The following is a 287,606-nucleotide window of genomic DNA, read 5'->3' as shown; positions in this document are numbered from 1 at the left end:
CTTCCAAAAAAAAAAATGCAACAACTAGTAGCTCAAAGCTGTTTAGCAAAACATATTTAATTGAAATTCCTAATCAACATTCAAGGCTGTATAAACTCCATGTCTGCTGCAGGCTATCATCTACTATCAGCTTCTTTCTCAGCCAGGCTTTGCCCGCTGGCATTTTAGAGTACCCTGGAGGCTTTTACACAGAAGTGCCTTTGTGTCCACTTCTTTTTTTAAATGTGACACACCCTCCCCACCTCTGTTTAACGCATTAGGTATTGTGGGCTTAAGGTTTTTCATAGTGTCTCAAATGATTAGAAGATAATTGTCTGAATTTGAGGGGATTTACCATGAGGTTTTTGGGGTACTCATCTCACATGCTCAACTTCTATGCTTCCTCAGAGGAGCCCAGAGCTTCAGTTCTTCTGTGAAAGAAATTACATGACCCTTAATTAACTTGATAGATTTAAAATAAAATAGGATCATGTAAAATAACAAATCCTATAAACCCAAGTTTATGTCAAAAGGTCCCTTCCAAAGCAGAACTTCTTTCAGCTTTTCTTCCTGAGAAATGGTATTTCTAAGCAAGCTTGTTGATGGAGAGTGGTGTTCTTTGTATTCTTTCTCAGTGCTCTCGTATCAAACTCTTATCTTCAGCCATATTCAGTTACTGCTAAGAATGTGCCTCTCTTTAGCAAAGAAGCTACTGTGCCTGAGAGCTTCAGATTAATTGTTTATTCCTGAGATTCCAGCCCTCTGAGCCACTGCCAAAGGCAGTGACTTGTTCTGGGATGTCAGTGTAGTTTGTAAATGGCTACGTGGTCCTTGGGCAGTGGAAAGAAGAGATTTCTGATATGCAAAATGCAGCTCAGAGTGACAGAACCCTGAGACTGCACAGGGGTTTCTGCAGCCAGAATTTAGTTTGGGCTTCTTTGATTACATTTGTGAAAGATATGTGGCCCTTGCTGTTTTAATACACTTGAAGACAACCCATTGACACACTAATGGATGTGTAAAAAGCCCTTTCTTCTCCATATTGTACTGCTAGCAAAGACAATATCTGTGAGAGCAGACTCAGTTATAGATACATGAAACTGGAATCCTTTGGGTTTGAAACAGGTCATTTGAAAGGAATAAGACTTATGCTTGGCCCCCTTTTGAATTAATACCCAGGTGATCCAAAGAGCGTCATAGGGAGTTAGGGCACGAACTTTGCTCTTTTGGGTTTTTGCGTTTGTGTTCTCTTCCATATGTCCAAGCCAAGATACCACTGATCATGCCAAACCTGGCAAAGTAGGTATCAACCCCCATCAAAGAAGTGGGACATGGAGTTAGAAATACAGAAGACAGGCCTAAGAAAATCCCCGACTTCCTATTGAGAAAAACAGAGAAAATGTCCTTCAGAAGAACATTGGCTCTTACTCTCTGCCTAGAGTGAAGAAAGGAGGGCAAATGAATCAAATTATTCAGGAGGGTAGAAAAGATAAAGTGCTGCAAAGTAGAAAGTCAACACTATCAAATACTGGAAGACATTCCTTCAAGAGCAGAAAAGAATAGAGGTTAGAAAGAAAGACATCTCTGGCAAAAAATAAGCAGTGGAGAAAGTACACTGAAAAGGGTATGTCAAGAAGCGAATTAACCAAGAAAATTTAAACAGCCTTAGCAAATTGAAATATAAGTATGAGAAATATTCACACGAATATGTTCTTGAATCCAATATGAAACTGCTTCCTGCACAAGAGACTGATCTGTGGGTTTGATAAATGCATCTGAAATTGAAGACAAAAGGTAATTGAGCAGTTCAGGATATAGCAATGAGATTAGTGGGACGTAGCAAGGATCAGTAGGAGGATTCATTTTGTTAACCTTAGAAACCAATGACCTGAAAAAGGAATGTTCAGCACAAGGATCAAACTCACTGACTTAAAACAAGAGTCCAGTGAGTGCAAAGCCAAAGAGCCATTAAATTCAGGTGATAAGCAAGAGTGTGGGCAGATAAAAAATCTATGCAATGAGAACTTTTTACAAGGAAATGCATTTGAGCACAGAAAGGTTCTGGAAATGCACAGAAAAACACACAGCAAAGCAAAAGAACTTCTGTTACTCCGTAATTTGTCACATAAACAATGGTGTTGGTTTGTGCAGTAATTGTGAGGACAAATCAGCCTTTTATCTTAAAAGCAGAGATTAAGGCTCTGTAGCTGGATGGGTCAAGGCTGAGTTTTGTCTTTCCTCTCTGGATAGGAGATTACACAGCCCAAGCTGTGACCACAGTTTGAAGACACGAGGCCTCTGTAGTGTTTGCTGGGTGCTGTAGGAACAGAAGTTTTCTCAGCAAAAGGAAGGTGAAGAACTTCATATTTAAATGCTCAGCTTTATTATTAGATAATCAGCCAACACTTCACCTTGATTTTTGTGCCAGTTTCCGTGGAAACTGAAATGCCATCCTGCAGCTGTCACAAAATTGCTCAGATCCTGCAGATCTCTGCTTTGACAGCACACCGTGCACTACAAATGTGGATTTTTGAATTGCAGCCATGAAAGTGGGGAACATAAGTTTCAGCAACTTCTTTCAGAGCTGGGTATACTCATCCCCAGCGTGTGTAATTCCTACAGCAGCGTGCACAAAGAGAGCAGTCACAGCAGATCATGGAATCATGAAATCATAGAATGGCCTGGGTTGGAAAAGACCTTAAAGATCATTTTGTTCCACACCCCTGCCATGGCTGCACTAGACCAGGTTGCTACAAGTCCCATCCAACCTGGCCTTGAGCATTTCCAGGGATGGGGCATTCACAACTCTGGGCCTGTGTCAGGGCCTCAACACCCTCATAGTAAACAATTCTCTTCTGGTGTCTAAATTAAACCTTCTCTCTGTCAGTTTGAAGCCATTCTGCCATGTCCTGTCACTATATGTTCTTGTAAAAAGTACTCTCTCCACCTTTCCTGTCATCTCCCTTCAGGCAGGGGAATCAGATCAGCCCAAAGTCTCCCCTTTTCCAGACTGAACAATCCCAGATCTTTCAGCCTTCCTTCACAGCTGAGTTGCTCCATTCCTCTGATCACTGTGGTGATCTCCTCCAGACTCATCCAATTGCTCCAGCTCCTTCCTGTGCTGGGCCCCCAGAGCTGGGGGCAGCTCTGCAGGTGGGGTCTCACCTGAGGGGTGCAGAATCCCCTGCCTCTGCCTGGTGTTTTATAAAATTTATAAAATGTATGAAATATTTTTATATACTTTTATATATTATAAATTATAATACTATAATTTATAAAATACTGCAGTTGTACAACTGTCACAGCTACAGGAGCAAATCATACTAGAGCACCTGAGAAAAGACTAGCCTAGCCAAATAATTTTCTAATGCATTTACTCACAGCAGTCTTGGGAGTCAGAGAAGTGATATTGTCGCTGTTCACAGGCAGTAGAAGGGAGCTGTGCAGAGATATGGAGCTTGCTCGAGCACAGGCAGCTGCAAATACCTGCATAAAATTCAAGATTAAAAAGATTACATCAATCTACCAAATCCTTGTCCTTCTGTTGGAAATTATATAAATTTTCTAATTTTTAATTAATTTAAATTAATTTGTTTTATTTAATCATAACCTGTGTATTAATTATAAGCAATGTGTTAAATCACTTTTAGCCAAAACTTAGCAGGAGCAGGTATTAGGGGACCACAGCTTGGGAAAATTACAGAAACTTAAAGTTTTGGTGAGCTAACTTTGATATGCTTCAATGAGCAAGGCCTGAGAGAGAGTGATGTATTGCTGAAACTGGATACAAGAGGTAAAGAATTTATGGACTACAAAGATGTTTTTCAGGAACCAGAAGGTAGAAAAGAAGACAACAAAGACTCAGTATATTTGTGTTGGAAAATCCCTGCTGGAGGAAAAAAAGATACTAAAAATATGAATTAGCAGGAACAGTGAGAAATCCATAACCAAGAGAGGACAGAATTGTAATTAATGAACGAATTGTGTGATTTGGAATCAGTGAACATTAATCTCTTTGTTTGCTAAAAATATACAAACAGGTGAAGAAGTTTTACATCAGCACCTTGTGTGGAGGCCAGAAAATTTTGTCGGCCACACACACCTCTCTTGACCAAGAACAAAGCAACACCTTCCTCGCTGGCACTAAAAGGTGTCAGAGGGTTTATTTACCCCGGAGGGTTTAAAAAGGCGCTGTTAGGGTTTATTTCCCCGGCGGGCTCGGGGCTTTGCTGCGGCCCGCGGAGTGAGGGCGGCTCCGGGCGCGGGCCGGGCCCCGCGGCGCACGCGCCGGCCGGCAGGGGGCGCCCGCCGCGCGGGGATCCCCCTCAGCCGCCTCAGCGCCACGGCCGCCGCACGGGACACGGGACACGGGACACGGGACACGGGACAGGACGAGACACGGGACACGGGACGGAACGGGACACGGGACACGGGATACAGGACAGGACACGGAACACGGGACACGGGACCGGGGACACGGGACACGGGACGGAACGGGACACGGGATACAGGACAGGACACGGAACAGGGGACACGGGACATGGGACACGGGACACGGGACATAGGACAGGGGACACGGGATACAGGACAGGACGGGACACGGGGCACGGGACACGGGATACGGGATACAGGACAGGACGGGACACGGGACACGGGACACGGGACGGAACGGGACACGGGGCACGGGATACGGGACAGGACACGGGACACGGGACGGTACGGGGCCCCGAAGAACAGCGGCGAGGGTGCGGTGGCGCCCCGTGCAGCCCTGAGGCCACGCTCGGGGTCATCACTGTGCCAAAATGCTGTCCTGTCCAGCACAAGGCTTGTGTCCGTCCCTGGGAGGCGATGGATGGAGGGATGGATGGATGGATGGATGGATGGATGGATGGATGGATGGATGGATGGATGGATGGATGGATGGATGGATGGATGGACGGACCGAGCATGCTGGGCGCTCCTCAGAGAGAATTTTCTTTGTTCTGTGCAAAGTTTTTGTTCAGTTCATCCCACCATCCCTAGTGGGACACACTGCATGATTAGGAACTGAGGGACAAGGTCCATCCTGTGAGCAGCAGCAGCTTCACTCTCCATGGAGGAGAGCAGCTGTGAGCTCTAGAACCACTGATGTTGGAAACAAGATCATCAAGTCCGACCACTACCCCAGCACCTCCAAGGCCACCAATGAACCACATCCCCAGGTGCCACATTCACACATCCTTTAAAGCCCTCCAGGGATAGGGACTCCTCTGCCTTCCTGGGCAGCCTGTTCCAGGGCTTGATAACATTTTGGTGAAGAAATTTTTCCTAATACTCAATTAAAACACTTTTTGGTGCAACTTGAGGCCACTTCCTCTTGTCCCATCATTTTTCAGTGACACAGAAATTTGGAGAAGTAGTGATGTTAGGGGAATTTCAATCTACAATGACTTAAATTAAGGAAAACAATGAAAGCAGCCCACAGAATAAAACACAGCTGAGTGTAAACATTTATGGAAATCACCTGAAGGTGCCCATGACTTCAGTGGAAGGTCTCAGAAACAGGGAAGCAGAAGGAGCAACAAACAGGCACGTTCTGGTTTAATAACTCTGTAAGATTGGTCCTTTGTGGTAATATAAATTAGGACTTTGTCATTTAAGGAATCTTTTCAGGCATAATTAAGATACAAAATGAGAATAGACCACAGCAATAAAAGTTCTCTTATCTGATCAAAAGCACACACTTAATAGCAAAAAAAATTAATATTATGCCATAGGTTTTTAATGTCTTTTCAGTTGCCTATCCTTAATCTGTTCTTCTTTCATTATATGCAAAGCACTTACAATATTTTGAATAAAATCAAAAAGGAAAAAATAATCTAAAAATCCAATGCACTCACTAATTAAATAGCAGTGCCCTTACTTCCATTCAGGCAATCTCGATAAATTACAGTCTTCCCATACTAATTAACTTCAAGTTTAATGGATTTCTCTCACTACCGCAAGCTATGTAACAAAACAAAACATGCTCAACTTTACAAAAACAAGTCAATATTGAAACTGGTCGCTTGATTCTGCTCCAGCAGAGCACTCAAACACGTGTGTCAGTGCAAACACGGGAGGAGCAGCTCCCTGTGGTGGTGGAAAGTGCCCGAGGGAAAGGTGAGCAGCAGAAGAGCCAGTGCTCAGGACCCCACTGTACATGTGCAGTGAGCTCCTGCACTGCAGAGCTCATGTCTAATGCAAAAAAAAGCACTTTTTAGCCACTAACAGGTTTTTTCCACCTTCAATGAATTCACTGGCAATGAATCCAGAATATTTTCATGGGTCACAGGGGACTGGTTTATGACAGACAGCATAGCCTGCTCTCTGCCATCCCAGGCAAGTGCCCCATGCAGGAACACTGCAGCCACAAACGTGGGTTGAGCTGCACTTCTGAACTGAGCCAGTTCTGTGTTGATTCACATCAACACAGAAACACTGACTCTCTATTTGCATGTTAGACTGCTTTTTTATACTTAGTCAGACCATTAAAATAAGATATTTCTCTTACTAAATTATCTGCTTATTGGGGGGTTCATAAAGACTACCAGAAAGTAAGTTTGAGTTAAAACATTGTGAAGATGTGACAGCAGCCACCCAAGACAGTATCAGAAAATGAATGCCAGCCCCTGATCCTGGGGAAGAGAGATGTATAGTGTCAGTATAGTGTCCCTGAGCCCCCAGAGAAACACTTGGAGGGAAACAGCTCGAGTTTTGAATCTGAAATTACTCCAGGTAGCTCTACTTGTGGAATTCTGAGTTCTTTGATTTTTTTTCCCCTTTTAATGGCAGTAGGATATCAATGCTCTACCCTGTCAAACAACTGCAAGATTCCACTTACAGATAAAATTATTCACACTCTGTAAATTAGTGTTTCATATCGCAGGTCCACCTCCACAGCAGAAGTGAGGCACCCATTTCCCAGAGATACTTCAGATAGGCCCTGCATTCTGAGCAATCCTCAAGACCAATCCAGACCACACACCTTGGATGGGGAGGGGGGAAACTTTCACAGCAAGTTGATTTGCAAATAACCATTATTTTATTCAGGTACTGCTATCTTTTCTGTTCTGTTCTTTCCTTCTCTTTGGCTTGTTAATAAGTAGTGGGGAAAAGCTGCTTGCAGAGCAGAAGACACCATATAATTAAAGGTAAAGTACTCTATTAATTCTGTATGAAAAACATCCATTTCCCTAATACAGTGTGTGAAATGTGAAAAATCAGGTAAGCAGTGCATACATTTTTTATTAACATAAGGACCCTGAACTATTACTAATGAAGTACAGAAAGAAAAGACAGGACTCAGTAGGAAAATACCATCCATTAAATGTCTCCCTGGGGATCAAATGACACTTACAATTGAAAGACATTAACTACCTCCTACATTTCAATTGGTTACCAGCAGGATGCCTATTTGTAGAGATTTGTGCTGCCTGTACTCTGTTAGTGTTAGATGCCACATTAATATTTTCTGACCTTTGCAGTAGATATTGTCCCTTTTTTTCACAGACCAGCAGCCTGATTTTACCTTTTAAAACCATTGAGCCTGTTAAAGAATGAGCATAACAGCAACTCTGCGAGTGTGCAGGGGTCTGCTGAAGCCAATAGACCTGCTGATCATGCTCTGAATGTTTTCTGATACACGTTACCCTTTACAACAAGATTTCCCAGGTTCTTTTTGTAAAAGCGGACCTGCCTTTTGCTAAATGCCTATCACCAAAGATCAAAAGGCTTTTGAAATATTTCCCCTAGGAAAAGCGAAAAATAAGGACTTAGAAATTCATTCATTTCAAAACTGATTAATCAAAGGCAGCTCTTTGATCAGTAAAGGAAGTCCTTGGTTCCAAAACAATGAGCACTTTAATAGGGAGCAATTGCACTTCTCTGGGTGTGTTGTCCTTGACGCATGTGTTGGGCTCTCATGGGTGTCACCACCAGGACACCAAGGCACATCAACTTTTCATTACTGTAACACCTGAAAACTCAACACCTCCTTCCCATGCCTCCATATCTGTTGCCTCCATTTAGCTTCACAGTATGTGGTAATGTTTGCATTGCTCCCTGTGGTTCTATTTACATATATATATGTGTATATGTGTATAGATACACACATCCAAGCATATACAAGTATCCTTGCAGTACCTACTGTCATTCAAATGAGAAATGTGCAGTGATTTCTTCCTGCAGTGGATTTTATGTGACTGCTATAAAAAAATAAAGTAAAAACAAAAGTGTAGTCACAAATAGAAGAGATTAAGCGGCAATGTCAGGGTTCTGAGAGGAGAGATTACAGATCCCACATCTGCAGATGTTTGCAGATGCTGACAGTCCTGTGATTTAAGGAGCTATTCTCCCATGTCATTGCAGGACAGGCAAACTTCTGCCACAAATAATCACCGAGATCCTACCCTTAGGGCCTATTTTTGATCAAGTGGAGCCTGTTCAGTACTTGCCATGCCCATTGCAGAGGTGCTCACAGTTGGGTGACAGGTGAACTGAAACTGTCCTCAGAGTACAGAACTCTTCAGGACAGAAGGGACAATGAGGACACTTAACAGCCACACTAAACCATCAGGAATTCATCCCTTGCATGCTGCTCATTAGGAGTTACTACAAGATAAGGAATTGCCAATGACTTTGGGGAGGGTCATAGGGGCAACAGGAAAGCAGTGGATATATTTTATTAATATATATGTTATATGATATTGTTATTAACAGTCAGCATTCTGCTGGTTTTCACACTACAGACAGAACACAGATGTGCACATTATGTAAAAGTGAAATAGTTCCTGGGGACTGACAGTCATGTAAGGTGAAACAACTCCCAAAGCAAGCTTTTAAATTTAAAAAAAAAAAAAAAAAAGAAGAAGAAGAAACAAAACGCTGCAGTATAAGGGCATTAAAAACAGACTTTCTGTCCAGAAAGAGATGTAAGAAGGCATTGCATCCTTCAGGGAAATATCAAAGTGGAGCTAAAAGCATTATAAGTATGAGGCAATTCTACAACTTTGGAATTTTTTTGGCTAACATCTCTGCTTCTGTAAAACATTCATACTCTTGAGAGTCAGTGAGGAAGACTATGATAATCAAGGCCTGTGTACAACATTTCAGAAAATGTGGGTGGGTGCCATCGTTCACTGGCAGTGACACAGCGATTTAATCACCCTCTGGAAGCGACAAAGCCAATGTGCAGCGAGAGGGGTGCGAACTCACAGCTCATCTGCTCCTCTCCTTTTTCAGGTAGATGCTCCTCCATGCGAGGTGCTGCTGGCACCTGCCCCTGCACTGGCTCTGCCACTCTGAGCAGCCCACGGGAGCATTCTCTAAGTCACATCAGCAGTCCCCTGGGAGCAGCTCGCACCCACCACACGGCCACTTTGTGCCGCCTCTGCTGGTGTTGCCTGACCAAAGGTGTCCATGCTCGGGCAAACCCCTTCTGCCAGCAAAGAGGAAGGGGCAGCAGCCTCTGGCACAGCAGCGCTGAGGAACACCTGCATCTGTAGCATCTTCTATCTGCTCAGCTGAACCTGCAGAGGGCCATCTGTCCAGGGCCTCGCTGCACCTTCTGAGGGAAGTCAGCTGCTTCACACAGAGGAATTCAGGGTGTTAGCTGATGTGCTCTCAGGTCACACCCTGGTCTACTCACTACTGATTGTTTACAGGAGCTTTGAGTCAACTTTTCTCTTTTCTTCCTTCTCTTGCTAGAACAGCAAATCTACTATCAGTAATTCAGGTAATAGTGTCTCCTGGATAAAATGAACATACAGATGCCCCTCTGCAAACCCCAGATGAGTGGCCACCTGTTTATTACAGTAACAAATTCCAGTGTTTGAGTCAGCAGAGATACTTGAAAGAAAACAGAGCTGAGCAGGCCTGTTAGACTCAGTCAATAAATGTACAGCAGGTTTGTCATTTTACAGAACTGCATCTCCTGTTATGTCCCAGACTCTTTGGGAGACTTAAAATACCAACTCCCAGGTCTATATGAAGGTCTGAACTCCTCTGTGGTCAACTCTGGTTAACATCAGCTAAAAAGCCTGAAAAATATTCAATCCCAAATGTTCAGCTCTTAGAGGATCACAGAGGGTAGTTCAGGTTGGAGGGCAGCCCAGGAAATCTCCATGTGCAACTGCTGCTCAAAGCACTGCCAGCCTGAGGTCAGACCAGGTGGCTCAGAGCTTTGTCCAGTCGGGTCCTAAAGCTTCCAAGAATGGAAACTTCACAGCCCATCTAGCAGCCCGCTCTACTGCTTGAGCATCACCCTGGGGAAAACACTTCTCCTTACACTCAGTGTCAATCTCTGCTGTACAGTTTATGCCCGCTGTCTCTGATCCTTCCACCAATTTCAGTAAAGAGTGTGGCTCTGCCTTTTGGAGCCTTTACTTTTGTAGGGCTTTTTATTCCCACATGAAGAGTTTGTATTGATCCTTATTGAATTTCATGTGGCTCCTGCTGCCCTTTCAGCCTATCAAGGTCCCTCTAAATGGCTGGTCTGCCCTCAAGCTACAGACAGATAGCACCTGGAAATTGGTGTCACCTGAAAACTTGACAAAAGGATGCTCCATCCCCTCCTCCAGGTCACTGGTAAAGGTCACAAACAGGACAGGTGCCAGGACAGATACCAGAGTATCACACTTGGTATATGCCTATGGGTGTGCCTGGGATCAACGAGCTAAGTTACCTGGTTCTTTGAGTTCTCTGTCCATCTGTGGAGCTCTCTGTCCATCCAGAATGTAATGTTCCACACTACACAGACTGTCTAGGAGACTGATGAAAGCCTTGCTGAAGTCAAGGTAAATGACAGGCAGGCTCCTCACCCACCCACAAACGCTGTGTTCATCATTGAAGGCAATCAGGTCAGGCAGACCCGCTTCCTCAATCTGTGCTGACTGCTCCTGACCACCTTCTCCTTGTGTCCCAGGAAGAACCAGTTATGTGGTGAACAAACAGTGGAAAATACACATACCACTGGAAATTCCCATTCAGTACCAACTGTGGCTTGGCTGGTGCCAGAGAGAGCCCTCTCCTAGCTGAGCAGGACCTACCAGCTAACACAGCTCAGCCAAAAGGTGTGAGGGAACACTTCCATCAGGGAATCAGACTTGGAAATAGTTCACAATTAACATGAAAAACTTAGTATACTGTTTAGGGCAATGAGCGCATTTAATCAACTACTTCAAGAAGAGACATACAAAATAATTTTTTGGAAAACTTCTTTCTATCCTAGAAATTGCTGTTTCTTATACAACAACCCAAATTTTGATGTATACTGTGGCTGTTTCATAGTGTTGTATAATTTTTAAAACAGATGGGGCTTGTTTAGTTCCAAGGCTCTTGAGTAATGCTGGTTTTAAATACAAATCTGGAAAATTTCCACCTAATTTGTGCTTCAAATTTTGCCTGATTTCACAGCAGCTGGATATGTTTCCCTAACTCATGAACTCTCTGAACACGGCCTGTACCTGCATATGCACATTGATCTTCAAGACAGATACAGAGCCATGGAATGCAAATGTTTTCTCAGCGCACATGTGGGACAACATTACTACTTTCATGAGATTTTACTTGAGTTTCTAAGGCAGGCATGGCATTAAGGATTCACATTCACTCCTTTATCTATGCAGCACATAGCACACTTGTGAAAGCGTTGTAGAATTTTGTGAGAATTTACTTTCTTATTTTAAACAAGACAATTTTTTACATTCCTTTAACATAATAATCAAGTGCCTTTGTACCATCTGTCGACTTACTCACATGGAGACATAAAAGCATTCTAAGATAATCTATATACATTTTATATGCTGGTGAGAGCCACAATTTTAAATATTTCTAATTCAGATATGACATGGCTACTAATCAGTGCTCAGTATCAGAGGACAAATAAATATTTTCTCTTTCCAATGATATACAACACTGCAACATTTCAAAAAATACAACATGTAAGTTACCAACCCAGCTCTGAATCTTGCAAGTCATGAAGTTTTGTAGCATGACACTGCATTGTTCAGATGTGGGAAAGCCTGCAGAGCCAAAGCCACAACAGTTTAATTGTGATATATTTTTTAGCCTAGAAATGCTGGGGATATATGTGGCTATATATTTTTTTAAATTGCTTCCTTTCTCTTGAAAGGGGAGAAAGATTGTTAAGTTTTATTGTGGCACAGAGAGAATCACATCAGCTCTGAGAGGAAATAACACTGCAATCAAAGAGCCTTCAAGAGTGCATCAAGGATCCAGGAAGGTGCACTGAAACAACTCCTCACCTTCCCTCTGTGGATTCAAGGAGGATGAGCTCTGGTGCTCTGGAAGAGTCAGAGACACCATGAGGGAGGAAGGAAAACAAGGGTCCTCACATTCTAACACCTCAAATTCAGTTCACCTGAGAACCCTCAAAACATTCTGAAAGTTGAAGTACTGATAGCTGCTGTTGACATTATCCTCCTCTCTCAAATACCTGAATACAGCATTTAATGTCACAGCCTGGAAGATGAATGTCACACAGACAATCTTACAGGAAAACAAAACAAAAAAAGGGGCTTTGTTTTAGTGGATTGAGAGGAAAGTGCACACAATAAAGCACTTTTATCTTCTTTCACAAAATTGTGTCAATAGTGCATGGACATTTTCAGAAGCCCAGAGAGCAGGTAATGCCATGGGCAGTTCTGAAAGCCAACAAAGCAGGAGGGGTCCTGCCGGGGACAACCCTACCTCTGCTTTGGAAAGTTGTCCTTCTACTTTCCTGTTTATCAAGATGGCTTTTATGAAATAAACAACCTAGAAGTGCAGAATTTCACTTATTTGGAATGTACCTTTGCAGTTCTTTCGGACTTTTATAACAAGTTATTAAAAATGTTTGTCAGAGTACAATCTAGCTGTACAATCTCAGGTATTTGGAAGCACTGCAGATCTGCCAGTAATTTACAGCAAGCAGCAAAGATGCTCTTAGAATACAAAGCTCTAGAGACATTCAGTAAACATATATGTGGATCATATGATAAAGGGGCATGTTTCACCTGCCTCTGACTGCCCCATAAGCACTGCAAATGAAGTCTCCCAGTCTCTGTTCTAATGTTCTAAAGAACACAGATTTTTCAGCAATACCCAGGAATATGAATTTCCAGTTTTGTGTACACACTGTGCAAGGTCTCCATTAACAGCACCTCAGGTGCCACTCTCTTGTCCCTGGAAAACTCAGCTATGCTCCTACATCAGAAACCTGTGGGAGGGATAGATCCAGACACTGCAGACGGAAGTGGCAGCTAAGTAAAGCACTTCACTTTTAAACCTACCTCGCTGCACAGGAAACTCCTGCATAGACAATCCTTAGTCATCATTGTTTAAACCCAAGTCAAGGATTTTCATACACTTCCTCCTCGCTCCTTCATGTGTACTTCATTTCAAAGCCCCAGACAACATTCACAGATCTGACACACAGTCACACAATTGTAGTCAAATGATTTCTAAGTAGCCTAAATGGTGTTTCAGACAAAGATTTTTCAGAACTCATACTGATGTCAAAGGACTCCAAGGACAGGAGACTGGAAGTAAACCAGGGGTGGAAAAGAGGATAAAGCTGCTATTTTGAACAGTGTGCTGCAGGGCTGGCGCAGGGACCGTGGCAGCTTGAGAGGCACGTGAGTCAACAAGTAATGGTCCCAACCACCCAATTCCTTTATCTGTCCTCTCATGTGAGCCAGGTACTTTGACGTGTTTACTCCCCAAGGGCAAGATACAGTGATGAGCTGGATCAGCAGCATGTTGACTTCTGACTGGAAATATCTCCCATTTGTACCAGGTTTCTGCTAAGACATTTAGTGTCCAATTTACAAAAATATATGTGCATACTTAAAGATTATCCTTGACAGCCTGCCAGCTCTTGTGCTGAGGAATGCAATCCAGAAATCCAGAGCTGCTAGGCTCTGTGTGGCTTGCTTGCTCACTCACTCTCACACAAAAAAAAATTAGGATTCTCTACAGAATAGAAGGTTCCTACTGAAAGTGGACCTGTTATGGAAACCTCCCATGCCTCCTAAGGGTGCTGCCTTGTGGAAAGCCACAGCCTAGATCTGTGTGTGATCAGGCCATGTCCTGCAGGCATGTGTGCACCACGTCCAAGGGCTGTGGATGTTGCTGCCCTGGAGGAGGGCCTCGCCTGTTTCTCACTCGGTGTAAAAGCACTGGGCCCTGGGGCTCTGTGTGCTGAAGGATGTGCCTGTGCTCTTTGAGCTCCTAGAGAAACCCCAGCAGTTCAAACATGGGAGTGTGTTTTATCTTTGTGTTTTATCTTTGTGTTAGGGTGCTGACACTGGGCTGGGGTATGATAACCAACCTTACACTAGACAGGTAGGTAATAAGGCAGATGAACACTGAGTAAATAGGGACAGGCTGCAAAGCCCTCCCTCATTTGTTACTAAGAAGCCTTGCACACTCCATACTTTAAACAAAGATGAGATTTTCCATTGTTTGAAACCAGTCATTAAGATGCTACTCCGCCCTAAATCTCTGCCTATTACCAATACACCACAAACTTCTGTGTTCAGGCTTGAAATAGCATGAGTTCTGCATGCCTTTGCACTTCTGTGCTCCAGGGGGTATCTGAGAAGTGTGTCCTCACAGGGTTTTCAGCTCAGGTTTGAAGACCCTATGACATTCAAATGGATGAGAGGCTTCAGAGAATTGACTGAACTTCGGGCTACTCCTCTGAACTGCACTCAGATGTCAGCCCCTGAGGAGTCCAGCCACCATTTTTTTGAACCTTATTAACTAGAGCTTAAGGGAAATAGCTATAGATTTTTTTCGTCAGGGGCATTCTGCCATGTGGAGCAATGCTCTCTGCATTCATTTCCTTTCTATGCAAGGTTTCAGTATTGCACATTATTTAGGCATCAGACCTGAACACAAATAATTGTACAATAAAAAGTGGTGACTCAACAGGTTATTGCCATAATAACTCCTCCATCCCCTCTGTCTGCAGAGTCATGTTGGTTGCTTACCCCTGAGATGAAGGTAGTCCCATTCCTAATCACTGAGAGCCATTTATCATCCCCAAGGCAGGAGTGTACATCTCTCAGTCAGTGTTATTGAGGCCACAAGGCATGCTCCAAACTGACGGAGGAGAGAAGGAAACATCTCCTTTCAACTATAAGCAAATCATTCATACACATCTCTCTAATGTTGCTTCTCCCATTCTTAGTTTACAGATAGATGCAGAACATACACAGGAAGGCAGAGCAGGTGGAAGCATTTCCATCCTCTCATACTCTCCACTGTTCTGTTTCCTCCTTTGGTGCCCTCTTCCATTTGACATTGTATCCCACAGACAGAGGGATGGGGCAATTTCCTAGTCTTTCTTACTAATTTCTAACAGATTCACAAAGCTAAACAGGAGAAAATGAAAAAGTATTATTAATACAAACAAACACTACACCTACAAGTTTGCCACAATACAGGTAGGAGAATAGAGACACAGAACCCCACAAAGAGATTGTGCTTCTAAAAGTCTGCAGGATTACGGAGCCTCACAACCCCTCCAGATTCACTCAACATGATGGAAAATTCCCTATCTCTGCATTACAGCTCCAGCCACAGTTACAGGAGACTGGAAAAGACAGCTGTAAGAGTAGGAAATAACCTAACAGTTTTTCAGTGGAGTACAGGAGCCTCACTTTGCTCTTCTGTTAGAGTATCGAAGTCTCTGCAATTTACATTTACAGACAAAGAAAAAAACAAACACAGTGAGGGAAGGTAGCCAAAATGCAGAGCAAGCCTCTGTGGTACAGCAATTCTCCCTCCGTCTCTCCCCAGACACCTGAGAGGATCCCCCCAGCCCCATGGAATTCCAGAACCATACAAAGGAGCGGGGGCTGAAGGCACCATGTGTCCAGGCAGCCTGGCACGGCTGGAATCACCCTGCACACGGTCTCCCTGCTCATTTGACTTTTTAGTGCTTGTGACTCCCCTTACAGGAGCTCATTACAGCTCAGTGCAGCAGCAGCCACTCTCCCTGTCACATCTCAGTGCACGCCGGAGGAGGCTGCCCTTTCATCTCTCTGGTTTTTTAAGCTAAGCTTTAGCACATCAGGGGGAATGTCTTTGAAATCCTTACTGATTCCCACTGGAAACGGTGCCGAGCAAAAGCATCATTGCCCACAGACGTTTTCTTTCCCCTGGGCCACAGGGACACTGAGCCCTGTCCACAGTGTCACCTAGAACCAAAACAAGCCCAAACCCAGCTTGCCCTCTCTCCCACCAACATTTTCTGGGTCTGTCTGGAGGCAGACAACTCTCCCACCCCAGCCCAGCTGAAAGTATGGTGGTGGCAGAGGGCAGCAGCAGCAGAGCTCCCAAGACAGATCTGACAGCTTTTTGAAGCTCATTTGGCCTCAGCTTGGGCACTTCAGCTCAAATTCTGTGCCAGAGCCAGGCAGGAGAGTTCTATGGTTTGGTGCTTTTTGCTGGAGCATCCCTAGAGTGGAGGACAAATGGTGCCCCCAGACACGAGTCCAGCTCTGGGCACTGCTCCTGCCTGGGACACAGGGGCTGGAGCAAGGTTTCCCCACGCCCATTGCCTTGGTGCTTTTTGTTTTGAAGCAGCATTGGGAAGAAATATTTAGCTACCATGAGGAACTTTGTCTCATTATCTGTGTGGCCTTTTTGATGAATTATAAAGAGCTCCTGCTGCTTGCTAAGCATGTTCCAGATGCCACGCCACAGGGAGAGTTTTTTTGGTTTTTTAAGTGAAAGAAATGTTTTTCCAGAGGTCTGCTGCAAATTATAGAATTAACTTTGTGCACTGTGGGCCAGGTGCTCTTGCCAGCCTGGAAACACTTGTACAACACTCATGCCAAGCATGTATTCCAGGATTTTTTTAGGGAATACATGATTATTCTCTCTATCACACCTACATAGCTTCCATTTTTTTTTGTTTTTTCACAATCTTTAATTTCTTCTCAAACCACCCCTATGAGACAAGATGTTTTATTATTCCTTTTTTTCCCACAGAGAAACTTTAAGATTTTTATGGATCACAAAAAGATTTAGGCACTTAAGTAGAAAGTGGAACCCTAAATCCCACTGAAATGAACCAGAGATAAGTCCTCAATAGGACTGAAATGCTTTAATACTTCACTACAATTCTGCCTAAGTGCTTTGCCCAAGGTCATAAAAGACTTCTGGAAAAACACCTCCCAACTCCACAACTTGCCCAGTAATTACTCTCCCTCTGAAAAGTGGAAATTTAGCAATTTTGCAAAGTCATTTGGGAAAACAAGACACACCCGTTGTGTTAGCTAAGCCCCAGTGGGCAGCAGGTATCTTTCCAGAACACAGCGTATCAATGCAGCTATTCTGCTTCCCAGCTTGTTTGGAAGTAGCCTGGAAATCTCAGCACAGGAGTGCATTGTGTCCAGCCAACATCACCTAGAGCAGAGTAGAGGCCGGAGCCAAAATCCCAGGAGTTCCACCCAGTTCCTTAACCGCAAGGGCAGTTCTCCTCACGTCATCCCTCTCCCATCTGGGGGCTCAGGATGAATGAACAGTGCTTTTTCAAGCGCCACAGAGAGTGTTTGATGTGGTGGGGCCTGAATTGACTCTTTCAAAGTCCCTGAACTTCTTCCATCCTCATAGAAAAACAAAAGTCTTCAGATTTTTTGTTTTAAATTCAGATCTAGTTACTGCTGAGCTCTGGAAGCAGCATGCACACACAGAAAGCTTTATGCCTCCCTGACTGGTGTCAGGCAGAAAGTAAATTATTTATGAAAGCACTCCATGCAATATTTTATTTTGGATTTAAAGGGGCAGGAGTGATGGGAAGGATAGTTAAAATGCATTCAAACCTGAATCTTTTCATTTTGTTCAGGAACCACTCCCTGCTAAGATTAGCTGTGCAGAAGCATAAATATGATCTCATCTCTATTTACATGAATAATCCCATTCAGTTCACTGGAGTTGCTCCTAGTTGACACAGATTTATAGAGGATAAGATTCAGGATTTGCCAAAAAACTTCTCTGGTGCCAATGCTTTGGGGTGTTTGCAAACACAAACCCACTTTTCCTCCCACTGTCTGAGACTTCTACACTCAGAGGCCCAGAGCTTACTTTCTTGTCTCTTGTGTGATCATGCAGACATTTACACTTTAGATAATTTAGGGCCATTTGTTCCAGCAAGGAGAATGTGACATTTTGTGCCAAATCAGCCTCAGAATGTGCAGGCAGAGCATTCAGCTCTTCTTTCTCTACTGCTTACCCATAGACCAAACAGCAGATTTGGCCCTGCTGGGAAAACGATGAAAATTATACTGTGGAGACAATTTATTTTTTAGCTCAAGCACAGTTATAACTGTAGAATTGGGATATCAATCCAGTATGAAATAATACTTTAATTTAAAAAATCACTAGCATTTAAAGTAAGATTCCCCCAGTCAATGTGCATAGATCCTTCCTCCCCAATGTTTAGTTTATTTAGGTAGAAGGGTGTTTATTTCTGCTGCTGCTCAGATCCTGAATGTGAAGATTTTGACAAGCTTTCTCCTTTCCCTTTTTTTTTTTTTTTTTTGAGCTGCATAACAAATAGGCCACCATCTTGGCAATAAGGCTACAAGATTTCATGTCAGCATACAAACAAAAAAAAGGAAAAGTAGAGCTAAACTTTCCTGTAACATTTCAGCAGCTGTTACCATAGTAATAATTCGTTTCACAATGCCAGCAAACATCATTTCAAGGATTTCTCCAAGTGCCCATGGAAGAAGTAGCAGCCATCAATAACGTCCTTCTATAAAGCTTCCTAAAATTGTCACAGACCTTTCTCTTCTGTTATTTGCTGAAAGCAGAAACAAAACAATGAAGGCCAGAAATAACATCAATGTTGAGACGGATAGATGTGAGGAGAAGTAGACGTGAAAAACAAAAGTGCTGCCCAATCTCTGTGTACCCAAGGCCTAAGTTTCTCAAATAGTCGTTGACGCCAGCTGTCAGCTTGAGATGAGTCGGTGCCCGGGCACCCAGGATCCTAAACAGGAAGAGCTTTATGTACCAAAGCCAACCCTTTTATTGTCTGGAGGGTGTCACCCATGGAGCAGCATCTTGTGAAACCGAGCCACGCTATAATAGCACTTTTCATTGCTGGAATTTTCTGGCTGGGTTTGGGGCATGTTGCAAAGATCTCAGGGCAGAGGAGATCTGCTGCTGACCTTGTTTGCCGGCGCTGTGGAGGTGCAGATGTAATTGCAAACAGAATTGTAGTGCTGGTGGCAGAAGGACTGACATCAAGTTATGCTGTTTCACCTGCGGATACAGAAAGCTGAATCACCCACCCACTGGGTTTTTTCCTAAATTCACTGGGATTGCAGGGTTAAAGAAACAGTGGGGTGGGCAGCCTTAGGACCTGCAGCACTTAACAGCATTTGGGAAATACACAGGTAAAATTCCTTACCAATTCAAAAGTGGTGATTTCTTTAACTTTGTATGTCTGCAAGAATGGCCACAGTTTCCCTGTCAGTCTCTTCAGCACACCAGGAAGAATCACTGAAGTCCCAGCACCGCAGTCTGGGTTTCTCAAACCCCTGTAGCTCAGTTTCTCTAAGTGTCTCCTGGGACAAAGAATTACAAAGGGGAATTCTACCTCTTCAGTATAAAAAAAACACCATAAATACAAACTCAAAGACACACTCAAACTTTGTAATGCTCAGAAAAGTTAATTACCCATAAAAGTTTACTTCATTCAAGTTCCAGGGCAGAGGTAATGTAGGGTTAAGTACACTCCTAATACATTCTTCAAATATACTCTTATTTTTCTCTCATGTTCAAACACCACCAGCACAACAGATCCTGTACTACAATTGCAGTACATAGCAACTAGCAAGCCACAAATAATAAATAGAAATATTCAGCAAAGCTCTGACCTTGCAAGAACCTAAACGCGCTTAAGGAAAAACACTGCTGAATCCCAGCCATGCTCACAACCAATATCCTCCTGACCTCTTTGTCAGAAAGTAATTTTTTTTTTAGCACTCCTGATACCTCTGGAGCTTGTATTCTGGAACTCGCAGCATTAGTCATTTCTCTACATCATTAGAGGCAGAGCTTGCAGCGAGCTGTCTCAATGCTCATCATCTGCCTGCCCAGGGCTCCTTCTGCATCACTTCAGGCTCGCCCTGGCGGCAGGGCAGGCGGCGCTGGAGCCACCGGCCAATGCCACCATCTGCGCCTGGAGTCCCCTGCTGGGAGTGAGCAATCCCGGAAAAGCAACGCGCAATTTGCCCTCCTGTTGCATGTCAGCCTTGCTGACGGTCTATAATTAAACTGATACAATGATAACCGAGAGGAGATTTACAAAGCAGATTCAGGGACTGCAGAGATATAAAGATGCGCTTAATTATATGAGTTTTCCCACTGGGTGTTACAAAGTGGCTTCCAGCGGCTCTGTGGAAATCAGCAGAGCTGAGGAAGCTTCCAAATCTGCACAGTAGGGGCTCTTGGCCAAAATCCAGTCATAGTGAGGGACCAGGCTCTGCTGCCTTCCTGCCCTCTGCTGCGCTTGGCCCAGAAAGGAAAAACAGGTTTCTGTGAGCCAGTGCAGACTAAATAAACCCTAAGTTTCACCATCCTTTTTCTGTAGAATCAGGTATTTACTGTTTTCCCTATCTTCATGTGGTCAAAAACTGAGCATGAAACGGGGTCTTGAAAATAGTGAAGCAAATAAACAAGATTCTATTTTAGTTAGAATAAGTTCTGTTCAATTGATACTAAAATGTATTTTTTGCATCTGGGCAGGTTTTTTTATTTTCACAAGAGTACATTGACCTAACTTCTAAGAGGAAGCCTGGTTTCAAAGCGGGAAACAAAAATATTTAACATAAAACAAAATTACTCAGTTCTCAGGCAGCAGAAGCAGATAGAAGACTGAATTTGCTTCAAACAAGTCTACATTCAACCCAAAGCAAATTTGAAACATAAATAATTATTGCCCAAATTATTAAACTCTTCCGAAAGTCTCTAAAACTACAAACATAGGACACAACAGCCAGGCTGTGCCACTGCAGGCTGGGACAGACCCATGATACCTGCAGAAAGATGCAGAGAGGAAACATAAAATCTGCTTCATCCAGCGGGTCACACACACACATCCAGCAGATGTCGAGTGCAGTTCAGTGATTCCCAAGTATTTTAGTGCCCATATAACGTTAATATTGTGAGATAGCACTGATTTTGTGTTACTTTAAAGATATCACGTTAGTCAGCAAGGAAAAATATTTGTAAACTTCAAGGCAGCTTGTATGCAATGGTATTCTGTCAAAAGATCTTTTTCCATGTCAATCGCACAGCTTCAGGATAAGGAGTAAGAAAGTGGTTTAGATATTCATTAATTAGTGCTTAGCTTTACTTGAAAAATGCATCCCTCACAATGTGCCATGTTAATATCCCATAGCATTCTGAACATTATTAGTTTTATGCTTATTAGGCATATCCTGCTAGAAGAAAGCATTTTAAATTAGATTAAATCTTATACATGTTTAATGTGGTGTTCTCACAATTTAAAATGCTACTCTATTAAAATAGCAGAGAGAGAAATTGACTCACAGAATAAGGATGTGAAAAGAATAGATCATGAGTGAAATGAATAATAGATTAACTGGATAATCATATTACTACCTATATGAAGAGTATAAATCACAACAATCTAATGCTGTCACAGCAGAAAAAGGGAGAGCAGGCTTTCCACTACTTAACTATGTTCATTATCTAATAAGAAAGTAAGAGGCAAGTGTGATTAGCGTTAATGAGAGGCCATTTCATTGCAGCTGATGGTGGGTATCAATTCCAAAGCATATTGGATAAGAACACTGTTCTGGAGATGTTCTTTCCCATCTGTGGAAAGCCATTCCACCCTCACTCATCCTTAAACAGCCCAGACTGCCCCTCATCAGGACTGAAAGACCAATCTCACCCACCCTCCTGCATCACCAACAGATGTTCACTGCCAGGACCATCACCCCAGCAGAGCATCCTCCAACCTGACAGCCCTGAATTGCTCATGGCAAAACAGCCTCTGGATAACTCCAGCAACAAAGACAAATCATTAGGAAGGCAAACCAAAGGCTACCAACATTTGGTGTGGATAATCTTAGAGATCTTTTCCAACCTCCTTTCTCTGATGTCACCTCATCCCTTCTTTCTCAAAGAGGAGAGATCGATCAGGTCCCTTGGAAAATGGGATTCAAATACAAATTCCAATGAAAGCCATGAAGAGCTGAACATGTGCAGAGGGACCTGCTGGTGGCATGGCCAGCTCTTCAAACGCAAAGCTTGCAGAACAGAGCTGATTAAAATGGCAACTGGCACACACAAAACAGAAGCTGCCACCCGACAGTCTGTCTGCTAATGAGAAAGTAACATTTGTTAGAAGTTTCTAAACTTGACCTTGTCGGCATCAGATTGAAGGAAGCAGATACAAAACAGGAATAGCTGCTGGCATTAGGAGCTGATTGTCAGCTGAATTCAGCGTCAGAAGGGCTTGCAGTCAATCTGCTCCGTGCTCACTGAGTGCTCTTGGTAGGACGTGCTTGAAAATCTAGGGACTCGAGTTTTGAGGGAGGGAAAAAAGCAGGGAGAGATATTGCACAAATGCCAAGTAGAGCACAGCATCACCACGGACAGTTAGGGGCAGATTCTCCCTTTCCAGCTACAGCTGTGAGGTAGGAAAGGGGGAGAGGAGAGGCTCAGTGGCAGCAGACCTTAATCAGGGACACTCTTCAAGTCTGGGTCTCCAAGAAAATTTCTGTGAAAATAAGAGCTCTCCCAGGCATTGAAAACCACATTGTGAATGCCCTGTAAGCCTGAGCTGGCTGTCATCAGCCTCTCAGATACAGCCTGGTTGTGCTTCAGGATCTCCTCTGGGTAGGTGTATAGCTCGTGCTACACAGCACAATGACCTCACCCACACCTTGGAAGCTACCAGATGTCCTCTGTCACATGAAAAATCATGATACCCTCTCACATCTCAGAGGAGTTCTTCAAGAAAGATACTTCTGGGGAGACTGCTGCAGGAAATTGTGATTGTGGCATTCAATGTGACCACACTCAGCCACTAAAGCATCCTTTAGGGTGCACGGCAGGGTGCAGTATGGGGGAAGTATAGTTGTCTCTGGGTAGATTGGTTTGACTTGAAGAACCTTCCCAATCAGTCCTGGAGCCCAGGATCTCTCACCAGACCTCTGTGCAAGGCCTGACATCTGCTGTGAGAAAAGCTTTCCATCAAGTAAGTGTCAGTGATTCAGCTATGACGAGGCAAGGTGACTCAGTAAGGGCCTGCTCAGGAATGCCAACACAAACTGCCATGTTCCTGCAAATCAGTGAGGGCCTGGCTTTGCAGCTTGCTGCACAGCTCACTGGACAGCCATGCAGTAAGAGCAAGATCATTCTGGCAGCTTGGGCTGACAGACATTCCCCAAAATCACTGCCACAACAGGAGCACATTATTTCATAGCAGTTGGTGCAGCAGTGGCTTTGGATGCAGATCTATGAGCAAATGCTGGTTTCATGCCAGCCCTCAGCATTTAACAGGTCTCATAACTCAGGCCCTCAAACAAGAGGTTTTATTCCTGGGATAGTGCTCTTCCACTTATAAAATTATCATTGCAGAAGTCTATTCCCACTGCAAGGAAACCTTGTTTAGGGCAGCCTGCTAAAAAGGATTGTAACCAAATCTTATTTTCCAACAGTGTAGCTGTAGCAAAGTAAGGATGCAAGCAAGGTTTGTACAAGGAGGAATATCTTTTGTTATTCTAAGTGATGTATATAGAAAAGAGACACAGTTATGGCCTGAAGAGCCTGAGTGGCAACTTCTTCAGGGCTGAAATGAAAACAACAAACTGGCAACAAAATTCTTTGAAGTCCAAATTCCCTGCACTAATTGAGAAATGGATAGAACAGAAAACAGTCTCTCCAAAGATTCTGGACTACAAAAACATAGGACATAATTTTCCAAGTGCTATTCAAACATATAGGTAAGACTGTTGCTGCTCTGCATATTGCAGTTTAATGTTATACTATGCAAAAAGTAACCAAAAATATTAAAAAATAAGAACAAAAGAGAAAGAAGAAGGGTAAATGTGACATGCACAATTTTATAGCTGAGGCCCCAAAAGAACTGTTGCCCAAAAACAAAAGAACATAAGATGCCCAAAAACTGACTGGAAAAGTAGAGAGGATGAGACTGGGGAGTTCTTGGGGAAAAATCATGAGATGATGAGGCACAATACCACATGAGGCACATGAGGTACATGAGGCACAATACCACAATTTAAAAAAAACCCAACAAGTTTGGCTAAAAGCAAAGTCTCATTTGTTGAAAAGTAAAGGAGGCAATTAGGAGCAAAAAGCCAATATAAAATGACTGAGAAGGAGGAAATCAATAGGAATTGCTGTAAACAATATTAGAAAAGATGAAATATTTATTAGGAAAACTAAGAATGACAGAGGAAAAAGTCATCTCAGGCCTGGCTGAGGACAGAAATAAAGAGAGCAAAGGAACTTCAGCAGCACAGAAGCTACACAGCCAGCAAAGTTTCCAATAAAATGCAGAAGAGGTCACATGTTCAATACATATTTCTTTTCCATCTATGAAAATGGCAGTAGGAAAATTAATTGTTTTCCAATCCTTGAGTAACTAAAGAGGATGTTAAAGTTCCAGGAATAAACATTTTAAGCCAACTAAGGAGAGTCTACATCGAGGAGCTGGAGCAGAGTTAGATGAGATCTTTTTAATTTTTAATGAATGTTGATATCTCAGTGAAATCCATTCATATTCACCAGGTTCATTTAAAGCCAGATTTGTGGTTGTGTATCTAGGAACAAGAAGTGTACTTAGGCACAGCTACAGAGTAGGGGACTGCAACCTAGAAAATTATCCTTAGATGCATGAACAAGTGACAAGTAGGGAGGCAAATATATTTCCATTTGCAGCACTTGTGAGACTGGTGCTGAATATTCTATAATCCCCCAGTACCTCAATTTTAAAAGATGACATTGAAAACCAGCAAAGGTGCAAAGCAGAGGATAAGAGAGCATGCCTGGTTTTGTAAGACTCAGAGCCCAAAACAGAGACCAAGAGCTGCCTGGTTTGCAGTGTCTGGAGATCTCAGAGAGGGAGAGGCAGGAGGGGAAGAGTTGTTAATAAATTTTCCTTCATCTGATCAGATGAGACAAATTCAAAACAGTGCCATGCAAGACATGTAACACAGAGAATAATTAAATGTTTGAGCAAACACCAGGGAAACAGTAGATTGCTCCAGGTGATAGAATCTCCTTCCTTCCTCCCTCCTGTGATGGAGAGGCTGAAGGCACCAAGAGTCAGTCAGAGAGCAGCACCAAGCCTGCAGCTGGGCACAGCTGCCTCCTGCAGGGGGGTGAGGAGGTGGCGAGACCTGCATGGCTGAAGTGAAATGGGCTCCTGGCTGACTGATAAAACATTGCCATATGTTTGCATATGGCACAGCCTTTGGGCAGCCCCTTTCTGATTCAACCTGGCCTCATTTCAGCTATTAAGAAAATTTTGTCAAGGGCAGCACCGAGGTACAATGAAGCCCATCAAAACTTTTGTATTTGCAATCAACAAGGTGTGTCTAAACAAAGTAGAGCCTGGAGACTCCCTGTGCCCTTTGCCTTTTGGTTTTGTGTTTGCAGAGCAGGGAATCCTGGTCCCCTAGAGTGACATTGCTACCACAAATGCCCCAGACAAAAACTAAAGGGAGGAAATTACAGATCTTTAGAAGATGATGAGCCATGCGACAATTTGTGCATCTCTGTCTAACTCAGCCCAAGAAAGCAGCTGGAGGCAGATGATTTGAATACAGGAAAACAAATCAAAATGGATCCAAGCTCAGAAATACCAATTTTCTATCTCCTGAGCAATAACTTAGCAGAGCAGGACACAAACAAACCTTCCCTGAGTGCTAGCACAGCAGTGTGCTGCTCATTTATTAATTTCCTGGCTCCAGGGCCCCAGCCCTTGTGAAAGTCTCTGCCTCCAGAGGCACCTCTCTGCTTCTCACCACCACTGGGCCATAATATTGCTCTTTCTTACAGCTGTGTCATGTGGAAACAACTGCATTAAGCCTAGTGTTGTTTTCTGCAAGGCACAGGCAATAAAAATCCACCTGAGTTGCACAAGCGTAACAATGTGTGGAATTGGTTACAGGAAGGCGAAGGACCCAGACAATTTGCCCTCATAATTGGGACAACAAGGAGGCTTCACTGCCTTTCCTGAGTCGGTCCGCGAGCACTCGGTTCAGTGAGGCAGAGGCACAGCCCGAGACACAACGAGTGAGCCCAGGAAGCACCACTGAGCACTGGGCTGCCTGTGATGAAACAATAAAAAGCAAGGAGAAAGCATGTCCTTTGTGCATCAAAAATGATATTTCACATTTCATTACGTACAGCAAAACTTCCTCACGTCCTGACAAGTCTGCAGGGCATTTCTTTGTGCGGTTGGCAGGGTTGTGCTGTATTAACACTGATGCAATTACCTTTACATGGGCATGTCCCCAACACACTTGGTCCAAGGATGAAAGACATGTCAGCTTTCAAATGTTCTACTTTGTAAAATTAAAGTTATTAGAAAATGTAATCACCCTCCATCTAGTCTGTGTATAGTGGATATATTTACGCTCCCGAGAGGGGTTAAAACAACATTTTTAGCAGCTGCCTCGAAACGCAAATCAAATCTTTGTGAGATGCTACATTGATTTGCATATTATTAAACATGATCCTTCCCCTCCACCGCAGTTTTGCTGCACTGTTTTGCTCCTGTGTGAAGGTTGCCACTCTCTGCACGTGTGACACTGTCCCCCGTGGCTGCCTTTGCCAGCAGCGACAGCGGTGCCATGCTAATGAGTCCCAGGGAGACCCGGGGAGCTGGAGCTGCAGGCTTAGCTTCAGCAGAGAGGGAAAGCATGAAAATGCTCCTGGCAACTTCTGGATCTGCTAGAATTGAGTCAGTTGGAGAGTGTTTACACAACGTTAACATTGAACCGGGCAATTTCTGGCCCCAGCACGTCGGGGTTTTGTTTAATCAGTTCTGCAGCATGCAGAGCCTGACAAGGCAACGCAGCGGGCCAGGCTTTAGGCGTTTGCTAAATAGGGCACTGGGCACTTTGTCTGCCTCCTCCTCCTCCCTCCCACACTTTTGCCACGAAATTCTGCAGGGTTTACACGTCAGACTCAGATGGGTCTGAACAACGCTCAGCACAAGCCTTGGACGTCAGACAGCAGCTCAGGGGTGGGCTGTGGGACACAGCCCCTGCCCTTGGGGTGAGAGGCTGTGGCAAGGACATGTGACAGCAAAGGGCTCCAGCCACAAGCCAGGGGCATCTTCTCCTCCTGCCAGGACACTGAGAGCACTGAAGGGAGGACATGAAGGGCTGAGAGGATGCACACACACACTGCTAACAGCTGAGCAGTGGGGATGAAATGACGGCTCACACCTGAGCAGAGGGCACGTGGCCGCTCTAGGAGAGCTGTGCAGAGCCAGCCCACACAACACAGGGCCACAGCCCAGGGACAGGGCCACGCTGCTGGGACAAGGAAGGGTTCATGGGAGCAAGAGGAGATGTGGTGCATATCAAAAGCTGAATTACAGTCTCATTTGGGGGGAAATCCAAAACAATTCCCCGTCAGACAGACCACTGTGCTACTCCAGTCTGTGGAACATTTCTATTACTGAATTGAGTTTTGCTGCTGTAACCATAGCAGAGGTCCCAGCTGTGATGTAGGACCCAATTTTTCAAGCACAAGAGGTCATGCAGCAGCTGAAGACTTATTCTCATGAGCACATATCTGTCCCCTACACTGGGCTACCCACCCAACATGCCCCCTTTCACACCCTGACACCCTTCCACAGGAGAGGGAGCCCTGTGCCTCAGCTGAAATGTCTGTTGATGGCATTTACCTACCTTACAAAGCTGTTGTAAAGCTTAATTAACATTTGTGCTGCAAAATGCTTCAGGACTGTCAGCTGCCAGGCACCACAGACGTGTTTCTGTCACAGACAGGATGGCTTCACTTTGGCAAGTGGTGCTGCTGCAGCTGAACATTGATTAGTACAGTTTGGTTGCAAGTAGCAACAATGATAAACTCAGTTTAAATGCACATATGATAGGACTATAAACTCAATTTTTCTTTGCTGCTTGCAGGCTGGTGCCCTGTCCTTTTTTTACATCTGCAAGTACTTTTATGATATGGGTTCCTAAATAATGGCTTTCAGCCCCTGCACTCCCTGGCACGAAGCCTCTTGCCTGGTGAATGGTGTATAGCTGAGCCTTCTGCTGCCTCTAACTTCCAAGACTGTAATGGCAGCAAAAGTTCAAAGCTGCTTAACAGAGACTGGAAACCCACAAAATTGATTGAGAGTTGGAAAATTGTCTAGTTCACCCCCTCCAATGTTGCAAAGGATGGTATCTGATATTGAAAAGCCCCTCTAGATGCCATTTAAGTGCCCAGTATAAACCTCCATGGAAATAATCCCTCAGAGCACAGAAATGGAGAGTCCACATAGATTTCTCTTTATTTTTCCATCAAACTAGCAAAGGGGAGCACTTTTCAGGAGGAGTCCCTTCTGTGCCACCACATAACATTTTACCTGATAAAAGCAGGTACTAGCAGAGGCTCAAACCTGGAATATCTATAAAGTCTGACGTGCTAACACTTCAAACTAAAAAACAGCTTAAAAACACAGAGATGGACTCTGGTGAATCATCCATCTGTACGCAGCACTGACGTGTAAAGTCAAACTTTTTTCATGTTGGAGGTTTTTAATCATCCTTTTTCCTATCAGTCTTTTGAGGGAAAGAGATGAGGAGCTGAGGGAGAAAGGTGTGATTCATTTTTACTAGAGTGAACCAATAAAGCCCTTGTAAAGTGTGGTCACCCTGGTGCTCTGTTCAATAACAGCAATAACATCCAACCTGCTGCTGCTGCTGCCGTGCTCTTACCCTTCACATGCTAAGCTGCTTGTTTCTAATCACTGGCTCCTGCTGCATTTATAAGGACATGGAAATTTTGTTATTTCTTTTCTCTCTCTTCCTATTTTTTTTTAATCATTTGCTATGATGAAGTGAAAAGCATTCAGTGAGTCACTGATGGATCATCGTCTCCTCCATATGCACGAGGAAGCTGCCCCTGGGAGATGTGCCCCTGCAGGAGCAGCAGCCTGTCAGCTCTGCTCTGGAAAGTCCATTGCACCATTCTCCTTTCCCTATCAGCTTCTCATTTGCAGTGCAGCGAAAGGAAGTGTTCTAGCCACACAATCCCTAGATAAGCCAGTGATAATGTTGCTTCAGTGCTGCAGGTTCTGTACAGGCTGATAAATAACTGCAGTAGGGCACTGCACCAGCCTCCATCCTGCCTTGCCTGCACCCGAGCCCTCAACTTGACCCAGCTGCCAAACAAAAGTCAAATAAATGAAAGGATCTGACCACGGCCTTGCTGCAGGGCAGCCCTTTTCAGCAGGGGTCCCTGGGGGAATGGAAAGTCTCTCCCCACCACAGCCAGGCTCCTTCAGACCACTTCTACCACAGGGTTTAGCCATGTCTCACCCCCAAAAAGCCAACAGGGACAAGATGTAGGCTCAGAGTCTTTTAATTGTGCATCTGCTCTACCTACACACATCAGAACTGGGAACTGACCCTAGCAAACCCAAGTCACTTCAGATCACCACCAGCAAGTGGCTATTCAACTTTGCTATTCTTGCTGAAAACCACAGACACACCAAGCCCAAACTCAGCAGCGTTGCTGAAAGTGGGAGGAGCTGAGAAAACTGAGAACCCACTGCTGGAAAATGGTTTTACCCTTTCTCTTTGTCCTCCTCTCCAGTATTTCAGGCAGAGACATCACTTCTGTTTCCAGAGCTGTTTGTCAAAGGGTTTGAAGTATTTCTGTGGCTCACACAGGTGTTCCAAGGTACAATATTGCTCCTCTGCAAAATCCCTTTCTCAGCAGTGCTCGAGCTCATACAGTCTGATATCACACACTTTGTCAAAAGCCTTATGCAGAAATATTAATCCTTGAGCTGATTCACTTTGATCAAGTGCCTGGAGGAAAGGCAATGATTATGGGAAGGAAAGCAGAGTCTCACCTTTAGAAAGCTTCTGCTTTCCAAGCCATGGGGCATCAACCAACCATTCTCAATTTCTAGGCAGCTACTCTTTTGCTTCAGTACCTCACATAAATTTAGATAGTTCTCTATTTATTTTTTAAGTTCTCTAGAAAGAAATATTTATAGCAGGAAAAAAAACCTCAGTACTTTGAAAATTTTCAATTATGCCTCGTTTTATGAGAGTTAAACATGAGCAATGACATGATCTGATTTCTGGTAATAAATATTAACTTTTGAAATTTAATTACCATGGCTTTGCATCAGTATCTACTTAGTTTCTGTTGAATCAACCCCATTGGTTTACCAGCCTGACAGCTCAGCAGATCCCATTCTCCTTTGGCAAAACCAGTGGACCCCCAGAGTAAAAGCACCCCCAGGTCCCTCAGCTGTTCCTCACAGGATTTTCCCTCCAGACCCTTCACCAGCTCTGCTGCCCTTCTCAGGACTTGCTCCAACACCTCCGTGAAGGTGAGGTTCACCTTCCTTGGCCCAGAACTGGGCACAGCACTCACCAGTGCAGGGGCACAAGAGTTAACTTCTAGGGATTCTTCATGAAGATAACAGAAAAGTATTTTTTTATTGCTGTTACTTTACGTTTATACTGCGGATTTTTCTTTTCTTTCTTTTTTTTTTAATCTCAACTAATCAATTTCTTGCATAAGTGATATTTATGCATTTTTCACCAGTTCTAGTCCTGCATATCCTGTTATCAATTCTACACAATGCTGGAGAGATTTCCTCCCCACTGCCACCACCACCTGTCCCCTCCAATTAATGTCAGTCAAATGCAGTGAAAATCTTTTTGATACTGAAACTATATTAAGACAAATATACATCTGTTTAAAAAGACAAATTTTCTTCCTGCAGGAAAATCTGCCATTTCAAAATCTGGTTTTATTTTGAATTGGAATATAAAATCAAAATTTTAATTTACCTGCAGAGTAAGAATTCTGATAAAATTATTTGCTACCAACTGTAAATATTTCAAATGTGACAAAACTTTGTAAAATAACAATACTGTAGTCAAAGGTTCAAAGTACATATTATATTATTTAAAATATAAATTGGGAGAGAAATGCATGAAATCAAGAAAATAAAAAAATTATTCATATTTATTTGGGGTTTTTACTTACCAGATTTCTTGGTCAAATGTCAACATGTTCTAATTCATATTTAATCCTGATTGCTACCCTTCAAGCCATATTTTGTGGTGGAAAAACTGTTCCATTAAACATTTCCAACTGGGTTTAGTTTGGGTATCCTGTTGCTCAATAGGTCCCCACTGTCCCTATGACAACTTCTAAAAAAGACAAACTGTATTTCCTATCTTTCAGCAAGAATTATGACAACTAAAGGTTTAAATTTAAAAAATGAAGAAAATAATTAGATTCTAGTTATGGCCAGTGTGAGTGAGATCCTTGCTCTTTGGAAAACCACGAACTAAAAATCATCTGAATATCTCTGGAGGTTTTCTCCTTTTGTGAAGAATGGCTGAGCCTTACTCAATTGTTTCTCAATCTGCTTGATGAGATTTTTCTCATCAGTGGGCAGTTTCTTCACTACTAAAAGGCCCACTAACCACTGGGATAGGAATTCCTGCTTTTAATTTCATCTCCTCTGAAATGCTCATGGGTTTCAAAAGAGTAATTAAGCTGCTACGTGTATCAAAAAGCAGAAACAACCAAAATACTTCATTTGTCAGAACTAGGAGAGGAGCAGTAAAAATTCTACTTAAACAGTGTTTAAAACATGTAAATGTTTCATAGATTTGAGAGAAAGTCACTACAGAGTCTAAGCACTTTCATTTGCCTATAAATTACATATAAACTTTTTTAAAGCAGTTTATATATAAAATAAGTGTTTTCATTCTCTTATAGTCCCCTACAACATCTGTAATGGTCCAAGCACTTGAATGCATGTGTGACATGTCATGACACCTGTAGCATCTCTTAGTGACTTATTAACCCTCATATAGCTCCTGTGAAATGTTAATAAAAAACTAAAGAAAGGATCTTCAGGTAAACATTTTGACTTCTTCCATATTTGATTCCACTGACCAGGAAATTGTTTTTTCAAGGTTTGAACTGACAACTTGTGGTGGTCAAAGGAATAAACATTATAGTACTTTCAACCCTAAAAAAATGTCTCATGTTTTAGTCTTCTAAAAAGCAAGAAATTCCACACATCACCCATTTTCCTAATCACAAATAGCTTGCATAGGAAACAGAGTAGTCATTAATATTTCATCCACTGCATATTGCTTTCTGGATTTTCTACCAAATTTATAGCACCCAAAAATCCAGGTGAATGAATTCCTGTCTGTTGAGATTTATTCCTTCACTAAGACATTAAAGTAATGTAATTAGAGAAAGTGAGAACGCTTTTTAAAAATGGTTAATTGAAAATCTTCTCACCACCACAAGGAATTGCCTAATTAAAATATTATCATGCACAGGACTGAGGAAATCAGTTCATGCTGGCCTACAAAGATACTTTCATCTTTGATAGCTATTCCTGCTGAGAGGAAGGAAGAGGCTGCCACTATTATCAATGTTACATGAGACACATAAATCTCTTTTTCCGGGCAGTAAGCATGGGGAAGTCCTTTTCTCTCACACAAATTCCTACCCATGTATGCCCAGGTGATATTTACATTGTGTCCATATTCTCTCAGTAGTTCCCCTCATTTGCTAAGCAAATAATTTAGGGTATTTTTCTCAATAATACATTTCTTCAGTGCCCTGTAAAGATCCCATCACTCAGGAATGGGAAATCTAATCAAGGGGATACTTCAGAAATATTTGCAAACCGTGCAAATTAATGTAATGTGAAATCCCTTGGTTTGCTTAGAGGTACCAGGGGACACACACATCCTACTGACGTTTTTAAAGAGTGGGTTGGCTTTTTTCCTTCTAAGAATCAGACCAAACACAAGAGTAATTTGGAGCTCAGAATCAGAACTGAAACTCTTTTCCTGTCTTTAAAATTTTCATGCATTGCTTAGATTTTTAAAACTCATGTTTCAGAAAGAAGTATTTTAAGTACCTGCAGTTCAATTCAAGCTACCTACTGAAGCTTCTATTCTGGAAAATGGGAGGAGATAAATATTACTTTTTGGGTAATTTGTTCCTTTTTTTCCCTCCTCTTATTTAAGCCAGATATTACCTCTGTGCAGAGCAAGAAGTGGTCCACAGCTGGTTAACCAGAAGATATATCTCTTCACAAGTGTATTTCAGAGTGGGAAATTACTGGAATTTTCTGCCAGATACTGTGTATGTCACACAATTATCCATCTTCAAGCCCACCTGCTCTTCCCTCTCAAACCTGAGCAAGACTTTCAGACATTACCATGGCTGATGTATTCAACAAAATTCTCTTCCACCACCAAAACTGCCTGGAATTCTTGATGAGCATTTCAAAGTATAGCAGAAAAAAAAAAAAAAAAAAAAAAAAAAAGTAGTATCTGTATAACCCACAAGGAAAGTTCAGTTGTTAAAAAAAACAACAACCAAATAAACTATTAAAACTATTCAAAATGTGTGGGGTGTTCAGAGGCAGCCAGTTAAGTCTCAGCATCAGAGGAATCTCAAGCAAAGAAGCTGTCAGTAAGTCAGCTTGTAATGAAACATGATAAATGCTACAGCAGTCAAGTTTCAATTTGTTCTAGCACAGGTAAGTTTTTTTTATATGCATCTGCCCTATTCCACAATTCTCTGCAGCCTCCTGTGATTCCTCTGTTGTCAGTTAATGCCTATTCTTACAGACACTCTGAGTGGGGAAGAAAAGCTGTACACAGCTTTCTGTCCTTTCTAGACTTTTACAGTCAGAACCAGCAGGTTAATTCCACTGCCTGAATCCCACCACTGAAATCCCTGCTTCCAGCAGCTGCCTCACAGCCACAGAGCTCTGGCAGGGCTCAGGGCCAGGGAAGCCCTGAGTGCCTCCAGCAACAGCCAGGTTCTCCCTGCTCCTCCTGACGTCTACTCAAGAAACACTTTCTTTGCTTTGGGTATTAACTCAGTTTCTCTAAGCTTGGTCACATCAATAAACTAAACTGCTGTAATTTACTGAGCATCTCAGTTCTGAACTCTCCCATTGATTTGCTGAAGATGGTAAAAAAAAACAAGAGGAGAAGAACCCAGCAAAAGCAGTGCAGAAGAGGACACATACAGAGACCACACTAATACACTGGAACTACAAAACATTTCTTTTGCACAGGATAAATAGGAAAAAGAAACACAATACCTTGCTTAAAGGAGAAAAGGAGAACACTTCTGCAGCTGAATTATGCATGAAGGATCTCCAATCTTCATCTCACTATGTATCTTGGGAAATAAAATCAGACTTGAAAGGAAAAAAAAAGAAGTTTTTGTGCTGCAACCTGAGACTTTCATCCATGGAGGGGCTCGTAAAGGAATGTCTGGATCCCTCAGCTGGTCTTGGCCTTCCTGTGCAAACAGAGGCACCATGTGAGAAGCTTCACTGCTCTGAACCTCAGACCCAGGTCACATCTTTCACACCAAGGATCTCCAGCCCTTCGTCACCCACAGATTCCAATTATCACCCGGCGTGCTGGTGCCCAGCAATGTGACAGAAGGAAGGGACTGAGCCCCTGCTCTGAACTGAGAAAATAGTTTGTCTTGGTGCTGATGGCTGCATCCCTGCTGTGCACACTGCTGTAGTGTCCATATTATTCCTGCAGTAGCCAAGAAGTCAACAACTCAGCTGTTCCATGAATCTCTGCCAAGTACCTCATCCAACCTCCTATAGCAATCCATGAATATACAGCAGCCAAATCCTTCTCACTTTGACATCCTGAGGCAACAGCAAAGGAAAACAAGGCTCTTATCATAAGACTCTTCATAGAAAAATAGAAGAAAATGAAAGATTTCTACAGACAGAATTGAAAACTCCTGAAATTCTGCTTCTATTGCAATTCATTCACAATTAAATGAAAAAGAAGTGAAAAAGAAGTTCCACTTCTGTTAAATGGAAATTAAAAACATTTTAGGATGATGTGTGCAAAGACATGTAAAAAAAGAATTATCTCAAAGTGAAGGCATTAGACTGTCAGAAAACAGAATTAATTCCCTGCCCTATAGAATACTGCATTTATCACATTTGGTCTGATTCAGAAACTTTTGACAATAGAAGAAGCCTACATATCTAGCAGGAAAGGAGGTAACTTAGGATTTTTTCATCCCTCTTCTCTGTGCCCTCCCTTTATTAGGAGGAAATGAAAGCATTAAAATCTTGAAAAAATACAGTACAAATAAAATTATGCTCCTTTTTTTACTGAGTAATTCTAAATAAACAATGAGACCTTTCTCACTTGCTAATTGGTTTAAAAAAATCTAATTACAATGGACTCTCACTAATTCACATAATGTTCAGGACAAGCATTACAAATTACTTGCTAATTTGCAGAATTCAGCAAGGAAACTCATAGGAAAAAAATCATCAGAAAATGTGCTTCCTTCATTTAGATCATCAACTCTAATTTATGGTTTCTTCAATTATTTACAGTGTGATAATACCTCCTATGATGAAAACTAATGTATTACATTACACTTTGCAAGAATAATTAAATCTTAATTTTGTAAGAAATTTCTGGTAGAAAGGTGCTGCTAATAGGTGGAAGAAAAGGAATTTTTTGTCATTAGTTTCTCAGTGAGTGTCACATAGCCCATCCTCAAAAGGTACCTGGAAAAGCAATTCCAGACCCCAGCACAGCAGCCAAGTACTCAGGTGTCCATGTGCTGAAGAAGAGAGGTCATTGGCCTCCTTGTACAGGTTGTATTCCCTACTTGAACAAAGTAACAGAATGCCACCAAAAATGGTACGAGTCAACAAAGAGGAATTTCAGGTCATAATATGAATTTCAAATACATCTCTTATTTACATTGAGGATTTGTAGGAAGTTTTGGTAAGTGGAATTTGTAGATTCTCATCATCCAAGACAGCCTGAAATCTGACTTGAACCTGGAAAATTTAATTACTGGGAAGTAAGAAAAGCCCAAGACTCCAGAGAAGGCTGTTAACTTATGAATCTACTCTGGCTGAGAGGCTGATGGGAATATTTTTCTCCTTTTTTCATTGTACTGTCCTTACACACAAAAAAAATCCCCAAACACTTCTTGGAAAGACCCAGTGGAGACTGAAGTTGCTCATACTCAAGTTGCTTAGAAACTTCATTCCTTCTAAGAGCTAATTATAAATGTATAGTTGAGACCACCAAGGCGAATCAAATCTCTGAAGGGTCATGGGCAAATTCCCTTTATGAAACCCCCTTAAAAACCTGCCAGAGCAAACCCAAGATACAGTAGTTCCATCCTTAGTGACAGAAATTTAAAGTTATTTCAGTTCTTCCACCATTCTGACACTAATTTCATTGGAGACATTTCTCTTACAACTTAATCCTTACAACTCTAATCACTTGTTTATCAAGACAGAAATAAATCCAGCATTTTGAATTACCAAAAGAAAACATTTAGACTTTTCCTCTCTTTTTGTCTGGCAAAATCTATTTCCAAATAACGCAGATCCTGTATTTTTCAAGGAAATCAATATTGGTAGATGAAATTTTATTCTAAATGCATCTCAAGTTATTTTTTATTCACACCCTCCACTACCATTGTGAGACTGATGAAGATGGGAATGCCAGGCTCTTCTTGGCCACCAGAGCAGCACAGAGATGGTACAACAACACCGACAGAAAATGTAAACAAGTCTGCTCTTTTTCAAGGGTCAGAACGTAAAAATTAAAAAGTTGTGCACATGAGCAGAACTATATTGCCTTGTTTTTTTCAAGCCTTGCTTTGCATTAAGTGATGACAACTTGAAAAATGCCCACAGCAAATGTCTCACTTAGCACACTTAACCAGTGAGCAACAGTGTGATGGCTCAGTAGGAAAAGACTTAACTAAAAGTTATGGCATAGCAGAATTGTTGTTTGCTTCCCTGGAGTAAGAACAGAGAACTTCAGATCTATAATATTGGAATAAAAATAATAGACCAGACAGGAACACAGTTACTGCTGATTTACTGACAAAAATGGTGCTCTAACAACAGGACTAGTTTTGTTTTCCTACTACTCTGATACAGTCCAAGATACAGACAGTTATCTACTGGAAGATGAGTGATTTAATTTATATCAGTAAAAAATTGCATTGGTTCAATCTGAGTATCAAGGCTTACATCTGAAATGAAATACCTACATCTTTCACCAAAATAACAACAGAAAACCCTCTGCAACTGCTTTGGTGCAAACGTGTCTGTACATGAGTGCTGGGGGTCTGTGCTGAACCAGAAAGACTCAGCAGCTCCCAGGGAAAACACGGAAATACAGAAGTAGGGGATCATCAAAACAGATGAATGATTCTCCTCACCGTCAAGAGCAGACCTGTCAAGTTAATGCAGCTTCTGCACAGTCCAGAGCAATTCCTAAAGGTTGTCACTGCTGTCTCCTCTGGGAGCTTCCTCCCTCCCCAGCAGCCAATGGCATTCACAGAGCCGTGGGACAAGGAACAGACCCATCCCTATGAGCACAAATACTGGGAGTGGGGGGATTTTGGAGAGGGGAAATAAATCAGAATCAACGGAGTCAGAAAGAACTGACCCAGTCAGGATTCAGCCGTGGTGCCTGGACCGTGGAACCAAATCCACGGCAAGTTTTGAGGAAAGCAGAGCCTGTTCCTCTCATTCAGAGCCAGAGCAGCTGATTCAGTCACTTTGGCAATGGCGTTGGGGAGCAACACAGCCCCGGGGCAGCCTGAGCAGGAATGAGGGATGCTGGCACTGCTCACGGGAGAGGAGACACACGGGGAAAAACCCCGTGAGTTTTTCTCCCTGCAGCTGGATTTTCCTTCTCCTGCTCCTTCCTGATTAGGTTTATTCATTTCTACCAACTGCAGGCAGCAGGTGAGACAAGGGCTGCTGTTGCAGAATTGCAGCACTGGCACACGGGGATGACAAGAGCCTGATGGGTCACTTTAGAGGTGCTACAATCATCCAGACACAAAGCAAAGGCACACGTCTGCCCAAGAGTCTTCTACCTATGGCTGCTTTCTCCTGGAAAAGAAGCTACAGCTGGGAAATTGAGTGGTAAAGGTCAGCAGAGGTTGATTACATACCCATTTAAAGAAGAGAGGGCAAAGGATTCCTCTGCAAGTACCTCTCATTTGATTTCTGTCCCTATTTGTTTCAATATTGTCATTTTCTTCTGACGTAAATGCTTCATAAAAGATTAAACAACCTATATAAGGGCCAAATTAAGGGCAGTCTGTGCGCAGAAGCCTGGAGTACTCATATAAATTAACTACAGAATATCCCCTATGAGACATTTCTACCTACAAATCCTGTTGCATTTATGTCCTCAACCCATCACAACAACCTTACCACAGAAGCACCTACTTACCCTTCTCCCCTTGGTCGTACCTATTTGCCTATCCTATTTATCACCACAGGGGTCTGTGACAGATAAAGAAAACTGTTCCTGTCTTTAAGAGCCAAAAGAGACAGACTAAATCTCAGACACTTAAGTACTCACACAACCATGTTTCTCTGCAAATCAAGAAGTAGGAAAGGTTCAGAGGTACACGAGTAGGCGGGCAGGAGCTTCCTGTCTGAAGTACAACTCCAAGCTCAACATTTCATGGACACTCACAAGGACAAGGGCAGAACCAGGCACAGCATCCAGGGAAGCACAGCATCCAGAGAAACACAGCAAGTGCATCTATGGGGTTTCCTCATGGGGACTCTGAAGACTTCTCCATTGTCCCTTACTTTTCTTTTTGTTGCTTTATCTGTGAGGGTTTTTTTCAGTTCTGCCCAACTATCCACCCCCACCCGCACTTTTGTAGAGTTGAATATAAAAAATGCTTTCATTAAACTTCTTTTCTTTCAATGCACTTCACTGTTGCAAGTTTGCAGCATGTCCCTTACTCCTTTTTCCTCTCATACACCAAACAGAAGACTGTTGAGAGTGTGACAAATACTACTCTCTGGTCCCTTTGTTCTTCATGGATTTTTATTTTTTTTTATCACTTATTTCATTTTGCTGCAAACAGCACCTCTGTACCTTGGACAAATTCAATAACCATGACTCAATCTAAACCCATACTGAGCTGTCTTCTGTTTCATCTTGCCTATTAAAATCAGCACAGAGTGTTTGATGAGTGAGGGGCCTGATTCCAGCCGCAGGAGCTCCACGCGAGCGAGGGATGCGTGAGTGCCGGGAAAGAGCCGCGCGCGTCACTCCGGCACCTTTCAACACCAGCTCTTTCTTACTCACTCTTTCCACCTCTGCTCTCTGAGAAGCCTCTTTCAGTAATTATGCATCCCCTTTTAAGTTATCTTTCATCAGCTGGGAAGGATGACTCCTCCTGCCGGGTGCTTTCGCTGCCCGCTGCCCGCAGCGCCGCTGGTGTCACTTGCCAAGGTGACAGGAGTGATATTTCACCAGGGCACAGGTCCTGCTCATGCCTTAAATGTCAGCAGTGGGGTGGCAACAAGAGGGGGGAAAGGGCACCATGGTTTTTATTACCCAAAGTCATCATCCTTTCAACAGCAGTCAGAAAAGTACCCAGGGGTTCTCATTTTCATAGAGGTGATTATTTCTGCTGGATTCAGCCCTAAACTCTTTTTTCATTTTTTCCCTTTATTTTCCTTTCCTTTTCTTTTTTCTTAGTTGGGGGTTTTTATTTGGTTGGTTGGTTTGTATTTTTCAAGGCACTTTTGGGTTTTTTTGATTGGGTTGAAGTTGGGGTTTTTTTGTTTGTTTATTTTGGGGTTTTATTGCTGTTGTTGGATTTGATTTAGGGCTTTTTTAGATTGGGTTGGTTTTGGGAGGCAGGGGTTAAATACTCCAGTCCAAACCATGCAGGTGCAGGAGAAAAGCCCACCCCAGAACTGCACAGGCTCTTGCAAAGAGGGTTGTATCAGTAATGCCACATACCCACATTCTCAGCAAACATCACTGGCTCTTCCCCAAAATAATGCTTCATAGAAACCCCTATATTTCAGCTTAGCATGTTAAACTCCATGGATACTGGCTGGTCTCACAGCACTTTTCCAAGTCTTCAAAGCCTCAATCAGAATCAAGCAAATGTTATTTAATTATACCCTTATCAATATTTCTGCTTAGGAGGAAGAGATTTTCATTACCACCAAGGAGTACCAGATGAGTTTCAGCAGGATTTGGGCACTTACAACCAACACCACTTTCAGTGGCTGTATAAATGGTGCACTCAGCTTATAACCACAACTGATCATCTAGCAAAAAGCTCCAACCCCTCATATCACAGGCAGCTAAACACAAAAAATGGTATTATCTTTCATTTTCATCAGCCCATGGGGCCATAGAGACTTTGTGCTATACAGAGTTTGGTTTAGGGGTTCCCAATAAACAGATCATCTAGATGGTGTCAGTTTTAGAAAGAGAACTTTTGGCGTTATACAGACACAATATAAATGATTTCTGTTGAAATAATATAGTAGCTTTGTGGCTTGACAATGCTCATTATAAAAACAAAATAATGGTGACAGACAAAAATTAAAGAAGCTTTTGCAGGCACAGCATTAATGGAAGGATAAAGAAAGAATAAAAATTGGACTGAAATATCAGTGTATTCAAAATTCTCCCAATCAGTGAAATCTGTCAGCAAAACAAACAAAACCAAAAAACCACAAAACACCTCTACAAGCTAGAGTATTCTTTTAGGTAAGCCTCATATATATTCAGATATAACGAGCATCTCTCTTGAATTATAAATACTGCCTAGAAATCCCGGGGAAGATATGTCCTTTAGAGGCTTAGAAAGTTTCAGTTATAGTACCCTAACAATTACAGCAAACATTCCACAGAAGACTCATCAAACACTGCTTGATCCTCTGATTATTATTCCTTCTAAATGTTAATGCATAAGATTTTACAGCAGACTATGGGTAAAGCTGCAGCTGGAGGATTTCTAGAGTTCAGCAAAGACTGAGTCAAGAGGCGCCAGAAAACTTACAATTTACTCATCTGATTTCAAAGGCTGTGCCCACGAACTGCTGCAGGGTGTAAAGAGAGAGGGAAAAAATAAATAAATAAAAATAAAAACAACAAAGAACAGGATACAAAATGAAACAGCCCAAGAGGCTGTGTTGGTAGAAAGGGGAAGGTCAAGGAAAGTCAGTCTGGTACTCAACAGGAAAGGATGGCTCCATAAATGATGCTGAGCAGACCAAAGCATTGACTCTCTCTTCTGCCTCAGTCCTCACTAAAAAGGTTAATTATGATCAGATGAATAACAAAATTGATGCTGGCACAGGGAGATTAGTGTAACAACTATGGCAAAATATCAAAAGAGTTTGAAAAATACTCGGCTAAGTTGGAAGTTTTTATGTCTTTTTCAGGGAAAAAAAATCAAAGGGGGAGTGAGGGAACTAGCGCAGTTTTTGGAGCAGAAGCTGAGAGAGGTGAGAATGCAGAGTGCTATAAAATAAGCCAGAGAGGGCCTAGGGATTTATACATCTTTCAGTATGCAGGGAAATACTGAAATATAAAGCCTGTAGGAAACCAGAAGGTGACGTGAGGATGAGTAATAGCCAGCGTGGATTTGCGAGGAACAAATACGTGAAGCACAGGTAATTTCATTTTCTCTGGCATTTCTTTATGTTGTTCTGCTTGACAGTTCATAAGCAACCCTGGGAAGCACAGCCTGGATATATTTCCTGTAGCCTGCTCAAGAAAACTTACTGTGAGCACTATTCCACTGAACCAGAGGGTGCCTGAGAAGCTCTTTACCACTGCTGCCATTTAAGGCTTCTGCTGCAAATGGATGCCTTGGAGTAAAACACACTTCCCAACAAAGATTCCTTGTCAGCACTCAAGAACTCAGGATCACTTCATTAACTGGGAAATGTGCTTTCACATTAATTGGCTGCTTGGTTTTAGTTGTTCGTCTTCTCTCAAGACCTGTATTTTTTACTTTGTATGTGAGTTTATTGGACACGTGGGGACAGCTCACAGGGAGATCTGTCCATACAGAAGGTTCCAGTTCATGCACGGAGATAATGCTCAGCATCTCTACAAAACATGTAATATTTCACAGCAACGTTTTCACGTGTTGATGTCATGTGTGATGTCACCTATTTGGATGCAGGTTTCCCACCTGCAGCTGTCAGGGAGTGCAGAGCTGGCAGTGACAGTCACTGCCTCAGAAGTTTGTCATGCAGCCAAAATGAGTTCACCTGAGACCATCCTGCCGCAATCTCAGGGATTGTGAATACCCTCAATCCCTAAAATATTCAGCATCAGCTTAGGACTTCTGGCAGCCCCAGAGCTCAGGGGGTGACTCAGTGACTGAGTTTCCCAGTCCATCCACTGCACTGATGCTTGGTGCAGTGTGGTGGCTCTCTGCAAAGTGCATCCTCCTGTTTGAAACGGGGTCTGAAAAAGCTCACCATGCCTTGGTGTGATTGCCTGCTCTATCAAATGTGTTCTCTTGAAGGCAAATGCTCACAGCCAAGCTGCCAGGTGGACTTGCCCCTCTGGAGAACACAGACCTGCTCCCAGCATGGACAGCACCTTCTTCCATAAACATTCCAGAAGTGAGGGGGCAGTGCTGCAATTCTCCTCAAACCCCACTCTTGGAGATCCCTGCAGGCTGCCCTCAGACTTCCTCTGCAAACTCTGCTCTTAAGCCCTTTGGAATATTAAGCTCCATTCATTTTTGTGTTTAGGATTACCAAAGATTTACAGGGTCTCAAAAAAATCCCATTCTCTAGATACACTGTTCATAATGGAAACTGCTCATCTCTGAGGGTTGGCTACTTTTGTTGTGATGGTTTTTTAGTTTTTGTTTTCTTTTTTTTCTTTTTTAATTCAACTTCTTGGATGAAATAGCATTTTTTCCATTAAGATAATAAGTTGAATACAGTTTAAAATAAGTCTGGAATATTTATACTTTGGTTTCCCTATAGCATAATATAGCAAACATGGCCATAATTTAGCCACTTTCTAGACTAATTTTAGAAGGATTTCCTTTTCACTATGTCATATTTTACAGCCCTTGGTACATTATCTATTGTTATTTATTTAGTTGGGTTTTTAATTGGGTTTTTTTCACCTCAGAAGGAAAAGGATAGCTCAGGGTGCCATCTCATCACTTCACTGTGGCTTCTTTATGCTTAACACACTCAACTCCTTCAGTCTATATTTGTGAGTTCTAGCCCTAACCATGTTCTTCCAGATTGATGCAATTACTCTTCTTGAACTTTTGAAGACCAATTTTAATCTGTCCTCAATGTCTCAGACTTCTTTTCTTTTTCACAGGTTTTCAAATAAAATGACTCAGAAGCATGGAATGAACAGAACTTCCAGGTTTCAATATAACACCTTTCAAAATATGAACAGGTCTCCAAAACATTGCTGGGGACAGAGAAACAAGGAAAGCCTGTGAGGCAAATGAAGCTTTATGGCTGGTAGAATATAATGGTTACCAAGAAGTTTGAAAGCAAAAAGTATTTTCAATACATATTGAAATCAATTCAAACCTGTTTCTGAATACTGATCTCTCTCATTTGTGGTAAGACATGCAGAAACCACTTCAATTTTATTACACAGCAAGGATTTTCACATAATTAGATCAGATTTTTTTCCCTGTATTCATACTTCCTACTAATTGCTAGTGCTGCATAGTCCTAAATGAATAGCATCAATTTTCTTTATATTTATCAGGACATGATCATATGTTTTATGCTGAGAACATTCCTTCTGCAGAATAAATGAAGTCCCAGGCACAGGTTAATGGAAACTTTGCCACTAACTTCAAAGGAACCAGAATTTTACCCACAGATCTAATGCAAAATCCTCAGAGGTTAATGAGAGTCTTTCCACTGACATCAGTGTGGTTTGAACAAGGGTAAGAGAGTTGCTCTAATTCACTATTTAGGCCCTGATGAAAACACTTCAGCATTTCTCTAAGTGTTTGCTTCAATGCTTTCCTAATTTGGCCAGTATTTATCAGTAGTAGGAAAGGAAACCAGATATTTTCTTTCAAACATCTTTACTTTGCTCTCTGGGCTGAATATGAGAGTAGATTCCAGTCACATTATATTTTGTTACGTTAGTTAGAAAGACATGTGGGAACTTTCATTCACAAGTGCTTTAATCTAGTAAAAAAATTCTCTCAACTTAGTTATCTAGTTTCTAACACGATATTTCCTGAAATGCATCATTATATATGCTAAAATAATAACTTATCCCTTGATTATTTCTTTAAGAAGGAATTTTTGCAGAAGTGTCAAGGCCATGTAATAATTAGCATTAATTACCCTAGGGCATTTCAGACCAACACTTGTTAAGCAAATCTATTAAAACCAATGATGAGTTTTGAGTAAAACCTATGAGATTTATACATGACCAATTAAGTACAAAAGTTTTAAATTTCTCTTCCTCCCCTCCCACCCAGCCCCCAATGAACATAGTGTTTTCAAAATTCAAGTAGGACAGCGCTGACTAGAAAAGAGTACCATCCTCAATGACTGGCATGCAACAACTAGATATGAACCCCAAAATGTTTTCTTATGAAAATTACATTTGGAATCTCACTACAGAGAAATTACCTTCCTTATTACTTATCTGTAGGACAGTAGCAACCAAAAGCTTTATTCTTATCCTTATCATACACATGCCATATAAAAACATATATTAGAGGAAAAGGGGCCATTATCTGGTTTTCATAAAGGTGGATCAAGGCAAAGGGAGATCAAATGACCCTCTGTAGCTTGCACAGGAAGACGCCAGCTGAAGGAAAATGCAAATCTTCAAAACCAGTCCTAAATCCTCTTAGCCACAGCACTGTCCATCTTCCACCATTTTGTTCCCAAAAGCTTGCAAGAAGAAGCCTGACCAGTAGCTTTAAAAAACCCAAATATTTGAAATAATGCTGAGGGAGCAGAGCCAAGTCATGAAACCTGCAGAGCAGGATGCCACTCAGTCTCTGGGGCAGCAGCAGCTCTTAAGGTAGGCTGAACCTTTTCCTACAATTTGTATTTATTCATAAGGCACCTGTGTTCCAGCTGCTCTTTGCAAAAAGAGCAAAACCACATGGCTGGGGCTCATCAGGTCACTGACAGGGGTGGTCAAACAACACAGAATCTGGGGGCTTTGCAAAGGCCCAGAGTGGTTATGCTTCCCCAAAGTGAGGCAGTGAGTGCACTGGGAGGAGCTCAGCACTGCCTGCAGCTGCAGGTTCAGTGGAGGACAGGTCTCCCTGCAGCTGGGTGATGTTGTTCTGTCCCCGTGCAAGGCCACAGCTCCCTGCTCCAGCAGAGAGCAGCAGTGACAGTGCCTGTCCCAAGGCAGCAAGGCCCTTCCTGCCCTGCCCTGCCCTTCAGCCACACCATCTCCCAGCAGAGCCAAATCCTGAGACAGTGTTCTGGTGCCAATGACACAGCAGAATTATTGCAATTGTCCTTTTAATTTCCAGCAGCAAAAGGACTTCAGTGGCTGAGTGACAATCTCAGTACAGAGCATTTCTGAGGCATATGAGACTACTGGAGGTAACACCAGAGTAAACAAGTGTCTGTAAGGACAAAAGTAATGCAAAATTGTAGTGTAAGCACCATCCCTGCCACCTCTCTGGTTCTGCCACCCAATGTGACTGTTGGAGAGATGTCACTGCTAGAGAAGATAAGAGATTCTGGGGTGCTGTTCCAGGAACATGCACTGAAAACTCAACACTGATTTTCAGGAGGACTTGTGATGTCCAGTCTGCATCTCCCAGGGTCGTGCCTGATCATGTGCCCTGAGACATCGACCTTTGCTAGGAGTTTTTAGATATGTCTGAGCCACAGAGGCAGAAATGCAGGTCACAGTCAGCAACTGCACAGCCCAGAGGAGCCAAAGAGGCCTCTGCTCCCCTGCATATCTCATAAGTCACTTGGGTTACATCTCATTAGTCACGCTCCCGAGTAGAAGTTGTTTTGTTTTAATTTAGAAAAACTATCACACTTATTCCGTTGAGCAGGAGGGGGAAGCATTTCTGCCCTGCTCCAACCTTATATAGTGATAGGCAAAAAACATCACCATATGTCTGGGGGAGGCAGTTGGTAGCACGTGGGCTGGGCTGAGTGAGTATTTGACTGGATTTGTGAAGTCCTCGGGACATTAGGCTCTTTGGGCCCCATCCAGTCAGAAATAATTGGAGAAGAATCCAAGTGGAACTCAAACTTTTACTTTTTTGGAGCTTTGGTGGTACAGAAGTAATGCTTGGCAATTTTTACTCATTTTTCTAGATTCAGGTCTTTCCAGAGATCTGTGCAATACTCCAAAGGAGTTGAAGACAAGCAGTTCAAAATGCTAGAACACAACAACCCAGTTTCTAAGTATAAAGCCAATTTTGATAAATGTAACAACGTTTGGAGCAGAGAGAACAAGCAGAATTTGTTTCCAGAAGCAGGAGAAAGTGCGAATTTTGGAAGAGTAGTATTTATCTCTGTGCAACCAAAAATAGTGGGTTTTTTTGGACTTACGGGCCTCCAGGTAGAAAGCAGACACCTTTGAGTTGCTGTGCCTCAGCCCTGGCTAAATGAGCCCCAGAGCAAGGCAGCCCAGGGCTCTCTGTGAGTGCCACTGAGGGTGCCACTGTGAGTGGCACCTGAGAGCCACATGCACCCCCTGAGGTGCTGCTGCATCCACCACTGCTGGTGGCTCCCCAGCAAACGGAGCTGGGAATCCCTGATGGAGGAAATCAGACACAGAGAACTCACCCATTGGCAGAGGAGCTGCTAAGGTTGCCAACAAACACATTTCCATTTTGAACCGCTGGGATTTTGTGATTTGCAAGATTCCGTGTACGGGGGAAAGCATTATTCTCCTGTTCAAAGTTATTTTTCAATAATTAATGATTAAAGCTGAGTTCTCTGTGTATAATGAAATGGAAGTGTCATGTAAGCAGATGGCTAATTGCTTCATGGTGTCACCCGCCAGCTCTTCTTGGTGCCCACTGCATCCTGATTTCAGGTATATTTTCTGGTCACTCCATTTATTTATTTTTCTGATATATAGCTCTGCAAAGATTTACATAATAGCATGAATGTTTGCTGGTAATATAAGCCCTGTGTTTCACTGCAATACCTCGAGCAATTTGCTGACAGTATTTTTCTGCAAAATTAGATATGGAATTTGGAGCAAAAAGCTGCTGCCTTGACAGACACAAATTCCCTTGTTACTGAACAAAGGGTTCCCTTTTTTTTACGGCAATAATGAATCAAGAAGCTTTAAGGGAGGGAAATAACATTGGAAGATTAATGATGATGAACCAATTTGGAAAAACTCCAGCAGACTTGAAACTTCCTTCCCCCCCCGCCCCTCCAACCTCTTCCAGTATTATTAATGCAAAACAAAATGAAAAAACATCTACAGAAAGAGGCTGAGAACTCCCCCAGGAAGATCTGAAACAATGAGACAGAAACAGAGGATGTGAGGATGCACAGCTCTGAGTGGGAGGAAAATACCCAGGTGGATTTCAAGGCTGGGAGTGATCTTCAGACAGCCGGAGAGAACGTTTCAAGCAGCTGAGGCAGAGACCTCGGCTGGAAGAGCTCAGCATGCCACAAAGTGCCTTTGCTTCCTTTACAAGAACCAGAGAATCCATGCAAAGGTGATGAAGCAAGATGGAGACGTGAGAGCCCAGCCCAGCTCCCTGAAGTATCAGAGCTGCTGCTTACAAAAAGAAAAATGGGAGTTTAAAAAAAAAAAACAAAACAATCCCAACCTGGTCAACATTTTCCTTTTGAAGCTGAAATATTCCAGCACAGTTTTCAATTTAAATTCACTTTAGACACATAAAGGTGTTTGTTTGGGTTTTTTTCTCATTAGTCACAAAGTTACCTGTGTGCACTTAACATTTGCTTTTATAGAAATACACACATGATACACATGGAAATTCCCTTTCTGTAAGAGGGATGCTATTGCACCAAAATCTGAAAAGGAGGGATGGCAGAGCAGAGCCAGGGCTCTGAGGATGAATGACAGATCTATGCCCTGCCCCTGTGCACATCCAACAGGAAAAGAGTTACATCAAGAGTATCATTACAAGAGAAACCACAGCACTACTTTTTATCTTCTGTTTTTCCACCACAGCATACACTTTCCTGTGTAATTTTACTTTTGCACTTTTTCCCCTTCATCTGTCCTAAAGCCTCATGACCCCTGTGTGTCTCTCTCTCAGCAAAGCCATCTCCCCCTGACAGACCCTCTGACTGCCTCATGCACTTCCCCTGTGAATCCTAACTGATCACCTGTAGGAAATAATTTGGGGCCCATTTTCCTCCTTTGACAGAAAGCAGAGCTATCTCATATCTCCAGGACAGAATGGAGGCTGAACTCCTCAAGCCAGTATTTAATGCTGTTTCAAAGCAAGAACATTCTGCTTGGACAGTTTTCTCCCCTCAGGAAAATATGTCAAAACAGCTAAATTCATTAAGAAATCCCCACAAGTTGGGCTGTGATGAAACAGTGCTTTTCCAGTCAGCTCTGCTGCCAGGACTATACTTACCTCAATCCCATACTCCTAATAATAAAGCAATTGAGCCCCTGGAACAGACACTTTTCCTATTCCATATGAAATCTCATATCAGATATTTTAAACACACCCTGTTCTCATCTGCCCTCCAAAACTCTCCTCCCCACTCCTGCAAAATTCTCAGATGAAGTTTTCTCGGGTAAGGGGGAAATGAAAATCACAAGGTCAGACAGGTTTGGATACAGGTCCCCTTTGGATATAGACACAAATTTGGATACAGACACAAGGTACTTGTCCTTCAGTGCCCACTCTCATTCATATCTTCACACACCTCTCACCAGAACAAAAGCTGCAATAATTCCTTTATAAATAAATTCCTTTCATTTAGCAATAGTCCTGGCACAGCTCATACATTTTTACGAACTTTCCAAAACATGGATGCAGCTCAGGAAAGCAATGACTGCACCTGAGGGTGCTTTGGGATGCCTTCAAGGGAAATGGGAGACAGAGGAGAGAGAGAAAACCATTCAGAGATGTCTGCACAGACTGTCAGCACAGTACAATTCTTCCCATGCCAAAATAGATGCTTTTCCAACTGCTGTTTCTGTGGATGGTGGTATCTGAAGGAATTACTGATACTGGAGGGGGCTACAGCATCATCTGAGCACACTCTTGTTATTTTTGGTTTCACCCTGGTCATTCGTTTCTGCTGTGACTTCAGTAAATGTACTTGCCTTGTGAGGAGATATCAAAAATATCTAAAGCACATGATAATGGAACAGTTTCTATTACCAGAGATTTTCTCCTGAACATTTGTTAAAAATTGCAAGCACTTATTGCACTGGCTGTAAAACGCTTTAGCTAAAAAGAGCAAATAGACAAAATTCTATATGAAATTTTCATTGCAGAATCACCTGCTATGCTATTAATGCCAAAATGTTCAGCATAATTCCAAGAAGATCCTTCCACCCACGGAGGCAATACTCTAATACTCTTATTTACCTACTTATTGCTGTTGCTTAAGGTCATGGATATTTAAACAAGATTATATCATTACAGGGGTACATTCCCTTTTATTAATTGTGACCAGATTGGTATCACAATTACCAGACATGTAGCCAACTAGCCAACATCTAATTAAACACTTGCTATCTAATCATGTAACTGCTTTGGAATGAGACATCAGATACTAAAGAAAATTTTTATGACAACCACATAGTTGAAAGCAAAAGCTGCATGAAGATGGAAAACATAGGAGAAACAAAAAAAATTAATACTAAAGGATTGCACAAGTCTAGCATCTTGATGTGTGTAGAATTCAGAAAACAAAACAAAAAAAAAAAAAAAACCAAAAAAAAACAAAAAAAACAACAAGCCAATTGTTGGTAGAAAATCATGAGAAAACCGAGAAAGTGGGGTAAATGAGGACCTGTCCCAAGCATGCAGAAATTCTGAAAGGGCATCAGCAAGGAGAAGGCAATTTTCTGAGCACACCTTTCTTTGCCATTCCTCATTAAGAACCTCCCTTCTTTCTGCACTCTTCAGGGGATGAGGGAAAGGAAAACAAAGCATGCAGTAAAGCAGATATCACAAGACACACCAACTCATCTGGTTTGGTTATCAGACAAGTCTCAAAACAGTAACAGAGAAGTATTAAGGTAGGTAAAGGCTTGGCATAAACCATATCTAATTAGAAACATGTCAGGGAGGGGCAGTCAGACATAATTAAAATTAAATTCACAGCACCAGAGCGCTCTGAGCCAGGAGTCCTCATCCTCAACTTCCACCAAGCAAAGCAGGAGGGCACCATCCCACTGCAGTCACTTTCTCTGCAGGAAAGAACTGCAGAAAGCCAAACTGAATCACACTTGCCAGAGACTGTAAAACAAGTGACTAGAAGTCCTCTGGCATGCAGGTTGAAAGGTGAAAAAAGCAAAAAGCAAACAAACAACAGAACCTGCCATCAATGATGAAGTTTACCTCAGGAACGACATGTTCTGTGCAAGGTTATCAACCTAGGCATGGCTCTCTGGGGGGTGTTACCCACTCAAATTAGCAACAAAAGAAAGTGGAAGAGTATCTGTAAAACAGGCAAACATATTGGAGAGGCGTCAAGGTAGCAAGAGATTTTTAATTGTGACAACTTGGAGCAAAGATAAAAAATGAATGAAAATTGCACTCTGAATTACAGCTCTCGGCAGATGAATTGTCGCTCATCCTCCACAGCTTTCCCCCAGACAATCTAGAAAGTTCAGCTTCAGCTCAGATTTTGTTGTTGGCCCGAGTCTTAATGACTTTGTAGGATTAAGAAAGCACTTCCAGATTCCCTATTGAATAATCACATTTAAAAAGAAAAAGCATCTTGGAAACAACTTAGTCCATATTGGGTTACAAAGAGAAAATCAGCTGAAGAAAATTATGTCTTACAGGAGGTCAGAAGTGTAGAGTTGCACAAGAGAACTGCACAAAGTCAGTCTGGATCAGATCTTGCAAGAGGCTTTAAAACACATAACTAAACATCTTCTGGCATGCAGGTTGAGAGGTTAAAATAAAATAAAAACAATGTAAAAAAACCAAAACCAAACCCAGGACATTAGGCAGCAAAGACAGAGCTGGGAGAAAATCCACTGGCAGCCACTCAGCCCCTCTTGCTGCCTGGCCCAGCAGCCAAGGAGGCACGAGGGTCACTGCACTGCTCTGCCAGCCCAAGTGACCCCAACACACCCCTGGGCTCGGGAAGGGGCTGTGCTCCCACCGACCTGTCCCACACTGGGCTGAGTTGGAGTGAGTTCCACTGCAAGCTCTCTGGAAAGTGAAAGACACTTCATGTTCAGAGGCAGCTCAGACAAACACAGAATGAACAGTGGGGCTGGTGGCAAGAGCTTCACTCCCAGATAAATTATCTGGGAGTCCTTGCCAGCCGTCAGCTCCCAACTTTGACGAGGGATTTCCCCACAGTCAAGGCAAGAAGCTGAACCTCTGGACAACCAAACTTTTATCTACGTACTAAATTAGGGGTGTGCTTTGTTTATTTATTTGTTTACCATTGGTATAAGTCTACCAAGTGTCAGGAGACAATTTGAAGATGACAGACCCTCCTCCAGACAGGAATTAAAAGCTTTTCATACCTATACAGGTGAAAGATGTGCTGGTCCTGACCATTCACATCTCAGTGCAGTTCACATGCACCTCACAGGCCACACAATGCCAGAATCAAAGTGTCTGCAGTCGCTCACATTAGAAGGAGCTTCTGAACTACCCCTGGTTAAAGGCAGGCCAATAGAAATTTTGAATTCTCTGTTACATGCCACCTTTAATTCCAGTCCTTCAGAAAATTTTCTGTAGTCACATCCACTAGAAAATGCATGGCATGTTCCTGAGAGTCTTTCAGCTCAGCTGTGCCAGCTCCTACTGCATCAAAAATAGAACCTGAAGGAACAGAACCTAAAAAGATATAAACCTCCTTTATTGTGTCTACTTGACTATATTAGCAGATGGCCATGCCTGAGACTATGAAATGCATAACAAATATTCTCTCTACAAGGGGGAGGAGTGCATTTCAAGATGCATTGAGACAAACAGCTCTGGTTACCACCAGCACCAACGCCTTTGGTGGCCATCATCCCAAAGGGCTTTGGGGTGGCCGGTTCCCTGAGCTCCCCTCCTCCCTCAGCATGGGAGCTCTGTCCTAGAGCATCCTTCACCTGGGGACACAGGCAGCAGCTGTCCCCTGGGAGAATGCACACAAGGAAGAGGCACAAGGCTCTGTCAAGGCTGCACACCCCACCTGCCTGTCCCCTCCCTCACAGGGACTGACCCTGCCGTGGTGGGGCCACCAGTGGGAGGGAGGGAACACTGCTGGGACAGGAGCTGAGTGTTTGCTTTCAACCTGTTCTGTTTATCACCTGCTCTTGCTTCCAAGAGCAGCACAGGCACCTGGAGGGAGAAGGGGCAGCTGCTTGTGCAGGGAAGAGGGATCCAAATCATACACAAAATAAATGCTTATAAAAATAGCACAGACTTCAGCAAGCTCATTCCAGGCAGAGGCAAGATCCTCTTGGGACAGCTTTGGCTTTAATGCCCACAGCACCACCTCTCTGGGCAGTACTGGTGGCAGGAGCAAGGCTGAAGGCATTGCAGTGAATAAGATGCTGTGTTAGCAAAGGCCAGGGCAGGGCTGGGCACCCTGGCAGCTGCAGAAGGGGCAGGGAGAGTGAGAAGGACAGCACAGCTTGGAAATAACCCACATTCCTTAAAAATGGCTTAGGGTGAGCAAAGTGTGATCTGGGTTCCTTTTCCCCAGCTACACCACTGAAACCCTTCTGTTTAATCTGCAGTAGCTACTCCATAATTTTGACTATCAAATAAATTAATTTAGAGATAGCATTACTACATGGAGTAGCTGTAATGTGAACCTAACTCATTAATTCTACTCTAAATACCATGTTCCTTCCTTTGACTGCACAGTCCATCTCATTTCCATAGCTGGAGAGAGAGCATGCAAAAGGACTATGAGGAGTGAGGCAGTAAAGAAAATTTCAAAGGGAAAAAAAAAGCCCAATCTGCAAGTCCTTTGAGGGTTTTCAGGGTTTTGCTGAACTACTCTGGGAGTTAGAATTGCAGAATATCTCAAGTTGGAAGGGGCCTATAAGGATCATCTGCTGCTCACAGGATGATCTGTAACTAAACCACATCATCCAGATGCTCCTTGAACTTGGACAGGCTCCAGCAGTTGTCCAGGAGCTTTGATTATTAGAACTTTTTCTTTACCTATTTAAATCAAAAGATGACAAGAAGCATTTTTTCAGGGAGTTGGTGGGGGGGGCTGAAAAATGAAAAATAAAAAACCTTTCTAGAAACTCAGCAAAGCCATTTCTGAGGAGAAACCAGAAAAATGATATGATCCTGCAGACACCCAGAGAGCCAAGGCCAGACCTCCTCAATCCCTCAAAGCAGACAATCCACCAGGGAGCTTTTCTCCACAAGGTCCTTCAGCAACAGGTTCATTTTACTATCAAACCCATAAATCCCAGCTCTGGTGGGTTATTTCAAACAGATATTAATGCCCACATTCCCCTGTGTTTGTTGGCGCTTGGCAAGAGCGCAGCTCCCCCATCCAGCTGAGCCAGCCCTCAGGGCTGTTACATGGTGAGCTGACCTTTGAGTGCCATGGGAAATGTATCCATCCTTCTTTTCAGGGGTGTTTGTTTTATCCACCGAGGGAAGAAAATCCATTCTGAAGCAATAAGCTGTTTTCACAAGCTGAATGCATCTTGATGAATGGAATTTTCATTACAAATGTGTCTGACCTTTTGTAAATAGACCTACTCCTTCAAAAGCCTGCTCTGATATCTATTAGAGACAAGGGAAGGACTTGCAGAGATTTCAGCTGAAGATTCATCAGGCAACAAAAAAATCAGATAGCATTGGCTCTTCAGCTTGATATTTAAGACATTTTCATTAACTTTTTATATATTCTCAAACTTCAATATTATGCAATCAGTAGGTAGTGATTCACTGTCTTAAAAAATAAAATGCTAATAAAACCTGTGGTAGGAAGATAATTTTCCAGATTAATTTTGTTCTCTTTTTTTTTTTTTTTTTTTTGCAAGACTTTATTAAACTGCATTCCCCTCTTTTTGCTAGCTATTTTCATGGTAAGAGGGGCCAAAGAGAGCAGAGATACAAATCAATTCCTGCAACTCTTGCCATGCTGCAGAGCCAAAATTTCTGCGGAAATAAGTTTCTTTTTCATCTGAGGTGCTTGCTTGCAGAATGGATTTATGCATGCAAATGCACTGGGCAGCTGTCAGTCAGCAGCAATGAAACGAGAGCTTTTGCAAAGGCACTTGCAATGGTAATTGTCAGATTGGGCAAGTGAGGAAAGTTGGGCACATCAGATCTCCAATTATATGTGATAGCAAGGTAAGTTGTCATTGTCTCTTACTCAGCCTCATGCACAAGTTCTTTTCCCTTAGCTGAAATTTAATTCATGCACGGGAGAAACACTGAACCCCTAATGCTCAGGCTCAATAACCAGATATTCTCAATTGAAGTGCCAATTTTCTAGACAAATTCTTTGCCACTACTGAAGTATCATTAACACATTTTGCTCCCTTCCAAAGCACAGATCTGGCAAGTGAGTAATCCTAACACTTTATGGCATCCACAGATTTTGTTCAAAACATTGACAGCTTTCACATAGTCATCCCCACTGTAATGAAATGTATTGCTCTTTAAACAGCATTTCCTTACCATGAAGAAATATTCACAAAGATGTGCTACCTACATAAATATTTAACTTGGTATTTTATATCTGCAGCCCTGCATGAACCAACAGAAGAATGCTGGTCATAAATTACAGCTGCAAGGAGCACTAAAGGTACCTGAAATCCTGGATCAAGCTGCTATTGCTGACAATCAGCCTCTGCTTATTAAGGGCCAAGGTGCTGGCATCACTTTTCATTATAAATCCCAAAACATCAGAAGCAAACAAGTAGCTAATACACATTTTATGTAGGAATAACAAACCACAGATGGCAGAAAGTTTCTGATGGGGTTTTTTTTACCTCCATTAGACATGTCAACTTGCTACATTTTTTTCAGTAGGACTGATAGCAGTTTTTAGAACCTTCTATTAGGAAATATTTGCTGCTTCCTGGGTGAGTCAGTAATTTCAAGTGGGATGGTGAAGTCTGAGCAACAGCCCTGCAATAACAAATAGACTTAAATACTGAATGGGGCAAGGCAGGGACTTGGACCAAGCCTCACACCTGCATTTCCCTGCTTGGTGATGTTTCCCCCCTCTGCTCCCAGTAAAGCTCTGTAAGGGTCTCATCAAAGAAGTACATTGGGAGAGAGGTGGAAATCACAAAGAGTTTCCAGGACAAGAAAACCCTTTCCTACTCTGCTCCATATTGAACTCTTAAAATTAAGCACTGCATCCAATAAAGCTGTACCATAGGTGGTAATAGTGATGCTATTTCAGACCAAATTATTCTGCCAACTATCCTGGAGCAGACTCAAATTAATTCCACTGAACTCAGCTTGATTTGTAGAAGACCTGTGACAGTGCAGGGAGAGTTTCAGGGAGCACATGCCACACACCAGACCCAAGGCTGAGATTCAGCAGGTGGGGACCCTTGGAGCAGCATGTGCTCTCCCAGGCTTACCACACTCCTGGGGTAAGAGGGGTACAATATTTTAAAATAAATTTAAAAGCAGTAAACCAGAAAAGCCCACATTCTCCTTGCCACCTGTCAACACTGCCTCTTTAGCTCTGCACAACCGCTTTGCCCACACACAGGGCCATGAACCACACTCTGTTTGGGAGGAGGAGACCTCACCAGACCTCCTCTCCCTCCAGTTTCACGGGTCTGCAGATGGGGCTTACTGGGAACAGGACTGCAGGGGAGCTGGGTCTCAGCTCATCTAAGGAGGGACAGCCTATTACTGACCTGCTGCATGACACCCAGGAGAAGCATTTCACCCTGGAGACTGCAGGCTCTCGTGTGCCAGCTGATCCCCCCCTCTGCTGCCCAAGGGAGAGGAAAAATACCCCACCTCTCTCGCAGAGCTCAAGCTGCAGTGCTACAAAATCCAATAGGAAACGCTCCAAACTCTTTAAAATTTATATTGCTCTTCAAGAATATCTTTTCCTTTGGAGTATTTTCTGACTTGCCTGTTCTGGTGAGGCTCCCACAAAGAACGGCAGTGAGGGGGCACAAGGAGCAGAGGGCAGAGCAGGGACACTCCTGTCCCAGCCTGGAAGAGAGGCCAGTGACCCCTGAAGGCCAATGACCCTGGAAGGCTGCAGTCAGGCTGGATGTCACAGGCACAACTTCCCTCAGAACCTGCTGCTCCCAGACTGGGGTTTGCCACAAGGTGAGAACCTCTCCCAGCAAACCCCCTCTCAGTCACACACAGGGAAGGTTCCAGAGGCTCCCTGTGCTGGGGACATCCTGCAGATATTCCTGTGTCAGACTTGTGCTCCTGCAGACTGAAGTGTGGTGTATCATGGAAACAGCCTGGGTATTTTTAGCTGTGAAAATGCATCAATACAGTAAACTGGGCCACAGAAAACAAAACTAAGGCAGTGTCCAGCAGAATGCATTTTGAATGCACTAATTAAGAAGTTGTAAGAACTGAAGTGCCATTAGCTCTGCTCTAGCTGACACTGGTAGATGTATTCCTGGCAGGGCTCACCCTCTTTTCAATGGCTTGGCGGTTTCACTGTGCATCAGGCAGCTGCCTCAGGAAAGGCAGCCCAGCTCAGCTCAAATAAAAGGCAAAACTCTAAAACAATATTGCCTATAAAAATTGATTTTACTCCAGAGTAAAATCTAAGCAGCTTGAGTGTCAAACCAGACCAGGGTCACCCTCAAAATGGCAAAGCAAAGGACAGGCATCAACCAGCAAAACATTTTTAAAGTGTACTTTTAAAGGATAGAGGAGAAAATCAATTAATGGTAATGTCCATATTCACTGCACTGATTTTACCTAAACTTACAACTGTATAGGACAGCAGTTATTTATTTGGATACAATGAAGTTCTGGCCAAACACTGTTAAACATTACAAATTTCATTAAGCACAATCCAGCAGAGGTTCCAAACTGCAATTCAGAGCTAGCAACGTGCTCCAGGATTAATTTGGCTCCAGACACAAGGGCTTCACTCAGCTCCTACAAAAAAAAATTATATGATGGGATTTGGAGCCCACTGGAACAAAAGGGACCAAGAAAGGAACAAAACCTCAAGAAAGACAGGAAAATACTTGAAATGTAGTTCTCTGAGACATTCACTTCTAAGAGTTCTGGTGTCAGCTCTTAATGACATGGCTGAGGACACTGGGGGTGCCAATATTAATAAGCAGAGTTTTAAGCCATGTGCAAGATCCCAGAGGACTGAGGACTTTTTGTTTCAAAGATTCTCCACAGCCCATATTTATCACCAATTTTGGGAAAAGCAGAACATTGATGGGATCAGAAGTTGCTGTCATATCTTTCCTCTGGTGAAATTCAATGCCAGGCCACTGAACTCCATGAGGACACTGATTTGAATTTAATGTTACAAAGATTTTACCTTTGGGCCACTGAATAAACACATTTGGCTGTGGATAAGTAGACACACAGGAGAGTGAGTCCCTGTGTACAAGTAACAATAAAATATCTACATAGCTCATTTTAATTATGCCAAGTACAGCATGAAGAGACCATGAAGAAACAAGCACAACACTGTGCTGTTAAAATACACAAAAGGACAGAAAAATAGAAAAGAAAAAAAAGAAGAAGAAGAAAAGGAGCACCCAAACCTCATAGGAAAAAGAACCGTGGTTTTAGACCTCTCAAAATTAAAAGGTGTGGAAGAAAACAGAGACCTTTTCTCCTCTCAGTGTCACTTGCACTACAGTAACTGTGAAATCTCACCTAGGATAAAACTGGTATTTCTACTAAAAATAAGAGAATATAGACTCTAAGAACAATGAGGAACAAGGCACCCTGTATCTTCTGTTCATGTTCCAAATGTACAAATTTCCTTCCCAGATCATTTTTTTCAACCATAAGCCAAGCAATCTTATGATGAAGTATTTGGACAACATTCTGTTTTCTGACTGCTTTTAAAAAATGTAACTTTTATAAATATCAGAATCCCTTTGATTGTAAATCCCCTCTAAATTCCCCCAAGTATCTTCTAGTCTTGAAGCACCATTGGATCACCTGGGGACAGACCAAAATGACAACAATTTCATTGAGTATGACAGTGAATTCACCAAGGAATTGCAACAACTGAGATACTCCTAACCAAGGAGTGGGAAATACAGATGAGGAGATGCCTCCTCCTTATCCAGGTCTCTTTGGATGTGGGAAAAAATCCTCAATTTTTGTGGTGGTGGGAGTGGGACTTGAAGGAACTGCCATGGTACAGCCCTGGCTGCTGGGCTCCTGCCAGCCCAGGGCACCAGGAAAGCTCCTCTCAATGCTGCTCAAATTAAGAGCTGTGCAATTTCCTCCACAAAATGACATTCAAGTCTGTGGCTTTTGACCCCATTTCAGACACAAATAAAAGTGAAATGTGAAATTTCACTGAAATAAAACCTGGGGAGCTGGCTAGGCTTACCTAGGAGTTTTGTAGCCAGCTAGGATGACCTTGAAGCCCAGCAGCTCTTTTGTTTTTTCCTTTTTTTTCCTTGAAAGTTCAGGAATAAACACACCAGATGCTCCAGGCTCTGCCTTTCTTTGGGGACGAGGGCAAACTCAGGTGCTACAGAAGCAACAACCAACCACTTCAATTCTGCAACCTCTATGAATATCTCCTAGAGGCAACAAAGACAACTACTCTTACATTCTTACAGGCCCTTTTTCTCTCATTTGGTTCATGTAGAGTATAACTTGAGATGTTGTTGTTTCTCTTTTTCCAGGTGTAAATATTTGGTTCCATTTTCATTGCTCCTTGCCCCTTATCTTTAATATCATATAAATAGAAGCCTGCACAGTTTCTCCATCTACAAATACACAAAGATTAATTTGCATGCTGAAAGCTTAAATCAAATATTTTAAACTGGATATGGATAAAACAATAATCCACTTCTGGGCTGGAATCCAAACAAATAAATAAAATAGATATCACATGAAAGCAATAAACAATAGCAATGCCAATTACTCATTAGAATTCCTGCTCTGCAGACATGACTGACAAATACTTTATAAAAGTAATGAAAGTAACAATAAAAATCTCAAGTCATCAACCTGTCATTACTGTTAAACTTTCCTCCTCGTCTAGGCTGTGTTGTTGTCTGCTTCACAAACACCTGGAGCTCTGAAGCACTCAGGGGTTAGAGTTCATGTAAATATTGAAATCAGCCCATGTGATGGGAAGGGAATCAAAGCGCTTCCATTTAGATTCTAATTCACCTGAAAGACAGCAAAATGTCACGACTCATTCTTTCTCTCAGCCAGCCACAGCATTTCTTTTAAAGTTGTATCTGTATGTGCTGCAGACACTCAGCTTTCCATGGGGATGGACAGAGAGACTTTAAGTGCTGCTCTAAGCAAGCAATTACCAAGCAGAGTCACTGTGACTCACACACATCCCCACGGCTGAGTCACAGCTACTCCTCTGCTCTACTACTCCTTCCAAGATCCGAGGGAGGCAATTCACTCTCTGGCAGTGATTACACCCGCCCGGAAAGCAGCGAGGCTCCCCGTTGCCAATCTGTAGTATTCAAATATTATGAGTCAGCCCCTTTCCCCTCCCCAAAGTCAGGTGGCTGGCTTAAAAAGTCACATAGTCTTAAAAATATTAAGTCTGTGGGATTTTTTTTTTTTTAATTGGCTTTCTGGTGGTTATTTTGAGCTGGTTTGAATGCACGCCTTTCCCTCCCACCTCCTCTCCTCCCTGCTCTCCTGCAAAATGAAAGGCGAGATTCTCACGTATCGACTCGATTTCGTGCTTCACAAAAGACACTTCATAATACATCACACAGGTCCAGCCCATGAGAGGTGACACCGTGGGGAGAGAAGAGTCACCTTCCATGGTCCTTGAACAGACACTGTTCAAGACAGGAAGCCAAAAAATTCAGACAAAATTTGGAATTTTTGTTCTTCACCCTCTCAACGCTCTGCTGAGGAATATTTATCTCTGAATATTTAGCTGCAATAGCAGGCACCATATCAATCTATATCAAGGTTCTGTGGAGGATGGGGATTCATTCCAAGCCCCCAGCAGCAGGAATACACAGTGAGCCATGGCTGTCACCTGTGAAATCTCACTCAGGTCTTCGATCCTCCACAGGTACCATTTAAATTTTCAGCAGCAGTTCCTCTGCCCTCTCTTCCTGGGATGCCACCCCACAGCCAAAACACATTAACACGGGTTGAGCCCAGAAGTCCCTAAGCCAAAACACAGAGTCAGTAACCCCACTGAGCAGCCCTGTGACACCCCAGGGACACGAGCAGAGACCAGAACTGCTCCACTGCCATGCAAACCCCACCCAGCCTGCAGATCCTCACAGACCAGCGCTGCCAGCTCCTCACTGCAGCCCAGCAAGGGCCAAATGGCCAGATGGGATTTTTGGCTTACAGCCTCAGCTTGGTCTCCAGCTTAATGAATTCAGACCTAAAAGTTATATATTGGAGTGGTTATTCAGAATTTATATGTACAAGGTGGATAAGGACCCAAAAGAGCATCTCTGCAGCAGGTGACTGCCTTTTGGAGTACCTGGCTTTAGGGCTGTTTTTCTTGGAGAGATTCATAAGGCTTCTTGTAGCCTGGCAATGAAAATCCCTCCCTTGGCTGCTCTGCAGTATCTCCCTGCATGGCAGAGCTCAAAGCAAACCTGTGCTGCCCAGGACTGCAGGATTCTGGAGCCTTGATCTCCTCCCAGGACAGAGCTGGTGTGTCCAAGGGGCTGCACACCAGCCTGGGGACCCATCCCTGCTGCCTGCCAGCAACTACAGAATCACTGCTTCTTTTCTTTCTCCAAATTCCCACCCAGGATCCTGAATCAGTTTGTCCTGAAACTGGCGTAAAAGTGGATTGGAACCTCTGGTCAGGTGAACTGTCAGCCTTTAAACACCCAGGGCTGTGTGAGCTGCCTAGCAGCACTTTCTTTTCCTTTCCATTCACCAGAAGGTTTTCCTATTCTGCAACTCCCATATCCTGAGAAAGTGGCAGACCCTTTGAACAGAACAGAACAGAATTTTCCTTATTCCAAACGAAAATCTTTACCAGCTGTCAGATGAAAGAGCTCTTTTTCTATTTCATTATTGGGACCACAAGATAACATTCTCTTCTGAGAGTTTTACCCCCAGGTTCAGGCATCTCTGCCTTGTTCACCTGAAGTTTTGGTGTCCTTCCACTAAAAGTGGAAGAGAAATCATATAGATCTAGACTCATAAAAGGAGAAATCAAGGGAATTCATACAGATACGCAGAAAAAGCTTGCCACAGTGCTCTGTATACCTTTATATTGTCACAGCTGAACTGAGCACTTGTAAGATACAATTAATACACCAGTCAAGACAGATAATTCCTTAGAAAAAGTAGACTATGATGCACTTCTAAACCATTTACCCCACCAATTACATTTTTGAAGGAACAAATAAAAACAGCCTCTCATAAGTGCTTAAGACTTCAGAACAATGACTCCTATGAAAAATAAAAATCATGTTGCAACATGAATTTCAATAGATGCAGCTACCAGCTCTTCCAACTGGACTTTTGTAGTCATTGTACCAAGACACATTTGTGACTAAGTTGTAGTGAGCAAGATGTTCTCAAATCCATGAGTAAAGAAGACAATTTAACAATAGGGTAAACATCAAACCTTTTTGGTGGGCTGAGAATAAATATTCTCCCGTATTTCATTCCCAATGACTCACACAGTCCAGTATTCTTTAGCAAAGAGGATGTTGGCAACTTTTAGCCCACCTCCCCAAGGCATTATCTTGCTGTCAGGAGGATGCCATAAATCCCTGGTGTCCAACTTGCTCTCATCAATGTCAGAAAAAAAAACCCTGAGATTTTTTCCTCCTGCAGAGAGCCCTTTGCGTTCTCATCCTAGAAATCCTTGCATCTCTTCTTTCAGCAGTATCAGTAAAAAATAATAACACTGAGATGCTATAGTAGATAATTTTAATGTGCCTGCTGAGCCCTACATGAATCAAGTCACCAGCTGCACTCAGGCTCCACTCCCAGTGTTGCTCACAACTACTGCTGATAAACTTATCAAGTCATTTTGGTTTCAGGGCTTCAACTACAGCCATAAACACCCTCACCTTTGATATCCCTCCTGACTCACACCACGCCTGTCACAGAAGTCTGGTCTGTGTTGTGACATGTGGAATACAAAGGAAAAGCAGAGCATTTCCCATTTCCTCACGGTGCTCCCTTTTCTCCCAAGGGGTTGCTCCCAGGGTGGGGCAGCTCTCAATAGCACACTTGTTTCCCAATGGAAAGTAAACAAGCTGAGACAAATCAAGTGTTTCTTGGGTGCAGTTCTGCTTATTTACCACAAAAGAAAAAAAAACTATGGCACAATTCTGCTTTCTCAACGCACAAGTAGAAAACCCCAAACAATAATCTTGGTTTTCTTTCCAGAAATCCAAGACTCCCTTCCCAGCCAGCATTATTCCCACTAGGAGCTCTTGCCTGTGGCTTTCTCCTGGGCTATGCACTGCCTCTCTCTCTTTTTGCAATGTTTCTCCTTAATTTTTTTTTACTTCTCAGAACTGTGGAAGGATATACCTCCCATTAGCTACTCAAACCAGAGTTTGCAATTCATCTGCAGGAAAACCCGTGTCCATTTGGCTCTGTAGCTCATTAGTTTTGAACAGCTCGTTGCCTTGGGTCCCAGCTGGCTTTTGTTCCATCCATCACCCCACAAAGGAGCACTTAATTGGTCTTTGTATTTACCATAAATGAAAGAGGTGAGTATATCCATCACCACTAAGCAGCACTGCAAATAAACAAAACATACAACCCACATAACAGCAGCCATTAATACCTCCAAGCAAAGCAGTATTAAGCCCTTTTTCATTTTGAAAGCATTAACAACACAATCACTAACTAATTTTAGTTATTAATGTTTCAGTTCCACAAGATTTATGAAGGGGCATAAGGTCCTGCAGCAGTTTTATATACCTGGGTACAGTACTCCAAAAACAAAACCACATTTTTTATGCTGTACAGCTTTTCAAAATCATAATCCAAATGTCAGTTAACTACTTGACTTTATATATGACATTACTAAAATATTAAATATTCAGGAACATTAATTTTTTTAAAAACAATATGTCACAAAATCTGTACTTGATAATTTCAAGGGATTTGTGAGGCTTTTTAATCAAGTAAAATTTTGGTACTTTTTCAAGGAATAAATCATTGTGGTTGTATAGTTTATACAGGCAATAAGAAATACTGCTTAGCATTCAAGGCAATAATAAATGATATGAAATGAAGTACCATAGAAACTTGTGCTCATAGTATACAAATAATAAAGAATTCTTATGGTCTGAAACTTGCAAACCCCAAAGTCAGAAAATGTCCTCATTGCTGAAAATGTGGACAGGTGAAGATTTTTTGCCAGTTTTCAAGGGTTCTGTTGTGTTCTTCCAAGGGTTTGTGTGTGTCCATAATCTCCTTTATGAGATGTCTAAAGGAAAGTACAGCCTGATTTACATGTCCTGGACCCTTCTGGTGAATTCCCAGCTGAAGATAAATTGCCATCAGCCACTTTTCTCTTTGCAAACCCAGGTGCTTGGCCAGTCCATTTGCTCCCATCCAGGCAGCAAAAGGAAAGCTTGGTTTTTCAGGAATGGATTTACACCAATCATAGCCTCACCCTAAGCAAATGCTCTGTCTTTTCTCTAAAAAGAAACCCAGAGTAGTAAATCACCCACTTCTCAGGACACAGTGACAGCAATGAATGACTGATTGTCTGTCCAAACTAAACACAACAAGTCGGGTTTAGGGTGCCTTGAAAGGCTGGTGGTAAAACTTAGATTCATGTCTGGCCTCTACTACATTGTGCCACACGTCCTCATTGTCGTTAAAATATGGATGCAAACATCACCATGCTGGAATTTTACACTTTCAATGTAAAACTAACTAGAAAATTAAAAATCTGGCATTTGAAACCTTTCATTTTCACAAGCACAGCAGCTTTTCTTTCCCCTTTTCTCTTTTTAAGAAAGAGATAGAGAATACATTTTAAAATTTAAAAAAAGAGACAAAAAACCTGTAATGTAATTAGAAAACAAAGCAGCTGGAAAAATCAAAGCAGTATCAGGATCTCCTTGGAAAAAAGTAGGTAAGATCTGCAAATGCTCATGAACAGGGTCAATTTTTTAAATCCTTAACAAAACGGAGCCTATCTGCCATACCTCTGCCTCTGATCTCAGTCCCCTGCTACTCTCAGTGACAGCCACTGCAAGGAAGTGTCATGAAGATACAAAACATGAATCTATATTGATTTTTCCTCTCAATACTGAGAGTATTCTCCCTGGGAGAAGGTATAGAAAGACACATGTAACACCAATATTGGGATATGCTGAGTTTAAATTAGAGGCATCAAAATTTAAGGCCAGATCTTCAGCTGTCACAAATGACAGCCAATATATCCATGTTGATTTTCAGCAGCCATCAGCCCAGCCCTATGCAGTTCTTCCTAGCAGGGTCTTTATAAATATTGATTTTTAATTGAGTAGACCTATAATTTGTCTTCCAGCTTCATGCAGAGACATACATACACCTTGGAATACTTCTTCTGTTCCTGCTTTTCCAAAATGGAGTCCTTAAAATTATTATGTCCAAAATATTTTTTATTGCAGAGAAATCTAAAAGTCAAAGCTCCACTTGGATTCATTTGTCAATGCAAAATAATAAAAATAAATCAAAGTTTGGCTATCACAGCAGCAATCATTTCAAAAATGTCTCCTTTTAGTTTGAGGTTCTATTCCTTCTTTGTGCTTGATGGCACAGGGAAGCTGCCAGTTCAATTATTGGCCTCCACATTGCCTTTGCTAAAGTTTGTGGGACTGTAGTGCTGGGTTCCTGAGCAGGTATGTTCCTCTTCCAACACAAGAAGAGAAATTTGGCTTTGCTTCATACTGCATATAATTCAAAGTTTATTTTACTTCATTCAATAGATTACTAGATTACTTTTGGAAAAAAAAAAAAAAAAAAAAAAAAAAAAAAAAAAAAAAGTAGAGAATGCCTTTTCAGGGAGCACAATTTCCACCAACTCCTCCTCAGCTTTTCTGTTACGAGAGAGACATTAGTACTATGTCATATTTAACAAAGTGCTTTGTAGGCATTCATTAATCATGCAGTGTCCCTGAGAGGCACATTATGTAATGTTTAATCTGCTCAGCTGAGCCTGTAAGTACAAGAAACCTCTCAAAATTTTATCAGCTTTACAATAAGAAGAGATGTATTTTAAATATGATCAGCGAAAGCAACCGGTGGCTCTCTGTCCTCCAGCAGTGGATTTGCCCTGCTCTAACAGAGCTGGGCACAGTCAGGGAACTGATGCACCTTCTGCTCCTAAAAGCCCCTGCAGAACGTTTGAATGCAACTTCTGGGTGCCCAGGGGCTGATTTACAGAGACCCTGACCCTTCTGACCATGTCCCCCTAGCATGTCACACACGATGGGGACAGGAGGAGCCCTGAGCAGCGCAGCCCTCCTGAAGCACAGATCACAGCTCAGCCCCACATCCCCTTTCTGGGCTGTCACGAGAAACAAGAGCTCTGTGCAGGAAAAGGACACACCACAGGTGCCCAGGAGTGGGTCATCCACAGGCTGCCCCTTTCCAGGCTGCCAGTACAAATACCTTATAGCTAAACCCCCCTAAACTCTGCACAAACCCCTTATTTCCCCCTTATCTCTGTGCAGGATCACACCTGACCCTGCATGAATGTCAGAGCAAGCTTTGAAGAAAAATCCATCCTTGGGAAACAGAAAATGGGAAAAGAAGGCAGCTCTGAGCCCTGGACACAGACTTCACATTGCCTATGTCAAATAGTGTCCAAAAAGGATGATGCATTAATTAATATTATGTCTTAAATAATTTTTACTTAATATTCATATTAAGTGACTGTATTAAGTAACAGGAAAGGAAGGGGTACAGAATTCACAAAAAAAAAATCACAGGAAAGAGTTCCTTTGTGTATTTTGATTAATACCTTTCTTTTAAAGATGTATTATGAGTAAACATTTTATGCAATGGTATAAAGGCCTCCTCTTTCGTTTTCCTCCTTACTACCCGCAGAAAAACTCTACATTCACAACACTTTTTCTTCCATCACAGTCAACAGACACTTTGAAATCACCTTGACAGAGGAATATCAATGATATTTGTGTAGGAACTTGAAGGAAGTCAGTCTGACAGCACCTCTGGAGTCATTTGTACCACCACGGCCACCTGCACCCCTGCTCCAAACCACACAGAGCTCTTACCAGTCTCCTTTAGACGTGGCCCTTCCTTTGCCAAGATGAATGCAGGAGACAAATAAATAAAGACAGACCACCTTGTACCTCACAGACATAATGCAGCCCAAAAATATTCAGATTTGCCAGTGCACAAGCCAGCTCTAATCAAATTCATCAGCACATCCTAATGAATTAGGGTTCAACACTAGGACCACAATAAATCCAGTGGAACTGCCTCAAATCAAGCTGCTATCCAGGTGGATTTTTCTTTTCTGGCAAGAAGCAGGTTAAGCAGGATTGTGCTCAGTGTGTGTCCATGCAGCAGCAGCGTCTGGGGAGTGAGCACAGGCAGCAGTGGAGGGAGAGGAAGATGAGAGTGAAGCACAGAGATGGGCTGGGACAGGCTCAGCAGCCATGGAAATGGCTCTGCAGGGAGCAGGGCAGCTCCTTCATGTAGGCAATCAGAAAAACTGAAGGGCTCAGGACGCTGTCAGAGCTCCCTGTAGAGGTCCCAGGTGCTGCTGCAGGCAAGAGCAGGGAAAGAGCCTGGAACAGGGCTGGGCTCCCCCAGAGCAGCGAGCCCCAAAGAGCAGAGCCAGCCCCAGGGGCTCCCAGGGAGGAAAGGAGGAACCTGCAGCAGGTCTGCAGTGGGGACAGGGTGGGAAGCACTGTTCCTTCAGTTCTGCATACACTTAGCTAGTGTTTTTACCAAAAAAAAAAAAATGGACACCCTGTCTCTAGAGTGCTGTTTTCTAACATTTATGCACATGTTTCAGGATCAGGGGGCCCTTTCAGCTATTACATTTTTCTGAAAATTGATGGAGATATTCTGAGCTGCCTTTTGATACAAACATCAAATTTAAACCATTCCTGATTTAGAAGTGGACAACTGCCTTCATTCCATAGTGCATACAGCTTTCTGGGAAAGAAATTGCCACCTCTAGGCTCTCTCCATTTCTTATATTCCCTTCTGATCTCCCAGTTATCAATATTTCAGTTCCACTACACAAGGTTTCTTTGCCACTTGTGTTTCTCTATTACCATGAATCCCTATGTAGTCTTTAAAACTTCCATTTTAAGCAGTTCTCTATTTTAAAATGTCTTGCTTTGTAGAGTACAAAGCTCTTTTAAACACATATTTTGTAGTGATGGACCTGCTTTCTGTATTGCTTTTATTATTACCTGGTACATTCAGGCAAAATCTGGACAATAGAATTCAGCTATCAAGACAACAGAGCTGTGTATTTAAAGCCTGCTATCTGTCCTACCAGTCTTTAAAAAAAAATCAGCAGGTTCACACTTATGAGCTAGTTACAAGGGTTTCTGCAGCTCTCCTTCTTGAAAGGATCTATTTAAATGTTGTATGACATCTATTTTCTCCCTGGGAATATCTTTGTAGTGTTTCATCTTTTTTTGCCATCAAAAAAAGGAGCTGGCTATGCTGCAAACCACTGGAGATTGCTTATTCTCAGGCTCCCTGGCAGCTGCTGGCTGGTTTCACGTTTTCTGACATCACTGAATCCTAGCACCCCTTTTTTACCATTATTCAACAGAAAGTTCAGTGAAACAGCTTAGGTTTTGCTAAGTTTCTTGAACCCTTATTGTTCATTCATCACTACAGGACACCAGGGAGCAGCTGGCAATTAGCAAGAGCAGGAAATGAGGACACCTGAGCTCTGCTCTCAGCCTGACACTGGCACTCAGCAGGGGCACATTCTTTGGGGCAGCTCTGGGCAGGGTTTCTACAGTGCCAGGGAACTGGTGGTCGGTTTGTTTGGCAGGGGGTGTGCTTTAAAAACTCACTGCAACAGTGGAAAAAAATGAACCTGCCATGTCCTCTTCTCAGAGCACATCATGTGAGGTCCTTGAGATCAGACTTGTCACAATGCTGACTCACAGTTATGTTATGCCACCTTTCAGAGAGAAAAAGAAATAATGTAGCAATGTATGCAAATATCTCTGCAAATTCTAGAGGCTGAGGGACTGCCATCTATGCCTTTAGCATAAAGAGCACTTGCCCACATTACAGTCAAGCTGCCTCCTTGTTTAAATAATTTATAGTAAGCCTGAAACACAACACTTGGGGAATGGAGGTTGACCCAAGTTTAAAGCATGATATGATTCTTTAATGCTGAATAGGGTGGAAGTGGAGAGCTTGTGCCCAAATACAAAATATCAGATCACAGGGGCCCAGCTCCAGACACCCAGCTCAGTGTCAGGTTCTGCACTGAGCAGAGGCACCTCAGGAGGAACTGCAGGATTCTACCTTAACAAGCAGCCACTGCCATTCTTCCCCACAGGTATTTTCCTGTGCTCAGACAGACAGAGCTGTGGAGAGGAAGGCTCTGTCCCAGGAAAGCATCCCTGGAGCCACACAGGATCCTGGATCCTGCCTTCCCCTGATGCCAGGCACTGCCCCTGCTCCCAGCTCAGCCCATCCCTGCCACTGCTGAGATCAGCAGTGCCACCCACTCAAAGCCTCCCTGCCCTGCAGGACCAGCCCCAGGGCTCCCATGCCGGGTCAGAGACCTCCCACAGTGCCATCAGCCATTAATTTCCACCATCACTGGTTTTCTCACTCGAGAAACACTTTTTCTTCAAAGCTCTGTACAGCAAGATTTTCTAAATTGGAGCTCTGGGACTAGGAGATCTCTTTGGCCATGGTAGCAGTGACAGAATACAAATGTGTCCGTTTCCCTGAGAGCAATTCGGGCACCAGCAAAGGAGAATTTCTGCTGGTGTGTCTGCTTATTTATTCCCCTTTCCCCCTCCTTTTTTTCTGTGCTGTTTGCACAACAGAACAGAGTGTTGTTGAACAGAATGATATTATAAAATATAATGTGTTACAATAAGCAGTCTGCAAAGAAAAACATCTTTGCTTTAAGAGATCACTTCCAAATTGTATAAGATGTGGCAGTGGATGTGCAGAAGCAGATTAACCTCTGGGAGAGAAAAGCAGCCCACTTCACTTATAAACACAAATTACAAATATACCTTTCAGCATTTCATCTGGTGCTTGTATATACACACACAAAAGCCTCACAGTAAACTGGAATGCAAAACCTGTTATTAAATATACAAGCTCTCAGAAAATAATATTTCAGGCCAAAGAACAAAAAAAAACATCAGCAACTAGAATGTGGAGAAACAAACCTAATTTCCTAAAGCCTGCCTCATTTCAGCCTTGCCCAAAAGCAGCAAGGACAGACAGCATCTCCTGCTCTGGGAACCTGCTGAGCTCAGCAAGGCTTTCTGGAGAGCAGCACTGCCCTGATTGGGGTGGAATCAGTCACAGAGAGAAGGATTTAAATTCTACAGCCAGGTAGGTCTACAACAGCCAAGGGAAGATGTCCTGTTACCAGCTGTCCCAATTAAAGCAAGGTCCACCAGAAGGGAGCAACCAGTTCCCAGTGGCATGAGACCTCAGAAAAGAAAGGGGTGAAATCCAGTGCAGCTGAACTGCAAATGCAGAGGAGACCCTGCAGAATCTGGGGGCTCTGAGGATTTGGTGTTCATTCTCACCCTGAGTTCCTCACCCCACCCAAGAGAGTTTGCTCCCACATTATGAGTTAGGGAGATGTCAAAACTCTCTGTGTGTGCTAAAAGCAAGCAGGCTTCCAGATAATGGACTGAGCAGTGGCCTGGCACTCCTTGGAACTAATGCAGCTGAACAAGGGCTTTGTTGAAATGAGAAAGCCTAAAAGAGATTTGCTCAGATCAAGATTTAAGCTTTGTCGGACATGTTCACTGTGGCTCGGAGAGCTGCCCAGACAAATTGCAGGCAGCAGGGAGCTCTGGTGATTAGAGAGGGAAGAGGGGGAAAAAAACCAAAGAACAAGAAAACAAAATAAACCAGAATTGGAAAGCAACAGCCTCACGCTGATGGTGCACTCATACCCAGCTGTGTCACACAGCACAGGACACCTGTCCCCAGTTTGTCCAGACAGACCTTCCAAGGGCCCCGTTTGCCAGGTCTTGGTGACAGACCCACCAGGATTTCACCCACAACCATCTCTGGTTGCAGGTCTCACCTTTCTACCAGCCAGAAAGCAGCTCAGTAACCCAGCTTTGCAAGATTATCTGCATTTCCAGGGCATATCGTCTGTCTCAGGCAAGGATGGGTTGCAGGGCACAGCCTTCACTTTGGTTTCACATCAAAAATAATGCCACTGCCAATTTCCCAAAGGTAAAGTGAGCTCCAGAGCAAGAACATCTTTGAAAACAGGGGAACCTCACAATGACCCCATGACTCTGCCCAAGCAATTCTTAGGAAATTGCTTTCTTTTAGTCTACTCCCACCAGCACTTCATTTCTAACACTGATGGGTCTCCAGTGAGATCCACAGCCCAGCTCCTGCTGAAGGCATTGTAGAGGATGCAGCCTGGATGTAATCTAGACTCCTCTATCCCAAGGTTCATTTCAGCTGCTTCCCCCATCCTCCTGGCCTGAGCAGGCAACAGAAACTCCCAGCAGGGCAGGACATGGAGATGTGCAGCGCTCACTCCACTGCCGCTGCTGAGGCATCCCTTGCAGGGAAACAAGATGAGCAGGGGGGGAGGCTTCCTTTGCCTCTGCAATATTTCAGCTCTTCCATTGTGGCGAGCCTCTCTCCCACCACCCTTCCAAGCCCCCCACTTGGGAGCCCAGTTGCTGCCTCACGTTCTGAGGCACCCTGCCAGCCCAAAGGGGACGCCTCCAATCAGCCATGCTGCACGTGGAGCACAGGGTCCCTGGAATGGCTTAAACCACCACAACACCACATTTTAATTATGTGTTAGAACAGAATCAGTTGCCTAATCAAGCCTAAATTAAATGCATATTTAACAATTTCCATGCTAGCATTCCCAGAAATGCGATACTTGCATATTGAATTATTTATATTGTTTAGATCCACATTATTTTTTAAGAACAAAACCAGCAAATCAACACTCCAGGAAGGCAGGTAAATAAATTACCCAAACTTTTCTGAATAGCTGTGTTTCCCCACTGCCTTGGCTGCCATTCACTCAGAGTTCTTACAGTAGAATGAATTAAGAGCATTCAAAGCCTGTCAACCAAATTACTGGAAGTATTTCCAGTGTAAACATGAATGGAAGGCTTCTTCCATTAACAACAGCCTACAGGTAAATATTTATTTTGTTTGCAAGGCTGGAGCTCCAGAGGGCAACTTGCTACAGCAGCTGCAGTAGGTAGTCCAAAAATAGGCATTTCCCTGTTAGTGGTGAGTTTAATGCTCAGGAAAGCTGCTGCCTGAAATGACAGAATAAGGATGGGAGTAGCCAGGTACTCTGCTCAGTGCTCCATAAGCTGCTTTCAAGGACATGCCCTCATCTGTGCCCCATCCAGCAGAACAGCTAACCTGGAGCTGAACAATAATCCTGTATGTAAATCCCACTGATTTCTTGGGAATTTTAGGAAGAAGCATCTGACAGTTAATCAAATTGACGAGGAATTTTGGCTACATAGACACAAGTTTGGTAAAATAGTGACTGAACAGGGCTAGAATTAAGCACATGCATAGAGATATGGCTTTGCAAGGCTGAGTGTATCACACCTCTGTCCCAATCTCTGCTTGTCTTTGTTCCAGCATCCCTGTCTAATAAGCCAGCAGGATAGCACTTACTGGGCTGTTATGAATCATGAATAATACTGTTCAATACTTCAGAACCTGCAATAAAAAGTGATACAAGCACCAAATGTTGCTCCATCTACATAGCACTATACTATAGAAATAAGTGTTGTTGGAGTTATACACAGGAGCTTTAGTCCAGTGCTGTGCAGTTTTCTACTGAGTCCATTAATGATCAGCCATTACAGCAAAAATAAATTACCTTTCGCAGCAGTTAAGTTTTTCATGGCGCAAGCAGTAGTCAAAATTTAACAGAAGTGACAGGTTGAATTCCCAGGGACACCTGAATTTTGTACATCAGCTGCTTTTGACAAACAGCAACACAGAAAAAAAGAAATCAATGTAGTAAAACTTGCACTGGAAATAGAATGATCTTATTTCTGCTATCCATCATATTTCCCACTAAAATCATTAAGAATGAGGGAAGCAGAGAAATCTGTAACAGGATGCTGGCAAAAGCACAAGGGGATCTTTTTTCCCAAGCTCTTAAAGCTACATAGCCTTTCCTGAACCTTAATGAGGAATGTTTTAATACCTAAAGTTGATGCCAATCAAACTCCATTGTGATCAAAGCCTGGGTGCAAAGCTATATTTTTCCCAATATACTGAATCATTAGGCAAAGTCCACTTCTGAAATTATTTTAACATTTTGAGGCAGTTTCAGATAAGAATGATTCAGATTTTCAAGATCTTCCCTGGAACAAAACCCACACATGTAGGTGACAGATGGTGTTAGACACATAGCATGTAACCTATAGTAATGTAGCTCCATATATATATATATATATATATATATATATATATATATATATCTTATCTGTGCATGATTTTAGAGATAAGAATAGTTTGCATCACTTGTATGGTTAGTCACAAGTCTGGCAGGGGAACATGAAAGCTGCAGAAAACTTGGACAAAGAACTCAGGTGTCAGGAGATTCCCAGGCACCAGAAGTTTGCATCTGGCTTGCTCTGTTTCTGCTCCAAACTTTTGAAAGCCACTTTTAACCAAGACACAAGGACAGCTCCCAGTTTTAGCAGTTGGTGGTGTCCAAGCAAAATGGTGCAATGTGGTCATTACCAGAGAGGAGCTGGGAGAGTGGCCTGATCTCAGTGTCTCATTTAGATCATCCCAAAGCCCTAAATGTGCAACCTCGTGATCAATTTATCCTTAGATTTTCCTTGACGGACTCCAGGTTATAAACAGACTAAACCCACTAGTCAAGACTCCAGTCCAAAGCGAGACGTGAGACAGAGCAAATGGAACATGACTTTGGTTAACAGAGCAAAGAATGCACATAGTGAAAGCAGCTGGAATTATATCTTGTCCCACTGTGGCTCAAAAAATCAGAATATGCTAGTCCTGGGTAAGTGCTACATGAGGCACAGGAGGGTGGACTCCATTACTCACAAACGAAGAGAGGCAGAAGATAATTTATTAAAAAGGGACACTCACTATTTTAATGCAGCTAATCTTCTGGATGGCTGGTAAACACGTAAAGGAAATGTGGAACTTAATATTAAATAAGACTGCTTTTCCCTGAGCAAATAGCAGATTAGTCTCTTAATACATCCACAAAACCATTCCAGTCTTTTGCAGCTGTGTCCTTGGATATGGACAAACAAAAACCACATTGGGACAAATCTATCCTAATGCACCTCTACTGGCATCAGACACCAGTGTGACCTGTAGTACTGGAGTGGGGGTTACCCTAAAATAAATTCACCCATAAGCCTGATTCCAATCCATTTTTAGGGAACACAGGGGCTGAAGCAGATGTCAGGGACATTAGCATCAGGCTCAGTAACTGAGTCACTTCATTTGATACAAGATCTACTTATAGCCCGGCTAAGATTAACTGGAACATGTGGTTACCTGTCAGACAGACTTTGCTACACAAATAACAATCACGCCTTCCCAACCACAGCAGTGAGAAATGCCACCTCCACCTCCTCTGGATGTCAGGCAGCTGCAGCATTGGAACTAGCATTAATATCAGCATTACATGAAAGCAAAGTTTAAAATGCTGTCCTCTACTTGTTCTCTACTCAAAATCTGCTCACAGCAGATGTCTGTGTGATGTATCTGTCCTTTGCCTGGCCAAAGGAGGTTTGGTTTTGTGCTAGTGGTACACTGCTGTATGAGGTGTTTCAAAGGTGCCTAATCTTTATTAGTTAAAATTGGAGGTACTTCCCTAATCAGCAAGTTTCCCTTTGCAAATATTTAGTGTGTGCCTCTCCATTGCTTCATTTCTTCTGGTTTTCCTTTTTTTGAAACATCTTAATTTCTTCAGCTTATACATGTTGATTTTATAAATTCCCAAATCCTTGACAAGCACAGCTGCACCAGACAAAGGCACTTGAGCATTGTCTTCAAGTGAATTCATTGTGCACCTTTGCAGGTGTAAAGCTTTTCCTGGGAACACAGTTGAAGTAGCAGCGAGGCATTCCTGATTTGGTAAAAGTCCTACCTACACCTGGCCTTGGAATATAAAAACACTTAGGAGAAAAACAACTGTTAGATATAACAAAGCTTCAGGAGATTGAATTTAAATATGAAAAAAAAAATCTGAATAGCAGACTGAAATATCTAGTAGGAAGCAGGGTGAGTTCACTATCTAGACTTTCTTTAGCAAACCTTCATGTGTCAGGCACACATTAACAAGCAACCACACTCAGAAAGTGCCATGAATATTTACTTGTTTTTGTCTGGCCTGAAGGATCAGACTTCGCCCATACAATACAGACACACTCTTGGAATGTTGGAAAAGTAGAAAAGCTTCTAGAGGAGCTAAAACAAGGTTGGAAAGGATGGTGGTGAATCATGGAGCTGTTCTACAATCAGCTCAACCTCTGCAGCTTGCACTCCAGTGCAGCATTTTGGTGGGCAGATCAGCTCTGGGTGGCCTGGGGCAGAGCTTTGCTCTACTCTGCATGTCCAAACATCCCAGCAAGATCCTCAGGAAAGGCTCTTTCACCTTCCCCTGTGCAAGGTTGCTCATTCTGCATTTGCACCCCCACAAAACCGCAGTGCTGGGGAAGCTGCTGAAGGCCAGGCAGCCCCAGGCTGGCAGAGGCTGATGCAGTCCCTTGGCAGGGGCCCTAATCTCCTCAGTGCTGAGGGGATGCAGGGAATGAAGCACTGGAGTTTTTCAAATGTAATTAAAAATATGTTGTCTTCCAAATTACTTCAAGATCTTGGAATGGTTCTGGGAGCGTTTAGCTAAAGCTGGGCCCCATAAAAACAAAACCACAAACTACAAGAAACTCAGAAAGTATTAATGAGGTGCTGCCTAATTAAAGTCTGGATTAATTAGTAGACTGTTAGCTATTTGTTTGTAAATATGGGATATCTTCTGTACTGAGTGTGGTTCATCCAGTTACCACCAAGGCTAATACCAAAATATTCAGGCAGGACTCAAGTTTAACAGGCATATGTGGTTATACAAAAATCTCTTTTTAAATTTCGTTTAAAGAAAAAAAATTTTTGGGAAGAGACTTCTGATAATGGCCAAATGCTGAAAAATCTGAAGACAAAAACCCTGTAAAATTACTATATGAAATGTTCATATTTGCATTTTAAACCAATCATGCGATTTCCTTGGAGGACCTAATGCTGATAACACAAAAATTTTGTATAATCCAAAAGCATCCCCCAGTTTGGAATGGCTTTCTCAACACACACCAAAGATGCTGCTGAAGGACGTGTGCCAGGACCACAGATTGCTGGACACAGATTTTTTTGTTGTGCATACAACTTCTCTGATGTAGCATTCTGCATTAGATATTAGCATGGGGAGCAGAGAAAGGGACTGTCATATGCTAGCTCCTGCACAAAAAGTAATTTCATAGCTCTCTGTAAATCTCATTGTCTGACTGTGCTTCCCAAAGAGAATTCCAAGGTTTACTGCATTAAAGAAAAGGAAACACTGCCATGATTGCAGTCTATTTTTGAGCAGACAGACTGACACAGAGATCACTCCTGAATGCTGCCACTCTCGGTGCTTTACTCCAGCCTGGTTTAATAGCATCAGAAAAAGTTTCGTTTATATTCATAACAAAACTTTGGAAGAATGCTCATTTCATTTGTCTTACTGGGCAAGTGACTCTATCAAGGACCCAATGGGTAGAGCATGAATTAGAAACAACTTTTGGAAACAAAAGGCTCCTGGTAACAACTTTGGGAAGGTTTTAATTCCAGCAGAACGACTTCCATCAATATACCCTTAACCTGGGTTCTTTCATCACTGAGCCAACAGAGGGGCTGAATTTGACTGTGATGAAGCAACTTCCCAACACAAGAGGCAAAAGAACAACTGCAATTCTGTGCCTTGAAACTCCCTGGGCACAGGACTGCTCTCAGCACAGAGCACAAGGAAGCTACCAGGTGTTTTAGGGGCTGCTGTGCCTCAGAAGTCCCAGAGCTGCTACAGTGGCCTCTCTGGGATTCTCTCCCCAGGAAAAAGATCAACACTTCTTTTATTCTGATGGATAACATTGAAAGTTGGTGGGCTAAAAGCTTACAGAATTGAGTCCAAATTGCTCTGTGCAGGGTGCAAAAATAGTAACTCTATGTTTGGTTACTTCATTGAACAAGTGAGCAGGAGTGGATGGGTACACCCTACCCTGCAGACAATGATTCTATCCAACACCCCTTTCAGATTTTGAGGTTGTGAAATATATACAAAACACTTGGAAACTGCTGCTCACATTGTCCCTGGCACAATCAAAAAAGGCACCTTTAGGTATCCATAACAAGAGGGATTGATCACAAAGAACACTTTTTCCTCATCACATGGTCCTGTGTTCATCTCAAAGTGCTCACAGACTGGTGGCTGTTTGCTCATTACATTTAATGCTAAATGCCTTGAATGTGTCAATACCCTACCAAGTGTTTGGAACCTTGCACTCTTTGCCCCAAATATTTGCCTTTTGCTCACTCAGGTGTTCTTTATCAGTGCCAAATTAAGTCTTACAAACTTGGAAAATGCTGCTCCTTTAGCCCAGGAGAGTTCCTCAGAGTCCTGTCATCCCCTTGAGAGATATGTCTTTCAAAAAAGCATCTTAGGCACAAAGAAACACAGCATCAGCTATATCACATCTCCTAAGAAATTCCTCTACACCCTCCCCTGCCTTCCAGCCATTTCAACAAGCCCTTTTATTTGATTTTTCAGAGAGAAGTTGTGATGTGAACTGATCAATCTTATGCTCAAGGTAAAGGCAGCAGACCTATTCTATATTTAACCTACTGAAGACTGCACAAACCCACTGACACTTCCCAATGCTGATGGCAATGAGCCCTTTGTGTTCTCATGAGAGTAGCTGAGGAGGAAAAACCTGACACAGAAATGAACAAATGCCCTCCTATGACAGAGTTATCTCTGACCCTAAAGCCTGACCATCAGCTGGAGAGGTTTGTACCTCCAGGGTTCCAGAGGGTGCTACAGGTTGTCCTGCAGCTGAAAAATTTTCCAGAAAGGTTAAGCATCCTTGAGGTAGAAAACATCTCCTCCACACATATCCTCTGTTAGCCTGAAACCCAGAACAGGCAGAAATCCCACGCTGGCCTCTGATGGATAAGGCTGACAACCTCCAGTAACCTCATCCTGCCCTTAAAGCACTGTTCACCACTTCCCAAAATAGAGCATGCGAGCAGATGCTTGGGAGGAAAGAAGGCAAACATCTGTCCTGTTAGAAATGCAAATCCTCCATCCCCATCCCTGCCAGTGTGCAGCTTGGCACCAACCCCCCCAGCTCCTGCAGCACGTGGGTGGGCACAGGGAGCAGCCCCAGCCCCGGCCCCACTCTGGATTTGGGGGAAGGCAGAGCACGAGGCACAGCCCAAGGGGGCTCCTGCATTATTTATAGACACTAAGCACTATATATAGACCCTAAGCAAACCCCCTAGCTGCAGGTCCCAGCTCTGCTCTACCAAAAGGGCATTTGCCAGGGGCAGGGGACAAACAGCTGGATCTGCCATGCCACGTGTGCCACGTGTGTGCACAGGATTTGCTGCTGTTTGTGACATGCAATAAAGCTGAACAAGTGCAAGAAGTCACAGGAGTGCCAGAAGGAAAATCCTAGCTGTTCCTTTAATTGAAAATGTGCTTGTTTGCTATGTTCTCTGCTGGCAGCACGAGCATTTTAAATAAAACATGACCAGTAATTTATTTAGCAAGCTAGTCTTTGAAAAGTTCTTTTTGCACAGCTCTTACTAATTTATACCAGACAAGATTAACCCTCCTTTCCCTACACACATCCATATGCTTGAAGTGATGGGGGGCATGATCCACATTAAATATTTCTCTAAAATACCACATTTGGACACATCCCTAGCTCTGTTCCACCACCTGACTGCCTCAAAGAGCTTCAGAAAAAATGCAATCCAGCCAAGGATTCACTCTTTTGCTCCCAAGATTCATTTTGAATCTTCTGCCAGTCAGTGCTCCTTCTTCAGGAATGTATACAGTATTCATTCTATATGTTATGGTGCTGATAAGTGACTGTAGAGCTGCAGCTGCTCAGATGAAATTGTGTGAAAGAACCTCTGGTGTCCACATGAAGTATCCACAGGTGCACTGACACAAAGGACACACAATCCTGGGTAACCCACTGCAGAAAAGGACAGGGCCCCTGTGGTTCCCTGGAAACATTCCTGTGGAGCTTGGCCCCAGCTCTGGGGGTGGGTTTGCTCTGCCAGAGTGGTTTGAAGCACATCCTGAACCTTGGTTTCAGCCTCTCCCTCTGCCCACACCTGTGGGGAAGGGTGTGCATGCCTGTGTGCACACAAACACTTTATATTTGTATTAAACCTGTTCATACAAGACAGGCAGACACACGGTGTTTGTACACACATTGAAGTTATTTTCCATGGGAAAAAAATAATAATGGCTTGGAATCAGAAAGTTAGAAAAAAACAACTTATATGTGTTCAAAGTCCATTTAAAGCAGTCTAAAGCAGCCAGTTTATCCTTTTTCAAAATGGAACTAACTTCTGAGGTAGTGGTCACAGTAGTCAGCAATTTCTTTGGCATTTACAGTTTGGCTCCTTTTCCATTTTTATTTTCTATCTTTCCAATATTATTATCTAAATACATGCAGCCTTTCCTCTGCAGAGAAGAAAGTTTAATATTTTGAAAATTTTATGATAATTTTATGCAACAATGGGGCTAAGTCATTACAAGTTAACCTTACTGAATCTAAGGAGATGCACACTTTATTGTGTAGCCTTGAGCTGTGGTATAGCAGCAACAGTTTTTCATTTTAATCACAGCAGTTTTTTGACTATTTTAACTCGAACTTCAGAAACTTCTTGCTAAATTTGACCAAAGTCTTCACCTTGGTCAGCTGAGGGATGAAGTGTCAAAGGGATGAGAAAAGTACATGTGTCTGTATATATATATACACCTGCACACAGGCACAAAATATATGTATTTTTATATTCTATGTTTATCTAGTTATTAAATTTATAGTTAGACAGTTATATAGTTTATATAGTTCTTAAACAGTAATATTTAAACTGTGTCTCACTTTTTTTGCAGCATTTCTTTTCAGATCACATTCTGGGGATGTGTAAGAGCTAGCTATTTGGGTTTGTGTTTGTCCTGGCACATTTCATACAAATCTTGGGAGCAGGTGGTAAATAAACCGAAAATAAAATTTATAGAACTATAAGCAATGGTGTGGTTGAAAGTCAGAACTGCCACCAGGAAGAGCTCTTCAAGATGTGGACTCACCTCCCACTCCTCACAACAGTGCAGGTCACAGTATTCATACCAAGAAAAGAATCCTTCTAGACACTTGGAGCTTAGTTTAGAGTTCAAATTGGGTAGACAACTGTAAAGACTTGAACAAAAAGAAATCCACTGAGCCCTAAGTCTTCTTGCAAGTAGACCATCTCTCATATATAGATTCTTATTTTTCTGGGAAATGTCAATTTTTTAAAGCCAATTTCAAAGAAGTGTGTATCTCACTGAAACTCTTTTTATCTTATAACCACTCCAAACTTCCCTAGCTTTGTGTTATGACCACTGCATTTATTCTTAACCATGCACTCTCTGACACCTCTCTGAGGTGAGCAGAGCCAGGGTGTGCACGGATCAGCACAGCTGATGCTGCTACATTTCACTGTAAGGTACGTTACCTGGAGCAAAATCAGGCCTGGGATGTTCAAGCAAACCATAAAATTCAGAAAGACCAGCTGGCAAGGACAGCATGTGAATGCCTTAATAATCATTTAAACTCTGAGAATGTTCAAGAAAAAATTAGTTATATTAAAAAAACCCAAACAATTTGACATCCCAAGGCAGTATTGGCTTTCAGATCCATGCTAATGCAGATCTCAGTCAAGTTTTGACAAAACCAAGAGGCAATTTTGGGACCTAAACCCAACAAAAGGAAGCTGTGTTCTGGCTGTGGGGATGTCTGAGCTTCCCAGTGCCTGCAGGCTGGCTGGGAATGCAGGCACAGCTCAGCCCTGCCCAGTGGGAGCTGCCAAGGAGCTGCTCCCAGGGCTTTAACCTCAGCAGCTCCCAGGGCTTTAACCTCATTCAGCTCCTGCTCAGCCCCTGCCTGCTGCACAAAGCCTCTGCAGCACCCCCAGCACAGCATCCCCTGTGCCCAGCACCCCCCTGGCTCTGCCCACGCTCCCAGGTCTCCCAGGCTGAGTCTGTGCTGCAGCCACAACATCTCCAAACAGGACAGGCCACCCTGAGCCACAGAGAAATAAATGTCCAGCCAGCTGCACTCGAGTACTGGGGTGGCAACGTGAAGTAATGATTTCTCCTAAGAAGCCTTTATTAGCAAACACAGGCATACTAAATATTTAAGGCTCAGTTCCATGACCTAATGTTTAATGTACAGGGCAAGGAGAAAGCAGCACTCTAATGTTTGAATGTGCAGCTGGGTTCAGTTTAGAGGATCACTGAGTGACCATCAGGATACAGCAGTGCTGGGCACTGGTTATTCCACAGCACAGCAGGGGTCATATTTAACAATAATGAAACAACAAGGAGGCCCATCTTTTTTGTGGCTCCAGTTTTATTGTCCTCAGTAGCTATTTACAGGGAAATGGTTGTGGAGAAGAGGGTTCAGCTCCACTCAAAAGGAGTTGTGCAAAGCCTGGTTTAGGAAAGACTAAATCTCATTGTACAGACCAGCCAAGTGCATCTCCACTGGAGTCTTTATAGCTGTGTAGCAGAAAACTAGAAGAGATCAGCAGTAAGGACCACATTTAGAAATTAAAATGGAAAGAGGAGGTAAGAAAAACGTCATCCACCTCTTTGAAGAATGTTTGTAAAATCAGGTGGGTTTTACATTCTAAAACAAGCAGCTACCAACTCAAAATGTTATATTTAAAATGCAGTGTTATTTTAGACACACTTTGTTTGTGAAATTGGTGGGGATGGACTAAGAAGGGAGAAATTCCTGGATCTCTGCCTCCCCCAGACATTTCCCAGACATTTGAGCGCCCAAAATATACACTGCTTTCTGTTACTTGATTCCATGGCAGCAACAGTCCTTTGCCACAGCCACTGTGCTCACAGGCAGCAAAATCCCTTGGCTCCCTCCAGGCATCCAGCCCCACCCTTATACAGCTGATATCCAGGAAATAAAGCTGCTTCTTGTGCCCTTATTGATCCTGCAGAGCTAGAACATCTTGGGGAAACAGAGTCTACAACCCGAATGAAAATGATCTGATTAACTCTGCAATTGTACTCATTGCTACCGGACCCCTTTTTTTTCCTTCCTAATGGGATTATTGATTTAGAGTTTAGAGCAACTTAAATGTAACAACAAGACATGCTGTGCACAGAGATACTGCAAAGAAAGAAATGCTCACTTTCAACAAGGAGGACAAAGTAATACTTCTCTGGGCATATCAATGGAGATAGAATGGCTTTAAAATAAGATATTTCTTAAGTGTTTTCATGCAAAACCTAGGGATACAGGTATTTGGTGGGGTTCTAAGGGACAGGGTAGCTTTCATCTGGTGCAGCAGCACTTCCCTCCCTGAACATGCTCCTGTCTTCCCCCCCAGGAGGGTTAATCCTGGCTTGAAGCAGCCCTGGAGAGAGGCCTGGCAGGCAGGAAGGATGCAAGAACTGCCTGTGGACCAAATGTGAAGCTTTAGTTTGGACAGCAGAGCCCAACTGATTTAGACCAGCACAGAGAACACAAGCCCATCACTCTCCCTCTCCCACAAATGAGATCTGTAGAAAATCCAAAACCTAACAGATAAAGACATGCAGAGGAAAAACATACCCAGATTTAGCAGTCAACATTGTTAATGACCCCTGAATTTTTATTTTTTAAATAATTGCACATTAACAGAATTGCCTCTGGAGTAAGGGACAACAACCAGACAGTACATCTTGTGTAGCAGAAAACCACGAGGTATCCACAGAGCAGATACTCTGCGGAATTGTTACTCTGTGTAGAATTTGCATGGCTTTGCAGAGCAAAAATTCAGACTGGTCCTTCCAGGAAAAAAAAAATCCTCTCCCTCTGAGAAGTGAGAGAACTGCTGCAGTTCATGAAGAAAGAAAAAACCAAAACCAAAGAAGCAGACAAAAAATAAAAACACAAAACCTCCTGCCTTGATAATTATGTATTTACCATAACAACATACTAGTCCCCAGCCCAGTTCTACAGATCAGGACATGCTGAAGTGTTTCCCTGAATTAGGATGGGCACATTTACCAGAAATGCAAAGCAGCCCTTCTATCTCAGCTGCCATGAAAGACAAAGTTAACATGTACATCATGAAAGTTTAAAAAATGGGTAGGAAAGTTCAGAGCCATATTACAGAGGAGTTCAGTGCTGAAAGCTGAACTTGCTGCAGAAGTCTCAGCAGAATGTTAATGTCAAGGATTACCTACTTGTAGGGAAACAGTACACACTGTGTTGAGCAGCCTGAGATCCAACCCCTAAAAAAAGGGGGGAAAAAATAAGGAGAGAAAGTAAAAGTGAACAGGTATTGATCAGCTCTAAGGGAATTGCTGGGAGGAAAGACCACACTCAAATTAGGTGGCTGAAGGCTACTGGGATTTCAGTTTTAAGATATTTATTGTATCACTGTAGTTTCAATTGAAAGTCTATATTAAAAGAATTAAGGGTGGAGTAAGTGACAGATCTTCAAAAGCTGATGTCTACAGGGAAGCATTTGCAAACAACTGGGTGTTCCACATGGATTCACACCAGGCCTGGCATACTCACCACTCTCAATATAGAAATAAATATATATTCTAGTAGCAGAGAACTAACAGACTGTACAAAGGACATCACAGCAGTAAATAAAGGTGGAAAGAGGCCAATAGAGTGGCCTGGATGGCTTAAAATTTTGGGCTCTTTCCAACAAAATAAGCTCCCATAGAGCAAAGACACAAAGCTCTGTGTCTAGGAGCAACAAGAATTCAGCATAAGAAACTGCATCCTAGAAAGCAGAGTGAATAAAGCATTTGGACAACAAAAAGAACCAGCAATTTGTTAGGCATTTCCCAGTGGCAAAGCTGTCTAATATCCTCCCTGAATATATGAATCCAAGAACAATGTCTGGGAGTGCAGATGATATTTGACTTCACTACAGGGGATTTGCAATAACCAATTCCTGCTTCAGACCCAGTGCAGGGGAAAGACTCATCACAGCAGAGGAAAAAAAGGCACAAAAGTGTTCAGTGCAGGAAATAGCCCAGAATGATCCCAGTCCCTTATGCCACAGGCAGAAGATGGCCACAGCTGGCTTGCAAGGAAGGGAGGTGCATAAGGACCAGCAAGTGAACCCTGAAAGCAGGCAAAATCAAATTAGGACAAAAAGAACTCTGGTGTGAGGCCTGGGAGGACTGACAGGGACACAGGAAATGTGGATTCAGCACCTGCTGACATCTTCAGACCATTTTCCAGGGAATCCATTTTACAGAGCAGATTGCAGGCTCAGTAGAGAAATAACTGGGACCTGTGAAGCTCTACGGAGCTTTTTACTTGGAAGATGTGTCAAGCCAAGAATTGCAATTTACTCTTTTTTGGTAACTGTTGGGAATAAAGAGCTCTCAAATTCCTGTACTACAGTTTTCAAGGATACATAGTGTGCAATAAGGAATTTCAAACTCTTTCCTCTGCCTAGTTCAAATCCACTGCAGCTAACATTAGGCACCCTCTGTATCTCCAAAGTTAATAGCATAGTCAGAAATGCCAGCCCTAGGGGAAGAAAGCTGTTTCCAAACAACATCTCAAATCTTAAAGGCGTCTTCTGCACATCTTTCTTTTCTACCCCTTAAGGAGAGTTTCTACAATTCCCCATTCCCATTTCAGGTCCCTTAGGCAGGACTGGTTCTGTGCTAGCCGCCTGCAGGGGACTAGAAAGGTGCTTGGGCCAGGCTGGTGATCTCACTAACGTTTTTGTAGCTGTAACTTTCTCCTAAAGATTTTTTTGCACTGAAGTAAAATACTTCTATTTCCTTTTAAACCTCTGCGTAGGGATACTTTTTCCTCCACCATGCACCCCTCTGCATTATTAATTTCAACACATGATGGTGTCTGCTGTTTAAAATTCCATAATAAATATTATTGCCAAGTGCTGATGAGCAGATGTTAAGCAGCATTTAAAGATTACAGGACCAAGGTAGGTCAAGTTATTTTAGTTCCCTCTGGAATCTAGAAAGCTCTTTTAAGCTGATTTTATGACGAACCCGATTGCCTGCTTTCATTACTAGAAATTCACCATATCTAATCCCCTTGTTTCATGTAGCAGAGCGAGCTGAGTGACACATGAGTGTTTCTCTTTGTCCAGCTTAATCAACCAGCTGCAGCTGCATTCAATCACCTTTCCTGGTGAATGAGCCTTCACTCACTCCAGCTTCATCCAGAGAATAAATTGGTACCCACGAGGAGAGCAGGCCTGTGATGGTTGTGCTGCAGTGTTGATTCAGACCCACAATAATTCTCTGCTTGCATCAGTGACCCAGAATACACATACACAGTTTGTCTTAGTCCAAAAGTAACAGCAGATAATGCAAACTAATTCAGCTTGAAGCATGACCTGAATGCCAGGTTTTTTTGGTGGAGCATCTGATTAAAGGGAGTTTAGAACTCCCTGTAGCTGTATGAGCCTGTTTGTCCTGTCAGGAGCCAGAGGCAAGAGGGGGACACCCTCTGAAGGACACCTGGGCAAGGCAGCCAGCACATATAGAGGACAGAGAGGATATCCAAAGCACACATCCCCCTGTTTGGAAATTAATTTATGTGACCTGCACCCAAAATCTTCATTTTGGGGTGGATTGTACACCCAGGTCTTGAGCATGTCCAGCTCAAGGACTCAAACTGACTCCCTCCTTCCTGCTCCCCCCTAGTTTCAGTTCTTAGCACCTGCAGGGGTTAAAGACTGTAATGGCACAAGCAGCTTAAACAGGGAGGGCAGAAAAAAGCTGTAACAGGTACCAGTGTCCTGATTTTCCTACCGGTAGGAAGTAGTGGGGTAAGGAAGTCTTTCAGGGGACACAAAACCTTTGGACAGACGAATCCAAAGGAGCTGTTAGATCAGGATTTGGAAACTTCACCCACTTGTTCTCAGTGGCAATCGATAGTCACAATGAAGGTTCCTTTTTCTTAGCAACTGTGTGTGTTTAGAAGAACACAGACATCAAACCCAAATTGTGTGCATTTAACTATGACCTCTGCAACAATTATAGCAGCAAAATATAGAGCAAACCAGAGCTTAATGGCTCCATTCAAGTACTTTTATCTCTTAAGGGACTGTTTCAGAAACGCAGCTGAACTCAGAGATGTGAGCTTTGATTTCCTTCCCCCTCCCTTCCAATTCAGAAAATAATTTAAATTCTGCAAGTGCTAAATTGACCTTGCATTCTCCTCTGCTTGCCTGCTAACTACTTTAACAAGTGGTGCTTCCAGCCCTCCACAGCACATCCAGAACAGAAAGTGATGCAAATGTGAACTGATAGGATCAGAGAGCTTTAGCCTACCATCAATTTCTGTATAAATCCAGATGGGACATCAACAGGAATTCTGCAGACAGGAGATGACCCAAAGCCAAGACCAAAGCAGCTCTAATAAATCTTGATGTTGTCATGTTGTTCTGTTACACTCCCATCCTTTTTGAGGTCTAAAATATTACATCAATTCCCATCTGGGGCAAGGCCCAGAGTGTAATTTCATTCTCTTCTAATGCTTTCAACTGACAAAGCTGTCAACAAGGCCTCAGTCACTGAAACCAACATAGTTTCAGTGAGGCAGCAACATTCACAACTTCAGAGATAAACTGTGCATTAGCAAATACAATGTCCCTCAGCATAGCTCTTAATGGAATCAACTTGCAGCTGTCACTTAAGCACTGATAATACCATGAATTTTTCCAGGAAGCAAGCAAGGCTCTCTAAAAATCTCCAAATAGTCTTGATTTTCTGCTCCAGATGGATTTTCAAAGTCCTATTTGGAATTCACTCTTCTTGTTTTGCAATATCCATGTACACTGTTCTTAGAGGTATACTTTGATTAAACAAAGATTTATGGGCTTTTGTTTTGAATTTGTATTTTTCAAAGCCAAAACGCAGACAGAAAAGTTTTAATAAAGTCTGAAATGCTGCTCAGAGGACACTCAAATAACAGAGCTCATGTAACTGGATTTGTGCTGTGCACTGTTACAGCAGCATTGCTAATCCAAGAGGATGCAGAGGTATCAAAGGGATGCTGAGGGAGTGCCACAGCAATGTTTTAGGATCAGGTTGTCTCTGTTGGCTCTTCAAGGCACAATTTATAAACTATTGTCATCAACAGCCTTGTGTGCTCAGCAGAAAGCAGAAGGCAGGGCTATGGAAGGGTTTTCTGGGAGCTCTTCCCACATTAACAAGTCCTCACTGGAAGTTAAAAAAACCTGGGATGCAGCACATTGGATGTTGCATAGACTGCAGTGAACAGACACTAAATCCAAAGCCCTCTAAAGGCAGTGGATGGTTCCCAGAGCTTCAGCAGATTCCTGCTCATCCCGTCACACAGTCCCCTGCCTTTCTGAACTGTAGCATACATCTACTAAAAAGCAACTTGGAAGAATCATTTCTCAATATCACAGAAAAATAGAAATAGCTGGAGAGTCTTTACAGTAACATATCCCCAGAACACACAAGAACCAGTTGCAAGTCTGACATGGGTTTCTACAGCAACACTCTTTCACCTTGGCATTTAATTCAGATTGCTCCAGAGCACTGCTGTCTGCATCTGGAAAAATAAATTATTGTCCTTCCAGTAACAAAAAAGTGTTTGATTCACACACCCCTCACAGGATAGGAGAATGAAAAAAAAAATGTTTGAAGCCAGTTGGTGCAGTCCAGCCTCCCAAAATACAAACCTGATTTTTTTGCCAAATCCAAGGGGAAAATGGTTCTTTCCATATCTACAGCAATGACAGCAAATGTTATTTCCAACATCCACTGCTGAACTCAGACACAGCTTTCCCCTCACCTCACATACTGCCATGGTCACAGTTTCCTTCCCCCTCTCCCCTCAAGTGCTTTATGCTGTTTCAACCCCCTCCTTTTCTTCGAGTTCAAGAAGTCTGCTACCATGAACAGGGGAGAATAACTACGTAAAGAGAACTGCTACTTCTTAGCTCAATGAACCCCACGGAAATTTGCTCCTTTCAATGGAAAAACAAGAATATGAATGGCCAGCTTTTGAATTAAAACACTGAATGGAAAACCAGGACACAAGCCAAGAGATCCTAGCAAGATTCTGCTATTACCTATGACACTGAAGGTAAATTATTTTTATTTTCAGTCCCCACCCTCAGCTGCCAGAAACTTGCCCCAAGGGCTGGTGCAGGACGGGAGAGAATGAGGGAGACAATGCCTAACACAACACATCCACCAAAAATGTTGCCCAAGATTTAGCCTGCAAATGCCAAGAAACGCCCAGTTTCACACATAAACATACAAGGAAGATAGCAAAGCTAATATTCAATTAAAACAATAAATCCTCCACCTTCTCTTGTTTTCTGAAATGTCTTGGTATAAATTCTCATCTACAATTAATTTTTGCCTTGTCAGAAAAGAGACCTGCTCATTTGGCAGTAATATTTTATTGTGCTTAGCAAATGCTAGCACATTTCCCCTTTTAACACATATAACCCATCTCTAAAAACTTGCCTTCTCACCATGTCCTAAAATTACTGAGTGAAAATACAAAAAAAAAAGAAAAAGAAAAAAAAAAGACATAGCAGACTCCAGTGAATCAGAGTAACCTGCTCCAGCTTGTGTTTTTAAAAATAGCTTTAAAGTCACACCAGATTTTTTTTGTTTCATTTTTACCAGCATGTTCAGACTAGTCTCAAACAGTTTCCTGTTCTTCTCCCATTCAAGTCTATGGAAATTTTGCCTTCAGTGTAACCAGAAAAAGAAAATCAGGCGTATTCAGTTCTCATACAGTAATCAGAAAGACATTAAAGGGCACAGCCTAGTGAGGGCACCACTACACAAAAGTCTCTAAAGTCCCTTTACAGTCAACCCTTTTCAACATCTGCCCATGGTGAAGTACAGAACAGATGTCACTGCATTTCTGGGACCTAAACAACACCTTCTGCCAATTCAGCTCATGGATTTGAACAGGACTGGAAGATTAAAATCACAGCTACAGCCCTCAACAGGTCATCCTTGTAGCTCCCTGCATCTTCATCCCCTGGAAATGCCAATCCCAGCTCCCAGGAGAGAGCAGCTGACCTGGGAGCCCAGACAGGGCAGCCTGAGGTCTGAGATTCACCTTCCAGCCCCTGCCCCTGGCCAGAGGGGCCCGTGGCTGTTTGCAGCCAGCCCTCCTTGGGCTCTGCTCATCACAGCTGAGGAAACCTTTGCTGCTCCCCAGGCCTTGTGCATCCACCTGTGCACAGAGCCCAGCAGCCTTCAGGCAATTCCCAGAACAAATAGGCTGGCTGCTATTTTCAGCAGGAGCCACTGTCATTGCTTGGGCTCACATCAAGGCATATTTCTATGTTTTTTCCAAATCTGAATCGTAGGGGAAAACAAAAAAGACATTATCCCCCACATAGTGTGCTCAAACTGATGTGCCAGCTCTTAAATTACCAAGCAAGAGCTGCATTCTGTCCCAAATACTTTGTCTGAAGCTCTTCCAAACTGACCTGTGCAGTCAGTGGTGCCTGAGTAACCATAGCAGCATCTCTGAACAATGCCAAATACTTCTGAGCAGAGCCTGGAGCTGCTGATGGATGTGAGGAAGGAGCTGGATCTGCTCTTCCCTGAGACCAAACTGAGAGTGAGGATGGGCAGGTGAGAGTGCTGGTGCAGCCTCAGAATTCAGATGGCAGCACAAGTGAAAATGGGGGCCAAACCAGCTCTGGGAGCCTCCTGGCTTGTCTGGATACCTGTGGCCTCCTTGGTGACCCAACCAGCCAGCGGTGACCACTCCCTTGCAAAGCCTTGTAGGGGCCAGGGCTCCACTTGACCAGAGGCCCAACAGGCCAGAAGCACATACTGACAGCTGTTGGCCAGAAACATGAAATTATCCTTGATGCAGAGAGGTATTTACCTACTGCAGTTATCCCTGGAGCTCCAAGTATCTGCAAGACCTTAGAAGCCTCGAAAAAGCTAATTAGTGCACTGCCATAAATAATTTGATCTCTTAGGAGGATATGTGCTCTCTGCACAGTAAGTAACAGCTTTCTTTAATGGAAAAAAAGGATGATTTGCCCATGTATATCTCTGTTTTATTATAGGTGTTTATCAACTGTATATAATTTACCATAAAGAAAGTAGGAAAGCAAGAGAAAGAGAAAGAAAAAAAAAAAAAAAAAGAAAAAAACTCCTGCCTAAAACACAGCTCATTCCTGTGAGCTACACCATCCCTGGAAAGCAAATCTAGGTCTGTCCTGTTTTGTCAGACACAAATATCTCCTGCAGGGAAATCTCACATAAAATTAAAAGTCAGTGCAGATCCCTTCTCCCAGACCTTTTTGTGGCTGCAGAGGAACAATAAAGCTGCACAGGACAATCTCTTCCCAGCTCTGCTCCAGGGAGGAGGCAGCTGCCTGCTCTGTGCCCTCTGAAATGGGAGGAAAACCAATTGCTGCCTGACCCAGGAAAAGCAGCCATTCTGGAAGCACAGCACATCAGGATTCCCACTGCAAATCAACAGCCAACACCAAGTAAAATAAAAAATTTAAACAAAAGGAAAGTTATAAATCCCCTGCTTAGCTAGTGTTGTTACCCAGAAGTTTTAACATCCTTTTTTAAATAAATGAGGTTGCCCTTTAAAGAGGTTTCCTTTCATCTGGAGAGGTCAGCAGAGCAATCTCCAGTAGTGGAGATAAGCCTGGGTGAAGAACTCTGTTACAGGAACATAAGGATTTAAAGTTACTCATAAGCTGGTTTAAGTGTTTTAAAAGACAAAATGTAAAAGAGCATCTATTACCTTAAAAACCACCAAAATCCTCCTAAGAAGTAGCCATAGTTACTTTTCTCAGTACTTATTCTTAAAAAGCACTCCAGAACTGCTGCTGGGAGCAGCTTGGTGACACGAAAACCAGGGCAAGCCTCTTGCAAACTCCTTTTAGCTCAGAAGGGAAGCACACCCAGTGCCACAGAGGCTCCAGCCAGCCCAGCTCTGTCCCTGAGCCTCAGGACAGGCTGTGGCAGTGAGGGAACCAGTGGGTACCACAAAGACTCAGCATCCACCCTGTGGCAGGAGCCCCTGGGAGCAGCAGTGCCAGGAGCTGAGCTGCCTGGACACACGGGCTGGGAGCCAGCACAGGTCAAACACCAAAGCATCCTTCATAAACAGAACAATTGCTCTCACTGGCATCAAGCCATCAGGGAGCTTCTGCATTTGAAGCTTTGCCAAAACGTCAGCCCAGCCCTCCTGTGGAGAAAGAAATGGCCCCTTGAACTCCTTGTGCAAATTTATACTTTTCTAAGCACAGCCTTTTAGAAACAGCTATAGCCAGGGGGGCAATTAATTCCATTCTTTCCAGAAGATTTTTAGCTCTGAAAAACTCATGTATTATTTAAGCCTCACAGCTAACCATGAACATTCTCAAGGTCCAACTTTCTCTTTGTGATGGGGTAAAAAAGATCCAGATCACCCTCAACCCCCACCCCAATTCCCTGGCTGCCAGGAGAGACCTCTCACTTCTGGAGGGGCTTGGCAATGCCTGACTCTCCATCAGCAGGGCTCCTGCTGTGTCTTGCCTCAGATTTCCAAGCAGCATCAAGGGATCATCTGTGGCAGAAGCCTCAGCCAGACCAGTGTCTCTTTTTGGGTTCCTGCACTCCTAGCAGGATTCAGGATGATGCAATAGAAGAAGGCTGATCTTCCCTCCCAGCCTGGGTAACTAAAATCAGCTGGTTGAAGAATCCTTACACACACAGTCAGGTGCCATTAGCAAAGAAGAAATAAATCTAACCTGTAGCTACGGCAGCATTTTTTTAGAACAACCATTACCCTGATTGAGAAAGTGCCAGCTTTAAACACCTAATACAACACAGCAGCTTCACTACTGACCTGCTTCTCACCTTTGGGAAAGGCCTGAGGGAAATCAGGTCTCTGAAGCAAAACAGAATCAGCTTCTCCCCGGCAGCCCCAGGTATTCACTCATTTGGGAAATGGGTGTAAAATGGGGGTAGAGCTTTGCTGGTCTTCTCTGCATTTCTGAGACCTAAACCAGCATTTCAGGGAGCAAGTGCAGCTCAGCATGCAGGGGATCCCAGAGGCAGAGGTGATCCCCCTCCCCTCACCTACAGACAGCAGGTGTGTAGCTGGAGCCTCCAAGCAAACTCAAAACACATGAGATGACTACATTTTCTAGCAGCCAGGCACATAGGCAAACAACTTGTCTGTGAAGAAATAAAACTGGATTTAAACCCACCAAATGTTCAGCTTGTCGTCAGCCAACAGCCAATGCACCAAGGATGCACAGAGAGGGTGGTGCAGTACAGGCTGAAGAGCATTCCTAGCCAAGCAGGAACCTGCAGACCTGGCCAGTCACAGCTCCCAGCACCTCGGCTGGTTGGGATCGCTGATATTGCTTTTAGGAGTCCCAGCTCTGCCTGGGTTTAAATAAAAACACATTTTCTAGAAATCTGCACTACTGCATGTTCCAAGTGCTGCCACTCAGCTTTCCATAAGTTATTACTTCTGTGCATTCAGAGCAGTTTGGGAACTGAAGGTTGTGTTGTCAGCTCCACATTCCATAAACAATATAGATGCTGGAATGTGGTAATATTTACTCCTGTTTTGCCATCTGCTTATATATTCATATCAAACATGTGACTGCCAGGATGTGGAGAAGCAGAATAACAGATAAAGGTACAAAAAATCAACACATCTTTTCTTCTTAATGAAAAGGTACTATTGCACAAGAGAAAGAATAATATGTATATATATACATGTTAGGTATTAAAAAATAATTAAATAATCCCTTTTCAATGAAATACATACCTTTGGCTTTTCCTGAAGAGTCAGTGTCTTCAAAAACTCCAACAAACCAAAACCTTCCACCAAAATGCCCACCATCTGAAGTATTTAATGAGTAAAAACCAAACCAACCCACCAAAGTACAGCCCCCACCATTAACACCTTCCCACGGAGGTGGGGCTTCTCACACAGGTGCACATGGCTAAAGGCTGAGAGTGTGTTTAAATAACTCTAAATAAAGAGCAACATGGCCAAGAGAGGTGCAAAGACCTCCCTCAACCAAGCATTGAACTCAAACACTGGCGTTGGTGTTTTAAACACTGTTGCCATTCAAACACCAGACCCCACCACCCACACAGGCTGCAGGACATTCAGCAGAGTGTCCAAGACAATTTCACTGTTGCACCTTTTAAGAACAGAGTGAAATATGTGTAACTCCAGAGCTTGGCTCCTCCAGCCTCTTTTTAAAACAGCTGGTAAATAAAGGTGGATTGACTGCTGGGCTGATGCCTCTTCTGGGCACCAGCCCATGGGAGATGAGAATTTTGCACTTTTCTTCACCTCACCACACAGATTCTTTTGACATGAAGTGAGTTGTGTGGTTTGTTTTATTCCTTGGGGCAGGGAAAGCACTGTTGTAGGCTGAGGGTGCAGTGTGTGTGCACGTGTATTTTAAAGCCAATCACAATGAGAACATTTGAGGCATTTAGGGAATACATTTGACACATTTAGGGAATAAAGAAAACTTCTTACAAGACTGTACTTCTACCAGTCTAGAGAGACAGCAGGTGAACTCTTAGAAGCTATGAAAGAGAATATTCAGTGTCTTGTGTGACTATAAAAGAATTAAGAGACTCATTTTACAGTGCATTTTAATTAAAAGTTCATTATAAGAATTTTCTTTTAAGAACAGCATACTACATATTCATGGAAATATGTAACTTTACCCTACAAATGGGACTGTCACCATATTATTCTTACAATTCAAACATATGAAAAATAAAATATGATATTTAGCTTTATAAATTCCCCCTCCCCCCTTTTAAATCCTTTTTCTTTTAAATAACAAAAGTATTAACTCTTTCCCAGTACAGTGCATTTGCTATCTGCGAGCCACAAACCAAGAAGTCACATCAACGCCAAGGAAACAGCAACATTGTTTGCAAAATATTGAGAGAAAATGATAAAAAAATATAGTAGTCAGCCCAGTGCTTACAGAAGAGACTGTCAACAAGAATTGAAAAAGCAGCACATTTTCATATTACATAGGACCATTATAATAACATATAAACCAGTGCAGAAGACTTTTATGCTGGAAAAATATATACCAATTCTCAGCAAGCAGAAACTGAACTTTGGCACTTGCTCATAAAAAGGCCTTTCAAAGCAAAACAAAATGGAAATTCACTTAATCACAGCTTGTATATTTAAAAAAATAAAGACATTGACTGAAGCAAGGAAACAATAGAGAAAAGTGTACAAGCCAGATCACTAGGAATTCAGTACATTCAGCCTACAGAAAATACAAGTACAATCTTTTATCACCCACCTATGCTGGGATCCTGGCTAGCAAAGGACAGGCTTTGGGACAGAACCTCACCTGAAGCACCTCTGCTCCAATGGAGCTGTGCTGATTAAACAGCCCTTTCTTCAAATTGAACTGGTACAATGTGTCTCCAATACATCACCTCTTCATCATAAAATAAGGATTTCTAATCTGCAAATTAAGAAGCAAAAGCCTTGCACTCAGACAGTGGCTGTTCTGCTCTACCCATAGCTGCACCATAACCACTGCAGTGTAAGGATCAAGTGATTTTTTTTAAAAAAAGGGCTAAAAAAAGAATGGCTTCATTTTGAAGAGGAGACAATAGACTGGAAGGAAGGGTTCACATTTAGTCTGTTATTCCTGGTGCTGTCAGCACTGCACATTCTCAGGAACACGAGAGTGAAGTGTGCACATTGTTCTCCCTCCCTGCAGAAGAGCTGATGGTCTAAGCTCAGGCCCTGAGGGGTTCTGCAGGCCAGAGCACATTTTTGGATCAGGCCATAAGAAAGCAAGGGCTGCTCTAGTCAAGAAGTGCTCCTTTCATAGCCAGGCTCAATGCCCCAAACTAGCAGCTATCTTTGCATTGAGGCAGTTTACTCACTTATTTTATTCTTTCAAGGAATTAAGACTGGGGAAGGGCAAGGAGAAAAATAAGTGCTTTAGATTGCACAGAAGATTGTCCTACTAAAGGGGGCACTTGGATGGGAAGTGATCACAGCTACAAGTCAAGCAGACGCTCCTCACACGTCTCCACAGGCCATTTAGTAGCACCTCCAAACACATCCACGTTGTTATCGACCCAGGGGATGATGTTGCCAGGCATGTTGATAGAGCAGTTGGCAATATTCATGATGTCTTCAGCTCTTAAGACCCTGTCCCATATATTGAACTGGCTCATCTCCCCAACAAAGGCTTGAGTTGCATCAAATCTTCCTCCTACTGTGTCCTTTAGGCACATGAGACTTAGGGTTAGATGAAGAAAACACCAAAATAACCTTCTCAAATTTGAAGTCCCTCCCCACCCAGCCCCACTGCTAGAGAGGGGTGCAGAGTTTGGTCACAGAGGTGAACAAATTCAAGTTTTACAAGGGCTACATTGAACAGGGCATTCAGTGACAAGCTCCAGCCTGAATCGTGTCAAAGCAACTGAGGGCAAACAGTGGTGACTGCAAAACACCACAAAAAGGCTGTACATAACCTTGCCCTCGAGCAGTAGAGCAGGAAGGCAGCTTTAAACTTTGAGGCTCATTTAAGAGCCACTGTGCAAGCTTAGCACAGGACAACTCCAGCAAGAGCTGCAGAGATGTGTAAGGTTACCCTGAAAGCTTTATGGCTATAGATTAAACCATAACTGCAGCCCTTGCCCAACTGTCTGCAGGGACTGGGAGATGTGATCTTTGGATCTAAATACCCAGGCTTGAGTGATTCAAACTGTCACTGCGTAAGCCTAGAAGTGTTTGCTTGCTCCACTCACTACCCAAGGACAGAAATCACTCATTTTTGAATTAATCCAGTCATTCCACTGACTTGGAACTGATAGCACAGGACAGAACCCAGCACAGTGCAGGCAGAGATAAAGGAATCCTGCCAGACACCCAGCAGTGAGCTGGAGCATCTGCTCTGCAGAGTGTATTAGGATACTGAACTTGCCATTCTGTCATTTCTGTCATGGATAAGTATCTACTAAAACCAATATCAACACAAAACTAACTTTTCATTGCTCCAACTGTGAACCTGGGAATCCTGAAGAAAGGCTATTTCCTGCAACTTGTTACAATATTTGCTTTTTTAGCAAATGTATAATGTAAGTAGGGAAATAATGTGAAGCCAGGAGCCACACAATTCATGACTTATGAGATGTTAACTAGAAAGGCAAGCTTCAAAATCCTCCGGGGTTTTTTTCCAATATTTTAAAAGGACTTATTCTTAACCCCAATATGAATATTCTGAATATTTAATAAGTGAAACAAACATACCAATGTGTGATTTCATTAGTTGTTGCCTTGTTTCAGTCTTTCTGATACTGCATATACAACAGGACCAAGTGTTTAACCAACAAATTCTCACAGCTCTTGTTTGGGGAGTTTTGATTTTGTTTAAACCCTGGAACACCCTGTCATTCACTCACCTGTTCCTGACCCAGGATCAAGACACCTCCAGGTTTAATTGGATGCCAAGGAGCAAGATTCTCCCCAGTGCCAAGCTTCTCTCCATCCTGAAAAGCTTCCCACATTCCATCTCTGGTGGTCCATGTTATGCAGATATGATGCCATTTTCCATCACTGATGAAGAGAGGGAGCTGAGCAACCTACAAAAAACAGAATAATGCATGTAGCAACCCAAATCTAGCAGTTCAAGCCCAAGATGTAAAGAGGAACAGTATTTACTCTGTCCTCAAAAGCAAAAACTTTATAGAGGCAAGAGTTAGTCTTCATCCTACTCTGAAGGATTCCACACAGTCACACAATCATCAAGTTATTTAGGTTGAAAGATCCCTCCAAGATCACCAAGTGCAATCATTAACCCAGCACTGCCAAGGCCACATCTACATCTGCAGGGCTGGTGACTCCACCTCTGCCCTGTGCAGCCTGTTCCAGTGCTTTGCAACCCTCTCAGTGAAGAAGTTTCTCCTTATAGCAAATTAAAATTTCCCCTGGCATAACTGATGGCCATTTCCTCTTTTTCTGTTGCCTGTTACTTGGGAGAAGAGCCTAACCCCCATCCTGCACATTAATCTGTGGCATTTGTTGTTTAAATCTCAGTGCTTAGTGAGATTCCATCCAGTGCTCACATTAAGTTTCTCTCAAAATCTGGGGTTTGCCAGCACCATTTGCAGTAACAACTTTGACAAATGGATCTGTCTGCTACCAGGAAAACTTGTGGGAACTGTTCCCTAGACCTCACAAAAAGGAGGAATTATGCTCCTCTAGGAGTTTGATCTGAAAACCTTCTCAGGTCAACATCAAGACAAGTGCAGTGGGCTATGGAGCTGTGATGTGGAAGAAATAAAAGCCTCACAGAATATTGATATTACAGACATAATACTGAAGGGAAAAAAAGTTATTGCTAAAGATTAGCAGACTCAAGTTTGCTTCTCTTCCACAAACCATTAAAAATAATTGGTTATTGATCTGGGAGGATCATAGGACTGTTAAAAGTCCCTAATCAGCCACAAGATGAACCACCTGAGTTGTAGCAAACACCTGATCCCTCAGAGAGCAGCGAGTTACCAGGAAACCTAAGTGAAGGTGGGGAGAAAGGATCCTGGTTTAATGACAAGTTTCAGTGGTTTCTTCAAGCTTGTCAGAAACCATCAATGGTATGAAGTAGCTGTATCTAAAGCCTGAAAAACTGTACTTAAACTGATGTTCAGTCACTAAGCATAACAAAACCAGATCATTATGTGGAGAGCCTTTTGCTCTCTGTCTTCTGCAAAATTCATTTAACATTTGTAACTTCTACAATTAGAAAGATAAAAATACTGCAAATGGCTTAGATCTCACAGGTCTTACAATGCTGTGGCTTCAAATTTTGATTGTGTTTCATAAAACAAAACAAAAACAAAAAAAAACCAAAAAAAAAAAAAAAAAAAAAAAAAAAAAAAAAAAAAAAAAACAAGAAGCCAGGTCCTGCTTGTAACTTCAGACAGCACAAGTGTGTGCACATCTAATGTCAAGCTGCTTGGTCTCAACACACAAATATCTGTACAATTTAACTTCTGTTTCAAGTGCTTTTATGGACTAGCAACCAGCAACTGGACAACAGAGAAGCAGACAGCAGCACCTCAAAGGCTTCTCTCAGAGGGAAGGAAGGAGTCAGTGCCAAGGCACCAAGGGGTCAGGCCCTGTTCTGGTTACCTGACAGCAAAGAGCTCGTCAAATCTCACCTTATCATTAATTAGCAGTTCAATTGGATTATTCCCCCATTCTATGAGCACAATTTCATTGGCTTGCCCAGGAACAGCATATGAGAAGGGAGTGCCGATTCCGGGAGAAGCACTTGACCTCAGCCACAAGCACACGGTGAAAGCATAGAGCTCTGGCAGAGTCTTCTTGATCTTCCCATACAGGTAGTTTGTGCGAAGAGGAAGGGAGACCTTGAACTCATCAGGTGACTTAAACGCACTGTTACCTAGAATCACACGGAGCAAAAAAACCCTTAACAGAAAGCAAAACAATGCATTGATAATTCGGGCTATGACACAATCGATATTGATAATCTTTGGCTTTAATCACTTCAGAGAGGTACAGGAAAAAAAGTATATTGAAGTAGTATTTACTGAATGTTGATTTTGCTGCACACAAAAAATGCAAATAGATTTTATCCCCATTGTGATAATTATTTAGTTTCTTTCTGCTTATTTAGAGCAAAAGAACAGATAGTAGACAATCTTCTTCACTGCCTAGTTCATGGCTGGAGGCCTCCCTATTTCAAACAATTCAAACTGGTTTAAGACATTTACTGCCAGTAAAATGGATTCTCTGCTATGCTCATTATTAAAGCATCACAGTGCTTTACAACCAGGATTCCTTTCCCTACTCCTGCTACACAAGCAGTATGTCTGTGTTAAGATCTCAGGCTACCACACAGATTAACACTCACATTTTGAGCAGCAAATCTGAAATAAGACCACACTGACACAGTCCAGTCTACATTCAGCAGAACTGATTTCTGTCCCACCAACTGAACAGGACAAGATCTGAAAAGTTCAAAGTGATCTGAATTAAAAATGCAATATCAAACTATGAACTATGGGAAGATTAGATACTTGATTTACTATAAAAGCAGAATGATTATTTAGCTTTTTCTAAAAAATTTATAAAAACCAGTGACCATTCTAGACATGCTCACAAAATTGAGAACCCTTAAGACCAAAACTTTCTGAAGTTGCAATACTCTGTATCATATAGTTGATTTAGATGCTCATAAGCAATTTTCTAGAGGTATTAAGAAATAAAGCCCACATTGTACCACAAATTGGACCCCACAATTCTGTAGTAATGTCACCCTCAACTTTTTAGCAGCCTGTTCTTCTGATTCTCCCTCATTTCCTTTGCTCACATTCCTGAAACAAATTCAATCCTCTTGCCAAACTTCACACTCCAAATGAAAAGCTGTTGTCACAATTCTCATATGCATCTTTTAAATCATTGGCATTCTCTCATTTCTCCTTCTCAGAAGCAACCGAAGTGTTTTGGCTGCATTTTTCACAGAATGAGGGGGTGGGAGAGGAAAAAGCTTCTCTTTGGCTTGAATCTGTCTTGAGGAACCTTAGAGACCTGAAATGTTCTAAATGGTAAGCAAATAAACAGCAGGGTCTTGAGGTTAATACTGAACAACCTCCATTAGGAACAACCAATCTCACACAGAAACAACAGAAACATACCCCATTAAAAGGGCAATTCTTTTTGGGCTAGATGGGCAAGAAATATTGTTAATCTCTTTCAGAGATAGACAAAATAAGTTTAGATGTAGTAAATGATCTGTTTGTTCCTCCAGCAAAGCTAGGAATCACACTCAAGTCCAGGCACTACTATTGCAGGATTATACCTCCTGCTTTTTCTACTGCATCATCTTCTGCTGTCAATGGAGACAGCCACTGAAGAAATTAACAGAAAACTTTGGGAATCGCAACAGATGTACAAGTTTTAAACTCTTCTGCCCCACCGGTAACTAAAACAGCTGTCACAACTACAGATAAAATCCAAGTCTTAAGTGTCACCTCATGAAGTTATTTTTTTTCCTCTATTTAGTCTCAGGACAATGAGCTTGTGACACTCTAGTTAGTTGTAGGGAAGAAATGCTAAACAATACTGCATTTCAAATAAAAGCACAACAGAAATGCTATTTTGAAATGAGATCAATTATTGTCTGTATTTAAAATACAAAAAAAAATAAGTTCTTTCATCATTATTGCCCTCACTTTGATTTGGCAGAGGAACCAGAACAGCTAAGCTGTACAGTAATAGCAAATTACACAAGTAAAGAAAAGCTGTGTCTTGGTTCCTGTCCCAAATTCTTCACTTCCCCAGAGACTTAAGACAGCCCTCACTCCCCACACAAAAAATAAAGGTGGGAACAGGTTATTTTTAGCCTAACTGAATTACACATTCTTCTTCTCCCACCACTCTCTCCTTCTGATATGAGTCACATCTTTCAGAGACAAGGACTATCCATACTTGACTCATAAGACAGTAACAGGCCACTAACTCTCCATAACTTTAGTTGCAGGTTGGACTCTGTCTTGGCTCTCAGGAAATACTAAAAGACAGAGCCAGTAAAAAAATCACCTTCCTCCTTCTCCTCTCCCCTCCTTCACTCTTTTTAGAGGAAAGAATAGATACAGTATTACACACAAGTCCATTAGGCTGCATTTCTAAATTCATGAGATATGCACATTTGCACCATTTGGAAGGCTTGTCCATTAAGCTGCTTTTAAGCAGAGAGTCATTCACCTTGGAAAATCACTTAGGGATTGGGCAGTGATATTTACTGCAACTCCAGCCCTATACAGTCCACTCTGTACACATATACAGTCAATACAGAAAGAGTTCTGTGCTCACAGACATTTGCAATTCAAACAAACAGATTCTACTCAAGCAGAGAGGTCTCAGTAATAATTAAGCCAAGAATCAGAATGAATGACTAGGATTATGAGAGTATCCCCCAGTGGACCATGTGTAGCTTACTGTAAACTCTGAAGGCTGTAGGCTTAGAATAGAGCCTAATTCAAGTAGCTGCAGTTACCCAAAGTGATAACCAATAACAAAAGGAAAGGCCACCATCAATACTTCCAAAGCAGCAGGAAACAAAGCTGGTATAAAACGCCATTCATTACATCAAAGGTAGTTGTGCTAATTAAATTTAGCCCATATGACTCTCGGTCCAAATAAAGGCAGCTCTACTCAGATGTATGCTTGACACTATGTAGCTATTTACACCCATGCCATACTTATTCCTATCTCCACTTGCCTCCTTTCCATCCCACAAACACCGAGTTTCATCCTAGCCACCCACACACACCAAATTAAGAGACAGGAAGCCAAAGCCAGGCAACTGCCTGTCAAGCAAGAAGCCTGAGATAAAAGAAAAGGGAGAATCCAAGTACTTGTACTGTCACCTACTATTCAGTCCAGGACCTCAATGTCTTTCCCTCAAGGCCCACATTCAGTCTACTGCTCTGGAAGGAAGGAGTAAACAAAATTAATCAGGATGGGGCAGCGTTTAGACTCAGAGCAATTACCTTTCTCTAACTCAGACACTCTTTCTAGCAGTGCATTCAGGGCTGTCTCTGTCTTCTGCCGGTGGGCTGAGGTCTCGTTGTGGAGCAGAGACTTCTCATCCTCCAGCTCGGCCACCTTGCTCAGGAGCTGCCGCTCCAGGTCCCCGAGCCGGCGCTGCAGCATCTCCCGCAGGTCGCTGGGCAGCGCTGCGTACGACACGTTGGCTCGGAGCTGGTGCTTCAGGGCAAAACAAGGGGAAAAAAATGTCATTCCTGACACAGAAACTCAGAAATGCAGATATGGTCCTGACTCAAAGCAGGAAAGTAAGATCATGGAGCTGTCCAGCAAGTACAGAAGAGGCATTGCTTTTTAGCATTTGTCACAGTCAGTGCTTTTATCAGCACTGTAGCTACATAAGTCCTGAAACTAAAGGGCACTTTTGTTAGAGGCTTCCTCTGTATGAAGGAGTTTCCACACATCTAATAACACCAATGTAGTGAGCAGGTCTGATGTAACTCTATTAGTATGCATACATGTGGCACATCGGTCAGTCTCTGCTTTACTTACTGTCAGTGACATGGCCAATGTAGGTAAGCAGGAAAACTTTCACTTCATTTTAGATTAAAAATTAAGCTACTTTGAAAGCAGATTTACCAAAGTAAGACGCTCTTTAGATCAATCTAAGTACTAACCAGTGAAAATATTCTTATTCAAACTGAAAAAAGAGGCACCTCACACTCTTAAATAACACTGGTATCTTTAAAGATACTAAAAAAACAACATTTCCACCTACCATGTTGTTCTAGAGGAGTTTCTCTTCTATGACGCTAAAAAGAATGTTTCAGAAAGACAGCAGTAGTAATAAAAGGAGGGAATGAATACTATCAGCTCATTCAAAACTGCACTTGCAAAGCAGCACTCACAGAACAGCCTTTCGGGAGTTACTCGCCATCCTCACATCAGCACTGACTGGAGGACAGCAGGAGCACACACGTGAGGCTTTCAGGGCGTGAAAAGAAAAACACCAGCACAAATCCTGTGAGAATCCTCTCTACGAAATATGAGCAGCACTCGAACCATGGGCACTGTCCAAAGGCTCAGGGAAAATCACTCATCGGTGGGCTTGGACCAAATCCCCTTTCTGTTCAGAGGCGCACAGAAACGGGTTCTTTTCATTCTGTGTCAGCCCTGAGTACATCATCTTATCTGCACCATCTGCCCAACACAATCTCCTCATTACCACTGGTCTGTTCAGCACCATATGCCGAGGTCTTACTGCCCAAGACGTCAGCTTTGTACCTCAAACCACATGAAGTCACATCCCCAGAAAGAGAGATTTACACATTATTAATACAGAAACTAAGCTGGTCACAAGCAGGGAAACAATAATCTCCCCCCACACAGCGGGAGAGCACATTCAAGAGCAGCCCCTTAGGGTTTTTACCATTAAAGAGAGGAGATAAATAACCAAGAGACCACGACAAGCCAAACCGAGCCGCTCGCCCGCGGGCTGGGCCAGTTCGGATCCACCTCCACTCGAATTTAGAACACCACTCGTGCCCGAGAAGTGCCCGCTGAACGTGAAGCGGCTCCGGCCCTACCTCCAGGCTCTCCAGGCGGTCCTTCAGGGTCTGCATGGTGCGGCTCAGCTGGTCGATGACCTGCGCCGGGTCCCGCGGCAGGTCGCCCATCGTGTCCTTGCCCTTGCCCACCTCGTTCTTCCACGCCCCCGCGGCGGACTTGCCGTCGGCGCCCTCGCAGCGGCTCAGCTTCCCGGTGAGCTCCCGGATGGCCTCCCGCTGGCTCCCGATGGTCTCCTTCTGCTGCAGGACGGTCTCCCGCAGCTGCAGCACCGTGGCTTTGAGCTCCTCCTCGGGGGGCAGCGCGCCGCCCTGCATGGGCACGGGGGGCAGCGGGCAGCCCGCGCCGGCGGCGTCCAGCGGCAGCGAGGTGCACACGAAGCGGCTGCCCGGCGGGCTCTCCTGCTCCGGGGCCGGCGACCCCCGCCCGCCCGCAGCTACGGCGAGCAGGAGCCCGGCGGCCACGAGCAGCATCCCGGCTGGCGAGCGGAGCGGCCGCTCGGCGGGGCGGCCGGGGCCGAGCCGCGGTGCCAGGAGCGGGTCCCGCCGCCCCGTCCCGTCCCGTCCGTCGCGTCCCGCTCCCCTCACGCCGGTCCCGCGCCCGCCGCCGGCCGCGGCTTTTATAGGCAGCGAGGGCGCGGGGGGCGGGGCCCGAGTCGCGCCGCGCGCGCTGGTTGGCTGAGAGCTGTGCTGACGTCAGCCGGGCCGGGGCCGGCGGGCGCGGGGTCGGGGTCGGCAGCGCTCCCGGACCGGGACCGGGACCGGGACCGGGAGCCGCGGGGCCGCCCCTTCTCCCCGTGCCCAGCCTGACGCTCTCGTGTGTCTGCTGACACCCCTGGTCCCTTGTCCTCGCACCACGCTCCGCGGTGAAGAGCCCGGCTCCATCCACCTCGGTGGTCTCCGCCGAGCCCGGTCCGGTTTGTCAGTGTCTTTCCGGTATTGAGCGGGTCAGAAGCGGACCCAGCGCCTCGAGGTGATCCGAGCAGTGCGGAGCAAAGGGATTGTCCCGTCCCCTCGACACTGCTGCTGGCGCAGCCCGGGGTACGGCCGGCCTGGACCGGCTCTTGGGGTAGAAGATAATGCCGTCAGAAAAACGGGAAGGGCTCAAGCTCTGCAGCAGTACTCACACTGACTGTGGAGGGCAAAGAGGCTGGGACATCTTACTCATGAGAGTAGCATAATCCTGTCGTTGGACCATAAGACCATTGTGGTTTCAGCTATATTGTTTGTGGCATCCAGTGTTTTTAATGCTGATTCTCTTATTGAGTCACTTTAAATGTATAATCTGTGAAGGCTTTGATTTTCCAAGTGATGTACAAACACCAAACAGTTCTTACAAACTTCTTGTGGATATGCAATAAAAATTCTTACCCCCACTGGAAAAATTGAGAAACAATTTCCTTATGCATCAGCAGAGGCTGCTCTTAGGACTCCCAAATCTTTGAGTAGAACTTCAGATTTTTAGAAAGTTTGTATATGGAGATGAACGACATTTCACCACAGGATAAGTAGCTCCTACTATGAAATACATAATGTTTTAAATAATAATGAATAAGAATAAAGAATATGTAATTGAAAATAATTTTAACTTTTTTTTTTTTCCAGTCAGCACAAGAATTGCTTTGTTACACAATGAATTAACAAGTTTCCAGGAGTGGGCACCACAGGGACTGCTAAATCTGCTGGTTTCATGGAGTCCAGTTTATTTGTTCAGGTCTTCTAGCAATGTCCTGTTTAAAGTCACACAAGTCAAAGGCAACTGCAGGCACTGTTCAGCCAGGTGGTTGAGATGCAGCTCCTATTGCTCATTCAAGGGGAGAGAACACCAAGGGCAGGCAGAGTTCAAAATGCAACCAGAAGCTCCGATTTCTGTCTGAACTCCCTTTGTCTGGAAACCAGATCTCAGGAGACTGTGCTGCTTCCTGGATGAATGAAAATGTACCCACTCGAGTGCAGAGGCTCTGACTAATGCCTGGGCAGACATTTAACTCCCATCAGAATCAACAGCACAACGTGTCTTCATCACCTGGCTGATTAAAATTCTGGGTGCTGCAGTGAGGAGCACCATGCAAGCACACCAGGAGCATCTCGCCTGTCAACACGGGGTCTTTCCAGTCCACACAGGTCAGGGAAATATCAAAGCTTACACAGAACAATGTGCCAGAATTATTGCTCTACATGTAAGATTAATCAGTCCCACCTGTATTGCATTGCAGCTCATTTCTCCCAAATTTCATGTGAAGCGGTATGAAAAAAGTAATAAAATAATTGTAAAATGTTGGATTTAGCCTGTAGGAAAACAGTAGTCAATTGCTTTTATACAGCTTGATTCTACCCTTTATAGTATGAATTGTGACGGCATCCTGGTCAAATAACCTCACATTATTTTAACATAAACTTCAAACTCCTGATCTTGATTTTAAAGCCCACTTTACAATTCAGAGCTTATCCCAAACAGGTTTTGACTGAATGCATGGCAGTGATAAAGGCTTTGCATGCTTTTAAATTCAAGCAATGTATAGCTTGAAGGTTTTGCTTAATTATAGATAGCTTTTTGTCATGATCTCTTATTCAGACAAGCTGAGGAGTAACACAAGCAGCAGCAAGCAATAAACATCTGACTTTCAGAGTTCTGTAAGGTATATGATGGTAAATTGCTCATGACAACAAAAGTATTGTCCTTTATTACTCTACTGTTTCTTCTTGACAGGGGAGGTCAGTAAAACAGGAAAAAAATCCCAATAAAGACACTCAGACATGTCAGTTACCACACAGTGGGGTATAAATGTGGAGGACACAGGGAGAGACAGGTATTATCCATTGTGCTTCTTAATATCCTTCATATTTTGCTATGGTGCTTCAGTGCTTTCAGAATAAAAAGGAGGTGATTGCCCTGCTTTGCTCTGCTCTGGTGTGGCCTCACCTCCAGTCCTGTGTGCATTTTTGGGCACCACAATATAAAAAAGACACTAAACTAATAGAGAGTGTCCAAAGGAGGCCTGGAGGATGGGGAAGGGTCTGCAGGGGAGGCCAAATGAGGAGCAGCTGAGGACCCTTGGTCTGTTCAGCCTGGAGAAGAGGAGACTCAGGGGAGACCTCAGTGTGGTCTCCAAGAGGAGAGGGCAGCTCCAGTCTCTGCTCCCTGTGACCGGGGACAGGACCCAAGGGAATGGCTGGAGCTGGATCAGGGGAGGGGTAGGCTGGATATTAGGAAAAAAACTTTTCCCCCAGAGGGTGTTTGGCACTGGAACAGGCTCCCCCATGGTCACAGCACCATCCTGACTGAGCTCAAGGAGCATTTGGACAAAGCTCTCAGGCACAGGGTGGGATTTCAGGGATTGTAAGAGCTGTCCTGTGCAGGACCAGGAGCTGGATTTCAATCATCCCTGGGGTCCTTTCCAGCTCAGGATATTCTATGATTCTACGACTCTATGAACCCAAAAAACATGAATTACCCCACTTTACCCTACTTGCAGATTCTAAGACCTAAATTTAACAGAGGTAATAATTTATTGAAACACTTCTTGTGACCGTAGGCAGTGTTTTTTCATGTTGAAGGCCATATAAATCTTCATTTTGAGAGACTGGCATGCAGCAGTACATTATCATAAATAATAAATCATTAAAATTCCGAGAAAGCCTATCATTTTTACATCAATACATCACATACTAAAGCATAAGCTAGCTGAATACTTGATCACTCAAGATATTTTAAAATAAGGATGAGGTTTTTTCCTTATGACCAAGATGATCAGTTCATAGGCACTGTGATGACATTTCACTGTAGGATAAAAGTGGATTGGGTTAGAAGGGGAAGCACACAGAGAGCACAGGCAACTTACAGTTGCATTTGAGAGGTTTTTGAAACTTCTGGCTCTGTGGCTGTCAGGCAGCCTAGTGTGTCAGCAGCCCACAGAATGGATTTTTAATTTTTAATTTAACTTTGACAGTTTCTATTGCCTTCAAAAGGGCTTTATTCTCTTTGGAAGGAGCTCTTGTATGCTAGCTGCTATCTGTCTTTGATGCCTAACTGGAGTGTCTAACACCAGAACTTCAGTGTCTGTGTAAAATGCATTGGGATTCTCAATAATATAAAGGGTTGGTGTTTAGGATGAAGGTCTGGAATTCAGGGGATCTGACATAGATCTTTGTTCACATCTGTCTGGCCACTATCAGTAACACAATTTTGCAAAAACTTCTAAATAAATTAGAAGGCTGTGCCTCCTTTTAAGGTGTCACTTAAGCACATGAAAGGTATTGTACAAGAAAGATTGGCTTCTTTTTTTTTTTTTAACACTTCAGGTTTGTTTCACTCATTATTATCCAGATGTTTAGTGAAATTTTGGCCTAAAATATCTGAAAGGCCTGACTTAAGATAGACCTACAGATACAGTTTTAGGTCCTTTTTATAGGTGACTTAGAAATTCAGCCCTTACTGTAATGTGAGTTAAGTATTTAACTTGCTAAAGAAATCTTCAAATGTGCCAGCTGTCCAACTTTGTCAGTAAGAAGGGAAATGACATTTGAGAAAAAATGTCTAATTTCTCTATATCTCCTTAGCATTTCTCAGATTATAAACTCACACCAGGCAAAATTTGTCTATTCCTGTATGTCTGTGCATCACAATGGGACTCAGTGCTCATTATTTGTATCAGAGCAGTGTTTCTATCAGCTAGCTTGTATTAATTTATTTATTCCATTTTCTTCTAAGAAAATGCTACTTGGGCTGCCATTTACATCTTCCAAAAAGGTGAAAAATAAATATTTAATTTGTGTAATTCCTTAAGTATGTCTCACTGTCAACATATATCAATCCACTTCTTCCATCACAAGTTTAGCTATTTACTCAATTACCTATACTACTATTCACCAGCAATGAAGCCTGAAATTATGCAATTTTTCATTATTTTCTTAATATGTTTGCTGAAGTAATCAGATATGATCTGACTCTGTATTTATTCTTTAATATCTGCTTCTATATTCTTTATCTATTTCTATATTCTTCTATTTATTCTTTAATGACTGCATAAAGGTCCCCTGGTGACTGATTAGAGAGGTGCCACAAAACTGAACTCCAAGAGTTTTTAAGCATGTTCCAAGAAACTTGGTATCTGGCAAATGTTACTACCAGGAAATTTAGGAGGAAGAGAGGCAATTAACCAGTTTCAGGAAAAGATATAAAACTCTGGTTTGCCTGGAGAAACTAAAAATCACAGCATCCAGGGATATTGCAGCATGAGGACTTTTTTCAACACACTTTAGGAGTTCTTTATATTCCCATTTTACATTGTTTTTATGGATAAAATAGAATATTAGAAGAAACCAACCATTAAGAGACATTCTCCCTTTTTCTTAGCATATTCTAGGCTGGTTTGTAAAAACCATAAATGAAAAATGTGTTTCCTTTTAAGCCAATGGGATTTTTTCCATTGATCTGAATAAATTCAGGATTTCTCTAGACCGTTTAAATGATACATCACTGTTCTAAGAATCATTAGTTTGCATGATCTTCCTCCTAGCAGAAAGATGACAAAACTCACAGAAAAAAATGAACTTTTTCAGAGAGATTCACTGCAGGAACTTCCAAAGCACATCAGGTACTTAAAAGAGAGCTTACTGCCTCCAGCATTCCCACATGCTGCTGGTGGCTAAAGGATAGGACCAGGAGACTTTGTGGGAATGCACACAAGCTGCCTGTCACCCTGACACTGCTCACCAACCAGCAAGACAGCAGGGCAGCCACTGCAGGACCTATTCCCTTCCTGTACTCTACAGACATTTAGCCCAAAATGTCAGGCTGAGAAATACATCTGAGAAGTGAAATAGGTTACTTACGTGGAGAACAAACCCTGAGAGCTTCACCTTTATTACTTGGTTATTATTAATGCACATTTCCCTGAAATTGTGTGAATTTTGTCCAACTCCAAGAGCAAGACAAATCACAGAATCTGGCGAGAGATAAAGTCTGCATACATACAAAATATGTTGCAGTGTATCAAATGCTTTTACATGTTCAGGTCTGGGTATTTTTTGCTCTCGTTTCTTTTCAAAATTCTAAGTGGTGGTTTTGAAGAGTGAGAGGCCACTGTGAAAAGACCTCATATCACACTTGTTTCTGTGGCACGTGAGAGGCGTTTCCTCTCTGCAGGCTCCATTAGCACCACTTCCCACATGGACTATTGCTCTCAGAGCAGGAGCTGCAACTGTCAACTCCATTGCAGGTGTCTCAGTGCTCTGCACAAGAGCAGGAGAAAGTGTCTCCTGTTACATCTCCAAATACTGCAGTGTGGATAATTATTACAGCCCATGCTTTGGGGGGTTTCTAGAGGCAATAAGCTTACAGCAGTCCCTTGAAATCTTTCCCGTTTTGCAGACTTTAAAGTCTGGTAGCAGGTGAATGGTTTCCCTGTAGCTGGCTGGGAAATTGTGTCCCTTGACCAATCACTGTCACTGTGGTGTTAGAAATGTCTTTTTTCTTTCCATGATACAGTTACATAAAACAAAATATATCTTTGTACCAGTCATTCATATCTCTACATGTGCGTGCAAGATGCTCACACACGCTCACAGACTTGGGTTACATCAACTGTATTTTTTAATACAGAAATACACCCTTGGACTTAGAGCTAGAATCCACAGAATAGAATGTAATGTACCCACCTTGTGACAAAGGAAGAGAGAAAAGAATACAAGAGAGATCAGAAATCCAGGACAAAAGGCAGAACATCTTTCTGTGCCTTTCCATTACAGAACATTACTTTAGAAGTAGCCCAGCCTTTCATGTGGGTGAGTTCATTTCTCAGTTCTGCCAGGAGCAGAGAGATAACCTTGAGCTCTCCCACCAGGGATTTCCCTTCTCCACTCCCTATTTCTGTACCTCGCTCTGTGACTGACAATTAGAAATGCTATTATGTCATGGCCCATATGACACGTGAAATGCCAAAGCACCAGGTGTTCTGAGATGATGTTAAGTCACCTCAATAGGTTTCATTTCAAGTTCTAATGAGTGTGACAAAGTAATGATACATGGAGAAGATCCAGAAAGTTCTGGTAGGCTGAGGGGGAAAAAAAAGTCATTGTCTGTGGAGGTAGTTTTTGCAAGAAACTAGAATGTGCACAGATGGAAGAAGACTGACACAGGAAGATTACAAAATAGAGGGTTATATAACTTTAGCTAAGGATGCTGCACCATGCTTCAGACTAAACACCTGGGGCCAGATTTGATAGTGAATCTGGAAATTAGTTCATTTACCAGATAAAGTGAGATTGTGAAGTTTTTGGTCTTCCAGAGCAGCTCCACTATTGACCCGTGCAGGTTATTTTACCCCTGGCTCAGGTAAGGTTATTTGCACTTGTGGTACTTGAGTGTGGAAAGAGTTAACCAGCTCAAAAAATTGTACATTTTTATTGTCCATAATGCATTTACCTGTCACTGTACTAACTCTATTTGGCAAGGCTGCAATCATATTTTAAGTGAAGTAGATCTTAATAATTTTATTTGATTTTAATGTTCATAAGAGATTTACCTTTCCCCTCCTGCCACTTGCCCAGTTCCATTTTGGTTTAATCTGTTATCTTTTCATCATTTAAGGTGGCAAGACCTTTGGGGAAGTGATTGGCCATTTTCTGTGTGTTTTACAGTACTCAGCTGACTCCCCACTGACATTAAATACAAATACTGAGTATTGTAATTATGTTATTCCTATCTATATTTCTATTATCTAATATTTAAATTCACTGGTAGTTTTACAACTAATTGGTTTTCACAGTATCTTTTACACAGTATGCCACCATGAAATGATGTCACAAACTAAATTTCTCTCTTTGCAGACCAATGGGTATTCATTAGGAAACATACACTGAAATAGTAAGAATGCAGTGTTAAAATTTTCAGTCATTTGCATTTAGGTGCTTAGCAACATTTCAGGTATCATTAACTGAATGGCATTAAATTAATTCATTTGTGAAACAGAGCCCTCTTCAATGTTTTCATTCTCTAAGGCATGTCAAAATTTTGCAGTTGCAAATTACATAGATTAAATTTTCACATGAAATGGAAAATATTTTGCCTATAAAACCTTAATCTTCAGCCTGTGAAAAATATTGTGGACTATGAAAGAGCAGATTCTACATCCTTGCTGTGCCTTAGCCAGTCTGAACAAAGGTTTAATGAGTCTCTGAACAGTGTGAAAAAAATCACTGGCTGGCTGACTAGCCGACTGTAGGGCAGGAAAAATCCTATTTGTCCAGGTTTGATTGAAACTTGAGTTAACTGTCAGTGCCCACACAAACCAGAAAAATAGGATTAAAGGCCAAAGAGATATTAACAGTGGAAATGTTGTACATCTGCTTTGACAGATGATTTTTGCACTTCACAGGTTTAACTAAAGATCATTTTCTCAGCAGTTCTTATGAAGCTAAAGCCCTTCTAAATGAAATTATTAAAAAAACCTGAGGATTAGTGAAATCAAAGCTCTCATAAAACTATCCAAAATGTTAGTGGTAACGATAAGCAAAGATAAAGTAGAGCACTTACATTTCAAAAAAATTAGATGTCTATACATCAAAATCCAATCAGGTTGTACAATGCTAAGGGCCTTAGTCAACTGTTTTTTCCTAACTCTGAAAATCATTAATCATACACCAAAATAGTTTTTATTTGTGACTATGGGAATACAATAATATTTCATAGACTGTGAAAATGGTAAGGGTAAAAGTGAGAGAATCACCTTAGCTTGTCACATGACTTCACCCAGATACCTCCCAAAAATTATGACTCAAAGTCATTCAGCACACAGGAGCTGATGTACAGTTCTGTTTTAGTCTGAACCAATAGCAAATAACTCAGTACAGAGCCATTGAGCCACCACAGCCAAATAAGCCAAGGAATTTCTTTTCCGTTGTTTGATCTGATAACAGGCTTAGTGTCAGAGCTGCTCAAGGAAATGCTACAAATCCAGAAGTGTAAGTTCAAATCCTGATGCTGGGTATTGTGCCAAAGCCCAGGCTCAGCCAGAGCACTGGTAAAAGAGTAGGTGGCTGTTTGAGCTGGGAAGTCAAAGGCACCAGGCACAGCAGTGTGCCACAAGTTACAGGTGGGCCTGGCTTGATCTCCCATCACCATGCTGTGGAGAGATGAGTGAGATTCTTAAAACCAGGAGATTTTGGAATCTCATCCCCCATGTATGAATAAATGAAAAGCATCATTTTTTCTGCAAAATAATATTTACTAATTTTCATCCACATTTCATTTTTAGTGTTGTTGTGTCATGCTTACACAAAACTGTATATGAATGAATGCCCCTGAAGGGAATATTCTAAAAACAAAAAAGGGAGAAGTAAAGGGAATATTTTTAAAACTTTGTCTGACTCAATTTTCACTGTGCAAGCCTCACTCAGAACTGTGCTTTATAAAACACTGCTTTGGGCTCAGTCACCAGACCTGTTCTCCATTTGCCAAGCTACAAGGTACAGTCAATGCAACAGTGATGAAACCAATTTCTGGGAAAACTAAGGATTTTCTCATGATTAAAAGACAAACTATTGTTAGAGGTTGTAATATTTCTGTTATGTTCAAGTGTGGAGTAAGTTATCAGTAACTGATTTTTTCTTTTTTCCCTGGAGGGATTTGATACAAGCTCTGAATGCCTGGGATCTATAAAGACACAGTAAAACCAAATGAGAACAAGTGGAAACACTGCTGTGAAGAAGGCAGTGTTCTCGTGTGAATGAGGTTCATTACAAATCAGATTTACTCCACAGTTTCAGTAAAGGTAAAACTTGCATGAAAATACCATTGCTGACTGCAGCTCTGGGACTCTTCAATAAAAGGATTGATCCTTGTAGTACACGGAACCTGGATACAAAAGGAGTGCTGAGCAGCAACCAGAGGGCTCCAGATTATGACAACTAGATTATCCCAGTAAGAACCACTTAAAAAGCAACCACCATCAAGACCTTTTACCTATAGCATAGGCCTCTGCGGCTTAGAAGGTTGAGCAGATTTTATAAGACATTTAGTAACGTAGAGGAAATATTACAGCTCAAAATTCAGAGTGTGTACCCTCACATCAACGCTGTTCTCCTGAGGCATGGTTTTCATTATTGCAGGTGTTTATTTTCTATTTGTTCAAAAATCATGGATAGGGCCAAATAGGATACTTAATTCCAGAGGCACTGTGTAAAAATGGGAGGTGTATTTATCTCTGCACTGTACTCATTCAAAGCCAGGGAACATTCAGGTGAGCACAGGTCCCTGAGTTAGCCTGCCATAAGTCACCAGCTCCAGGGCAGAGCTGCCTCCTAAGGCCAGTCAGCAATCCTTGTGCCCAAGCTAAAATCATGGCTTATGACTCTTGGTGAGAGCTCCTAACACGGTTTATTTACCTATTGCTGTGCATTCAGGAGCACTCCAGTCTTCTAAAACTATCTCAGTATGTTATATACATTTCTCAGCAGATGTTTAATGAACCTGAGCACACAAACTAAGGAAGGCAGGGTAGCTCCAAGCTCAGCTGGGCTGAAGAAAAGGTCCCTGATTTATCTGAAGCTAGCCTGGAGTATCGGACAGCTTTTGTTGAGAGAAGTTTAAAAATTCAAGCACTACTTAAAAATCACACATGAGAGAATGATTTTGGAATACTCCACTTTGCAGAATACAAGCTGATGTATCCAAGGTGCATCACCGAGCTGTCAGAACGGTCCACGCACACAGCAGAGCAGTCTCTAATTAATCCACTGGGTGCCATTAATCCAGCTGCTGAGGGGGGTTCTGGCAGCACACACTGCACCTTGCACAGTGCTGGGAGTGTGTGATACCCAGGACCATTTTAATAGGGTATTTGAAGGCCATTATAAAGCATATTAAGGGGACATATATTTGCACATGAGCTTTCTGGAGAACAGCTCTCCATGTTTAGCTGATATCCCTTTGTACTTCCATTAATTTGTTAACTCTTCTACACACAAGTCTTATACAGAATTTCATGCTCTCCATGTGATTTCTTTCTTCCTGACCATTCACTGGTATCCTGCAGAATCAATTATCTGCCCACTCTCCTCATCCCCACTGACTTAGTAATTTTTAGAATTTTCCCCCATGTTTTTAGCATTGCAAGTTTGACATATCTAACTCAATTCTTCAAAGATATGTTTCCTGTTTCTTGTTGATGGGACGAAAATTATAATACAAATCTTCCATGTGGATGCTGTATCCTATGGAGACCATTGCTGTGCTAATAATGGTTATGCCATGATTTTTTAGGTGGACATTCCCACTGATAAATGTGTAGGATATTTGTAGAAAGCAAATGCATGAGGCACCAACATGGCTAAAAAAAGTTCAACTTCACATTCAAACACACTTTTGTTTAAAGTCAATTTAGCTGCACATGATATTTCTGAAGCAGTAAAATTTCTTTATAGTGAAGTCACTACATTTAACTGTTCAAATTACCTAAATTTTTAATTATTTTTCTTATTTAAGGTATATTTCAATAACCCAGCCAATCCTAGTAGGTCCCTGGTAAAAATTGCATCAATAATACCTCTGAGTGCTATGTCTGAATAAGCTGCAAGCCTATCAAGGCATTACTTTCTGTGCCTTTTGTAATATATTATGCATATAGATGAAAGTGGCAAAGTTTTTAGCCTCATCAGTGAAGCCTCAAGGGGGCAGTTATGGTATAACTACATGGTTTCAACCAGATGGAATCCTTTGGGCTACAAGATGAAAAAATCCACAATTTATTCCAAGCATTATTTCTCAAGTCTATTGCTGCAGGGTTTGAGTGGATCCTGGAAATCATTTTCTGAAGCAGAAGTAAAGGGCCACAAATAAGATTTATTAAGGAGTCCTTCTTTCAATGTAAAATTGCATTTTGCCAATTTCAATTAAAACTCCTCCCTCAAGAAATCCAGCTAAGGAGGGAGATTCAGGACATCAGGCACTTGTTGCTCTCAAAAGTCAGATTTGCAAGTGAAGAAATTTAAATTTTTGAAAAAAGAAGGAATGTACGTCATTGATGGTGGATCAGATCCTTTTATCACCTACATTTTTATCAGGGTGAGAAATTTTCCTTTGTCTCCAGCTTCATATGAGTTCTGAAGAAGCTCAAAGTGAAACTAAGAATAACACCAAAAAATTCCATTATAAAAATGTATCTGCCTTTGCCTAAAACACTCCTGTGATTCCACACCCTTTTGCAGGATTTTGTTGGTTGAATTTAACTGTACATAGTATCTCTTGACATAAGGGAGCGTTTGGGTTTGCTGCTTTGGACTTCAGTAAACACAGCTCTGCTGACTTTTTTCATCAGTCAGTTCACTCACTTTGCTGTCCAAAATGAAAGGGTGGTTTTATTTGGGTTGGTTTGGTCTGCAGAGCTAAGGAATCAGGTTCTTATACCCCTGTGAGTAAAACTGAAGTTCTCTCTTGTCAACAAGAAGGTGCACAGGTTCTGTCTTGTCAACAAGAAGGAGCACAGTGATAAGCTTATTACAGCAGGGATCTGTTCCCAGTAATGGTTGCACAGTCTGCCCATGCACTTATAACACTTGATAGGTGTTCATCTAATCTGCTGCCAGGGACTGGAGCCAAACCTAGAGCAGACATTTTCCTATTATTCAAAACTTTAAGTACATATTAGTAATCTAATTGCTATCTACTCAGTGGCACTGGGACAGACTATTAGTCTATGCAAAAGCTGTATAGAAGAAAATCTAGCAGGTTTCTTTCAAAAATATTTAATGCAATTAAATTGTTCAATTGCCAAGCATGGCTGACCTCCAAGGGTCAGTAAGGATCCTGGTTCTGCCCCTGGCTCTGTCCTACATGAATAATGTGTGCTTCCAGCTCTATCCTTGGAGGGTTCCTCAGTAGTTATCTTCCAGCAAACTTTCTTTGATAGCTTTCAAACCTATCAAATACGTATTTAATAAAAGTATTTTTCAGAACATCTGAGTGGAGATGGACAAATGTAAGTGTGTATGAAAACTCTCCCTGATGGCTCCTTTCTGCCACAGCCTGAAGAACACATACAATTAAAATTCCACATGGACCTTCAGAGAGGTAACGACTGAGACTCATCAGACTCTATTTTAAAGTACCCAGAGGGTGAAGCAAATCCAAAGAGGAAAAGGACAAAAAAAAAAAAAAAAGGAATGAACATAAAACAGTTAATTAACATCAGATTTTGAATGGTCAAATGGTAGGAATTCAGAGAGCCAGCAAGTAACAGTTTCCTGGAGAAGTAGTGGTAATTTAGAGAGGTACTACCCTGGAGGAGAACTGGGAGGTGACTCAACTACACTTCTCTACTAGCTCTCACTGCAGGAAATATGATAAAAACTATGAAATCCAAATCACTGACAAAAAAATAATATCCATATAGCAGCAGCAAAAGAAGTGTGTTGGACAGAGGAGCATACTCCCCAATCCACACCAATTTTCTCTGTTTGGGCTGTGCAGGATCGCCTGCTACATGCCCTGTACAGTCACTGTCAGACAAAACAATTTGTCTTAACATTCTCATTTTCCAACTAAATTCCCACAACTAGAAACCCTCAGTCACTTGTATATTGTTCTGACATAAATCAAGACTTCCAGCTCTTACTTCCCAGTTCCAAATATGCCTCTGAGATCCTCGTAGCATTTAAAAGCTGTTTTTTCACTGTACACACATTAGCATATTATGAAAGGAATAATTAGCATATCAAATGCTAGAGATCAATTAGCTGCCAAAGCACCAGTCTAGACACAAGCTCCTGACACTTGTAATGAAATCAAAGCCAAGCTGGCCAAATGCTGCTGCTCCCTCAGCAGGGCTCCTCAGAGCAGCAGCAGTCAGTGTTCATTCATTACCCTCTGCAGCAGCAGTGCAGAAGCTGATTATCATCTGCTCCCATTTACTGCAGTTGTTGAGCCAAACCCTAAATGAGTTCACAGATTTGGTGGCTATTTGTTTCTTGCCTGTGTCTATTGACTGCATGGTTTTATTCCACAATTACCACTTGGTTCCAGTAATTCCTGCACTTACTCCTGAGGTCTCTTCAGATACAGCTCAGGAGCTGCCTGCTCTGCCCTCCCCATGCCGGAAAACAGAAAACTGCTGTGGACAGCCAGAGACACACTCCTGGTGCACGAGAGAGTTCAGCTCCAAAAGCTCTGCTGTGTCAAGACTGTTTGAGGTTTTGAAGGATTCTGAAGAGGATTTAACTCATGATGATGAAACAGGGCCAGAACACTGCACTGCACAAAGTAGAGATCAAATACATTTGCCCTCAAAAGGAGCATAAGAAATTGTGAGCTTCAATGCCTCGGCAAGCTGAGAATGAACAGCCTGAGGCAATACATGTCCAGAGAGCAGCAAATACAGCAAAACAGCAGCTAAGAACCTCATTCTGCAGTCTAAGGACGACCAATTCCTCATGAGATTTCCCTATACCTAAAAAAGAGAGAGGGAATTTCTTTTAAAGGAAATGTGACCAAATCTCTGCTCTAAATTCACTGCACCATTCCATACCAGATGCCTTCCGACAGCTAAGATCCTCCATTCATCACTGACGCTTTGACTTCTTTGAAAAACTTCTTGCACTTTTGCCCTAATCACACTTCCCATGATACAGATGGCTCAAATACTGATTTACTTCCATGGGATAATAATCTTTAACGTGCCATTATCCAATTTCTATCTGCAGATACAATTTATGCAGAGTCATATTATGTGATCATGCATTCAGGAAAGGAAGGGGGCTGGCTGGAATTTCATCCATGTTAAAACAGAGACAGTTCAGCAAAGAAATTGTAGACAGTGGCTTACCAATAGATTTATTCCCATTAAAAAAAGGAAAACCATGCTGAAGTTAAAGACTGGTATGGCTTGGTTTCTTTGTGACTCCCACAAAATATTCTCCAACACAGCTTTTCACTTACACACCTACACCTTTTCACTTTGTCTAAAGAATAAACACTATTTCAGCAGCAAAACCTAGCACTGGTTTTATGCTTTGCTTTGAGCTCTAGCTCAACAGGATGCTGACAGACAATAAAACCTATTTTCTAGTCCTCAACTGGAAGTTACTTCTGAAAAGAGGAATCATATAAATTGACTACTTCAGAAAAATAATTCAGTTTTCACTGAATTATTTCCCCTTTATTACAACATGCAGTGCCCCCGGTTTTTTGATACACTGCAGATCCACCATACCATGTATCTGAATGCTCTGTGAGTTCACTGTTAGCAGTAGTTATTCCTGCTCAGATCTACACAAAGCAAATACATGACAGCAGCTGCCAAGAAAATCCAAGGTTAGCTCAATCTCTGCTCCCAAGATTTCACTTGGTGATTTTTTCTGATAGGTATTACCCTTTCCACTGTTAGAAAAGTCAGCGTCTGTCCCCTAAGTGATTGCTGGAACCTTATAGTCATACTGTGATTTTCAAAGGCATTATGAACCATAGCTAATTTATACCTTTGTCTTGTGCCAAAGATACACTTACATGAATCTTATACGTTCAGGAAGTCACACTGGAGGGGATAAAGGAATTCCTCCCTCCTGAAGGAATCTAAGTCAGTGCCTTCATTTTTATGGTTAGAAATGGAGAACAGAGTGGAGGGAAATAACAAATTTTGATTTCACTTACTATGATAATTTGTATGGATTTAATGTAATAATTATAATTTGGGTAAGATAAATTCACAAACATTGTCCTAGTAAGGAAACACATAAATATATTCATAATTCAGACATTTTAAAGAAAATCATCTATTACTTGTCCAGAACTGAGAAACTCCTAAACATCTGCACTGAGCTTGTACAAAATACTACAAATTGCTAAGGATTCCCTGAATATTCATTTCATTTGTTTGTATTTAATTTGCAGCATATGATGTTTTATGCTAGTAATTATATAAAATCAACACTTACAAACACAGATAAAGGCCTTCACAGAGCCTAGCAGAGAGCACAGTACTGTGTAACAATGTAATCCATTTAAAAGCAACAGAAAAAATACTGGCATCATTTCAGAAACGTAAAGCACTCAGTACAGCTGGAAGAAGCATTTATTATTTATACTCTGGAGGCTTTTCATTCACATTTACCAACATGTTTACCATTTGGAATGAAGATAAATTAGCAAGGCAGCAGCCAAAGACAATTTTTTTCCACAATAAATTTCATATCCAGTAACATTCAGGTGAACCATTCCCATCCTTCCTCCCAAGTGACTGACAGAGATGTGAGAGGCTTAGTAAGATATGCTTGGATCAAAGTGGTAGATGCTATGTCACATATAGTTTCTGGATTTGGATACATATCTGAGTTAATGCTAGAAATACATTTAAGCTTGCCAAGGCAGGTTGGTGTCATGAATAATGTATTGCATCCTACAACAGAAAACCCACCATAGAGGCTTTTACAGCTATCCATTTAACTGCTGGTCCAACATACAGAGCATGAATTTTTCACACAAAAACCTGTCTGGGGTTTTTGGGCTGTGGGTACATGACAAGTGACTGTTCAGAGCATCATCCTAAGCCAACAGTACAAAAAGTTAACAAACTTGCATGAAACCACACAGTCATTTTAAAATCTAACTGCATAATTTGTGCTTTTATCAGTCACAGCAGTAAAATATCTGCACTGCAATTATGGACAGACTCAGATGCACAGGAAAAAACATTTCAAGTCACTGTTGAGAACCATTCAACTCTCTGCCAGTGGAGAAAGCTGCTGAAAGCAGTTGTCATCTCAACTAGCCAGCCTTCACTTATTTCACGCTGCAAAAATGCAAATTGCCCTGTGACCCTTAAGACAATGGTGGGATACCCACTTCTATATATAACTTCTATAAAAGAAGGCTGTACCATTTGAACAATTTCTGCATATATTTATCAGTATATACACAGTTGCCTCCCAACCAGTGATGAGCCTCTGCTTCCCAGACACTTCACTTTTGCCCTTGAAGCTCCCTGAATGCTGAGAGCTTCTCTGTGCATGGCTCCAATTTCCCCACTCTGAGCACACCTAAAGGTGTGAGGGGTTTATTCTCAGGGTATGTTCAAGACATCCTGTGGCCAGAGTAACACAGAGTTACTAAGGGCTTTTTTCCAAAAAGGGAGTGCTTATGTTGATATGGGTATTTGAATAACAGCCTGGAGATCAGAAAACTCTTCCCAGTGGTGGGAGACCCAGATTCCATTTCCTCATTATCCTGGAAGGCTGCAAACCTCATCTCCCACCATCCCAGGGAAGCTCCCAGCCTGTGCCTGTTCTGCAGGGCAGGCAGCTGCCTCCTTTCCTGTACAGCAACTGCTCTGCAGCACAGAAAGCACACAGGACTCACAGATCAAAGGGGAAAAGCAAACATAACACTATTACCCATACAAATTATGAAATGAAAATCTAAAACTATTTTACCACTGGCTATTTTTCATGCACAAACTATATGCCAGTTGGTATCAGCTGAAGGAAAAAAGCAACTATTTCACAGCTAATACCATTGCCAGTGCCAAAATTTGGTCCCTGATTCAGTTAATACTATGGGATCAAATTCCTGTCAATAGAATCTCATGGTGTTGAAGCTTCTAACTTGACAACCATCTGCCTCCATGAAACCAAACTGCATACACAAAACATGCTGAGTGGGTATGAGACAGTATCTGTTTACTGATTACTATTGAATAAATTTTAAAAGAAGTAATTGCCCTGTCATTTTCTAGCTTTGATGTACTTCAGAAAAAAAAATTTCAACCTTCAGGCAGGGGAAAAAAAGAACACTTAATAAGGTATGGTTCCCCAAATCTGATAAACACAATCCCAAAGCATCTCTTTAGAAAGCCAGAGCCTGTACTTTACAGATAACTATGCTTCTGGAAAAATACCAAATTATAATTTGCTCGAAAGCAAATCTACACTGGGCATCAGGGACTAACTTAGGAAAAAGAAAGGGAAAAAAAAAAAAAAGGAAAGATGCATTGTAAAGAGAGAACACTCAATGTCTGGCTTAGTTTGTTCTCAGAAACAACTAGCCCTTTCATCCCTCCATCACAGGAATAGTGGATGAAAAATTCTGCCTCCAAATATAACATATTTATATACTATATATCCTATATAATATGGTCTCAGGAGGGATCTGGAGCTCGCAGTGACCCAGGGCACACAGGTTTGCTCTGCAGGAAGCAGTGAGCTAGACCAGAGCTGGGAGAGGCAAGCTGGCAGCCCCAGCCTGCTGTGGGACAGCAAACCTGTGTGTGACAGCTCCCAGCAGAGCTGGCTGGGCCAGTGGCACCTGCAGTGCCCTCACTGGGACACCTGCTCCTGTCCCTGCACATGGATCCCTTCCTCACACCCTGCCTATGCATGTACAACCACAAATTTCACTGAAATTCACTGACTTGGGCTCCCTGGACTTCAGCCCAGGGTGTGAGGACAAAGCACTGAATATTCTAAACATTCTCAAGAAAGGTGACACCTTTCTCTCACACACCCACATCACCTACACCTACATCACCTCTACATCAGGTGATGTAAGAGTTGTGACAGACGCTGGGTGATTAATGCACACCAATGTCTAGGGGTCCTGAGGGGGAGGGAAGGACACAGGGTCTGTGTGGCTGATGGGGGCTGTTAGGAGTCGATTTTTAACCTGGGGAATAAATTATGAGCCCAAGTTTTCTAAAATGTAATCAGTGGAGGTAAGCACCCAGGTTAGGAGACTCTAGACAAGTTAAAGTAATGCTTAAAATTGGAAAAAAACTGCATAAAAACAGGACAACAACAAGCCAGAACACTGGCTTCTGTAAATAATGTTAAAAATGAGATTGGAGCTTAACAAAGCTGCAACAGTAAACAACAAATAAGAAGCCATTTAAACTCCTCTATCTGATTAAAGTAATACTACTGCAAGATCTTTAGTCTTCATTATGCAAACTTCTTTCCATTGATCTGACAATTCTGATTAAACGTTTCTAAGCACTCCCCAAGCTGAAATTGAGGTCATTCCCAAGATTATTTTCTACTATTCAAATTACTATAACATTAAAATAATTCAAAGCAATGTAGTGTGGCTATGAACAAGGATATGTATTCACTGATGTTAAATCAAAATGCTAATGATAGATGCTGATCATAGGTTCTCAACAATCCAATTTCATTATATCTTTGAGAAAAATACCCTGTTTCCAAACCTACTAAAAATTGCTGTGGTTCAAAACAAAAAGCTATCCCCATGCCGAGGAAGAGCTCTTCAATAATAGACATGGAAATACTGTGAAAAGTATTCCTAAAACCTGCAACCCCTTGATGGTACTTCTGACACCACTGCAAGTTACAACAAATCTTCTTGTAGGGGGACAAAGGTTCAGGACTGGAATTGCTGCAGGATCATGGGCTGTCCCTGAAATTTAAAGCTTCCTCCTGTGCTCTCTCAGGAGTGAGGAGCAGAGGTCACAGCTCAGCTGCTGAGGGTCCCACTGCAGCCATGCTCCACTCTGCCACAATAACACATGCCAAGCTCTTAGATCTGTGCAGAATATCTCTCACACTGAAAGAAGGTGGTTGATTTTCCAGGTCAAGGATTTTTTTACTCATCTGTAGGAAATAATAGGTGTCTGACATGTGTTGGGCGGCCTGTGCCTCTGCCTGTTTCACAGGTCAGCTTCAACCACTGTTGACAATCCAGAAGCACAAGAATTTAATGCCAGGTTTCTTCCCTTTCTTCTCCAGATTTTGTTTTCATTGCCCACAAAAGGCACCCTGACTGTTAAGATTATAGCAACACAAACCTCCAACATCAGCATAAAAATCTGTAAATCTACTAATATTCAGACCTATTCCCAAGGGAAAGCAGCAGCTCTGAGAGCCCAAGTGAATGTGTGTGCTTTGCTGCATGTCAGGGAAGCCACAATTTGTTATGGCACCTCCAAGGGAGCAACAAGTTCTGAGTCCTAAAGCAAACCCCCACCAATAATCCTTTTTGAGTCAACCTTAATGATGTCAAAGCTAATTAAATTCTCCTTATTCCGCAGAATGCCATCAGGAGACAGACTGCATCTTAGACAGGTCTCAAGATACCATTTTTTCATGTTTATTCAATTTCAGAAAAATTATATACTTCCCCTAAAATAAATTGTTTTGTCAATATTTCAAAAGAGTAAATAGTGTGAGTCATGCTGCTCTGAGTCATCCACCTGGATATTGATTTCAGGGAAAATCATACAATATCTGATTAAAGATTATTAATTACTCTTAGAGGATTCATTCTCTTTTATAGTACTCAACAGCTTTTGGGAGAACATAAGTCTTGTCAGATCAAATACTCCCACTAACAGAGTGGCAGAAATTGTTAACAACATATTTCTGAGCATGTTTTAGGCTTTGAACTCAATACCACACAATTTGCTGATTCTAACAGACAGGAATACCCAGAAGCTAGAGGGCAACATCAAACTGGAAAATACTTTCTTCATACTACACTTCTCAGTAAGTCATTATCAATTACTTGGGGTGAAAAGCTACCTAGAGACTGATTCTCAGCCTGTGACATGATGTATTCTTTTAATGCAAATACACAATTAAAGCTGATCATGTTTCCAGAAGGATTAGAATGGATAGAATAGAAAAGAGAGAACAATAACTACAAAGTTTGCTCGGTAAACTGAACTCAAAGGGCTCTTTCAAACCGCCAAGTACAAGGTGTGCGATGTCAAAATTAAACATTGTAATCTCTGACAGGCACCTAAAGAATTGTCAACAGTAACTATCTCCATATGAGCTACCAATGCACAAGTTGAACCAATAACTGAAATTTATTATCTGTGGTTTTCAGAGAAGTATATTAGATGTTCATTATTCTAAATGTTACTGGTTGTAAAATCTGTAAGTAACAAGTGCTGCAGAAATCGTTTGTGTTGAGCTTCCCCAATGTAATCTTATAATAAATTACATCAATCATAATGCTGTTGGCTGCCTATATTGACAGATCTGTAAATTGGAGCTCGTTCTTTGATGTTCCTGCAATTCTAACTTTGACACCTGAAGCATATCAGAAAAAAAAATCCATATTAGACAACTATAGGCTTGTCAAATTTCTCACACTTGATTTAAAACAAAGCCTCAATGGGTTTGATCAATGATGTTCTATGCTGATCCTGGACACAATTATTACTAACATCACTAGCATTTATATAAATAAACTTTCACCATGTCCCAGGTAAAATTACAAACCTGTAGTAATTGAAACTTAGAGAAGCCAACCCAATGTCAGCTTGCTGCAGTTTATTTTATGGCTTCACAGAGCTCATACATCACTTCTTTGTAAACACTCTGCTGGCCTTGATGCACTGCAGCTTCTCACAGTAGAAAAACAAAAGCGTTTTTAATTATCACAATGAGAGGCATAAGTAAGGAAAAACAATGCTATTCATTAAACCTTTCCTAATTGATTTTTTACACAGCCTTTTTTAACCCAGTAAAGCGCAACCTAAAAGCTAAGTAAAACTATTATTGTTATTCAGTTTAAAGTTTACCAAAGAAGGAAATGCTGCAGAATTTGTATCAAATTAAAGAAAGTATGTAAATCTATTTTCTGGCACATTTATGGCATAAATAGAAAGAAACATGAATTAAAAGACCAAGCTCTGTAATTTGCAATCTTAAAACAGAGATGGATTGAAGAATTAAAAAAAAAAAAAAAAAAAGGACTTTCAAACCTTGAAGGCTGTGGTTTGGAAGCATCTTTGTGGTAATGTTTCCTATTATGGTAGATATTTGGAACAAAGTGAGTCTGTTCTTTTTCCTGGAAACAGGATACAATGTGCAGTAAAAATGTTTCAAAAGCAGATCAGAGTACTCTCAGTTTCCATTTTAGGAAAAAGATTAAGTAATTTGTCTGCCTCTGATGGTATTTCCATTTTTTCTAATTCTATTCTAACTGGGCTCTGCCAGAAATTATATACTCATAAACTCACTTATGAAGTGTAAACATTTGTCTTTGCAACAATTCAGCAAACCCAGCACACCAGGTATCTTCTAAGCATTTATTTTCCCTGTAACTGGATCATAATGGCTAATTTTGTTAGGAACTGATTCCTAAAATAGTGGCATTATCACTGTCATATGACAAAGATGGCACAGGGCAGAGTGAAGGGAGAGGACACTCAGTGAGGCTCAGTGCACTCTGCAGAGCTTGGAAACATGAAAAATACTTGAGTAATTCTTTCTTGGATAGACCAAAATGTGTTTCCCAACTGCTGGAATCACTGAGGTTTTGTCGCATGTTTCACACACCCACCTCTGCTGAAGGATATATAAGAAGCACTTCTCTAATAAGTTCTAAAAATAAATAGCATGAAGTCTGACTTTATGGGAAAAGATTCTAAGGAAAGGGTACTATAGTACACATCACATGGTATCAACAAGAACTGTTTAAATCCCATTGAATTCCAGAGAGTACTGAAGCATTTCCTTCATTTGAGTAGTTTAAATGAACATATAAAAGGCATGTAAAATGTATGTAAGGGGTAGCCTAAAAATGGTGTCCTTGCAAAGGAAATTATCTTCAGCTCCAAAATAAAACCTAAATTCCAGATTAGGTTTAATTGTAGATTGAATGTGAAAGTTTAGCCTGAAAGAGGGAAAAAAAAAAAAAAAAAGAAAATGGATCTAATCCAATTGCTAAGCATTAAAATGAAATTAGACAGCAAGTAATCCAAAGATTCAAAAGACAAAATGTTCACAGGAACCATTTGTCTGAGGGAAGTCTCATGCAATGAGAAGCAATGTTTGGAAGCTGATAAATAAGAACAGGATGAGGTTTTACTGGAACAAGCATGCTGAACACGAACTCCCTGCAGCAAAATTAGGGAACAACATCCCATCACACACACTTGCCAAATCACCTGGGATCTCAAGCAGCTTTGCACCGTGACCCTTATATTCACTGGGTAAACTGAAACACAGAAAATGAGGTGAAATGCCAAAGCACTCAAGATGAGCTGGACTAGGAAGCAACCCCTTAATTCCACTGCCTTCCAACATTTCTTACAAAGCAGCAACAAAGGGCTCTAAGAGGCTGCTGATGTTCAGCCTCTCTGGGCAGAGTTCACTAACACAATAACTTTTATTTTTAGAAGTATGAACACCTGGTAATAGGCTTGATAATAAAAAGTATCTTACAAAATTATTGTATTTTATTACATGATGGGGACCAGTGCTAATATTGATACAAAAAAACCTATTCCCTCCTTACATATTACTTTTGCTTCTTGTATTTCCCCTTCTTCATTATCACAAGGTACCATATTTCAAAAAAAGGATCAATTCCTAAACTAAAAATACTATCATAAAATATACCTAATAAAAAGTCCTGGCAACCAAATAAAAACTGAGTTTTAAAAGTTTACACTGAAATTATTAAGAAAAAATTTTATTCCTAAACACAATGACCCTAAGAACTACTTTTTGTAGATCCAAAATCCCATAAATATGTTATGGTCAGTTGATTATTTTGGTTGATAATGAAACTGTAACTGGTGAAAACACTAATCTCATTGCCTAAAGAGGGGGGAAGAAGAAAAACTGTGTGGCATTAATCTTATGCAGAGATTCTAAATTATACATTTTATTATCCTACAGAGATTTATACTCCCATTATCTCTTACACCCACATAAGACAAAGCAAATGTAAATCTGTCTTTCTCCGTGCAGAGAATTTCTTAGTGCTGTATTAGAGACATAATTATTCTACCCCCAGATCTCATAACATTGTTTTTTTAACAATCAGAAGTACTCTGAGTTATTATGAAGACAGATGTTTTGACTGAGAGCAACTATGGATGTGTGCTGAAACTAAATTTAAAACCTCACATAAATAAATATTGAAATGTACATTAATCCTTATTCTAAGGGTGATCTTCCACCACCAAGGAAGATGCTTGGCCAGGATTGTCTCTAAATATTTGCAGCAGCCAAAGGAATTACATTTCTGTACAACCTTCATGGGTTAATTTATTCAAATTGCAAAACACTCAATTCCTTCTTCTGTTAATTGTACATAGGGTAGAGCTATCCCAACTGTGCCAATTCACACTCATATAAACAACAGAAGTACAGGCTGAGTGCATCTAAATTGAGACACAGTTTTTAACAATACAAATGGTATGAGAAAAAAAAATTTGCAAATATGTCAATTTTGTATTTGATATATTTTCCTATATCATCCCCCAATATTACACACATCATCCATTCAGCTGTGATGGGATTCAGCCATTTGCACATGGTAACTACTTGCCCAAACTCTTAACACATTTCAGCTGCCATGGTGCTCCCTGGAGAGCAAGGTGGTGTCTGGGTTAGATTCAGTCAAGAATTTTGGGTCATTATAAACTAAACTCATGCTCTGGCTTGAGTTTTAACAGGTAAACCAATTTAACCATTGAAAAATACTGTGAAGAACTCTAAAATTCTTAATTGGTATTCATAGACCCATATAATTATGGATGGTTTGGGTTGAAGAGGCACTGGATATGATGTAGCTCCAAGCCCCCTGCCATGAGCAGGAACCTTCCCCTCAAAGGACACTGTTTGTTGTGTAACACCTGTAAAGTTTGCAAACTGCACAGCAACTGAGATAAATTTTGTGGAGCTGGTCTGTCACTTGGCTACATTTGCCATTTTGTAAGTGAACATCACTGGGTTTGGCAGGAAGTAAGATTGCCATGCAAGACAGCAGGGCTTAATGAATTGCAAACCCGTGTAGCTGAAGCAGCAGGAACACACCCTCGAGAATACTCTCATCCTGATGCTTGGGAAGGTTTGCATACAAAACTCCTCAAATGGAAACATAAATCTGGCTCCTCAAGCAAAAATTAGAACTCACCGACTGAATTTTTCATTGAAGCTGAATGCACCTTGTACAGCTGGGAGAGGAGGGAACACATTCCTTCCTCTACCCACTCTCCCAAAGCCATCTCAGGTGCAGTCAAGGGCAGCTTTAGGGCTGCTCTACATTATGCCAGCTTACAGTCACCTGTGCCCAACCAAACTGAACCCAACTGCTGCTCAGTAACTCTCCAGGCAAGCAATCCCTTGCTCTGGTTCTCTGCCTCCCCAGGACAGTCTTCCTCACAGAAATCCCAAACCATCTGGTTAGCCCAGCTTTCAACTTGCTTTGATCCAACAAAGCGGCTCAAAGCAGTGAGAGAACAAAAACTACAGAAATACCTCCAAAACATAGAAAATGCCTCTTGGTATTTGGCAGGTATTGAAGCAGATAATGATGCCAGTCTGGTTAATGTAAATCCAGAAGAGCTTTGATGAGGACAGGGATGCAGGACAGGGAACTTGATTTTGCTTCTCTGCCCAATATTAAGCACAGCTGGTTTTTAAGTAAACAAAGAAAATACCACCACTGCGCAAAAAACTTCATCTCCTATACAATCAGTGTTGGTCCTCTAAAATCAACTGAGTTATAAAAATTTACATCAGCAGCAGATTTCCTCCCAGATGTGATGAAGAGATTTCTGTTTGCTCCCCTGGGTCTCAGCTCAGGCTCTGTATGAATACAAACCAAGTTTTTTCCCTAAATGAGTACCAAAACATTTTCTCCTGAGTCACATATCCTCAGCTTCTACACACTGCACATTGCCAAGATGACTAAAACACCTTTAAAGAGAATTTAAATGTTTTCTTCAATAAAAAACATCAATGTATAGTTTTCTTACACAGTTAGAAAACTCACCCCATTTTACTGCAATTTATTGCACCAGAATGTTAAAAATGAAATTTGCTGAAGAGAAGAGGTCTCAGGATAATATACAGCACTGAATAAAATGGAAAGGAAACTTTGAGACAGAGCAACCAGAAGCCCTGAAAAGGCCACACTTAAAGATGGGGTATGACAGATTTAGCCAGGAATTACAATGAACAGGATACCAACAAAATGATGATGAAAAAAATTACGAGTCTGTGCACATGTAACTAACTGTAATCTTTGAACCAAAGTTATTCTTACATCAATTTTATGGATTTAAATTTATATGAAAATACTTGGATTTCAGAAATAAAAACAGAGTAAGATGCTCTCAACTAACAAGCAGGACACACTACATCAGAGCCGTGATGTGAAAAATCTGTTTTTCAAAGACAGCAAAGGTCACATCTGGATGTCAGTAAAAATCATGTCACCATGTTTTCATAGAAAAATGTAGCATTAGTATTTTCAAAGCATATGCAATACTTAATTTGCCATTTTCAGGGAAGAATATACATTTTAACAAGTCCAGATACTCTGTGGATATTATTGCATTGTCTCATTAAAAAAAAAAACCTCCTAAGCAGACAAAGGCACCTATTCAATTTCAGATAATGCTCCCATGTTCTGTCTTGAAAAGTGTTATTTACTTAAGTTGAGCATGCACAAGTTAGAAAGCATCAGAATTAGATCTGCTTGTGTTTATTCAATTTAGCAAATCCTTGTGTAGAACTGGAACCCTGGGCTCTTACCTTGACTGCCACATCATCTCTAATTTTAGTGCACAAAAGTCATTCCTCATGTCAGGCTTGCTGCAGTTATACAAAGGGTATCCTTTTCATACAGAAAATGTTTTATTCTTAAAGGCTTATTTCTGCTGCACAGAAGCCAGTACCAAAATGTCAGTCAAAGCCTGTGGGATGATGATTAGTCATATTAAATCCTGCTTGAAATTCTACAGATCTTTGTGGCTTACAAATACTGCTTACAACAGCAGAGGGGTTGATGTAGAGGGACAAGCTTCCCTTGTTCCCAGGAAAGCCACCTGCAGCCCCCTGATGTGAGGCACTGCTCAGGTCTCACAGGGACACACCTGAAGAGCCTCAGCAGTCCTGCAGAGTGAAACCAGCTCAAAAAAAAGAGGTCACCAGCTCCACCAGATAGGGGAAAATCTTTTCTCTAAAGATTTTCAACCAACTCTAACCAGCAATGTGTCCATCAAAAAGCTTAGATAGGCTTTGTTAATGCCAGACTGAGAGCAGTGTGGTCTTGAGGAGACAGGCCTGGTGAAGCCAAGATTTGTATCATGGCACTTCCAGGAACTGGCCAAAGAGTAGGATTCACAGAAATCAACTGAACAGTTTCATGTATAGTCAAGAAATAAAAGAAAAATAATTCCCTTTTCCCTTTTTTTCCTCCCTTTTTTAATAACTTGGATCTGAATAAGGACTTCACTTAATGTAAAACTAATGCCATTCCTCTAATGTTGCATGTGATGCAATTTCTATTCATATAAACAGATTATGAGATATATTGCACCAGGAAGATCTCTCTTTTTAAAAGCAGAATATCAGGAATTGTCGTGTAGAAAGTTGGGGTAAACTACCTTCATTTTTGTATACAAAAATACAGAATAACTCAATTTCAAAAGGAACATTGGAATTATAGTGGCATCAACTGTTAAAAAAAATTAGGCTTGTGGTTATGAGTGTAATGCTGCTAGAAGCAAATAATAAAAGTAGAAATTCCTAGCAGAGGTTTCTCAGAATACTTACCACATCCTACTTGGAAGCTGTAGTGGAGATGTTTGTTTTCTTGGGAAACAGGAGCAGTTGGAAGCAAAGAAGGCAGTAGAGCACTTGAACAGGGAACTGGCCCAGACCTCTGAATTGATTGGTTTTCCCTCCAGCAGCACCATTTGCTTTCAAAGAGACCTTGGAAAAATTTTTCTTTTCTCTCTGTTTCAATCTTCAGACCCGCAGACAGGTACAATAACCTCTATAAAGCTTTTCTAAAACCCACAGACAGAAAGCACTGTAAGAATTATCCTTTCCCACCACTAAGTGTTCACAATGCAGTTGAGTCTGCAAGATCAAAGCAATTTTTTCATGTACTTAATTCACATTTTAGTTTCTTAATGCATTCCTGGGCTATAATCACGTGCTGTTTTGAGAGATATATGACACAATTCACATTGCTTTAATGATTAAGGAACACTAATATGGTTCTGTGAAACCACATGCAACATAACTCAGCCTCCCCTGGTACACCTGAGTCCCCATATTGGATTGCAAAACAAGCAATAAAACCCCATAAACAGCTGAAGCAGAATGTTATCAAATAAAACATCTACACAAATATTTAGATTCTATACAATAAGAGCATTTTCTTTTTCTTCATCCACCATGCAATGATCAAAAATCCATCTTTTTAACGAGTCAGCAATATATTTTGCTGAAATTACCAGAATATACCCATAGATTTGAAAAGCTACATTAAAGTGGCAAATTGCAGGGAAAAAAACCCAACAAAAAACCAGAAAGTACAAAGTCCAGTGATTTTCAAATGTGGATGTTTAAATAGAATAAACAAATATTGGAGACTGAGAGCACAGTGCTGCCAAGTTTTACTGCAGTCTTAGGCAGCTTCAGAGAGGGAATGACTGCTAAGAAGAGGCTGTAGAAGCAGTTCTGCTCTTACCTGTGTGACCTGCAGCCAGGAAACCCAGCTGGGATCCCCTTGAATTGTCCATACTAATGGAGCTGAGCATGTGAGGGCCATCCTGTGTAATATCCACTGCCATTTCCACAGTGTTCCTGATGATAAAAATCAAATTCTTTTTCATGTAAGCATAAGTTGTGGGGGTTTTTTTGTTTCAAAACTAAGCCTACAATATCATTCAAAAGGCATTTTAGTATTGGTACCTTTTCCCTCTTTTAATTACCCTGAGAATTAAATGGATGCAGAAAGAAACTCTCTAAAATACCCAAGATTGCAAAACAGTTCTGCAAGATGTCTTCCATTGCACTGAAAACAATTGAGATAAGAGACATTTACCCCTCCAAAATACCCACTCATGAATGAGATACAAAAATTAATTTTAATCTGATCAAACTTTAAGCTAGTAGGCTATAGCAACAAAATCTTTTATGCAGTTATACATTTGCTGAGATGGATAAAAACTGAAAATAAAAAGATTATACCATTTATCAGCTCAGGTAGGTAAATATATTCCACTCCTTAATAATTTGGCAGCTATTACAAAGTAATTATCAACTTGGAGATTAGAAGATGGAAAAAAAAAGCAGATTACTGCTCAATACTCAGTTTTCAGTGTTTTGTCTCAAGACATGTGCAACAGCATTTTCTAAAAACTAGAACTGTACTCTCATTACTCCTGAAGCAAATGAGACCTTAGCAATAAACTCATCCTGAACCTTGGGGAAGTCTTGAGTCTGCCTTGAGCCACTGCAGGTACTTCATTTGTTCTACATTTATCCAGAACTACACAGTCTAGATCATCATTTCAGTTCCATGAATATAAATTTCAATCCTGCAAACAGTCTCTTCATGGCAAGGCAGACACAGAAAACTTCACACTTGCTGCAATTGCTTAACACCCAGGAAACCAGGTTGGCAATTCAGAACCAAAAAGAACACTAGTTTTTGTAGAAATAGGGAGGAGATAAGGTCAGAAACATTCTGTGGGGATTTGGAAGAGATTATGGGATCATTTGCTTAGGTGTACTGACATATTAAGCATCTTATATCAGGACTATTTATGCTGTGCTCTTTTTTGCTTCAGAATCCAAATTCAGATGCTGCTTTCCATTTGTAAAGTCTAGGCAGAAAGCTGCAGACTGTTTTTGACACAGAACCATCACCCTTCTAAACCCATATTTCTTAATTCTCTGTTCCCAGCATGAAGCCCATTTCCTCTGCAGAATTTTGCATTTGGACTGGAGGCCAAATTCGTGAGAGCTGACGGCAGTTAAGTCATCTTGTTGCACTTGTTAAAAATAGGGCCGAAAAATCCCCGTTCTCACAACCATCAGTTGTCATTTTCACAATGTGAAGATGCTCCCAGAATCAGGCAACACTTCATCTTTAATAAGTACAGAATCAAGAGACACCTTAATTTCTTCTTTAAAAGGATGAAAAATCTAAAAAGCACTAAAAAGCAAATTTATCCCCTTTTAAAAGTACTTTCAAAGATAGTGTAAATAGCTGATTTATTTTATTCCTCCTACATTCATCTGTTTGTCTTCATCATTTCACTCTGAGGAAAAGCTGTTCCACTGTTTTAACTTGTGGGCTGTTATTTTTTTTAGACTGACTCGCGTTGTCACACCCAGTTCCTCTGTAAATCACCCCATAAGGCTCTGCACCTTTCCTGAGTTTTGCTTCTCCTGCAGTTGTCTGTAGAGTCTGCACCAGAACAATGATTCCACCCATTTCAACTGCTGTGCCATATGTCAGTGACACGGTTCCAAAACGCTTTCTAAGCTTTGCATTCTAGATAAATACTCTCACACACGTTTATTCACAGCAGCAGCTGCTTCCAGAATCCGTGTTGTGTTGGGCACCTGGAAGGATCCAGCCTCAGGCAGAAGTGCCAGTGACACACATGCATTTCCTACTTACATGCTGTGGAATTTGCTGTCACTTCTCCCACCCATCAGCAGGTGAGATCAGCAGTTTTCAAACATTCATTTCCAAATGCCCTCTCACCTTCTGCTGTATGGGATTGCCTCCATGAGGGAGCATTTTTGGCCTTCCACTAGGCAAAAAAAAATAAATGCCCAAAGCAGAATTCAGGAGAGCCATTTTGCCTGGAAATGGAAGCAGTTAAGTTGGATGGCAAAGCTCACAGCAGCCATTCAGTTATGAGAATATCTTTTCAGTGAAATACTGAAATCAAGTTACAGAAAAAATGTCTGATTTTTGTAGGTTTTACAAGTACAGTGGCATGTCTGGGAAGATCACCATAATTAAAATGCAGCTTTTAATGTATTATTTCATTAGATTCAGGTCTGCTTTTCAAATTAGGCAATGTTGTCTCCATGGCCTTTTATCCCAAATATGTCAATGACTTTACCACCTCTAAGCTTTAAAAAAAGCTGTTTTCTAATTGTAAGACAGTGTCAAGAATTAACAATATGGATTCACTTTCTTGCTGTAACAGAAAAAGTATGCCATATTCAAGTTATATGACTTCTCTTCGCCTTTGTTTTCAGACTGTGAAAAACAAGAAGTTTCTACACTTTACTGCATGGTACTGTACTGTAAGGCTTTATTAATTCAGGCCTTGTTTTCTCATTCCTTACAGCATCGTTTCTACCACTAGCTCCATTAATTCTAGTAAAAATTCTCAGTAGGATATCTATTGCTCTTTCTGCAGGACAGAGAAATTTTTTCATTAAGAAACAACAGTTTTTTCCCCTTTCCCACCTGCCTTCAATGCCTTTTTCTAATTAAAAGTGCATTAGCTCCTTGAGAGCAACAGAAATGAGACTACTTTCTCTATAAGTTGTATTTTTTTTACCTGCCCTTCTTAAAGAGAAAAAGACCCAACTTCAAATAAACTGCTTGGAGCCCTGGCAGCAGAAACAGGAATTTTCCCTTCTGCACTGTACTTACAAACATATACAAGTTCCCTTTGTTTTTTCTTTAGCCTGAGGCTTCCAGCATGTAGAAACCTGCTGTCTAAAATGAAACTTATACATTTAATAAGAATTCAAGGCTGTCTGAAGAGAATAGGTTCTTTTATTAACTACATAAGTCTGAAACTCAGTTAGACACTGTTCAGAGTTCTGTAAATATAAGTCTATATTTCACCATGGACATGTTCAGTGACTTAAAAGCAATATAAGCAAGATAATCCCTAAAGGAGCATGGCATCCTTTTCTCAGTGCAGTCATATCCATCCCAGTTACTGGCTACTTTACTTTACTATACTTTATTTCTTACAGTGTTCTAGAGGAGGTTTTTGTGTTGGCTTTTTGTTTTTTACAAGGAAAAAATTTGCAAAGAATAAGCAGCATGTGAATAGCAAAGATATTGCTCATGTTTTTATACAATATAAAAAATTCAATAACCGTATGAACAATGTTGGTACAACAGAGTGTTTTGGTTAGGAATTGAGCTACATTTCTCTGCTACCTAAAAAATCAAACTAAAAGAGACAGTAAGGGAAAGAAATCCCTTTCCTGCCTACACAGTAGTGTTATAAAGTCTCCAAAGCAGGATATCATGCACATGCCATATCTTGTACAGCAGTCTTAGCTTCATTTTTAAAAAAAGAAACAACACAAAAGAGAAACTTCTTAACCATAATGTTTCAGACAACTGTTGCCATTTGCAAGTACTTTTTGGGTGCAAAAGTTGAACTATTCTTATCACTGAAAAACAAGGTTTTCCTAAGAAACTCAGAAAAACACACTTTTTTTTTTCTAGATGCTGAACTGGCAATATTTCCCTGCAGAACAGCTCCAAATCTGTCTGAACCTGGAAAAAAAACCCAATTCCTTGACCCACAGCCACTCTGTGAGTGTGGAGGATCAAGAGTGGCAGCAGCACACTGCAAGGATGAAGGTGCAGCCCCTGGCAGCAGCTCTGCACCAGGCTCTGCTCCTCCTGCAGCCTCCTTGGAGCTCGTTCCTGCCTGCCCAGCTCCACTGTGGGACTGCACAGCCAGAGCAGGACTCAGGGCAGGGCCCTGGCCAGCAGGACTAAGCCTGGTTTAATTTACACAGAGCCAGGGCTACATGCTAGGGCTGGCAAGGAGAGGAACTGAACTGGTTTGAACAGCCCCAATATTATTTTCAAGGAGTCTAAAGGAAAGAAGGAGCCAACAGGAGCTCTGTGCAGCAAAGAGGAAGGGCACAAACAGATACCACACAAGATGGAAAACATCTGTAGCCATGAGATTCACAGTGTTGAAGGACAAGGAGTAAAAGCTACAAGAACAGACTTTCCTACTGAAAATGTGCAAATAACTGCAAAGCCCAGGCTGCCCTGAAGAGTGATATCAAAGGATTCAATTAAAGATAGAAAGGATTTATTGCTTCCACAGTTTTACAACAGAGCTATCGAAGACAAAGTATAAGGACTGAAATTGTAAAACATTTTAATGCTTCTGAAAACAGATAGTGAGGAAACAGTTTTTTTTCCCCAGATAGTATTAAAGCATGTAACACTGAGCAGTCTATATTAATCCTCTGAGCTGCAAAGCAAGTTGGGCTTAGATTATTTGGGAGTGAATGACAGATTTAGCTGTACTGGTGAAACAAAGTACAAAAGCAAAGGATTTGATCAAAATAATGTGAAAAGGCAACCAATGTCATTTAAGATGACATCAAAACCTTGTTTTAAAAACTGTTCCAAATTTTTTAAATCTCCAGAGACACCAAAAATAGAGACTGAAATTACTCACTATAAGGCTCTAGAACCATAACCAAAATTAACTGCAGTGACTAAGCATACTTCTCTTGCCAGTAATGAAAAAAAAAAAAAAAGAGACATCCTTTATCCATGATAATTTGACAGTAGTTGTTATTATTAACACAGAAATAAAGTGATCAATGTCCTCTCTCTAAAATACAGAACTTCTCATATTAACAGGTGACAAGGTGAGTGATCTTACTGGAGCTCAATTATTAAACTAATTCTGAAAGGAAATATTTCACACTGAGCAAGAACTACAAGGACAACATGAGGACTGCTGTGAAGTTACAGAGAGCACAAGTTCTCTTCAAGACTTCTACACAGTGGGCAGGGATTGATAAAACAATGGAGAAAGTGTCAGCAAAAAACCAACATGCAATCAGCTCTTCTATAGATTAGTAGAGAATTCAGAAAAGACTTATGGTCAAATCTGCAACTATTTAGTCATAAGTGGTCTTACTGCAGATTTCAGCCCCAATGAGCAGCTTTTATCAGAATTTTCAGTATTCAAACAACAGGTCTCAGTCTTGCAGATGATATCCTGCTCTCACCATCTCAACCAGAGCTTCTAGTGCTTTCAGGAAAACAGCAGAATGAAACAAGGCTGGAAAATGCTGCTTTTCATCAGATTTCCCAGACTAGGCTTCAGTTTGGGGCTGTTATTTTTAAACACTCAGAGAGATTAATTCAGCCATCATTTCATTATGGAAAGTGAAAAATGATGCTCACAGGATTACCATTCACTTGTAAGGGTACACCCTGCTCATGGAATTTGACACTTTGGATCTTGCACACCTTTATGGAAATAACCTCCCAAGCTCAATGAGATCCAATACAACTCAACACCCAGTTTTCAGCCGAACTTTAAAAATACAAGAACCTTCTTTTGCGGGGGTGGGGGAGGAAATTTACATTACTATATTATTATCTAAACCTCTAGTCTTAAATCCACAAGCCAGATACCAAAGCTACCACTGTTAATGGGTTTTGTGTGCTTTTACCAAGGCACTGGAATGTGGCACATCCTCATGTACCTGGAACACTTTATAGAACCATTATAATCAATGATCAGGAATAAAGAAGTGTAATAAAAGAGCCCAAACCATTTAAAAATATCTATGCCTTTATTGCACTTTTTACTATAATCTTTACTTACATAATCAAAGTAGTGTTTTTCAAATATTCCAATATAATATCAAGCAATTTTCTTCAGGACTGATTTAGAACTGCACACACTGAAGTGATTTATACTTTAATTCCCGTGCACTTATCTAAATTGAATTTAATCTGACACCTTATTACCAAGTTCTATTACATTCTCCTGGAGCTCTTAGTAGTCTTTTCTAAAATTGCCTAATTTATATAAATTTATGGCATTACTATGTATTGACACCCTGCTTTTCACCACCACTCTAGGCAGATAATATAATAATGTATCAGTCAGGGTACGAAGCCTCAAATAACTCCAATATTTGACTTCTTTCTAGTCCTTCCCAGTCACAGGACTTGTTCTTTAAGTTCCCTACCAATTCATGAACAAGCAGTGCCCTGACTTTCACCTTGCCTTAGTTGCCCAATTTCCCTTAAGAACTTTGAATGAGTTACTAATCCTTCCAAAGTGCCATCTCCTAAATCCTGCTGGTTTTCTTCCAATAGGAATTAGAAAAAACAGCTCCATACATTGTTCCAAAAATGTAAAAATGTTGGACTTTGACAATCCTGATGGGCCCCTTCCAACTCAGGATATTCTATGATCCTATGAAATAATTTTCATGGGTAGGAACACATTTCTGACCACAAGAACTGAAGTATCCCAAAGTTGAGGCCCTGGAAAGTTTTAAGATCAGTATTCTAGACAGGAGAACCTACACTACAGCTAAATTTACTCGCCCTAGAATAATTTTTATACTATTACATTATATTCCTGAATCACTGAAACGCATTAATTGTCATTTTCTAATACCATCAAAATAAATGTTATATCTGGATTTCATAACATTCAAAGGGGTTCCTCAAAGTCAATGGCAGCTGTGACATTTGGCACATTCAGCGGTGACTGGTAAACAAGAGCTGAAATTGCACCTATTTGCCTCCTCTTCTCTCTTGAAAATACTCAAGGTCAATGGCAACACTGGGGTTTATTGTAAAGAAGACAGCTATCTGTGGAGAAATGTTCCCCTTGGAGATCTTAAAAGTTCATATTAAAGAAAATAACAATGAACATTATTTGAATATAAATTGAAAAATATATTTCAGTTCTGTTAAGTTAATCAGACTTAAATCTCCATGGGAAACTTGCAACACTGTTCTCAATTTAAACACTTCCCAACAATTTACAGCTTCATTTTGCCAACTTTTCCCCAAACCACACTCCCATGAATTTACACAACCTACAACGCTACTCAGCAACAGCTGAGCAAAGCCTGTGAAGAAGAGGTTTAATATGCTGATGAGAAATTGTGCAGGAAAAAGCAGCAGCAGCTCCTGAAAAAAGTCCTCTTTTTTATTCAGATGAAAGATACCTTAGCAATGCATCTCTACTTTCTACACTTTAGATCAACATTGGCAGATCAATTTTCTTCTTACGTTTGCACATCTATGACCAGAAATGTTAATTAGCTTTTGGATTCTCTAGCCCCTCATTAGCATCAAAGTGAGAAAAATATCAGGGAGGGGGACAGGCAGAATGATGCAAAAGCTACTTGAAAGATGAATCAAACTTCATAGTTTCTTGTACTTGCTGCAGAACTGCTAAATTGAGTGGGGCTGTAAAACTGCTGTGACACAGATCCTGTTCAAAACCTCTGTTACATGGAGAGCAGGTAAAGTGGAAGTGTGAATCAACAACAGCAGAGCTTAATCTATTTTTCATTTTGCACTCTGAGCCAAAGAATAAAAATCTGAGATGTTGGAGTAAGTGCCCAGGCATTGATGGGCTATGGGTGGGTGAGCTCCCAGCTAACAATACACAGAAGCAGAGCCAGCACACACTGAATTTTCTTACCAGGACCCAAAGGAAAGTGATTCCAAAGGACGAGATTTGCATTTAGATACAGTTTCAGTTCCTGGAATTAGCCAGCACTGAGCTGAACTCTTGGTGCTGAAGGGATGCAGTGAATGAAGTGGGCACCTCCACCACCCAAGCACACACACACCACTCTGCTGGAACAATTCCTCCTCCTCCTCTTGTGCCTCCCCTGCACTGCCAGTGTTCAATTTCCAGTACAATACACAGACATTTCTATAACAGCTGTATCAAGGGAAAGGGAAATAGCAGGAATCATGAAGAGGGATAAATATTAAGATCTGGCCCTTGAAGTGGATTTTGTGTTCAGAGGTGTCTGATTTTAACACAACCAGAATACACAAACACACATTTATATGGTTTGCAAAAAAAAAAAAAAAAAAAAAAAAAAAAAAAAAAAAAAAAGGTGAATTTCAGTTGTATTTTCACTATGAATTTGTTGAGCTAAAATGCTTGTTTCCATAGAGAAACAGGACAAAAAGGCAAACATTTAGAAAAAAAATAAAACATGTTTAAAATCTGGGACTGATAGCTCTTTTTCCCAGGCAAACAAAAAACCAAAAACTGCATCTGCAAAAGAAAACATTTGATGTAAATAAGATAAAATGTTGCAAAATATTACAGATTTTTTTTTTCTTTTAAACAATACAGAGAAACCCACACATTTTGTTTCCCTATGAGTGAAATCTAAGCAACTTTAGGACTAAAAAATATTTTCTTTTTTTTTTTTTCCCAAAAAATTACATAATCTTTCATGTTCAATGTCAATGGATTAGGCTTTCTAACACACAAAGAAAAAAAAAAGGTGATCAGAAAAAGAATTAACTGTTGCAGCTCTCAGTAGCTTACACACAGTGAGAAGCTATTTGATGGCTTTTTGAGCAGGATACTGGGAACTTCATGTGCATCCACTCATTGCTGAGTGCTCCATGGAGCTGCTCTGGAATTGCATTTTCACTCCAGTTCCTTCAGTGAAAGGCTGAACTCCACCACCTGCTCCATCACTGGTTGTGTTTGGTTATTCCCCCTTTCTTTGCAATAGGATGCACATAGGATGAATTACCCTGCCATCCCCATGAGCATCTTCTCTTACAAGTCAGTCAATAGATTAGGTTTCTGTCTCAGCTTAAAAACTCTGTGATAGCAATGGATTTATAACTGCAACCCCAAAGTAGTGACACTATTGCTCTGACCTCTGTTGATTACTTTTAATTTATATACAGGTTAGTCCTTTTTCACCTTCTGGTATTGTTGAAGAATATAACAACAAAGCAACCTTGACAAAATTGGAATCAACTGGTAATTAATATTCCATTTAATGGAGATTAAAGCCATGGCACTCTGAGAGGATACTGCACTTATTACATTAAGCTATATATAACTGCATCAAATGGAATATTTAAGCATTTTAACTTGAGCATTTTATGCGTTAGTAATTCACTTAATTATTTTCTCCAGAGAACAAGTGGTATAATATCATGCTGATGCATGGGGAGTTATATGAATAAATCTTCAGGCATCAGATAGGATCAGATACCCCAGAGCCTCACTTAAATCAATAAAAGCAGGAGGAAGCAGTGGGAAGAATGCTGCTTCTGGCTTATTTCACAGCGCTGTCTGTACAGCGGGTACACCAATCATGCTGAAGACCTCGTTGCCTTAACTTAATGAAAACGTAACTCATACTTTCACACTTTCTTAAAAGTAAAAAGCTACCTGTATTACATCCTCATTTAAAATGTCTCTGCTAGACCTTCTTGCTTCATGATCCTCATGTTCAAATGAATTTGAGCTGCTTAGGTCACATTACATTTCTACACGGTCACGGCAGTCTCACAAAACAGGTGAGAATGAATCAGTAGAGAGACTGAGAGGGCATAAACAAGAAACTTCACTAACAATTCCCTGCAGATAAATAAATGAATGTGTCACTATTCTCCAACACATAACCTCACTAACTCAACTAAACCAGCCTCTGTCTAAAATGCCTTCTGCACTGTAGCCTATTTTTATAGCTCTGAATTTGATGTGGGAAATATTACATCAGTAATCAATGACTGCAGAGAGAAATTGAGATGGGAAAGAGTCATAAAATGAGCAAGAAAGGCAAGGAGAAAGGGAACATTATGTTAGAGATCTGAAAATGAGAAACAGGACTTCGGTTACTTTGTGTGTATGTGCTTTGCTTTATACAGTATTTTCTTTTTATTGTATTGGCAAATAGTACCCATAGGTGGGGCAGGACAAATTGGAAACTAACGAACTAGAATAAGAGACTGACACAAAATTGGCAATGAAGAAGGTCTGAATTTGACTTGTAGCTGATTCCAGCTGTAGCTGCTGCTACAGGTGGGTGGCAGCCAGGGAGTTCCATCCTCAGGCCTCAAACTCCACCTCAGCTGTGCTGAAATCCAGATCACACTGAGTCAGAGCAGCACGAACATCAAACAGAATTCAGCTGCAGCACTGCCCTAATTCATATGCTGCTATCCACCTTCTTGGTGGACTGTTGACAGCTGGGAGTAACTCAGAAGCAAAAACCAATTTCCAGCTCTTGTTTTGCTCAGAAATTTCAACTGATTTGGCACTGGAGAAAAGTTGAAATCGAGCTGCTGTGGTGGTTGTCTGTTACCAAGGGACTCCTCCTCTGTAAGTGGGATTCCTATCTAGCTACTCTCTGCCTTTTCAACTACTTTATGCTGTTGAAAAAAGGATGTGGCTTTGGCCCACATTGTCTAGAAACTAAGAGCTGACAAAACGTAACACACTTTTACATTAATTCATTAATATTAACCAAACAGCACAAACTGTTGGCTGCACTCAGCAAGATGAATATTTCTGAATATTTTGGGAAAAGCATCCAGCTGCTAGCTGGTGAATCACCATAACAAAATGCTCATTCCTCTAAAGAGTTATCCATCAATGTAAGTAATGTATGGGCTTAAATTCCCAGTCACACAGCCCACTTGACTTGGTCATGTTGATGTCATTCCTGACATCCTGTGCTACGTAATTGCCATAGTTCTCTTGAGGTCATAGAAAGTTCCCAACAATGAAAGAAAATCTTAAGAAATTTACTGTCTTTCTGCACAACCTGCCCACCCCCTTGCCTGCAGTTATTGCAGTAACTGATTTAATTTTTGCTGCTCGTGGGGGTGTTCAAGATCTCCTTGTCCATTTGCTGCAGCTCTGCCTATCTTTCACCTTCCTATGAGTGCAGATTTTGACTGTCAAGGATGTTTTCATTCTTTTTATAGGCAGTATTCCACTGTGAGTACAGAGTCACTCATAATAGACCCAAGATTTCAGCCTTCTCCTCAGCAGTGCTGGAAATGCTGTTATCATGACACTGTCACAGCTCTTATCTCACCTGTATAATTTGCAAATCCTTTTTTGCCTGAAGTGCCACTCATGGGTATAAACAGACCTAAACTGTTTACACTGCCCACAGCTCTCACAGTCTGCTCAAAGACCACAGCCTTATATAAAAAACTTTGGGAAAAAGGTTGTGGACATTCTCCCTTTACATTCCTCCCGTTGTGCTGAAGTACTACTTGTATTGCTATTTTCATCAGCAGTATTAATTCTACACACCATCTCAGTCCATAGTAACATCCAGAAAAATCTGCATAACTGGGTGATACTTGAAATGCTATTTGAAGAGTCAGCCATGGAACTAAGAATTAAAATGCACTAGAGGGACAGGACTTCTTAAAGAAAGACCTATCCCCAGCTCCTCACAGTGGGATTTTGAAGGATGCAGAAATTGTAGAAGAGAGAGGAACCATCTGTTCTGTCAGCTGGGGGAGGAAGGGGACTTAGGATACTGATCTAGAATAAACACACAGTACAATATTACATCTTTTCTGGATATTCCAAAAAAGGAGACAATCATAATTGTCTTTTTCTTTAAATCATTACTATGTATGGTAATACTGTTAGTTCAGCCTTGTGCCTTGGTCTGTACGTACTAGATACAGAACACCCAAAACCAGAACCAGGTAATTCTAATGACTTTTCACATTTAAGAATATAAAACTAGTGTCAAATCCCCTATCTTCTGAAAATTTCAAAGCTAAACTAATATCTGAATTTTGCAGCTTAGATCCTCCTCTCTATTGTAAGAGGGAAGTGGAGAGGGTTTTTTTTCATTACTGATCTTTTGATTTACTTTCAGCTGCTAAGTAGGGTTACAAGAGTAACAAATGTGGGTAGAGATATGAAACTTTATGTAATGTTTAGCTGCAAGTATGTGTATTCCATGATAATAACAAAAACATCTACACAGCACAACCAACTGACTGATGAAGAGCAGGTAGTAAAAATGTGGCAGGTACAACAGCAAGCTCCCAGTGTTTTAGGAGTCAAAGAAGGAGGAAGTATTATCAAATTGTTTCACAAATCCTGTCAGTGTAAGAGTTTTCTGAGTAACTGTTTTCTCTCTAAAAATTCACATTACTTGAAGTTTAGCAAAAAATCAAGAGCATATAAATGAAATCTAGGTTTCTCTAAATTAAATCAAAAGCTCCGATCAATTCTAGTTCAACCAAAATTTTGTCCTAAATTTAAGACAAAGACATGCATCTCATGGTCAAAAGTAGGTCCTCTACATCCTTTTTCTCCTAGTTTGGACCAGCAGTAACATAAAGGCTTTCTATATGAACAAGAGCTTCAAAATTTAACATATTTAGAACACATTTAGAAACCCTGAAATTAATTAAATTCTTGATATCTAATTCAGTGAATTCTAGGGTGGACCAGCAGTAATATGCAACATAGAAGCAACTTGATTCATCTCCTGTATCCAGAAACCAGATTCTCTGGTTCCAGAACAGTTAGTTTCAAAGTATCCCCAGGAACAGCTGAATCTATAGCCCTTTTGTGAAAAGGACAAAAAAACCAATAAAATGCTTTTTCCTCAGAAACCAAAAAACTGAGCAGCTGCAATGTCTGTACTAATCACAACCCAAACAATTCTACCTAGTAAATTACCTGTAACTGTAGTCATTCACTGGCTCAATAACACGGAAGGGTTTTGCCCTAGAACTCTATGGAAAGTCGGTGTCCAGGGCACTGTAGTCAGAAGTCAAGTGCCTCCTTCTCCTCACATGTCAGGTAAGGATGACAAACAAGCTCCTGAGGTCACTCCTGGATCCCAGGGTTGTCCATCACCTACCTAACCCCTGCCACTTCACACGCAGGATCCCCTCTGCTGCCGCCTAACCTTTCAACAGAAAGTCGAGCTGCCCCCAGAGGAAAGTTCATTGCAGGGACCCACCTTCGGGGCCAGACGTGTCCATCCTCCCCGAGCCCAGCAGCCCGATCCGCCGCTACCCTGCCCAGCCCCAGGGCACGCCCCGCTACCCGCACCCCCGTTCCGTGCAAACGCTGCTCAGGCCAGCTGCAGCACAGCCCTCAGCTGAGCTCAGACACTTTGAACCGAAAAACGCGAAATAAAGTAGTGGTTGAGGGTTTACAGCCCTCGGGCGGCGCCCAGCAGTGACCCAAACCAAGGCGGGGATGCAGCCGGGAAGTCCCGGAGCAAACCCGCCCAGAACCAGGGGGATTCGAGCCATCCCACACCTCTTTGCCCTGAGGCTACGGACCACTCCTTGTGACACAGCCCATATATTTGATTTTCAAATGAGAAAGCTGAGCAGAAATAAGGAATAGGAAGCCAAACTTTCAGGAAATTAATAGGAACTGAGCTGACTTTAACGAAGCCAGTTAATCAGAAGCTGAGAACCACTCCTAATCACTCTAATTTCCCTAAACATGCTATTTTCCCAATCTCAGTGGGACTGGGAGTGAGGTATTTTGACCCTAGAGCCATCACCTTTCAGACAACCTGTGATTAATCAATCATCCTTTTCATCCAAACCTCCAAGACTGCCTTTTGCCAATCTAATCTAATCATCATCTTCCCATCTTTGCAGTACAGTCACAGCCCCCAGCCACCTCCTTCCTCAGGTGTTTTTTCGAGCCAGGGGCGGGACCCCAGGTGGGGACAGTGACTGTCAGCAGCTGCTTTGGGTCTGCTGGGGAGACACCCTCGGAACACACCACCAGGCTGCACCGGCAGGGTTATAAATACCCACCACAGGCTGCTCCAAGATCCGCACTGCTCGGCATCAACCATCAGCGCCCCTGCATTTTCTGGAAAGCATTGCTGGTGTTGTCACTGGCCAGTGGGTGTCTGGAGACAGGGAGTGGGCAGGCACAGCAGTGTTCCATTCCTGGAACAGCAACTGAACATAAGAGGAGAAGGCAGGCTCGTAACATGTCCACACACAGAAACTTCAGCGTGGTTCAATCCAAGAATATCCATGCATGCATTTGGAATCATACTTTTATTACCAACAAATAGACACGGAGTGCTTGTTTTGGTATCAGTAGCACTTCTAAAAAAATGTTCACAATTAAATGGCAATACAGGAAGAAGGTAAATGTATTTTTTAATAGTTTATTAGTAATACAATCTATCCTGACCACCTTTCTAGTAATTCTCCATGACAGCAAGGCTGCATGAAATGGAGGGGTTAATGAGCTACAAGTTCCTTTGCAATATAGAAGTGCAGTTCTAGGAGTTTTGCCAATTTTAAGTACAATCAAATTACCAATATTATGTACTTGGTCTTTCTTTTCCTTACTGTGAAAAGAAAGAGACAAGAACAGCACCAAAATTCTCTGAGAATCCTCACAGCAGCACTGCTTTACACCTGGTGCACATCTTGTTCCCAGCCCAGCAACAGCATCACAATTGAGGTCTTTATGGTCTACCCCATAACAAACACTGATAATTCCTACTCTGGTTCTCATGCAGAATCTCTTGACATTACTAAGACCAGCAATGAGCAGATCTCTGTTTAGCTGCACAGCTCCACACTCAGCCCCAGGCAAAACCAGTTTATCCATTTGGGACAGTGCACACCTGTTGTTAGTTAATCCCCAGCTGACAAATTACAAAAGGGAGAATAACAAACACGTAGGTATTTAAAATAAAGTGTTTTCAGCATGACTCACCTGATAAACCCTTGGCACCTAAATGGATTAGAAGTTTATAACAGGAATTTCACCAGGATGTTGGCTCACTACTAGGGCTGGCTTCCAAAATAAAGTTACAAATCCCAAGGCATATTTGGATTTCAATAGCATGAACATACTAACTGCACTTACACTCTTGAGAAAAAATTCCAAGGCAGTGTCTGAGCAATAGAAAGGCTGTTTCATTCACTTACCACTAATATCTATCTTGTTTCATTATAAAGCACTTGAAAAAAGCCTTATGCCTGCAGATAATGTGTATTTCTTTCCCTCCATGGTGCATAGCTCGCTTGCCATCTAGTGGGCACAGCACGTGAAATAAAGCACAGCTACTCTCGGCAAGAAATGAGCAGTCACAAAATGTGTGAGTATAACAGCTTTGAATTAAATATTTCAGCTAGCAGCAGAAAATTATCATCATAGCTAGCAGGACTGCCTATTAGATTCCCTTGAATGCTAAATTTCGTCCAAATCCTAGGCAACCTCATGAAAGAAACCTTTTAAAAAACACTTTCTTCCATACCATATGTTCCTTTTAGTCTCAAAAAAAAAAAAAAATTATAGTTCATCTGATAATACTGCCAAGATAATTTCCAACATGAGACTATTGAGACACAAAACAGAAGCATCCAAAGCCCTCATCTTCAAGACAAAAACATAATCTAATGCTTAGCCTGGAGAAAGAAGAGTTAATAAAATGCATCTTGCACTTCCTTGATTCAACCCCCCCAAAGTACAGTCAATTAATTACATGTTTAAATTAAGCATGTGATTAAGTGTCCTCCTTGACCAGAGAGCTCAGTATCTTATTGACCTGTGAGTCTGAGTTACAGCTCATTTGCTTTGAAACCAGCCCAGGACAATGAACAGCAGGGAACAAAATGATTTTGTGCTTGCTTGCATCAATTTAAAAATGGAGTCAATCCTTTAAACGATCCAGAGCTGAATCAGACTGAAAGGGTCAGTAACCACTTAAAAGTTTTGTATCATTCTTTCAAAGGACACTTTGTGTAAGTTTCTGCGTGCTTTTGCATTGTCTATTTCAAGGGGATTAAAATACTTGAAAAATTCCTTATAAGAGTCAACAGAGGGCAAAAACTATCTATCAATCAGAAAAGAGAACTTGTAGAGTCCCTCTAATCTCCTGTTCAGAAAATTATATTCTGACTCTGAATGTAGCTTGAAATCATCAAATAACATGCTGTGTACATTTTTTTTTTCCTTAATCAAGTTAAACATCTGCTAATGACCACGGGGAATGAAATAGGCCACAGCTGGCTAGATCATGCACATGTGATTACTGCTTAGCCACAATTTGTGTAATTAGTTACAGTTGTACTAAGCTATTTAAAAAACATGTTAAAGATTTAATGATGAGCTGATATTAACAGGCCTTTACAGCATGCTCAAATCCTTCCCAAAGAATGTTTGAATATGTTTCTGACATATTTGACATGCAAACAGGACACATGCAGAAAATTATTGTACATCAAAATACTACTGCTTTTAAAGAAACACATGTGTTTACTCAAGGGAATACTTCTAAGCAATATTTCTGAGCAACACCCTTTTCTCATTACAATCTGTTATATAGGGCTGGCAACACATGAGGAAATTTTATTGTGCCTATTCATGTTCCAAAGCTTAAACCCTACAAGGGAGAGCTGGCCTTCGGGAGGGAATAAATATAAGCACTTCTTTTGAGTGAGTCCCTCGACAGCAGTTTTGCTAAATCTATGTGATTCTGCCTTTGGCCAGCATGGAATGAGCTGCTGGACTGGGGCCCAGAGAGGCACTTCCCAGCAACAGCTGCAGAAAACCAGGCTCAGGTGCTGGCAGCCTCAGCCCCAGGCCAGCCCCTGCCTGGCTGCTCCTGCTCAGGAGCACCTTAACCACTGCAAGGGGGACACCAGGACAGCTGAAATCCAAGCTGTCACTTATAAACAGCCAGTATCAAGGGTGACTGTGAGAATTATACATAATTGCACTCCTTCAAACATTTCAGTCTAACATAGGGAAGTGTGAAGTGAAGCAGAATGGCAGGTAATGAGGAAGGAGTTTTGTTTTCTCAATAGGCAACATTACAGTCAGAGCTCTCCTTACAAGCCAGAGGATGCCTGTTGAGCACGGGCAGCTCAGCTGGAAGGGTGACATAGACCAACACAAAATGTTAAACACTGTCTCCTATAAAACTGTGGAGGATTTTCTTCACTTGCCGAGTTCCAGCCTCTTTCAAATAACACTTCCAGTTCTGTTCCTCAACTTTTCCTTCAAAATTCAACTGGATGAAGCCCTGAGCAACCTAATGCTGAATTTAGCTCTTCTCTGATGGGGACTGGACCAGCTAAGCCACTAACCTGGCAAGTTCCCTGAACTATTCTTGAGGTGCAGTTTTTGCTTGAGACAAAGTACAAAGAACAGATGTAGTTATACCACAGGATGGGCTCACCACCAAAAAAATATTTCCTTCTTCATCTCTTCTGGCCAACAAATCCATATCTGTTAAAAGTAAGCATCAAAAAAAAGGTAATCAGATTAATTTTAATTCCAATCAGTTCAGAGAGCAGATGTGATTGGTGATCAGAACTAGACTCCTGCTCTGCACTCTTCTCCAGAGCAAAGACAGCAACTGCTCTTCAGAGTCCTTAAGAAACAATACCAAAATGCAAAACCTGAGAACTCAAACACCCAAACTTCAGTGTAATTGGTGAATAGATAAACTAGAAAAGTCTACATAAAACAATACATCTCACAACAGTATGTTTATTACAAATGCCTACAGGAGTATGTAGGCAATGGAGCGTGAAGAGGTATTCATTAAAGTTTCAGCTCTGCAAGCTATTAAACATTCTGTCCTGATCACACCAAACACTTTGGTGTGTTACTAGCAGACTACTGCACTCATGTTAAATTTGTAAGAGCATCCTTAAGCAACTTGTAAAAATGAAACCTCACTCAACCATTCCAAATTCCTCTTGTTTGCACACATCAGGGTTGACTCCAGCTAAGTCAGTAACATAACACTAATCTTTACACAATGTAAGATAAAAGTCCCCTATTAAGAGAACAAAGCCTTTGCATTTGAATTACAAGCTCAAGCAGAATCTTTTCCTAGTGAATTTGAAAATTTATGATAACTAGCAAAGGCCTGGATACTCAAAGAACTGGATTTGGCTGTCACTTTTCAAGTTTTGCAGTCACAGAGTAAAGTTAAATATCTGAACTATTTATGGTTATTTTTATTTTAATCTGGAGATAGATTAAATAATAGATGTAATCATTAAACCAAATTAAGGATTCTGCCCTGCTAGCTTCATTTCCCACTTAGGTATTCCTTAAAGACTGTTTTTCCTAAGTTTCTTTTTCTTTTCTCCATGGCTTTACAATTAGTATAATACCATATTATTTATTTCCATCTTAATTTTCCTTTTTTTTTAATAACTAACAGCTCTAAAAACACACACAAAAAAAGATTACCTAAAAACTCTTAAAAAATGTATGCACAGAAAGACTACAGAAACAAATACCAAAGGTCATACACAGAAGTAGGAAATTCAGTAGAACTTTAAAATATTTACATCTGCTTACAAGGTAAAAAGAAAGACCTTTACAAATGTATATTTTGAAATGCCTACAACGTGTTAAGTGTCGTAACAACTTAAACACTTCTGCCTAAATAAATTATCCATATTGTTTCTGTCTGATATGCATACTCCATTTACACTCACACTGTAATCTACTGTGACTGAGCTTAGCAAGCCAACTGGAAACAAACACCCTGAATCCTGGGAGAGCTCCCAGAGCTGCACAGCACTCAGGGGAAAGAGAAACGCTGTGCCCCTAACAGGAATAAAACACTCCCTGCTATACACTACACTCCCAGCTCCTTTAGCAGGAATCAGGGAAGGAAAAGTCCTCTGCACCTTCCTTTGGGTACCTGCTCCCTGAAATTTGAACACCAGCCTATTAGGGAGCAACATCCTTTTCAGGCACTGGCATATGGTAACACAGAAGTTGGTAGTGCCCGGTCTGTTTTCAGAGTTGTAACAAACTCTGCAGACAAAAGACTTGGGCATAAACAGTGTGACTCTTCCTGCCATGCTCAGGCAAGCAGCCACATCACATTTGACAGGATTGTTTGTACGAGCAAACACGGCTTAGACGGAACATCAGTGGTGGACTTGGGCCCAAAACAATCCATTATGGCCATAGGACAACATTATAAATTAAACTGAAAAGTAATTAACACCATACATACCAGAAGTCAGTAAAGACCTCACCTGGGAGTATGAAGAGTCCTGAAACCTCCTTTCTGCCCAGCATTTTAGCTTCATTCAAGAGAACACCTTACCACCCCAGACAGTAAATTGTAATTTTAATTCTAAAGGCATCTCCACATGCTTAAAAACATTTTTGCAGCTCTCAAAACCCTGTAACAACTTCCTCCCTCAGCAGAGTCCAATATCTAGGATTCTGATCCAAGTCCAGATTTTTATTGCTGTGATAAAGTGAGGGAAACAGAGGTAAAGACAGCGACCAAGAGAAGGGCAGCCAGCGTGTGAGGAGGGCAATTACACCTCACGCACTCGATACCCAGCGCCATAACCTAGTTTTAAATAACCCAAGGTTATGACATTCCCACAAAGCCCTTCAAGATAGTGCCAGTATTATTTTATCAGAAAGATACTCCAACTGGCATACTTTATTCTCACAATCTGGACAATTTATGGTCCACAAAAATTTACAGCTTCCCACAGCCTTCCTCACCACCCCTCTCCATGAAGGACTTGTAAGTCGGTTCACAGAGGAAAGATGACTGAGGGCAGTGTTTTATTGGGTGTGTATTTAAAACAAATAGAAAACTTCAGCGTGGAGCAGGAAGCTCGGGCAGTGCACTAGACCAGGACTCGGGAGAAAAACATTTGTGTCCGTTCCTGAGGGGGTCTCAGGAATGGGGGTCTCCCCCCTCTGCTCTCCCTCCTGAGGGTTGCTGTGGAAGGAAGCAGGGCGATCACCCCTCACCGCACTACCACCGCCAGGGCTGCGCTGATTCATCCGGACTAATTAATTCCTACAGAGCCCTCGCTTAATTGCTGGCAGGAAAAGTTTACCTCCGGCTTGGCGGGGCACTTAGCGCAGAGCTGCTGCCTGAGAGGACTTCCCTCCCCGCGACCCGGGTCGAGCTTTGGCAGCGGGGCAGGGGCTCGGCGGAGGGGAGCAGGGAGGAGGATGAGGATGGAGGATGAGGATGGAGGCGGCGCTCGGAGCGGGCGGTGGCGGCTCAGGTAGGGGCGGTCTGAGCGCTCCGCCCGCCCCGCCCGGCCGGGCCGAGCCGAGCCGAGCCGAGCCGAGCCGAGCCGAGCCGAGCCGAGTGCGGCGATGCGAGCCCGGCCCGGCCCTCCCCGCCCGCCGAGCCAGTCCTGCCGCGTCGGGAGGGCGGCGCTGCCCGGCTGGTTCCGCAAGTTTTTGACAGATTGTGCCCGGAACGCGAGGCTGCCGCGGCGCTGCGCTGCGCTGGGGCCGGGGCGCTCCGCAGGACCGAGGTCTCCCCGCCGGCACCATGTCCCGGGACCCCGAGGAGGTGAACAAGCTGACGGAGAACACGTACAAAGTGAGTGCGGGGCGGGGAGGGGCTGCCGCGGCCACCTTTGCCCCGGGGGCCGCGGGAGGCGCGGGGCAGCCGCGGCTCCTCACGCGGAAACGCAGCAAACTTCTAGCTTTTTTTTCTCTTTACTTTCTTTTTTTTCTCTCTCTCTTTTTTTTTTTTTTTTTCCTCTTAACTTTTTTTCTTCTTTTCTTGTCTGTTTGTTTTGTTGGGGTTTTTTCCCTTCTCCTTTTTTTCCCCGCTCCGGGAGGGATCCCGCCCGCCGCGCTCTGTCCGGCCGCTCCCCCTGCCCGCGGCCGGGGCTCCGCCGCAGCCCCCGGGCGGGCACGGCCGCGGCACCGCCGGGACAAGGCGGCTTCCAGCCTGGCTTCTGCCTCTCCAGCCGGCTCGGTTCAACAGCCAGCCCTAATTTCCTCGGCGTGTTTTGGTGATAAGGTGGTTTGGCGGTCCTGGTGGTTGTGGTCCTCTGCTTGAACCGTTTCTTCAGACGGGCCAGAGCCTAAAAGTGGCTTAACGATGAATTAAGTTGCTTGCCAGCGTCCCGAGCTGATAATCAGATTTATGATGGTGCACCCTAGCACTGCCTCAAAGTATCGACTGCTGTGGGTAGTTTATTTCATCTTGGGAGGCTTTTAAACTTTCCAAAATGCCTTGTTATTTGCAGAACTAAAAATATTTTGTTTATGTGCACCAGACATTTGTTCTGAACTCTTTCTCTCCCTATAAGCACACTCTTTCCAAAACACAGCAATTCTAATTGGGAAAAATTCCCTGGAGAATCATACTTTTGGTTGGGTAGTGAAGTAATCCATAGCTATATCTGTAATCCTCATTCTGTACAGTGTGTTGTACCAGAGAAAGCACTCAAATTTGCATGATTGAATGCATTTGCAAATTTAACTTACAGCTGCACTGCACTTGTAGCTTTGAGCCCTAAGGAAAGCTTTCTGATGGATTGTTCTATTTCACTATTTACTAAATTTTTCTGGTTTATTATCAAATGTTTTCTTATTTCTGAAGATATTGTTATCAGCATTTAAAGGTTTCCAAAAACATTTACTAGGAGTAAATTTTACTGTTACTTTTGTTGTTCTTCAACACGTATTTAAGTCGACTTTACCCCTTCCTTTAAGTAGTCCAGTTATACTAGGGTCATGTTGTATTTGCTGTTTATTTTCTTTGGATTTCGATATCAAATTCATGCAAAACTACTGAAAAAAATTAGATTATCTGGGTATAAATTTTGTCCTCTAGAACCAGAGCAGATAATCTTAAATAGTCTGGTGCTTTTTGCTATCAGTTACGTTTGTGGCAAGGCCGTAAGCAAACATAAATTCCCCTCTCAGAAGAGCACCCTGTAAATACAGGCTCACAGAGGAGAAACCTGGGAAGTTGACTGTTCAGGGCTGTGCCAACAAAGGAATGCTCTACTCCGTCTATTGACTTCCAGAATGCAGTCAAAACAGTTTTACAGAGGAGAGAGGAGATCTTCTGTGTGTTTTAATGGATATAATTTAAAATAGGCTTTAAAGGAATGAGAGACCTTTAAATAGCAAAACCTTCCCTGTTATTCAGTACTTCTTTCCTGGGAAAGTTTGCGATTTAGTTTTGTTTTCTTGACTGATTCAAAGGGATCTTTAAGATTGAAATAACCAGGAAAACCACAAAGGAATACAAAGTTAATGTTGACATTGTGATGAAATGTCTCCTCTGTAGGTATTTTGAGAGGTCTGGCATGTTGCATCACATAGCTCGTACTCACAGGCCTGGAAACCCTCCTGCCCTGCCCTCATTAAAAATTGAAACTTTACCCAGATAAGGTATAAAGGCTGCTTCAGATAGAGAATGGATCCGGGGCCCGCTTTAAAGCAGTTATTTCTCCATCAAGGTTGAAATCTTGAAAACAGTTGGTCACCCTTTAGGGGCAGGGAGCAGGAGCCTGTGTATTCAGCACTGGCTGGGACTGTAATCACAGCTCTGCCATGTAAAACAAATGAACACCTCTTTGTGCCCTGCTCCAGCCTGTGTGGAGAGAGTGCTCTCCTTTGTTCAGCAGTGCTCATGGCACTTCTGCCCTTGCCTGTGCCATCCCAGCAGTGCACTGTGTGAAGCACTGTGCTGGGATGGTAAAACCCAGAGCACTGCTTGGGCTTCTCCTGCCTGTAAAAAGAAAGGCTTGGTCAGGGGAAAAACCAGTTCAGTGCAGTGCAGTGATGCCATCTGTGCTGCAGGACCAAATACAGGCTTAAGACTTCTCAAAAAAAATCAAGTTTTGGGTGACCTGGAAAAATAATAGAAAATTAAATTGAATACCTTGCTGGCCTGCTATTTTCAGGGGGCTGAGGAGTGTTGTGTGATTTTTTTTTTCTTTCTTACAGTGCTAATCCACTGGATTTATTAAATACATAGTAACCTGTGTTATACAAAGCTTTAAAATATATTTTTACAGAAGTCAACAGGGGGCTGAGTAATGCCGTTTTATTTTTATCTTCTTCTTCCTTTCTTCTGGCAACAACACCAGAAAGTGAACACCTCAATGTTTTTCAGCTGACCTGACTAAATAAACAGCATAATTCACAAATGTGGGTGCACACACAAAAACCAGGCCTGACATATACCCTTTATGTAAGATCTGAAGAATCGCTCTAATGCATGATAGGAATGGCACGTGCACAGTGAGCCCAAGGGTGTGGGAGCCTGTGACTAAAGAGGGCCACAGCCTCCCTCCTGCCAAGGAGCTGCTCAGAGGTTCCCTGGTATGACACTGCCCTGCCCTGGCAGCTCCCTGTGGGGACGTGGGACGGTGTGGGGAGGCACTGTGGGGACCCCCTGACTCTCAGAGGGTCACCCCAGCAAAGTGGTTATGTGTCCCTGCAGCCTGCACAGGTTTTGTGCTCTAAGTGGGGAAAACTGTTTGGCATCCGGCTGTGACACACGGAGTGCAGGGGAAAGGGGACAGGGCAGGGAAATGCTGAGGTACAGACCTGTCCTTCTGCCTGGATGGGCCAAGGGCTGGGCAGGCAGCTCAGACTGTTCCTGTGGGGTGAGGTTTCCAGAGCTCTTGATAATGGCATGATTTGTGTTGCTCATCTTGGATTTAAGCTATAATTCTCTGTATTCAAGTGATTCTTACCCAGAAATTTTGATTATCAACCAAAGCACAATTTAAAAAAAACCAAAACACTTCTCTAAAAAAAAAACCAACCTTTGTGTTTTCCAGAGGCATTGAGAATTACTTTGGTAGGCTATATTTGTTTACCACAGAAATAGATCTGATAAATTCAGTTTAAAGTCCTAGATTCCATATTTCTATATTTTAAAAAGACTCACAATTATATTAAGCTACTGGATTTATGTATGAAACTTCAAATTCACCTATGGTCCCAACACAAGCTGCAGTCAGGCTGTTGCTTTGCATCCCTGCATTATAAATCTAACCTGGGGGAAGAGGAGCCTTTGGGAATTTGTATAAAATCCAGTTCTTCCTCAGTATAAATTATCTCTTCTGCCCGTATTTAGAGTTATGCCTACTTGAGGTCTATCCTTGGGCATGTGTTCATAACCTGAAAAGGTTTGTATTTGAAACACACTGATGGATGATGTATTAATGTTTCTCTTAAACAAGAAATGTTCCATCAAGACGACTAAGAATTAGTCATAAGAATTAGTCTTTTTGAATAAACACTGGCATCTTGATTTAGTCTTTTCCATTCTGTTAAACCTGTTTTTAAATAATATTAAGCTAACATACAAATTAGATATCTTAGCATGAGATGTGCTGAGGGCTCAACTGTGCCCTTCTGAAATCTGTGTTATGGATTTCAGGAGCTAAAGGAGGAGATGAAGTGCACTAATGTACAAAATGCTTCAAGTACAGTAGAGCACAGTATCATTTCCTTTTTGTACACTTTTTGAATCTTCTCAAGGGGGGTCTCAGACATTGTGTGGGAACACTAGAGACTTCTTAAAATTTACTCATTTTCAGATTGAGAAATAACAATTTAAACTAAATCACCAGTAGCTATACAGAGCCTAGCTATGAACAGCTGTAGTGATGGTGATAGGAGTGATGGTAGACATCAAGATCTCCTTTTCTCTGGTCGTTTTCTAATTTCAGAATTCTACCCAAATACATTGTTATTCACTCTTGCAAGAGTGCCTGCAGGATGTAAACTTGAAACTGCAGGGAGTCTATGCATTGTTTAGTTGTGTTCATACCTGCTGAGCTATTGTTCAGCGAGGTGTGTCTTTAAGTAAAAAGCAAAGCTGAGCATTTACAGGAAGGCACTTTTACAATGGCTGTCATTTGGTTTGAAGATTAGCCTTGTTTATGTGACTATCAGGAACTGGGAAGATTTAATACCCACACACAAGTGGAAATTCAGGGTTTCTTCCTCTTTAGCCAGCTCCGTGCTACCAGGCTGGATAACTCACCCTGGTTTCATGTGGTGAAAGGAACACAGCAACTCTTAGAACAGATTCTCTGAGGATTTAATGACTCAAACCACCAGAATAGGTTTCTCTTATGCTTTTTTCCCTTGGAAGGTCGCTTTTGCCAGCTCTAAAGGTCTCTGCATAAAAGATGTTTCCAGTTGCCTGTTTTGTAAATGTTTCCCTTTATTTCCATTCATCCTAAATAATAGAAAGCTGTAGGATCTGATCATGTGCCTCTTCTCCTCGTTAATTATTCTGTTCATGAGAGGTAGTGTGTCACTGGAATATAGGACACACGATTGACAATTAGGAGGCCCTGTTTGTGTGCCTCACTGTATGGGCAAATGATGTGTTGTGAACCACTTTATCCCTCCCAAGCTCTCTCTCATTTGATGATGTTTATTTGGATTAAGACAAAGGTTTTATTTGCATGTCCTTGTACACCAAGGCAGATAAAAATACTGTTATTTTCTGAGACTTTTGACAATTTTAAGTTCATTTTTCTCCTGATCAGAAATTTTTCTTTGTTCCTCTGTCCTCCTTTTTGAGAAGTTTTGAGATCTGACTTTATTGTATGACTTGAAATTCTGCACTGGTGTTCAGTCCCACTCATTTTTGTGACCTTTTCTTTGGACTAAAAGTAGAAGAAGCTATAAAGCTGTAAGACATGGTAAGAAAAAGTAGCTGTACAAATTGATTGGAGTTGCACTTGTCCCCTATAACTTCTGAAGTTGAATAAAATACTACAGTGATTTTAATTTATCTGAAATGTCTTGGTAATATCAAATCTATAGCTCATTCTGAAGAGGGAGTTGCCTGTGACAGTTTCCCTTTTTGATAAAGTGCTCCAGATACTTCTCCTGGACTTCAAAGACAGCCAGTGGTTACCTGTGGTTAACTGTGTAGAAAGACCACTAGAAGCATGGCCAGTTTTTTTGTTTGCTTTGGGAATCTAGTCTTCAGTAGAAAGGAAGAAGATCACATATTATATTTTTTTCCTAATGCATGAAAGGGAAATAATCAGAGAATTATTTCATCAGGTCATCTTGGAGACATGGCAGGGGGGTCAGGGAGAGTTAAGTTTGTCTATTGAACACAAACCCTTGATTGAGATGGGCCTTGCCCAGTGCTGGGAGGATCAGCTGATCCCATAAACCAATCTGGGAAACCAAGATTCCAAAGGGGAATTTCCATTGCCAGGGTTTTTGCCGTTTCTCGGGCGTTCACGTCCAGGGACTGGTTCTGCTAACAATCAACCTCTGTGGCCTGAAACCCTTCCAGAGCCTGCCTTGCTGATGGAGAAAAGATCCATGAGCTGTGCTCCTTCCAGCTGCTGCAGGCACTGGCTGTAAGTTGTTTCTTCACCTTTCCCAGTGGTTTCATGTACCTTGAGCAGCTGTGATGTCCTGGAGTTCTCCCTCGGAGTCCCCTGTGGTCCCCTGGACCTGCTGTGTCTGCAGAGAGGGGTCTGTGTCTGCTGGGCACAAACACCTCTCTGGGTCAAGAGGTCTGCTGACAAACAAGAGCTGTGGGGGCTGCTTCAGAGAGAGGAGCTGTTAAGGGTAATTTTATTGGGGTTTGTCCACTTCCTCCTGAATGGAAACAACTGGCAATCACTGGTTTGAAATCTGAATTAGAAGATGTCAGGGAAACTGGAATCTTTACCCCTAAATGCTTAAGACAGTCATTCCAAGAATCAGTACTTCAAGGCCAATAATTATCATGTTATTCTTAGAATTTTGGGGTAGGTGGCAATAAGGGGTTTTACTCTGTAATTTTTTGTTTTGAGGAACAGGATTAGCATAGGCAGAATCTTTCAAGATTATTTTCAGTATGGAGTGGCAATTCAAGGTGGCATTGAGATTCTTACTTGCCATGGATACATACCATCACGGTTCATCTTTTTTCCCCATATCCTTGAACATACAGGACTCTTTATCCTGAAACAATCACCTAATTCATCTTTTTTTTTTTTTTCTCCTTGTGATTCACTGACTCCATGTAAGTCAACAGACACCGTCTTTAGTACACAGCTGGGAAGAAATAGCAAAAAGTTGGAATAGGAAGAAACAACTTGCTCCTTGGAACAAGTGTCTCACAGTCAGTGTGCCTCAGCAAGGAGGAGAGCAACAGCCACAGCAGCAAATTCTGGAGCTGGGGCAGGAGGAGGGATGTTCCCAGACACCAGAGCCTGAATATCCATCCTGTTCAGTTGTTAGAATAGCCCTTGGCATTGTTGGCTCCACCTGAAACAGCTTTCCCAAATGATTTCTGGATGTGGTTTGTGAGTTAACACAAATCAAGGGCCTGGGGACAATAGCTGGTTTGTTTGCAGTGATTGCATTTGGGTGGGTGAGAGTTTAATGGGACAGACCAGAAAACAATCCCAGTTGCATTTAATTTGTACACAAAGGCAGTGAGGCCAGGTATTGTTGTTCTGTGGCTGCTTTTGATGTAATTTATGCTATACTATTATTGGAATCTAATAGTTTTATATATATTTTTAAATATCAATATTTTTTACTCGATATGACTGGTAAAGTGTTATTGGAGTTAATCCTTCACTTTTTGTGTTCAGTAGAATCCAGGTATAGTGCTGTCTTTGAAAAATAATAGAATTCTGTCTGCATGGCCTTGCCTGAAAAACAGACAAATGTGACAGTATTGCTGTTCTTTTGGGTCCCCCTGTGTACTAAACATAAATATTTTCATTCTGTTAGTAGTAGAACAGACAAAAGCTTGATAGTATTTCACTTGTCTTGAGTCTTGTATTTCCTGTAAACAGAAAGCATCTGTTTTGGATTCCTTGAATCTGACAGTTCTGCTGTGTAGTGAGTGGTGAGTGGTGTCATAAAAGTATTGCCATAAACATGGTAAGAATAACTGAATGGTGTCTACAGGAATCTCAGGATCTTCTTTTCACGACAGTATAATTTCACAGAGTAGTGTCAGAGCCATAGATTTGTTAGGAAGATTCTGGGGAAAGGAGGTTCAGAATCTGCAGGTTGTAGAATTTGCTAGGAATGAGAGCAGTCCTGCCTGGAGCTGCTGGATTTCAGATTCTGGTTGTTTCAGCCAGTAATTGTATTTGACAGTGAAAGCAGCTGCAGTGGGGTTTGTTTTTTTTCCCCTTCTATTTAAATAAGGTCATCGTTTTCATTTTCTTTCTGAAAAAAACCATGGCTTTGCACAAATTTCAAACAAACAAAAAACACGGCAAAAAATCCCAAAATGGCTAATTTCCCTAACTGCATCTGTAACACAGAAACCATAAAGAACATCTCTTCTTTACTTTTCTAGCATTTTTTAAAATTTATAACTCAAATCTTGAACCACTGTCAGAAAGTTGTCTGAATTTATAAAACAATTAGTGGATGAAGGTTTGTCTCTCATTCCAACATCACTACCATAAAAGATGGTCTTGCACAAGCTTTCATCACCCACTTGAAATCCTTTTGTATTATAAACACCCAGACTCCTTTTTACCCCTTGTTGCAATAGTTTAACTTTTTTTTTCACCATTTGTTGATATTAAATGCTGAGTTCCTTCCATCCTTTGTTTTCCTGTGTCTCTTAAATCCTCCAGTTTTCATCCATCCATGGACTTCTCAGTTGTGAACTAGGCCTGAGTGACACTGGGGTTAATACTGACACCCACTGTGGAATTGCCTTGGTTATAACACAAATTTTGTTTCCTTTCACTAGAATGTTATGGAACAGTTCAATCCCGGACTGAGGAATTTAATAAATCTGGGGAAGAATTATGAAAAAGCTGTTAATGGTAAGTTTTCCAGGTGCTACATTTAGAAAGAATGTTTAATTCTGTTAATTCTGAATGTTTAATTCTGAATGTTTAATTCTGAATGTTTAATTCTTTCTGTTAATATGAATATTAGAATATTCATATTGGATATGAGGGTTATGTATAGGCTTAATTCCCAAGTTGAACTTTGGATGTGTTTAATTAAGAGGAAAAAACCCCCAACTAACAAGCACAAGTATACAAATATATGCACCTTCTCTCCAGCCTTTTGGGGTTTTTCCACTGTCCTGGAGAAGTTGCATCACAAACACTTAGGCACAAAGCTCCTGCAAAATAAACTGAAAGTGGGTTTGAGTAACCCACATTGGAATACTAAGTGAAAAAAACTAAAGTTTTGTAAATTAGGTGTTATTTTTTTTCCTCTGAAAATACCTTTCAGAGATATTTCACATTCTTAGATCTGTTCTTGCTCACCTACACACGTCACTACTTAAGTAACCCTGAGTACAGAACAATGTGAATTAGTTCAAGTTGCAGGAGTGGACTGATTTGTTGTTGTTGTTGTCCATACTAATCCTGATGGTATCTTTTTCATTGAGTCAAAACCAGAATGAATTTGAATTTGAATCTAAGGACTAGTCTCTCAAACATTTTAGAATATAATTGCCTGCTTCCATTATTGACTTCACAGAAACAATCTGAGTAGGGCTTTCCAGGACTGGGCTCCAGACTCCCAGAGCCTGCACTGTGGGACCTGTCAGAGCCTGCTCATTTCCCCATGCAGACCTGTCAAACTGCTTGATATCATATTAAAACCATGTAAAATCTCTCTAATTTTGCCTCGCTCAAGCCTGTGGCACATCAGTCCTCTGAGAAATGGGATCCTGCAGAAGTAGTGCTTAGCCAAACAGACATTGAAATCTCTCTTCATGCAAATTTTAGACCTGGCTTGAGAAAAAGATAAAACCAAAGCCTGCTGGAGATGAAAATAGGGAAATGTTGACTTAATTGTGGCAGTGCTTAACGTGATGGATTAACATGTGGTTACCTAGTACCTGACCTTAGGAATTACAGGTAGTACCAGAAGGAATAACAAGTGTTTTCATATTCATTTGAAATATTTCTATACTGGTTTCTGAGGGTTCTGCTTTTCACACACTTTGCTGTTGATATGTTACATTTGGGCTCTTGTTACATATGCCTTCAAGCCTAGCTGATAAGGCATATCTAGCATGAATGCTTATTTTCAAATGAATATTTACAGTGTTGCAACAACTGTTGCAAAGTCATCTTTGGACTCTCATAAATTGGTAATCTTTTCACCATCAGCTCTGAGTGGTGTAAATAGATCTGTAACAAGGAGTAAATACTCTGTTGCTAATCAAACACTTTGCAGCTTTCCAAAAAAGTTGGAGTATGCTGACAAAGAACATAAAACTTACAAGAACTCCAGATATGTTTATAATGTATTTTTCTACGCTTTGAGGACAAAAGGTCAAAAAAACCTTCCCTTTCTGTAGAAATAATTTATATTCATAGTACTGGTGAAGGGACTATACAAGCAGGGCTCTTGATTTACCTTGGTTAGCACAGGGAAAATCACATATTTCCTTCCTTTTTAAGTGGTTGTATGAGGAGAACAGAGTGACTTGGGGCTGTCTTGACAAAACACAGATAGGAAGATTTGGACTGGCATGAAATCCTCTTGTGCAGGTGGCACACTGCTCCACCAGTAGCACCGGGATAATTCTTCTGCTCAGAAAGTTTGAATACAGAGCACCTGTGAGACAGTTCAGACAGAAATCACCCTTTTCTAATGCAACAGAGCCCCAAAGGGAATCTTTGTTTGATTTGGAAAATTTTCAGTCTTCTCGGTGAATATACTGTTATGCAACCAAAGATGTCACCTTACCAGAAAAAACTATTAAATACAGACCTGTAATTGGCAATTATATTCCTCTGAGAAAAAAAAAAGCAACTTTAGAGTCAACAGTGAGGCTCTGCTTGACTTTGACTTTAGGTCAAGAATGTACTACTAAAAAAATTATGACAAATAACTTCAATAAGTTATTTTTCACGTTAAAGCTTGCCAGTTTATCCTTGTTACTTCTTTTCTTTGTGGTGTGCAGATCAGTTCTAGGCACTGAAGATGCAAGGCAGCCACTGTGGACCTGTTCCCTGTGTAAGATTTCTCCCCACAGCCTCCCTGCAGCTTCAATTCCCACATTTCTGTGTTCATTCCAGTGAAACTGGCCTTGCTGTTTAAATCAGCCATAACCAGGAAATTATTAACTGGGAATAACTGAAAGATCATGGTGTATGTTATTGGTTCCTGTAACAGCCAGCTTTAGAGGGAAAGGATGATTTGTTTTTGAGGGGCTCCACATGTCCCTGGGACAGCTGCAGGTCCCTGGTGTCATGGCCAGTTGCCATTTCCCTGCTCTGCCTGGTCACCACAGGGAACCTCAGCACTTTTAGGAAGTTTGGGATTGCAGTTTGGGTTTTTCCAACAGTTTTCTCTGTACCCGGGAACTTCGCTGTGTCCTGACCAATGGCTTACGGCTGAGCCTTCCCACTAGCTGCTGGTTGCCTCTGGGTGTGCAGGGAGGTTAGAGCTAAATAACAGGCTGAAACTTCATTAATGTGTTCCGCAGTCCTGTCTTTGTTTCCTGGTTTCACAGACCAGCAGGGAGCACAGGGACTTTGGTAACTTTCTCTGACAGGAATTCCTCCTTGCCATATACCCCTCTCTTACTCTGTGCTCTGGATGACAAGACTTCATAGGATCATACATTAATAAAAATTGAAGATATTTTGATTTTTTTTTAACAGTTGTGTTTTTTTCACTCACCCCCAGTTATGGTAGTGGCTGGAAGAGCATATTATGATAGCCTTGCAAAGATTGGGGACATATCAGCGGATTCTCCAGTTTCTAAAGAATTAGGTAAGTGGAAACTCATTTTTTAAATTACTCCAAAGTATAACTTTTATTTTTGCTTTCCTGCTGGCAGCTCACAGAACAAATGTGAAGTAGATAAGGATCAGTTAAAGTATGTTCTACTTTTATATAACACAGATGGAAGGGATTAGATGCCTTTAAGGCATATTATTTCTCAAGACACAATGTTTTGACAAATTTAGTTCTTTTTTCCCTTCTTTGGTGAATATATCTTCATATGCATTCAAAAGCATGTATTTTTAGGCTCATATAATTCTAAATTAAGTAGCAAAAAACATGTATCTTGATTTTTAGCACAGAGGTGAATGTTGAAATACTTTTGCAACAAAATATTGGTATGAGAAGTCCTCATGTAGAACAGCAGTTCTAAACTAAAACAATTTTCTGGTTGAGTGTCATTGTGAAGGGTTCAGTTTTACTTCACTACTTTTGATCAAGTGTATCACTAAAAGATCTCAGGTGCATTTATATTTATTTTCTACTTGAGCTTTTGAAAGAGAAACTTTAGACTCAAAGACAGATTAATTTTACATTAATATAAATCCACTTCAAGGTCCATACTCTCTGAAAATAATTTCTGAATATTTGAAAGATCAGCAGCAGCACTTGACCTTGACAACTTCACTTCTGTAGGCTGAACAGCATAATTGCAGCACTGGGCAAGGGAGTACAAAGTATTTGTGATATTTCTGACAAAAGAAATGTCACTGCAAAGCAAAGAACTGGGACCTATACTGCAAAGAGTAAACATGTGTTTAATGCCTTCATTTGCTGTTTGACAAAAATAACTTGATGATGTGTCTTGCCTCTGAACTTTTGATTTTGGGCAATGTAGGACCCTTCCAGTGATGTAACTTGCATCTCCTCCTGTAACTCACCATAGTTTGTTAATTCAGCTGATTACCATGGATGGGTTTAGCAATTTTTTTTCATATCTCTGGAGAAGTAGAATTGAGGGGACAAAGCCCTGTTGGAAAGTGGGCACTGGTTTCTGTGTGGCTGCTGCATTTTTATGGTTTGCTCTGACAGCACTTGTGGGTGAGCGTTGAGGGCTGGGAGTGGTGGAACAGCAAACAGGGCAGAGCAAACAGTCCCGACAGCAGCGCCTCTGTTTGCTTTGCAGGCTGTTTACAGAAAGCAGAGCTGCTGCTGTCAAACTATAGAACAGTTTAAAAGAAATGGCTGTGCAGAGTCTTATGAAATAGCAGAAAAGGCACAATTACAGTTTTTGCAATGCAGCAGTTGGTCAGATGCATGGAAGCAACTGATCTATGACTTGTCGCTGTGGGACATTGTCTGCTTATTTGGAAATATTATTATTATTGGGTAATCTTCTGCTGACTTCTGAAAATAGCTGGTTTTCCCTGTTATTTGGACAACATGGAATTATGATGGAAAATGTATTTTTGTTTATCTGTGAATTCCATCCTGCAATTACAAATCTTTTTCAAGATAGACCATATTGAGAAAACACGGCCTTCTTCCCTGCTTTCTGTTCACCTTCTGCTTTAACTGTTACTGCAGAAAAATCTATTCTTCTTAAGGCAAACAGCAACTCTGGATTTCTTCCAACACGCTCTCTGATGGAATACTTAATTTAGAGATGAGGAAAGTCAATGAATGCTGGAAAAGGCAGGATAATGTGGTTAGGAGTCTGTGACAGATCATTTGCATTTTCAAGAAAAAGTCTTACAAGTTCTGAAGCTGGGCTACAATATTAGACTATTTACCAAAGAAATATGATACACCCAGGTGTCTCTAAAAGTATCCGCTTGAAAAGAAAAGTATTTACTGTACACTTTGGTGTTCAAACAATATTGCAGTGCATGCTGAGCAGTGTGGGGTGCGTAAGGACAGGTCAGACCTTGCCCATTCTAACTCCAGGGGAGCTGCTGCAGCCCCAGTGCAAATCTCATCCAGGAATTCCTTTAGTCTTGCCAAAAGACAAGTGGTTGACCACTAGCAGCTCTGTCATGCATAATACTTCTGTTATCTCTGCCAAATTAGAGGTGGTTTCACAGTTCAAACCCAAACCTGCTGGGTGACCTAGAGTGTATTCACTGCCAACGTGGTGTAAAGATTGGTATCAAACCACAGCCAATCCTTCCTCCCCACAAGGAAACACACAACATGGGCTTCTGAGATGAGACAGGAAAAGGGACACCAGTCCCACAGCAGGGGCCAAACAGAAACAGAATAGAAATAAAGGAGATTTTTTTGAAGCAGAGGGTGGAAAGCAGAGAGGCTGGAGAAGTCATGGGGGAAAAAATCAAGTAAAAATGCCAGAAATCCTTTCTTCTGTTGAATGAGATTGGAGCAGAAGAGGGAAATGAGAAGAAAAAGGAAATCTGGATATTCCAGCTGATTCAGAGCTTTTGTACTAAGTATCTCTATCTTTCAAGTCTGGTTGAAGCACTTTGCATTATTTTAATACAGAATAATTTAGGCAAATTGAGGAAGTAGAAGAATGTACTGCAGTCATAACACAATCCTTATGAATAAGGGATGAGTTGATTGAGTCAACATTCTTTCTAATTTTGTATTTCCCTAAATTTCTGAGCTTGCAGTCCCTCAGACTTGGCTATGAGCATTAAAAGAACAGAATCTGAATTAATGTGCTTCAAGCTATTATACAATATGGAATTTGCATACCTCTTGTCCTAGGCACCTTTTGGAAATCCCTCTAGGAACAAAAGATAGAAAACAAGAAATTGCATGTTTAAAAATGTTAAGATTTCATACTATTCAAATTTCAGCATACCACACCAGCACAAAATGCTGTGTTTCAATATTGCTGTAAAACCAATTTCACACAGACACTTTACCGTGGTGTTAAAATAGTAACTTTCACGTGTTGCTGATTGCTTTTGTCTTGCCCAAAACACAAAGGCTTGTCAGGCTTTGTCATGTCGATTTTTAGTGCTTATAATGTAAATAAAATCTCCTCTAGTAACACGGGCTGTCTCTGTAGGCTTCACTGGCACAAGGAATTGGGGAGTTATTTCCTGCTTGCCTGTGGAATTCTGCTTCTCATACCTTCCCAACTATCTTCTCCAGCACCTGCCAGTTATTGTAGCTACATCTCATTTTATATTGTGGGTGTAAAGTCCCACTCAGTTTGTTGTGTAGCAACGGTATCTACAGCAGTCACCCACAATTACATTATGGAGCTGTACCCAGAGCTTGTTGCTCAAGAGTTAAGGAGCGCAAACTATTAATTGCTTGTCCAAATAGAAGAAGAAAGAAAAATATTACGTTGCATGGTTGTGATCAATAGAACTAAATTGCAGAAGATCAGTATGTTAAAAAATAATCAGAGGAGACAAAAGTCTCTCCTAATCTAACCAAGACTGATAATTTATTTAAAGATTACTCTGGTTTACAGGCTTGTTTATAATAGTTGCATTGTGTTAAAACTTAATTGGAAACAGGTATGCAAGAGCTTATGCTCATCTGCAGTCTAAAATGTAAGAATTTGGGAAAATTTGGGTTCCTTTCAGAAGAATTCAGAAGAATTTGGTTAAAAACCACTACAAATGATCTAGAGAAGCAAGTATTGAAGTAAAAGATTGCTCTTTGCTGTAGCAGTCACAAGATAGAGAGAGGAGGGGAGAAAACCCCAAAACTTCTCATGGTGCACAGAGAAATTCTTTCCTGCCAGAGGGTGAGCCCTGAACTTAATGTTCCTATTAATGTTCCTCTCAAGCACAAAAGAACAGACTGTTCTTCAGGTGAAAAGACAGCATTTGAACACATTCACAAAACACTTTTGCCTGTCAAGTGGTGTAATTTTAGAAGTCTCCATAAGTTTGTCCACAACTGTCAAGTTGTGTCACTCTCCCTAGTGAGAAAACCAAGCAGAAAAAGAGAAAATCCCATGGTTTAGGATGAATGATGCTAGCTCAGCTTCCACTAAAATAAAAAGGGGAGGGAGGAGAGATGCTGGCTTACTTTAACACATATACATTGACCCTGTCAGCTGGAATCCTGTTTCACTTGGAAAGATGACACCGTGCACTCTTCCCTTCTCCAGCTCATTTCAGCTGGAGAGGAGAGATCTGACATCCTGTCCACCTCACTGCATCCATGCCATCCCTGTATCCCAGTGTGCTGCCTCTGGAATGGATTGTGTTGGGCAGAAAGGAGAGTGAAGTGTGCCAGCAACTGCAGAACCTTTAGCACCTCATCTGGTGGAAACTTCTGGGAAAGCAGCTTAGAGGCTGCAGTTCAAGTAGTTAGAATCAGGCCAGCTTTTCCTATGGAGCATTAATAAAAGAGTATTCTGCTATATTTATAATGGAATTTCATATGAAGAAGCCACTCCATTCCTGTGCTATAAAAGGAAACTACACAGAGAGCTGTCTTGAAAGGGAAATAGAAAGTATTTGTAGGACTTTACAGGAATAAGTTTTGTATCTTCCAGTTATACAGTAACATTCCAGGCTTGTGCTATACAAACCTCCAGTCTGCTAAAAGAAAGGTGGAAGGAGTCTTGAGTGTAAGTTCTGTAATATTTCCCTGCTGGAATATAAACCAGAAACGATGCATTCAAGAAGCACAGTGAACAAGAGCTGGGTTGTTACTGAACATAAAGAATGTGTCTAGAAACGGATACTGCAGTTTGTTCTTACAGAACTACCCAAAAAAGTGTGTTCTGTATACAACTATATTGTTGTAGATTTTGTTATGAAGACTTCCAGATAAGTAACACATTTTCAGGTTCTAGAAATGGCTGATGGGAGGAAGCAGAATATGAAAATACTCAAGGCCTTTGGTAAAGATGGCAGTAGTAGCACAGCAAAGAAAGAAGACAGATATTCATAGGATTTCAGTGACATTTTTCCAGCTATTTTTTCATGTTAAGTTAGATAATAGGCTACATTTTTCAATCAGTTTTAAGGTTTTATTCCCCACCTGCCCCAGTCTTACTGCACCTTATAAACCAAAGCTGATTCTCTGGGTTTTAGTCAGTGATAAGATGGGGTAACACTCCTGCAGCCCTGACCTGCCCAGGGTGGTTGTGTGATGCAGTTGGTGGTGCTGGCACCAGGATTGGTGTCTGGGCAGCTGCAGCTGGAAGAGCACCTGCCTGTGTGCCCTGGCTCTGGGCTTCAGCTCAGAAAGCCCTAATGATGCTCGGGAGCACACACCCTCCAGGGAAAAATGCATATTCAAAATACCTGCATTGAGTGAGACTTGAGATCTTCCTGCTGTGCCTCAGAGGCCTGAGGAGATAGTAAAGGGACTCCTTAAAGCATTTCTCACTGTGCTGGAACACTGAGCCTCACACACATCCTTCATCCTGCAGTGGAGCCCTGGGCAGGATGCCCTGCACCTCACCTGTGTGTCCATGCCATGTTTCCTGGGTTGTGGCCAGGTGTGGCTAGCCCAGAGGGACTCCAGGTGTGTTCTCCCCCAGCCTGAACCCCCCAAACCCAGCTCCATCACCGGGGGCTCCTTTGGAGCAGGAGGTTGTTCTCTCTCACATCTCTAAGCTCAGGATGCTGAGCAATCCCAGCCTTTCCTCACCACCAGCCCCAGGTGAAATAAGCCTGTGTCAAGAAAATGTACTTCTTGTGCTCTCAGTGAGAGGAAAAATGGAAAGTAAATGACAACTTTGTGAGGAAAATAACGTCATATTTGTAACTAGCTTGTAAATCCTTTAGTGAAAGGATATATTTAGTCTGTACAGTCAGCTCTTCCTGCTGAATTATTTCTCAACAAAAAAAATAATTCTGTATCCATTGTAGATGTCACTAACAGTCCCATGGGGCAGGGCAGGGAACCTAAACCAATTGTCTTGGACTTCTGAGTAAGAGAATTTTATCAAAACTTTTGACTCAATTTAGATATGGGGTTTTTTGGTTTGGGGTTTTTTTTGGTCACTGCTAAGACTGAAACTCAGTGGCAGTTCCAAACTCTGTAATGAAAGTTGCAGTGATTCCTTGTGGCTCATTGCATTTCACGTAACATTTATAATGATGACTTAAATATTTACCCTCTCTGCTACTGGAAACCCATAAAAACGCCAGTTTTTGCTGGTTAGCATGATCTGTTTGTTCCATCCCTGCTGTTAAACAGGGATTAGCTCTCTTGTATGATCTTCCTTAACTAATCTGCCTCAAACCAGCAGGGTTTCATCCAGGCAAGTTCAGGCTTGTGGCTCTATTGTAACTTATTTTCTTTTCACCTGACTTGTGTGAAGATTACCAGTCACTGCACCCCACTGCAGCTCAGGCATGAAAAGCTGAGGTATACAGGGCTTCCAAGGCCCTGTGAAAGACGAGTCTCTGACATACAAACCTTAATATATTGTGGGTTTATATGTTTAGGTAAAAAAATAAATAATAACAAAAATGCCTGCAGCAGACTTCATATATATTAGTAATGGAGTAACAGGTGGAAAAACAAGTTTGTAATTTTTCATGCATTATTTACATGGCATATACTTTTCCTTTTTCTTTTTTTAACATTAAAAATTAGTTTCTGTGCTTACCGATCATCTGAGACAAGCTGAATGTTTCATGTTGGCTATCATCTGTTCAATGATATAGTATGTTTAAAAAAATTCTAATCTCTGAATCTTTTTGACTAAGAGATCAAAACATCTTGTGAGAAATGGGAGAACTAGACTGCAGACTGAACTTTGCTGAATCTGCAGTAAAGTCACATTCCTCTTTAGGATACAATGTGAGCTAATGTTTTTGTTCCATTTAAAACAGGAAAATAGGAGCATCACCCCAAGAACAAACTCTGAGTAACTGGAAATCGAAATGGTCTTGTTAATCTCATAAGTATTCATTCTTGTCTAGCCTTATGTGGGAATAAGTCATGGACTAGCAGTTCATTGCCCACTTTATAGCAAGGTATGAACTGTGTGGTCCTTTCTAAAGTCACCTGTGTCCAGCTGAAAGAATTTGGCATTAATTTTAGTCTTGGTAAAGTATATTTAAAAAGCAACTTGATCCTTGGGTTTAACTGAATATGGCTTATAAACAGGAATTGACTTTCTAAGGTATAAAGAGTTGAGCAGTATTCTGTCTCTTTTAATATTCAAATATCCCAAAGCTTTAAAGAAAAAAAATCATTTTAATTCAAGTAAATAAAATTCTGTCTCCTATACTGGGGAAGTCCTTTGTTATGTGGTCCTAAACTACTTCACATGATCATCAATGAAGTTTTAGGACAAGAAAAGGATGGCTATATATAGTTCTGAGTCTGGGGTACAAAAGGAAATGATATCATAAGAGGTGCTAGGCTACTAGAATAGAAGTGAACTGTGCTCCATCCCTTCATTGTTTGCCTAATTATGAAATGGGAAAAGGATCTTTGAATAAGAGGATTCTTTGATTCTATTTGCCATGCTGAGAGCAATGTGTACCCTAATGACAGGGAAGTGCTCAAGAGAGCACTGCCAAGTATGTGTCAGTGAGAAACAGACAGGCACTTGTATGGGGAGGTTATATATGTACAGCAGACGTGTTCATGGCAAAATAAAGCTAATATTTGGGAAGGACAGAACTTAGTGTACAGCATTTGCTGTAAAAGTAAAATGCTGAAAGTCCCCTTTGGTCCTACAGATGCATCTTGTGCCTAGAAAGTTCTCTGTGCTGGGTAAAGCAGCTGTGGACTCCTAGCCAAGTGTGTTGGCTGTGATATAACTGGAAAGAATTAATTTGACTGGATAAAAACAGAGGCTGAAGTTTTAGGCTGTTTTGGATTGCATCATTTGGGGTTTTTTTTTTCACATGAATCAGATTAAAATTTGATTGTGGTCAAAGACACTTAGGAAGTCAGCATGGGCCAGAATACATTTTTCAGGAGCACAGCAGTGAAGTCCTGTGGGAAGGAGCAAGTGGAGCACTGGGAGTTCATCAGTTCAAACACCACCAGTGCCAAATTAGCAACAGTGTCCTGCACAATCTTATTTATTGCTTACTGCTTTTGTCTGGACGTGGAGGCAAGATACACAGACTACTTAGGCTTCTTGCAGGACTGTTTATCTCTTCTGTATCAATGAGACTGGGAAGTAATTACTTAGTTCCCTTAACCCTTAATCTGTTTTAAATTAACTAACTTATTTGCTTGTTATATCTCATAAACATTTGTGTTGTTCACAGCCTTAATGAGAACTCTGCATATTTTAAAATTAATCTCAGAATGCCATTTAGAATGTGAAGTTCTCCTTACTTCTATTTTTATTTTATTTACAGATTTTATTTATGTATTGCTCTAGCTGCCTCAGGGTATTATAGCTAGCACATAGAGTGGACTTAAAATACTAACTATGCTTTAAAATCTTTTATACTTATATACTTACTTATACTTTTAACTATACTTTAAAATCTCTTCCCCTTTTCCTGATTATTCTTTTTTTTTTCTCCTCCCCTTCACCTTCTGCAGTCACCTTCACAAAATGGCACTGGATGGTCATGTGTCAGTGCCATTTTGTAAAGTGAATTACAGGGAGATTCACTCCTGAATTCCTATTGCATGTTCGCTCATGCAGTGAGGAAAGGCAGACTTGACCTAGTCCTGTTGATTTATGTGCATATTGCTATTAATTCTACAGATGGGGGGAGTGTGTTAAAGCATTCTGGACAAATTGTATCAGAAGAAAAGTGCAGTTAGAGATGGGCAAGTTTTGCATTATTTTATCCTTCTTTATGATTTTCTTCCTTCATATTAAATTCCATTAAACCTTTTGGTTTCATTAAAGCCTCTTGTGCACAATTAAGTCCTTCCTATCATAGAATGATAAATTTAACATGTTTGAAGCTTGGCAGATGTTTTGTTCAATCATATGTATTTGTTACACTGTATTCCTTTGAAACTTCCTATTTTACTACCTCCTGGGGGCTACTGTTTTCAAGGGACTTTGTTTCTAACTTTCCCATGTCATAAATGCCTTTTTTCTGGGCAGAGGGTGACCTGCAGAAAAGAGCATCTTGCCAGCAGTAGCATCTGATACACACTTGGACTGTGCTGTCTCCATGTGCAGCTTTGACTCAGCCTTTCATTCTCTTGTTTAATAGAAATAATTATGTGGCTTCATCTCTAAGTCACAAAGTGAATCAACCTGCCCTGCATACAAAACAGGACAACAGGAGGTAAAGGAGTGATATAATTAAGAATTTTGCCTCTTCCCAGACATCTAAAAAAGTCTCACTATTAAGAGACTTGATTTTTTTCAACAGCAACCTCCTCTAAATAAAAATAGAATTATATTTCAAGTAAGCTGATGTAATTAATAATTTTATTGATTCTAATGTAGCTATTTGGTATTTAAAAGTTTAAGTGATTTTATAGGTAGCTGTTGATACTTGTTTCTATGACAGAACTCTATTGATTGAGTTCCATTTTTGCTTCTAACTTGAACAAATTCTTTTAGACTTCACAAGAACAGTCAACACAAGGTGAAAAGGTAAATAACCTGAACAATCAGCCAGTGCAAACACTGAGGTTGAAGTGTAACCTGCAGAAGTCCTGGCCTTACAATGAGTATTTCTGAGGGAAATTGCTTCCTTGGTTTTCATCTCCTGGGCAAGACAGCCTTTCAAGGATTTTTTTCTTGCTCAGGGGATGCTGTGGATGGAGAGATGACTGTTGCATCTTTTGGACTCAGTTGTTTTGGGGTTTTTTGTAACAAATCCAACATCATTAATGAAATTCTAGTCTGTATTACTTTCTCAATAGAAAATATAGATGCAACCCACATCCTTGGTTAAGCCTAAAAATATTCCACAAATTCCTGAAGTTTCAGCTTAAAAGATCTTTCTATGGGTGCACTGAATCTAACTGAAACTGAAATAAATTTACCATGGAACCAATACTGCCCATGGTCCTATATCAGATGATAGCTGTATTATGACACAGTTTCAAGAACTGTATATGAGGAATGTTTGTTTAATTTTTAAGTCATTTAAGATACTTGAGATGTTCTCCCAAAATCCTTTTCTGAAAGAGATTGATGTTTCTCTTCCCTACAGTGCACCTCTAAGGTAACAGCAAAGTATCAGGGCAAGTATCTGTGAACATCTACAACTACTTTTTTGTTTTCTAAAACAAAGTGGGAATATTTAATGTACACCTACTTCATTCAATCACAAAGATTTCATGTTCAGGGTGTGGGAAGATGGAAAGCAGAGAAGAAGTATCATTGAAAGACAAGTATTTTAGTAGTTATGTTTATCATCAAGACCAGGGTTTTGGGTTTCTTAATTAATTGCATAATGTGATGTCTAAAACTGGTTAAAGTTGACAGGATGGCTGCCACAAATTGGACTTTAGTGGCCTGGTGTCACGTGCTCTGTTCTGTTGTTTTGTTTGATAGGTTTGGGGGGTTGCCAATAAATGATGACGGGGTTAATATTTGGTTTTCAGGTATTATGAGCACTCATATATAGAATCTAATCATGAGCAGCTTTAATATAGAGCAGAATATTTTAATTGATGTGAGAAATACATGTTTGTCTTCACCTTAAGTAGTTTTCTGTGCCTTTTTGCAAGAGCCTGGCCTTAGGTTATGCTGCCATTAATCCAGAGTAATCCACTGTCTTTCTTAGAGCTATTCTATAATTCACTGTGCTGATTAAATGTCAAATATCATATTGAAGTTGTTCCATTTCCATTCTACTTGGACACTGTTCTGTGTAGGCTAGAGGTTATTTTGGCTCTCCTGAATTAGTCTTCTACAAAAACTTATATAAATTAATTCTTCTTATATAAATTAATTCAGGAGAACACCATCTAAATGTGACTAACCCATTATCTTAAACTGGCAATAAAGAAATATGATATATGTTCACTGCAAAAATGCTCTCTATTTATTCAAAGTGCAGAATCTGATCTATAATTTAAATCTTAATAGATCAGGGTGTGGTTACTGTGGATGGGTTCTTTTCATGTTTAGAATCAACATTTTGAACAGAAATGGGTGAGCCAGTACACGCAGTGCCTGTGGATTCCTGGTGGCAGGGAGGAGATCCCAGAATAAAGTATATATATGTATACATCAAGTATAAATATGACTTTTGACTGATGCACAGACCAGGAAGTCTCTGGTTGAGAGCAAAAGAAAATGCAATTAGGGACAGAGTCACTGACAACTGAGCACAGTGTTTAAAAAGTGCTCCAGAACACTGAAATAAACCTGACAAATAACCCAGCACAAACCATTTAGAAGGAAGTGCAGCTTTCAAAGTTCTCTCCAGGACATGTTTTGGAGTATTTTTCTGTAACAGAGGTGAAAAAGCCCCTTTCCAGGAGAGCACTCAAAGCCAAAAGGCTGCAGACAGAGATGGCCCCTTGCGTGCTCAGGTTTTCCATTGTGCCACTGCAGGAGAAGGCAACGCAGGCAGGGTGACAGGGAGGGGGACAGGGAGGGTGGCAGGGTGGCAGCCCCGAGCTGAATCAATGCCCCGCCCTGTCGGGTGTCTGTCTGTGCTGGAATGCAGGCCTGGCCAAGGATTAGCTCAGTGCTCTGCCTTGGCAGCTCCGAGTGGGGATTTTACACAGAGGGGGAATAAGTTTGTTTTAAAAGCCCAGAAATCTCTAAGGGTAATTACTTTGAGGGCCATTCCATTCTCTCCCTGAATTTCTGTAACTTCCCAAACAGCTCTCTAGTCTGTGATGTAAAACCAAACAAACTTTGTCACTTTGTTTGTATTTCTTGATAATTTTTCCTGCTTTCTTTTATCAACATTTTCCTTTTTAAGTTGTAGATAAGTATTCGCAAAACTCTTCTAACTTTAAAAGCCCATTACAGTCTAAAATGTGTCTTTTGAGTTGAGTTGGTGAAACAGGAACAGTAGGAACCAAAGTGCATTCACTTCTGGAGCCATAAAATAACACTGCTCACCTCCGTTACTTTGAGTGTTTGTGTAACTAATTGTATTTACCTTTCTATTGCATGGGAGTAACTAATTACTATAGCACCTCTTACTTCTCATAGTATTTCTATTGCTGTAGTTACCAGCAACTTTAAATATGAACAAAAAAACCACAGCACTCTGGGGGCTGTACAGAACTCAGAAAAACTATATATATATATTTTTTTTTAAAAAAAGCACTCCTGTGTCTCTGTGACTGTGAATTCCTTGCTAGTCAAGGGGCTGTCTGTTCTCACTGCATTCCAGTTCTTTCCTCTAAGTGTCCTGCAGTCAGTTGTGCAAAGAGAGGGAGGGGTGGGCACTGGAGCAGGACGAGGGATTCCTGAAAAGCCAGGAGAGACTCATGTGTTTCCTCCTGTACCAACTGATGTTTCCCCATAAACAACAAAGCAGACCCACATTTTTTAAGATTTAGTTGAAAATCTGCTGTGTCGTGCTGCTTCACAAGAGATGTGGTTCTCATTTCAAAGAAAGTAAGATTTTGATATGATGTAACTGGAGAATGACAAATTAGAAGGGAGAAAGGTGGTAAACATCCATGGACATGGGGATGCTTCTGCCTGAGAAGGTCACCAAGTCACCAGCCTGCTCTCTGGGGAGATGGGCTTGGATGTCTGTGCAGATGATAAGGAAGATGAGAAGGTTCTCATTAAGAGTTCTGTCATTCATTTATTGAGCCAATTTTTTAAATTATTGGCATCTTTTGGGAGCTTTTCTGAACAGCTGAATGATCTGAAGCATTGTGGGATGATAAGTTTTTGCTCAGGGATTCTCAAAGAATATGGATGGTTGAAAACAAAATTCATACAGCGGCATGTTGAGCATTTAATGCATCCTTTCTATTTTAGCTCAAAAAAAGGAAACTAGAATTGCATAAGATGGCAAATAGGAGGGACACACGGTCCCATGCAGTGACTGCCAGTGATGTGCAGGAATTACAGAACTGTGGTCACCCTGCCTGTGCATGAGGACAGCACAACTGCAGGTACCTGTGGCAAATCCAGGTGGGACAGCTGCAAGGGTGATTGAGGGGTACAAGGATCCCTGGAGGAGGTGTGCCAGGGAACCAGCCATCAAACTGAACCTGCCAGTCCTGCCATGCAAATGGAGCACCAGGAAAACACACCTCCAGTCAAGGCTTCCACGTGTAACTCAGTCTGTGGATCTGACCGTGGTCCCGCAGTTCCAGTTCTGGCAGCAGCCCCTGGTCAGGAGCTGGCAGCGGCGGCTGCTCCGATTTGGGTGCAGCCAAACTGGGCCCTTCCCACTGCTCTCCTCAGCAGTGCTGCCACCTCCCAGACGGGGCTGGCACTCTCTGTGTGCCCGTGCCAGGGCAGGGAAGGGCGTGGGGCTGACGTGGCCGTGAGCTGCAGGCAGGGTGATGTGGCTGGCCGCAGGCAGGGCAGCCCCAGCCCGCAGCTCGCACTGCTCTGCACGTACAGCCGCACCCAAAGATGCAGGGATGTTCCCTCTGTATCCTGCTGAAGCAGTGGAGGGATGTTCCCTCTGTATCCTCCTGAAGCGATGCAGGGATGTTCCCTCTGTATCCTGCTGAAGCGATGGAGGGATGCTCCCTCTGTATCCTGCTGAAGCGATGCAGGGATGTTCCCTCTGTGTCCTGCTGAAGCGATGCAGGGATGTTCCCTCTGTGTCCTGCTGAAGCGATGGAGGGATGTTCCCTCTGTGTCCTGCTGAAGCGATGCAGGGATGTTCCCTCTGTATCCTCCTGAAGCGATGCAGGGATGTTCCCTCTGTGTCCTGCTGAAGCGATGCAGGGATGTTCCCTCTGTGTCCTGCTGAAGCGATGCAGGGATGTTCCCTCTGTGTCCTCCTGAAGCGATGGAGGGATGTTCCCTCTGTATCCTCCTGAAGCAATGGAGGGATGTTCCCTCTGTATCCTGCTGAAGCAAAATGGAACAGTTCAGCTTTCAGCTGCTCACGGTCCTGCCTGGGCTGGATAAGTTCGTGCTGGAAGGCAGCTGAGCAGAATGGATATTCGGGCTCTGTTGAGAGGATGCTGAGGAATCTGCTTTGCCTTGGCTGTTGGTTAATGCAGCACAGGTGGGAATTCCTGTGTGGATCAGGTCTGTTTTAGCAGGTGTGCAGTGAGGGAACTGAAAGGTTGCTTTGTTGACTCTGAAGGTGCAGTAACTTAATAAACATTGAAGTTTAGCTTTCAGACTATGAAATGGATAGCAGCTATTTGGGTACTAACAACTTGTGTGCTATTCTCTGACTTGGCAGGAAAAGAGGCTCTTAACTAAACCAGCAGGAGCTGCTCTGGAGAGAAGGGAATATTTCCTGGCACTCCAGGGCCCTTTTGCATAACAATGCATGACTAGTTATTCTTCTATCACTGATGAACGGCTTGGTTTGTCTGTGGCCAGAGTGAATTATTCATTTCAGCTGCTGCGATGAGCAACAGCAAATTTCCTACCCCTCTTAAATATAACCATTAATGAGTATATTAGTTAAATGTATTTTATTACTGCTCTTTGTTAACTAACTTCAGAAGTCTAAGAAAGAAACCAATATAGTTGTGTGTTTATCAACAGGCCAAGTTCTGGTAGAAATCTCAAGAACACACAAGAAACTTAATGACAGTCTAGAGGAGAGTGTAAGTTAAATGATTTCTTCTAATTCATTTTGATTATAAAATTATAAATTACTTTTGCCAATTTTTAATAACCCTTAATTCATTTGTTTTTAAAGTTCAAAAAATTTCATAAAGAAATTATATCTGAACTGGAGAAGAAAACAGACCTGGATGTAAAATATATGACTGTAAGTACATTCAATTCTAAAACTCCTCTTTTATTTGTCTATTGCTAATCAAAGAATTTTTTTAGATGTTGTTTCCCAAGATTTAATTAATTGATACAAACTTTAATAGAAATGCACTTTATATATATAAAGATAGCCAAGATTTTCATGCTTAATTTAAGTCAAAAAGGGAACCCCTGTATGACTTCATAGCTCCTTATAAAACTACAGCAGTTGCTGAAGTCATTTGGGGTGTGTGAGCAATCTCAGAGATCACAGTCGTGTTTTTCAGTCCCTTACCCAGATACAAGGCTGAGTGCACTATGAAATTATGTAAATGCTTTGATTGCAGGCAACTTTAAAAAGGTACCAAACTGAACACAGAAGCAAACTGGATTCTTTAGAGAAGTCTCAGGCTGAGCTGAAAAAAATCAGAAGGAAAAGCCAAGGAGCACGAAATGTAACGAAGTATGAGCACAAAGAAATGGAGGTCAGTGCACTGTCTCTTATTTGTTTCTTTCTCTGTCAACAGAAAAAGTTAGTGGTTCCTCAAAGCTGGTGTGTGCTAAAGGCACTCCTAGAGTTCGTACTGGAGCTGCAATTGAGCTCTCACTGCTCACTGTACATATTCAGAAGTTTCTGGTTCCTAGATTTCATCCCTTGACCAATAATTGATCTGTAACTGCACCTTTATGCAGAGCTCTACACAGGGAGCCAGCTAAACTATGCAAATTCAGTAGTAATTTGCTACAGAGTCATTTCCCTAAGTAGGCAGTGCCAGTTTGTGTTATTGCCTTTCCTACTGCCCTTAATCCAGCATTGCCATCTTGAGGTGAAATCTGAAATGGCAAGACACTGAAGAGAAACGGTTTTAAAATTAGTAAATCAGATTCTCATTGTCCTGTGTCTCCTTGAAAATATTTACCATTGAGTTTTTTACTTGCACGACACTTGTACTTTGTGCTAGCCTATATTTGTTTTTCTCCATATCTGTTTTAATTTTCAAAGAAATCTCTGTGTATAACACAGTACAGTAAGTGTAGGTAACAGTAGCTGCTATTTCTTACTGCCTGTCTTTTAACCTGCTTTCATAAGAGTTCAGGTTTTGTGAAGGTTCTGGGTCTGAGTTCAAGGATTAGCATTTAATGAATCCTCATAATCTCAGATAAATATAGTTCAGTCTTTTTAGTAACTCATATCCCCCCCTCCTCATCACAGCTTTGTGTGAATAAATGGAGCTGCAGTGGTGCAGACAAAGGTCCTTAGTCTGATTTGAACACACACACCCCCCTCACAACCCCTAAACAAGCTGTTAATTGCCTGTAGGGACAATATACATTCACCTGATGAGATCAGGGAAGTCAGATCTGGGAAGGGAGAGAGGGACTCAGAACTAGAGCCACCCTATCCCACCCTGCCTTCCCAAAAGCTTTTCTAAGGCTTTTAGAGTTTACTTAACTAATTGGATGCAGCATCAAATAAAACTCAGAGGCTCTATGTGATTCTTTTTTTCCCTTTTCCCCTCAGTATTTGGAAACCGTGAGCTCTCGACAAAGTGATATTCAGAGATTTATTGCAGAAGGCTGCAGAGAAGCTCTCCTTGAAGAGAAAAGAAGGTTCTGTTTCCTGGTTGACAAGCACTGCAGCTTTACCCAGCACATGCACTTCTACCACGTTCAGGTCAGTGCTGTGAGCATAAACAGAAATGAAACTCCTGAAATTCAGGCACACAGTGAAATTCAGGCACACAGGAGTACTGAGTGTTTCCTGCAGCATGTAGACCAGGCTGTCAGAAACAGCTAAGGAGAACTGAAGTGCCAGACAAGTGTTGTGCCCAGTTCACAGAAAATGTTTACAATATGTTATTCTATGAAATGTATTGTAGCAAAAATCAGGGGTTACTGTGAATTTTTTTAAATCATGTATTAAGAAAAAAATACACGGACTGATCAGGTACTTCCAGCATCTGACCCTGCAAAAGAGTTGTTTTTACAACATCTTATTTGTTTCAAAGAGGTATTCCTTAGAAGAATCTTAGGAAATACTTCCATTTTGCTGGTGTAAACATTTTGGTATAATGGCAGTTATCCAGTAGATTTGTGCAATTTTATGACAAAGCCTATCTTTGACAAATACCTTTTAATTTGGATGCAGTGTGCGGACTTCCTAAAATCCAAGCTGCCTGGCTGGGAGGAAATCTGCAGTGATGCCACCAAGGTGCCTGAAAAGGTCAGGATGATGATAGATGAGATCAGGACCCCTGGTTCCACGCCGGTCTCGGGGACGCCGCAGCCCTCGCCCATGGTGAAGAGAAACGCCCTGGTATGCTGCTCCTCGTGGCCATGGGCTCTGCAGGGGCTTCCAGAGGTTCTGCTGGACCTCAGCATGGTGTATCTCAGCTGGAATGTACTGGGCTTGGGTGTGGAACCAAGATCATTAAGCTGCAGCTCTGCTATGGGGAAAATACACAGCAGAGAAGGGAGGAGCACGTGTCCAAGCAAGGCTCAGTTCTCAGCTGGCTGCCCTAGGCTTCTCCTGCAGAACTCAGCCTCAGGACTGCTTTTCTTCCAGCCATTCCATTTCCTACATTCTTGTTCATAAGTAATAGTAGTTACATACCCAGTAGTTCAATGTAAACTTAAGAAAAATGTTATTTTCTATTTTCTTTCCTTCTTCCTTTCATGATTATTAGTTTATTGGAATACAGTAAAATTCTCATTTCTGCTGTTTCGTATGCTGTGTCATCATCAGTTGTTGAATTTCTAAAAGATTAGAGTAAAGGTCTAGACAACAAAAATCTGGAGATCATCATGCTATTTGCAGAAAAAAGGCTGTTGTAGCCTTCCCACTAGCAAGTGTTTATCAAGCCTCTTCCAAACCTTTGTTCAGCAATTCCATAGGAACATGTGGGCTTTATGTCATGTTTAAATGTGTATCCTTCAGGAATATTTAAGCATTGCTCTCTAGAATTTAATCTTGCAAAAAAAGCTATTGCTGTTCCCTCAGTATTGTGATACTGTTGTTTTTGTGGCTCCAGATTGGAAATGATTTTTATCCTCAAGAAAATGCATCCAAAGTGCCCCCAGCTCCCACAGGCAGGGCGTACACGAGCCCTCTCGTGGATATGTTCAACAACCCTGCAACAGCTCCCAAAGCACCTTCTGAAAAACTGAATCACTCAGCAGGTGAGTGTCCCTGCCCTGCAAACTGGGTAAGTGGGAATGACATCCTGCAGTGTTCAAAATTACCTCAGGGCTGCTCTGCCTCTACTGTGATGTGAATTTCAGGATGTATAGAGGAGTAGGAAATGGCCTTTACAAAGGATTTATATCATTTACCTAACGGGAGAGACATGTGTTATGAGAATTGTTTGCAGTAAACTGCAGGTCGGGATAGGTGATTTCCATTTTAATTACTTTGTGTCACTGATTAACCCAACTTAACTGCTCTCATGGCTTGAAATGTTATCAGCAGAAGGCATTCCATGATTTTGAACAGGATACATCTGAGTGTTTCAGTGCCCACAAACACTGACAGTCTCACTCTGGCTTCCTTTAAGGGCATGTAGCAGTGAGGGAGAAATGCACATGGGTCAAAATGCACACACTCTTGTAGTTCTTTTCCTGAATTTAAAATCCTTACAAGATTTGCTTCCCAAGTGCCTAATATATTGATTTTTTATACTTTCTGTGATATGGGAAACAAGTAGGCCTAGACCACAGCATAAGCAATGCAGAACTCTTCAATGTGTAACAGAAATTCCAGCATTTCTTTTACATTTACAATATATTGTACTAGTCAAATAACATACAGTTTTAAGCCCTCCTTTATATTTTTTCTGATAAACATCTGGTGTCCAGAAAGTGCTGAGTATCTGCAAGTCTCCTCAATGCTGAAGCTGAGTACTGAGGCACATTTGAAAGTGTCAGTTGGATTTTATACACAGTTCCATTTTTCACAAGGGAAAATTTTCAAAGGCCTTTTACAGGTGGGATTGTTTAGTACTTTTCATGCCAAAAGAGGAAAGAAGTAGCCAGTTAAAACTCAAAGAACTTTTTCTGCCTGTTGTTTCCACTTTATTATGCTGGGTGTGTGCATATAAAAGCATGTGCAGTTAAGAACTGCATGGTGATAAGAAACACTGTCAGTGAGAGGTGTCCAAGTACAAAGTCTCAGAACTCCATTTTCACTTGAGTTTTCCTTTATCTTTTTCCTCTCAGATTACTAATTGCATTTATTTCTGTGTGTCTAATTTTTTTTTTCTTTTTTTGACAGAGAATTCAGATGATGCCAGTTTATCACGTTCAACTTCTGTTGCCACGGGATTGAATATAATGAAAAGGCAAAAAGTGAAGACAATCTTCCCTCATACTGCTGGAAGCAACAAGACATTGCTCAGCTTTGCCCAGGGGGATACCATCACCCTGCTGGTGGCTGAGGAAAAGGATGGCTGGCTTTATGGGGAGCACGACACAACCAGACTGTAAGATAATCATTACCACCTTGAACATGAAGTATAAGTGTGTCTCAGCAATTATGTTAGCAGACATTGGTAAATGGTTTTCAACCTTTTTTACTGGCTGTCACTGACTAGGGACTTGGGGTCTCCCTCTAAGGAAAAATCCCTGCACATATTTGGTTTTACACACTAATTTGGCATCATCAGAAACTGGTTTCTTCAAAAGTTAAATCTGTTTGCTGACTCTACTGTTGTGTTTTGAAAGATCTTTCCAATTTTATATCATATAAAAGACCTTTCCCTTTACAGAAAAGGATGGTTTCCATCATCATACACCAGACCACTGGATGAATCAGCGGAAGAAAAAGCCTTTGCCCCAGTGCCAAGGTAACATTTTGGGTGGCACTTGCAGAAATGCCCAGATCTTCACTAACATTTATTTAAAATGTTATTTTTGTGCTCACGTTCTTTGAGGTTCAGTAACATGTACTCTCTAATAGTCTGTAGTACAATGCCCTAATTATGGTAAGAATGTGTTTCAATGGTTAGACACAGACCCAAGGAGTGGCTTTAGAAAAGCCTTAACTCTCAGAGTCCCCTGGCTCCAGGACATGCACCATTGTTCACTCCCAGCTCGTGCACTTCTGTGCTTTCCTGGTGCCGAGGAGAAGTGCCAGCTGCATTCTGGCACCTGACAATGGAATTTGTTGGCTTCTGTCTTGCAGCCCTGCACCAATCCGAAGTGTTAGCTCTGTGAACCTCGTGGAGAAAGGGGAAGTTGTCCTCCCACCGCCAGACTACCTGGGGGCTGCACAGACAGACAGACGGATGGAGCCTGCCAAAGGAGCTGCGGTGAAAACGCCGACCGACAGAGCGGAGCAGGCAGGCCCGGTGAGTGCCCGGGGCAGGGAATGGAGGAACAAAATACTGCACCCTGCTTGGATGGACGGGCCCTTAAATGAGGCCCTGGGATCTCCTACCCCACCTGCCTGTGCTTGATCCCAGCCCTTTGACCCGTCTGTCTGCAGGAACATTGGGGTTTTGGGGTTGTGGCATTTCAGTCCAGCCATCCTAACAGCAAGGGAGAATTGTTCAGGGAGATAACTGACAACAGCAGGAGACCTACCCTGCACAGCAAAACTTCTCAGCCATGGAATCTGTTAAACATGAAAAGAAATTCTCACAGAAAGGAGTACAAATCCATCACCTCCAGTGATGTTAGAGCTGTGGGGCACAGGGGACTTAGAGCAGCATAAACTCTGTGATTGCAGCTGTTGCCAGGGGAGAGCTGTTCTAACTCCTGGCTATATTCAGCAAAGCTGCAGCTAAGTGAAAATACATTTTTATGAACAGATAATGTATTACAATGCTGTTATTTCTGCTATTTAAGCAGCATTCCAACTGATTCAAAATGAAGACTAATCAAATTAGGCAATTACAAGCTTTTTTCTTGCCGATTGTTTAAGTAAGTATTTTGCTGATGTGTATGTAAGGGTGATGTTTTTGAGACTTTCTCCAAAAAGCCACTTGAAGCAGAGATCACATTTTGAAGGCAAAAAAACCAAAGTAAATAAAATAAGGTTAGCATTGCTAAAATATGAGACACTGTACCAAAGTGAGATGCAAAGTTCCATTAGTCAGTGCCATGGGAAACTTTAGGAATCAAAGAATAATACAATTGGCTGCCAGTAACTAAAAAATTGTATTATTTATTGGCATGACTAAAATATTTTGTGTCTCAATACAGCATCCAAACAAATTTTTGGTTCACCTGCTGACAGATGTTTTTGCTTTCTAAGTATTCTGGTGAATCCTACAGTAGAAATTGAAGTGGCCTTTATAATCACTTTTGTAATCAAATCACAGACTTGTGTCTAGTTCTTAAAAGAACAGGTCACCTCCTGCCACCTGTCATTTGTAAAATTACTTTGCAAATACAAGAAGTGTGAAAGAAAGCATGAAAGCTGTTGCTGGCTATTTGTGAAGCTCCTCTCAGGTAGAGATATTACTCCATTTCACTATGAGTCATGTTTTGGGATACCTTTTTCTTTTTCCCACCCAATCTAAATATTCCTCCAGAAAAGATTTGCACTTTTTTGGGGAGGCAGAACAGTTTAATATTAGCAAATATATCTGAATCCACATTCAAGTAAGTGAGTTTATTTCTCAGTAATGAACACTGTGGTGTAGGAAGTGTGTAGTTTGTGCTGTGGTGTTTCTGGAACAGTGTTTGCTGTGAGGAATGAAGCTTTTCTGCTGCATAAAATCATTATCAAGAAATACTACCTAAATCCCAGTGTTCAGTTACTTTCAAAACAAATTATCTGGGAACTTCTAAAATTATTCTGAAGACCAGCATCTGTATTTTGACATATTTGTGGCTTTCATTTTTGAATGAAGAAGCCCTGAGCCTCAGTAATGGTGTAATGTCAGAATTGATGGTGGCTCCCTTAGCCTGAGTCTTGCTGTTGACACCTGCAGATCAACGTGGCCTTCAAGTGTGATTATGTCCAAAGCCCTTGGGAGGTGCCAGTCCAGCAGGGAGAGTTCTGTGCCCTGGACCAGGTGACTGACTAAAGAGCTTAAAGAATTACAGAACGTGTGAAATGGTCTCAGGATCCCTGCAGCGTTCTGCTGGGGGCACTCCATTCTCAGGAACAGTCACGTTAAGGGTTGTTTTGGTTTGTGGCATTAGGTCAGGGGGTTTAGGAATAAATTAAGGTTTGTGGACTAACATTCCTGTTGAACCAGAAACTCAAGAGGAATGGCAGATCAGTCAGTTGGCAGAGCTCTAATTAGAGCTGTACAATCTCTTTGGAAGCCAGAATGGAAACTAATAGCTCCTAGGAGTGGAAAACAAATACATCCTTATTGATAATCTAAATTTCTACAGGGAAAGCAAGACCAAAATAAATTAGAACTTCTGGAGTATAGAACAATGACCACTTCTGTTGAGGCACCTCCTAACTCACAGCAGCTGCTGTGACCCCATCTTAGGACAACTGTAGAGGAGAGCTGCTGCACTTGCAACCAAGTGTTTTGTTCCAAAGTCACTATTTGTTTTCATTCTTGCAGAACTTCCATGTCTTTCCTGCTTCCGTGCAAGTCCCCAAGCCCCACATCTCCATAGGCTTTGGCAATAAGCCCAACATTATACTGGGCTGCCTTGGACATTCATACAGGATTTACAGGCGTGTAAAACAGTCTGCTCACTGGGCCTCCTGTGCAGAAGCAGGAAATGATTCAAGGCATCTTATTTTTGTTTCAGAATACCCAGAAAAAATAGCTCAGGATTTTAAGAAGGAGAGATGAGGAATGGTTGTTGACAGTCAAACTGTTCCTGCTGTGCTACACAAGACAGTAATATGCACAACAGTATCAACTATAAAAAAAAAGACTTTAGTAGTTGACATAGTTTTGAGGAGGGTTTGTGTTCAGTAAGATTTAATTCAGGTATGTGTTCATTTTTCTTGAATTTAAGGGTTAATTAGGCCTAATTCTAAGGTCCAAGTCTATTTACAGCTGATGTACTTGAGCAATTTCATTGGAATCACAAGCCAAGCATGAGTTAAGAACCTGCTGAATGAGGTCCTGAAACACAGCGTGCCTGCACTGGAAAGCCTGACAGGTTTTGGTTCAGCAACTGAAATTTGAAGTATTAAAACCAAACTGGCCATACACAGGGTCTCTTCCTTAGCAGGACAGCAAGATCACCTGTAGCACATTTCTACAAATTCATGTGAATGTTCTTTTTTTTTACAGAAACCTGACATGAATGGCATTATAAAACCACCTTTTCTAAGGTAAAATAGTTTTACACTGATTTTGTTGTGTTTTTACATTAGCTTATTTTACTTTATTGATTATAAGGGGAAATAAGTGTGTTTATCATTATTTTCTCTGTGGCCTTTCCCAGTCACTGCTAGAACAATATGGCTAAAATTAGTTGCACTTTTCCTCAAGGGTGGCTTCAAGTGCAGCACAATACACAGGCCCTTCTCAGAAAAACATGTTTTTCCAGTAGCTTGATAAGGGAGCAGGACTTAAAATCCTTCTGTAACTGACTGTGAGGGTTAAAAGCAAAAATCTTTGAAGACTGGGAGCTATTAAAAAAGTCCAGATGTAAATGGGCATTAACATCCCATATTTTTGGCTCACGGAAAAGTGATTCTTCCTATGTAAATTCGTTTTAAAAATTCAAGTTAAACTTAAGAGTTGCACAGAACCCCTGAGTCTCAGAACCGTAACTTACTGTTTGACAGTGAAGGACCTGATGAATAAATTTGGGGTTGGATTGCAGAAAGCCTTCAAGTAACTTCATGCATTTCTTTTCAGTGGAGAAAACCCCTTTGCAACGGTGAAACTCAGACCCACGGTGACAAATGACAGATCAGCCCCGATTATCCGATGAACACACGGCTCAGACGCAGCTGCTTCCTCCCTATCAGCACCCACTTTCAGCAATGACAATTACTATCTCAACTTGTCCTAAAAAATTATTTAAATGTAATTACTGTACAGTAGACACATACTGGAATGGAGCTCTGATGTTTTTTAAACCTGTAGTTTCTAATGAGGTAATTGCTTTGGGCTAGTGTTTGAGCACTTGGGCTTGATTTTACAGTATGCCTTTTTTTGTAGTAGGAATTGTGAAAATACTGGAGATAGTTTGGATACTCTAGTGAATCAGAATAAGTGATAGCTCAGAATCTTTGGCATTCATTGCTTGGAAGCTGCAATGGTAAGTTCTAGAATATAAGCCTGCATATACCACCTAAAGAAGATAACAGTGATTCTTTTTTTTCAAACAGAAGAATGTAACTGCCTTATTCCAGAATAGAGAATTGCCTGTAAAAATGATTATATGTTATTTTGTGTAAGAAAGATACCTTAGGTTATAAATAAATATTTATCCCCTTATGAACAGACAACTTGTAATGCCTTGCTTAATGTTCACACACAAATTTCAAGTCAACAGAAACTCATTTGCAGTCTAATGTTACACTGTCAACACATTCTTCAATGATAATTTTGTCTTTAAAAACTGGTGTCAAAGTTAAGTCTGATAAAAGTTCATAATAAAGCAGTGCCATGTTTTTCTCTCAAATGCCAATATAAAAAGTTGTTTTTGAAGTTCCTCCATTACTGTAGCCTACCCCAAAGAAAAACAGCTTAAAGTTGAAAATTTTTTGTTAAGGAGCTGAGCAAAGGCCTGAGTGTGGCAAAGTGCAGTAGCTAAGTGAAACTGAGCTTTTAACTTCAGCCAGAGCAGAGCTGTGCCTGTGATTAATCCTTACTCTAAATCAATCTATTTTACACATGCCCATGTTTCCTGCAGCATCCCCTGGCTCATTCGTTTAGTGGTGCCTACTTCTACTACTATAAACAGTGAATTCAAGTCATGTGAAATGCCTTTCAGTTACTTAATATCAAAAAATAGTATATGAGCATGTGCTGGCTCCTCTCACCCTGCCTTTCAAGTTCAAGGCCGAGGACAGTTTGCAGAGCGCCCTGCACAAACACCCACCTGAAACACCAGCTTTTCAGGGGGCACCTCACACCTGAGCCCATCTTCTACAGCACAGCAGAGGCAGCTCAACCCAGCCTGGCTGAGCTTTCGGTAATTCAGTGACAGAATTCAACAATCTAAGATGCAAAAGCCTTTACTCAAGGCAGCTCACAGCTGGCAGTGTCCCAACCTCTTCCTGCCACAGGCAGAAGGTTCTGCTGTCTGTGAACCAACAGCAGCCCCTGCACGGAGCAAAATCCTCACTAATTAAAACAGGGCTCTGATTGTGTGTTAATACCTCTGTCTGCAGTGGGGGAGAGGAGCTGTTGCTATAGACACACACAGCACTTAAAACACTTCCTTCAAATATCTGATGCCCTAAACATGTACAGTCTTAAACATCATCTATCATCATCATAAGGATTCTGGTAAATACCCTTCCTTGTAGCTGGGATTACTACTCCGCTTTCAGACTACACCAAACATGTCAGTAACATACTTAATAATCCAGCCACAAGTTGAGGATTCCAAAAGGAAAAGCAGTTTTATTTAGTTTTCAACAGGTGCCACTAAACATGGAAAACAAGTCAGGTTTTCATGTTTTGCAATGCACATGCTCATAGAAGATTAAGTTTAAATTACATGCAAGAGACTAAATTCCTTCACACTTTACAAAACAGGTCTGAAGCAAATAAAATGATTGTACATGACATTTACATTAGAAAGAGTATGCTAACAGTTGTAGCTTCAGTAAGCACGTCCACGTTCAGCCCCTCAGCCAAAAGCTGCCCCACAGTTGGGGCATCTTCTCTGCCTCAGTGCAAGGCAGAACAGAATCCCAATTGGAAAGAATACAATGGCACACAAAACACCAAGACAGGTGAAGGTGTCCTCCAACACGCCAACCCTGCAAAAAGGGAAAACACACTCAGTCAAAGGACACTCAACAAGTCTGCCCCCAAGTCACCACTCACTGCTTTGGCAGACAGGAGAAACCACACCATTTTACAGAGCAAGATAAAGTACAAGGTTTGGGATTTCTTCCTGGTTTTTACTTCTCAAAACTGATCTCTCTTTACAGCTGCAGAGGAACTAATTATTGATGTCACATGGCTCCAGCTGACTCCCAACTCCATGACCACAAGGAAATTTTGTTTCAGCACAGTCCTATGACAGCAGAAATTTACCTCCATTTCAATCCCTGACTCCTTTCTGAAGTGCTGTATCTGAGCATCCCCCAAATTGAAGACAGACAAAAAGCCAGAGAATTCAGACTTTAGAAATTTGTGCAGTTACATTAAATAGTCAAGATTTGGAGTTTAGCAAAACACTTGAACAAGATGTATCCTCCTGGTACAGTGAAAGTCAAGGCAAACAGAGCTGAGTGACCCTGAAGTGCAGGCTGTGAGCAGTGCCAAGGCCAACAAGCTGCTGTTCCCCTGGGAGCAGTCAGGGACAAGCTCTTGGACGTGTAAATAGAGCGAAGGAAGGAAGGTGCAGGCTCAAGAGACCATTTCCTTACAGCAACTGCCTGAAACATTGCAACTTGATTAAACCTGGGAACCATTCCCCTTCCCCTCAACCAGCATCAGAAGCCAAAGGCTTTTCCAAGTGTTCTTGATATTCCGCTGCTTACGCAAGCTCATGTTCTCCTTAAGCTTTCCCTCACTTTAATGCACTTTATTTCTGTTTGCAGAGATAACAGTTAACTCTGTATCTGGTATAAAATAAAGGAACTGTCAGGTTACCATTGATCCCAGCAGTAGCTTTATCATTTCATGTCCTCAGATAAAATCTTTTAAGGCAACTAAAAAATGTAGACAAAGTTCACATCAGCACATAGATTCGAGTCTCAGCACACGAGTATCCCACAGCTCAGCGCTGTGCAGCCTGTGCTGGGCATTGTGGCTATTCCCACAAACTCAGCGTAACAAGAGCCATGGGGAGAGAACAGGAGGCTCTCCCAAAGTGCTGTGGAGCCTTGGGAAAAGAACAGCAGTACCTGCACTACTGAAACTCACTCCACAAAACATGGTCCAGCTCTGGCAAAAAGGGTCAGATCTGAAGTCCTGAGGAGTGTGTCTTGAAGCAGAACACTTCTGCAGAGCTCATCTCTCACTGTCTAGTCTCTCTGGGCAGATATTCAATTCAATATTCAAGTAATCTTGCATTGTTGTGGTAAAGCATATTGCCTGCCCTGAGAGCCGGAGCTCGGGGAAGTGCCATCTCCTGGAACACTCTGCTACTAGAGCTGGAATGCAAAGAAATTCAGGACTGTTGGGAACACACCAGTAACAGATACAGGGGCAAAAAGGACACTGCAGTGTTCAGCCAGAACCATCAGGTCTGGATGAAGCAGCTGAATTTGGCAATTTGCACTTGGGAAATGCACAAAATGCTGACCAGCCTCAGACCAAACAGAAACCAGCAGCACAAGCTCAGGAGGTGAGGCCTCTGCTTCTCCCCAGGTTAACCCAGGAACACACTGGGTGTATGGAGAGGCTCAGACACACTCTCAAGGTTTCTGAGTAATTCAAGATTCAGTTTTCACACTGCAGATCGACCCAAGACAGGCAAAGCCCCTTTTCCAGGCAGGCATTTCAATGACATCACAAATAACATTATTTGGAAAATGCACACAGCACATTACAGCTGCTGTATTTCTTTTCCTTCCACACACACTGAGCAGTTCCCTCCTGCAGGCACCCAACTCCTGCTTCACAACTGTTCTGAAATCCTCTCCTCATCTCTTAATAATTCCATATTCAGTTCCTGCCCTGAAACCTACGTTTGTGACAAGTAAGCCAGAGTGCTCAGGTAGGAGTATAAGCAGTCCATTGATGTGACCTTAAAGAATAAACACACAAATCAAACACAGAGGGATCAATGGGGTACTGCTGCTCAGCCCCAACAGTGACGAGCACAGCACAACCCATTCCTATCAACCTCTTCACCAGCTTGCAGGGCCCAGGTCCACTGGTCACCACATGTCCTTGACACTTTAAAGAGAATTCCTTCAAACTCTCTTCTTCTTAAACAGAGTTACTTGGAAGTGTTTTGTGGTAGTGCAAAATGCCAAGTTAAACTAAAACTAAAAATTAAAAAAATTGCCATTCATATTCAACACCAGATCCAGGGAAAAGGCCCAGAGAGGGACAAAGCAAGGCCCAGGGAGCTGGGTCAGCACTGGAGAAGAACAGGGACAGCCCAGGCCAGCAGCACAGCACAGCTCCAGGGACACTCAGCAGCAGCAGAGCTGTGCCTGCATGACCCCCACACCACACCTGATGGTTCAGAGCTCCTGCCATGTCTAACAGTGTGATTACAGCATTAGCCACACAAACACTTCTGGGCTTCTCCTGATTTATGTCAGCACCTAATTTTAGACGAACACTTACCCAACCACTGCTTAGCCAGTTACTAAATTTAAAAAGAAAAAAAAAATACTTTTTATAAGGGAGACTATGGATATTTTTTGCCTGTATCTCTTACCTGAGACGTGGAGTAATTAGAGACTCCATATTCAAACTGTGGATTCACTAACATAACCAAACATAAATTTTCACCACATAAAAGCTGATTATAACTGCACCACTCCCACTCTAAAAATAAAGTGGAAAGGTTTATTTATATTGCAAGCAGCATCTTGCATTTAAGCTATAACTGCAGCTGCCAACTCCATACAGTAAGGTCAATTATGCCCACTGACAAGTACTTGAAACCAAATTGTTTTTCAGATAACCCCCTTTTTCAAAGTAACTCTCCCATTAAGATCTTAAGTCAAATGCTCAGGATGAGAGGGTTGATAATGAGATCTGTGAGCACAGCATTGGTCTGATTTAACACGTGCATTTTTAGACTTATCACTACATCACAGTATTTAAATGTGGGCTTATCAGCATTTTTTAGACCTTACAAATACATTCAAAGGATCACCCCAGGTAACCAGAGACAGGCTGATTGTACAAGCTCTGCAAGACATGAAAATAAACTGCACTTGAGAAAACTGCTATCCTCCACACAGATCACTGACCAACCACCTGGAATTTTCAAATCATATCCCATCTTCTGCTACAGAGGTTGGCTGAGTTTCAAAGTTTAGATTTGAATGGGAACATCAGACCAGGGACAAGCATGGACTATAGCAGCTACATAATAAATCTTTTATTTTGAACATACAAACAAAACCAGCCAGAGATTCTTCATCATCTCCTGGCTAATGCAAGAGCAGCAGCTATGTTCAGAATGTTTAAATCTCACCTGCAGCTGCACAAGAAAAAGAATTGACAATTTTATATGGAACTACTGAGTAAGCACTGGATGTTTACAGTTTTGATTTCTGTGAACAGGGGCATCAGCTCCTCCAGCCTCAGCTTGATGGCATCTTGAATGGTTGTTGATCCACATTCACAAGAAGCCCAAATCTCTATGCAGCCACTGGCTTGTTCTCCTCAGCACAAGATATACATATATGTAATTGCAATTATATTTAAAAAATCACTTCCAAGTTAAGAGGCACGACAGTATTTACAGATTTATCTCAATTTCCTTATGCTTTAGGCCCCATTTCCTATACAGAGGCCTGGCTGCAGAAGCAGAGGAATCCTGGCAATGGGAGCAGCCTGTATCTAGCTGTTTGTGTTTACTGAAACGCCTCCAAACCACCAGCCTTCCCTGGAGCAGGAGCACCACTGCTTTAATTCCAGTTCTAATCAGGAGATCAAGGCTGCACACCAAGAGCCCAGCCTGGCAAAGGAGGCTGAGCACAGCAGCCAGGGCTCTCTGTGGGGTGCACATCCAGCAGGGTGAGCCCCACTGAGCCCTGCTGGGGCTTTTCCTCCCTTGTCTGTACACACAGCACGATCAGCACTGCTGTGGTGAGCAACAAACAAGGGCAGCTCCCTCCTCTCTCCCAGGACAACTCACTGCTGCAGTGAAATCCTAACTATCACACAAGGACTCCTCAAGACAAATGGTGACTCTAAGAAAAAAAAACCTGCTGTAATTTGGGGCCAGTGACAGACCAGGCATTAGAGACCAGATTACCATTTTTATACAGTCCCATAAGGAATACATTCCTGCTGTGCCTTATTTTTCTAAGAAATTAGACTTTATCAGATTAATGTGTTTTGATTATGACTGCAAATCAGGTCAGAGCAGTGGAACAAAACCCCTCAGAAGCAGCCAGAGCTGTGCTGTTCTCATCTGGGACCCTGCTGCAGCCTTATCCCTCCTCTCTGCTCAGCGAGCAGCTTCCTGCTCAGCAGCTGCTGCTGACCTGGGAAAGGTCCCAGCTCTCCCAGTCAGGAATTCCAAACTGCCCTCGTGGCATCTGCCCCAGTCTGCTGGATCAAGGCTTTCTTCTTCCCTGTCCTCTCCACAGCACTCTCAAAAAGGTATTGCAGAGTTTGCTTCACTCACAAGGCTCAGAAGGATCTCCAGCTTGCTGCTGGAAACCAAAAATCCTCAGGTTTGCTCACACTCTCAGACAGGCTCTCTTAACAGATGTGTTGCTGCTGCCTTTTTTTTTAATTCCTTGCATATTTAACCAGTGAATCTAATTAAATTATACTAAGAATATTTACATGCAGTTTAAATATAGTTGTGAATAACTATAGAAAGCCTGTATCCTGAGCAGCCTTTTATCAAAGCCCACACAACATCTGTAACCGGAATAATGGAAGAGCAGATCACCTAAGTATGAAATTTGGAAGGACTTGATCACCTAAGTGCAATTTTTCTAGAATCTATTTCCTCAGGAGATATGTGTGGAATTGACGAGAACAAAATTTCAACTGAAACCTGAGAAGTTATAACTTTGTCAAGTCAAAAAACCCCAATAAATTAAAAAAAAACCCATCACAACAACAAAAACCACACCTGTGGCAGGGAGAATGCCGTAAGACATCTCAGAATAAATACAGTTTTAATTAAACTTGTCTCATCTTCCAGTTGAGGAAGAAGCTTCAGTGTTGGCATAATTTGAGACCCACGACAATGCTGGAGCAGCAGATGCCCTGTAGCTGGCAGGGTGAAAGCTGCAGCAGTGTGAGTCCTTTCCCTTGCTCTTTCTCCCAAGCAACTGAATACAGCTGAAGAGGAAAATAAAAACCCAACAGGGCCCATCACAGGCTCTTCCCCAGATTTTGAGGGAATTGGCTTCTGCAATTATCAGATCAAGAGAATGTTTTTCCAGTTTTTTAAAAGGAACGTTCTTCTGTTAAATAACAGGAAAGCAAGCATTCCTCAGCAGTTAGTTATCGCCAACAACAAAAGAAAGAGAAAAAGAAAATGAAAGTAACCACAAGTTAAGCAGCCAGGCTGCATTCTCCAAGCTAAAAAGATAATTCCACAGCAGGATATCTGAAGTCATGCCTGTAATGACTCAACATGTACTCGGGAACATAAAATAGCTTAAAAGCGGGACTTGGCCAAACCTTAAATGTCAACTAGAAGCCATAAAGCTGACAAGATTGTGCAACTCAGTTTAATTCTCTATACATCAGGGCTGGGAGAAGAACACACACTGAGAAAACAGGGCTCCAACCACCAAAGACATTCTGAGAGTGCAAACAAGGATGGAACACATCAAAACTGCAGTCTGTAACTAGAAAGCAACAGTGACCAGTGATGAAGGAGCTCGACGTGAGGAACAGCTCTGAGCAAGAGACAGGGGAGTCATCCCTCAGATGGCAGCAGCGCTTCAGAGGGAGAAGGGCAGGAATGCAATTACCAGACACCACAGGCACATTACCAACTTCAGAGAGGCTACTGCTGGAGAAACTCTGTACTTTTATGACTAAATACCATAAAAAAAGCCTAAAGATGGACTGTACTCGAGCCAGCTTATTAACTGCAAGATCACTCATGACTGCAGTAAAATAGACACCAATTCAAGAGACCAATACTGCATATTTCTCCTCAAGACCATATATTTTAAGTTGGAAATGGTTTTGATTTCAATCAGCAGCACAAATACATGCCATAGGGCAACAGACTGCTTTGTATTCCCGATGGCAGAAATTCTCTTGATGGCCTTTAGGTTCCTCCATCAGTTACATCATCCCACAGCCACACACAAGGCTCTTCCTGGTGATCTAAACCACATGGACTTCTAAAACAATAATGCACCACCAAACCAGGAAGGTAAAAGGACAACTGACCTGGTAGTTTAATAACAAAGTTTTTTATGTACCATTAATAGTTTTTAGTATTTTTCAAGGCCCCTTCAACAACTTTTCTGTTCGGGGCAGTATTCATCGTGTAGCTGCACATTGCATTCATCATAAAATAGGTTTCCAGGACATGGAACTAAACTAGAACTGTGTTTAAGTTCTTGAGAAGTCAAAGAGGATTGAGATTTTCTCTAAAAGTAGCAGACAGTGTAACCTTCCAGAATATGAACCTGGCCCTTCAGGCTCCCATGAATATTTCCAATATTATGCTTTTCACCCAGCCTCCCTGTCCTTTTTGTGAAGTGATACACTATCAATTCCATGACTACTCAAAAAAAACCCAGCAATCTGAGATTTTTCCCTCCTACCTTGACACTTGACTCTTGTTTTAAGGACAATTAGGAACTAATACTGTAACAGGGCAAAGGAGACTGACACATCATTACTAGACACATTTATTCATCCTTGGGATTCCCTGATCCAGAATATTTCACAGTTCTCCTCATAATTTATTTTTTTCAAAGCCTCAACCAGAAACTGAGGATCCAAGAGTAAAGTAGGATTTTGTGGAGAGTATTTTACTTTAGGGGAAAGAGTCCACAATGGGTACTTCCAGCTGGGCATACCTGATGACTTAAGAAAGCTATTCAAGTGAGATCACTTAAAAACAACTCACAACAGACTGCTCATTTTCAAAAATTTGGCTAAAGTTATGTATTATATGCACAAATGGTTGTTTCAGAAGTCCTTCCTGGACCATCCTAGAAGCCTCAAGCCTGTCTGAGTTCAGCAAGTGTTTGGACAACACTCTCAGGCTCATGGTGGGATTCTTGGAGTATCCTGTACAGGGCCAGGAGTTGGACTAGATGATCCTGATGGGTCCCTCCCAACTCAGCATATTCTATGAACTTCCAGAAAAAGAAAAAATAATAACAACAAGAGCCTACCTATTTTAAGCTATTTCCAAGAGCACTTCCCCAGTGAAATGCTTTGAGCTGTCCTGGGGTCAGGGCCAGAAAACCTGTGTGTATAAATACACTGCCTGCCTCTCTCCAAGCCATGCACAACATCTGCCCTGTCTTCTGGCTGAGCTACAGCATCAGCATGTTGATGTAATCACTCAGGTGGCAGGATCTACCACATCCTCTGAACAGCTCAGCGCTTGCTTTCCCCCAGTTTAGAACACACACCTTCTAGATCAATAGCTCCAGCTGGTACAGGTTTTTCAGCCTTAACTAGTGCCATTTCAACAGGCACCTGTTTTTACATACCACCACAGGATACTTCTTATTTGAATCCACCTTTGAAGGCAGGTATTGACTCTCAAACACCAACTTTACCACTTGGGCTACAGCCTCTGCCATGTGACATCCTCTGCCACACTCACACACCAAACTGGAATCCCTTCAGCGACTCAGGCAGCTTTCCTACACCTTCTGAAAGGCAAGGAAGGGCTCAGACCTGCAGAGTATCAAGAGCCTCCTTGCAAGACACCCCAAGGGTAACTCCTGTACACTTTAACAGAGGGCAACGAGCCTGCATTTGAGTCACAGCTGGCCAGGCAGAGCAGTGCCTGAACTGCACCAGCAGCAATCCCTCTGTCCTCAGCCACGGCCAATATCCCAGGAAGAGAAGAATTGAGAAGTGAAAGGGACTACAGCTGACTTACAGCACGAGGGAGAAAACTGAGTGCCTCCTTCCTTTTTTATGGCTGTGATCTCCAAGGGGGAAGTTGTCCTCTTGCTGCAACTCCATGTAACAGCTGACCACTTTTTCTGGTTTTCACCAGTGCAGCAGACTGACATTTTTGGTCTGGTCTATCAATTTCTCTGCTCTTCTGCAGTTAAAGGACTTTTAGAGATCTTTTAAAGCTTTAAGACACCAATGTTTCCAGCCAATACTGACAATCACCCTGCCTGGTTTTGCAGTTTGTTCTGGGAATGGGAATACACACCACAACAGCAGAAGTTCTTCCACAGTACTGCCAGAAAACCAGAAGTGACTGTGGTCAAAGATTGCAGAGTTTCACAATAAAATCATGCTACTCACCATTACCAGGCATAAACGCATCAGAAAGGACTTCCTGTCATGCTTTCCCCCAAGAACTGACCTGTTACATCTGTTACTGAAGTGCCATTTCATTAAAACATCACTTACAGATCTTCCTCCATCTTAAAGAACAGATTCACGTTATAGCTCATGTCACGAGCCCACCAGGACAAGCTCTCACTACACAAACCAAGGCATTCCACTCCTAGATCTTAGAGCCTTTTCAGTTAATTGTAATACACAAAGAAAAGCTACTGAAAACCAAGGAACCACATGGATACCTCTACATTAAATAACAAAACCCAAGGCTGAGTTTAATTCCTCAAGAGCCATTTTACCTGCAGGCAGGACAGCCACCAACTACTACTACAGAAGTGGTGGTGGCAGGCTGTTGAATGATGGTGTACGTGCTCGAATAGTTTGGCTGTGATGTTGGTGGAGGAACAGGATACCCTAGAATAAGAAAAAAACCTCAATCACCACACGTAAGGCACACAGAACAATGACAATTTACAAGTGTGACATCAAAACATATGGAAAATAATAAAGAGGAATGTAGTCTTGATTAAACTCTATCAAAATCAGAACTGGAACACCTGGCACATCTAATAACAAAGCCACTTCATAAACCCAAGTATCAATTTAACCATCCCAAAAGGACACTGAGCTAATAATTAACTTCAAGATTTTGTTTCAATGCTGTTGAGCACCCGGGAAAAACTGTTTAAACAATGACCACAGCTTCCACTTCTGGATGTTATATATCAAGAATGCCCCACTCCAGCAGACAAACGATTTAAAAAAGGATAAATCTTCCTCTATTTTCAAGTTTTAATTCCATATACTAAGTTTCTAACTGGAAAGCAAGGTGATAGGATAGGATAGGATAGGATAGGATAGGATAGGATAGGATAGGATAGGATAGGATAGGATGCAAGCAGAAAGAGATAGTATAGGAAAAAGCCCCAACTTTCAGAAAGTCCATGTTGTTAGCAAAAGAATAAGTAATTTTAATGGCTGTAGATAAAAGACAGAAGGCTTTAACTGCTTTACTAAAAAAATTTAAATTATATTATAACAAAGGTTTTGAAATGGATGGTTAGATGCACGCAGTGCAATAAAGGCACAGTTTGCCCAGTTATAATCCATTTTGAGCTTATTTCCCAAGTTCTCAGACTTTCTTCACTCAAGCTATCCATCTGTGAAGTGTGGCAACCTCACTATTCAAACTGAAAATAACCACTAATACCTGTATTGCAGGAAAACAAGCTTCACGTTATCAACAGGAAAATCAATCTATAGCCTCAGGGTTCGACTCAAGGACGGGTCTGTGTCTTCTGTGTCTGCTGTGTGACTTCTGTAACTTTTGAAGCAATCCCCTTTCCTGAGAGGCTACTCGTTTCTTCAGCAGATGTCAGTATTAATTGTTAATGAAAGTACTGCATCTACTCACCTGACTAAGTCTCTCTCAGACTACTGAAGTGTGTCAGAAAAAACAAACATTAACCAGAGTACAGCGAAGTGCAGGCAAAGAACAAGTTTGGGGTCTGTTTTAGTGCCAAGCACAGCGGCGGCTCTGCCACTACTGCGAGGCAGGGAACCCGCGCGTGTGAGGAATGCCCGCAATCCCAGCGGGGATTTTGGGGAGAGCGCAGCACGAACACCCCGGGGGCCCCGGGGGCAGGAGGGCAAAGGAGATGGCGCTTGGGAACACCTGGATCGCGGCGCACCCGCTCCCTGCGCTGCCTTCGGCCGGGGGAGCCGCACGCGGCAGCGGCCCGGGAGCTCCCCGCTGCCGCCGGCCGGCCCCAGCCCGGCTCCCGAGCCCGCGGCCCCGGGGCACCCCCGCCGGGTGCCGGCAGCCGGGGGACCTCTCCACAGCCGCCCCCGCCCCAGCGGAGGGGCAGCGGGGCTCTCGGGCGCCCGCTCCGCACACCGGGACCCCCCACCCGCAGCCCCCCGGAGTCGGCGCCGCCCGTGACCCACCTGGGGCGGCCGCGGCGCCCGGGTAGGAGTACGGCGGGGGCGGCTGGAAGCCGGGCTGCGGGGCGGGGATGGCGCCGTAGTTGCCGTGCCCGTAGTCGTAGCCCGGCGCGCCCGGCGCGGCGGGGCTGTAGGCGGGGGGCCGCTCCTGCAGCAGCGGTTTGCTGTCCATGCTGGGCCGGCGCTGCCTCGTCCCGCGGGGCCGACCAGGAAGCGGCGCCGGGCCCGGCGCGCGCCGGCCGCCCCGCCCCGCCCGGGGGCGCCGGAGCTCGGGGGCGGCGGCGGCGCGAGGGGCCCGCGGCGGGCGGGGACGGGAGCGGCCCCTCCCCAGCGGCGCGCGCGGAGCGGCGGCCCCGGTGCTGCGCTCGCGGCCGGTCACGAGGCCGCCGCGCCCCACGTGACGCCGCTCCCCCAGCGGCGCGCGGCGGCTCCGGCGGGCGGCGCAGGGAACCCGCGGCCTTAAAGGGGCCGCGCCCCGCCGGCACCGGCACCGACACCGACTGCCCTGCACGGACAGCCCCGCACCGGCACCGGCACCGACTGCCCTGCACGGACACCCACAAATCTACACCGACACCGGCACCGACTGCCCTGCACGGACAGCCCCGCACCGGCACCGGCACCGACTGCCCTGCACGGACACCCACAGCCCCGCACCGGCACCGACACCGACTGCCCTGCACGGACAGCCACGGCACCGAGGGCTCTCTTGCTTACTTTAACTGTAGCAGTATAAATATTGCATAAGACTTTTGAATGAAAAATCTTAAGACACAAATGCGATTCAGCACTTCCTCATTAGGGGAAAGTTACTTCCTTAAAATGAATGGTAATTAACAAGGAAGAATCCCTCTTTTAAAGGGAATTTAAGAAGTGAGGTTTGGGAAAGTACGGAAGAGCCAAGAGTAGGATACAAACCCCCTCTGACTGCATTAGGAAAAAGGCTGCAAAGCAGTGAAATAGGATTGAAGATATCTTGACTAGGCTTTGGTTCACTGGATAAAGTTCCTTCTTCCTGAGTCATGCAGTAACCACAGGACTGAAGGACAGAAGTGAAGAAGGATATCTGTGTGTTTTCTTTCTCTTTCTCTCTCAGCCATTTAGAGAAGACCCAGGATGCACTTTTCACAGGCCACAGGCTGGAAGGGACGTTCCCATTAACCCAGTGCAAAGCCATTTATATTCAGCTGTCTTTGCAAAAGCTTCCTCATTAGCTCCTTACAGAATGGGAGCTCTATTGCCACACCAGCAACTGAACAAAGCAGGGCTCAGCATTGGACACCAGAGCAGAGAGAGTTCTTGTAGGGCATCCATTCAATCCTAACTTCTACATCAAAGGACAGGTGTAGCAGAGCCACTGACCACACAGAAGGCACGTGCTGCCAGTGATATGGAGAGCACTTGTTTGGTTTCACATGTAATGTCCTCCTTAAAATAACCAGGGGAAAACTGTACTGGTTGTAAATGACTGATTGTGCAAACCCCTCGCATATCCAGTCTTTTTGCTGCCATCCTGTAAGATTATAGACTGCAGTTCAAAATCCAAACTGTGAAAAAAACCCAAGAAATGCTCCATAAATTCTTCTGCAATCTAGTTCCCATGTAAAACAACTAAAATTTTGTTTCTACCTGCTAATAGTGGCCACGGGATGGAGTACACATCAATTGTATCAGTCACAACCACTGAAAATCTTGCAAAGCAAATTTTCTAAGATATAAACTGTACTTAGTCTGATAAATATGTTTTGCTACAATGATCAAATCATCGAAACATTACTAGTGAGCAAAAATTCTGCATTGAGGTAGGCCCCAGTCTGTGCAAGGGACCAAACCACTGCAGTGAGTCAAGTGTCCTGAGGGCTCAGCACGAAACAACCCAGACTGGATGGCTTTGCCTCACACAGGAATCATTCTAGAGAATTTCATGTGTGCATCAACCCTCCAGACCACAACCCACTGCACACCAAAACCATCTGAACCCGCAGCCCACAGGACCAGAGCAAGGCAGACGTGTTCTCCTTAACCAGCAACTACAAACTCCTCAGGCAAGACTCACAACAGCTTGGCCAGTTCCCTTTGAAAGAGATCTGCAATGCTTTTTCAAGTCCTGTACTGGCCTGCAAGACATAGGAAGGTCTGGGGTACTTTTGATTCAGATATTTGAATGGACAGGCATGGGAGTCCTTGCCTATCTTGTTAGATTTTCTGTCTCACTACAAAATGAGCTGGCATGTGATGGCAAAACCTAAGATGTACAAGCAAGCAGTTATCGTTTGTAGCAGGGCAAGTGCATGGTATCCTGCAATAAATGTTAAGCAGCAGCTTTGATGATGCCCAGAGAAGGAGGATTGTTACTGTGTTCCTACTGCACTGCCACAGATTGTGACAGAAAGGCCTCCTCCTTCCTTACACCCCAGGCAGGGCATTTACTGGTGGCAAAAGGCAACTCCAGGCAAAGGCTGGTTTCCCTCACTCCAGCTGCAGCCACTGCTCACTTGGAGCAGCTGGACAGACGGATGGATGGGCTCTGCCTGCACGAGCCCCTTCCAGAGTCACAGCATCACAGAATGGGGTGGGTTGGAAGGGACCACAGTGGCTCATCTGTTCAACCTTCTTGCTGAAGCAGGGTCATTCTAGAGCGCATGGCACAGGATGGCGTTCAGTCCTTGAGTATCTTCAGTGCAGGAACTCCACACCTCTCTGGGCAATCTGTTCCAGTGCTCGGTCACTGCACGGGAAAGTTGCTCTTCTTCATGTTCAGGTGGAATGTCCTGTATCGGTTTCTGCCCGCTGTCTCATGTTCTATTGCCCGGCACCCCCAAGCAGAGCCTCCTCCTGACACCTCTTTCGATATTTCTACACATGGATGAGGTCCCCTCTCAGTCGTCTCTTCTCGAGGCCGAACAGGCCCAGCTCCCTCAGCCTTCCCTCATGAGATCCTCGCTCAGCTCTGTGGCCCTCCCTGGATCTCCCGCAGGAGCCGCCCGGGCGCTCCCCGACCGGGCCCCGGTGGAGCCCCGCGGCCCCGGCCCCGCCGCCCCGGCCGTGACGCGCCCGGTCCGCGCCAATGGCGGCGGCGCTCGGAGCCGGTGTGGGCGCGGCGCTCCCCGCCGGCCGCGGCTCCGCGGGGCCGCCCTGCCGGGGCGCGGCGGCTCCTTCCGCCGGGAGCGGCGCCGGGCGGCGGGAGGCAGGTGAGGGGCGAGCCCGGGGCCGGGGCAGCGCCGCTCGCTGCCCGCGGGCCGGTGCCGGGCCGGGCCGGGCGGGGTGGGTGGAGGTCGGGCCCCTGCCGCTCTTCCCGGCGGCTCCATCGCCGTCGGGAGCAGTGCCGGAGCCGTGGGGAGGTGCCGGCACCTCCGCGCAGCCCCCGCGGGGAGGGCGTGGGGGGCGCCCGGGGCGTTTCGGGTCGCGTCCCCGCCGGCGGAGCCCCGCGCCCGCCTCCTGCCGCAGCCCGCGGGGAGCGGGGCTGTGCCCGGCCCGGGGAGCGGGGAGCCGGGAGCGGGGCTGTGCCCGGCCCGGGGAGCGGAGAGCCGGGAGCGGGGCTGTGCCCGGCCCGGGGAGAGGGGGAGCGGGGCTGTGCCCGGCCCGGGGAGCGGGGAGCCGGGAGCGGGGCTGTGCCCGGCCCGGGGAACGGGGAGCCGGGAGCGGGGCTGTGCCCGGCCCGGGGAGCGGGGAGCCGGGAGCGGGGCTGTGCCCGGCCCGGGGAGCCGGGAGCGGGGCTGTGCCCGGCCCGGGGAGCGGGGAGCGGGGCTGTGCCCGGCGCGGGGAGCGGGGAGCGGGGCTGTGCCCGGCCCAGGGAGCGGGGGAGCGGGGCTGTGCCCGGCCCGGGGAGCGGGGCTGTGCCCGGCCCGGGGCCGCCCCAGGCCGGTGGCGCCGCAGCCCCGCACGGCTCCTAAGCCGATCCGGCCTTAATGCCCGGGCGGAGGGCTCCGTGCGCGGCTGCCGGGCGGTGTGCGCCCTGCCGCGTCCGTGCGGCGCTCTGGGATCCCCGCGGGCTCCGCGCGGCGCGGCCGTGGCTGGACCGGGGCTGCCGGAGGAGTCGCCGCTCGGTTCGTGTGACACCCAGGAGAAGTGTGTGCGCGGTGTGCCTTGGAACACGTCCAGTCTTGGGGTGGTTCGCATCCTTCCACCGCCACGGCCTGAACTCGGGGACAGGGCCCTGCTCTCCCGAGGAACAGCATTGCTTCTATTATATGCAAGGAATTGCGATGTTTTTCTTGAATTCTGTAGCAATCAGTGATATGCCAGGCCACTGGAAATAATGATTACCAATATGTTTTCTTCATTTAAGCATTTCTGAAATTACCCGGCTGAGCTGCATTATGAGGAATAATCCAGCAGATCAGATTTTTTCCAGGCCCCTGAGATTACTTGATAATTTCTGCCTTCACGAAAGAGCACATAAGCCAGCAGCACTGAGAATCCTTCAAAATTGGGCAATATCTGTCTTCATCTTCTGCAGCACAGCCAGTGCAAAGGGGCCTAAAGTGAAGTCTTTAAAGCTTATAATCCAAAATGCATTTGGGATTTTCCCATGATGCCCCAAACACTGTCTCAAAAGTTCAGATGGAAAAATATGTAGAAACTCCCACTTGTCTTGGCTGCCTTGGGTATTTTAAACCAGTTGCATTAGCCTGCATTATTTTAGTTGTCCCATCTATGTTTTTCTTAACTTCATAATCTTTGGAATTTTCATCACCTTTTCCTGAACTGTCCCAGGTACTTTTCTGCCCGCCTGGACTGTCATTCCAGGTACAGGCCTTCATTTGTATCTTTGTCCATCTTTAAGAGACCCAAGCATCACTTTTCTTTGTTACCTGGCTAGGTAACTGTCATTGTTGCATTATCTATAATGCTTCCTTCACTGCAGACTCTCTAGTATTCTGGTTACGTAAAATGAAGTGCATAATATTGTCTTCTTTTATAAACACTGTTTTGGAGAATTTTGAGTGCTGATATTGAAGGGTTATTTTCACAGCCTTTATTTTCCCAGTGATACACACACTAATTTTCATCTCCTCTTCACTTTGTTCCATTATTCCATGTTATGTCCTTCTGTACTCCATTATAGGAGGATATAAAGAAGGTAAATGGTTGATCCAAGAGCAGACAAAGATTCATGCCTTCAAATTCCCAGCAATAACAGGGAAAAATGTGAAAACCAGAGAATTCATCTTAGTTATGCTACAACTAATAGGACCTTCCTCTGGTATCACTCATTCCCTGCTGCTGTGTGTTTTCTTGTCACTGTTACCTGTTCTTCACCTGTTGGATCAGGTTTTTAGGTACTTAGCAGCAGCAATTTTATGAAGCAAAGACTCCTGATTCTCCCTGGGATCCCAGGGGAATTTCTTGTGCTGTTCTTTGACACTGACCCAGCTGTGTGAGATTCCTCACAGTTTCACCTCTGCCATTCACATACAGAGTACAAGTCAGTCCCTATGTGCCACCTCTTCTGTCAGAAAGCAGGCAGGCAGCTCTCCTGAGGCTCTTGTATTAAAAGCAGAGTTGCCATTTGACAGCAAAGAAGCAGTGTTCCACACTGACTACAAGCAAGAATTCCTCTTTCATTGTGTGGGAGCTGAGTCCCCTTTCCTCCTTTCCTCTCCCAGTTCCCTGCTGCATAGTTAAAGGAGCTGAAGGCAAAGTTCAAAACATTCATTAGCAATTCTGACTGTCAAACACACAGAACTACTAAAATTTGTCTGTTTTGATGGCGTCTAGAAGGTCAAGTGACAGAAATACCCTGGCCTTTCTTCACTTCTGAAAGGACGGATGTGCACCTGCCTCACCCCTCTGAGAAGGGCAGGGCTGCAGTGCCCAGAAAATGACAGGTTATTATGTGATAGAACCAGAATGGAACTCAACCAGGTCTCTGCTGCCAAACCATGCTCTGTGTGTACTTAAATTCATCACACCTATGTATAGAGATCCTAAAGTTGGATCTGATCCGGAATGCTTTGAAAGAGGTTTCCTGGCAGGAGCAGGCAGTATGTCCATGGTTTAAAAGCAGATGTGTGCTTTTGGAGAAGCTGCCTTTCACATCCTTGCCTTTGTACCTGTGTAGGTGTGCTGTTACACAGAGAGGAGGCTGAGAAGCAGGGATCAGGGGATATCAGGGCTTTGTGGAGCTGAGATGAGCAGGGTGTGTAGCACCACCAGCATCACGAGCTCCTGAGAGTGGAGCTGCCTGCTATGAGATGGTCTGTTCTCCTTCATCCCAGCTCAGAACTGATGTCTGTCCCCAGCCTGCCAGAGCTGTCCTGTTTATTTCTGAGCTCTTGTAGCATGCACAGTAGAAGGATCTGGTAGGAAGGTCTTCCTTATGGCTTTTCAGGGACATCTGAGAGGTGTTGGCTGCACAGCTCTGACAAAGAGGTCTGGCTGCCACCTTTGCACAGGCTCTTTTAAAAAAATCATCCCTTACATCTTTATTTAATTTGACTGATGATGGCTCAGAGCATGACTGATCTGCAGCAGATTCAAGATCCATTTTTGTACCCACCATTTCCAGCAATAACCTTGTTTTTGTATTTCAGATATGGCCATGCCCAGTTCCCTTTTGTGGGCTGTTGACATTTTTGGGAGGGTTTACACTCTCTCTACTGTTGGCCAGTACTGGGAGCTGTGCAAGGACACCCAGCTGGAATTCAAGCGGGTCTCTGCTGTCAAGCAGTGCTGCTGGGGAATAGCCTGTGACCATCAGGTGTACACCTACGTGTTCTCAGGAGATGTTCCCATCAGATACCAGGAGGAAACCTATGAGAACCAGGTATGACAGGTACAGTACCTGTGACACAGCCACTGCTTGGACTGACAGCACGGCCTGCATCAGCTGTCTCAGTGTGTTTTTCTCACAGGAGGATTGATCAGTTCTATTTGTTTTCATTTTTTATCAGAAGTTTCTGAAGAGTATATATATATATATATATATATATGTGCCAAACACCAGGTTATTCTTGTAGTTAAATTCCCAAAGGAGTTGCACTTCCCTGCTCCTAGCAAAAGCAAGGCCAGTGTGAACTGCAGCCTGTTCTGTGTGAGCCATTTCAGACTGGAGCATTCACCCTTTTCACTGAGTGATTTCCATTTCTCCTTTCCTTAGTGGCAAATACACAGTCCCCTTAAGAAAATGTCCCGTGTAACTTCCCAGGCAACAAAGATCAGAAATATATTATATATGATCATATATTCTGATAATATATTATCAAAAATGTATTATTCTTTAAACAATCCTACTTCTTAGTGTTCCAAAGACTTCTCTAATAAAGGCATAACTTTCCATTAAAGTACAATGTTTCCAACTTTTTCACATAGAAGTGTTAAGGTGATCATTTCTATCTGATGCACTCCAAAATAATGTCTTTAAAACGGTGTTTTAAAGGAAATTTATCAAATTTGGTTGTGAGTTAACCAAAAGTTAATTGAGAGAGAAAATTTATGGATTTTCTTGAGCACATTTCTCTGATTTCTAATGGGCAATAGAATGAATATAAATTGGGAAGAGACATTAACTTACCTGCACGGGCAAAAGTACAACAAATTAATTTTATACATTATTTAATATTGATACAGCTTTTCAGCCATTTAAGAACGTAAGAATGTTCCTTTTGTTGTGTAAACATGTTCTTTAAAAATGCAAAATTTAAAATTTTGTTTGTTACTTTAAAACTTTCATTTTGTTTGTTCTAGGTGATGAAAAACGGAAAACAAAATACTAGAAAGCACAAAAAGAAATACTCTGCAAGAGCTAGCAACGATGAAATTATACTGAAGTAGTTTGCAGATAATGTGCAAGGCAATTTAGCCTTTCTAAAGAAAAGGCTAAATTTCTCGTAACAGCAAATAATATTTTGTGTAAAAATTATAGACAGATTTTGCACCACTCATTTTCCACGTGCCCTAAAATGTAAGATAGTATTACAGGACAGATTTTGACAGTATTTCTATAGTATGTAGGAGTGTTGGGGGGGAAAAAATGACAGTATTGGTGAAAATCCTTGTGTTATCCCTTCTGTAACTGATTCAGGGCAGATTAGGGAAAAAATATAAGATCCAGGGGAGATTTGCTGATACAGTTCTCTCAACACTGTTCCTGGCAGAGGCAGTGCTGTTTGTCTAGTGCAGACAAGATCAAGATATGAATCATCTTTCTCTGGGAGTAGATTAGAGATACCAAGGCCATCCATACAGCATTACCCTAATGCTGCAGTGTCATGGTGCCATACATCACCAAAGAAAAAAGGCCCAGTGCCTGGTAAAATATAGCATCAGATGGTCCTGTTTATGTAACTGAAAATGACTCGGTTGGGACAAGCTCTGCAGTCAGCCCTTCTTTGACATTTAAAAAAGCTTCCTCCAAAGGCTGTGTCAGGGAGGGGCTCATGGAGTGAACACTTTCTCATTCACCCCAGGAACTTATTCCTCTTCTTCTGCAGAAAATAAGAAACATGTCATGACTCCCTGTAGATGTGCAATGAGATAATGTGATCTCAAAGCAAATACTTTATTTATTATTTCTGGCAGCGCTGGAATCCAGTTGGTGGCTTTTGTGAGAAATTACTGCCCAGTGACCGCTGGCAGTGGAGTGATGTGAGCGGGCTAAAACACCAGCAGCTTGATAGTTTCACACTGCCTTCACCACACTGGGAGTGGGAGTCTGACTGGTATGTGGATGAAAATATTGGAGGGGAACCAACAGAGAAAGGGGTAGGTGAACAATACCAAAAAGAGATCTATTCTGGGAATCCTTAAATGGAAGGAACTTTTATAGAAGTGTAAAAAAGTCTGTAAAAATAAAGCTTGCCATACATACTTCTTTCTGGGAAATAGCTCAACTCTAATACAACAGAAAGAAGGATCTTGTTTGAAGGTTTTTAAAGTCTGTAGGAGCTTCTATAGAAGCTTTTTTTCTTTTGATCAGGCCACGAAATCCTGGCAACTGAATGTCATTGTTATTTAAGGTCTTTACTATGAAGTAAAATGTTTTACTGTGTCTTACTTGTTCTGTGTATATCACCCAGAGGAATTTGGGCATGATTCATAAATCATTCATGGAATTAGCTGATCTGTTAATCAGGGCTCTAGAGACACACAGAGTGACTTGTGCTGTGACTCTTGTGCAGAATTGCTCTGAGTTATGACTTCAAGTTTTCCCTTGATCCTGTTTTTCATACAAGAAAACCTCTGTTTGCAGGGCTGGACTTACGCCATAGACTTCCCCAGCACCTACACAAAGGATAAGAGATGGAATTCTTGTGTCAGACGCAGGAGATGGATCAGATACAGGAGATACAAATCCCGGGATGTTTGGGCCAAGGTTCTGGATCTCTTTTACATATTAAATACTGATTGTCTGAAATAATCAATTAGAAGTGCAGGGAAGTTAATTTTTTATGACTTCCCTGTTAGCTGGACTTGGATTCTTTCACTTCCAACTTGCTATTCTTGTAAGCATAAATGGAAAGCTGGGATTTTTCATGGAAACCTGTGGTAATAAGGTGCCAGATCTTATGGTGATGCAATTAGAGATGGATGCTCAGCTCCTTTGCAAATTTCAGACAACTTTTTAACTTCCTTTGGTTTTGTGACAAAGCACTGTCACTCAAGGTGGTACCTGCCTTGCATCATTCACAAGTTGTGTCCTTTATCTGTGTGAATAACTGTTCTTTAATAATTGTTGTTCCATTCTAAGAACATTCAGAATTTGTAATTTGTGATCTTTCAGCTTTCCAATTCTGTATGCACTGTTCTGTGAGTAAAAACTTCCTTTGCTTAAGGTGCAAAACACAGACTTCTCCATGCTGCCTTGGCAGCATTTCCCCTCTCTGCATAGGGAGGCCTTGAGTGAGAGGGAGAATCTCCCTGCTTAGCCACTCTAGGAAGTGATACATAACCAATCCGCAAGACACAAGTTATGCCACCAGCCAAGTCACCTGTTTGCAGTGTCTCCTCTCCTCAACCTTCCTTCCCTTTGCTCCAGATTGTGTCCCATGATGAACCAGACCAGCTGCCAGACCCTTTCAATGACATCTCCATCGGAGGATGGGAGATCACGGACGAGCCTCTCGGCCGCCTGTCAGTGTGGGCAGTTTCTTTGCAAGGAAGGGTATGTGTGTGTTCCCTGAGTTTTCTAATAAAAATTACTAGTTAAAAGGAGTTAAATATTTGTATAGCAAGACAGGATTGTTATTGTCTTACACTGGTGAGGAAATGCACTGCTTGTGCATCTGGCAGAGGATGAAAAGCTGCTTTGGGACTACATTATGTAACAACTTGTGTTGTAAATGGAAAGGCTTAGTACTTCTAGGGTTCTTGTTTTATGGAAGCCTTTAACCTCTATGAACAGGTGAACCTTAAAAACTGGGGCTGAATAGTAGTGTATTATATCTTGAAAAATGCCCAGAATGCTGACTGTGGTGCTGGGAACCAGGAGAAGGAGCCTTAGAAGCTGTCAGAGGTTCTGGTGAAGCATCGTGCTGTGCCTTTGGGGTGGAGAGACAGGGATGATTCAAGAGTTTACAAAATGGCTTTTTAAAGACTTACTGATTGGAAAGTGATCACTTCCTGACCTGGCAATGTGGCATCCAGCTCTGAAATGTCTTCATTTTATTTTCTATTGAACACTATATATCTTGCTCTGTTGTTGTTAGTTTTAGGCCTCCCATGGGGTCTCCTCTTTTGCTCAGTCCTGTGAAGATTTGACTCTCGCTTTTCTTCCTTCATCCTTACATCATGTATCTAATATTCCTTTGTGTCTAGACACTTTCTAACTTGTGTTCTCAGAAAGAATACTTTTAACAGCCTGAGCTTTCAGTCACATTTGGCACTACCTGGAGAGGCAAGCAATCCTGCTTACATTGTTTAAAATAAAACTCCCTGTTCCTCATACTTTCTAGTAACACGTGACAAGCATCCCAGTCTAAAGGCTTACTTGACTGCCATTGTAAAATGCTTGTATTTCCCAAGTGAAAGTCCCTGGGGAAATAAAGTATTCCTAAAAATGAAGATTTAGCACTCAGCAGTCATGCTGTGGAGCATTTGTATGACTGCCACAGGATACTTTCTGTGCTTGACCTTCCTATTTTGACTGTGATCTACAGAAAATTGCAGTCCAAGACTAGCAAATGGCTGAATGTCACCAAAGGCTGCACAGAGAATGGAATTTTCCCCCCATATTGTGACAAGCTCTGTTCAGTGAAAGTGAGGCCAGGCTCTCAGCTAACAGTAACATTTTTGTGTTATGTATTTGTTCACTCTTGGTTTATATAACATGCCCTGAAATACACTGAAGTGGTTTAAATGTTGAAATATACACAGAACTTGTAGCAATAGGTTACTGTACCCAATCCAGATGCAGTTCCATGATAAAAGCTGCTCTGTAGAACAGCCTCCTCCCTTAGTACATAAGGAAATAGCTTCAACTGCATAATCAACATTTAAAAAAACATATCTTTAAAGGTCAGAGTGCCGTACACTACACAAAACAATCCTCTTGTTAAAGGAGAGCTGTTCTTTCCAGTTTGTCTTTACTCTTGTCTCAATGGTTTCATTGTTGTAGTGATATTTTTTCCTTGTCTCATTTGTTTTTGTTTTTTTAAACTTGTCTAGGTATGGTACAGAGAAAATGTCTGCCATCACAATCCAGAAGGTTCCATGTGGTCCTTAGTCACCACTCCTGGTGAAGTTGTTCAGATCAGCTGTGGACCCTACGACCTCCTTTGGGCAACTCTCTGGGAAGGGCAAGCTATTGTGAGAGAAGGAATTGATAGGAATAACCCTCAAGGTAAAGTTTGTTAAATCTGGCTGGAAAACCCTTTGATTTGTATAGTGTTGAATAAGAAACTAACCTACAGTGCCTCCTGGGTTCTTTCTTTGCAGGAATTTCCTGGAGTACTGTGGAGTCTCCAAGCTCTGAAAATGGGATCATGCACGTCTCTGTGGGTGTTGATGTGGTGTGGTGTGTTACAAAGGATAGAAAAGTAAGAGGGCTCAGGTTCTGCTTTTGCTTTTTCCCTTCCTTTCCCTGTCTGCTGCTCTCAAACAGGAGTGTAGCTTGCACAGGAAGCATTGGTGATTTGAACTCTCTGTCCCCATGGTTTGAGGAATTCTGGTTTCCCTTGCTGTTATGGGAATGCTCTGTGGTTTGTGATAGTTGAGTTGAATTTAAGGAAGACCTTTTGCTCTTTTTTTTGGAAGGAATTTTCTGAACCCAAGTCAGACAGATTTGGCAGGTGGATGGGCATGTGGGTGGGGATTGGATGAGGAGCCTCTTCTAAGGGACATTAAGCATCAAAATTGAAGTCACTCCTGTTTCCACAAGGACTGAATTTTACATCAAAAGCAGCAGGGGGAGTATTCTCATCTACACTTTCCTGCATGATGCTATTTTTTTATCTTCCTACTGCAACTGTTGTCTCTTCATCAGTCTTTTAATGTGGGGGTTTTGGTATTTAATTAGGTAAGATATCTCTCATGTGGATGTGCAATTACTTTCTTACTGGAGTTTTAACTTAGAAAGATGGAATGTCTTAAGTTGGAAGGGACCCATAAAGATGATGGAGTCCCACTCCCTGCTCCTTCACACTGAATTCAAAGCCAGGCCTGAGCTCTGTGCTTGTTCTGTTGAGTTTCTCTGCTGTAGTGAGTCAATACTTGCCAGCTGAGCCATGGTAACAGGCTGTGCCCAGCCTGCTCCATCTGCCACATAAATTCACTGTAATAAATGGAGATAAGCTGGTGTATTTTCCTTCAGATCTGCCACAGGGCAGTCAAGCATCCTGATGTTATGGGATTCAACCAACAGCTTCTATGACTACATGGTATATGCTACACACAGAGGGAACTTCTGCCAGGTGCCCAGCCCACAGACACTTTCAGATTGGTAAAGTCAGACCTAAGGGAAGACAATTGAAAGAGCTGTACTGCTAAAGACATCCCCCTGACAGTTCCCTCTGGCAGCCCTGCTTCTAGGGTTTGAATGTAAGAACACTATTTAGAAGCCTATTCAGAGTGATCAGAAATAGCCTATGTGGTGATAGTAATAGAAGGTATTTTTCCAAGAGCATAAAAGCTAACTCTGTCATAGGAAGTCCTACAAAAAAATCTCCTTTTTTGACTTTTCTGGCTGCAGGTGGACACACAATGTGGGTACTATTGGGTGAATTGTTTTATCTTTATCTGATAAAGAATCAAGGAAGTAATTGATTTCATAAGACAATGTGGCAAGTCAGTGTTAGAGATTAAGACTAATCCACTAAAGAAACTAAATTCCTGCTAGACCAGAAGGAGAAAAATTTAGACTTTCTGTTGTTATTGTAGGTGTGGTTTAGAAGAGGAGTGAACTCACATAATCCTTGTGGGACAAGTTGGATTGAAATGGTTGGAGAAATGATGATGGTAACTGTAGGCTTAAACAACCAGGTAAGAGAGCAGGGGAGCAGCTGAGAGGGTATTTACATTCCCCTCTAAAGGGAATGTTACCTCTAAGGGGTATGTTCCTTCTAGTGCAGGAGCTGTTCACACGTGGTGAGGGCTCTCAGCAGTGCCAGTAGGGCTGGCTGGACAAGGGGACCCTGGGCTTAAACTGCTGGGAGGGAAAGAGGCTGAGTTCTGCAATTCTGCCCCAAAGGTGACAGCCAGCACGTGTCTTGTATGGCACAGGGAGGTGCAGACTGGTTTTGGTACAGAATTTTGTTCTGCATCTACAGTGTCAGCATTAAGGGAGAACACAAAAGGAAAATGCTGTGTCCAGCAGTTTTCTGTGCTTAATTCTGCACCACTGCACCTTTTTTGTATCTGATACCTGCTGCATTCCAAGCCACTTCCTTCACCAAGCTCTTTTCCTCTCTAGGTCTGGGGAATCGGCTGCGATGACAGAGCGATTTATTTTCGTCAAGGTGTCACACCAAGTGAGCTCAGTGGGAAGACATGGAAGGCAATTGTGTCTGGCAGAGAGAGTGACAGATCTCAGACTGGGAGCTCAACAAGTCTGCTCAGGTACTTCATGAAATACCTGCTCAAGACTTCATACGGCAAGGGTTTCAATGCTAGGAGATATTTCTTTACATTCAAGGGGTACAGACAAGGAGTGGGGAAGACATCTCTAATCATTATGTATGCCAAAAGACAATTGCATTTTTGCCATTAAAATTAACAATAAGCAGCAGTTGTTGCACTCAAGAGAAGAATCTCAAGCTCCCCCATTGGAATTCACTGCATGCCTGCAGTAAAGCATATTCCTCTGGGCTTTACTATCTCTATCTGGAACTAGTCTCTAATAAGAGAAGATGTTATTTATGAAATACCATGAAGGAATGCCAACTCCACTTAGGAATTATTCTTCCTGAGTGTCACTGTAGGTTTCTTTTCCTAGGGAGGTTAAATCAGTTACTCCCCCTGCCTGCTGGCCTCTGGGATGTACCACACATGCCAGTGGATCTGACTTGTTTGAGCCTGAGTGCGTGCTGAGAAGTTCCCTTTGGCAAAGACAAATCATAAAGTTAATAATGGGCTTTAAAAAATCCCATTTGTTATTTCGTATTCAGAAAATGGGATGTGTTTTCCTGAGAGTTGTAGGCAGCCAACACCACCAATTGTTTGAAAAGATCAATAAAATTCCTTCCTTTGTTTTGCATTTACTAGACCAGTTTGCCAGGTTTGTGTTGGACTTGTTCCTCTGATGATGGAATTTGACATTTAAAAGAGAAGTCTGCTGTTTCTCTCCTGCAGTGAAACGCTAAGTCAGTTTCTGTGTGTCTGCAATCTAAGGCCTGTGCTGATTTACAATGCTTTGGATGATAATTAATTATCTATTTGTCCTTCAGTGCTGGCTGTTTCTTTACTGATGATATTCAGAACCAAACAAGCGCGGTCATTCAGGGTGATGCAGATCCTTCCTCTGATACAGAGCTCCCCGGCGTGCCCACGAGCCCTGCCAGCCCTGCCCTGCTGGGAGCTGCAGCCGCTGGGAATGGCCCAGCCAGCCAGGCTGAAACATCTGCACGGCTGCCTGTGGATCCTCCGCACTCTGAGCAAGGAGAAGCCACTGCTGCTCCAGCTAGTAATGACAAAGATAACCTTGAAATGAACAAATCTCCTGGAAAGCCAAATCCTTCTGCAGAACTGCAGTGGATAAACATTGACTTGAAGGAGGCTCAGAAGCATCCGGTGCTGTCTGTCAGCAGCTTTGCAGACACATCCAGCCTCTCCTCCCTGGGCGCGTTCTCGGTGGGAGCTGAAGACCAGTACGGAGCCGATGAGCACCCGCTGTGGGCCTGGGTGTCTGGGGGAGGCTGTCTGGTGGATCTGCACAGCCCACTCAAGTGGTTCACTGCTCCATCAGGTACGGGCCAGTCACCACAGCATACCCCAGTTCCAGTCACAGCTCAACGTGCTCTTTAAGAAAAATGTTGGTTTGTTTTTTCCGAGCAAAGCCATGGTGCAAAACTTGTGCTAACCCACTTTCTCTTGCTGCAGTTTGTTAATAGGTTCATGTCTGAGCATAGTGCAGCAGCATTTAGCTGTAGAGCGCTTTGGGCTTGAGATAAATAAATGTAAAATTGATATTTTCTCTTGAGTTCCTGTAGTAATTTTGTAAAGTAATCTGTGCTGGACCTACATCTCATTTTTAATTGTACTGAAACTGCAGCTTCGGGCAAAACACATAATATCACTGAGCAGTTACAGGAAGGAGTGAAAAGGGCTCTCTTGGGAGGTGCAGATGCTGGCAATAACTGCCTCACTCTGCCATTCCTACTGAAATGGGTAAAATAAACCATGAACTGTGGCCTCCCAGTATTTAACAGTCTAACTTGTGATGCAGTATATTATCTAATTATCTTGCAGTTTAGTGACAAAACTCTCATTTTTACAAGGTTATGGCTTTAAAAGCTTCTCTATAATCTATCTAGTGATCCTGTTTCTATGAATCATTTACAAAGTTTGGCTGTAATACACTGATTCCAAATTATAATCCGTATAAAAATGGTGTTAGACTGCGTTGATCCAGTCTGGTGTTCAGAGGAGCGCCGTGTTTTACCTTTCACAGAACTGTGCTCAAAGCTCACTGGAGTTTATTGGGTTTGGTTCTGTCCCAGGTTTGTCATCATCTGTGCAGTCTCTGTCCCTGTCCATCACTCCTGCACAGACAGCAGCGTGGAGGAAGCAGATTTTTCAGCAGCTCAGTGAAAGGACAAAGCGGGAACTGGAGAATTTCAGGCACTATGAGCAGGCTATTGAGCAGGTAAGCAGTGAGGACGTTTATCTCTTATCATCTTCTAAACACATCTGGGAATCAATAATACATTTCTGACATACTGATTTGAGCTTACTGTCAGCTTTATATTCTTGCCCTTACTTCTGTCTATGACAACTTTCCTGGATTATTAATGTCTGAGCTCCCTGTGGGAAATTAACAGCTTGTCAAAGATGGAGCAGCAGTATTCATCTAAAAGCATTATCAGAGAGTTTTATTTAGGAAGAAACAAAGCATTGGTCAGCACTATTTGGGTACTGTGAGACCTCAACTCCTCAGAGAAATGGTTGCAGCAGCAGAACATTGTATGAATTGTTCCACCACAAGATGAGGCACCTTAATTGAAACAGTGACTCAAGGAGGTGAGCTTCCCTCTCTGTGGCCATTAGGACTAATTTAACTTGCGTAAATAAATGATGCAAACGTCAATGGCACCACATAAATAGCAGCAGTTTTGTTTGATGTTCCCTTTGTTATGACTCCTTGGCTCTTTTCAGATTCATTCATATTGTTGGTCCCTTCATTGCTAATTGCCAAATGACATCTAGAATTATTTGATCAAAAACATTTGGAGTCCAGGGGTTTAATCAAGTTTAAAAAAATTATGTCAAAAGCCTTTAAATTCCAAAGAGAGGCTGTGTTATAACGAGAGCAAACTTGAGTCAGTTACTACCTGTGTGCTACTGCATTCTTGCAGGGTAAAAATGCTACTACTGTCGTACACATGCTACCTCAGTATCTTTTTATCCACTTTTATGAGTTTCCATACTCTGGTACACTCTGCATGGGAATGTGTGATACAGGTGTATGAATGTATGATGAGGTGTGATACAGACTAACCTGCAGCAGACACAACTTGTGGGCACAAAACCAGCATTTGGGAGAAAGAAAAAGAGTGATGCAGTTTCTTTATTCCTTTTGTGTTTGCCTTGCAGTCGGTTTGGGTTAAAACTGGAGCCTTGCAGTGGTGGAGGAACTGGAAGCCCCATAAGTGGATGGACGTTCGAGTTGCACTGGAGCAGTTCACCGGGAGTGACGGGATGCGGGACAGCATCCTGTTCATCTATTACATGTACCATGAGGAGAAAAAGGTGTGTTCAGCTGCAGACCCCTGGGAGAGCTGCTTTTGGCAAAGGGAAGCCTCTGAAAGGGGAACAGTTTCTTTAAAGGAGGCAAATGATGGCACCTACTGTTCTGAGGTTTGGCAACCAATTCAAAGGTAACCCCAGGTACCAGCAAACCGCAAGCTTTTCTGGGCTGTGTCAAGGCTGTGTCAGAAACACCCAAACACAAACCAGTCACATTGCTTAAACCATCAGATCTGCACTAACCAGGAATTCTCATGGAAATTCAAAGTGTTCTTGATTGTGAAGAGCCCAGCTTGGCTGGACAGGGTCTTCCCAAGTAGGGTTAATGCCTGCAGGCAATAGGAAACAGAGGTAGGGCGAGGCTGGAAGTGGAATCTCATTCTCTCTGCGCCAAGAATTGATTCTTTGCTGTCCTTGGCAGGAATGCCTTGTTTGTAGACCTGAAGTGCAAAAATGCTGGCTCTGTGGAAGGTTTGCCTTAGACACAGGCTTTTTTTCTCTTGTCTTAGTACATCCACGTGTTCCTGAATGAAGTGACCATTATAGTTGAAGTGCTGAATGAAGCCAAGCATTCCTTTGCACTGTACACACCTGAGAGGACGAAGCAGCGATGGCCAATCCGCCTGGCAGCCGCAACAGAGCAAGAAATGCATGACTGGGTAAATCTGGGCATCTCTCATTTCAAGCTGGCAATATCTGCAGTAAAACATAGAATCCAGTCTCTGAAATGTCAGCATTACATTCAAACTCTTGAGGCTACTCATCTGTTTTTTAAATAGAGGCACCTGAGGCTTGTTATCTCCTCTGAAGTCTGCTTGCTTTCTGGTGCTGCAGTTATCCACAGCAACACCAATACTGCTTTACATTTTCTTCCTATCTCTGAAAATAGGTTAGGGTAGGAATGAGTTAGGAGTTGAATTAAGGTATGGTGTTCTTCTGCATCGGTAGAAGAACCATTCTCTGTTTTCACTGTTGCAGAGAGTCTTTTGTACAGGCAGACAGGCAGAGATACACTGGAGCAGGGGCAAACCTGAGAGATGCTTCATCCTGATCAGCTCCTGCAAACCACAGCAGTTCCAGTGGTTGTATAGTAATTTCTGAACCACTGAATTCTAGTGCCTTTTGAGAAAAAGCTGCAAATTCACTTTGCTGATTTGCAACATGCAGAGGTAAAATTTTGTTCTACAATACTGAGCATCTCTATGGGAATTTTTGTTCTCGCTGTAAATGGAAGCTTTTTTTTGCTTCTTGTTTTGTAGCTGTCTTTGCTGAACATGTCTTGCTGTGAAAGCAGACGGATTCAAGGCCCTCCTTCTCACCATGCCATTTGGTCAGTTACTTGTAAAGGAGACATCTTTGTTAGTGAGCCAAGTCCTGAGCTGGAGGCCGGACCCCAGTTGATGCCATGTGACCAAATGTAAGAGGCTTCTGAAGCTGTTCTTTCTGCATGGGATGCCATCCAGCAAACTGTCCTGTCAGTTCAGTGGCTTTGATGAGCTCTTGGAGTGTGTAGTTCACTCACAGGGTTAATGGCTGCCTTTCTACTCATGATTGCACGTGAAGAAATTCACCAAATCATATTTTAATTCTTAGATGCTGGAGATATCCTTGTGATTTCAAAAGCCTTTCTCACTGAGATCCCATTTTTTAAAATTGCATCTTTAATGTCATAAGAGATAGCCTAAACTGAAACTAAATTTAATCACTGTAATTGGAATATCATTTGAGCTTTCAGTTTTATCTGAGTCAAGAAATGTGAAATTTTCAGTCTTCCACAGACACTGCAGTCCAGGAGTAGTTTCTCGACAGCTTTTATGACAACTGTGGCAGTACAGTACTGCAGACTCCCCAAGCAGAACAATGCCATCTGCTTTCTGGGAGCTGTTCAGAGGGAAACGCTTTCAGCTGGCAGCTGCTTTCACTTAAGAGGTTGCACAGTGGTTGGACAAGTGAGCAGAGAAGGTTGCCTGTGCTGAAGATGATTGGGTTGTTGGTGGGGAAAGCAGACATCCCTGAAGGATGTGGTGTTGAGCAGTGTCCTCTCCTGGCAGGTTCTGGCGGCAGGTGGGAGGCCACCTGCGCCTGGTGGAGAGCAACAGCCGGGGCGTGGTGTGGGGCATCGGCTACGACCACACAGCCTGGGCTTACACTGGTGGATATGGAGGTGGCTTCATCCAAGGTACAGCCTGGCAGTGAGAAATGGAATCAGCAGTGGCTGATGGAGTTTAAAATGTAATGTCTTCGAGCTTTAGCTTTACTCTAATCCACATTGTTTATTCCTCACAGGACTGGCCAGTAGTGCTGATAACATTTACACACAGTCAGATGTGAAATGTGTTTACATCTATGAGAACCAACGGTGGAATCCTGTCACTGGATACAGCAGCAGGTTATTTACTCAATTTACTGCATTTATTTACTTTAACACTACTACTGTTACATGAAACAGGGGCTTTGTTCTAGGTTTTTGGAAGAGTTATTACACTTACTCTATCTTCAGTGTCCTCCAACATTCATAGTTAACATGTGATGGAAGGAGCAGTGTTTCTCAATTTTCTAATTTGTAATACTTCATTCAAAATGTTGTTATGGCAAAACGTTACAGATTTGTGCTTTGTGATTGCACAAGTGTGCCTACTTGCAGTATCTTTCACTATTAAGACCAGATAGAAAAGTTATTAGGATCTGTATATTCCTATACATACTGTCCTAAATACACTGGGTCCTTGAATAGTATATTTGACCAAAAGTATAGAAAAATACATATCCAATTATATGGCATTCACGTTCCAGTTTTAAGTGGTAGTGAAGAGTATCACTCTACAGAGAAACATTTACATGGTCCTCAAGTTTGCTATAGCTGGAAGCAGTTGTACAGATTCTTTCCCACTGTGCTCATCACTCACATGATATTTCTAAACAGAGATTAATGATGGCAGTGTTTTGTGTGTGAAAGCAGAAGTGCTACAGAAAGGCTTTTCTTCCCTCGCCTTTTAAACTCCCTTTTGTAAATGACCTTTCATTCCTTGTGCACTGTTCCACCACCACAGAGGTCTGCCCACAGACAGATACATGTGGAGTGATGCCTCTGGCCTGCAGGAATGTACAAAGACCAACACCAAGCCTCCTTCTCCGCAGTGGTCTTGGGTAAGTTCTGGCTTACAAATTTTTTTACAAAGAAGTCCAAGTTCAGCAAGTAGAATATAAGACTTGAGTTCAAGGGGCCCAGATTTTCTTCTGGGATTTGTTGTAACATTTAACCTTGTTTTCCCCATTAATAGCTAGCAATAATCTTCCATAGTCAAAAGAATGTTTAACACTGAGTGGGGTGTTTTGTTTAATGTGACTTGGATCCTTTTCTCCTCCGCTGAATTAAAAATGTTTGGGAACCTCTGTGTGTATTTCAAGTATGAGAAGGTTTCTAGCAAGTCGTTGCTCTCCAGAAGGTGGAGGTAAATAGAAGAAGAGGTGTTCATGGTACATTAGGTGTTGATTGTTACTCCCAGTGTCCCCTTTGCCCACAGGTCTCAGATTGGTACATTGACTTCAGCCCGGCGGGCGGCACGGACCGGGAGGGCTGGCAGTATGCTGCTGACTTCCCAGCGTAAGGAAACTCCTCTTCTGCCAAATCCCAGACTCCAGTCCTCACTCCTTCTCGTTTCTGGTTTGCACGTTAAGTGCCCTTTGGCAGGGACACAACACTGCCTCATTTCCCCCCTTTTTGTGGGCATGCTGATACTTGCAGGGAGGGAGGGCAGCAAGGTGAACTTGGCAAACTGTCACTTGAAGAATTTTAAAATCAGCAGTTGTGCCTGGTGGGCAGATGGAGGCAGTGCTCTCAGGCTGGCACTGACACTGGAGATGCTCTGACATCCTCATGAACATTGTTTAAATCTGTTTTGGTAGGTCCTACCATGGGCACAAGACAATGAAAGACTTTGTCCGACGGAGGCGCTGGGCCAGGTGAGGAACCTCAATATAAATAAGTTTTGAAGTTGAATCCTAATTGCTCATTAAGTCTACTTTAGTTATGAGGTGAAGAGTGTTGTCAACAAAACCCAATCAACAAAAGAAAAAGTAAAGAAACCTGAAACAAATAACCCAGCAGAGAACTGATGACCTTTAGCATTATGTCTCTAATTGTCTCTATGAGTAGTTACCCTCTTGGATTTTCTGGGATCTGTAGATAAAAGTCAGACAGTTCTTCTTTATATCTGATTTTCCTTATGGTAAATGATTAAGGAACAGTAGACACTGGGTATATCAGTACATATCAGGTCACTTGTAACTGCTGGTAATAGGCCTTTTATAGTTTCAACTTATGAATTCCACATACTGAATGCTGGGCCACAGATAGTCTAACCCCATTTCAGAGGAAATGTCCAGGTGGAACTCAGAAAACAGCAAACTGCCACTATGTTCTGTCAGCTGGGGAAGTCTGTGCATTTCCTGTTTTTCCAACTTTTCTGTGCTTTCTGTACTAGAGCATCTAATAGCTGTGCTAATTGATTGCTGTGAACTTACACATTGCTGGGTTTAGTATTGATGCTACAAAGTATTTTGCCCCTTGTACAAAAAGCTCTGAAGTTCTGAAGCATCAGAAGTGTTATTTCACAATATGCAGCAAAACAAACCCAGTCAGTCAAAATGGTGACTTGAAATAAAATAGGCAACTTGAGAAATACTCTCTAGTCTAAATACTTCCTCTTGTTTTAACTACCAACTGAAAATTGAAAACAAACAGGCTCTGGTAGGGTTGGATCAATAGGGTTGAATCTGGTTTTTCAAAACTGGAAAACAGTGGAATGTCCTAAAGTTTTTTAGGACATTTTTCATACACAAAATTATTGTGGTGATGACAGAGTCTAACATAATTTCCCTAATCACCAGCACTACTTTGGTGCAATTTCCACAGAAAAAGTACACAAAGTCCCAGCATGACTTACCAAGTCTGTCATTTAGAGCTGCTTTACCTCTGCCTACCTCAAGATAATACATAACCTTTTTAACAGACCAACCAAAAAAGAATTGTAAAGTTATTCTTTTAACCAAAGGAAGCAATGAGCTGGGTGTGGAGTTCTCCCTGCACTTTATTATCCTTCTGCTGCCCAGTGAGTCTGAGAGAGCTATGGAGCAGTGTAGCACCAGTTGCAGACTTCTTGGGTGATCTTGGTTTTATAAAGTAACTTTAAAAAATACCCAAACAAACAACAGAAGCTTTGAGAAATCAATATTAATTCAAACTCCAAAACATGATTGATTGTTAAAAACCTCTTTCAAATTAAAAATACTAATATTTAATGAAAAGCACTACCTGATGACTTTAGGACTGGAAGCCAACAATAGACTAGGAAACCAGTTATAGAAAGTACATACTTCTGACAGGTTTGGGCTTTTTCTGCTTCAGAAAATGTAAGATAGTCACCAACGGGCCATGGCTGGAAGTGCCTCCTGTCACCCTGTGGGACATCTCCATAATTCCCAGTTCAGATGCAGATGCTGAAGAAGCAGTAGCACTGTGGGCAATCAGTGACAAAGGAGACGTGCTCTGCAGGCTTGGAGTGACACAGCAGAATCCAGCTGTAAGGCTCCCTGTTTGTTTTTACTGCTTATCGATGTATTTAATGTAATATGCAAGTACATACAATCACACAGGGCCCTCTCTCAAAGCACCTTGTTACTTTTCATCCCTTTGTGTCCCAGATTTGCAAGTCCCTGTCCATCCGCTGTAGCAGTTTGCTGCCCACGTTCCTTATAATAGTGCTTCTCTTGCATAATCCACCTGAGCTTGTGCCACATCACCTGCAGGAGCCTCTCTCAGCTCCTGGCCATCTTCTCATGAAGCATTTTATTTCCACTTTCTGCACTGCAGCTTGGTTCTTCTTTTTTTTGTTTGTTTTTTGAAATGGTTGATAACAGGTGTATCCCACTTAAAGGAACTGCTGAGGAATGGACTCTGTGAAGCATGGTCCCACTCTAGTGCCTCGATACCAGTAGGATAAAAACCAGGAAAAACATCTAAGAAAATGCTTTAGTAGAATTTGGTGAAAAACGGCAAGAAATTGAAAAATATTTAATTTTTTTGGGCCCCCTCAAACAAACTGCAACACCTGATCTGTAAGGCAGTGCAGCAGTTAGAACTGGAATACTGTGCCTGGAATCTGAAATCCCATATCAGTTGTTTTTTGTAAGGAATTAAAAGAAAGAAGGCTCTAGTTCAGCTGTTCAGAGACATGTAGATACCTAAAATGCAGCGATTTTAATAGAAAAGGCTTTTCATTGTCCAACTTATAACTTGTCCAAGTTATTTTCAAAGAATTGTATATCCAAATATCTTTGAGAATCAGCAACCTTGTTTCTATTCAGTTGTAAAGGTATGTAAGATTTATTCTCCAGAACATTTTTCACTATGTTGGTTTTTTCTCATTTAGTAATAATCAACAATGTTTTGTCATGGAGGTTTTAAGCACTGCTTCACAATTCGTCTCCCATGATTTGTTAGGGAACATCCTGGCTGCATGTGGGAACAGATCAGCCCTTCATTTCCATCTCCATTGGAGCATTTTACCAAGTGTGGGCTATTGCCAGAGATGGTTCTGCCTTCTACCGGGGTTCAGTGTCTCCAAGCAAACCTGCAGGTAAGAACTTGTACTTTATCTTTTGCTCTGCTCCACTGCCATGTCTGAAAAAGCCCAATCTGTTTCATAGAGGCCTTTCCCATGGCTGTGCAAAACTGTGCATACAAATAATACAATAATCATAGCAGTTAATTTGCTATTCACTTGTGTAATTTAAAGTGTTCATTTGTAAAAAACACTCTGTTAAAAATATATGAAGTGTGATGTCATTCACAGCTTTCCTGCACAGCAATGTGTTTCAGCTGCAGACATTTCCATACCTAATTCTGTTTTTGCAATGCTTAACTCAAGATTTGTGACCTTTAGGTGACTGTTGGTACCATATCCCTTCACCTCAAAAACAGAAGTTAAAGCAAGTCTCAGTGGGACGAACATCTGTGTTTGTCTTGGATAAAAATGGTAAGGATTTAAAAAACTATTAGTCAGTGCTACAGAAAGTACAGCAGTCTGTACCAGAGTGATTAAAAAAGAAGAGGTTAAGTTCGAACTGGGCAGAAGAATACTGGTGCTCTATAGGGACTGGTATTTCATACTGAAGGATCTGGAGCAGCAGTGCACTGAAGTACTGCTTCTGAAGGCTTGGTAGTTGTATCTGATGGTGCCCTGGGTAACAACAGTCCAGCACCTGTGCTCTGGGGGGAATATACAGGTGAATGTCAGAGAATTGCATGGTCAGGTTTTGTCTGGAATCCTGCTCCAAAACAGATAAATCATGAAGCACCTTCTGTACAAGAAACAAGCTTTTAACAACAGATTCAGAGACCTTCATCTTATTTGCATTTGTTTTCTAGTGCCTAGTTCCTTATATGAACATTTTTCCCCAAGAAGTTTTACAAAACAGAGTATTTGCTATTTTTTACAAGCAATAACTATAGAAATACAAATTCCAAAGTGGAAGCTTCATTTTGTCCATCTCTGTAATACCTTAGCCAAAACTGCATTTCCCTGGAACACAGAAAGAATTCCTGGTTTATGTTGTTTACAGCATTTCAGACAAACAGCCATGCTGGGCTGTAAGCAGCACTCTTTGTTTCACAGGCAATCTCTGGTACCGACAGGGAATCACACCCAGCTACCCTCAAGGATCTACCTGGGATCATGTTTCAAATAACATCCGTAAAATGTCTGTAGGGCCCCTGGACCAGGTGTGTATTAAGCTTCCTTGTATCTCATCAGTTTATTAAAAATTATGCAGAACATAGTTTAGTAATTAAATGTTCTTCAGCCTTAGTTTTGTTTAACTTAATTGCACAAAATGTTGGTCTAAATGTTGGAATATGATAGCAAGAGAAAAAATCATGCCAGTGGAATAGTGATACAGCCAAGCCTTCTGCTGCAAAAAGCCTCATTAATTTTTTCCATTTTTTTAACAAGGCTACATATTTTAACAAGGCTTTTTATATATTTAATCTATTTCCTGCCAAGTCTTATCTGGCAATGTTTTAATTATAACACTGCTCTATAGTTTGTTTGGGTGTCTCTCTGTCTAAATCAGAGCATTTTCAGCCTACTGAAGAACAAGCCTGATTTTTGAAAGGGGTCAGGCAGAGATTTCACAGCTGGGAAGAGCAGCACAATTTACTGCCTCTCTCTGCTTCCTTGAGGTGTGGGTGATAGCTGACAAAGTGCAGGGCAGCCACAGCCTGAGCTGTGGCACCGTCTGCCACCGGACTGGTGTCCAGCCCCTGGAACCTAAAGGCCTCTCGTGGGATTATGGCATTGGGGTAAGTGCTGGGGGCACAGAACTGCCTGAGGTTGTACATCCCAATGTCGCTGGGCTCACAGAGGAAGGGAAGGGCCATCCTGCCCAGCTGGCCAGCATTAGAAAGCTTGGATATACCTGCAGGAAACGGACATTTTCCTTCAGGTTTAGGTTCCTTTTTGAAGTTATTTTAATCATAGCTGGGAAGTTGTTTATTTGCATTTGGTAAGTATTCATTTTAAATAGGTAATTTAAAAGTTACAATGGAAAAACTAGTGGAGTAAGAGCCATTTTAAAAAAAGTGGATTCCTTCCTGGTCTGCACATGATTATTCCTCATTGTTGTACCCTGTAATATTCTCAATGTTTTGAGAAAGACTATTTCAAGGTTTTGCCACCTTTTAAGTTAGTGGAACATCTGCAGTGGCTCTGTTATGATTGCCTGACCCTACTAATCTCAATTCCCTGTGATAAAAATCCTCAAGTTTACCACCTCTTAACTCCCTGTCAGGGAAGTCTGTTGTGTTTTATTTAATTTTTACAAGGAGCCTTTTTTCTGATTCATCCCAGAGCAGGATTACTTTCCTCATGAACAAATAGAACAAACTAGCAGGGCACACAAAGCATCACATCACATACAGCACTGACAGGCTGATGTTTCTCCTTTTGAGTTTCTGTATCCCTTTTTCACAGGGTGGGTGGGAGCACATTACAGTCAGAGGAAATGCAACAGAAGCATCTCGGGGTGCTGTGCCTGACACCACCGAGGAAAACCCTGCGGCATCGAAGGAGGGAGAAGATGAGGAGAGCAAAGGGAAAACAGAACACACTAAGACCCCTCTGATGGTCAGTGAAAGTCAGGAATTGGACAGAAACTCTGTTACCTGTTAAATTGTTGCCATCTACATGTTCTAACAAGCAGTAGGCAATAGTTTAAAAAGAAATAAATGTCTACTGCTTGGAGAGAAAAACATGACATTTTTGTGCTAATATGTTTGACTGAACTGGACTTTGCAATGGGGTATTTTAAGTACTGAATCCTTCTACTGCATCTTGTGTAAAATGTGACTTGATAGAGTTCATAGTTTTGTCAAAGCAGGCAAGGTTTTTAACCACAATGTATTTCTGATCCTTTGCCATAGCTGCTACACACCATGCAAATGTGAATATCTGCACCAATGATCACTGCATTTACTTGTTTTTTTAATGCTCCCTATATTTCTCTTATATTCACACATCTTGTACACTGTCCTTGAGATTTATCTTTGAGCACAGATGAAAATGTTGTTTCATTTTGAATGAATGCAGGCAAACACAGCTGCTCCTGTTTGTAGAGGCCCTTACACGTGCACAGAGCTCTGCTCATGGCAGGGCTCCATGTCTAAGGATGGACTTGGGTCAGGCTCCCATCAGCAAAATCTAATTCTGCACAACTCTGCTCGGGCTGCAGTTACCAGGCAGGGCAATTGCTGCTGCCTTTGCTCCCAGTGTGTCAAGCAGGCAGCAGAACCCCTGGTTTCAGGGAGCCACTGCAGAGCCCAGCTCAGCTCTGAACTGTCACTGCAAGCTGGGAAATCGTGTTCCGCCTTCAGCTGAACTGACACTGGGACAATTGAGGTACACAGCTGCCTATCTAAGGAGGCTGGAAGGGACCAGACTCTGGAGGCTGTGTTCCAGATGTTAGCAAATTATGCTTTCATACTGTAGAAGCCAAGGGAAGGTCTTCAACTGACTTTACAGTGGTAGGAATGCAACACAACTTTACTGACAGCAGTGGAGTTTGCCAGTGTACACTGATGGCAGTTCAGAATGAAGCTCTGTTCTTCATTTTGAGAAAGTGATTTATTCATCCCTTTTTCCAACATGAAACCACTTTATATTCTCAAAAAACCTTTTTTTTCTGACTTATTTATCATAATTGGACAGTTTACATTCATTTCTCCTCTTTGTGTGTGACTGTACATGAAGCTATTTTTATATGATGAACAGTTTGGTGTGGTCTCAGTACTGTATTTGTAGAAGTAAAAATTATGTTTGCACGTATTTAAGGAATATATTTGGTATTTAATGCCAAGGAAAGCACTGTTTCCAAGTCCAAATGTGAATGAAGACTGAAGATGCTTTGCTGTTAAAAAAAGAACCTGTTGATCTTCCCAGTATGTGATTAGAGATTTCTGGTTTATACAGCATAAATAATGTGTTGCATTAATTACCGTAATAGGTTTTGCATAACTTGCACAGTACCTTGTCCAAATAAATAACTTTATTACATGTATTTTTTAGATAATTATTAGGATTGTATTTTTCTCTGCATTGTATCAAGATTTTTCCTTTTAATAGTCAGTGTTTACATCTCCAACAATCAACCTGATTGCATACAATAAGCTTTATAATGTACCTTTGCATTTTTCCCTGCATTGCCAAGTTTCTCTTACTTTACTGTAAAAACCTGGGTTTAAGTGAAAAAAAGTAGTAAGTTGTTTATGTTTGAGAACTAAGTATTTGCCTTCTAAAATATCATTTAGAAAATTATTTAATTTAAAAATATGTCATTGTTGTGGCTAGTTAAAATATGGAAAAGTGACTTTAAACTGAAGCAATTTTGAAAAATAAAAGTAATTTATCAGAAAAAACATGCTTCTCAATCCCTTTTGACATGTCCAAGAACACAGCACTTTTTACTTTGCTCCACTGTGGAACTAGCAGCTGTAATTCCATAAAAATGCCTGTGGCCTGTGTCCAGAGCCTGACTGTCCCTCGGGGATGGCAGTGTTCAGAGATGGGGTGACTTTCACCTGCCTCCTTGGCTGCTGTATTTACAGCTAGATATGATGTGCCATTTTGGGCTTAATATTTGAAATGCCTCTGGTTGCAGAAAGTCAAGAATACACTGCTCAGTCATTAAACTCTGTATGTTTAGAAGCAATACCAGCATAACTGGTTCCTAAAGTGCAATTCTTCACCAACAGCACAGTTAAAATACTGGATTTTAAACTTGCTGGTTCCCTCTTTCCACCGATGCAGCCAAACAGCAGTTCAAACATAACTACCCCACAGAAGCATTCCTGGATGTTTACTAGCTGGAAACTCTCAGATAATGACCTTTAAAGAATCCTACAAAAAAATTACCATAATCTACAAGTGCTTGGTCATCACTTACTGCGTGACACACAGAGCCACAGTTTGCACTGACCTAGAGGGTGAGAAATAACCAAATAACATCAACATCTCTTACCTGAGGAGGTGCTGAGTGGAATAACTGGAAGAAAAGGCCTTGGTGTTACTGACTGACCCATGGTGATCAGTGCACAAATACAGTGAGGATTAATTTACCCACACAGAGCTGCTGGTGAATGGAGTAAGATCCAGCACTGTAATGACAAGTTCAATCTCTAAGAGACTCTGCAATTCTTTCATTAACACTTGAGTACGAGAAGAGCTAAATCTCATTTATTTTAATGTGAAAAAAGTTCAAAACTTAGAAAATTCCAATTGAAGCAGGATCCAAATGTTTTCTCCAGTAAGGCAACAGGTATAAACTGTTGTGTTGTTCTACATCATAGCAATGGATGCTGGAGTGGAGAAAGATAATTCACATCCCTTCCCAGCCTATGTGGGAATCCTCACCTTTCACTCTGAATTACATTGTCATCCCCTCAGCTGTGCTGCAGCAAACTACAGACACATTCCAAACTGCACAGTGCAGCACAATCCTTTTGTGATGGATCTGATGAATCCTTCCTCAGCCCCCATTCCTCCTTGGACAGCCCTTCTCTGCAGGAAAGGGAGCAGGCCACAAACCATTACCAATCCTAGTGAAGCACGAGGTGCCAAATGTTTCCTGTGCCATCAGAGCAGCGAGCAGCAGCCTCCTGTTCATGGGGCAGGTGGGGAGGGGGAGCTGTGACACGGGGGCTCCGTGGGACCACACTTCCAACTGAGGCCATGCCAGCTTCAGGTGCCCCAGGCATGAGAATACAAGAGGAAATGAGAGTTCCTCAGTGACATAAAACTTTTTATCACAGAAGGGGATAGGGGGAGGGAAAAAAAAGAGCTTATTTTCCTTTTTGAAGAGTTTCTGCTTCATTTATTGTTTTACAGTATCAGAATCTAACACTAACCCAGAAAGAACCTGATCACATCACAGGCTTCATTAGCAAGTAATTTAAACTGGCCAGAGCATTGTCTAACTTAAGACTACACTAAAGCATTTTTATCATTGTCTTGGCAAAAGTAAGTAATTTGTCTCTTATTTATTATTTGTATTACAATGGCACCCAGACACCCACTAAAGAAAATCTCCCTGAGGCCAGATGCTCTGGAAACACAGATCAGAACTGTCCTTACTCTAGAGAGCTTACAATCTAAGAAAGCTTTGCAGATGTTTGCATCAACAGATGTTTTTATGCCTTGCAATGTTCAAGATTACCAGGGCAGATCCACCGAAGGTAAATATCAAGATAAATATTCAGATTTGGTGACAAATTTCCCATATGTGCCACTTCCGTCACCAAGTCAGTCAAATGCTGTCATCAATTTTAATCTTCTGTTTAGCACAGTAGATGAGTCATTGAAAGGCTGGTGAACAGAGCTACAGCCAAGATTCTCAACAAACTCCAAGGAACTCAGATGACACAGACCTTAAAGGCTCAACTCACCCTACTCCTGGTGGGATAATTTTCAGAAGTTACTAAATCACTATTTTCAAGTCAACTCCAGTGTTACAGGATAGGTTTCCAGACCCTGGCACATCACACAAACACATTCAATATGCTCTGAAAAATTCTGAGGGTTTAAGGTAATTTTTTTATGTGCCACATAAATTATAGTCATGAGTGTTACCTGTTTGTCTTTTTAAGAAAAAAAAAAAAAGGAGAGACTGGAGGCAAAAATAATCTCTTTAAATCTCTTGGTAATGACATGTATTACGATGCAAGAAGGAAAAACAATGACAGTAGTAGCTGGCAGTTGGTGTTTTGGCTGAAGTTATGAATCTATGTGGAATATTTCTGTAGATTTTCCTCATGGTCATCCTCCCCATGCTGCTGTTGATAATGCTGGTACAATTTGGATCCCCAGGCTCCCCCCATCCCTTCCACTGCTGGAAAGTGTCCGTTGGACATATTGAGTATGATGGAGGTCAAGGATTTGATGTAGTTTTTGGCCAGAGTGAGAGTCTCTATTTTGGAAAGCTTGTTCTCGGCTCTCACGTGAGGGATCACCTCCCGCAGGGCCTGGAAGGCGTTGTTGAGCTTGTGCATTCTCTGCCTCTCGCGCTCATTGCTTTCCAGCCTCCTCAGCAGCCTGTCCTTACTGCTCCAAGCACGCTTGGCTCTGCCTGTAGGGATCTTGCTGCTCTCCTTGTTTCCCCCATTCCTCCTTTCTTTGCGTCGCAAACATTTCACCAGTTCCTTTTTTCTCATTGCTGGCTCTTCGGGAAGCCCTTCTTTGTCAACAGTTTGCCTTTGTTTCTTTCCTTTGGTTTTAGTCTTCATGTTTTGTTGGATGGACAGGCATTAACTGTCAATGTGCTGTAAAAACATAACACCAATATTCAGCTGGGAGGAGAGCTTGCAGAGGGAACAGAGGACAAGTGAATGGAACCAGTGAAGCAAAGATGCAGTGAATCACCTACTGGTGAAAAACAGATGCCTCTACTTTCTTAGAAACAGGCCTCAAAGCAGAGAGGTTTTTCCTTTATCATTGTACATAAGAGTAAGTGGTCTCCAAGTCGATTCAGTCTTTCTGTAGAAAAGTGAACCACAACTGAAAAACTATGCAGAATACAGCAGTCGGTGAGGTTTGGTAACACATCGCCTCTGTCTGATCTCTTATGCTGCTGCTGTCTCCCAGCTCCTCACTCCCCCACGTTATAATAAAGCCATGCACCACTTCCATGTATTAGACAGACCCTCAGGCTCCTACTCAAAGTAATTTCTCCTTGAACTCCTGGTAATTGGTTTTTGTAGGCACAGGTTTCCACTGTGCAAGGAGTCCACTAGAGGGAAACATGGCACACTCTCAGGGAGAAGCTCTGAGCCAGGCACGTGTTTTCAGCTGCAGCATTTCTGTGTTGTGGGCTAGTCCCCACCACACACACAGAGAAAAAAAGCACTTCCCTCTTCCAACAAAAATCCAATAATGGCAGGGTTTAACTGCAGTTACTGCCCCAGATCAACAGCAGCAGAGCAGGCTATTTTCCAAGCTACCCAAAAAGACACAGCAATCTTCCTTCCTCTGCATTAGGTGACAGCACTGATATTTTACCTCTCTCAGCCCATATTCTGTGCCCACATTACATCTGAAGACAACAGCACCAGAGCAACCCTGCCTCTAATACCAACAATCAGTGTTACTAAGAGACATTCCCAAAATATGTTCTTTCCACAGTCTTCCAGTTCACGGAGTCATAAAAAGGTTTGGTGTAAACAAAATACATTTTTATGCTGATACTATTGTGTAGGAGCAGTTTGGGAGTTGGTGAGCCAATAAAAAAAATGAAGGAAAAAGAAGAACAAAAAACCTAGCCCCAGATGTGAGACTGTCCCAGTACAGCCTCAGCTGTAGCTGGAGCAGGTGGTGCTGTGTCCGGCAGGTCCCAGCTGTGCTGTGGTAAACAACCCCTCCTGGCTCGTTTCTCATTTCTTGAAAGCCATGTTCAGCTGCTGGCCTTGCACACTGACTCAGTTCTCTGCCTGTGAGGACATCCTGGCCCTCCCCAGGTTCCTCACTACCAAAGAGGCAACTTTACCAAACAGGACAGGAATTCACAAAGCAGCTGGGTTGGGGTAGCACCCAGGTGATGACAGCTCAAATACAGCACCAAGCAGCTTGTGTTGTGGGAGCCCAAAAAATGCTGGAGACTACCAGGTATCTTCAGAGAGAAAAGAGGTCAAGCAGTCAAGCACCAGTTCCTTCTGGACTCTTTGTGTAACTCACTTGGCAGAAAAGGCAGAGCTACAGGGCAGCACAGAGGAGTGGGAGCTTCCTTGCCCAAGCACAAGCAGCACTGCTGGGGAGTGCTGCTGTTCGGAAGAAAATAGCCCACAGGACTTGGTGAAGTTATGGAGACAACCAGGAGAGAAAGATGAAGAACCATGAGAAGGGAAGCTTCACCAAACTGTGAGAGCAAAGTAGTCTATAAAACTGCAGGCTGGGCAAAAGCAAATGGGGTATAATGGGATAACAAGGTGCCTAGCTGGCAGGTTTGTTCTTAGACTGCCACTGCTGTAACCTGGAGCAGTAACCTTAGAGAGCCCCAGCTCAGCTTCTGGGAGTCCCAGGAGGGTGTTATCAGTGTGCAAGGAGCAAACAGATTGTGGGGGGATCAGGAGCAACAGACTGGAGTGGTCAAGAGAAACCAAAGAGAGCAGCCAAGTACCAACACATTTAACACCCTGTGCAGCCATCTACCAGGGCTGGCATCCCTCTTCTGTGACTTACCACTCCACCCGCTGCTGAGAAGGTGCCTGGGGCCCAAGGGGCAACGCGGCAGAGACCCAGGGGAAGCCAGGAACAGCAGCGAGGGCTGCGGGGGCAACAGGGAGGGAACGCTGCGTGTCCTCTGAGCGAGGCAGGCTCTGTCAGCAGGAGCGTGCGAGGGGCCCGGCCCTGCCCCGGCCCGAGGAGCCCCGGGCAGGCGCTGCCCGAGCCCCGCAGGCGGAGGCAGCCGCAGGCAGGCCCGGCGCTGCCCGGGACACGTCGCTTTAGCGGCGGGGGCGGGCCCGGCGGGCGGGAGCTCCGGTCCCTCGGGGGGCAGGGACCCGCACACCCCGGAGGGGCCGGGCACGGCCACAGCGCCCCGCTCACGGCTCCGGCCGCTGCTCGGGGTGGTGACACGGGGGACACGGGGCACGGGGAGGCAGCGCTGCAGCGGCGAGGCTGTCACTGACACTGAGGCAGGCACAGCGCTGTCACCAGCGCTGGAGGGGCCGGCCCAGCGCCTCCTTAGCAGGTGGAGTGTCCCCGGCTGCAGGAGGACAAGGTCTGTCTCAGCTCTGTTCTGCAAGTTGTCACAGCACCCGTGTGACACAGGCCCACAGACACAGCACTGCCATCTCTTTGAGAACTTGCTGCTCATAAAGATTGCAAGTTCTCAAATTCTTTGATAATAAGTTCTATATAAGGTGACCGATTTAGTGCCATGGGATCTTTTGCATCTGTTCTCATTAATGACCACTGCCTTGGTCAAATTTCAGCCCAGTAGTTATATTTTACCTAATGAAATTAAGTCATCTTGATATCAGTTTCCCATTCCCAGGTCACAACAGGTGCCAGCACTCAACAGCTGCCATGAGAGGTGAAGTCTTCCACAAGAGCCTCCACCAACACTGCCAGGGCTGTCCTGGGCCATCCCCACCCTCCTGGAGAGCAGGGAACAGCAGCACTCTCCTCCTGCCCTGGGCCCGGAGAGCAGGGAACAGCAGCACTCTCTCCTGCCCAGCCCGGAGAGCAGGGAACAGCAGCACTCTCTCCTGCCCTGGGCCCGGAGAGCAGGGAACAGCAGCACTCTCTCCTGCCCAGCCCGGAGAGCAGGGAACAGCAGCACTCTCTCCTGCCCAGCCCGGAGAGCAGGGAACAGCAGCACTCTCTCCTGCCTCACTCTCCTCCTGCCCAGCCCGCAGCATCTCATCAAGGGAGCTCCCAGTGCACACCAGTACTTCATTCATTTACCAGGGGATTTTTGGTCCATTCAGCACATGCACTTAGATAGAAAAACCAGGCAACTCTTCTAGGAAGAAATTCAGTGAACACTGAGAAAACATGATTAACCTGTTTTCTGAATTTATAAATTTGAAAATCCCCATTCTTCCTACAGATCTCTAATTCTATGATTGAAAGTAAAATTCAGTATTCAGAATGACACTGTTTCTGTTTTAATTATTGCTTCTCTGCTGACTGTGTACACACTTTACCTGAAATTTTCACAAGGGTGATGATACTGGAAGAATTTAAAGGTGACTACGCTATTAGCGTGGACTCATCTGCTGGGACTGTGGCTTTGAACTTTTGGAACTCTCTCAACCTCAGGAGACTAATAAACATATCTTACAGTAGAACTACACTGCTGGCATCTGTTTAAAAATGAACAAACAGACAAAGAGATTATAAATATATAACTGTATTTTATTTTTAATATTAAATATTTTTAAATTACAAGCAGTTTCTTGAATCACACTATGCATGATAATCAATATACAGTAGAAATTACAATTTAAAAATGTACACAATTTAAAGACATTTTGACCTGAAATTTCATTAACTATGATATATTGCCATAAACCTCATACCTGTATTAAATTACAATAGGAAAACCTCATACCTATGATTTTGTTACATAGTTTCTCATTTACAAATAGAATTGAACATTATATATACACACACATCAGTACCATTAATCATTTAAGTTACACCTACATCTGTGCAAGTTCAAACAATTTCATAAACAAAACTAACTGTAAGTCATATTCAAGTTTCTGAAAAACAGGCTGCTGGTATTACAAATACTTATTTTCAATAAGTTTATATGATGTTTGACTCTCCTCTAGACTTCTTCCCATTTTGTACCAAAACCATTAACATGTATGACTTAAAGCTGAAGTAATTTTTTGAAGTAACTCCATTCTTATTTAAGGCTATTTCTTATAAGGCTAATGTACTTGAATTCCACCTTTCACCAACTCCAACACAAATAGCCAAGTCACTGACATCTGACAATGCTGACATTTTAGGATAGTGCTTAATCATAAAAAGTCTTTCTACCAACCAGCCTCCCCATGAAAGATTGAGTATTACAGAAAAATCTGCTAAAAATACTGTTAAAAAGAATGAGGCTTAAATGGCTTTCATTAGTGCATCAACAAGGATATGAAAAAACAGTTAAATATGCTCATTTCCAAGAAAATGGCAATTTCCATAAATGCAGTTATACACAGTGTATCTGCAGCTGGGGCATTTGGGAGAGTACAGGTGTTCCCACTGAAACTGGACACACTTGTTGCTCTCTTAGCTTTTCACTACAGATCCTAATGTTCAAACAAATTTCTTTAGGTGGGAAAAATCAGATCTTTTAAATATCTTTAGTAGCCAAATTGAGACAACGCCTTCCTTATTCAAACAATCCAGATATTCTACTAGAGAAGGAATTAATCTGTAACCAGTCCTCATAATAAACCATTGAAAATAGATACATGTACTTCTAAAATGGAGACCAGGCTTAAGTAGCTAGTGCAAGAAATCACTTAGAATGTAATGAATGATTTGGAGCAAATCCCCTCATTATAATGTAACATGTTGGAATTACTGATTCATCTTCATTGTGCCACTTAACTGCCAGGCAGATATTTAAATATTGCTAGTAGTTGATCAGATCTTTAATTATTATGTTTTTACCCCAAAAGATAGTTTATGCTATGCAATCCAGTCTACTGGATTACTGAAATTAAAACTTATGTTTAAGTGATCTGAGTTAACTTTAAATATTTATTTCTCTTCATTGTACAGCTAAAAAGGACATTACCTTGCTTAATATCATACACATCTCCTTTTGGAAAAAATGCTCCTTTGGCAATTCATTAGCAATGAGTCATTTGGACAAAGGAGTAAACTTTCACTTCCTGTGTAAGCTTTTCTTTAAACCCGGGAAAAGAATAAAAATCTTAGATTTCCATCAAGCAAAGGAAATTCCTGATGTGCAAGATAAACATCTGATTTTCCAGAATTACAAGAAAAAAAAAAAGCACAACCAAATGACAACATTCCAGAGGGATAAGCTTTTATTTAACCCAGAACTAATTTTTAAATAAAATGATTCAAAATTAAGGCTGAACTCCAGGTCTGACAAGTTTCTCACCATGTAAGGCAGACAAGCCCACATGTTCCCTGCAGACCATGATGGAGTTTCATTCTTACTATGGTGAAAATTTAAAGACCAATGAGGTACCCTAAATCTAGCTGTATCAAGGAGTTTAATGTTGGAATTAAGGAGTTTCTAAGCAATAGTTTGTGCACAAGGTCTAATACCAACATTTTAAAATATTTTCAGTAGCGCACAGCTTCCTTAAACCCTCTACAGTATATACTGTAAGCCTGTATTAAGAACTACTTGACTTTGCCTTCTAAATAATGTTTTGGGGAAAGGTCCATAGGAAAATTCAGTTCCTCACTTCATACTGAAGAACAGTTCTGACTAACTCTGAACCTGAGTGCCTCATCAGAAAAAGATATCTCAATTCATTGGCAACTTCAAACACATGATTATCTAAATCATTCCCTTTTAATCAGTATGGAAGCCATTCTGGTTTAAGGGCTAAATAATGTTGGAAAAAATCCAGTTAACATATTCTTGTCGTTTTTAAAACATACTTAAAAATCAAAATTAACACAGAGGTATACAAAAAAAGAAATCACATCTGAAAATATCTAGTCCTCCCATCTCCATATGATGAAAATTCTCTGGTGACTGGATCTGGACACAGAGCACTTGGACCACCATTATCTCAAGCCCTGCCAAAACAGCCACTAAAATACAAAGTACTTCATATTTCAGTGCATTTGTATTTTAGTACAAGTAAACAAATACAAAGCCAGGTAAACTGCTCCTATCAGTTTTTCTACAGATCTGAACTGCATAAGGCATTCCAAGAAGACAGGGATTTGTTTCTCAATTGAACTCACTCTGGAGTAATAATTAAGGATATCTTTTTCCAAGCAGTTTAGAGGATTAAATCAGCTAAATGAATGGTAGAGCAGGAAGGTTAAGCCCCCCACTGTCTTCCCTTCCCTACAGGCTTCAGAGCAAACCTATTGTACTGCAGCCTTTGTTCAGAAGGCATTTCAAGATGTACCATGGAGCTCTGCAGACATCTTAAAATGGATCTGGCCCTATAACGGGTGCAAAACTGGGCATTAACCATTAATCAAAATCTTAATTGTCATAACATCACCAAGAGGTAGATTTACCACAGGCCTCTGAATGGAGCCCAGATCTGCAGTCAGCAGAAGAATGAGCTTCAAAATTCACAGAATGTACAACTGAAGGGCCAAGCGTACCCAAATCCAGCCTACTGAAATTAGTCTTTATATAAGATTCATGAATTCCAGAGGTTTGTACAACCAATTTTTTCTCTTCTTTCTCCAAGGCAGAAATTGTAGCAAAAACTGGAAGGCCCTTGACTTTGATATAGTCAGATGCTATTACAGTTTAAGCAGTCAGTAGGATCATATGTAGGAATTAAGAGTCATTATCTCTTTCATCTAAAAATTCCAGAGTATATCATATATTCTTTTCCAGTTTCCTATAAAACATGAACACTAACAACCATTCTATAACCATTATCATTTTAGAAATGGTACTGAATATAAGGTTTCAGCAAGTCTAACATAATACTCAGAAGTTATGTACGTTTTACGAGTACCGTGCATAGCAAAAGGCTACAAAAAGGACAAATTAAACTGGATAACTGGGCCAATTCAACTTGTCTTATTTTCCTTGAAAGATTTAAGATTTTGATTCTGTACATCATCAGGAAATAAAGGAAGAATAATCCATAGTGCAATTGTAATAAGCAAAGTAATATGTAGTGATATCTTTTTGAATAAATATGGCTCACTACTGATCAACTATCATTCAAACAGTTCCATCAACACAGCCACCTGTTGCACAGGACAGGTATACACAATTCTACAACAGGTGTATGTTCAAATAGATAATGAACTACATGGAAAAATATAAAAAGAATATTATACAATCTCATACATAAACCAGACTGTAGTGTAATTGCTTTACTTGTTTAAGTTATCTGAAAAATACTTCAAGTACTTGAAAACAGCGGCAGAATCGTCTTTCAATGAAAAGCAAAATTGCACTGATTTAAAAATACATTACAAAGTTAAATACACATTCAAATTAATGTCCTGATTTAACATTGCTTTCAGTGTTTACTTCCATTTCTCAGTACTTCTTGATTACCTGTGTTACTCCAGGAGGATCCAGAGTTTAGATAAAGAAGTTTCAAACACAAAGTCTATGTGTTTTATGTATGGAGTCCAAGCACGTTTAAATTGATTTAATCTTTTTCTCCATCTTCGCTGCTTCCTATTAGGAGAGGAAAGGTCATAAGATACAGTGAGATTCTTCTGCACAACCCTCAGTTCTTTGTAAGACTCTTGCTAGAACTTGGCGTTCTGCTGTTTTGCCCTTCCAAGTTTGGGTTAATTTTTCCCTACACTTTCAACTACTGTAAACATTTGGTTCATTTATTCATAGACATCTGCCTCAATCACACAGTTCAATGTCACTTCTTAGGACACATAAGGCAACGCAGGATCTCCAAAATACTCTCTCTTATCTGCAAGTTACTAAGCACCAAATATTATCTAATCAATAAGCACAATACAAGAACAATACAACTCCATATAACACTGATTACATATTTATAGACATTGACCAGAAGCAAGGCTCTGCAATCAGTAATATTTATTTTTAATAATGCAATATGTTATCAAGATTATTAATATTATTATTTTTGCTTCTCCTAACCCTCAAAAACATATCAAAGGTTAAAAAGCTTTTGGTTACTGACAAGAAGTCTTGTTAATAAACACTGCCACTACTCAATATTGCTCTGAATGGATTGTTTGGCTCTCCTATAAAAGCTATCCTATTCACAGCTCTAGAAAACATGCTGCAGTCCTCGAGAGAATATCATGAATGCAATGTCTAAAAAGCAATATGAGAAGAAAACTAAACTGTAAAACAAGCTTACACAATAATAGCAGAAACATTATGTTCCTGGCATCCTCATCCTGTGCAATGAAAACACAATTGTGACTTAAGACAGTGCAATAACCAGAATTAATAACTGCCATAGTGTGGCAGGTGCAACAGCAGTGCGGCAGGACTGCAGAGGGTTCATTTATCCAAACACAGCACTAGGGTTTTTAACACACAAACTGAGACCACAATTTTGTACAAACTTGATGCAAATAATCCCAATCTCCATGGAAAACTATGTCTTAACTGAAACACAAGACCAGACAAACTTTCATAGTGTTAAAAATGTACTTTGGTATTTAAATAGAACAAGACTTGTTGTGTCTGTTCCTTTATCTTTACATAACGATTTTAATTTGTATCTTTAAAGTAATTACTATAACTAAAGCACTTACCTCCTTGCTCTATATCTGAATCTGTAAGATGTGTAAGAGAAAAGCTTGCTATGTTTGCAGGAGAGATGGAGAATCTGGAATAAGGGGATGAATGTGACCAGTTCTGATCAAGAGTCCGGGACGGTGGAGGTGGGGAGAAGTACTTTGATGGCTGAAGGGGTGGTTTAGAACCAATGAGACTATTAGCTGCCTTGGATAGAAAGGATGGCTCTGGAGAAGAGAAGTCATCATCCCACTCAAAGCCTCCACCTTGGGGAGGGGAAGGGAAAAAAAAAAGGAAGAAAGAAAAAAAAAGCAGCATTACAGTCATGTCATGTAAGGTCACCCAGAGTTGTACAAGTAGACTGGAAGATTATATTAACCCCAAACAAAACCTGCATCCCTAGGGTTCCAACCCAGGGAGTCACAAAGATTTGTCACCCAGTTTGGCTGCCTCTCAGGCAACCCTGGACACATCAATATATAAACAACCAGTATCACATCCCAGCTTAGCTCCTCAGGAACAAGGGAATCTGAGCCCAGCTGCAGCGTGTGCTTAGGATGCAAGACTGAAGCCAACATGGTCCAGTGAATTTACAGATCACATATAGTTTAATGACTTCTCATAAAAGGTTCTGTATAAAACAGTCTTGGCCCCTGCTGTGTATAAATATATTCATGTACCTTCTTCATCTGTTGAGCTTTCTGAATTTGCAAATCTGTTTAAGTAACCAGGACTGGAAGATGGAACAGGAGAGCTGCCAGCACCTTCCCCGTTCACGTCTATCCCACGGCTTCCCAGCTCCTTCGTTGGTGTTTCCTAAGGCAAACAAAGTCACTTATTAAACTCTTTTTACACACAATGTCTCCATGCCTTCAGATGCCAGCACCCACAAATACACTCCCCCATCCTGCCATCAAGTCAAATGTGGTATTAAAAGGTCTGTAAACTGTTACAACAACACAACAAGACTTTGAGTTACAGATTAGCACATGCAAGCACTTCTAAAGAAAGCTCCATCAAACCTATGCTAAAATGCACACAGGAAACGACTATTTAAATATTATTTACTATATAAAATGGTTTCATATTTGTAGGAACAAATACCTTCCAACTGAAAACAGTTCCCATATCAGCTTAACAAGGGTAGGGTTTTTTCCCCTCTTTAATAAAGCCTTATCCCAACATTTTATTTTTTTTAAATCCCCTAATCATGTTCAGGATAAAGAGCCAGACTTTGTACAGCCGGTATTGGAAGCAGCCAACATTTTATCAGTTATTGTAATAAAAAGTAAAGAGTTCAACAACTAAGAGCAGTTAAAACACAGCTGATTTTTTCCTTCCCCTCTGACAAAAGGATTACTATTCTACAGGCTGCCTAAACACAAATAAATCACCTCTGTTTTCTATTCCAAAACACAGTTAACTATAATATTTAGGTGCGTCATCATAAGCAACATTTCCAAAGCCTGACAATATGACTGCTCTTTTAAACTCACTGGACTAGTTTAGTTGCCATAATGCTAAAATACAACCCCCTCTGTATCCAGTTACACGAGTTAAAAATTGATAAAGCTGATAGGGAAACAAAAGTAACCTTGAATTTTATAAGCAGATCACTGTGTCACTGAACATGAATCCCACAGGATTAATAAAAATTAGGATTACCATCTAAATACTCTTCTCATCTTTGATAATGATCTTAGATAAATTTACCTTAGTGCTAACTAACATAAGATTCAGAGTTAGGCTTCAGTTTGAATTTTGAGAGTTTTTTTGTTTAATTATTGGCTTTTTTGCTTTCTTCCTTTCTTTTATAAAACATCTTAAAGACTTCAAACTCATTAAACAGATAAGCTGCTTCTATAAAGTTAAAACAATATTCTGTCAAAATCAAATAATTAAATCTTGTCCATAGCAATGCTGTCTCACATATTCAAATTAAATACATCTTATAAACAGCAGAAAAACATCACTAAAAGCATGTTCATTCAGCACGTGCAGTCAAGGGTCCAACAACAAAGGAGACTGATGATCTGGAAACCAAAGCAAAAATCCTCCTTCAATTCAGATTAGTGCAGCTATTCTAGCAGCAGCACAAAACTGGACCTACCCAAGTCATAAAGACCTACCCCAGTCATAAAGTCTTTTTTTTCCTTATATATAAATATTATTTTACATACATAAATTCTTACATAGCCTTAATATATAAAGAAAAAATAACCCACATCATGAACAAGCTGTAACCCTGCCAAAACAAGAAAGGTGCTTTTGTAATACCGTTTTCCCAAATATTAAGCAATTTATTCAACTGCTACTTGTTTAAACAAAAAAAAAAAATAGGCAGGCCAACAAAAATTTTACTTAGTAATTAAAAAGAAGGGTACCTGATCAAACAAATAGACTGTCACATCATCAAAGAATGTCACAGCCTTTTTCTCATCTTTCCAAAGTTCAGGCTGCCTTTCATTAAGAGGTTTTGGAAGTTTCAACAAGCTTCTCAAATGCTTTCCATCATCTTTTTCAGTAACTATCTCAGGTACTTGATGAACAATTTCATCTTCACTGTCAGAACTCAGACTATGCATATGAAAAGTCCTCATGTCATCCTCAGAATCACTGTTTTCATCTTCCTCATCTGCATCATCGCCGTCTTCTAAATCGAGCATTCCAGACACGCTGAGTTTGCCGAGGTACTTTCCTTCGATGTCTGGCTCTTTCAGCTTTTGTCCTTCCATGTGATAGAAGGACTTCTCACTGTTACTCAGATCTAAAGCCATGTTGTGCACAGGCTTTAAGTCTCTGTGTGAAAGGAGCTCTGAAGTGTTAGTGCCAACACAAGAGACACTTTTATGGGAAGTCTCAGATAGTTTTATTTCATCCCTCAGGTTACCTTCCATCACTATTTCCAGGGAAGTCAGAGTTGCCTCAGCCCACTCATCAGGACACCCCTGCATCCTTTCATCCATCTCTTGGATCTCTAAATTGTGGTTTAGTTCCAGTTTTGAGTTTTGATTATCATCACCCTGGTAATTCCTCACATCACACGATTGCTGTCTCTCTTCAAAACCACAAACCTCTTCCGTGTGATCCTCTCCTCTGTTGGAGGAAATAACACACACAGTCTCTCTGGACAGATTTACAGACTCTTCTGGTTTTTTATCTGGCTCAGAATCATTATCAGAAAAATAGGCTGAGTCTCTGTAAGAGTTTTGATTTCCACTCAGAAAAACCACCGGGGTTATTTCAAAATTGCTGTTCACTGCATCCAAACAAGCTGCAGCTTCTGACACAATGATGACTGGATTAGAAGGCAAAGCACTGACACTGCTCTCATTCACACACAGAGCAGTTTCCACATTGGAAGTGTCCTCAACAGGGACATGGGAAGTCCATTCTGGAGATTCCAGGTTTTCTGTTTCATAGCCACTGTCAGCAGGTTTATCTGGTGGCAAAAGTTTCTGAGGACTTTGAGCCTGTAAAGATTCTAAAACCTCATTTACATCTAAAGAATCCAAAGAATCAGGTGTCTCTAAGGTTTGTTCTACCGTTTGTATAGGAGATGGGCTGTCTTCCAAAAGACTATCCTGACTGGTACAATCTGAAGCAACAACAGAAATTGAAGTCACCTCTTCTGGAACATCCTTACAGTTCTCAAAATGATTTGATGTTTCTTGTATTTCCTCCAATAAACATTCATTTTTTTTAAATATGGGAGAACTATCTTGCAAGTTTCTTTTCCTATCTTCCTGATCACTACATTTTTCTTTGTTAAATGTTGTTTCATCAGACTTGAAAAGCATTCCCTGTTTCATCTGCGCATCACACTCATCTGTTTCAATGGCAACACTGTAATATGGACTGCTTCCAACATTATTATTTCTGGCATTATAAGATAGCTCTTCTTGACAGAGAACATCGGTGTTACAGGACATGACTTCATTCACTTCTACATTTAGAAATTTCCCCTCATCCTTCAAAATAGGAAGATTTGCACAGTTATCAGATGAATTATGCGCTGTGGGTGGACTAGAGGATGCCTGCATCTCTACAGGAGTCTGAGACTGCAAACTGGGATCTTTGTTCATTGTCACTGGGTTAAAATTTTCATCTTTCACTGTTCTAAGACTTTCGTGTATTAACGAAAAGACCTGTGCATTTTCAGCCAGCACAGGCTCAGGCTCTACAGAGTTTCTTTTTGAGGTTTCTAATATACTTTTTAGAACATCTTCTGAGTACTGCCCAAAATCATTGCTGTTTTTTTTAGGCAATAACCCTGTTAATAAGTTTTTCTCTTGAAGAAATAAGAAGTTATCAGAAAGTTCTTCTAAAGTTACCAGCTCTGACTGGTTAGAGATATTTTCACATAAGGAAACAGTTTCATTTTCAGAAGCATGATTAGAATGCTCCTTCTCAGAACAGCCTACTGCCTTTCTAGCATCTGTGTTTGAGTTCAAAACAGGCGAATCATTTGTTTCAGCAAACCCAAGTATTTTTCTATTTGTCAATTCTTCTGCTCTATCAATGTCATTAAATATACTCTGGAAAGGACTTTCTGGACTATTGGCAGCAGTCAAAAACTCCTCTTTAGGATCTGTATTGTAATGGAAGAAGTCCCCATCGGTACTAGATTCTTCAACATCAAGATCCCTGAGAACCGTGAAATGAGAACTTTTTTCTTGTACAGCTTCTTGATGATCAACTTCTGTGGTTAATACAACTGATTGGTTATCAAAATTCATGCTGCAGCCACTTCCTTTTTCCTCTAACTGGATATAGTAGTCATTTCCAACAGAAAGTTTGTGTGCATCAAACACAGGTAACACCCCAGGGACAGCAAGTGACGCCTCTTGACCACTTCCATCCTGTGCTCCTGGTCCTTGCTCTGAAAGTGACCTCTCAAAAACCTCCACTGGATAGAAAATACTTGTGTAGTTCATGGCTTCATCAGGATTCACATGACCACATTCGTCAAAGTGATCGTGTTTAGCTGCCTCCCAGATGTATTCAAAGCTCAGACCATGGCTTGTTTCAGTTACAGTCAGAACCTCCTCCAGCTCGTGGCCAAGTCTATCTCCTGTGAAGTGATCCAAGATTGGGAATGCAGAATTACTTGCTTCTCTATTTGAGGTGTTTGGTTTCAGAGCATTCCACTGTTGCTCAAAATCAATCTCTGAGTCCCTTTGGCTTTGCATGCGGAGGTAAGTTAAAAGTCTGTGCACTTCTTCTGCCGTCGGTCTCTTTTCTGGAGGCAGCCAACAGAACTGCAGAACTTCATACCTACACAAATAAAAACATTTTCAATAGGTTTCACACTGAAAAGGAATTTACAGAATTCAGATACCTAACATGCCTCAGAGTACCAGTATCACTGGCAGGAACTTCCACCTCCAGCAAGTCCTTTTACTCCCTTTATCTAGGATTTGATTGCTGAGTTTCCATGTAGCATTTTCAATGTGTTAAGAGAACTGAGTCATTTCAGAAACTTCAGCAGCTTTATGAATAAGTAGAAACACCTAAAGTTTACCATCTATCAGAGTATGGCTGCTCCAGACGTGGCTTGAAGGGTTTAACCTGCTTCTCCTTGATGACATGGGTTAGGACTTCCCTGTCAGAGAAGTCTGAGTAAGGCCGAGCACCATTCTCAAACAGCTCCCACAGCGTCACACCCAGGGACCTGCAAAAGAGCAGCACATGACTGGGCACTCTCAGAACTATTTTAGAGTGGCTTTTCTCAGAAAGGATATGCAAAGCATAACTGGCAAGAAGAAATAAATACTATTCCCCATTGTCTCCAGAATAACTTCAGAACTTAATTCATTTTGACAGAATGCTAAAAGCCTGAAGAATAAAGTTGCTTGAAGGCAACAACAATGAAGACAACAAAACACAGAAGGTCTCAAATAATTTGATCATGGAAATGCCCCACATGTAATGAAACATTATCTTTTCAACAATGTAAAAATAAAAAATATTGTTATATTTTTTTTACTATGGTATATAGAAATGAGATTTTAAAAACCTTATAATTAGTCCAAAAGGAGAGAAAAGGCTTTCATGAGAAATTGCAGTTATAGGTCAAACTGCTAGAAAACTCATCTTTCTTTCAGAGTTCATAGAATTCTTTATTGTCAAGCTGCAGTGGTCAAAAGCTGCCTCTGCTTAGTGCTGCATCTGTACTGTATCCAACACTAATCACATTTTCACTGAGTACAGTCAATGCTAATCTTCAGGGAATCTTTCTGTGCTCAAAATGCAAAGTAACTGACTCTGCACGTAGAATAATTTAGATTGGAAGGGGTGTCTGGAATCATCTAGTTCAAACCTGTTCAAAGCACTCTGCATAAGAGGCACTGAAGTATAAGTTGGAAACCTTAAGGCCCTGGCTGCTTGCAGTCCAGATGAACAGTATGAGCTGAGGAAGCCTCCTTGGAGGATGCAAGCAAATTAGTTTTTACATAATTTCTATATACCTTTTTTCTATATACCTTTTTTATACCTATATTTCTTTTTTCTATAATTTCTATGTATAATTTCTATGTATAATTTCTATGTATAATTTCTATATTATATATCATTTTCTATATATATTCTTTCTACTTGCTTTCTGCAACCCTACTTTTAAAACACCAAACAAACTCTAGTTTACTATTTAATATCCTTCAAATATAAAGCAGGAATTAACTACAGTGTTTTCAGAAATGTTAGCCTAATCCACAATTTCCATTATCCAAATTTCTTGGGGCTTGAGAACTGAAGTGGAACTTGGCTATTTCAAAAATGTTCATCCTCAAGAGTTCACCAGCCATTGTCTATCAGCTCTTTGGCAGCAGAAACCATCAGTTAATTGCTGCTCTCAAATGCTGCAGCAAGAACACAGCATTTTAATTAAAATGCCACGGTTCTACCAATTTCACTTCATTGGGCTCTAGTGGGATCATCTTTTTATGTCACTCAGAGCTGCTTATTCTTGGAAAAATCATTTACCATTTATTTCCTTCATAAACATCTGAAGGTATTTTTATTAATATAAAATGGTTATTAATTAATATAAATTAATCAATAGAATTATAAAAGGATGTTTATTAATTAATATAAAATAGATATTAATATACAAATGTTTATGCTTATTAATATAAACACTTATTCTGCTAAACATTTTTGCTTGCTCCAACTTTCTCTCAACAGATTTCTAAGCATCTTTGCAAAGCAGGATACAGTTTCAGCTTTACAGTGATTAGCCTACTGTACATCTGATGCATCAGGCTAATTTAAATATTATTTACTTCCTCATGTAACATTTGAAATACATTCACAAATCTCTCATTGAAATGTCTTAAAGCCTTCTACATACCATATGTTACTGTATTTATTTTGCTCTGCTGATAACAGTCTGTCTTGAAAACTTGTTACTAACTCAGGTGCAGTCCATCGTAGAGGAACAAGTTTCTTCTCATCTGTCTCAATATAATCTTCCTAAATTATTGATCAAAATGAAGGGAAAAAAACATTAAAAGGCTGAACATATATTGGATCAACTCCCAGACAGTGACAGTCCTTTCCTTAATACGTTTTTCTGTGGTGCCTATGTAAAAAAATTCTAATTAAAAAAAATAATCCTGGTTCCCCATGTAGCAGAGAAAAATGCTATGGAGGAAAATCATTGAATACTAATTTCTTGTTGAAGGTTTGGTATTTACAAAATGTTTTAAATAATGTCCTTAATTTTTCATGTCATTGATATACTTTAATATTTTGAATACTTTAATTAAGAAATTTGAACTTTTCTTTCAAACGTGTCTTAAAACACATTAAAATTAGTTTGTTCATATTGTAGGACCACTGTAAATAGGACCAAAAAAAGGTAGATTTAGCAGAAGAGTCCAGAAGCAAAACTCTACTCATCTCTAGAGAGGTACCTACTCTGGTACATTAATTCACTACAGTTATTTGCCAGCAATACTTTGAAAGGTCATTATTCAAATAAAGGACAATCAGTTCACAACTTTCAAGCATGCCTGCTGTAACCTTGGCCCCCGAATCCTTTAAAAAAGTGGTCCATGACAAGATTAACTCACCTTATACCTACTGAATCCTATACCATAATCTCCTACTTTGACATTTAAATCCGATGTAAGGAAGCAATTCCGTAAGGCCAAGTCACTGCAAATGCAAACAAACAAACAGTGAGACAAACCAGGAGGTCTTCAATGAAAATTCTAATGGGTTAACAGGAGTTTCAATTTTTAGAACAGTCAGGTCACAGTTTGAAGTATCAAATGAAAAACCAAAAAAACTATTTTTTTCGAATTTATAATCTAGAAGTCAAGGACTTATGCAGAGTTACAGGTTACAGTTGCAGGTAACAGGAGCAGATCAGTAACACAAAACAGGGCTGAGGACTCAGCATCCACTGCAGATACAGTTCAGCAATCCTCCGTGCATGAGCTATAGCCTGATCCCATAGACCTAAATCCTGCTAAAGGCTGAGGCAAGCTGGGTGCAAGAAAGGTGTGCTCTGGAGCTCCCTTCCTGATCCTCTTCTGAGGAAATTAAACCAGTCCCTGCACTCGGAAAACCAACTCATGCAGTGCAAACCCAAGCACAGGAACTGGGGAGAGTAATTTCTAAAATGCAACTGTGATCTAAACCAAACTTTAAGACAGTTTTTTTGTTGCTTACATTTTCATTAAGTTTTAGAACCTACACATGCCAACAATTGATTCCGTATCACACTGGAATACTGTGGCCACCACAGTTCTACACAAACACTCATCACTTCCAGAAAAAACAAACACTGATAGGGTTTCTCCTTAGAGAGGACGTATTGGACAAGATTTCTTTCATGGCCAGAAGGCTGTGATTTCCCTTGGGCACTCCCACTACTTCAAAGGAGAATCAGTTTAGAGCCACAAAGCCAAGCAGACTCTGCATTCTGGAATCCAAAGAAACTAAACACAGTGACAAGGCAATCACATTTAAGGCTTTCATACAAAACCCCTGGACTATTACGCTGTCCCGTATAAAAAAGTTCAAGCTGCAGTCACGTCTCTGGAACAGTGCTGTAGACTCTTAAGCATTCAAACTACACACAGCATTTACATGCAGTTATTTCACTCTGCTCACAATCCTCTCCTGGAGATTACGTGGGCTGTTCACATGCTACAGTGATGTCACCCCTCTTCACACCTATCACTGCGTGGCTTGCATTTTAACTGTCATAAGCAAAATCTATCAGCAATTCAGATTAAATAATAATTACAATATCATACTGAGCAACCAGTAATATCTTACATCTACAGTTAAGATCCTTAAGTAACAAACCCATACATTACACACGAGCCAGAATTACAGTCTTTGAAAAAGACCAACAGAAAAAATAATGTATTTCATAGAAGTCCTCCAATAAACAAATCACAAAGCTCTTGGATAGACACAGAATTTGCTTCCAGTTTCTACCATAAACCAGACCACAAATACTCATGAAACAGCACTGCTGCTGTAATAATACAAAGAGGCAGTTTTAAGAAACCCATCATGCAAACTCAGAAATTTATGCAAGTTTAATGAAGCTGGAACTGTGTCTGTGACAGCAAAGAGCTCAGCAGACTAATTGCTCAAATATTTCACTTTTCAGTTTCACACAGGGGACTAGCCAATTAAGTGCCCTGGAAGATTTCTGCCTTTGCTTCTGTTGGCTTAAAAAAGTCTCTGAAGTACAAATGGTCTGAAAGCCACAGCTTGTCTGCTACAAAGACAGATGATGATGTTTTCCTTCCCAGAGTCATTGAACTACACAGGTCAGAAACACATCTATAACCTTCAAGTATGTCCCAGAGCTTGCCAAATTGTTTAATACTATTTAAATAAATATCCTGGAAGAGAAAAATTGTTGGCTGCTTGAATTTACCACTAACAACAAAATCACTGATGCTGGAGCTTTACCACTTACTCTGACAGCATCAGGATAGTGTTGCTAGAAGTAAACATTATAATGAGAATCTTGCAGATCCACAGATTAATTATTTACCAAGTTTATCTGTACTTCACTAAAAATGTACTGTTAAATTGAATACCTACAGAGCCATGCTGCTGCAAGACAAGAAACTGATCCCTCTGTTAGACAGGTACAACTGGTATTACCTTCAAGTCATTTGAAATTGTTTAATAGGTTAAAAGAAGAGTTCTGTTCATCAGCCACCAGCTGAGTCCAGGCTTTGGGGTTTTTTCAGGGTTTTGCTGCTGTTTTAAACCTGCACCTTTTAAGACTTAGCTTTGAAAGTTCATTTCTCCTTGAAAACAAGATCTCTGCCTTTCCTAAGCAGCACTGATAAGCTCCAACACAAGCTCCTGACTTGCTGAAAGGGTGATGCAAATGCTGGTCCTACAGCAGAGAACAGACTGACAAAGTAAACTGTCTCATGGTACCCAAGGTTTCATCATGAAAGCCACATTTGGAGAACAATTACTCTTTAATATTTTAGTCATCTTAGAGGTTAATAACTTCCAGTTCCTTAATATCTTTACATCTAAAGCAAAAAAAATTTTTTTTTGTATTTTTTTGGGGCAACTTGTGTCATGAATGAATTTCCAAGCCTTTTGCAACTACTGCCATTCTTTCAGTATTCACTACATCAACTTTAATTAAAAAGAATTATATTAATTAAAAATAAATCTAGCATTTCCCCTGATGGAAACAAGATTCTTCTCCTAGAATGATTACTTTGAAATCTGACTACCTCCTTTAGTGAAGATTTAAAGGTTACATGAACAACATCAGTGAGAGGATACCCAGTCAGATTTTCCCTCTGAACTCAGCTTCCTCCTTACTGCATTAGAAAGGAGGTTTTTTCCCCATTTTTAGTAATACAGGCAACATTACCAAAGAAGTTCTAAATTTCTACAATCTAATAAAAATTCACAGCACATAAGATTCACGGTAACTGAATTTTAACATCCCTCCCTCCCTCCAGAATAAAGGAAATTAATTTGACTTGGCCAAGAATTAATCAAACAACTACATGTGGGCTGGCTTGGCACCAGGTTGTGTTCTTTGGGCTGCAAACCCAAAGAGCAGCTGATTAGCTTTCAGGCAGGTGGAGCTGAACACCAGGCACTGCAGCTCAATTAGCACCTTCATTAGCATCACACCTTCATGCCCCAGGCTATTTCACACGTTTGTGCAAACACAGTCTTCAATACCCCTGGATTTTCGTGAAAACACCCGGCTGAATTTCAGCGTGCATCTTGACTGACTGGCATTTCCCTGGAGCCTACCTGTGCACAAAGTTGTGTTTGTGCATCACAGCGATGCCGGCGGCAATCTCACATGCCATTCTCTGCAGCAGCATTATCTGAGACTCTCCCCTAATGTGCTCCTGCTCATTGCAGATGTAAGTTTTCAGGTCACCCTGTAAAAGAAGTTGAAGATATTTATTAGCCTTATATATTGGTTGAATCCAAAAAATTTCTTTTCAATAACGATCCAACTGACCACATTACTTATTTACCACATTTATGCTCAATAAAATAAAGCTCCTCAAGTTTCCAGTCTCCATAAAGGATCTTACAAAAGTCATCTAAGGCATTTGGTATTGTCCTTAAGGGTTTTTAATCTAATCATTTAGTAATTAACATGCTAAATCAGACTGCCACATAAAACCTGTCATGCATTAGTAACTTCCATTAAAAAAACCCAGAGTTTTATGAGCCTCTGCTTTTAAATGAGATGAGTTTTCAAGTGCTCCAAATCAGCAAAGCTGTCTGTCTGGAAATTTGTAAGGGGCTGGAAAGGAGAGACTAGAGAAGAGAGTTTCAGACATTGCCAGCTCACCAGAGCTTTCTATATAAAAAGCAGGGTAATACAGCCCATTCCAGTCAGAGAATTCTGATGATGGCAGCAGTTTCACTGAACCCAGGCAACGCTGAGCAATAGATATGTAATTAATGAGCCCACAGAAGCACTCCATAAATTACTAAAAAAAGAAGCTTTGAAATAGAGGAAAATAATTGAATACTATCCAAACATCCAGGAAATGGAAGGCTTATGTAGTAAGAGAATCCAAGGGAAAAAACAAGTTTCTCATGTCACTGTTGTTCATTTTCTCACAGTCTGACTTTCAATCCACCAGTCCTGTATTTTCGTTAATTAAAATACCGACTTTCTGAAAGGTTAACAAAATATTTTAAAGACATTTCTGTATTGAGACTGCACAGCATATATCACAACTTGTTTCACCAGCATTACATCCTGGGCTTTGTCTATGTCCACTGTCTTCCCAAATCCTGGGCCAGGAAGCTCTTGCCAGAGCAGAGTTCCAAACAATTAGGAAAGGAACAGCGTTTGTAACACACATAGGTTCCAAACGGCAGAGCCCAAGGAATTCGAGCCCTGAACTCCCAGCTGAGCTGACTGTAGGTGGCAGCAAGAGCCTGAAGAAAGCCAGACTCTAAAACTGTCATTCATTAAAACAGCAACTGCTTGCTTAGGGCTTGTCCCAGGTGGATTAAGTTCCTAGGATGCCTGAAATGCACCCAGGAATTACTTTTTAATTTTTAAATGCATTAGTAACAGCAGTGCTGTGTGACATCCCTTATTTAGTAAATTATTCATGTAGGCACATATTTTTGTAGGAAAACCAACTTTTATTAAATCTAGCACCTTGAAACATACTGGTTCTATGCTCCCATTCTGGAATAATTAAGGCTACCATCAAGGTTAAAAATATAGAATAGGAACTTTTGGTACTGCTCTAAAAGGACATTTCTTGTACCAAACTGGGGTGAACCAATGGGTCACACTCAGGGGGATGAACTGCCTTTCAGAAGACCCTGGACAAGCTAAAGATTGTTTCAACAGGGACCTTAGGAAACTCCAGAAAGACAAATGCAAACTCTCACAGCTGGGAAGGAAAAATCCCTTGCAACAGCACAAAGTGAGCAGTGGCCAGCTGGGCAGCAGCTCTGCAGGAAAGGACATGGGCATCCTGGTGGGCAGCGAGCTCCAATGAGCCCCGTGTGCCCTGGCAGCAGGCTGGGAGCAGCTCCTGGCCTGCACAAACAGGGCCAGGCCCAGGGGAGGTCTCACCACCTTCTCAGCACTGGTCAGAGCACACAGACCCTGTGCTCAGAACTGGCTGCCCCAGAGCAAGACAAACTGGAGTAAGTTCAGGAAAGAGGCACCACAACAGTCAGGGGTCAGAGCATTTCCCCATGAGGAGAGGCTGAGGGAACCAGGCTCATTCAGCATGGAGAAAGACAGACTTCAGCACAATGACTGCCCAGGACAAGCTACTGAAGACCAAGCCAGGCTCCTCCCTGTGGAGCATGGATAGAGGATGAGAGAGGACAGGCATGAGCTGAAACATGGACAGCTCGCACTGAGTGTAAGGAAAACAGCTTTTCACCTAGGGACGTGAACAGAAGTACAGGCTGCCCAGAAAGAACATGCAGTTTCCATCCCTGGATGTTTTCAGGATTCAGCTGGACAAAGTCCTGAGAAATCCATTCTGACCTCAGGATGATATTGCTTTGAGGAGGAGGCTGGAGACCTCCTGAGCTCCTTGCTAGCCTGAATTACCCTATGATGCTTCCCTGCCTAAAAGCAGACAGTAGCAACACAGCAACATTATCCCTGCACTATTTTGAGAGCCACAAAATGGCCCTTAATTGACAGACTTTTTAACACAGTAAATATCAAAGGTTATATATATCTGAATAAATGCAGTTCTGCAAAATTCACTGCAGAGACATCTAAATATAAAAAGCTCAATAATCATGCTTGAGGAAGGCTCTACTTTCTCTCCAACCTCCTCTGCCACTCTGCCTTTTCCCTCCTCTCCTGGGATTCCATGAAGAACTAAATTTTGCCTTTCTTCCCATCCTTCTCTGTTCAGCCATTTTTGTAAGTTTTAATACACTTTTCCTCTGTAACAGCCAGAAGCTGGGGCACACTTACAGTCAGTACTCTTTGGCAGCTTTCTGTTTGTGCAAATTCTATACTGGGTTCATGTGAGCACCCAAATGGCTGACATGACTTTCTAACCAGAAGGCACTGATGGTTTTAAAACTGATGATGGTGTTAAAAATGTGAAACAGTTACCAAATTACATCTACTGAACACATTCTACCAAATTGTCATAAACTGACAAATCCCCTCTTTATTGTTAAACCACACACCACTGATAAATCTGCTCTTTGGCTCATATCCTATTGGCCATGATCATTAAATAAATTCACTGAACTCTTTGATTGTGATGTTTTCATTGCAAAAATTCTTTTTTGACTAGAACATGCTTTCAAGTGACAGTACATAAAAAAAGGACCAATCACTGCAAGTAGACATCTTCTCCTAACAGCAACATCCCTGAAGTAAGCTACAGAGCATTCCAGGCAAATACTGCATCCTGCTGATCTCATCTGCCCAGGGAATTGCAAGACTTGAAGAATTTCTGTAAGAATTTGATAGGCAAATCAGCCTCACAATATACATGCAACTTCCACATTTGAATAACTTTCCTTTTACTCATAAATTATGTCAATCCATTAGAGGATTTGCTGTGCTGACAAAATGCTGGCCACACACAGGGCTGAGTAATATATTAAAGTTAATAAGACAGCTACCACTATTTTTAACCTGGCATCATTCTGCAATGTTTAACAGTGAACAGTTAACTATTCATAGCAGACTGCACCAACATACACTGCAACCAATATGGGGAAAGGGGCTGTTAGATCTTTTTGAGCATTTTTTTTTATATTTACTATTTGCTAAATAATTTTAACACAGGCAAAGCATAGAATTTAACAGCTTAAATCACTTGTGTGCGACTGATTCCTCTTGTTTCTTTCCCAGCTCTGCAAAGCAAGGGATCCAGAGCAACTTAGGTTACATTATAAAAGAGACTAAATGTTAGCCAAAACAGTTCTTGCACATGCAACCAGCAATCTTGTGTAACAGAAATGTATCAGGAGTTTCTGGGGCCAAGAAAACAAGTAAGCCAGCCTGCCTGACATTCAGCATTGCCACCCTGACAGCTGTGGTTTCTCTGCACTACAGTTTCCAATGCCTCTGATCAAAACCTTTCAATGCCAAGGAGCCTGGGAACTGATAATCCAACAGGGCTGCCTGAGCAGCCAAGACAAGGTCAACTGGCCCTAAAAAGGCTACAAACCCAAGCAAGAAAAGTAGCAAAAGGAGGACACGCTGTGATAAACTAAGAGTTTGAAGGAGTGGAAATAAAACAACCTCTGTACCTTCCAGACTGAGTTGGTCAGCAGAACAGCCACACTTTTTGTTACTTAGTATGCCAAATTTGCTAAACAAGGTCAACACTGCCATGTGAGCCTCAAAAGAACTGGTCAGGTGAAGATATTGAAACCTCCTATCCAACACAGCTCATCTTCTTCCTACGCTTTTTCAGAACTATTGAATTCTTAAACACAGAAGGGATTGAAACAAGTTTACTTTGCTGGATATACACAGACACCACCATAAGATACAGGAAAGAGCTTTAGCTCAGCATTAGAGCACTGGCAGCTGAACAGGACCACATTTCTCATCCTTCCCATTTGAACAACAGTCACCACAGACACTGGAACCTTTAGTCAACCACTTCAGTTCCACCTGTCCTTATGCTTTTTCTGCTGAAGAATCACTCCTGTGTGTTTTGGAAGCACTTCCATGCACCCCAATTCACCCAATTTCAGGGGAAAAAAATACAAACAGAGCTTTGAGATCAATTACTAGAAATCTAAAAAACCAAAATAATTGCCATTCCAACTGCAGTGACAAAAAAGCTTCCTGACACTCCCCTAAAAACCTTTTTACTAAAAGAACCTCTTTAGCCACATCTCCTATTCCATCATGCTTCCCTTACATTCCTTCCTTCCTGTCTCTTCTCTGCACTTTCTCCAACATTGCCACCTCCCATTCAGGCCCTGGACCACAACAAGGATCGGTGATGGACTGGGATACTGAGCTGCTCACTTGGCCCAGGCTCTGCACCAAGCTGCAAAGGGAACACTGTCCCATCTGCCCAGCCCCTGAGTATTTGTGTGCACAAAGAAAAATCTACCATCATGTCTAGGAGACACTCAACTCTACCAAGCAGAGAACTCTGTAAGCGAGCCAGACTTTAATATGAAAGTTATGTTTAAGTGACTGTAATATATAATTTTCTAAAACCAAGTTTTAGTTCACTTGGAATAGAATAATGAACACAGACATTTATTTTCCATTCCAAAGAAATTACCTAACTACACTCAAATTTGTAAAACTACCACTTTAACTGTCAAGCTTACTGCCCCCAGTTAAAGTGAAAATCTATTTTATCCCCTTAAATAAAATCCTCACCAGATTACTCTCCAGGATCATGACAACTTCTGGCATAAATAATGAAGAACCAAACAAGGATATTATTTTTTCCTGTATACCTAAAGTAGGGCAATCTTTAAAAGCTACTCCATCTTCGAATTTAAAGTTGGATTAAATCACATAACTATTTGGAAACATGGCAGCAACTAAATCTGATTTGGATGTATATCTGATAGACTCTGTGAAATGCAACTCTCTTTCCAGGATCCTTTTAAAGAAACTCCAATCTGAATAGCAGGTTTAAAAACCAGTAAGTCGTATTCTATTTCTACATTGAAAAACTATGAAAAACCTTATCTGTTAACCTTAGGCACAGAGTTTTTAATTGTTAGCCAACCTAGAACATTTCACTTTGATCACTCACTTTAAAAGTTCAGGCATTTCTTCCATTTGGAAAAGAAGGATTTTATCAGCATTTCTGCCTCATGAATTTACCACAGCTAATACGTTTGAGCAAAAGAGCAGCATGGAAAATATAGTTATTTAAGGTAACAGATTAATTGATATTTCTCCAAAAACACAAGTTCATGCTAAGTAATTTAAATTGCCTGAGGCAACCAGAAGCAGATTTCTGCACCTGAGTTTAAAGGGAAATTCTGCAGTAGTAAAACTGGTAAAAAAGATCTTGCTGAAATTTATAAATGCAAACTGTCTCATTTCTGAAAAACTCATTCCTTTGTAACATCTGTGCACTTCTGACATCATTTCTGTCTTGACTTTTCCCAAGGAACTCTGCTTTGGGTGACATCTACACAACAAACCTTAAAAGAAGCCACTGAACCAATGTTTAGACAGCCACTTGGACTCTGGGGTTTGTTTGGTTTTAGTAATGTGTTATGCCACTATAAAACAATTCAAGTCTTTCCAGCCCATGGATCCAAATTTTTGTCTCTCATGGCTCTGCACACCGGGCACAGTTCAAAGGCTCTGTACATGCCCCCCCTTCCTCACAACATTCAGGAACATTCCAAGGACTGCAGTGGCTGAGCAAGGCTCTGAGCTGTCCCTCCCATTCCAGGGACCATGTGGCACTGAAAGCAGGGGGATCACCTTTCAGTGTGTTCCTAGCTTTTCTTTCAGTGCCCAGGAAGCACAAGGCAGTTGCTTGGGGGATAAAAAGGGCATGAGAAAGGAAATAAAAGGATAAGAATGTAGGGAAAAGAACAGTACCATATGAGAAAGGATCAGGAAGAAAATGAAGACTGAAACTAAAAACTCTAACTATTAGAATACACACGACTGATATCAGAAGTGAGCCCACCATTGCATTTTAGCACAAAGCAGCACAGCATGGGTAAAATTCGGGCACTCTGGAGGTAGAGGAGAAGGCAGAAGGGAAGAAATTCTTCCATTTTCCTAAATTAACATTTTCACATAAATGCTAATAAAAGCACATTAGGATTGCAGACAGCAAATATTTTGGATGTGATGTTGGTGTGTGCACGCGATACTGGACTGTGATAAAAAGCTCCCTCTATGACACCCTCTGCCCTCCCAGCTCCTTGCTGAAGGCAGACAGAGAGACTGGGAACTCCATTATCAGAGAACACCTAGTTGCCTTTTCAGAACACTCCACAAGCACTTGGAACATACATGATGAACTGAAAAGAGTACAAACAAAAAACTGTAATCGTGGTTCCTCTAAAAATAAACAAACAAAAGCCTTCTAAAATTCTGGTTAATCAAAAAACAAGAAAGCAAAAGAATAATTTCATGAGCAAAGGGCAGTAAATATACCACACACAATTTACACTAGTGGAAAAACAAGTGCAGCATCTCATATAAGTGCACTTACCAAGTCACAGAACTCAAAAACTAGGAGATAAGGAATGGCTTCCACACATTGCCCAATACACTGGAGAACATTTGGATGCTGAAGAATGCTGGAGTGAAAAAATACAGTTAAAGCCAGGAAGATCACAGTAGAATGTAACATACTGAAATCCCTACCAGAAGTTTCAACACATTACATTGGAGGGGGGTGGCAGGAACAGAAGGTGCAAGTCCCAAAGCCACAGATTCCATTTGTACCTTTGTATTGCTGAAGTGTATCACTGACAGCAGCCAAAACTCACAGGATCTCAAACCCACAAAAGCCAGGATTGCCACATGAGAGTCACACTCATCCTCCCACAGCCCCTCATGCCAAAAATAAAAGCATGCAACTCATGAACTACCCCAAGGTACAGAGCTGGCTATAAGATAAACCTTTTTTTAGCCAGGTTAGTTCCCAGCCAGATCAGTTACTTTTCCAAAATTGCTCCAAAACCACTTGTGCCAATGCAGCAGAAGGCATGAAATTTCTTCTGACAAATGCCAACAACCTAAGCCTAGATGCAAATGTAGCCAGGATGCTAGAAAGCACCAAGAAGAGAAAGCTCTTCACTGACCAGTCTTTTACAGCACATCCAGGCAAGGTAAAGCACACAAAGCTATGTGAACACAACTTTTGCTCACTTTGGGTTGAGCGCGTTTCACATTTTAAAGAAAAACATTACAGTTATATGGGAGGGCAAGTAGAGACAGTAACACTGAACAAAAGCAATATCCATAATCTATCTGCAGCAGAATGAAGCTGTGAAACATTACTTACTAATATGGTTCTCCATTTCTTAAGAATTGTTCTTGCTCCTTGGGACCTGCACTTGCCTTTAACTCCTTCACTATTACCCTTGCTACACTAGTGCCTGTGTAGATCTCTCCAAGGAGAACCTGAAAGAGAGATTGTGTCTTAAATCAGAGGGGGAAAAAACATTTGTAGTCTTCCTGCAAAGAAAAACAAGAGCTAAAAACATGTTGCAGGAAAGATTTCCTCGCTTTTTTACAAACACAAACAGAGCTTTGACAATTAAATACACATACTTTAATCTTGACAGCTGATCTACAAGTCAGCTTTCAGAAAACGTTTTCTAGTGAAGACCACTTATTTACTTAATTTTTTTCCTAAAAAGAATTGGTAAAACCAGGAGTGTATTAAATCAAATCCATGGTAGTGAAATGTCTAGCTAGTGTCTAGTAAGAATCTACAGGTAAATTTAAAAAGCACAGATTAGTGCTGTGATTACAGCTAAAAAATGCATGCAAGGAAATATCTAATTTCAACTAAAATTTTTATGCTTTTTTTGTTTCTTGAGTAGCATTTTAAAGCAAATACAGAGGCCTAGTCACCTGAGAATAAGCCTCAATCTGTACAATATGAAGAGATAACTCCTCACCTTTCCAAACCAGCCATTTCCAATTTCCTGGATGTAGTTTAGACTCTGACGTGCAACTTGAGACTTTGATCCATCTGTCTCACAAGGAAACAAACGTAACACATATGAAACCACTCAGATGGCCAAAGTTAGCAACTGCTGAGGAAACAATGCAAGCTTCGACAGGATTTATACCCAGCTGGGTGCACACATTCAGCCCCAGCACCAAACCCTAGTCAGATGGACATAAAATAGGAAGGTAATGTGACAACAGCACTCAAGTGAAGCTTTTCTCAGGTCCAGCTTCTAAACCACACCAGAACACACCCCCAGTAAAACCACAGCAATTGTCCTGATGAAATATGAACTTACGTATTTTTAACATGAACTTACAAGGCTTTTAACACACTCAGCAAGAAAGCAAAAAGGCTAAGTTCTGCTTCCAATATAAAAGTGTATTATAGCCTGTATCTGGGTAGAGAAAATAACCTACTTACAAAAGTCTCTTATGAAAATAAAACAGAAAACCCAAGACAAAACTCATTGTTTGTACATCTTAACAACTACAGTTATTTAGTTACCATTACAAGAGAAAAGGTTTGCCTGCTTTATTCTTCAGCCCAACTGCCCTATTTGTAGCTACCATCTGGAAGGAGGACATTTTTCAACTAAAAATACTTCACATAAGAGCCCAGAGAGGACAACAGAAAGAGAAAAGAAAACCCAGATCTTGGCAGAGGATGGGCAGTAACAATGGCAGACCTCGTTCAGCAGAAGAGATTCAGCAGTGTTGACCCCTCTGCTGCCCAATGGGTGAGGAACACTCATTGATTTAAACAAAACCTTTTCTTGTCAGAGAACTCTAGCCCACAATTTGTTTCCATAAACTCCATTTAGAGCAGTATTGTTGTACTGGAAGAGCCAGAGCTGTATAAATCACTGTCAGTGTGCTCCTAAGCATGGCAAAGGCCACAGCAGCGCAACCACATTTTATCCAAGTACTCAGGCACATTGCCTTCCTTCTGGCAAAACACTTACTGTGACAGCTTCATTTTAACAATTATGGCTACACAGAAGAGCTGACAAAATTTTTCACTCATAATTTTCCCCAGCTCTGTAAAATACTGAGTCATTTGTATTAAAGGCACACTGAGAGTTTCTTGAAATTTGTACAGAAATTTTACTAGAAGCTTCCCTGAACATCTAATGATGAAGCAACCGAAGCAGTATGTAAAATTATGTGAAGTAGCACAATATGAGAGTAAGTACTTTAGGCTAAACTCTACTTATAATATGATAAGATGCTTAAGTTTCCTTTTACAAAAATTGTATTTTGAAGAATACATTCCAAAACCCCTTCCACACAGGGGGATGAAACCTAATGCTCTGTCTTACCAAGATCACATTTACTGCACAAATAGTCTACAGTGACATCAAGACAGTGATGCAGCTGAGCAGCAGCACTGCTGTCAAGTAAAGGTTTCACTCTATTTCTATTTAAGGGTGGTGGTTAAAATCCAATGACAACTTAGCCATGAAGAAACCCACTAAAGAGCAGAAGTCACTAATGTCCCAGGGTACTTCAAACCCTTTAGGTGTACAGAGATATAATTACAGCAATCTAGAGAGGGGGTTTTAAGGCAGTTTTGTGTTCTCTTAAGCTCTCTTAACCCTGCCACAGGTTAACTTCTTAGAAGTAATATTTCCCCTTTTATCCTTTACCCTACAAAATAGATTGGCTCAGTTGATGGAAATTTGTAACAAGTTATTTATTACAGTAAAGTCAAACAAACAGCCACACTCCATTTTAGACACTGAAAATGCCTACTTTTGTTTTTGCACTGAAAACCAGTACTTTACCTGTACGAGATGGGAACTGGGAGGGAGTTGGTAAAGCAATATTGGGAACTGAAAGAGTAAACACTTCTGCTGGAGACTGAACAGATGGAGTATCTTCTGCTGGAGGTGTAAAATCTATTTCATCATCAAAGTTATCTTCAAATTCCTAAACAAAAGAAGTCTTAGTAAACAAGCTGATCCTTGCCTTTAAAAAAGCACTAATATATTCCCTTCAGTTTGAATGAGCACTCCTAAGGAAGCTTAGCTTTTTTCCAAGAATGGTGACAGATATTTAGTGTTCTATTCCTAACTTTCCATTAATTGCTGTCTTAAAGAGATTAAAGCATTGCTTTTAATAATCAAGGGGTTTTTGTTTAGTTGGGTTTTTGTGGGTTTGATGGTTTGGGTTTTGCTGGTGTTGTTGGTTTGTTTCGTTTTCACTTTAAATGCTAGCCCTGGCTTTGAATGAATTACATGAACTGCTGAGGCCAAATATTCTCCATTTAGAAATGCGAGCAAAACTCAGTTTTAGGAACACAGATTACAGATGTTCCAAAAGTAACAATTCTCTGATGACAATTTCTCAAGAGTTTTGCTACAGTGGATATGGCATCTTCAGTACTCTTATTTGACAGACCCCACCTGCAGACTAGGAAAAAACAAAACACAGAAAAACAACAAAAAGGTTCTTTACAGCAGATTGTCTCAAAGGTGTAACTTTTACTACTAATTCTGATAGCTAGTTATTGTTTTGAAAAGATATTAAAGATCCTTACTGTAACAGGGGGCAATTAGTTAAAATAAAGAGCTATATCAGGACCCTCAGCCTGTAGGAATACAGTCACTGGCTGCTTCAGGAGAGAGGATGCACAGTGACACTGCAGAGCATCAGCACAACTAATCAAGTGCTCTGGACACCAGGATGCAGCTGAGAATATCACCTGTACACACAGTGATAACTTCAGGACTTACCTTGAAATCTATCTCAGGGTCTTTACAGCAGGAGACACAGTTTGCCAGCAGAACGACCAGGACTACCAGAGTGCACAGAGACAGAATCACAAAAGATGAAGGAACTTCTGCTGTAGCTCCTTCTCCTAGAAATAAACATGCATGCAGTATTAAATAAATATGTTGAGCACCCTAAGAAGTTCCTTCAAAACATATTATCCACCTGCATTTATTTAAAAATGGGAGTCTGAACATTTAATCCCATGGATGTGATCAAAGCTAAGAAGAAACTGAACAGAGAAGAAAACTGGCAAAATTGATCTGTGCTTCACCACCTGCCTGCACCATTCTGCACTTCTGTGCTTCCAGCTAAGAGGCCTCAGCCAACGTGATTTGCTGAAGTTAATGATGAACAGTGATAGCACCAAGCCTTGGGATTCTGTTTAAGTCAATAAATTTATACAAATATCCAAACACAGAGTAGAAATCTAGTCTTTTGGAAGATATTTCCCAAGAGCTAAAACACCTGACCTACAGGAACAAGCAGCTAGAAGAAATCCTCACTTAGACTGCACACAAATGTAAAATACATCACTACAAGGCAGTACTCTCTCTTTCAATAAATGCATTTGTGACAGTCTGCCAAGCACACAAATTGCTGTCACAAGTGCAATGGATGTAATCAGTTCCACATCATTTCTGTTCCTTGTGATTCACTAGGTGATTGTCTTCATTTCAAGAATTTTAGATTTCTAGCTGTTTTACAAACACTTCAAATATTTTTCCAAAATTTTATATATAAACATTCTACAACACATTTCCTGAGATTAAGTCAGGTTATTACTCACAGGATCAAAAGCCTCAAATGGCATTTTAGAAAAATCTTAAGTTATTGCCAGGGGTATTAAACCTATTTTCATCCCTGGTTTCATCTTCAGTAGAGAACAAAGACATGTGGTTCCCTAGGAGACCAGAGCACACATCTGGAGGAGTTGTTTTTGCTGTTGCTGTTTCTTTTCAAACAGGTACTGCCACAGGGATCAGAGGAGTAGTTGGACCTCATTTGATTAAAATTTATTTAGCTATTACATCACTGTCAGTTTAACAATGTCAGGTGACTGGACTGACTGGATTTTACAAGAGCATTTGAGTATCAATGGGAACGTCTGACAACAGGACAGGGTGTAAATGAAGCCTCAAAAATAAGAAAAGCAGAAGCTGATCACTTGTCAAGGGACACAAACCTGTCCACCTATGTCTTAAACCTCCAAAACACTGCAAAAATTGAGAGATTTGCAGAAAAAGCTTTTCATCATGTTCCACTGAACACTTACAGAATATTTACTTACTTTAATTACAAGTAAAGACTAAACTGACATAATGAAAATCCTGCTCCAAAGTGTGTCAGCACACTTCCAGAAGATCACATTTTCCACACAATTAGGACTTTTACCAATACAACAAATAAAAGTTAGCAAAAATAGAAGGTTTTCAAACAAGTGATTTCTAGTTTCCACAATAGCTTTGGCATTCTAACCTCATTAGGGACCGGGGATACTTCACTGCAGATACTGAGCATTGTTCAAACACAGGTCAACAACAACGTGAGGCCACTCACCAGCTTTTAGTCATAATTCTGAACAGAACAAAGCATCTCTGAAAAGGGCTCTCAACAGAACAATTTATATTCATTTAAATCAAGTCTTCTATGTAACACAATGGATATTTTTCTATTTCTTAGCCTCAACAAGAAAAAAGGGGAAGATAACAGCTGATTTGTGTTTACTTCCTCCAGATGTTCAGTAGCCTTACTTAGGAGACTAAAAATTACCTGAACAGCAAATATAAACATTCTGTGAAGTCATTAATTAGCTAAATTACTGTAACAAACACACAGAGGTAATACAGCTGTAGATAAAATTTAAGGAATTCCTTTTAAACTCCTAATTGAAATCAAATAACAAAAGGTAGCTTTACTACAAAAAAAAAAAAAAAAAATTACCAGGTATTACAAATTAAATGATTTTTCAGACATTTTTCCAAACTCATCAGACTTGATTTCCAAACAACTTCCTCACCTTCACCAACAATTTCACTGAAACAAGAAGTCAACTCACCTCAGACTATCTAATGAACAGATGCAGATTTTCCCTAGCGAACACCCAGGAACACATCACCACAATCACAAGATACTCCTCCCCGTCGAAGATCAAGACTCCTGAACCCCCTCAAATGTTTCATACATTGGCAAAGTTGGCCAAGCCAGCCCCTGCACACTGAACTCAGGCACCACGAGCACTGTCACGACTCACAGAAAGCTTTCCTGCTATTTGAGGACTTCAGACCAGCTCCTTGAGAGCAGGGTGTAAAGCACCTCAACTGCCAAGTGTATAAAACACTAAAAAATGCTATCAAACTTTCTTTTGGGCTTCTGGTACACTCTAAGGACTCTTTTGGCTAACAGGAATTTTACAGTGACTTCCTGTTCCCCACAGAAACTGAGGGGACAATTCCCCTCTCACCAGAACCTTCGGCTCCAAGCACCATGTCACCTTTCAGGTGGCCTTTCTGAGCAGCCTCTACCAAAACTCCAAGCAGCTCTTCAGAGCTTGCTTTACTTCCTTCAATTCTACTGTTTGTTTTCAAGAGCTGGCCAGGGGTTTGTGCCCCCAGAAGTTCATCTACTGCAAGTGCATCAGCTGGTCATGATGGTGCTTCTAGCCACCAACTCTCAGCCCTGCACTGTCCCAGCTACAGCAGCACAACCACAGCTTGTATTTATATTTACATAAACATTACCATGCTCACTCCAACTCAGGATCCCCACTTCTGACCCCCAGCAGTTACAAGTAATCATAGCAAATCATGCTAGCAGGATTCAAGCTCCTGATGACCTAATGCACAATAAAGTGAGACATTTATTTAACTCAAAGTGGTTTATTTAGCTCAAAGTGAGACGTTGAGCACTATCAATCAAAAGCTGCATTTATTGTACATGTTAGATACACTGCATATGTGTTCAGACACCTTATATGAAAAAGATAAGATTTTTGCTGGAATTCCTTCTGTGAAGGAAATTACCCATTTATCAAGCCTAAAGTCTAAGCCTTTCATGCAAGTTACACTGCTCCCCATAAGGTAACCATCTCTTTTAAGTGTCCTGGAAAGAATACAGAAAAGAAAAATATTGCTGCTGTTCATTATGCTACCTCCTAACCTTCAAAACCTTTCATAATTCTCTAGAAATGAAGCCATGAGAACGAGCAGCAATTAATTGGAGAAAGTAATGATTTTTTTCTTAAAGCAAATACAGCTTTGAAAAGGCAGCTAATCATTGATGGTCTGTTAAGATGGAAGTCATCTAAACTTCCAAAAGCACAAGGCAATTTTCACATAGAAAATTATGAACAGAAGCTTTAATACAAGAAAAATGCCAATTATCCTGGGCAAGTTTCTGCAACAGTTACAGAACAGCATTCCAGATGACTCACACAAGTGAGAGCCATTTACTAAGAATTACAGAACCCATCTCTGTTTGGATAAACTTTGAAGTTTCTTACATGGTAATTAATAAGTAATATTTTTAATTTGCAGGGGTTTTTAAAAAATTAATGTAAAGTTAAGTATTAAATTATGGCAACCTGTAATTGGGCTAAAATTTATTTTAGATGAAGCTATTTTAATAGCTTGCATGAATGCATATTCAGTGACAGAAGTTACTGATTAAGTATTGGAACAGGTCTTTGTGACAAAGTGCTGAAAATCTGCTGCAGTATAACCTCATTTGCACTTCTCAACTATTTCCATCCAGTGATTAATTCACTGGAGCTTAGTAAAATGACTTGGAACTAGAAGATGTTGAATACATCCTTTTGTTTGTAAATTGTGGAAGTATGAAGCAATGACATTTATTTTATGGTCTTGACTGAAAAAGCAACCAGCAAGAAATCCATTCTAATTAATGCAGAGGACCATTTTATAAAGTCATCACACAAGACTTCTCCTAAATCAAAAAACCTGTTAAAAAACACTATAAATTGAAATAATTTTAATATAAACCTGGATAAACTCCAATAAACACTCAATTTCATAATTATTACAGAAGTTAAGGTTCTTAATATCATAAATTCTGGAGAAGTTAATAGATTTACTTAGCATAGCAGTTTAAAACCCTGCCATATTTACTGTAACCCTATGCAGTAACAACCTAAGGCATCTTAATATCTACCCAGAAGTCAGAATCTGTTCTTTAGGAAAGGAGCCACCAAACATTAAAAAAAATACTCTTTCTAACATGCCAACAGTAAAAGGCTTCCTGTCAGCTAATACAAACAGTCTAGACTAGTTTGCTTTGGTATATCCAAACTACTTAAGGCAGAGGAAGAGGCCTGGATTATATCAGTATTAAAATAAGCAGGAGTTGAAGCGCAGCTGCGTCACTCTGTGTGCTACTGCAAGGTGAACTCAACATAATGCTTCACAAAGCTCTGTGCTAGGACATGTTCCATCCCAAAATGGCACCTAGATGGTCCTAAATCATCAACACAGAACACCAGGTATTCTTTCAAAGCTACACAGGATTAAATACATCTATGTTATTTACCCACTTTTTAAAGGTACAAGGTATCATAAACAAGTCAAAGCCCTGGCTGAGGCAGGTATTTAATTAGCAGCTACTGAAGCACATTCCTCAGCACCTCTGAAGATGCCATTTCCTAAGCAAGTTCTTCACTAAAGCCAAAATTTGAGCACAGCACATGTGAAGTCAAAGGCTGTACACAGGCGAGCACACGAACAGGCTCACTGAGGAAACAATGATGATGAACTGTGCTGGCATTCTCAGGATCAAGTACAGACCTGACAACACACCCATCAGTGCTTATTACAATGCTTCAAGGGCTGGAAAATGTTATTTTCACACAAAGCATATTTAAAGCAGCTTCTACAGGACAGGATTCCCTACACCTTCCTGACTTTCCTTGACATCTCCATTCTTCATAAGACAGTTCTCCAACCACCAAATGCAACACCTAAGCAAACCCAAGTTCTTTTTTCACTGTGACTGTTTCCCTTCTCTATCCCATCTCCCAGTCTGCTCCCAATACTCTCCAACACCCTCATGTCATCCTTTGATATCATTAATTACAAGTAATGAGCATGCCAACTAGCCAAATATTCCATCTATGTTTACTTGTCAAGCAACAGCCTCCACTCAGGACAACGCAGGAGCAAGTGTGGCTGCCCATACATGAGGGATGCTGGGCTGGCCTTTCTTCTGCAGATTGCAAAAGGCCAGGATGCCTGAACTCTTGATTTTGGTTCAATGTGAGTAATCACATTCTTAAGGTCTCCACCTTCATAAAACTGGGCTAAAAATGCATGATTCCACACAGTTCTAAGCATGGGGAGAAAGAAAAGTAAATGTATATTCCAGCCATAAGCGAGGGCACTCATAAAAGATGTTGATTGCTGCGATAAAGGCAGCGTAAGGCACAGATAAATTAAGCATTATTGGGGCACAGTGAACTTCAAGGGAGCATCTGATTTTAAGCTTTCAGCACAGTAGTTGCTATGCAACAACAGTCCCACTGCATAAGCAAGAGCCCATTTCCTTTCAAGAGCAGCTATATAACTGGCACTAATAGCTATAACTATTTCCAGCACAAATCTAGCATGACAGCAGTCACTTAAACTGTCTCTTGGACACACTCAAATTATATGATCATGAACTAAGATGCTACTTTATGACACCAAGTCAGAACAGCACAGTCTTTAAAATACTAATGAATGACCAAATCTAACTTTGTTCCCTAGCTAAACCCAGGGCACCTTTCATAAACTTTGTCAGTTTACTTACTCTGCTTTTAACAAATATTAAAGCAACCACATTTAAATGTGTAATATCACCCTAATTGATAGTGGTTTTGACAAAAGTGATTTTAAAAGCGTTCCCAACTTTCCTAAATAATGCTGTCATTCTCTTCTATGCCAGCAATTAAGTGGGAAAGTGCTATCGACTCCTACCCAGTTCTCCACAAGTCAGATGCAGATCATTATCTTTCCCTCATAAACAGCTTCTCCTGCATTTATTTACACCGTGAAGTCTTCAGAGGTTTGCTACTAATAAGCACAAAACCATACAGACAGAATCAGGCCTATACATTCAGATGGCCTGCAGGTAACAGGCAGACTACTAAGCCAAACCTCTATTCAAAATTATTTTAGACACATCTATTGTGTAATGCCTGATTTGTATGACAAGGTGAAGCACAACAGCACTGCAACTCCTCCATTTCACAACAAAAAAACCCCAACCAAACGCAAGCACATTCCATTCGTTAGCACATTCCTGTAATCTCAATTTTCTCCTGCTATGCTCCATTTAACAATTGAGCCAAAAAAAGCATCATTTTCAAGATTAAGTTTCAGAAGAAATGGGTGCAGTACCATTATTTAGTTGTGCAATGCTATAGCACAGTGGGCTTTAAAACCCTACATTAGAAGGGCATTCAAATCACCAACCTTCAACTGAGATACAACACACGCAAACAGAAGTTTTGAAGGAGTGTTATTTGCATTTCAGACATTCTTTTGAAAATAAAATGATGAGAATTTTAGTGTGAGAGAGACACTCCAAATTCCAATCAGCCCTTTGCTTTGAATGGCCATTACCAGCACAGTACCAGTACTACAGGAAGAAACATTCCCAAGATCTGAGATCTTCATTGGTTTGCTGTCCTCAACACAATGGCAGCACCGTGGTGGAATCCAAAATGGTTCCAAATGCCCAAAGTATTTCAGGCAGAGACTGGAAATGATCCTTCATTGAGCAAATCTCTAAGAACAGACACACGACACTGCTAAAGGAACTTCAACATTTCTCAGTCTACACCTGAAATTTCCAGCATTCAGATTCTTAGTACTGAAGACACTCAATTAAAGCACAAATGTTTACTACCTTAAAACAGTAACCTAGAACAAACTGTTGAAAATATTATTAACTGAAGAGTTGCTTCAAAAGTCTGTCTTCTCATGACATTATTGTTACCCTTACACTGGATAATGCAAATGTCTAATGCATTACTAATAAAAGTAACCTTCACTATTATGTACGCTTTTACAAAAGCACTTTATCACCTGATTTTTCCTTCTACGGAAAATCATACTTTCTCGATATATTCTTAAGAAAAAAGACTCTTAGGGACTTAAAGTTACAGCTATCCAAGTTACTTGTGCACAATTGTACTTCTTCTGAAAACAAGAAGCTGTAACTAACAGCTTGTCAATAAAACAATTTCCTGGCTAAACCTGAATTGTGCCACATGGCCTAAATCAAAGTCTGGCACTTGGAAAGATACAAGTAAAATGACAAGACTTCAGCAGTAGTGTGAGAAAAAAAACAAAAGTCAAGCACAAGTCTGTTCCCATATTCCTCGAGACAGAAATTGAGACATTTCATCCCTCTACTCGACTTGTCCATTACAATCCCTGCCTTACCCTACAACTCCATTATGGGGCAGGTGGGTGGGATGAAAGGCCAAGGAACATGCAGAGACAATTCTTCTGAAAAGTCAACAACTTTTCTTCTTTACAACAATTAACCACCAGAAAAAAATGGTAACAAAGACAGCACCATGGTCATTTCTTACAGAGTGTTCCTCATGAAATGATAAAAACGCCTCTGACACTCCTGCAACCCATCCTGAGTTCTGGATATATTTCTACAGTGTCAAAAGCCAGTTGCACAGTTAAATGTGTGTTTTGTGGACACGTGACCCTGAAATATCACTGTCCTATGCAGTAAGTTACAATATTTTCAAGAAGAAATCTTAGCTACTTCATATCACAACTGGATGTGCAATTCTACATCAACAATTCTTGGCAAATCATTTCTGTCCTCCCATTTGTCCTTAAAAAGAGTCTATCCTGCAGGACAAGCCAATATTTTTTTCAAACTGCTTTATCCTATGCTCCCCCTAAATATTTTACAACGTGCTTCAAATGAGTTTCTACATGTGGTTAAATCCACTCAGCGTGTTAGGGTGGCACATGTTACATATCCTAAGGCAAGAATATCCAGGGCAGTGCTGGACTCTCCTGGAACACAGCATCTCAGAACAGCACTGCTCTGATCCTCCTGCTTCTGAGCACTTGTCCTGGCCTGCATACTGGCTGAACAGTTAGCAACCAGCAAAACTCTGAGCTGGGATTAGTTTTACATTACTGACCTTATTCTATTATCCTACAAGTCATCCCAGTAATGTCAGAGAATTACTCACATAACAGCATACTGCTCAATTTTAATAAGGACTAAATATAGGCTGGTACTTCAAGTGTTTACAGAGTGAGATCTGTTTGAAGTTTCAGTGCTAGAATCTCATGTTTGCACAAAGGCATCTTAAGACAAGGCAAAAAATATCCATGCTAAATAATTATGTGCCTTATGCCTTCATGGCAGTGTTTCTGGAAAATCTGGGTAGCATTATCATCTTGCAAATGTGTCACTGACTCTTAATTGCATGTATGTGCATATATGTACATACACTCACCAAATTCTGCTGAGCACACTTTATTCTGTACTGCTGATGTCAATTTTGACAATTAATTCCTGCTCAAGCACATTTTTTTTCCATCTGCTATACCATTTCTGCAACAATGAGGCATAGGAGTTGCAGTTTGGTTTTTTTAAGACAGGATAGACCACAATAATTCAAAGTAGCATGAGAGGATCACACATCAACCACCAGAAAAGCATTATTTGCAGCATGGAAACCAAAATGACAGCATCTCTTTCTCCTGCCATTTGACAGCAATACAAGCCATTAAGATACAATGCCTTTGAAGAGAATAATTGCAGTTCACAGGAAAGAAATCCATAAATGCAACTTTCATGTGATGGGATTTTCCAGAATCTTGATTTTATAGTAGATGCCTTTCCAACTCCAATGTACAGCTGAGTTAAGAAATGCAGTTGAGAAAGGAAGCAGCAGCATTTTGTAAAAAGAGCTTATTAGATCTATTTCTCATCCCTATTCATTGCTAAAGGATCCCTGGGCAGAACAGACCATCAAGAAAGTGGTTGATTTGGGAGAAATGGATCTGGTCTACAGGCTGAAAGCTTAAAAGTCAGCACTAAAAAAATCTGTTACTATTTTCTACACATCTTTCATACCATGCTGCAGTGGTAGTCCCAGAAGAGTCATGTCACTGTTAAATCACTACAGTGATGTTTTCTTATCAGGAAGGAAACTTCTGTAAGTGCAGCAGTGTTGGACAAGGTGTTACTTTGTACAGCATTTCATACTGAAAGTCACCCAGAAGACAATTTACTGACAATGTGCTTCCCACCACTACCTTGCCTAAGCTACATATGGCACAACACCTTGCTACAGACAGCACTTAAAGCACACATGCAGGCTGAAAGGACTATCCTGACACATTTTGTTCATTTCTGCTTACAAAAGTTGACAAAATGTTTCTTGTATCTAGACGTTGCTCAAGACCTTTCATAACAGCAGTACAATGAAAACAAAGAGCTCATACAGAGCAACAAAAGCACTGAAGCTTCTGCAAATTGTATCCAGAACTGTATCAAGCTCCAGACACTGAGTGCCCAGACAAACAGAAAGACAGCCCCAAAATAAAACCTAAGGAGGACTCCAGTACTCCATGTGCTGTCCTTCTGCTGCAGAACTGCAGTGTTAGCACCGAAACACAACTGGGCTTTTTGCAGCTCTGGCATTACTCTCTGCCTGAGGTGCCTTTATCCCACGCAGATAAACCGTGTGTGAACAGCGACTGAAACCAGACTAGAGCAAGCATCCAGAAAATGACTCCCAATCATATTTACCTATCCAGAATGTTGGATCTCACAAAATCTTTTTTATTTTTATGCAGGGGCACAACCAGCACCCAGCAATGGGTCCTTTCAAACCAATGCCCAGCACCTGATGCTGTGCCAACAAACCTTCAAACACTCTCTGATCAGTGCTATCTTAATACACTGCAATGATACCTGGGGAATTATTAAATACACCCAAGCATTCAAGACATAAGAAATTGCTTCAGAAAGTGACCTCGTCCTATGAGGACTCCTTTAGTTGTAGCAAAGTCCAGACACTTTACAGCCACAGGCACAGAAAGCAAACCAAGCCTGTGAACAAAGCTCTGCGTGGAACATCCCTGCAGGCCAAAGTCAGGGTTGGCTTCTTACCTCAAACTCACACATACAAATGAAAGATAAATTTCCAGTTCAATTTTTTTTTAGTTCTATGATTTTTAAGTTCCTGGGACAGAAGCTATAAAAAGAAATACAGCGACAAGTTAACAAGTTAATCTCAAAAGGGGAGGAAGGCTAGACCATTCCCATGAAAGGCACAGACCACAACTAAAATCCCCGCTGTAAAACCAGGATTTTTCTTAACTTCCAGTGACCCAAGCTGCTAACTTGTATACACTTAGAAAATGGCTTTTCTTATTACGTGCAAGTCACAGACATTTTACATTGTACCAAACCACAGGCCACAACTGCAATTTGGCCCCAGTCTGACAGAACTCCAAGTAAAACACCAAGCCAAAGCAACTCACAAGCAACAATTTTCCCAGGAGAATATATGTACTACAGAGCTCATCTGAATGCAAAAACAACAAAAAAGTGACTTCATCTCAAAGTTTTAACTTGTCATCTGAGGCTAGCTGACTGAATATTTAGATACTTCAGACTCGTACAGCTGCATGAATATTTAGATACTCCAGATAAACATCTCTGGATACTATATACCAAATTCTAAGAATCTCCTGGATCCTACATGACCACGTCCATCAGCAGGGACTCCCTGCCACTGACACCCAACTGGGCCACTCAGTTCCAAGGCCAAGGCTCTCAAAAAGCAATCATGCAGGCACCAAGTCCAGCTCCTCACTTCAACTGATTGGACTGTGCAGTCATCACAAGTGTGAAACTGAACACACCTGCTAAAGATGCTACCACCTATTCAAGTTTTACAGGATAATAAAAGTATTTTTGAGTCCCTCTTCTTTGTATTTGCAAAGACTCCATAGAGCAGAGAGACAATGAAAACACTTTGTCTGACATTACACACACACTTGATTCAGATGCTCGGTGGAATTAAGGTCAAGTATGGAAATCCAAGTCAGAACTGAGAGCCTGAATGTACACGTAAAGCTTTAGCACAGTAAAGCAGCCATGGCAGTTTGTGATGCACTGTTTGGCTGCTAAACACTGCTGCAGAAAAGCAGTGCCCAAATGTCCTTCCTTGAGCCACACAGCTGGTAGTGGAAGTCACGTTCGGCTGATGCATTTGGGGAAAATCACCAACACTCTGCAGGTGAAAGACAATTTCAACATTTCAGCCTTGAAACTCCTTTCCAGCACAACTGCCCCAGCTCTCACCTCCAGTATAGTCAAACCTTAAGTTCAGAACTATCATAGTACATATCAGTATCCCTTTTTTCCACTCACAGAATAAATTAAATCTAAGTTGGGTAAATATTTTTAGGCAGTAGCATCTTCAACAGCTTGTTTTTCATATTTCCTATAATAATTGCTATGAACCTTACCAAGGAAACAGTTCAAGCTTGATTTTCTTTACCTCCTCTCCTTATTGTTGGGTAAAAATTAGTTTAGAAACATAACACCAAAAATGCAAGACAAATACAGAATATCTTGTCAATGCAAGCACTTGGAAGCCACACTTAAGAGCAGCATCATTCCTCTCCATCGGGGCCCTGGAACCTGACAGCTCCCCAGCCACCCTGTCTGGCAAACTTCCACTGCATGCCCACAAACAGGAGCAGTTTTGCTCAAGGAATCCAATCTAGTCTTGCTAGAACCTGCCCATCACCACTTCCAGCATTCCAGCTTCCTCCCCAAAGGAGAATTTATTATAAGTATACTTCATGAAAGATTCTATAAAATTCCTTACAATAACTGCAGGCACTTTCCTCCCTTTTCTGTGGATCTCATCTTTTCTATTACAAGCAACACACATAAAAATGTTTCTCCATTGCCAAAGAAGCAACCATTCTTGCTAGGTGAAGAATTGTGGGATTCTAAAGTAATTTTGAAACCAGTTAGCAATCACTCTATGAAAAGCCCATTAAATTCCTCTCAAGTTTTCAATCCATATGTATCAGACTAAGTGTTACAGTCAACTGCAAAACCTGCCAAGGTCCAGAACGGAGCCCACCACCAGCTGCCAGCCCCAGCAGAGGAAATCAAAGCCACCTGTCATGGGACACAAGAGAGACATTCACAATATGGCTGAATTGTCTTTAAACACAACCCATGGCTCTTAACCCTGCAAAATAACGTCACAGCTTTGTCTTCAGACAGGTTTAAAACCTGCCCAGAATGACAGAGAAGGTTCAAGCTGAACCAGTCTCATTGTCATCCACTGGGAAGATATTCCCAGGAAGGAAAAAAAAAAAAACAAAGGCCTTGCAGCTTTCCCAAGCTCCTGCTGCTCATACAGGTGATGATACAGGACACGTTGCAGCCTAAGAACCTGTTGCACCCAAACCCACCAGGCACACATTATTTCAGGCAGGAGGAAGTCCTCGCAGCAAAAGTGATGCCGGTGAAACTGGAAAAGGCACCTCATGAGGCCCTAAAGTTTCAATACTAAATATCCATCAATAAAGTAATCCAAATACATTGTCTCTTACACGGGCAAAGGCACAGGAGAAAGCAGCAGCTTCATTTCCTGGAGTTCACTGGGTTTCCCACGACAGCATCTGGACAGTTGGCTAAACTTGAGATAACACCCCATGTATACATACTGTGGCCTAAATATAACCAAAACCTACGTATAAAATTACAGTATCTCATTCATGTTGTATGAGCCCAATATCACAGCATCATAAATATTTCTCTTAGCAGTACTGCAGTTGGCACAGCTGATTCAGTCTTTTAAATTACAGAATTAAAAAAAAAAACAAACAACAACACTTCAATACTATGTCCTGCAATTTGTCCAATCAGCTTTTCATTTTGAGAATGAAGCTTTTTACCAGTGCCATGGAAGTTATGCTTTTTCCCCCATCTTTGTAAGGTATGTGCACAGTCCCCATAGGAAAGAGAAAACTGTATTGAAAAAAAATAAAATTGGACCTTTGACATTTCTTTTAAATAGAAAAATTAGCTGCATTTAAAGGAAAGTAAGACCCAGGAAATACATTATAAAATCCTTCACACAGAATTGATTCTGCTGTATTACCATACGGCTCAATGACAAATTCATATTGTTTGGATAAACCTCAAGTATTATATAAATGAAAAAATTATCATGTAACATCAAAGGAAATAAAGAGCTGACAGTTTTCTCTTTACCAGAAGTTCACTTTTACACAAAGTATGAAAGACCTCAGAGCAGGCTGATGGGAGTGAGTTATGAACAATTCATAATTGTTCTGGGAAGGAAAAACTGGGAAAGAGACACAGGACCAACAATAAAGGAAGTATGGGTTCCACTCCCAGTTTTGATACTTCATGCGGAAGAGCAGCCAAATTACCTAATCTCTGTGCTTGGTATCTTTCCCTCCCCACTCCTCCCTCAACATCTTGTCTAATTCAGCTGTACAACTCCTCACGGCTGGAAGGGAATCTCAGCACACATTGCAACCAACCCAACCCTAACGAAATTCAGTCTCAATACAATGCTGTTTGCAAGTCCCAATGAAACGCCAACAATAAAAATGAACCAAAGACACAGTTGGTACGTGTGAATCCTAATAAACCTCTGATCAGTCAGTCCTACGACTGCGAGGACATATTGCTTACTTTGTGCTTTTAAGACAAACAGGAACATTAGCAGGGAAATCGAAGGAAGTCAGCGTTACCTAACATACGAGAGAAATAAATGTGAACTACATGACTATTTAGAGAGCCCGGCCCGGGGGGGCCGTGGGGGGGAATCCGACTAATCTGACCGGAAAACAGGGAAGTGCCGTCTGCCCTGAAGAGCCTCCACCCAGGAACGGGAGTCCCGGTGATTCACAGGCAAAACCAGAAAAAAGCAAAATCCCGCCGAGCTCAGTACAGGTGAAAGCAGCAGCGCTACAGGAAGGTCTGCGCTAAACACACAGACAGAACGAGCCGGCGGCTCAGTGTCAGGGGTCTGAGCGATGCAGAGCGGGATACCGCTCACTGCCCGCGGCAGAGCCGCGACCGACAGCCGGGGAGCCCCATCCGCCCGCCGTGCCCTTCCCGACGCTTCGGCGGAGCCCTGCCCGCAGCACGGGGGAGGGACGGGGGCTCGGAAACCGCAGTGCCGCCGCTCCCGGGCCCCGCCGCGGAGCCGCACCCCCAGCCCCGCTTCCCCGCGCTCACCTGCACCTGCTGGCGGCAGCGGAGCCGCCTCGCCGCTCCCCACGAGCGGCCACAGCAGAAGGACGAGCCCGAGCAGGTGTCGCGGGCCGAGGAGCCGCGGGCCGCCGCCCCCCCGCCGCCCGGCGCTCCCGCCGAGCCCCCCGCGCTGCCGCATGCCGTCCGCTCCCGGACCGAGGCCCGGCGCCGAACGAGGGGCTCAAGGCTCTCAGCGACTCCGGGGAGCCCCCGCGGCAGCCGCCGCCCCCCGACTCCGCGGCATCGGCCCCGCCGCCGCTCCTCTCACAGAGCCCCACCGGCCGCCGCCGCCGCCATCTTCCGGGCTACCTGACCGCGACAGGGCGGGGCGCGGCGCTGATTGACAGCCCGAAGCACCAATCAAACCGCGCCTCGCGCTCAGGAGGCGGCTCCACTGGTTGGGACGGGGCTAATCCAAGATTGACAGCTGTATCAGCCAATCGCTCCCGCAGAGGGAGAGCTGGGGCGGGGGAGGGCTGCGGCGCGAGAGCAGCTGCGCGCGGATGCCAATCAAGCCGCGCTCCGAACGGTTGGAGGAGGGCGGGGCGGGGCGTCGCTCGGATTGACGGCTCTTTTCGCCAACCGGCTGGCAGGGTGGGGCGGGGAAGGCGGGATTTGGCCGAGCCCGCGCGCGGGACTCGAGGGCGCGGCGTGAGCGGCTCCCCCTGGCGGCTGAGTGCGCCCTGAGGGCCGGTGCGGGCGCGGAGCCCCTCAGAGCTGCCCCGGCACCGGCCCGCCTGCGGGGGCACCGGGCCCGGCCGGCCCTCGGGATCGGCCCTGCGGGAGCACAGGGCCCGGCCAGCCCTCGGGATGAGCCCTGCGGAGCGCAGCCCCTGCTGCCATCCCTTGGGATCAGCCCTGGGGAGCGCAGCCCCCGCTGCCATCCTTTGGGATCAGCCCTGGGGAGCGCAGCCCCCGCTGCCATCCCTTGGGATCAGCCCTGCGGAGCGCAGCCCCCGCTGCCATCCTTTGGGATCAGCCCTGCGGAGCGCAGCCCCCGCTGCCATCCCTTGGGATCAGCCCTGGGGAGCGCAGCCCCCGCTGCCATCCCTTGGGATCAGCCCTGCGGAGCGCAGCCCTTGCTGCCATCCCTTGGGATCAGCCCTGCGGAGCGCAGCCCCCGCTGCCATCCCTTGGGATCAGCCCTGCGGAGCGCAGCCCCCGCTGCCATCCCTCGGGGTGAGCTGGGCCTATTCCTGCTGCTCTGCGGAGCTGATGAGCCCCGGGTCACACACTGGGATGGGCACACCACGCTCCCTCTGCAGCCCGAGCGTTTCCAAGGCTGGAGGTGACCTTGTTGAATTATTGATACCAGCAGGGTTTAGAAATAAAGATTATTCTCGTTTAGGTCTGTGATTATGCTGAACTTGGAGTACGTGAAAATGAGGTGTCAGCTCTAAGCAGCATAAATGGAAGTGTTAATCCTAAGCAATCAGGACTCTGCGGTGAGGAAACAGGGAAATACCATATGACTGACACACCAGATTTCCGTTTTCCAAATAATTTAACAAAAAGGCTAATTATGTCAAGATTATATAATGACTTTGGGAGCACAGATTGTCCAAAGAAATGTACAATAAGTGCACCCCTGGGAACACATGAAAGGAAAGGTTTGTGTTCAAAGTAGTATTTGGAACATGGTGTCCAGGAAGACAAAAAAAACCATAAACCTAAATCCCCGCTGTCCCTCTGAATTTGCTCTACCATGGGATATACTTGATTCAAACTATTCTTACCAAGTGTGTGTTTAACCTCAGTCTGCTATCTTCTGTCTGGTTGAAGACACTAATTGTGTTACCAAATGACCCATATTTTTTGAAACATTCTAATTAGTTTTCCTTACAAAGGAAATATTTTACTTGAATAATAAAATTGAATACAATCGTCTCTTTTGTTGCTTTAGTAAATTATTACTAATTCATTATCCTATTTATAATGAATTACTTTCTAAAATAATCCCAGAATGTTTGTCTGGTTGTCTGTGGATTTCATGGATGGGAGGCAAAATGTGATCTCTTCCCTTTAAAATTAGTGATATTTTATATACAATACATAATATGCATGACATAATTTTTTCATGTATAAACAGCCACCATCTCCATTTAAATAGCTCTTTGCTATTGTAGTACTGAGGCTGGTGATGACAAAACTGGGTCTTTTTCTGTATGCACTGTAAATATCCAGTGGAAACATCAAGGTCAGTAATTTATCCTTCACTCTATCCCATCTCCCTCCCATGAGCATGGATATCAGGGCTGGGGCCCCAGGACATGAGTGTGGCTCCTTGCAGCTGAGGTTAGAGCCACACTGTGTAAGGATGGTTATTCAAACACCACCGTGTTTCTGTGGTGTAACACGGGCAGATCCTGTGTCCTGATCCCTGCAGTGCCTTAGGTCTGAGCTACTTCTGAGCTCTGCCACTGACCTCAAGCAAATTCCACACAGAAAAAATGTTGAGATTGATAGCAGCTACAGACATGAGGTTTAAACCTCCCTTTGTAGCCTTCCAGCAGGTCTACAGTGCAAGGGTGTTCTCATTTCACTGCTAAAAACAATTCACTGCATCTCAGCACAGCAGGCTGCTTGATTTCCCAACCCACCCTATCATAATTGAGTGCTGGGCCTTTGATGTAATTTTCTGATAAAACATCATGTTGTAATATCATCTGGGGCATTATGGCAGCATATCATTACAAGGACTTGTTAGAGCACTGTTCTATAATGATGGGACACTTAAGGTTTGCTGTGAATTAGTCACTGGTGGAAGCTAAATAACCAAACCTTCCAATCCTTTGTTCTACATATTAGTCACAGTTTACTCCCTATCTTCAAATGCACCAACAACATAAAAAAAACCCCAAAAACCAAAAACAAGGGTGCAAAGCCTCATCTCCTATCTCCATCCTCAGGAATGCTACATTCACTCATTTGCAATTTCTGCAATTAAACATCTGTGGTAACCACACGAGACTAATGGGATGAGCAACATAATAGCAAGTAATCTGAAAGGTACTTACAAAGAAAATATATTTACTTAAACAAAACTCTTCCTGTACACAAAATGGGACGTGTCACCACGTATCACTGCCTCGTGTTTCTTGATTATGCACTGTTATCATGGCCAAATTACTGAAGCTGCTGTTCAGCGTGGGAGGTGTTAAAACCTTTTTTTAGAGACAGATAATTGGATCAACTAAAGGATGTTGATAGTTTTATTTTCAGTTGGTTTTCTTCAATATTTTTGATAACATTATTCATGTGGAAGGAATATTTGTCTAGCAGTCTTAGTGAGCTGCCCGAGGGGTGTTAAAGGTCCTCAGTGTAACTGTGAATAAAGCCCCAAAAGATTCACAATTCATTTACTACAAACCAGCATCTCCAAGCACCAGGAACTGAGCTGATCACAGGACCCAGCTCTTCTTCCAGATCACTGTTTTGAGCACAAAGATTGGCTTCTCTATTTAGGAATGTTGGGACACACACTCTGCTCTCCCTCCCCACAAAAGAATCACATCTCCTGCTTTCAAATGTAACCTTTCTTTCCCTGTCAGTGCTGTCTTTTTGTATTTGACAAAGTGATTTGCTTCTCCACCTGACAGAGACAAAATAAATATCACTGGTTTTAACCTCCACCTTCAGCCATCACTGACCTAAAAGTGGTTTTATATAACTGGAGGCTTTTTTCTCTGTTCCAAAGTCCAGCATCCAGAATTTCACATTTTAAGGAAAATTGGCTGAAGAAAACTGCATTTTAAAGTTACACAGTAAAAGAAATGTTCTCGTTTGTGTCAATTGTTTTCTCTTAATATCTATCTGTCATTCTAAAATGGGTTTAGGTCAGAACTTTCTGATTTCTTCCCACAAATTATTAAACTTGCACGTGAAGAAACAAAGCTCTGGATTATATGATATTGCATATTTTCAATTGCTGGTAGAAAATTCAGTTTGCATTAATTTTTTAGTGTGTTAAATAGAGATAAAACAGCTCTTTTTAAATCCATTCCTTGTAAATCATTAAGGAATTACATTCTTCCTGGGAAATATTTAATGTTTGGATTTGCATCTGCCACTAACATCCTGCAAAATTTAGTACAGGTTTCATTTCTGTTGACTCAGGAATACCTAGTAGATTTTTATAAGCTTGATTAGGAAGGTTCTGCTTACTTTGACTTCAAACAGGTAGACTTTCACTGAGTTTTAACATTAAGATATGAAAATGGATTATAATTGTAAATGTGTCTTATTCAATTAATTTAAATTTACTTTATTTACTTTATTAAATTATATTCATTTCACTTTAGTCCACTGAACCATTACATGGAATTGATGTAGTTAGTTAAAAGAATTAATTTTTGTGAAAGAGAACCTAAGAACTCACTCAAAGAAGTGTAAGCACCAACATCAGTATAAATGTATTCTCAACAGGATTCCATCCTGATTTACAAAAAACAGAGTCACAAGTGGGTAAATTTCTTTCCCCACATGTTACTCTGATGATGTTGCCATCCAAATTGTCAATTCATGCCATTTTTGAAGCTGGTTTTTATGCCACTGGCAACTACCTAATGCTGAAATAAATTATATGTCTGTGGTGATAAATCTCTATTTTAAAGCTTCCTATACAACCTTGTTCCAAAACTGTAAGAGAGAAATGGTATGTGTCTATTCCCTTCTCAGGTACAGGAGATTTAATTAATTTCCATTTACACAAAAGGAAATGCAAAGTTATGATTTTTGTGTAAAGAAGCTGTTGTAAAACTTTCTCAGCTACATTAGAAATTCCTTCCACCCTCTCCTATTTATTTTTAGCAAATATTAAACTCAGTGGACTATTAAATTTTGCTCCAGATGCAGCAAAGCAGGACTGAATAGAGTGAGAAACCATTTAACCAAATGAATGTCTAATGTAGTCCTGATCTAAATATACATTGTATGTGTGTCAAGGGAAAAAAAGCAAAGCAGAAAGAACATTCTCACAAACAGACCAAGTAAGAAGCAGGAGATCAAACAACGAGGTTGCATTTCAGCATCTCCCATGCAATACTTTCATGAAGGCAGTAGCTGGGGAAGCTGCTCAGCAGCTCTCAGGAACTTGTCCCGTCTGAGATGGCTGAGAAAAGCAAATGTCACCCTGTGAGGCTCCGGGTGCTCTTACACTGGAGGTGTAGGTGACAACAACAGCACTTCTGCAAAGGAACAGCTCAGCACCACTTCTGCCTGAGTGTAAGGGTTCAGTAAAGCTGCCTACAAGGTACAGAACCAGGCAGGGCCTCTCCAGGCTGCAGAATGCTCCTGTAATTAGCCATGTTTAACTAAGTATTTGCTGACGTAAACTCTGCCTACAAAATGCCAAAAAAGCGTTATCTGCTTCTAGACCTTTTGAACAGCAGGAATCTCTTATTCACAAATCCTTTCAATGAAGAAAGACAAACTTTTGAGTGCAAGATAAAACATGATTTGCATGTCTGTCTAAATAGGAACTCTAATACTAAATTTTGATTAGTGTTATATGTCACACTTGAATGTGTCACCTGTTGAAAGACAGAAAATTGTTTGGAGTCCTACCAAACAGGGAATTCTTGATCAACCTGTCTTTTCCATTTCCATACCACTTTATACCTAACTAGACAAAACAATCAAGAAAAAGTCTCATACAAGTACTAGTTCTCATTAACATTGAGCAAGCTGAAATTCACTGAAGATTAAAGGACATTTTTTTACATATGCAGATACTCACCTTTCATTTGAAATAGCCTTAATAACCCAATCTTATGCAAGTGCTGTAAAATTAAACCAGAAATTACCTTAGACCACTTGCATTTCCTTTCAACAGTCTCTCACTGGCTTCCACACTCAGTTTTAGTGAAAGCATAAGCAAAGGCTTCAGGCTAAGGACCCTCTCTGTGTGCAGGGGGGAAGCTCATCCCAATTTGAAAATAATTTGTAATACTGACAAAAGGAATTTTTATAAGAAGCACTTGGATATGAAGGGCAGATCCAGAAAATGATAAAAGAACAGAGTAAGGGAGCTGCTAACAGAGAGACATTTGGTGTCTCGATGCCTTCAGCTGGAGCGCACACCTGGAAGAAAAGCACAAGGATCCAGGATTTAGAGGAAGGTGCAGCTCATTGCTGCACTGCAAGGGAAGGATGTAGCTTGTACTGAATTTTTATGCTTTCCTATGTATTTTTCTTATATTAATGAATGTTGTCTTCCAGAGCACTGACATTTCAACATGAACAATTACACAGAGGATTCATAGAGGTGAATCAAGACAACTTAAGCAGGATCAGGAAGAATCTTGTCCACTGAGGAAGGATCACAGACCAATATATCCTGTACGTGTAAACTGGAAAGCAAAATTTTTTATATTTTCATTATTTTTAATAATTATTGGTTCAAAAGATCACATTCAGAACAAGAACCATTTGTTCTGAACCATACAGAAGGTGACAATTGGTTATAAATTTCTGTGCTATTTGTTAATCATAAGAGGAAGAGGTATAAAATACATCAGTGCAAATTTATTGGAGAAAGCAACAAAAACTTATAAGCAAAGCTTATGCCACAGACAAGGAACAACTCATTAAAAACAAATATCAGATGCATTTTTAAAAACCTTGGCCCTCTTAAGAACAGCACCTTACTTTAAAAGTTTACTTATTAACCAGTTACTTACAAAAACAGACCTGAAAAATGTAGCTCATTTTCCTTATCCTTGCAGTCTGAGAGTCCAAAGATCATCCAAGAATCAAAGCCCTTCTATCTTCCACAATCCCTTTATCTTTTTAATAAAGCTAATTCAACAGAAACAGGTTTACAAAATTATTTACATTCTGTAGTCTTACAGATGAAGCTGCTTTTCAAAGCTTTGACCAAAGTGAAAAAGTCTGATCTTATTCATTAAATGTCAATAGTTACAATTTTGCTCTCCAGTCCCACAAAAGAAAAATTGGTCCAGATTAAAAAAAAAAAATGCATTTATCTTCAGGGGGAGCTGGTGTTTTCTTTTGATACTAAAGCAATGTAAAAACCAACAAATAAACTTTAGTGGAATGTTTATGGTATATCAGACGATACAGAATCTAAATGACTTCTGAAGAGTAGGAAGGGGTTTGATGACAATTTGCTGACTATATATGAATCTCATGAATCAACCTCTATATACACTGAGTAATCAGGAATCAATGGTAGCTGAAAAATGCATTTTATTCTTCATTTTTTCAGATGTAAATCATTTGAAGATGAAAGAAATTCAATCTAAAGGTCCAAAGCTAATCAAACCCCTTGGGCTGTACTATGTTCAGCAGGAGGATCTCTTTCATATCTGTACACAATACAAAAGGGAGGTGGTGTTTCAGTGCTGTGAACTCCAGAGGGTATAGTGACTACCACTGCGAATTGAGAAAAAACATTGTAAGAGATTAAACTACATATGAAAACAGTTATCAGCACCTTTGCCAAAAATTAAATTCCTCTGCAAGTGTGTGCTACCATGGCTTAGTAATTTTGACCATCCAAATGTTTTAGAACATGGCAGGTGACATACTGCTCCAAGACACTAGAAAATGCTCCTGTCACATCTGCTTGGAACTGCCTTTAATGCCAAAGCAGACTAGGAATTTTAAAGATAACAAACCCCCCACAACTTTGTGTCATAATGTACCATATAAACATGAAGAATTATTTCCTCTTGGGTTATGGGCATGTGCCATCAGCACACTGCTGGAAAAGTGCCTAACAAGCTGACAGCTTCTGAATTCCCCTTGTGTGAGCACAGCTCAGGTTATCTATTTATAAAGTCCTACCACAGGTGTTGCCTAGGGTGGCATATTCCAATAAGCAGCAGTTAAAGAGCTTTTCTCATTTTGATGCGACCCAGGTGCTCAGTTGTGTCCTATCATTCTTTCTAGTCAGTGCTCCCAATTAGAAATTTGGAGAGCCTGGCATCTGGCACAGGAAGACAACAGAAATTAACATTACCATTTCCCAGGGGTCATGGATTAAACATGGATTGCACCTGCTCTGCTTACTGCTGAGCTGGTAAAAGCAAGATTATCACTTTTACCCTTTCACTGGTTAAATTTTACAGCTTAACTACCCACCAAAGTATAGACCACTTTTTAATTTGACCCAAATATAATCCTCATTCCACACAAACCACTAGATATATTTGTTTTTCTTAAATATGTCTCAAAAGGCTGATTCTCTGAATGTAAGTACAGAAAATATTATTTTTATCCAGCAAATTAACACAAGTCATATTACATTTCTACACATTAAATACTCCTGTCATACTAGAAAATATTGCAATGCTCTCTGTGCATAAGCAATAACATCAGTGTGTGATATCTGGTTTTTCCTCTGGCTAGATTTGCATATAGTTGTTGGAGATTAGGACAGTTACAAGAGCTTTCCTCCTCACTGGCTGGTCCCACCACTGGCAAAGGGCTTGGACACACATCCCTGCTGCATTGTGCCTTTCTCCAGCTGGCAAACACGAGCCTGGCAGCCATCTGTTAACATTCTCCATGCTGATCTAGATTCCCTGCCCGGGCAGACCCTCTGCAGAGGAAATATCCACTCTGGGATTCCTGGTCTCATGTGCTGTGAGCCTTATCCTGTAGAGGAGGTGCTAATGGGAGAGAAAGTGGAGAAGTGTGCTGGTTTGGCTGGGATAGAGTTAATTTTCATCACAGTAGCTGGTATGGGGCTGTGTTTTGTATTTGTGCTGGAAACAATGTTGATAACACGAGATGTTTTTGTTATTGCAGAGCAGAGCTCACACAGAGTCAATGCCTTTTCTGCTCCTCACCCCACACCCCTGCCAGGAGAATGGGGTGCATGAGGAGCTGGGAAGGGACATGGCCAGGACAGGTGACCCCCACTGACCCAAGGGATATGCCAGACCACAAGGCTTCATGTTCCATGTTTAAAGCTGGTGGAAGAATAGAGAAGGGGGGACTTTCAGAGCGGTGTCATTTGCTTTCCCAAGTCACTGTTACATGTGATGGAGCTCTGCTTTCCTGGGGTGGCTGAACCTGACTGCCCATGGGAAGTGGTGAATGAATTCCTTGTTTTGCTTTGCTTGTTGTGTGTGAATTTTCTTCACCCATGAAACTGCCTTTATATCAACTCATGAGTTTCCTCAATTTTACCCTTTCAATTCTCTGCCCATCCCACTGGGCAGGCGTGAGTGAGTGGCTGCATGGGGCTGAGTTTCCATCTGGAGTCAAACCACAACAAGAAGGAAGGTCTCTAGAACATCAAACTGAAAGGCAGGAGATCCTGGATGTGCCCCACCAGCACCTGCCAATGACTCCCAGAGAGATCTGAACAGCACCAGTTCCAGCCTGAGCCCAGGCTCACCTCTGTATGCGCTGGTGCTGCAGCACTTATGCAGGTGGCTCAATTAATGCACACAGCTCTCCTAACAGAGCAAACTCTGAGTGAGACACACTCAGGAGCTCTGCCACAGATTGGTTTAATGTCCAAAGAGCTCACCAAGGGATATTGTTTCCCATATGTGCTCTAACTTCTTCTCTGCTCTGTCTTTCCTGTCCTTATCTGGAATGCACTTTGTCCACTACTGAGAAATTCAGTGCCTCTCCAGACGGCTCGGGCTATTTTCTTCCCTTAGGCAGAGTTTTGTGCTGCTGTATAGAACTGCATGACATTACAGAATACGAGAGAAAGTATGTTTAGTGCTGGACAGTGAAAACACAACGCTCACTGTTAGAGGCAAAAATCTAAATAAGACATAGATACAAAGGTCACCATTTGGAACACAGCATGTAGATAATAACTTACAGATTTGCTGATTCTGTGATGAAGGAATCTTGCATTTAATGATTTCTAGGTATATATAGATCATTCACATAGAGAAAGAATATTCATTCATTCAGAGGACCAATAAATCAGTTGTTATACACTGAAAATGGCTTGACAGCAAACACTAACCCAGTTATGTTTTATTTTATTGCTACTGCACAACAAGCAATTAGCATAAGCACTTGTGATAATTACAAATTAAAATATGCCATTGGTCATGCATTTTGTGTATGTAATTTTGAGTCTAATTCATCATCTGGCCTGGGAACAGCTATCATATATAGCCACATTTATTTACAGAAAGAGACTCTTACACTGCAACTGATTGTTTTGTGCAGTGATTTCAGCATAAAGGAGACACAGTCAAATGTCAAATGGATTTGAAGTAGAACAGTCTGTGTTCTCTGTCTACTGCATTATTATTGATATGCTTTTACTTTTTGCTTCGTGGAACTGTATTTGGCAGAAGGACTCAGACTCCTGCCTGATCTTCAAAAGAATTAAAATTACTGAGGAAGGATGGGACAGAATTGCGCAGATAGATTTGCACATGATAGACACCCATGTGTAAGAATGCATAAAAAAAATCCCAATGAAGCAATGTCTACATTAGTGTTACAAATTCTGTAAGCCTTTAAGCTGCCAGAAGAACCCCTCATTGATTGTGCCCCTGGTTTAAATGCTGCAGACTTCACAGCAGTTCCGGCCATTCACACAGGGAAGGGTCAGCCCCTGAGACTGATAAGATATTGCAGAGATTACTAGAAAGGAAGAAATACACCCACTTAAAAAGAACATGGAAGAAAACAGTGCCTTTCAAATGAAACTACAAGGAGCAGAAATCAGAATCTCTGGCTATGTTTAGAAGCACAATATGATCCTATTTACGCAAGGGCCTCAACCCAAATAAGTTGAGGAAACTCCCATTCCCAAAATCAGGGAAAGAAAATGTAACTTGCATTCACTTAAGACTCCTTTTAGACTTGCTCATCTTTCATTATACAGTTTTGTAGATAATTAGTTCCTAACTGAGAAATTAAAGATGAAGCACACTAAGAGTGAAATAAACACAGTATGGGAATGAGACGAGAACCTAAGGAAAATTTCATATCACGTTTCCTGAAAGTGAGCTTCTGTCAGAAAGATGATCATGACTGCATTAACAAGCCCCCTAGTTATTCCCAGCAACATGACTTTCAACAGCCTTTGATACACATAATGACAGCTTTGCAGCATTAAAGCTTAATTTGGGGTGAATAGAATTCCTCCTTGATTTTTCTTTCCACAGACTCTGATGCAAATAATTCCCTTGACACTGCTGCTATTAAAACCAGGTAGGTCAAATTAAAGCAGTTAATAACAAATATGTGTGGACCACAAGGTTTTTCCCCCTGATATGCAGGACTGTGCATAATTTTACATAGAATCAATTGACTCTTGTTAAAATACTGCATGGTTCATGTAACAAGAGGTTGGAATTCTTGATTCTACATAAATATACATTAACAGCCTTAAGAAGAAAATTGCTGCAAGTCAGAACTTTATGTATCTTTCAGAAATGAGAACTGGATCTAGGTCAAAACTGAAGCTCTAAATAAATATCATAAATAAATTGAAGTCTAGACTGTCTAGTTCTGTAAACAGGAAAGATTATTCTGTATTTTCTGTGACATGTAGTTCACATTATAATACATTTTGGAACAAAGAAGTGTGTGATCACTCATAAAGCATTTTCCCTAAATGCTAATGAACCTATGGTGAACTAAAAAACAGGCAAATATGCTGGGACCTTCCTTTCTGCTTAACCCTCAAGCAATCATCCCCTGGAAACTCACATTGTGCATCTTCAGGTTACAGGATGAGATGTGAGATATTGAATAAGGCTTCTCTATCCCACAAGCCAAATAACTCTTTGCACTGATTCTGCAGTCAGGACTTGAACCCAATGCTGACTCATGTGCATCTTACAGGGTCACAGCCCTGATTTGGTAATACTGCCTGGCAGTCAGAACAAGAGTTTCCATTGCAAAGTTCATTTTACCAAAAAAACAATGTGAATAGAATGCTTTGAAAAGAGCTGGATTGATGCTGCAGACTACAACAAGCTAAAATAGTAATTGCCTTGACTGTAGAGGCACCAAAACAACATGCTTTTCTAAACCCATCAGTCACCCTGAATTGGACCTGGGACATATATTGGCAGTTAGGTACTATTAAAATACTGCTGGTATTAATTACAGTGTCATTAATACTGTCGTATCCTTGCCATCTCTATTAAGCTGTCACACATACTGCTGCATGTGCAAAACTCCCCCTGAGCTGGAGCTGAAAGATGAAGTTCAGAAACAGAGCACACATTTACCCAATTTT

The 287,606-nt window shown here is 41.8% G+C and overlaps 6 protein-coding genes across 8 annotated transcripts; 2 read left to right on the top strand and 4 right to left on the bottom strand.

Annotated features, from left to right (window-relative positions):
* Positions 1-93,500: 93,500 nt before the first annotated feature.
* Positions 93,501-103,584, bottom strand: NPTX2 (neuronal pentraxin 2). Its single transcript, XM_038151762.1, has 5 exons — positions 103,016-103,584; positions 101,435-101,651; positions 98,078-98,322; positions 96,320-96,499; positions 93,501-95,137 (listed from the first exon to the last, which is right to left on the bottom strand). Exons 1-5 carry the CDS (start codon positions 103,466-103,468, stop codon positions 94,910-94,912), a joined length of 1,323 nt encoding a protein of 440 aa, XP_038007690.1. The 5' UTR covers positions 103,469-103,584; the 3' UTR covers positions 93,501-94,909.
* Positions 103,585-151,617: 48,033 nt separating this feature from the next.
* BAIAP2L1 (BAR/IMD domain containing adaptor protein 2 like 1) lies at positions 151,618-187,064 on the top strand. Its single transcript, XM_038151197.1, has 14 exons — positions 151,618-151,873; positions 160,007-160,082; positions 162,922-163,008; positions 177,470-177,531; positions 177,627-177,698; positions 178,030-178,167; positions 179,205-179,357; positions 179,832-179,999; positions 180,715-180,862; positions 181,953-182,160; positions 182,446-182,523; positions 182,862-183,027; positions 185,899-185,939; positions 186,472-187,064. The coding sequence occupies exons 1-14, from the start codon at positions 151,823-151,825 to the stop codon at positions 186,545-186,547; spliced, it is 1,524 nt and encodes a 507-aa protein (XP_038007125.1). The 5' UTR covers positions 151,618-151,822; the 3' UTR covers positions 186,548-187,064.
* Positions 187,065-188,163: 1,099 nt separating this feature from the next.
* Positions 188,164-199,178, bottom strand: BRI3 (brain protein I3). The gene is made up of 3 exons (XM_038151198.1): positions 198,856-199,178; positions 197,208-197,322; positions 188,164-188,552 (listed from the first exon to the last, which is right to left on the bottom strand). Exons 1-3 carry the CDS (start codon positions 199,022-199,024, stop codon positions 188,420-188,422), a joined length of 417 nt encoding a protein of 138 aa, XP_038007126.1. The 5' UTR covers positions 199,025-199,178; the 3' UTR covers positions 188,164-188,419.
* Positions 199,179-201,894: 2,716 nt separating this feature from the next.
* On the top strand, positions 201,895-227,164 carry TECPR1 (tectonin beta-propeller repeat containing 1). The gene is made up of 25 exons (XM_038150855.1): positions 201,895-202,043; positions 205,389-205,621; positions 207,376-207,558; positions 208,046-208,168; positions 208,832-208,957; positions 210,460-210,634; positions 210,730-210,830; positions 212,170-212,271; positions 212,702-212,847; positions 213,675-214,192; positions 214,947-215,092; positions 216,040-216,195; positions 216,702-216,851; positions 217,452-217,609; positions 218,244-218,371; positions 218,479-218,581; positions 219,243-219,339; positions 219,717-219,796; positions 220,099-220,155; positions 221,600-221,774; positions 222,695-222,830; positions 223,137-223,229; positions 223,869-223,975; positions 224,435-224,554; positions 225,225-227,164. Exons 1-25 carry the CDS (start codon positions 201,920-201,922, stop codon positions 225,420-225,422), a joined length of 3,735 nt encoding a protein of 1,244 aa, XP_038006783.1. The 5' UTR covers positions 201,895-201,919; the 3' UTR covers positions 225,423-227,164.
* Positions 227,165-228,595: 1,431 nt separating this feature from the next.
* Positions 228,596-232,949, bottom strand: BHLHA15 (basic helix-loop-helix family member a15). Of its 2 annotated transcripts, none has more exons than XM_038150857.1 (2): positions 231,975-232,253; positions 228,596-230,062 (listed from the first exon to the last, which is right to left on the bottom strand). In XM_038150857.1, exon 2 carries the CDS (start codon positions 230,024-230,026, stop codon positions 229,526-229,528), a length of 501 nt encoding a protein of 166 aa, XP_038006785.1. In that variant the 5' UTR covers positions 230,027-230,062; positions 231,975-232,253; the 3' UTR covers positions 228,596-229,525. The 2 variants fall into 2 exon arrangements, with proteins under 2 accessions (XP_038006785.1, XP_038006784.1); XM_038150856.1 differs by lacking the exon at positions 228,596-230,062 and adding an exon at positions 230,072-230,276 and having other exon boundaries at positions 231,975-232,949.
* Positions 232,950-233,143: 194 nt separating this feature from the next.
* On the bottom strand, positions 233,144-275,743 carry LMTK2 (lemur tyrosine kinase 2). 2 transcript variants are annotated; one of them, XR_005258604.1, is made up of 15 exons: positions 275,390-275,743; positions 261,061-261,185; positions 260,110-260,254; positions 258,271-258,344; positions 257,649-257,767; positions 256,851-256,938; positions 249,958-250,091; positions 246,759-246,843; positions 246,035-246,156; positions 244,208-244,357; positions 241,068-243,960; positions 239,364-239,499; positions 238,701-238,949; positions 237,502-237,627; positions 233,144-233,605 (listed from the first exon to the last, which is right to left on the bottom strand). XR_005258604.1 is itself a non-coding variant. In XM_038150854.1 (14 exons), exons 1-14 carry the CDS (start codon positions 275,541-275,543, stop codon positions 237,599-237,601), a joined length of 4,503 nt encoding a protein of 1,500 aa, XP_038006782.1. In that variant the 5' UTR covers positions 275,544-275,743; the 3' UTR covers positions 233,637-237,598. The 2 variants fall into 2 exon arrangements, 1 of the variants encoding a protein (XP_038006782.1); XM_038150854.1 differs by lacking the exon at positions 233,144-233,605 and having other exon boundaries at positions 233,637-237,627.
* Positions 275,744-287,606: the final 11,863 nt, after the last annotated feature.

Source organism: Motacilla alba, chromosome 14 (assembly GCF_015832195.1).
Source record: "Motacilla alba alba isolate MOTALB_02 chromosome 14, Motacilla_alba_V1.0_pri, whole genome shotgun sequence".
Classification (NCBI taxonomy): domain Eukaryota; kingdom Metazoa; phylum Chordata; class Aves; order Passeriformes; family Motacillidae; genus Motacilla; species Motacilla alba.
Note: the sequence above shows the minus strand (reverse complement) of the source record. Positions and strands in the feature narration are given on the sequence as shown.

What these genes read in the sequence shown, in the direction of transcription:
- LMTK2 (XM_038150854.1), bottom strand. Translation starts at nt 275,543, where the DNA reads ATGCGGCAGCGCGGGGGGCTCGGCGGGAGCGCCGGGCGGCGGGGGGGC. An exon ending in ACCCTGAGATAGATTTCAAG is followed by an intron (nt 260,255 to 261,060) that starts GTAAGTCCTGAA and finishes TCTTTTGTTTAG; the next exon opens with GAATTTGAAGATAACTTTGA. An exon ending in AAACACAACTTTGTGCACAG is followed by an intron (nt 246,844 to 249,957) that starts GTAGGCTCCAGG and finishes TTGCATTTGCAG; the next exon opens with TGACTTGGCCTTACGGAATT.
- TECPR1 (XM_038150855.1), top strand. Translation starts at nt 201,920, where the DNA reads ATGGCGGCGGCGCTCGGAGCCGGTGTGGGCGCGGCGCTCCCCGCCGGC. An exon ending in AGGAAACCTATGAGAACCAG is followed by an intron (nt 205,622 to 207,375) that starts GTATGACAGGTA and finishes TATTTCTGGCAG; the next exon opens with CGCTGGAATCCAGTTGGTGG. An exon ending in AGCAAGAAATGCATGACTGG is followed by an intron (nt 216,852 to 217,451) that starts GTAAATCTGGGC and finishes CTTGTTTTGTAG; the next exon opens with CTGTCTTTGCTGAACATGTC.
- BAIAP2L1 (XM_038151197.1), top strand. Translation starts at nt 151,823, where the DNA reads ATGTCCCGGGACCCCGAGGAGGTGAACAAGCTGACGGAGAACACGTAC. An exon ending in AAAACTGAATCACTCAGCAG is followed by an intron (nt 180,863 to 181,952) that starts GTGAGTGTCCCT and finishes TTTTTTTGACAG; the next exon opens with AGAATTCAGATGATGCCAGT. An exon ending in GAGCACGACACAACCAGACT is followed by an intron (nt 182,161 to 182,445) that starts GTAAGATAATCA and finishes TTCCCTTTACAG; the next exon opens with AAAAGGATGGTTTCCATCAT.
- BRI3 (XM_038151198.1), bottom strand. Translation starts at nt 199,024, where the DNA reads ATGGACAGCAAACCGCTGCTGCAGGAGCGGCCCCCCGCCTACAGCCCC. An exon ending in GGGCGCCGCGGCCGCCCCAG is followed by an intron (nt 197,323 to 198,855) that starts GTGGGTCACGGG and finishes TTCTTATTCTAG; the next exon opens with GGTATCCTGTTCCTCCACCA. An exon ending in GGTGGCTGTCCTGCCTGCAG is followed by an intron (nt 188,553 to 197,207) that starts GTAAAATGGCTC and finishes CCCTTTTTGCAG; the next exon opens with GGTTGGCGTGTTGGAGGACA.
- NPTX2 (XM_038151762.1), bottom strand. Translation starts at nt 103,468, where the DNA reads ATGCTGCTCGTGGCCGCCGGGCTCCTGCTCGCCGTAGCTGCGGGCGGG. An exon ending in ACCGCCTGGAGAGCCTGGAG is followed by an intron (nt 101,652 to 103,015) that starts GTAGGGCCGGAG and finishes TTTGCCCTGAAG; the next exon opens with CACCAGCTCCGAGCCAACGT. An exon ending in AACTGCTAATTAATGATAAG is followed by an intron (nt 96,500 to 98,077) that starts GTGAGATTTGAC and finishes TGTTTTTTGTAG; the next exon opens with GTTGCTCAGCTCCCTCTCTT.
- BHLHA15 (XM_038150856.1), bottom strand. Translation starts at nt 232,611, where the DNA reads ATGAGCAGCAAGTTCTCAAAGAGATGGCAGTGCTGTGTCTGTGGGCCT. An exon ending in TCTCAGCAGCGGGTGGAGTG is followed by an intron (nt 230,277 to 231,974) that starts GTAAGTCACAGA and finishes ACTTTTCTACAG; the next exon opens with AAAGACTGAATCGACTTGGA.